The sequence below is a fragment of the Myodes glareolus genome, chromosome 16 (assembly GCF_982192425.1).
Source record: "Myodes glareolus chromosome 16, mMyoGla1.1, whole genome shotgun sequence".
Lineage (NCBI taxonomy): Eukaryota > Metazoa > Chordata > Mammalia > Rodentia > Cricetidae > Myodes > Myodes glareolus.
This window is the reverse complement of record NC_142041.1, coordinates 30,361,634-30,621,834: the sequence shown is the minus strand read 5'-3', so window position 1 is coordinate 30,621,834 and position 260,201 is coordinate 30,361,634. Positions and strand designations below refer to the sequence as shown.

General features: G+C 40.9%; 3 protein-coding genes across 4 annotated transcripts; 2 read left to right on the top strand and 1 right to left on the bottom strand.

Annotated features, from left to right (window-relative positions):
• The first annotated feature begins 25,893 nt into the window (after positions 1-25,893).
• Zcchc7 (zinc finger CCHC-type containing 7) lies at positions 25,894-180,913 on the top strand. The gene is made up of 9 exons (XM_048419974.3): positions 25,894-26,029; positions 31,354-31,975; positions 140,604-140,647; positions 142,008-142,133; positions 142,945-143,115; positions 157,312-157,347; positions 174,336-174,431; positions 177,682-177,799; positions 179,704-180,913. The coding sequence occupies exons 2-9, from the start codon at positions 31,378-31,380 to the stop codon at positions 180,117-180,119; spliced, it is 1,605 nt and encodes a 534-aa protein (XP_048275931.1). The 5' UTR covers positions 25,894-26,029; positions 31,354-31,377; the 3' UTR covers positions 180,120-180,913.
• A 50,025-nt stretch (positions 180,914-230,938) lies between these two features.
• Grhpr (glyoxylate and hydroxypyruvate reductase) lies at positions 230,939-239,101 on the top strand. 2 transcript variants are annotated; one of them, XM_048420243.3, is made up of 9 exons: positions 230,939-231,085; positions 232,536-232,666; positions 233,431-233,503; positions 234,003-234,119; positions 234,839-234,927; positions 235,804-235,908; positions 236,710-236,845; positions 237,364-237,494; positions 238,811-239,101. In XM_048420243.3, the coding sequence occupies exons 1-9, from the start codon at positions 231,003-231,005 to the stop codon at positions 238,930-238,932; spliced, it is 987 nt and encodes a 328-aa protein (XP_048276200.1). In that variant the 5' UTR covers positions 230,939-231,002; the 3' UTR covers positions 238,933-239,101. The 2 variants fall into 2 exon arrangements, with proteins under 2 accessions (XP_048276200.1, XP_048276201.1); XM_048420244.3 differs by lacking the exon at positions 230,939-231,085 and adding an exon at positions 231,659-231,799.
• Positions 239,102-239,648: 547 nt separating this feature from the next.
• On the bottom strand, positions 239,649-243,810 carry Zbtb5 (zinc finger and BTB domain containing 5). The gene has a single exon (XM_048420240.3). The coding sequence runs from the start codon at positions 243,808-243,810 to the stop codon at positions 241,798-241,800; it is 2,013 nt and encodes a 670-aa protein (XP_048276197.1). The 3' UTR covers positions 239,649-241,797.
• Positions 243,811-260,201: the final 16,391 nt, after the last annotated feature.

The window sequence follows — 260,201 nt, the reverse complement described above, 5'->3', positions numbered from 1 at the left end:
CAAAAGGTGCAGCAGGAATCTGAAAAACAACCTATTCTTTTAAAAATTTTTGGCTTTTTCAAGGTGTGGTGGCACACACCTTTAATCTCAGCACTTGGGAGGCAGAGACAGGTGGATCTCTGTGAGTTCAAGGCTAGCTTGGTCTATGGAGTGAGTTCCAGGACAAAGATACAAAGAAACCCTATCTCAAAAAGCCAAAAATTAAAAACAAAAGAAATAGAGGTTAAAATAAAGCCACATAAAGATGGAAAATACACAGAGAGTCTGGATACTGTATATTATTATAATTTTTTTTGGCTTTTTGAGATAGGGTTTCTCTGTGTATGTCTCCCCGACTGTCCTGGAACTTCATCTGTACACCAGATTGGCCTTGAACTCAGAGATCTGCCTGCCTCTGCCTCTGGAGTGCTGGGATTAAAGGCATGCACCACCACCACCCAGCAAGACAACCTATTCTTACCAACATCTGCCTCTCAGTCACCCAGCAACCTTGGTAGTTAATGTTGCCTATGTGCTGCATGTGCACAAAGATACTTTGTATGTATATGCCTGACAATGTATTTTAGTGATTGCTCAACCTAGCACAGAAGAAGTGGTTTGTTTGTTTGCTTTCCTGCTTTTTTGAGATAGGTTCTTGCTGTATACCTTAGATTGACTTGAAACTCAGGATCATCTGGCCTCAGTTTCCTAAGTGCCAGGATTACAGGTGTGTGATGCCACACACATTACAGAACAGAAATCTGATCAATATGCCTTGACTCTCCAAATGAAAATAGTCTCCATGTTACAGAACACATGCCCCTTGGAGGTGCTCATTTTGACTAAAAGAAGGCAGAAGACTGGCAGAGATGGCTCAGCAGTAAAAAGTTCTTGTTACTCTTGCAGAGGGCCTGTCTTTGGTTCCCAGCACCCACATCAGGCAGCTCACAACCACTTCTAACTCTAGCACCAGATCTGACACCCCAGCCTCTGAAGACACTGGCACTCCCACACACGAATCCACACACAAACACATAATTAAAGATCATAAAAATAAATTTAAAAAAGAGAGCATAAGGTGTTGGGTAGGGTGAGCATATGACATGTGGTGGCCAAGCAGCCTTTCTCAGCCAGGTTTGGGTAGAAACTGAGAGGCGTCTGCTGTAGGTGACTCTCTGGTTGAAATGTGGTGACAAGCAGTTATTCAGCACCCTGACCTTTGTTTTATAACAAAGGGAGGGAGTGTGTAGCAGCATGTGTAGCTCTGGCCAACACTAACATTTAGATGCTGAGCACAAAAGCCCGAGTTTCATTAGCTGTATCTGTTGCCCATATATTGGCACTGGTCTTAAAGCAGAGTCAGACGTGTGTATCAGATATCATTGGGAATAATGAGTGTATTTTCCTAATCTTTCTAACACCAAGCTAACAGCTCATCTCCAGTTGCATGCATACTAATTAATTTGTTTTCCATATAGTAATAAGATTAACAACCTTGCATTTACACGGGGTACTGAGTCATATTCAAATAAAACAAGTTCTAATGAGAAAAATTGGATTCGGCAGCAAATCATGTCCCACCCGGCAATGCAGGTTTATGTGTGTTTGTCTGTCTTTGCTACGCATATTTTTGTCAGGAGCTCACTGTAAACATGATGATTTCTTTCATGTTGGGTTATTCTGGGTAAATTTGTTTAATGAACAACAAAAGCATTGTAAACACTGCACAAATCTGAGTGCCTTGCAGCATGGCTGGGAAGCTTTTAAGCTGCTTCGAAAAATGGAAGATGCTCACCACAAAAACAACATTGGGGGAAAACACTACTAATATGTCAGAAAGCCTTAGCCGTGCAGCCTGACTTGCTTCTGTCTTGGATAACTGAAGGGTTTAGAGTCTGCATAGCCATTCTCCAGTCCCTAATCTTGGACTCAGTTTCACCCTCTATCAACCGAACAGAGTTGTAGAGGACTGTGAACACACCTCCTGCTATGTGGACATCAGCTGGAGGTGGCGCGTGGACAGCAAATGATACAAGAACTCACACCCATAGGCAGCTCTCCTAAATCCCAGTCATTTTAGGCCCACAAACACGAGTCCCTGGGTCTCAGATTCTTTAATTAAAAAAAAAATATTTATCTTTATCATTATCATTGCTATTGTTGGCCTTGAACTTTCTGTCCTTTGCCTCAGCTTTCTACAGGGCTGAGATCACAGACATGAGCCACTACACTCAACTGGTTTTGCTTTTTTTGTGTTTCTGAGACAGAGTCCCATTGGGTATAAGGCCCAGGCTGGCCTTAAACTAAAGATCTTCCTGCCTCTGCCTTGAAAGTCATAGGACTACAGACACATGCTATCATGGCAAGCACTGCAATCTGTTTGCCTACTTGTTTATTTCCTTTATCTTTTTGAGACAGGGTCTCCTCTATCCCAAGCTGGCCTGAACTCCTGATCTTCTTGCCTCTACTTCTGGAGTGCCAGGACTGAATAAATGTGTGGCTTAGTTAGGGTTCCTAGTGCTGTGAAGAGATTCTGTGACTACAGCAACTCTTATAAAAGAAAACATTTAATTGGGGCTGGCTTACAGTTCAGAGGTTTAGTTCATTATCTTCATGGAGGGAAGCACAGTGGCAAGCAGGCAGACATGGTGCTGGAGAGGAGCTGAGAGTTCCACATCTTGATCGGTAAGCGGCAGGAGACTATGTACCACACTGGGCATAGCTTGAGCCTATGAGACCTCAAAGCCCACCCTCAATGACAGGCTTCCTCCAACAAGGCCACACCTCCTGATCATGCCAGTCCGTAAGAGCCTATGGGCCATTTTCATTCAAACTACCACAAGGAATACGCCACTGTGTCTGGCTTTGGAATCTGTGCTTTAAAAACTTCATCAAGTGACCTGCGACCAACCGGGTTTCCAGATTTGGGGTACAGTGGAATAAACAGATCACCATTAAGATCTTATATGTGTTTGTTTTTCAAGGAAGGGTTTCTCTGTATAGCCCTGGCTGTCCTGGACCTCACACTGTAGACCAGACTGGCCTCAAACTCAGAGATCCATCTGCCTCTGCCTCCCAAGTACTGGGATTAAAGATGTGTGTGCCGCCAAGCCTGGCTCCATTAAGATCTTTCCCAGCTCTTCTTTCCTTCTAGCTGGGTGGTGGTGGCGCACGTCTTTCATCTCAGCACTCGGGAGGCAGAGGCAGGAGGATCTCTGTGAGTTCAAGGCCAGCCTGGTCTACAAGAGCTAGATCCAGGACAGGCTCCAAAGAAAGCAACCCAGTCTCGAAAAACCAAAACCAATTCAAAGCAAAACAAAACACAAACAAACAACAAACAAAAAACCCAGATCTGTTACAGCTCTTCTTCCCTTCTGATTTCATGGCTATTAAAACACATGTGATTTGAGGTTGAAGACGTGGGTTGTAGCTTTAGAGCACTTACTGCTCTTGTAGAGAATGAGAGTCCAGTTCCCAGTACACAAGTCAAGAGGCTCACAGCTGCCTGTAACTCCAGCTCCAAGAGATCTGATGGCCCCTTCTGGACAACGGGGCATGAGCGTCTGTACACATACACACAGAGACACATCAAAAACAAATCTTTTAAAAAATGTGATTCTAAACATTAATCTTGGAAAATACCATTCCAGACACCTAGGCAAGGAAGAGAGAGCTGATCATTGTTCACGCAGGTAGGAGCCTAGAGTCTGTCCTCTCGGGCTACCTGGAGATGCTGGGAAAGTCAGTCTACTCTGGACCTCAGTCTCTGTGGAAAAAAAAAAAAAGACTTTAGAAAAGGGAATTTCACAAGACTACCATAATTTTATATTCTGGAGTCTAAATCTGGACATTTTTTGGATCTATCCAGATGCAGAGAAAGTACCCTGTAGCTGTCTTTGGAGAACAGAGTCTGGCCACAAAGGTTGGCTGTGTTTGTCATCAGTAATGTCCCCACTCTTCCTAAGGCCCCGAGAATCTCTTCTGCTTCCTTCTATCCTCACAGTGGGTCCACCCATTCCAGATCCTGCAGAGTGACCATCTTCAGAACTCCAGAAGCCAGATCACATAGACGTGTTCTGCACCTCGCTTCTTTCACCCGCTTCCTTCTATTTCTAGAGAAGGTATTGCCAGTGTTGGCTTTTAGATATTCGTTTAACTATACACACACATAGTACCTGTTTTTCAGAATGTGTCATACATCACAACAAAAGAAGACCAAACAAAGACAATCCCAAGCTGTTTTTGTCTTCAAAATGACTGGGGAAAACGATTGCCTTAGTGTACCCATCTATCCCCGCCCCCACTCCTCACCCTCTACCCCACCCCTGGCTCAGTGAACTTTAGGTCAACAGTAGCTCTGCTTGCACAGCACACAGGCTGTGCCTCTGCTAACAAATAACCTCGACAGCCAGTGCTTCAGTTCCTTCGTAGGTAAAATGATGGCACAGTTTGCAGCTTGATTCCGGGACAGAGTGGGGTACATTCATAAATAAAGTATGGAACCCCAGTTTGCCAGACCTCTGCTCCGATCTGAATCTGCACCTATGACCAGGTAACAGTGTGGAAAATGAACATTACAGGCTTTGTGTTGATAAACCACAGAAAACATGAGGGCAAATCTTTTTCCATTAGGAGACCAGTTCAGCAACACTTCGGTATTACCTGCCTTGTGCACAGCTCTGTGGGGAGTCAGGGTTTAATGAAGTAGGATAAACCACACGCACACATTAGTTAGCCCCAGCACAGGCAGGATTAACTTTACACTCCATTTGCAAGAGCAAAGCTGCTCTCCTTGAGTTTGTTATAAGGGGATTTAGAATCTGAGCGATAGAGCTGGAAGAGAGCCCCTAAGACATCATCATAATCCTCCTTCATCATTTTATAGAGGGTCAAACTCAAGTCCAGAGAGCAGAAGGGGCGTGCCCAAGGTCACCCACCGAACCAATGGCAGAGCTTGGGTTACTGTCTTCTGATTGCCCAGTTTGTGTCCTACCCATGGATCACATTACAGTTGCCTGGCAGTAAGAGTGGATGCAATTGCTGTTCCTTTTGTCCAAATTGCTCATCCCCAAGGGCTCTGCTCCATGTTGTCTCTCCCAGGAAGTCTTCTCTAAATCACGCCCATCCCATCCCAACAGACCGAGGGCTCCTCTAGCATAGGGACCACTCCTTACTTGACTATCAGCACTGACTAGCATGGGCTTGCCACATGAAAGAGACAGAGTGCTTCAAGGTGAGTCCCCAGGGACCACCACATGGACACTCTTTCTCCCCTAACATAATATTTTTATTATTTATTTGGGAATTTCATACAATGCACCCTGATTACATTTTCTTCCCATTCCTCCCATGTCCACCCTCTCGCCCTCATGTCCTACCCCCTAGAAAGAAAAAGAAAAATATACCAAATCCAATTTATGTTGCCCATATACTCAGGGGAGCATGGTCAAACTCCCAGTAGCCAGCATCTTAAAGAATATGAAGTCCTTCCCGTGCTATTCCACCCCACCAGAAGCCATCAACTGTGAAGAGCTACACCTCAGAATCTTACCATAGTTTTTAAGAACTTTCTTCAATAGCTTCCTGCCTGAACTGTTCTCTCTCTCTCTCTCCCTCTCTCTCTCTCTCTCTCTCTCTCTCTCTCTCTCCCTCCCTCCCTCCCTCCCTCCCTCCCTCCCTCTCTCCCTTTCTATTCCTCTCCTTCTTTCCTTCCTTCCTTCCTTGCTTGCTTCCTTCCTGTCTTCCTTCATTTTTGGAGGGGGGTTTGTCACAGAAGCTCACAATGTCTCTCATCCTTGGTTAGGAGTCTGTTGTCATCGATACTGCTGCTTACTGCTTCCCTGCCCATAGCAGCCAGCAGCAGCACAGGATCATGAGCTTCCACATGATTTCTGGTGGCAGCGTGGACCACAAATACATGTGATCTGTTTAGGCACACAGTGTTAAATAAGTGTCATGATTCATTGTCTCAGAACCTCAGCCATGTTATTCCTTCTACTTGGAGCATTCTTTCTTTCTTCTGACTATTTATTTGGGGCCAGGGGCTCTCTCTGTGGCCCAGACTCACCGTATACTCATATCTCACTGCCTTAACCTCAAAAGCTGAAGATATAGGTATTCACGCTGTACTTAGTTGTCCCTGGCTCTTAAACATACTCATACCTAGCTCTCTTTCACCCTCAGGTCTCCAAGGAGACATCACCTTCTTGGATGGGACAGGTCCTGGAGTAGCCTTTCCTGACCCGTTTCCTTGACCGACCAGCTCCCAGGTTCATAGCACTCACTGTATGTCTGAGCGCTTAAGTGACTTGGTTTTGGACCCTCCCCTCTGCCAAGGCTGAAAGTTTCCTGAATGCAGAGTATTTAGCCCAGAAAAAATGATTGCAGCTGTTTGAAAAACCCCATTCTCCCTCTGGTCTCCTTGTCTCCAGCGTTATGTTGAAGGGTCTGAACTAGGACATCTACAGATCTGCACAGAGAGAAGAGGTGAGGGTGGATCCACATGAGAGAGGAGAGGTATTATACCAGTGCCTGAAACTGATATTGGCTGAGCTGGTTGATTCTGCCCAGGACTCAGCCCCTCCCCCTTTATACTCAAACAACAGAGTTCCCAGTCAGCAAAGACCCTGGGAATGCTCCTGGCTCAGCCTCTACCTTATGAAGCCTGACCCTTTCCTCCTCTGGACTTTACTCTCTGACTGAGGTTCCTAAAAATGCCCAGAGGTGGATGTACACTGTAGATCAAATCCAAAGTCACATGGACCAAGGATTTGGGATTTATGCTTTATAAGTGAGTCTGCTCTTTCCACTTTAAAAGTCATTCTCTGTTCCATCTTACACCTGTAAGAATGGCCAAGATAAAAAACACTGATGACAACTTATGCTGGAGAGGTTGTGGGGTAAAGGGAACACTCCTCCATTGATGGTGGGAATGCAAGTTGGTACAACCCCTTTGAATGTCAGTATGGCGAATTCTCAGAAAATTAGGAAACAACCTTCCTCAAGACCTAGTAATACCACTTTTGGGTATATATACAAAGGATGCTCAATCGTGCCACAAGGACATGTGCTCAACTATGTTCATAGCAGCTTTGTTTGTCATAGCCAGAACCTGGAAACAACCTAAATGCCCTCAACTGAAGAATGAATAAGGAAAATGTGTTACATTTACACAATGGAGTACTACACAGCAGAAAAATTAACGACATTTTGAATTTTTCAGGCAAATGGATGGAGCTAGAAAACATCATTTTGAGTGAGGTAACCCAGACCCAGAAAGACAAATATCACACGTATTCACTCATAAGTGGGTTTTAAACATAAAGCAAAGAAAACCAGCCTACAAACCACAATCCCAGAGAACTTAGACAACAATGAGGACCCTAAGAGAGACTTACATAGATCTAATCTACATGGGAAGTAGAAAAAGACAAGATCTCCTGAGTAAATTGGGAGCATGGGGACCTTGAGAGAGGGTTCAAGGGGAGGGGAGAGGCAGGGAGAGAAGCAGAGAAAAATGTAGAGCTCAATAAAATCAATTTAATAAAATCAATTTTAAAAAAAGAAAAAGAAAAAAAAAGTCATTCTCTGTAAAAGTCTGACGAAGCTCACACCCACTTGGACAGGAAACTCACTCTGCATGGAGTCGCGTCTACTTTGACAACAAGAGATGGACATCCAGGCTTTTGCAGCAGGAAGGTGCTCTCTGCTTGATTTCTAAGCACCAGACAGTCATGGAGAGGACTGCTCCAGACTTTTGGGAGTCTCAGCTTAATTCTTATTGGCTGTATAACTTGGAGTATATTGTTTAACTTCTCCAAGTCTCAGTTTCTCGATCTGATAAATGGGAATAGCAATAACCACTAAGGATGTAGACAACTGATTGGCAGCTTGAGAGGATCTAGAACCACCTAGATGACAAGCTCTGGCCATGCCTGTGGGGGAGTGTTGATTAGGTTAGCTGAATTAGGGTCTTGAGACCTCTAAACATTCCTCTGTGTCAGAGAAAGTCAAAATGCTTCCGGCCAGTTTCTAGTTGGTTAACATCTCTTCTCAAAGGGGAGAATTAGGAATGGAGTAAGCAAAGCATTCCGGAGAGAGCAATAGGAGGGAAAGACAGGGGTGCAGACATAATGGTCTAGGTCCCAGCTGCCTGCAAGAAGGGCTGCAAAGGGTGGGGAGCTAGTGTGGTCCAGAGGCTAGGATCAGGCTGACCCCAGAGAGATCACTAGAAGAGGAAGGTTTTTTAGAGACTGCTTTTCTAACCATCTCTGTCGGTAAAGAGGCTGAGAGTTCTTGCTGTCCGGCTATGGATAAAGCAACCATGTTATGGGGAAAGGCGGTGCTGTTATTGGAAGGAGGGAATGATCCCGAGCAGTATTCCCAACAGTACAAAGATGAAAGACACCGTTTTGTAGTGTAGTAAGACATCCGCCATTGGTCACATTCAAACAGAAGCCAGATGCCCACCTACAAAGGAATCCTAACGGGACATGGCTGCATAAGAGAGCATTGGTCAATGTCCCACAACCTCCCCCTTCTCACCTTTATTTTCTATGATGTCATTGTTTCTAGCTATGCGATTCCTCTCCCAACCTAGACTAAGCACATGTGTCATTAAACCGGAACAACAAATATGCGAACTTCAAAACATGTTTGGTCTGGCACACACTGAGGCATCCAACACCATCCAGTTTATCAACGGCTGCATTTCCAGCTTGCATCTGGCCCTTCATGTTACACCTTTGCACCTGTGCCAGAAGCACCATTGCTAAATGTGGTGGGAGACTGACAAGTTTACTTTCAGCTTTTGGCGGAATCCCAAACTAGATCATTAAAGTTTTGTCTTCCCTCTTTGAAACTCCCCAAAGAAAAGAAATCACAAGAACAGATCTTGGCATAGACAGAAAATGAGACAAAAGAATGCAATCATAATACTAGTGAACGGTTTTCAGACTGACATCTGTACATTAAGAATATGTAAAAATACCAATTTCATGCTCTGACAGCTTATTCTGCATCAGGGGTGGGGTGATGCCTTGGGATTGCCAAATGTCAAAGCATTACATAAAGTCAGCTATTCATGTGCTCCGGCGACGAGAGATCGCTGGGTATGCGGATTCCTTAAGGGAGAGATGACTTGAAAGACGGAGAGGAAAGGAAAAAGAAAAGAAAAGGAGAGAAGGGGGACAGTGTCAATTCAGAATAAAGGAACGTCTGTGTAAAGAAAACTTAATGCATAAAACAGTACTTAAAATCCCTAACCCACGCCACCGTGTGTGTGTGTGTGTGTGTGTGTGTGTATGTGTGCTGTTTACCTCTGCTTAGCTTCCTAAAGATGAGGCTTTCATGTTTAATTTTTCTTCCATATGTGCAACAAATGCTTTTGTGGTTTGAATTTTATTTATTTTATGAGTATATTGCACAAAGTACACTTAGCTTAGTGTTTTGCCTGGGTGTATGTCTGTGCATACCACATGCATGCCTGGTGCCTGAGGAGGTCAGAAATGTCAGATCCTTTATAACTGCTGCAGATGGTTGTGAGCCACCATGTAGGTGCTTGGAATTGAACCCCAGTCCTCTAGAAGAACAGCAGTGCTCTCAACCACTGAATCCTCTCTCCAGCTCCTTTCATTTGCAGTTTTACAGCCTCAACAGAAATCCAAGTGTAAACTTCACGTGTGATTCTTCGCTGAACAAATCATAGCTCAGCTTTCCTGCTCCATGCTAGTACTTGCCAAATGCATAACTCCAGAGAGGGGTCAGGATGAGTTCTAAAGTATCATTCTCTCCACATTATCACAGGGGCCTCATAACATCTACTTTAAAGACTTAAGGATATCTCTAGATACATTTGTACTACAATTCACTTAGCTTAGTGTACTGGTTAGATTTTGTCGACTCGACACAATCCTAGCCATATATGGGAAGGGGAACTCTCAGCGGAGGAATTCCTCTGTTAGATTGGGTTTGGGTTATAGGCACATCTGTGCAGGTGGTTCTTTTCTAAAATTTATTTATTTTTATTTTATGTGCATTGGTATTTTGCCATGGGTGTTGGATCCCCTAGAATTGGAATTATAGACAGTTTTGAGCTGCCATGTGGGTGCTGGGAATTGAACCTGAGTTCTCTGGAAGAGCAGTCAGTGCTCTTAACCATTGATTCATCTCTTCAGCCTCTGTGCGGGGCTTCTTAATCAGTGATAGACGTAGGATGGGCAGTCCAACGTGGGTGGTGCCATTCCTGGACAGGTGTTTCTGGTTGTAGAAGGTTGCTGACTTGAAGGAGTCAAGGCAGCAAGCCAGTAAGCAGCAGTCCCTGCCTCCAGGCTCCTGCCTTTTTGAACTTCTACCTTGACTTTCCTCAGTGATAGACTTTGACCTGGGACATTGAAGTCAAATAAACCATTTTCTCAGGGCTGGAGAAATTGCCCAGTGGTTAAGAACACTGGCTGTTCTTCCTGAGGACCTGGGTTCAATTCCCAGCACCCACATGGCAGCTCACAACTGTCTGTAACTCCAGTTCTAGGGCACCCAGAGCCCTCACACAGAGATATGTTCAGGAAAAACACCAATGCATATAAAGTAAGAATAAATTATTAAAAAAGACATTTTCTCCCCAAGTTAGATTTGATCAGTGCTTTATCACAGTAATAGAAGTCAAACAAAAATGCTTAACTATCTCCATGTATTCCCCCTCCTACCTCTGGCCCCATCCCAGTCATGGTCTCATTCATGCTAAGTAAATGTTCTACCACTGAGCTATATCCTCTCTCTCTCCTTTCCACCACCCATCTCCAGGTTCTCTGTGTGTATGTATATGCTTGCATGCACATGTGTGCTTGTACGTATGATGTGCACATGAAGACCAAAGGTCAACTTCGGGTGCCATTCCTCCAGAGTACTGTCTACCTTGTTTTATTGAGACAAAGTCTCTGACTGGCCTAGAGCTCACTCAGCCAGCTAGTGACGGGCCAGTGAGCCCCAGGGATCCTCCCGTCTCCTCCTCTCTAACTCTAATGGTAGGGTGCATGCCACTATGCACAGCTTTGCTATGTGAGTTCTGGATCTAACTTGGACTACCATGCTTGCTTGGCAAGTGCTCTACTGACTGAGCTGTTGTCCCAGCCTCCACCACGGCCCTATTTTTACAATTTATTTTGAGGTTGATTCTCACTAAGTTACTCAGATAGCCACGAACTCACTGTGTAGCCCAAATAGGCCTTGAACTCATGACCCTCTTGTTTAAGTTCCTGTGTAGCTGGGATTGTAAACACGTGCGACCATGCAAGCCTACTTAGCTAGTCTGTGGAGGCCCAAAGAGGTCAAAGGTCAGAGAGTTTGGGACTTGTTTTTAGTTCATCAGGTTATTGGGCTTCTAACTCAAATAAAGGTCCCACCTAGTTGTGAACCAGAGTTCTGCTCTCTTAAGGCTATTGTCACCAGGTGTGGCTAATTGTCAGACCTCATGCTCCTGAAATAGGGAAATAATTGGTTCCTACCTAAAACAAAAGTCTAAGGATCCAGCTAAGTTCCAGTTCCCTTTCTAATTCTTTTTTTTTTAAATTTTTTAATGATTTATTTATCTTTATTTTATGTGCATTGGTGTGAAGGTGCCAGGTCCCCTGGAACTGGATTTTCAGACAGTTGTGAGCTGGGAATTGAACCCGGGTCCTCTGGAAGAGCAGTCTGGAAGAGCAGTCAGTGCTCTTAACTGCTGAGCCATTTCTCCAGCCCCCCTTTCTAATTCTAACGTGTGCTGTGTCATAGGTGAACCTTGATGACACACTGAGTGAAATAAGCCACACACAAATGACCACATGTGGATAATTATGTATGTATGAGATACGAAGATAGGTAGATTGAAATAGAAGGGGTTGCCACAAGGGGCTGGGGACCAGGCAAATGGGGCTTTATTGTTTAATAAATACAGAATTTTAGTTGAGATGAAAGAGTTCTGAAGATAAAGTGTAGGGATGATTACACAACAATGTAAATGTACTTTAAAAAAACTGGTAAAAAGATTCATGTTATGTATCTTTTACCACTACTTTAAAAAGTCAGTTACTTGCCAGGCTGTGGTGGCGCACGCCTTTAATCCCAGTCTCTGGAGGCAGAGGCAGGTGGATCTCTGTGAGTTTGAGGCCAGCCTGGTCTACAGAGCTAGTTCCAGAGCTAGGACAGGCTCTAAAAAAACAACAACAAAACCCTTTTTCAAACAAAACAAAACAAAACAACTGGGCGGTGGTGCACACGCCTTTAATCCCAGCACTCAGAAGGCAGAGGCAGGTGGATCTGTGTGAGTTCAACCTGGTCTACAAGGGCTAGTCCTAGGACAGGCTCCAAAGCTACAGAGAAACCCTGTCTCAAAAACCAATAAAAAATAGATGAAAAACAAAACAAAACAAACAAACAACAACAACAACAACAAAATAAAAACAAAGTCAGTCACTTGACCTGTGACCAAAGGTCAGAGAAGGATGGTAGACAGACCAGAGTGGTGCTGAGACTGGCATCTGCCTGATCTCTTTACGACCCAACACCAGTTCGGCTCTGGGGTCAATCAAACAGGGAATAGAGATGTTCTAGAAAATAACGGAGATGGCTCAGCAGGTCAGCGCCCCTGCTGCCAAGCCTGTTGATCTGAGTTTAGCTGCAGGACCCACATGGTAGGAGGAGAGAATTAACTCCTGCAAGTTGTCCTCTGATTTACACATGCATGGAAAGATTCTTCCCTAAAGTCCATCAAAGAGAGTGTGGACGCGACAGCGTCTTGATGTGGATATCTAGCCCCCAGACCCACAAGAAAGCACATCATTTGAAGGTCACCTAGTTTTGGGGAATTTGCTTCGGCAACCCCAGGGAACAAATACAGAAATGTTGCATATGCGTATATGTTCCTGGGGCCAAGGGAAGTTGGGTCCATAAAGGCTTTAGGGTAGAGGTATTTCAGGCCAAGAGTTGGAGTGGGATCAAATTCTTAGTAGCCTTTAGCCTCAGAGTGTAGATGTCATTGCCAGGAGCTAACCCTGGTACCAGAGTCTAAGTAGGCCATGAAGAACTTGGGGACAGGAAATTGAATCCTAGAAGTCTTTGTATTATTAGTATCAAGAGAGTAGAAAATTTAGTCTGACTGTGGTGTTTAGGTTCTTGCCTTAATCTTCCCCAGTTCTGCCTTTTGAGGCAGTGTCTCATGAATTTCAGGTTGATTCTGAGCTCATTATGTGGGTAAGAGCAGCCTTGAACTGATTGATCCTTCTGCCTCATCTTCTTGAGTGCTGGGATTATAGATGTGTGCTCCAACACTTGGGTTTTTTTTGTTTTTGTTTTTGTTTTAATGTGCAAGAGGAATCTAACCCATTGCTTTCTGCATGTTAGGTGGACATTATACCCAGATAATATGCCTATTCCCTAGATTGTGTGTGTGTGTGTGTGCCATACATGCTAAGCGAGTGTTCTTCCACTGAATTATAACTCCTGATGGTCTTAAGAGAAGGAGAAGGATTGTGCGGATATATGGTAAGTCCCCTTGTCTGCTGCCATGTGATACCATTTAATGCCTAGAAACTCTGACAGTGAGATAGTCATCAACATTTTAAGTCCTGAAACCTCCAGGATCCTGAGTTAATATAAACCTCTGGTGTTGTTTTATTGTTTGTTTTGATTTCTCTTTTTTAAGTAGCCTGTCCCAGGTATTTCATTATATTAATAAAAATATGATCAACATACCAGAACATTGGCAATGAATCAAAAACAAAAATGGGAGGGGCACAAGTTTTTTTTTTAAGTTGATTTTTGTCTGATATTAACACAGTTACTCAGCTCTCTTTTTGTTACTACTTGTGTGGAATGAAGTTTTCCAACCTTGCACTTTTGAAAGAAAAATTTATTTATTTTATGTTCACTAATGTTTTGCCTGCATGTGTGTCTAGGTGAGGATGCCAGATCTCCTGCAACTGGGATTACAGACAGATGTGAGCTGCCATGTGGTTGCTGGGAATTGAACCCAGGTCCTCTGGAAGAGCAGCCAGTGCTCTTAACCACTGAGCCATCTCTCCAGCCCCCAACTTTGCACGCTCAACAAAATTGGCAAAAATTGAAACTGACCAAGAAGAAAAAAAGAAGAGATAAATAGCTAAAATTTGAAACGAAAGTAAAGAAATTATTGAATTTATGCAAATTAAAGGATTATAAAAAGTCCTGTAAAAAATTAATCGCACAGCAACTTATTAACTAACAGATAAAATGGATAAATTCTTAGAAGTAAAATCGCCAAGACTGACACAAGAAAAAGAGGAAACTAATAAAAGTCTATAACAATTAAACACACTGAATTACTAATTTAAAAACTAGTCTTCCAATATGTGAAGCTCCAAGATGAGCTGATTCCACTGGTGAAGTCTACCAAACATCTGGTATTAACACCAGTCCTACTCAAAGTCTTGCCAAAAATTGAAGACATAGTTTATGAGCATTCTTTGATACTAAGGCCCAAAACTAATATACTGAATGAAAAGAAGATGACAGAGCAATATTCCTTATGAATATAGACAGGAAAATCCTGAACAAAATACTAGAAAACCAAATCCCAGAGCAAACTAAAAGGATTATACACCATGACTAATGGGATTTATGCTAGGAAGGCAAGAGTGGCTCAACATGGGAAAACCAATTGATGTAATACATAATATTAATAGAACCTGGAGGGAAAGCCACTGTGTCATCTCAATAGACCCAGGAAGGCATTTAACAAAATTCATTGCATATCTTTTCATGACAAAAAAAAATTTCTTTCAGCAAACTAGGTATCAAAGGAATTTTGTTAGCATGACAAAGAGCATTCATGAGAAACCCATGGCTAACATCACACTCAGCAGTGAAAGAGGGAGAACCTTTCCCCAGGAGCAAAACAAAGCAAGGGTGGCCACCCTCATCTTCACTGCTTAGCATTTTACTGGAGGTCCTCGCCAGAGCAATTTGGCAAGAAAAAAAAAAGTCACCCAAATTTCCAAGGAAAAGTAAACTATGTTCAGTTGCAGGTGACATGGTTTTATAGAGAGAGAGATCCCAAGGGATACTTTACGAATCTAGTAGAGCTAACATGTGAAACAGCCAGGTTGAGGTCAGCACAGAAACGCCACTGTGTTTCTATACACCATTAAGACACATCACAGAAGGAACAGCTATGGTTTTCCGCTTAAAATGGCAACCAAAATAATTTTAACGCACATGCATACACACCTCACACAGACACAGACTCAGGGCTTGTATGCACGTGATACTGATTTATGCCATCAACTCCTAGGAATAAAGGCTAAAAAAAAATTGTATATACTGAAAACTGAAAGAAACACTGCTGAGGGAAATTAAAGATGATTAACTATGTGGAAAGATACATATCATATTTCAAAAAACACTTGATTTTATCTAGAACAAATTCCAGTAAAATCTACACAGATGGAACTCAAATTCAAAGATATATCCTCAAATTCCCATGAAACTGAATAGCACTCCAATAAGCCAAAGCAATATTAAAAAAGAAATTCAAAGTTTATGGACTCCTATTTCCTGATAAAATTTACTACAAAGCTATAGTAATCAAAATGGCAAGATACTGTCATAGGACAGACAAGTAAAATATAGACATATATTTAACAGAATAGAATTGAGAGTACAGATAGGATTGAATTTTACCAACAGTATCATGCCAAGTCAATGGGGGAAAGAATAGTTCTCTTCAAAAAGCAGTGGTTGGTCCTGGTTAGAATGGCAATTAAAAAGACAAAGTCTGACAAATACTGGCAAAGATGTATAGAAAGAACCTTTGAGTTTGAGGAGATGGCTCAGTGGGGAAAGTGATTGGTGCACAATCCCGATGGCTTGCTGAACAGCCAGTTTAGCAGAATGGTGAGTTCTAGGGTCATTGAGAGACTTTGTCTCAAAAAATAAGGTGAATAGGGGGCTGGTGAGATGGCTTGCACTGGTTGCTCTCCCAAAGAGCCTAGATTCAGTTCCTAGACCCATCTGGTGTCTCCCAACCATCGGTAACTCCAGCAATGGGGGATCCAATGCCATCTTTTAGCTTATGTGGGCATCACACATGTATGTGGTATACAGGCATACATGTAAGCAAACACTCATACACATTAGAATAATTTTTTTTTAAAAAATCTTAAAGTCCAGGTGTAATGGTCCCGGCCCTTGAGAGGCAGAGGCAAGTTCTCTGAGTTCAAGGCCAGCCTGGTTTACAGAACAAGTTCTAGGACAGCCAGGGCTACAGAGAAATCCTATCTTGAAAAACAAAACAAAATAAAATCTTTAAAGAATACGAAAGAGGGCAGTGAGATGGGTCTGGAGGTTAGGGCTCTTGCTACGAAGCCTGATGAACTGAATGCAGTCTTTAGAACTCACATGGTAGAAGTAGAGAACCATAACCCACAGTTGTCTTCTGACCTCCACATATGCACCAGGGCATTTGTACACACACACACACACACACACACACACACCAAAAAGAAAAAAGAAAAAGATGACAAAAAAGAAGAAAGAAATAAAGAAAAATTCTTACATACTGTTGATGGCCATGTATATTAAAATAGTTTTAATAGAGAACAGTACAGAGATTCCTCCAAAAATTATCAGTGGCAGGCTCACACTTGTAATTTCAAGGGAGGCTGAGGCAGGGGAATTACAAATTCAAGGCCAACCTGGGTTACATTGCAACATTGCAAGTTCCAGTCCGGCCTGGGCTACTTACCAAGACCTTGTGTCAACAAACAAACAAATAAATAAATACAGAAGTTTTATATAACCCACAATCTCAAAGGAGGTGGAATCAAAGGCCAAATAATTCCAATAAATGGAATATTTTAGAATTTTCAGGCACACAAGAACCAGACTAAAGAAAAGATTGAGCAAATCCAGTATTGCACAGAATGCAAATTAGAGACAGGAAGTCTGCCTTGGATGACAGCAAGAGAGGAGAATCTGGGCTAAGGATGTCCTTCAGGGCTTGCCAATCGTGCACAAAGTCTTGACTTTATCTCCAATACCACATAGAAATTAGACATGGTGGTACATGCATGTAATCTTAGCACCCAGGAGGTGGAGGCAAGAGGAACCCAAATTCAAGGTCATCCTTGGATACAGTGCAAGTTTGAGGAAAGCCTGGGCTACATGAGACCCTGCCTCAAAACAAAGCATGAGAGAATTCCAGAAACCCAGAGTCAGAGGAAGGGTTACTATGCTGAGTTAGACCCAGGTGCTCTGTAGTTAACCATGTTAGACTTTAGACAATTTTGAAGCCATTTCTGACAATTCCAAACCCTCTCAGCCTCTGTGCCTTAATGCTTCCCCCTCCTCCCCTGGGAACCAAGGACCTAACAGCTACACATGCACGTACTCAGTTCCTGAACAATTACCCACACACATATGTTTTCACTCAGTCCCCTGGGAAACGGGGCCAAAATGACCTCTTACCTCATCTGATCTGACAATAGCTCTCCAGCCAATTATTGGTATTAGCCCTTTTCGAATAAGCCAATCATAATGGTCAAGGAACAACCCCTCTTGTTTCTATGGGGCCTTCTCCTTTAAAAGTAGACTGTACCAGCTATTTGGGGTCTCTTGGCTTCCTGAATGCTGAGGGACCCTGTCATGACAGAATTAATAAAATCCTCATGCTTTTGCATCAGCTGTGATGTGTGAGGTGGTCTCTGGGGGCAACTCCGTCTTGGTGTTTGGACACTAGAGTCCAACAACCAGAACATACCTGGGCTTTCTTTAGTTCTTTTTCTTTTTATGTTATTTATTTTTATTTTATGTGTATGAGTGTTGGCTTGCATGCATGGATGTGTACCACATGCATGCAGTTTCATTGGAGGTCGGAAAAAGTCTTCACATTCCCTGGAACTGGAGCTATGGATAGTTGTGAGCTGCTATGTAGGTGCTGGGGTCTGACCCTGGATCCTCTGCCGGAATGAAGAGCTCTTAACTGCTGAGCCATCTCTCTAGCCCTTGTACCTAGGCTGTCTCAGAAAATCATTAACATGTCAAGAGAATTTTAAGAAATAGTCCAGGTGTTAGTCAACAACACAAAACGTCCAGCTCACTGTGCGAGGGCTCACATGAAGTTTAGAACGAGAGCCAGAATCCCTTGATGGGCAAGATGCTGGTTATGACCAGATGACTATAATTGTTTCCTGTTGAATCCCTACAGGGGGTGAAGCCACAAAAAGGAGATAATTATGCCTTTTGCAGCAACCTAGATGGAACTGGAGATAATAACGTTAAGTAAAATATGAACTGTCCTGTGGGAGGGGAGGAAGAAGGCGACAGAACATTGAGAACCAGAGGTGGCCATGGTTCACAACTGCCCGAAAGTACTAAGAGTTTCTGATTTATACATTATAAAGTGATTCATGGAGCTGGGCGGTGGTGGTTCACGCCTTTAATCTCAGCACTCCAGAGGCGAGGCAGAGGCACTTGGATCTCTGTGAGTTCAAGGCCAACTCCTGGTCTACAAAAGCTAGTTCCAGGACAGCTAGATTTGTTACATAGAGAAACCCTGTCTTAAAAAAAAAGTGATTCACTATTTCCTCTCAATCATTGTTGCTTTTATATTTTTAAGGCATACAGAATCATCTGTTGTTAAGTTTATTGTTTTTAAATAAATACAGGTCAAAAGTAAAAAGATAAAAAGTGGTGTGTTCATTAAATATAAGACTACAGTGGTGACATCTGCCTTTAATCCCAGTACTCGGGGAGGCGGATCTCTGTGAGTTCGAGGCCAGCCTGGTCTACAGAGCGAGTTCCAGGACTGGCTCCATAGCTACTGGGAAACCCTGTATTAAAACCTAAAAACCGAAAAGACTGCAGTAATGACTTACATATCGTATGTGTCCTAGTGAGGGTCACTACTGCGATGACACACCATGGCCCACAGCAGCTTCGGGAGGGAAGCATTGATTTACCCAGTTTCATATCACAGTTCATCATCAAAAGCAGTGAGGGCAGGAACTCAAGCAGGGCAGGAACCTGGAGGCAGGTGTCCCTGTCTGGGCCCATGCTTCACTTTACCCACTGAAATCTCTGGATACAGGGTTCATGGGTGTTTAAAACAAGAGTGTGTGTGGAGTATTCAGTTTGGCAACATACTACTGACGACACGCTGCCAAGATTACTCATTTTAATGATTCTTATTTTGGGAAGAGGGGTGTTGAGCATTGAATCTAGACATGATAAGCAGAGTACCCTCCCACTGAGCTGGGTCCCCAGCCCTACCAGTTCTTGCAGACACTAGAATAGCAGTCTTTTCATGAGTTGATGTTCATTACTGAATCCTTAAGGCCTAGGTTTCGAGGGAAACAGCTCCAAGTAGGAATAACCACAGGTAAGAATGGAGTCCATGACATACTAGTTCCTTATCCCTAGGATTTTGTGGTAATGAAAATATTATCATATATATAGCTTAATTTATGGTATATGCATTTTTTACATTTCAGTCTCCAAGAAAAATTAAAAGCCATCTATCTATATGAATGTCCAAATTTTCAAGGCAGATTTCATAGTCTGGTTGAAAATTGCGTGCTCTCTCCATCACCTTGCAATTTGAAGAACTGCAAAATCATGAATAATAAAAAAGCACGTTAAACTTTTCAGCAAATCCAGATGGGTACCAATGTCATTGAGAATTCCTGGGAATCACCTTGATTGCCGCATCAGATGCAGGAGCCTAAATTGTTTAGCACTTACCAGTTGCAAGATAGTGACGTTAGGTGATAACCGCCGCTCCTATCATGTTGGCACCAACACTTACTTTAAAAATTGTACAGACTTTAAGTCTGTATTTTGGGCAAATGAGAAACACCCAGACTTAAAGGTAACACTCTGTCGCTTGCTGGCTACAAGCCTTCATTGTCCGCTGTATCCTTGAGATCATGGTATAGCAGAAGCCAAACTAGAAGCCGCCTTGAACATCACTAACTCTAGCTGGGAATTGCAAATCCCTTTCTGCATTTGGGATCTAAATTCTCCCCTTTGCAAAACGGAGGTGGGGGTATTGGATTAGCTGTTTCTTTCATTCACGACATTAGGATTTCCTAGCGTTCTCTAGGCTCACTGGGGGAAACGGACAGCAGAATACCACAGCCGTGGGAAGCCTTCTGGTCATTTCTTGCAGGGTTTGAGGGTAGGTACAGAGACGGTTGCCTCTATTAACTTGTACGTCTAGATGGCGTCAAGTGTGTCCATCTTGAGTCAGCTGATTATCATTTCTCCTTCCCCTCCCCCCCATCACATTATTGTCTGGATCCTCAGAGTCAGCCATCATGTCTTCATTCTGCTACCATGGACTCTAGTCCTCCAAAATCATAAGGCCCAAATTAAATGCTTTCTTTTGTAAGTTGCCTTGGTCATTGTGTTTTATTACAGCAATAGAAAAATCACTGAGTTTTGTTCCCAGCACTTACTTCACCTGCCTGCAATGCCCGCTCCAGAAGATCTGATGCCCTTTTCAGGCCTCTGCAGTCACCTGTGCTCATGTATATATATATATATATATATATATATATATATATATATATATATATATATATATTACACACACGCGCATGCATACACACACACACAAACACAGAGTTTATCTCTTTATTCGTTAAAATAAGCTTTTAATAAGGAAGTTAAAGTGAAGTCTGGCTCAATGGTGTCATCCTGTAGCCCCAGCTACTTGGTTGAGGCAGAAAAATCATGAATTCAAGGCCTACCTGGGTTGCTTAACAAAAACTTGTCTCAGAAAAGAAGAAGTAAGGAGGGGTAAAGCCCTGGTTTCATCTTTAGCACTGCCAAGACACTTAATTAATTAACAAATTAATTAACTTTAACTCAGGTGGTCAGGTTTGCATAGCAAGTATTTTTACGCATTGAGTCATCTTTCCAGTTCAAATAAATAATTTTTAATAAGCAGAGTTGGGTTCTCTTAAAGGGAAAAATTTAAAGACAGATTTAAGCTCAATGACTAGTAGAAAGACTGAGAAAAAATAAGGCACATTCAAGGTATGACCTTCTAGAGAACCACTATCTGTCTATATTTAAGAGGATTTTTTTATATTATTATTATTTGGTTTTTTCAAGACAGGGTTTCTCTGTAGCTTTGGAGCCTGTCCTGGAGCTAGCTCTTGTAGACCAGGCTGACCTCGAACTCACAGAGATCTGCCTGCCTCTGCCTCCCGAGTGCTGGGATTAAAGGCGTGTGCCACCACCGCCCAGCTGTTTTGTTTTGTTTTTGTTTTTGTTTTTGTTTCTGTTTTTCGAGACAGGGTTTCTCTGTAGTTTTGGAGCCTGTCCTGGCTCTTGTAGAACTGGCTGGCCTTGAACCAGATCCACCTGCCTGTGCTTTCCAAGTGCTGGGATTAAAGGCATGCATCACCACTGCCTGGCAAGAGGACATTTTAAAGAGGCTTAAATAATTATTTCTAGAGTCCACCAGCCATTTCTAGGTAGCCTGCATTTTTAATGGGGGTGCTTATACGTTCTCTACTTCTGTAAAAGTTGGGTTTATGTTAAATTCTGCGAAAGAGCTTCAGAGTCAAGCACACAGCCTCAGAGCACTTCTACAAATTGTAATGGTCTATGAGCATCCTTATCTTACTTAGAGAGTCCAGCTGGAGATTTTAGTTGAGGTAAACTATGCCTTGTCATTAGGCTATGTGTGGGGCAATTCCTAAAGCTGGGTCTGATGACAATAATGCCTTTTGGGCATCGTGACTGGTTACTACACAAGTTCACTTAGTAAGGAAGGGGTTCTTGATGGTTGAAGGAGGCAGAGAACAAAGGCCAGGTATTGAAAACAAAATTAGCACTTGTATCTGTCATGTCAAGAGTTATCTGTGCTGCCTTGGTTGATTTCTTCAGTCTCTTGAGTGGGACTCTCACAAGGAAATCTTAGGCAGCTTCACTGTTGAAGAGAAGCCATCTTGTACAGAGCTCTCCCTTTGTGGGGTGGGCCACCATCCTAGTGAAAGACCTGGATAAATCCAGACCCCTCTAGGAGAAAAAATAGAGCCAAAAATCTAAGCAGGAAGAGAAGAGCCAAAAATCTAGGTTAGCTGGTTCAGTGGCTCTTTTTTAGGAACTAACTGAAAATAAAGTTAGATTGTAATCTTGAAAATAATCTTGAGAAACAGGGAGTTACCCCCTTGTGATTATCACTGGTATTTTCAGAATTTTTCAATGATCACTGGTATTTTCAGGATTTTCCAATGACACCCTCCCTACCCCCTTTGGACTACTGGGTTTTGGTTTTTTCCCTTAAATACCCCTTCTCCCCACTACTCAGGGTCGAATTCTCTATCCCTGTGTGGAAAATGAGTTTCAGCCCCAGTGCACTGGTTCCTGTCCTGTCAATAAACCTCGTCTGATTGCAGCAAGGACGGTCTCTCGTGATTTCCTGGGGGTCGTGTTATCCCGAGACTTGAGTGAGAACCTCCCCGCTCCAGAGGTCTTTCATGAGCAGTGACTTCTTTCTCGGCAGGGGTGGAAAAGTCCAGCTCTTTAGAATGCCACTGAAGGGAGTCCTTTTCTGGTGCCCAGGTTTCCCACAGTTGTGGCAAGCATTGCCCCTTTAGAATCTTCTATTCTTTCTGCCTAGGATTCCTGCCTGGTTCTCATTTGCCTGGAGGAATGTTTCATTCCCCACAGCTAAGGCTTGTTCTTTTGATGGCAACTGTGATCTCTGTTTTTTAAGTGCTCTTTATTTCTCTTGTTTAAACCTGCAAAAGGCAGCTTTAAAGGGTGCTGTGGAAAGCTGGAGAAATGGTTCTTCTAGAGGACCCAGGTTCAATTCCCAGCCCCCACATGGCAGTTCACAACTGTCCATAGCTCCAGTTCCAGGGGACCTGACACCCTCACACCAAAGCACATAAAAATAAAATTAAATAAATAAAAAAGTTGCTGTAGAATGGTTGGGGGTTCCATTTTTTAACCTTGTATTTTTGCCCTAATGTGTGGAGCAGATCGACCAAATGAAGTAAGTACCTAGAAAAACCCAGTCATAGGAAAAACTTAAAGGAAATAATCTTTATATACATGCCATCAGCGTAAATTTTTCCCTCATGTATATGTGCTATGTGTTTGTATGTGTACAGACGAGGAGAAGAGGTTCCCAATGAGTAATTTCCTCACTCTTCTCTTCCTGTTTGAAGCTTGGGCCTCTCACTCAATCTGGAGCTTATGAACTCAGCTTGGCTTGTGGTCCACTGAACTTCAGGAACCTGCCTGATGTCAGAAGTCCTTCTGTCTATGTGTTGCTTTTATTGGTTAATGAATAAAGTAAACAATGCCCTACAGGTAATCACCAGGCGGGGCAGAGGGTGTACAGGAACAAACAGAATGTTTTAGCTGGCTGACCAGAAACTGTCCTCAAGATGAACCCCAGGAGCAGGGGTAGACCTGGGCCCTTCTCTGATGTTTCTTAGGCTAGCACACACGCTCGATTTCACCAAGACACCCCTAGACAAATGTCAGACAACCAGGGATCCTGAACTTTAGAAATACCCTCACCCCAACCTGGCTTGTGGTACTCTGACCTCACTGCTATGTCAGAAGGATGGAAGGTCCAAGATCAAGCTTGAATAAAAGCTCTTTGCTTTTGCATGCGAGTGTGAACTCCATGGTGGTTTTGGAGGACTGTGGGGTCTGGGCATAACACTGTCTGATTCCTTCCATTCACACCTCCCTTAATCCTCTCTTGAAATACTCACATGGAGCACCCAGAGGTGTATTCATCAATGCTTCTCAGTTGGATTAAGGTGATACTCAAGATTAACCGGTATTCACTCTATTTTTGTCAGTAGCAAGTTGTCTGATCTGAAGATAGATCTCTGAGTTCAACACCTGTCTGGTCTACATAGAAAGTTCCAGAACAGCTAGGACTATACAATAGAGAGAGACCCTGTCTCAAACAAGCAAACACAAATAATAATACAAGTCAGAGCTGTGTTAGGTGGCACAGGTTTGTAATCTCAGAACCCGAGTTTGAAAGACCTCCGGATTGGGGAGACTCTCACTCAAGTCTCGGGATAACACGACCCCCCAAGAACTCACAAGAGACTGTCCTTGCTGCAATCACACGAGGTTTATTGACAGGACAGAAACCAGTGCACTGGGACTGAAACTCATTTCCCACACAGGGATAGAGAGTTTGACCCTGAGTAGTTGGGAGTAGGGGTATTTAAGGGAAAAAAAACCAAAACCCAGTAATCCAAAGGGGGTAGGGAGGGTGTCATTGGAAAATCCTGAAAATACCAGTGATCATTGAAAAATTCTGAAAATACCAGTGGTAATCACAAGGGTGTAACTCCCTGTTTCTCAAGATTATAATCTAACTTTATCTTCCGCTAGTTCTGAAACAGAGTCACTGAACTGGCTAATCTAGATTTTTGATTCTTCTCTCCTTGCTTAAATTTTTGGCTCTATTTTTCTGCTAGCGGGTTCTGGATTTATCCAGGTCTTTCAAGTTCAAGGCTAGACTGAGCACTGAAGTGGGACACTGTCTTAAAAACTAACAAACAAGCAAATAACAACACAACCTCAATGGTTGCTGAAATATGAAAGAGATGGTAAACAATATACCAAAAGGAGTAAATATGGCGCTTACCTTTACCCATTCCCTGATCAGACCAGACATGTGACCCCCTTCTGTGCCTCTTCCCTTAGCTCCCAACTTTGCCTTTCCATGTCTTGTGCTTTTCCTTCCTAGCACTTAACTATAACATTAACCGTTTTTTTTTTTCAAATTATTTCCCCCGTCAAATTCCTAATACTGTAACAAGACCTTTAAAATTTTCCACTTTATCCAAACGTTCGAGCATAGCCGGACTCTTTCCTACAACCTCCCTTTTGTTTTTCCAGCTTAAGTAATACAAGGCTTACTTTTCTAATAATGTAGAAGGCTGACAACTTAGCTTCTAATATATCCAATAAAAGTAGGCAAAAAGACTTAGTCACCCTCATCTATCAGGGATGTTCTCAGTACCTAAACAATTGGTTATTTGTCAAGTTGCTCAGAGGGACTTTTCTGATTTTATTCTTATTTTTGTGTGGTTTTGTTTGTTTCATTTTGATTGGGACAGCTCAGGCTGTCTTTGGATGCTCTGTGTAGTCAAGAATGAACTTGAACTCTTTATTTTCCTGCCTCCTGAGTAGTAAAGTCACAAGTTTGCCACCACATCGGTCTAGGGCCGCCAACATGGTAGGCAAGCACATTTTAAAGGTGAGACCAGAGGAACCAATGCTGGAAGAGGCGAACACTGTCTCGTAGTACCCAGCAAGAGCAGCAGTGATTGGACTTTTGCAGTTCTTCAAGGTTCATAAGGGGTTAAAAAAGAGGAAAGGCCACAGGGTACTTTACAACCTAAGGGTGGAGAAAAGCCCTGAGGTCATCTGTCACACTAGTGTGTGTGTGTGTGGGTGGATTAAAATAAGAGCCAGACACTCTCAAAAAAACCCTTTTTCCAAACTGCGTACCCAGGATCCCTCTCCGAAGTCACCTACTAAGCTTGTCACTTCTATTAATCCAGAAGAGGTTCCAGATCCGCTCTGCGCCACGTGCGCCAGGGCGTCACCAAGCGCAAGAGGCGGGCCCAGTCGACCGCCCAAGGTGTCTTGGGAATTGTAGTTTTTTTCCTGCCTTGTGAAAGTGAATTCACACTTTTCCCCTGCAAGTATCATCTCTTTTGCTTAATTCAATAAGATAAAATATGCACCATAATTTTTTTTCACCTGAGATACTTTCCGGAGGAAAGCATGAAGAAAAAGGAACAGAATCAAACTTAAAGTTTACAGGCGGAGCACACACTAGCCTCTACGCATGCGCTCAGAGGACTCGCGGGTTGGGCGGAAGGACAGCTTCCCAGAGCTGTGTTTTCCCCGGAAGTGCCTCCTCACTTCTTGAGTCCGCGCGAAAGCGGCTTCTTTACCTCATTTGTCCTCGCCCCTCCCCGTTCCTCTACGTGTTTCGGTTCCTGGTTGGTGCTTCCTGGTCGCAGCCGCAGCAGTGAGTATGTGTGTGACGGACCCCGAGCGGTCCGCGACCGGGTACCCCTTGGTACCCCTCCGCCTCTCCCGCGGGGCTGCGGAACTAACGTGTGCCCGTCTCTGGCCCTCGCCTCCCGGTCCTTGGTGGCGCGGCGCTGTGCGGCTAATGGCCTCTCAGCTGCGCGCTGATCCACGCGGCTCAGCGGTCGAGCTGGGCTTTCGCGGCTCCCTGATCCGAGACCCGGACTCGGGAAAGGCAGGGCGGCGATGGCCTTGACGGGAATTTCTTCTCTCTCTACTTTATCCCCCGCCGCTTCCCTGGTTCCCCTGTCCTGGGGAAGAGGGTCACTCCGAAAGCGTGGCGGCCTGGCGCTCAAGGGTGCGTCCGCTCCGGGGCCACTTTAAGCTTGTGCTGTCAAGTAGGCGCCGCAGGAGTGGACCCCAGAGAATCTGAGAACTGTGCTCCGTTCCTTCTATAGAACCCATAGAGTCAGAGTGTCTAACATAACTCTTTACCCCTCACACCCCAACAGCAGGCAGTTGGAGTCAACTTTAGGCAAGAGCTGCCTGACACTGGGAGCTCCGCGGTGGGGAGTTGGCAGGCCTGAGTTCCAGCCGTCACTGTGGTGCTGACGCTCAAAATACCCTTAGGCCAGAGTGTGATTTCAGGGTTGAATGTAGAAAAATTCCAGAGCCCTTTAACCCATTTTCTCTGAGCCTGGTTTCCCCAAGTCTAAAACCATCCTTAATTTAATGACTAGGCTCCTTTAAAAACCTCTTGATTTCGTTTTGAACAGTTCAACCTTAAATCGAATCGTGTCTATTTAAGACAGTGGTATGTTTTGAGGACAGTTTAGTATTGCCGTTCAAGGCGTCCAGAGGATGGGGAATGAACTGAGGGAAAATTGGAAGTGAAAATTGTATGGTAGCTATAAGGTTACCAGTGCATGGGAAAAGGACAACAGCTAATAGGGAAAGGCATTGTTTCGAGATAGGGGCCCAAGAGTAGTAGGATGTAAACCTAAGTAAATTGAGCCTGCTTTTCTTCTATGGAGACTTGGCTGTTCTTTGATGTGGTGTATTGGAATTCTTTACCTCTTTTGATTGAAAGTTGTAATAACATTTGAAAAATGGACAGAAATTTTAGCTCTTGGACTTGATTTTCTTTATTTTGTCATTGTCAGTAGCACACTTAGACTCTTGTCAGCCTAAGTTGGGTACCCAGCTTCAGGTGGCTTAGCGTGCCCATGATCCTGGATACCATCCCCAGCACCAGTAAATGAATAAAACCAAATTATGACTCTAAGTTTACTTGAGATGATCTGTGATATTCAGAAGGAAGATGTAAGCTTTGTAAGGAAATGACCAGTAGATAAACTTCTAAGGAGAAATAGTGGCTTTAAATTCTGAAAACGTAACTTTTGTTAATCACTGAATCTACTTCCTTTCTTTATTACAGTGAGTGGTTTAATGTCATTTCTTTAGATAAATTTCATTCCCACTTTTGGTATTTCAGATTTTAAAATATGGCCAGTCTTCCATAGTCACTATATTTTGATAAAGTCTTTTGTTTATTTACTTTTTGGGAATGAGCTGTAGAGGGTTGAGACAGAATCTCTTGTAGCCCAAGCTAACTTAGAATTTGGTAAATAGCCAAGACTTGCCTTGACATCCTGACCTTTCTGCCTCCATCTCCCAAATGCTAGGATTACTTTGTGTCCCTGTCCACCAACACACAGGACTTTGATAAAGTTTTCTGAGTGCTAGTTTAGGAGGGTCTTAGATAGTACATTTATAAGTTTAAATGTCTACTCCTAATCAAAATGTCTGTTTCAAGTGTTATTCCTGAAAGCAGTAAGTGGATATGTCAGATAAATTTAGGTGTTAGACCAGTGCACATATAGCAATATTTATTTGAATTTGTTTATTTTAAATTTTGTATTTTAAAATCTTAGTGATGCTTGGCTTAGAATCAGGAACATGTGAATCATCTTAGCTGTGTTCTTAACTGTCCAGCCTTGGGTAGGTCTCATTATGTCCTAGGATGTCCTGTTTCTTTCATATGTATATAAAAGGGGCTGTGTTAACTAATCCAACAGATACCTTCTAGATTTGAATGTTTGCCATAAACATGCTGTGTTACTAGTTAAGTATGTGTGGGAATCATAATGAACAAAAGCTACGAAAACCTAAATCAAGGGATATGTGTGTGTACATATGTCTATATACATTATACTCATCTCTGAGTAGACTTTAAAAATTTAAGTGAATTGATTGTAATTAAAGTTGTAGCAAACCAAAACAGCTTGAGGCAAACCTTCACCCTGGCATCCATGAGCTATATAAATTGAAGAGAGCATGTTATGCCAGAACACAATTTTCAAGTACAGAAGATACAAAATCCTCTTAACAGCCATAGGGGCTAAATTGTTAAATTCATTTTTCTACATTTCATGGAAAGAGATAAATCCTTAGACCCAAAGAAGTCAGTTTTTATTATGGCTCTGTAGTTTATTTTTGGCATACATTCACAGGTGTGCCTATGGCTCTATTCTTAATCCCTTTCCTTTGGGATGGCTCCAAGAGTAGTACAGATTTGTAACTCTGTAATTTAGCTCTTTAATTTTTTCTGTGCTGCCCTGGAATTAGGTTTTATCTTAAGTCCACACTGGATCCTCAGGATGGATCCACAGAGGATTTTGAAAGAAGCATAATTCCTTTGACTTCTTTTAGAATTAATTTACCTATTAAATAAAAAGGAAAGAATTCATCTTTCATTTGAATTCCTCTGAGGCTAACATTTCAATATAAACCGATAAATGTCATAAGCATTATTATTTAGACAACCACATTCAACTTGTGTGACAATAACAGCATAGCAACCTGAAAGACTACAAGGAGGGAACTGTATACTGTATCCTTTAAAAGAAAAAGAGTATTAATTTTGTTTTGTTTTTTTCTCTCTCTCTCTTTTTAAATAGGGTCTCACAGATCAAACTTTCCTTAGAATTTGCTTTGTAGCTAAGGATGACCTTGAATTTCTTAGTCTTTTGCTTCCTTCTGGAAGTGCTGGAATTACACCAAAAATGAGTTCTTTATTTCTGGAAAACAACACCCAAACTAACTTGAGTGTAGTGCATTTTTTTGCCTCTTAGATTCTTGGAGTCTGCTAGTTCTCCTAGAGAAGCAGACACAACACCTGATGTTCTGGCAGAGATTCAAACCTATGAAAACAGCCACTCTCTTAATTGTATCTGCGGAGCTAAAGGTGCAAGGAAGAATAAGTTGGCAGTGTTACTTTCTTCAAGGGTGCTCCCGGTTTTTAGACAAGTGTGTTCTATTTTCCCCAGAGCTAGTATTTTGATCAACATTTTATTGGTAGATAATTGAAACATCTACTGTGTAGATTTTGTGTTGTTGTTTTTTCCAGGCAGGCTTTCTCTGTGTAACAGTGCTGGCTGTCCTGGAACTTGCTTTGTGGAGCAGGCTGGCCTGGAATTCTCAGAGATATGCCTGCCTCTGCCTCTCCAGTGCTTAAAAGTCATGCCCCACCACTGCCCATTTATCATGTAGATTGTTGGCTGATGCTTTGGAATGGTTAAAGACAACTAAGAAGTCATCCTGTCACAATTTCTATATTCTTGGTATGTGTTAGACTTTTTTTTGAGTCAAAAGAACAAGGGCTTAACGATAGAATTCATGCTTTCAAATATTTATAAACATCTCTAAATTCTAGCTGCTCTGCTTGGCTATTGTGTCCTATTGTTTAACAAAGTATACAAGGTCCCTGTCCTCCTGGGATTTGTGATTTGTACTTCTGGGACATTTACATTGAATAAATAATTAGAAATGTGAATATTTTATAAAATACTATGGAAGCCTCTGAAGTAGGGCATTTAATTCCTTTGGTGAGAAGACCTGTTAAAGCAGAGTTGAAAGATACACAGGATTTTATATATGTACAGCAGGAAATTTTTTTTAGACATATTCCGAAAGCTATGAATTTTTTTTTATCTCAATTTTAGGTATTTCCAAAATTTGTGTTTCAAATGCATTTTTATAATCAATATGGGAATACGTATGTTATCAAAGTTTTTTTTTTATACATTCTTTTGGCCAAAGAGGTGAAGTTCATAGGATTGATATTATCATTATTGTTAGTAGTGATAGTACTTTCAACATTGGGGATCAAACCTAGTGTTATTTCACATACTAAGCTTGCGGTTTACTGTTGAGCTACACTCATCTGTTTTTAAGTTGAGAATAAATACACTTGTAGTAGATGTGAAAAGGGTGCCCTGTTGTGACGTTTAGTATGTTTAGTCATACTTGTAGTAATATCCTTGTTGAGAAATTATACCTGGAAAGAGGCGATACAGAGTTAAAGGATAGAGTGAAGACAGGTGGTTCTGTTCTGCCATGCTTATTGTTCTCTTACAGCATGATAAATAAACTTAGCTATTTCCTTGTAAAAAAAATTTTGTCAGGTAGTTGTAACATAAGTCATTAATCCCAGACTCAGGAGACACAGGCAGGTGGATCTCTTGAGTTTGAGGCCAACCTAGTCTTCAGAATGAGTTCCAGGACAGCCAGGGCTACACAGAGAAACCCTGTCTCAGAAAAAAAGAAAAAGAAAGAAAAGTTAATAGAGCACTTTAATTCCATCCCTCAGGTAGGAGGATCACTTTAAGACACCATTTAAAAAAAGAAGGAAAAAGAGAAGAACGAAAAGGACATTCCAAGGTGAATGGACTAGGAAGAGAGACTTTTTAGGAGTCTTAACTTTTTTTTTCTTTCTTGTTTTGGTTTTTTTGAGACAGGATATTTTTCTGTAGCCTTGACTGTCCTAGAACTCACTCTGTAGACCAGGCTGGCCTATAACTCACAGAGATCCGCCTGCCTCCGCCCTAGTGCTGGGATTAAAGGTGTGCACCACCACCACCCAACTTGAGAGGTCTGAATGTCATTCTAGTACAGAGGTTCTCAACCTGTGCATTGTGTTTCCTTTGGGGACTAAAACAACCCTTTCACGGGTCACGTATCAGATATTTATAAGATGATTTATAACAGTAGCAAAATTACAGTTATGAAGTAGCAGGGAAATGGTTGGGGGTTGCCACAACACGAAGAAAAGGGTTGCAGCATTAGGAAGGTTGACGACCACCCTTCTAGAGGATAACAGGATTTATAAACATGGAAAAGTGATAGTCTTAGGAAAAATAAAAACATTTTAATATGCTGGGAAAAAGTGGTGGTCTTCAAAGTCAGCTCTAGGGCGATAGGAACTAACTAAACAAGGTCGTAGCTTTTAAGTGCCTTCTGGTATGACTTTCTCTCTTACAGCATTACGGCGACTAATTTTCCATAATGTTTGGCGGCTATGAGACTATAGAAGCATATGAAGATGATCTTTATCGTGACGATTCATCTAGTGAGCTGAGTGTCGATAGTGAGGTGGAATTTCAGCTGTACAGCCAAGTTCATTATGCCCAGAGCCTGCATAATGCCGACAAGGAAAAAGGGTATAAGGAAAAGAACTGTGAGAATTCTGAAATAGCAGGAATTCAACCAAACCAGAAGAACTTAATTGTTCTTCCAGATAGTGAAGTCATCCAGTTATCAGATACGTCGGAGGCCATCACATTATCTGATGAAGATAGTATTTATAGATGTGAAAGAAAAAATATTAAAGTCCAAGCACAAGAAAAGAGCCAAAGTCCTGCTTCTCCTCATTCTAATACATTGGCTAAGAAACACAAGAGGGATAATGAAAAGCCTGAACTTGAGAGATCAAGTGTGATCCGAGAGGTCATGATCATAGAGGTCAGTTCTAATGAGGAGGAAGAAAGTACCATTTCAGAGAATGAAAATGTGGAGAGCTGGATGCTACTGGGCTATGAGGAAGATGATAAAGACAACGACATCCTTCTCAATCTTGTGGGATGTGAAAACACTGGTGCTGAAGGTTAGTATCATACTGACTATTTTGAAAAGTACTACCATCTTTATTAAAGGCGGACTGCTTTTCCTAGATAAAAGACCAGTAGGGTCTGATCCATTTCTTTCTCTTTTTTTTTTAAGATTTATTTATTCATGTATTTTATGTATATGAGTACTGTCTTCATGCACACCAGAAGAATCTGATCCCATTATAGGTGATCATGAGTCACCATGTGGTTGCTGGGAACTGAACCCAGGTCCTCTGGAAGAACAGTCAAGTGCTCTTAACTGCTGAGCCATCTCTCCAGCCCTGGGTCTGATCCATTTTATTTCTTACTTTTTGGTCTTGTTTCTCATGAGATTCTCCTACCAGAGGCTACTCTAGTAGTGCTTTGTTCAAACATGATAAAGAATCTGTTAGAGTATCAAGGAAGCTGCTTGAACTGTAAGCAAGTTCATAGCATTTCTTCATGTTTGACTCAAGTCATTCTTGACCAAAATTTTAGTTCTTTTCTGTTGACACAGATGAGTACTCCATCTACTTGCTTTGTGTTCTTATTTGGCCAACTCTGTTGGAACTGCCTCTTCTGTGGTTTGCCTCTCCAGGAGTTAGCCAGATAACAAGTCCTGAAATGCCTAGTACTAGGATTAGCATGTCAGGAACTCCAGATCCAGTAAGACAGGAGGTAGCATAGTAGATAGTAGGAGAAAATGCAAATTTGAAGCACCACGTTCTTGAAGGTGAAAGTTGTGGTGTTTTTGCTTCCTTTGTCACGTGTAGTCATTTGACTTAAAAGTTCCCTTCATTTTCCTTCCTTTGTGCCTAAAGGTAAGTCTCTTATAGTCGATTTCTAAAAGTTTTATAATCTGCCCTGCATGTTAGTAGTCTTGAGATGTTCTGTGACTCAGAGTATTTGGCTAGTGTTTCAAGATTTAGTGCCTCCCTACTATTTTCTGAAAAGATGATGACATTCAATATGGATCATGATTGGGTCCCCAAGAAGTGTCAGACTTTTTTTCTTTTTATTTTTTAAGGAATTAGTTAGGCTTCCAAGCTGTAAAATTTCTTAACTATTCAACCTTTTGTTGGGAAGTTGACTTGTATAGTACTTATAAAATAGGGGCTGAGGATATAGCTTATTTATTATGGTGCTCATCTATCATGTGTCAAGGCCTAGGTTTGATCTCCAATACCATGTAAACCAGTTGTGGTGATATACATCTGTAGTCCAAGGCCAGTCTCAAATACAAGAGACCCTGTCTTAAAAAAAAAAAAAAAAAAGAAGACAGGTGGCCAGTAGTTTGAATCTCAGAATTTGAGAGCAAGAATAATAAAAAGAAAGGATAGTAGTTAAAGAACAGAATCAAATGAGGTTCTGTCTGAACACGGGAGAAATAATAACGTTTTTCCATAGAAGAGGAGAAACTTTTAGAGACTAAACCTGTTTCTTAGCTCCGGGAGGTTTTGTAAGATGTGATTGGCTGTTATATGTTATTAAAACTGAACTGCTAAGTCTTTTAATATTTCTAGAGGTAGAGGAGAAAGGTATATGATTTTCTTGGGACAGTACTGTGACTTGGGAATAGAGAAATTGGAGTGGACAGTATGGGATTGTGAGTGCTGTGGGGAATGCTCTCTGGTAGTCATCCTGGTGGTTGAAAGATGCCATTCCTTTAAAGCCGCCGATGGAGTCCTCTATGACTGTACTTGGAGTTTTTGTATCTGGTAATTGAGAAAAATATGTATTGGTAAACAGCTGCTGATATTCTCTTACAAAACTTAGTGTTTTCTAGTCACAACACTGTACATTGGTTAATGCACATATGTGGAAGATAATCTTTATATACTGTATGTCTCGGTACCCAAGCTGTAATTAATTGTGTAACTCTCTAGGAATCTGACACTCAGAGATTGGAATTCTTTACGCTAGCACATCAACAGTAAAAGAATAAAAATATTGCGTAGAAATAATGTTCAGGCTGGGAGGTGATGGTTAACACCTTTAATCCTAGCACTCGGGAGGCAGAGACAAGCAGATCTCTGTGAGTTCAAGGGTAGTCTGGTTTATAAGAGCTAGTTCCAGGACAACTAGGGCTGTTACTCAGAGAAACGCTGTTTCGAAAAACAAAACTAAACAAAACAAGAAAACAGTAGTAGTGTTCAATCAATTTAAAAAATATGAACTTGTGAACTCACTTTGAAGGATTCCTTCTTTTTGGGGGGCAGGGGTTGGTCTAAAATGACAGAAACCCAATGATCATCTCCGTAACTAGTTTCTTGTTGTCAGATTCCTGTGTATTTCTTGCTGAGTATTTTGATTTGGTGCCTTATGTTATTTTAGCTTTAAGATACTGAAGAGAAAGTTTATTTTTATTTTGTACCAGGTCTCTGCTGGTTTAAGGATCTGCAGAGATGGTGAAGCTAAAGGGACTGTATAGATAATTTGTAAAAACATGAAGTAGGCATTGACTTTATGGAAGAACTTGAAACTGGGTAAGGGTGGCCCTGAGAAAGAGGAGAAATTGCTAACGATACGGACCTAAAGAGGAAGTAGCTTAATGGTGGAAGATGGACACGATGTGGCACTGGAGTTAGGAGTATAGTGTGGGGGCAGGGTTACCTTTCTCCTTTTGGATGATGAGGGAACCCAGTTAGAGAGAAGGTGTCTATAAGAGGGCATTAATAAAGTCAGGTTGTTGTTTAAAAAGGTTTAATAGAGGAGGATGTTTATTTATTTGTAAATTTTTACTTTTAAAAATTACATTTTTAGTTTTCTCTCTGTGTGTTTATGCATGCATGTTGTGCATACATAAGTCTGGGCATGTGAATGCCATGGCAATCTTGTGGAGACCAGAGGACAACTTACAAGAGTTAGTTCTCTCCTTCCCCCTGTGGGTCCTGGGAATCTAGCACACTTTGCAGAGTGATTGCTCACTGAGCTGCCTCACCAGCCATCATTCAGTAAATTTGTGTAAGTGTTGGGGCATGGAAAGTAAAGGTGGTGCTACTAGAACTAACTGTAGATTCTGAGAACCCTGAGAAAAAGGAATGAGTAAAATACAGAATGACATGAGTACATGGAAGTGCACTTACTTTAAACGAGAGAGACAAATTGTTTATTTAACAGATATAATAAGCTGAGTAGTTTTGTAGAAATCTGAGCATTGGAATTAAGTCTCTCAAAATTCTAATAATAGATATTGTTGAAATTTTGTGTTCTATAGACAAATACAGTTAGTGAATTTGAACTAGTCCATAAGTATGGAAGACTATATAAATGCATATACTTAGTATTTTTCCTCTAGATATAATTTCACAGATAGTTCATAGTTGCCATAGTTTTTTTTTTTTTTTTTTTTAGCAATCTCAGTATACATTTCTTTCTTTCATCAATAACTACATTTTTGTCCAAAGGAAGGGCTTTTACAAAATTTTCTCTTTAGCATGTTACAGTTGCCAGCATCACTATTCTTAAACTTTAGGGCTGCTGTTAAATAAAATTAGGGAGATGTAACATAAGCTCTGTGATGTCATGATAGCTGATCTGAGAACTGGAAGGGCTACTGAGTGACTGGGAGGCAGGTAACTTGCAGCACAGAAAAGCTGGACAAACAGATGATTCTTACCAGCAAATAGAGAAGGATTGTGCAAGATGCTGCCAAACTGTTCAGAATGGCATACAGTTTGAAACTTAATGCAATGGTTATTCCTGGAATTTTCCATTTGATATTTTTGTAGATTGTATTTGACCATGTGTAACACCCTGTGGAGACCAAAGGATGTCTGCTATTGGGAGAGAAGATGCACGAGAAGAAACAAGCATGTTTTCATTGGTGTAGTGAATGTCAAGCATTGTTTGCATAAGACCACTAAAGAACAGAGACAATAAATCCTTTGGGGATTATTTTTCTTGGATAGAAAACGACATTTAACTGTAGGAATAATGGTTAATTTTTCCTTGTAGGTTTTTATTATGGATAAAATGTTGTAATGGATTCCATTGTCCTGTAAACCAGCTTTAACATTCATAGTTAAATATGAATAGATCTTTGAACTTCAGACTGATCTGGTTTTTTTTGTTTTGTTTTTTACCTATAAGTCCATGGTTCTGCCATTGTTTTGAAAGAAAACATAGACGTAATTCCATTTCATTCATACATACAGTATGTGTTTCACTCAGTGAAACTTTCTGAAAGGTAAAAGTTCTTTTTAAATTAATCATTTTCACACCCAAACAACTTGCCAATAACTGCTTGTCGTCAAATCATCAATCAGATTTCACAAACTACGGTTTTTTTCCCCTTAGAGTTAATTTTAATCCTAGATGATTTGTATGTTACAGTTTTTAGCTGATTGTAATTTATAGCTCATCTTGATCTTCTCTACTTTCTCTTTGTAATGTAGTTATATCATTTGAACTATTTTCCCTTTAGAATTTCCTATCTGCATTTTTGTTTTATTTAATGTATCTTACTATCTTGCCTATTGTGACTTATTATCCCTTTACTTCCCTTATTACCTTCATACATAGGCTCTTCTGTTTCATTTTATTTTAATATATTTATTTTACATATTTTAAAAATACATATTTTTATATTATAGTATAATTAACATTATTTCTCCTCTTTTTCCCTCCTTTAAACCCTCCCATGTTACTTACCACTTGCTCTCTTTCAAATTTGCACCTTCTTTTTCCTTAATATGTGTGTGTGTGTGTGTGTGTGTGTGTGTGTTGGTATCCCTAAATATATAAATACAGTTTGCTTAGTCCATATAATGTTACTTATATGTATGTTTTCGGGGTGACCATTGGACAACCAAGAGGTGTGGTCTTCCCTGTGGAAGGCTAGTTCTCCCACTCTTAGCGTTCCTTAGTTGCCTGTAGTTTAGTTAAGTTCTTAGTCCTTTGTTAAGGTTGAGGCCTCATGGCCACCTCACCTTGCCACCCCACTCCTCCACTTCAGTGTTTTCCTTCTTCAGCTTATGTGTAGGCAGTCTTGTTGAAGAGACTTCATGAGTGAATGTAGCTTCTGACATTTCTAGGAGAGACAGTCTCACAGTAAATTTCCTAATCCTCTGGCTCTTACAATCTTTTCACCTCTCCTTCCAAAGATCTCTAAGCTTTAGGTACAGGAGCCATGTTAAAGATGTATCCATTGGGATCCTCTCCACAACTCTGTATTTTCATTATTGTGGTTTTCTGTAATGGTCTCTATCTGTTGTAAAAGATGTTTCCTTGATGAGGGGTACGAACTACATTTGTTTGTGGGTATAAGGATAACTTATGTAAAGTGTAGCTAGATTGTGCTAGATAAGATTAGCTTTTCAAAATTTAACTTTGTCTTATATAAATTTTTTTTAGTTTTCAAATTCAAAACCTATTCAGATGACTATTTTTTAAGTCTCCATCCTGTTGCTGTTCTTGCTCTTATGGATGCAGATTAAGAAAAAAACAATGCTTTGTCCTTATGTTAAAACAAAAACAAACAAACAAACAAACAAAAATACACACACACATCATGATGTTTTTTCTCTTTCCCTTTGTTAAATAATTAGGACACACTATGACACTATACTACCTTTTTTCTTCTTTTAATAATATATACTGAAATTGAATTTTTTTTGAAATTGAATTTCTATTGCCGTGTAAAGATGTTTCTCATAGGACTGAATTATTTTTGTGTCACTTATGGCACACAATGATTATTGTTTTTCTGAATATAGGTAAAGAATAACTTCAGATAGTCAGTAAATATTAGTAAACTTGTTGCACTATTAAAGTGAATTTTAAACAGTGAATAATTGTGCAATTCCAACTGAAAAAGCATGGTTTAGTTCCATTCTTTATGTTAATGCCCTTTTCTCATTTCATAATTTTGAAGGATTTAACAAAAATTTTAAAGGTCCAGGATTTAGAAAATACCCTTTGGAGAATGAACAATATGGCCTTTTAAAGTTTGAAGCCATATTAGTTTCTGATTTGTGACTGTCTGTGATTGTCTAGAAGTTCTGTATTAATTCTTAGTATGTCCAGTTTGACCCATGTAGTGGACACAAAAGAAAGTCCCAAGTGAGTTTAAATGCAAAGGATGTCTGCCTTTGCCACTAGTGTTTTTGTTTTTCCATAATTATTTGAAGTTGAAATGAAGTCATGGCTCAGTTAATGTGAAATTGCGGATTTTGAAACTGAGTTACATTTATGGCTTTGAAAACTTAGGGTAATAAGTATTTTATTTTTGTCTCAGATTTGACTTTCCCCTCCAACATATCCTCATAACTTTAGTTGTAATTTCAGAAGGTGAATTCATGCAGAGCCCTTGCTGAGTTCCTGGAACTTTATAGGCTCTCAACCAAGGCTTGGAACTGAAAAGAATTGAGTAGAATGGGTAGCTATTTAAATTTCAGTTTTCCTTCTTTTGCCTTTTTTTATTTATACCTTGATCATTTTGTACATTTATACGGTGTATCTTGATCATATCTACTACCAGCCTCATTTCCCTGCTACATATCTGCCTAGAGTTCCTCTCCCATCTTCATGTCCTCCTCTTTAGTTTTTCAGATACTTGCATTATTTGATTTGATTTGGGCCTTTACATATGCGGTTTTTCTTCTTGGATCAGTCTCTGCCTTGTCTGACTGATGCCTCTTTACCCTTCAGGTGTCAGTTTAAAGTTTACTGAATGAAGGACTGCTTCTAGTTTCTTAGTATTAGATGTCAAGAGTCTACACAGTTGACTAACTGTGCTTGAGGTAGCTTATACAAAAAGCCCAAGTAGTTCTTGTCTCTAATATAGTACTTTCTTTAGATATATATTTTATTTGAGTTGGTGACATTTTGTAATCTACTAGCTTATGAGACAGTCTTAAATCTTAAAAAGAAACAAACCACTGTGCAAGCAATTTATTTATTAAGATATTGGGATTCAAGAGTTATCACATAGGGGCTGGAGAGATGGCTCAGTGGTTAAGAGCATTGCCTGCTCTTCCAAAGGTCCCGAGTTCAATTCCCAGTAACCACATGGTGGCTCACAACCATCTGTAATGAGGTCTGGTGCCCTCTTCTGGCCTGCAGACATACACACAGACAGAATATTGTATACTAAATAAATAAATATTTAAAAAAAAAGAGTTATCACATAGTCCCTGCCTTAGAAGCTTTAAAATGCTTGATAATAGAGAAAACTCATTGATGTATTTAAATACATTTCTAGAAGAACAAGAGATGTTTATTTAAGAGGCTTCTCAGGTCCATATAGATGACTTGATAATTTAGAGCTCTTGTTGTTATTGCCTGAGTTCTGTTTCCAGAGTTTTCATGTTGGTTTATAGCCATCTGTAGCTCAAGTTTCAGGGAGTTCAAAGCCCTGCCCTGACTTCTGTGGGCACCAGGCATTCATATGGTGTACATGCATATATATGAAAGTGAAATATGCATACATATAAAGCAAATTTAAAAAAATTTAAAAAATAAAAAAAAACCTCTGTAAAGTACTTGCAATGCAAGCATGAGGACATAATTTTGTTCTCCAGTACCTGAGTAAAAAGCCTGGCATGATTGCATGTACTTACAATTCTAACACTGGGAAAGCAAAGACAGACAGATCGCTTGAGCTTGCTGGCCAGATAGCTTAGCCTAATTGACAAGCACCAGATCCCAACAGGAGACTCTGTCTCAAAAAACAGTACAGTCAGTTCCTGAAGAACAACTCCCAAGGTTGATCTCTGGTCTTCATGCATGTGCACACATACACTTGCCTATCACACATGTACACCTGCGCATAAACACACACAGGGAGGCTCCAGAGGGAGAGTGGTACCTGCAAATGAAAAAGCTTGCTAGCTGGGTATTTTGCCTTCATGTATGTCTGTGTACCCTGTGTGTGCTTGGTGCTTTCAGAGACCAGAGCAGGGCATCAGATCCCCTAGAACTGGAGTTATAGAGGGTGGTAAGCCACCATGTGAGGGCTGGGAAACGAACTTGAGTCCTCTGCTTCAGTAGTTAACCAATGAGCTATCTCTCCAGACCCTTTATGCAGGGCTTTTGAAAGTAAAACATTTTAAAAAATGTAATTTTGGCTTTTTATAGGTCGTCATCTTTTTTAATAGTGTGAGCATAGTAAAAGAATCAAATTGTTCAGTTTGGAATCATCAATAAATTAAGCTTTACTTTCAGTAGTTCTTCAGATCTTTAAGGTAGTATTTTCCCTCCCTTTTTTTTCAATCACCAACTTAATTTAAGTAATTACAGTTCTCATGACTTCCTAGACCTAATTGGTTATAAAAATGAGTTGCCATTTGACATACTTCTCATGGATGTAGTTTAATATCTGTTTTACAATAAAAAAAATAGCCACATGCTAGAGCCTCAGTGACCAAGAGCATCCGGGAGTCCTCCCAGTGTGTTCAGCTTTTGTAAGCCTGGACACAATTCCTAAAGCTGCTTTGAGCTGAGTCTCTAGTTGTACATGTCACCTTCCACTTAACTGTTGTAAGGGCATCTTATTTTAAATTTACTTTCTAATTAGCATAATGACTTGAGCTGTGTTCTTCAGTTGTCATAGGAAGAGAAGAAATAAAAATGTTCAGATTCAACTTTACTTGTGAATGGGGTGAAGTTTAAAAGCCTCTATGGCTATTGTTCAGCAGACTACAAATCTTATTGGAAATCCACAAAATCCAAGGCAGCTTTGGGTTGGATTTTAATAACATTGTGGAATGTTGATATTGTGTATCATTAATTTAACTGTGATTTCGTTGTACAACCAGAAATTTTGGTATGTATTCTTTCAAAGTCACTTTATGACTTTCAGTCTAAATTCATTCCATTGCTTTAAGAAAAAAAATCTTTGTGCAATTCCAAAGAAGAGAATTAAATTTTGCGTCTGATTTTTTATAGATATACTAAATTCAATAGAAACTGCTCAGTGGAAAACTCCGTTGATATATTTATTGAACTGGTGACAGTACAGTTGCTATTTAAAATGTTACTTTATCTGTATGTTTACTTACTGCTTTGGAATGGAGAAGCATGAAATTAGTGGGCAACATTTTCATTCTTGTCAGAGGAACTTGAATCCTGATGTTTTTAGGTGCAGTGTTTAAATGTAATTTTCACATAGCTTCTTGCTATAAAAATAACCTATTGTATATAAAAATGATTTGTATAATGTTATTAAGTATAACTGATAGGCATGATATTTTTATGGTCAGGATATAAATTTTATATGAATGACAAATGTTTAGATTATGAAACCTTTTTTCAAAAGAAATACTGAACATTTGATCCTTTTTTCCATGAGAATAAAGGCAACTCAGATGATTCCTTTATAGATTTTTTTTTAAGACTTGGCTAAATTTATGTGAATTTCAAGTAATTTGTTGCTTTCTTTAATGCTCCCCTTTGGCTAATAATGAAGTGTTGATGAAAGTTTCTCATTCTAAAAAACTTCCTTTGTTTCATTGCTTATCTTTGTTTCATTATGTATTAAAGGTATTGTGAAGATTTTGATATTTTCAGTTACTTGCTTGATATCTGTTTCTTCTGCTAAGAATTAGAGATAACCATTTTAGTTGAGCAGACACCATGTGTAAGACCACATTTTCTTTTAAAAATGCACAGAGTACACAAAGGCATACCTTTGATTTTCCTTTTCATGTAAGTCTTGATCCAGTCACGTTGTCTCTGGTGTCTGGTGTAATTCTAGAGATAAAGTTTACTTTGTAGTACCCATTTGGATTCAAGGAATGGATAAAACAAATTATTTTAAGTGACTTACTCTGCTGAATGTGCAACTTTAATTTCTGGAACAAGGTCTTAACTTTAGAATTTCAGTTTTTGTCAGTTTTGAAAGTTAGTTCACTGTTTTTATTCCTATCTTTTGCGAACACATTTTAAAGGAAGACTGCAAAACTGATGGTGAAATAGTTTGTGCCATTCTTTGCTTTAAGCTAGTCATGTGCCCCCAGGTGAGAGAACAGCATTTAAGAAACTCAAGGACTATCTATTAAGGAAAGTGTTTTTTATTGGCAAGTTTCTTGAAGTGAGTAGGTCACATTCACTTTTGCTCTTTAACTATAGAACACTTGTAACAGAATTATCCACCCTAGAAATACCTACCTTTATAGAGAACTTTTCAACACCCTCTGTATTTGTAGTTAATGAGGAATTCTGAAAATCAGGAAAGTTTGGTCATGACTGATAAATGAGTTTGCTAAAGTCATACAAGTGCTTTAAAAAAAATGAGGTGAGAAATTCATTTAACTGAAGGAAGGTGGTTTCTGAAGAGTTGTGGAACTACATTAACCCTGAGAGTTAGTCTTTACATTGCACTAGCTATTCTTATGTGTTAAATGTCTGCTTTAAGCATAATGAATTTTTGTCAGTGACTTTTAGAAATAATACTTTATACATTTAAGGAGAATTTTCATTTCCAATAAAATTTCCTTGTTACAATAAGAACTTGAGTGATTTCTTCAGTTCCATACAGGCACGTATTTTGATCATTCTGTTGTCTATTCCTGTTCATTCTATTTGCTTTAAATGTGACACAGACTTTTGTGGTGAATATATCTAACTTAAATATTGTGTGTTTCAGTATTGCCTAATAATCATTTAAACCTGATATCATGGATGTCAACTATTTGAAGAAGTTTACAATATCTAGTTTAAATGTTTCTGAGTCTTTAAGTTCTTAGTAAAAATTCACCAGGTAGTAACTTGTAAAATTTTTGGATTAATACCATGAGTCTTTTTGGTTATTTGTGCTTAAAATTTTCTGTTTGAAATATTTACATTTGGAAAATCATTATGATTGTCAGGTTTAACAAAAGGAGTGTAATGGTCAAACCACAAATCATCTCATATTAAACGGTGTTGGTTAGTTAAACTGACTCTGTAATAAGGTTCTGTGTGAGCAGAGGCCCTGTGCTTGGCTGTGATGTCATGCCACCACTTAGGGAGCAGGAGCAGCAGAGGCTTTATTTTATTAGGTGTTTTTATTCCTTTGATTATTTAACCTAGAAGATCATAGGTTTGTGTGCAAGCTTCTGAAGGAATATTAAGCAATGAGAATCCTTTCTCTTCCTTTACATATGCCACATGCATGTGTGTATCTTAGCTAAAAAGGGAAAACTTAATCTTCTTTTGAATCTTGGTAGTTATTCTTGGAAAAATTGATTAAACCAGTAAAGTTTGTTTAGGAATCTAAAAAGATCTCTAGTACGGTACCTGCAGCCTCAGCAGTCTCTCTGTGCAGATTCCCTGCCTTTTGTCCCGCTTGCTCATTTAAATTTCCCATGGCTTTGGGTTGCAGACTTGGTTTTCTGCAAGAGTGCCCATGCTTATTTGGTCATATATTCTGAGTGACTTTTCTACTTTTTCTTTCTTCTTATTTTGTTGATTGCTGAGAGGACAGGGATTTTTTTTTTTTAATTCCAAAGTTGTTTCTTTGTTAGAATTTCTATTTTCCTCAGCCCTTCTTTTTCTATGTTGTTTTGTTGTACAGATTGGAAAGAATTATGGTGTGATACTTAGATCCATGGGGAACTAGCAGAGAAAACCTCATTTTGTTCATGGTTTTGTTTTTTTAATAACAGTAACAATTTAATTCCTGAACTATTGAGAAGTTTAAAATGTTAGCTTTATGAATGAAATTGATGGAAAGTTATTAATCCTGAAAATTTCTATTCATGCTCATTTTATTGTTAGAATGAAATAATTATTTGTTGTTGAATCATTTTAATAGTAAAAATACTAATTGTCAGTAAGGAATACTAGTGTGGAAATTTCAGTTTAAATACTGTATACTAAAATACACCCTTGAAGTCAGTTGTAATCACATATATGATTTCTTCTTATATTGAAAATTCGTTGTCTACACGTATAAATAGACATTTGGATGTGCATTTACTTTATCAGTGATACCTTGACCTTTTTATAAATTTGCCATTTTAAAGAATGCTGCTTATTTCCACTCAAAGGTGATTAATTTTGTTTTATGAAATAACAGCTTTTTGCTGCCGAATGCTTAGTACTTGGAGAACTGTGGTGTGGCAGGTTAAATATCAAATAATAATTGTGTAAGTGAAAAATAAGAGAATCTAGTCCCAACAGTTTTACAAAATGGTTTTCTAATACATGGCATAATACAGTATTGTATATTATTCTAATATATAATAAATAAAAGCTCCTTTGCCATTTAAAGGTTGTAATAATTTTCTGATTTAGCCCAGGAAAAATGGTGTTAACTTTCAGTTAACAGCCTGAAAAACACTTTCTGGTGATGGTAAATAGAAGGAAGGGGAGATGCATTGTCATAATTTATCATTTTGGAATTTTTAATGTAGGTGATTTACATTATGACAACTAGCTATCTAGTCATTTTTCTGAATATGGATCCTGAAGGAATGGCCATCATTCTTTCTGTGTCGAATGTTTTTTTTTTTAATTTGATAATTTTAGCATCTTAAATTACGGAATTCATGATTGCCAAGAAACAGCATTTTTATGTGTTATTTTACTATTCTATATTTATCATTTCTCACATTCAATATTTTGATTTTACACTAATATTTTGATTTATATGAAATTAATTCTCAAGAAACAATTTCTTTTAAAATTAGTTAATTTCAAAACAAGGAAATGTATCCTAATATCTAATTAGTTGTTGATTATTCTAAATAAAATAGTCATTTGAATTTTTACTCTTTGATCATAGTCTTCATTAGTTTGTAAAATTATTCCCAGGATTCTGAACAATATTTAAAAGATACTTTCTAGTTGATTTTTGATATTTCTATCAAATAATTTTAAAATACAGCAATTTCAAATAGTACATCAAATCAGTATATATTCTATAATATAAAAGTAATAAAACCATAAAAGTATGTAACTTTAAAAATCCATTTTCATGGCATGTGTAGCCCTCACTTGTGTGAGCCCAGCAGCACAGCACTGCAGATCCTGTGGAAGGAAGTCTACGAGGAGAGAAGCCGGGATGTTTAGTGCTGCTGAAGCCTCACAGGCAGCTGCCACACAACCTTTGTTTCTAAAGGTCATGATTGCTGTTGCCTTTTCCAGTTTTATTTGCAATTCTGTTTTGTGGCATTTCTTTTTATTTTTTTTATTTTGTGTTCTCTTTTTTTTTTTTGACAGTGGATGGGATGTTCTTTTAAAACTGAGTAGCAATATATGTGTGTGTGTGTGTGTGTGTGTGTGTGTGTGTATAGTAACTATAAAATATACTGGAAATACTTTTATTTACTGTGGTTTTTCTTCAGGCCAGAAAATGCTGTGACGGTAAGCTAATGAGTATAAAATTAATTAATTAATTAATGAGTGCTTTGGAAACTGATTAGCTTTGGATTTTTCTGTTCTGAGTTAGAATTGAAATCGGAGCTGTTTATGAAATAAGTCCTTCCCGTGTTTCTGTGCTCCAGGTGATTGTTGGGATTTCTGTGAAATGAGAGAAAGTAGGAGACGAGAACAGAATAAAAACTGGGAAAAAAAATCTGTCCCAAGTGATCCTATCTGACAGGTGGAAATACTGTATCCATTATAGGCTTTTAGGGAGATGGAGTGCTGAAACTCTAAAGTAGGAAAAGGGTTGACCGTGTTTGACAAGGTTTGATAGTGATAAGTATTAAAACTTTTATTCTGGTCTTTATTCTAAATCAATGTAGGCTTTTAAGAATTGACAAAAATGCCTTGAAACTTATTCCTACTATCTAATAAGTGATTGTACTTATAAAACTTATTGCTATGAAAATCTAAGTTATAAAAGGTCTATAAGAGTCTAGAAAGGGAAATGCAAAAGTTGATTTTTATGTTTTACTTTAGAAATCATCTATAATATATATTTATATGTACTATAAATATATAATTTATTTCTTAGAGTTTTAAGAATATCTTTTGGTTTTCAGCATTCAGAAAATCTTGAACTTCAGTTTTAAATATTGATATAAATTGGAGGCTTATTTTTAAATTGCAGGAATTTGAGAGAAACATACTGAATGGATGCTAGCAGTTGGCTTTTAAATTTTCTTAGTGATTACACTTTGTGAAATAGGACTACAGCCCTAGCTTTATTTTCAGGATATACATGCATAATTCGTAATATTAATACTAGAAGAAAACCTTATGAAGTATGGCAGATTGTGTCCTTGATTATTCCCTTACTAGTGAGAAAGAAAGTGAGTTGTTTGGTTTTTTTTAGTTGGGAGGTAAATTGTATTTTGGAAAAGGTTAAGATGGAAAAGCTATTTTCAGATGGGTTTGTATCTTGACACTATAAGTTCTTTGAAGACTCATGTCATGAAAGCTTATGAGAATTCAAAAAGTATATTTTCATCTAATTGACTGCTGAAAACACAATAAAAAATTTATAGTTTAATGATTGTTCTTACATGTCTTTTAGTTGATTTTGTTAACTTGGATGTCTTATGAATTTGCTTTTTAAAGTTTCATATTCAATAATGTTAATACTTGAGAATAAAATCTCATCGTTCCAATTCAACCAGGTATTTTATGAGCCTGCTATAACTACCTTAGCATTCTTTCTTGGGCAGGTGTAAGCACTGCTATATATTACAGTGTATGTGACCATTTCTAATTTGACCTGTTACTGTAAAGAAGGCTAACAAGTGTGTGTGACTAGCCCACCCCTTCTGGAGCAGTTGAAAACAGGCATCTGAAGGCTCAAAGGAATTCTTTTAACTCCTAGCAGGGCCACGGGGTCAATGTCAGATTTAGTCATGCTGTTATTTTAGCCCAGTGGTCCAGAGAGATGACTGAAAAGTGAGTCTTTTATTTCTTTTTCTGTGTGGTTATTAACAGGATTAAATGTAAGCCATTGTGTACTTAGTACCAATTAGTTTCTCATCTGAGAGGTTCATTAGGATTTTTTGTCAGCCTTGTTCTTGTAATATTTGCTTTATTGTTTGATTATTTGAAGGGCTGAATGGGCTAAAGAAAAGTTTTCTAGCATGCTTTGCTGGTCATTGAGAATTTTAATAAACAGTTTACTTTCTTGGTTTAACTCTTGATTAAAAATGGACTGAAAACTGACATGAAAATGGGAAAGTTAAAGTATTTAAATTTTCCCTTTTTTTGGCTGTTTCTCTAGTCTTCAAAAGGGATAACTTTAATATATCAAATACTATTTTAAGTTTTTAGAAATCTACTTCATATTTGTATGCATATTTCTTAAGATTATGTTCATTTTCTTGTGAATATGTAATTTGTTTATCAGGAGGCATGTATATAAAGAAACCCCAAAGTGTAAAACCCTTTCTTTTCATTTTCTATGTTTGAGCTACTAAAGCAGAATGTTAAGAATTCTCAAGTAAAGACAATTATTACCAGGTATAAGCAAACCTTAACTTAAAAAGAAAGAATCTGAAGGTTAATTCTTTATGCTGTTATAAGTGAGTAAAAATGGCAGATTTCATGAGTTTAGAAAAAAGAAATATACCCAACTTTTTTTAGTTGCTTATTATGTTGATGATTGCTTTTAAAACTTTGGAGTAACAATTCTTATTAATTAGTGCCTCATCAAATAATTCCTCACCTAGCCTATTGAGATATTTTGGTAAAATTTTGGACAGAATTATTCTAACAAGTTGGATTGGCAATGGTGATCTCATCTAAAAGCAAGTAGTAGGTTGTCTACTTGTTCATAATTTTATATAGATACAGATAGGTATGAGCTTTGTACTTGAAGGACACAGCATACATTTGCATATGCATTCACCTCTTGAATAGATGGATGAATGCTTTATACAGTTTAAATGCTAGAAATAAGAGCAATTTCGGCAAATGTGATTACTGTTTGAACTGAACTGTTAGGAATTGCTTAATCTCAGATTGTTTGTGTCATATTTGATTAGACAATTGTTTTGAAGACTTGCTATATATAATAACTAGCTTTTTTGGTACCAAGATTACTGTGGAATAGAGTATATAAGATTTTATGATCCAGATTGCTATGAATCATGCAACTCCTGAAATAGAGCTTTCCCCCACCCACATTGGCTAGTCTTAAGATTGCAATTTAGGCTTTGTCTGTCTAATTTTTTAGGAAAAACATTTCTATAAAAATGTATATATGCTGTTTTCTTACTTTTTTCTTTAGTTTCAATTGAAAAATGCTTAGATTTTCCTAATGAAAGCTTTGAACAAAGTGTATGGTATCTGTATAAAGCTGCCTGAAGATTTCCTAGAAACAGGAAGTAAATAACAGTTGCTTCCTCTTGTGATTTGTCATTCATTGCATAGGAAAGCAAGTAGCTTTTAAAAATAAAACATGTAGTTTGTCAGCATTTTCTTAAGATCTTCAGAAAATAAGAGACAAGTCATTAGTCTAATAGCATGACAGTACGAAAAATAAAAACCTCAATTTCTCATTTTACTTTTTTGCATTTCACTTCACAGGAAATGGAAAGAAGTAGAATAGATATTAAGTTGAAAGTCAGCATCTGACTTCTGAATTAGTAGAAATTAATTTGAAATTAGTATTCTTATTGTTCTACCTAATACTTTTTAGACAAAACACAAGCATTACCCCTTTGTTATTTTTTTCTTACTTGATATTTAACTTTTAAGTACCTGGTAGATTGTAGTTCCAGGTATTAACATTCAACACGAAATATAAAAAGTGGATGAAACTGTAAAATAATATATTGAATGAGATAATCCAGGTTCAGAATGTCAAATACCACATGTTCTTTCTTAGAGTCTAGCTTCTAATTTTATATATGTGTATTTATGTGGGGATGAGCATGGATAGATGCTAGGAAGACAGGTGCTCATGAAAGGGTGAAAATAGATCTCAAGGGAGGAGTGTGGAAAGGGTAGCAGAACACACGTGATATGGACGTGGACAGGAAAATACTTGGGGATGAAGGGAACATGGGTGGGGCAGGATATAGGTATCAACCAAAACTAAGTATGTATGAAATTGCATAAGAAAACCTATTATTTTTGGATGTTAATAAAAAAATGAAAAATATCATGAAAGGGCAAGCGGTAGGAAAGATACCTGATTAGGGCTCTGTTGCGTTGGGTCCCTCATGCAGTGGGAGCTACTGTAAGAAGTTGGTGCCGGAACTTAGGGACAGTGTCCTCTTAGTTGTCTCACTCTTCTGTGGTCTGTTATGATGCTCAAACAGATAGTAGGCATTTCAGTGTAATTGGTGAGTGCTAAATAGAAATTACTTTTATATAATACTTTTCTATTTTAATAAAAGAAGCCTAACAAATGTAGCGAAAATAGTTTGAAAATATTTAATATTGGGTGGTGTAGAGATGGTGGTATAGAGTTCATTATTTATGATATCAATTAAAACAAAGAAAAAGTATAAACCGAAGATGATAACTGAGAGTTGTGTGACCAGAATAAAAACTGGATTAGTTTTTAAATTTTCAGGCTAACTTTTACATAGAGTTTCTAACATTTGGGGATTTTATTTTTTACAATACAAATGACTTTCCTAGGTAAAAGGCATGACAGTTCTGTTAGGATTAAAATTATAGCTCATATTGTGCATTTGATTGTCTAAGATACCACTAATGTTTTAGTATATAGAACTTACAACTGATTTTTATAGCTTTTTAATAAAAACCAAATATTTGTGCCATTTCTCTTTAACAAAATATTTATTTGATAGGTTTTATTTAAAAATTTTAGTACATTGCTTAAAAGGCATAAGATAGCTATTTATACACTGCGATGTTAATGGTTCAATAAGGCCGATTGGCCACTGGAACAGTAGGCTTGAAAATCCTGAATATTCATCAGCAAATTTTACCAGGATTTACTTATTTCTAGAATCTATTATAACATTGGAGTTTGATTAAAAAGGAAATTTTACTACATTGAAATTTATTTAGCTCCATTTAATGTGCTTGTGGTTTTTTTTTTTAATTTAGTATCTCTAGTTGTAAGTAATTGTTTCTTCTTATTTGGGTATCAGAAATTATGTTTACTTTGTTATTTTTACTATTTAATTATCAAGTCTGTAAACTTTTTAGTTATCTTTTACTGATGGAGAACCAAGACAAATAATCTGAGACAGCAGATAACCAAAAAATAAGATTCATACCTGTTCATTTTAATCAACAAATAATCAGGCCTACTGTATTACTCTGTAATATGTTCTAGATGATACCTGTGTATCTTTTCATGTTGTCGAAGACAAGAGTTGTGAAAGAAAAATCTAGAGGTGTAGACTCAATGGATTGGGGGACGGTAGACTATCATTTCTGACAGGACACTTGTTCCTCAGATTCCTAGTGTTAATCTGGAGAAGAACGCTATAGAATTTATCAGAAATTTTAAGATTTGTCTTCTTATTTTGGCATTGAAAGGTTTCATTCTTGCTATGCAGATAGCCCTTTATGAATTGAGACATTAGTTTCTTAAGCTATTGTTTCACATTCCCAATTTGGGATTTGTCACAGATTTGATTGATGTTTAAGAGAAGTTTGTTTTTCTTAAGAGGAGTCATATGTTTCTTAAATTTGATAAATAAATTTTTATTAATTTGTCCTCTTTGAACAACAAACATTCAGATTGATATCGTGAAAGTAGGTGGCCCAGAGAATATGAGTGGGAAGGGACTCACTTGGGGATTAATTATAACTATCTCTTTTCTAGGGTTCTGTAGAGTAGTCAAGGCCTTGTGTAGCTGGTTGCTTTTGGATTCCCAGTTTTACTTTCTGTCAGCAATTTTGCAATGAATTAACTGTCTAAATAAGTTAATTGAGACCCTGTTATCTTGTAGAATATGTGTAGAATGTGTCATAAACTGGGGTCTTCTAAGCAAAGAACAAGTGAGTACCTTATGATTTATTCTCTCTAAGGACATTTTAGTTCTGCAATGTATGCTTAAAATATAGTAAATTTAAGAATATTTGTACTAAAGATCTCAAATATTGTACGGTTTTTTGGGGAAAAAGCATTAAAAGTAAGCTTTTCCTCCTTTCCTCTAAAAAAAATATTTTTAATGGGAAAAAAAATCCCCTTTCCCTTACCAATGAAATAAAACTGACCAAAGTAAGAATTTGGTGGCTTTTGATTTTATACATATTTTGAAATCTGTTCAAGCTTTTAGAATGTGGAAATTCCTTGGAAACTGCTGTTTCCCAAGGGGGATATTTTGACCTGGGAGTAGAGGTTAGAATAACATTATTTGCTTATATCTTACTTAGAATAGCTCTAGAGTATCTTTTTTCTTAGTTTCTTATGGTTTTCTACATAGAACAGATTTTGTTACTATTTGAGTTCTATAATAGTTCTTGTGTCAACTTGCCATCATTTAAAATATTTTTAATTGTTTTTGATCAATGGATACTTTAAATGGCTAATAGGAACAAAGAGTGCAGTATTTTCTTTTTATATCTTCCTTTTTTCTCTTTCTTCCTTTCTTTCTTCCTTTTTTACTCTTTTTCTTTCTTTCTTTTCAAAGCTCTGAGCATTTTTAAGCGCCTTGTAATTTCCTATGTGTGGAAACCCCAAAATAGGAGAAACTGCTGAAAGACTCCCGAAGACACCACTGCCTGACTGCAGACATTTTTAAGAAGTCACTGGCTGTAATGAACACAGCCTTTAATGGCAGTTTTTCCTCTTCTTTTCAGAGAATGTGACAGAGTGTCATTAAGGTTTTAGAAATGAATGCTCCTGAGGAGAGGAGGATCACAGGGACCACAGTGATGCCCAGTGTGTGGCCGGGATGGGGGTGGGGCTCAGTTGGGCTCTTTTTAGGTTTTTTAATCAGGTGCGGAGGGGGGGGGGTGGAGAGGAAGGGAATGGGAGAAGACAAGAGCAGTGGGTACCTGTACATCCGAGGATTTTACTTTTTCAGTGATGTAGATGTTGAATTTGTAGGGTCAAAATGTAAAATAAAAAAGGAAGCCAAACTCTAGGTATGTTGAAGGCCAATAAACAATCAGCCTTAACTATCTATATTTGGAAACATGATTTCTCTTTGAATTTAACAAATGTTTGAATATATTAAATCTGAAATTTCATTTAAATTGTAATTCCACTTTTGCTTCGAGGATCCTGTTTTTAACCTATTGTTCTTTTATATGGTGACAGTAATTGTCCTTGATGTGTTCTGCAGGTAAATCAGATTGTATCACAAAAGAGGGCAAATAATAAATGTGTGCTAGAACAGCTATTTTTTAGAATAGGAACAGAAAAACTTGCTTTCTTTTTTGCCTCAAACATTGTAATACTATCTAAAAGACATTTCATCACTTACAAATATGATCGTTTTTAAAGCAGTTTAGAGGACAGAAAGAGATTATTCCAAAATAATCACTCAAAATTTCTTCCTTTTCAGTTTCTTAAACACTTGTATTTAATGACTAACACATGCCATCCATGTAGTGTTCCGTGTTACTTTTACGATTACAATGTCTGCATGGTGCTTCTTTTTCCTGTCTTTTAAGCCATAACAGCCTTTCTGAGCAGGTGTTTTCTTTCTTACGAATCCCTGTAGTACTGAAATTTATAAGAATGTGACTTATTTATTCCTTCACTTTTTCCAATTAAAATCAATTAAAATTTCTGGAAGGATAATGAATTTGTAGCTTAGTGGTAAAGAACTTGCCTGGCATACATGTGAAGTCCTGGGTTCAGTTTCTAGCACACTATTACCCTCAAGAAACAAATGACTGGTATACTTTATATCTGTTTCCTGTGAGAATCACTATGTAAAATGATCTTTCTACACTTAATTTTACTTGGGATTTTTTTTTTCATTTATTATATTTTTAAAAAATACCAATCCAAGTTCCCACTTCCCTCCTCATTCCCTCCACACACCCTCCTACCCTACCCCACCTATCCAAGAGGTGGTAAGGTACATTGCTTTGTTTTTAAAACTGACTTTGAAAAAGGTAGCCTTTACTTTTTTTTCTTAGCTATGTAGGGTTATGAAAAACTATGAAGTAATTTTCATATGTTAATTATTTGAAAAATTATTTTCCTTTCACTCTAAGAAGATAATCAGAGCTTTGTGGACTTCAGAGAGCTTGTCTTCTGTGGATTGTTCTTTAGCCTCTTGCCGGTAGCTGAGTGCTTCACTGAGCCTTGGCCATTGTATATCTGATACAAAATAAAAACTCTAGAATGTTTCCCCTTCTTGTAAATGAGAGTTGAGACCAATAATTCTCCAATTTGTCCTGAGAATTTGGACTTAAGTCAAACAGGCTGATAATGATGGTCATTATGAAGAAGGAATTAGAGAATTCCCATTCCAAGGAGCTCTAAAGCAAGGTTTCTAAGTATCATAAAAGATTAAATAACCTTTCGGGAATTTTTTAGGATTACTATTTACTTCATTCTTCCCATGTGCTCTGTATTTCCTCTGCTGAACTGTACAAAGAAAGGGTCATTCTCATTGCATCTTTTCAAGTATATGTACTATAAATATGTATTATTGATGTTGATAGTCATGGTCATCTGGCTAAGGTAGTATTCGGGCTTTATAAAAAATATTTTACTCATTAAATTGTGTGTGTAAGATTGTGTGTTGAGGGAGTGCTCATGTTTTGTGGAGGTCAGAGGTCAGCTCAGTGGTATCACTCACTCGTCTCCTTCCACTTTCAGAAGTGAATTCATGTTTACAAGGAGTAGTGTGTTTGGCTCTGTCTTCTTGAGGGTAGAGTACATATAAAAATGGCTTAATGGCATAACTCATCTATCTGTTCTTCCCCATTCCTGTTTTTGTTTGTTTGTTTTTTGAGAGGGTGTTTTTTCTCTGTAAAACCCTAGCTTTCCTTGAACAAGCACTGTGGACCAGGCTGTCCTTGAACTCACAGAGATCCTCTTGCCTCTGCCTCCCAAGTGCTGGGATTAAAGGCATGTACCACCATTGCCTAACCCAGTCTTCATTTTTGATGTATGATAATTTATACTTTGGATTCTATCCCAGCCTGCCTGCCTGTCTGCCTACCTACCCTCCCTCTCTCTGTTTCTTTCTCCCTCCCTCCCTATCTCTCCCCTTCCTTTTTCCTTCCCTCCCTCCCTCCCTTCCTCCCTTTCTTTCTCCCTCCCTCCCTATCTCCCCCCTTCCTTTTTCCCTCCCTCCTTTCCTCCCTTCCTCCTTCCCTCTTTCCCTCTCCGTTTTGACTTTTGAGACAGGGTTTCTCTGTGTAGCCTTGGCTGTTCTGGAACTTGCTCTATGGACCAAACAGTCTTCAAAAATCACAGGGGTCTCCCTGCTGCTGTCTCCTGAGTGCTGGGTTTACAGGTATGCATAACCATGCCTGTCTCTTTTTCCCTAAACTCTTCTGGCCTTGATGTTTGGGAGTGCATTGATGTGATTTATATTTCTTTGACATGCCCTCACCATTTCTTACTCTCTGAGATTGGTAGTTACTACATTTTGATATGCCATCTTTATTCTCATCTCTAAGTACTTGCATGCATTTCATTAACTGTTAGTAGCTCATGGCATGAGTTCAAAGAATATTGTTTGGTACTGCTTGTTATGAAGGGTTAACGTTCCCTTAGTTTACAGATGCATATTGAGTACTTTTGTTAGACACTAGATGGTCTTATAGAGGTCATTAAGATTGGCTATCACCATGTAGTCTGCTTCCCATCTTAGATTATGTAGCAAAGTGGTCCCAACATTGCTGTGGTTCACTAGACTTCCTTTGCTCTTAGTTTGGCTTTATTAAACCTTCATGTTTATTAGCTATTAATTTTTACCTTTGCTCTTTTTTGTAGAGATTCGCTCAAAATCTTTCATGTCTCTATACTAGGATGTACTTCATCCTCTAGTTCTTTTAATGACTCCTTTGGTTTAAGCTTTGATTTTTCTTTGTTCTTTTCTTCTTTCATTCATCCTCTTTCCTTTTGCCAACTCTCCTTAATTTTCTCAAATATTTATTTGAATAAATCTCTCCCTCTTTTTAAAATTTGAGCTAGTTTTGCAAAATTTCTTAAAGTACATATGTTGATAGTATGATATATTTGGACCACAAGAAAACTATTTTACTTTTTTCTCCTGATTTTTATTTGGTTGTGGACAGGGTCTTGTTATGCTGGTCTCTTTTGATGGGATTACAGGCTTGTGCTACCATGCCCACCTCAACTATGTGCATGTTTATGTGTCTGTGTTCAAGTTGTATTAGTTTATGTGTGTTTAAATGGTCTCTGCTTCCCCACTGCTGAAATTAAAAGCATATATTCATCATGATCCTCCGACTCCACCTACAACGTGATTTCTGGGGATTGAACACATATCCTCTTGTTTACGAGCACTTTACTGACTAAACTCTCACCCCAACTCATAAACTATGTATTTTTGAAAGCAGATTTCCTTTATATTTTTCTACCAAAACAGTATATTACAATCCATGGGCTATAAAGACAGATGGAAACCCATGTGTGGGCTGAGGAGATGACACTTAGGAGTGTGCTGTTTCAGTGGTCCTGACCTGATCAGCTGTTTATAATTCTAGCCAAAGAGGATCTGACTTCCTCTTCTGGCTTTCTGAGGATACCCATACATGAACATAAGCACATACATACACATAATTAAAAATAAAATACATCTTAAAACGAAAATGAAACCCATTATTATTAGGCCAGCCATTAGAGTGTTTTGAAATGCTACTCTGATATATATTGTTTTGAAAATATTCATTAAATTTTAATAATGAGTTTATTGTTGATGAGTTAATGCCTATTACAATTACTTAATTTATTGTATAGAAAATATTGATAAATATAACACACATAAAATGGCTTTGGTGTGTTCAGTTACCTTTATTTATTGAACAAAGTCTGCTTATATTAGCCAGATTAGCTTTGATCTTCTTCCTCAGCCATTGGAGTGTTAGCACATATCTACACTACCATGTGTAGTGTGACGTGCTTAGTAATGGATAAGACTGGAAAGTGCCTGAGGTGAAAAGTGGGAAACCCAGTTACCTAGCAAAGGCATATAAGACAAGAATGTAGAGTATGCAGCAATTACTGCACAGTAAGTAAGGATTATATAAAAAGCCCTGTGTTTAAAGAAGAGTGAGTTTTTATTTCTTGTTGAGTAGAAGTCAAAAGATTTCATTAAGGAGGAAAATATTAAACTCACTTGAGAAAGAAGCTGTAGACTTTGTGGAGGTATGGCTAGAAGGAAAGGGATATTTAAGATAAGGGGAATTGAATGAACAGTTGAGGGAGAAGAAATACAGTTCTCAAAATTCTTATAAAATTACTGAAGAGGAGGGGGCAATACTTCCAAGTTTATTTTAGTAGACAGTTGGTATACTGATACCAGAAACAGCAGAAGAAAAAAAAAATACATGATAAAATTTATTATGAACATGAATGCAGAAGTCCTCAACAAAACATGGGTCAAAAACACAGTGGCACATTAAAGTTACCATACTTATCTTTAAAAATGATGTATTATTTTTTATGTACGTTGGTGTTTTGCCTGCATGTAAGTTTGTGTGAGGGTATTGAATCATGTGGAAGTAGAATTACAGTAAGCTGCCATGTGAGTGCTGGGAATTGAACCCAGGTCCTCTAAGAGAATCAGTGCTCTTAATTGCTGAGCCATCTCTCCAGCCCCCGTTACCATACTTCAGTCAAGGAATTTCAGCTTGGGATGCAGGGATGGCTCTGCATATGGAAATGAGATATACTGTATAACATATCATACTCTTTTACTGTTTTGTTTTTTGAGACAAGGTCTATATATTACAGATTCACTTTTAGCTCTGGATTCTCCCAAATGCTGAGGTTACACATATTTTCTACCTGTCTAATTTGAAAACTCTTATCTTGATGCAGAAAAAGCATTTGAAATAGCATCATATTTTTTTCATGGTAAAAGCAAAATTGTAGACTAAATGTATTTCAGTACAACAAAGGTCATGTGACTGTCCTACATGAGACATTCTAGTCAGTGGTGACTGTGTCTCAAGGCAGGGACAAGAACCTCCTTGCTGTGACTTATATTTCACATAGTACTGGAAATTTCGACTCAGCAATTAGGTAAAGGAGAAAAGACAATAATATCAAAATTGGAAAATAAAATCATTTTCTGATAGTATTTGCATGTGGAAATCCTGTAAGACTACTACTGACAGAATAAGTGAGGTCAGTAAAGAAACAGGAGTATAAAACAGTGTACAAACTCAGTTTTAGTTCCACACACTAGCAGTGAGCTTTCAGAAAAGGAAGCTAAGGAATAATTCATGGCCAGTAGCATCAGAAGAGTGGCAAGAAGGTGTGATAACATCTATTTGTGCATAAATGTGTGTATATACGTGTCATAACACAGTGGAGATCAAAGGGCAGTTTATGAGAGTTGGTTTTCTTCTACCAAGTGGGTCTGACAGTCTTCAGGTTTGGTAGCAAGCACCTTTACCTTCTGAGCCTTCTTTCTGGCCCCAAGTATGGTAGACTTCATGGAAACTGAACCATCCATGAGAGAAATTATTGAAGGAGTTTGAGTCCTCCCCAACCCCCGTCTCTTTATCTGTGTGTGTGTGTGTTTATAAAGAGATAAAGAAATCCTGGATTCATACGCTAGAAAATTTAATGTCAAAATATCCATACTACATAATCTATATGGATTCATTGAAATATCTGTCAGAGTTCCAGTGACTTTTTTGTTGTTGTTTTTTTTTTTATAGAAATGGAAACATTTCTAAAATTCATAGGGAACCAGCAAAGACCCCCCAGATATCCAAAGCAGTGTGGAGAAGGAACAAAAGTGGAGTCATCATCTTACATGATTTCAAAGTACGTTTTAAAGTTAGAGTGGTCAGAACAGAACGGAAGCATCACAAAGATGCTGGTACCAAAGAGCTCAGCAGTAAATCTCCCCCAGGAAGGTCAGCTAATCTTTGACAAAGGGTTCAAGATTGTACAGCTGAAAAAAGGTTAGTCTCTAAATAAATGTTGTTAGGAAATCTGAATATCCACTTACAAAAGAAAGAAATTGAGTTGTGCATAAAAACTAACTCAAAATGTATTAAAGACCTAAATGTAAGACATGAAGCTAGAAGTATTAGAAGAAATCGATAAAAGCTCATATCAGTGGCCTTAGCAATTGATTCCTTAGATATTACACCCAAGGCACAGAGAACAGAAACAAAGTAAAAAGTGGAACGACACGAAAATGTTTTTGATCAACAAAGGAAGTGAAATAAAAAATTACCTATGTAGTGAGAAAAAATGTTTTTGTATACCATTTATTTGATCAAGTGTACAAAACATGTAAGGAGCAGATAAGATAGCCTTTAGAATAATAACACAAATAACCCAGTTGAAAATTGTCAAAAAGCCTGAATAGACCATCTTTTTCAAGAAAACATGAATATACTTTGCTAAAAAATACATGAAGGTGCTCATTATCACTAATCATAGCGAAGTGAAGTTCAAAACTACCCTGAGATGTCACCGCATTCCTATTCAGATGACTCATATTCAAACACCGAGGGTTTCTAAAGATGTGTACATGCCAGTGCAGCCATTATAGAAAAAGTATGGAAATTGCTCAAAGAACCTGAAGAGTAGCAAATGATCCACCAAATCCAATAGATATTTCTCTTAAAGACATAGCTTCACATCCCCGTTCTTTGGTATATGCACAACATACACTTGATATGCATCTTTTTCAACTGGTTCAGTTAGGAGGGAGGGAGTAAACCGAGAGTGTCTTGTTGCTAATGATTAAATGTTCTGTGTAGCATGAATTCTAATTGTTCTTAATAATAAAGCCCAGAGTCAGCTAGCGATCAGTATCGAATGCTGAAGGATCAGAGAAGCAGGGCAGCCAACCATTGGTTCTTAACTCTACCAATGCTCAGACTATAGGGTTAATCCTGTCTCTACAAATCCCGAGACTGCATCTGAGCTCATCCCAATCTCATCCTGCCTTACAGTCCTCTCTCTGCCCAGTCATATTGCTTCTGTCTCCACCTCCCCAGTGCTGGGATTGAAGGCATTGATTCCAAGTGCTGGGATCACATTTGTGTGAGCTCTGTTTCTCTTTTAAACATATTCAATCTCATGTAGTCCAGGGTGGCCTTGAACTCACAGAGATCCATCTGCCTCTACCTCCCAAGTGCTCGTATAAAGGTGTTTACCACTATTGCCTGACCTCTGACTAACTGGACTAGTATCTTTGCTTTGCACTCTGATCTTTAGGTAAGCTTTATTTGTTAGATTACAAATTATCACTAAAGCTTTGTATCTTCAATATGTTATATAAAACTAGTTAGAGCATTGATCAAGTTGGCAAATTAAGTAAAGACTTGTGTATATTTTGACTTTTTGTGAGAATACAGTATCCCTGGATAGAAACCAATTAAAATGCTCTAAGGCATGGGTGTGTTTTACACACATACGTACGTACATACATACATATCCCAAAGTGTTTGCTCATGTCAGAAGAAAATTGTTTGATGTTAAGCACTTAGCACTAAGTTGAACAAGAACTTGCAGCCTGAACAGATGAGATGAGTGAGGCAAAAGTGAGAAACAGACCCTTTGATTTGTGGCTTTGATTATGTGGTAGTAGTGCAGGAATAGAGGACATTTGTACCCTCGTACTCACAGTAATGAGCAGAACAAATGCATATACTTGCCCGATGTGGAAACAAATGTTTTCTCTTTCTGGTTAATTGATTTAAATGTTTATTAAGAGATGTGTAAATTATAAGCATCAGTTTCATCTTATAATTTTTCTGAAGTTCTGTTCTTACAAGAAGAGAGGAGTAAATTTGTATACAATATGTGAAAGATAAAGAAATATGGGGTATCCAGTAGTTGTGTTGCATGTGTTAATACAATGCATTAAATTTGGTAAATTAATCTTACTTTTCTTTCTGTAGCATATTAATTGTATTATTGTCTGCCATAGTCATTTCCAGTAAAATCTCTCTAGTCTTGGAACAGCAGCCAATTCTAGGAATTAAACGAATTAAGTTACTTTGCCTGGTGGCACAAAACCACACAAGGTATTAAATCATTGGCTATTGGGGGAACAGCCAGAAATAAAGTTTAGAGATAAAAAGCAATTTGCATGCTGCTCACATTTAGTTCTACTTTAACAGGTATATTTTCTCTTTCTCCTTGATCAGTATAATCTTTTTGAAACAGATTTTCAATTGCCATTGTGTCCAGAGGAATGGAATTTTTGGGATAAAGTCTAAATTTAGGGTTCACCTGTAATGACACAGTACTACTGGCTATGAAAAATATTTTAATCTCTCTCTAGAATATTTAAACATTTTATATGATCATTTGACATAAAACATTTAAAACATTTTCAAGTAATAAGAAATCAGTTTGATAATAGAAGAACTTATAGTTTTATTTTAAACATTTTAAAATGTTATTTTGTACTAATAGCTAACATGAGGGCCATTGTGAGAGCCCTGTGGTCTGTGTTAATATTTTGGATATTAAATATTCCCTAAAGGGTCCTGTGTTGGTTGCCAGCTGATAGTCTTTTGAGAAGGGACTGGATAATGAGGCCTCTGAATCTATCGATGGATTAATACATTGATAGTATTATTTGGAAGCACTGGGAAATTTTGGTGGTAGACCTGGTTGCAGGAAACAGGCCACCAAGACCATGTTTTTGAAGGGCATATATCTTGTTTCTGCCTCCTTCCTCCATCTGAAATGTTCCATCATATATGCCCTCTGCTGTGATGCCCTGTCTTGTGTCCTATTTTACCATAGTCTAAATCTAACAGATCCAAGTGGCCATGAACCTCTGTAGTCATGCAGCATACTTAGTCTATCCTCCTTTCAGTCGATTGTCGGGTATTTTGTCACAGTGACGGAAAGATGGCTGGCATGTCTTGCTAGGGCAGAAACGAGCTGCACAGTTGATGCTGGTACTACAGCCCAGTAGAGTGGAAGTTTTGTTTGGACTCTGTTCCAACAGCTTTAAGAGTCTTGCAGAAATCCTTGCCTTCCTGCTCCTGTAACTGTTGCTGTTTCCTTTTGAAGCTACAATAACTAGAGACATCTTTGCTCTATAGAATCTTTGTTGAACCATCTACTCTAAAGTTTCCTTAGATCGTAGAAGAGAGAATTTAGTATAACCAGAGATGTACCAGGAATATGAATCAAGCAGTAGGGTCTGTCTGGCAAGTACAAAATGGAGTGAAGGGAAGGCAATGAATAGGAGTGCTCTCGAGTAAACTAGTGCTTAGCTTAGAGCCTCAGACCTGCGTCTCCAAGGCCAGTGGAAGTCTTGGTCCTAGGCTTTCTGAGCAGTGTAGTTTGCAAATCCTGCTACTTCTTTAAGCCTTATTAGTGCCATATAATCCCACTTGGATAATCCCGTTGCAACCTATAGAGATTATGCTTAAAAATACTGCATCTAGACAGCATCAAAACATTCTCTAGCCAAGAACTCCTCCACTCTGATTACCTTTAACAATGTTTCCAGCTTCTGTATCAGTCTTGATAAAATTACAGTGGTAGTTATTTTTGTCTCCTTGTGACCAAATGCTGGATATGAAGCAGCTTAAGGAGTGAAGGATTGACTCCAGCTTACTTTTGGAGGTTACAGTCCATCATGGTGTGGGAGGCACAGCTGTAGAAGTGTGAGGCTGCTTGCTCCTCTGTGGAGGGATCAGGAAATTGGTAAGTAAGGTAGGGTGTTATGGAGGGAAACACCTGAAGTCAGCCTATGGCTTCTGCACACATAAACTCTTGCATGTGCACCAAACATGTACATAAATATGCAAAAACCAACTAACCAAAGAAACATACTAAAATAGCCATTTAAAGTATAACCATGGCAAGTATAAATGTAGTTTTTGTGAAGGCTGAAGTTTAAGTTAGAACATAGTAAGAGTGCTATGAAGACTAGAAGCAGCAAGGAGCTGTGTTGAAAGTGTTTGAACTCAAGATGTGAGACTATCACTGAAGTCTTCCTTCCCCACCTGTACTGCTCCTGCCATGAGAAAGAAAACATCAAATAGACCCCAGTTGTGGAACACGATATCAAATTCCTACATAACATTAATTTCTCAAGTTAATAGGTCGTCACAAAGTTTTAGATAGTTTCAGAGCCAAGAACATTAAAGTACTGTGTCACCTGAATATAATGCATTTGTATGTGATCCTAGGTCATATGTATGAGTGTGTGTGTTTGTGTGTGTGTGTGTGTGTGTGTGTGAGCCTTTAGTAACAAAGACATCCGAATAAAGATAGACTTTGGTTAATAATAAGGTTTTAGTATTGATTTGTTAATTTTTTACAAACATTCTGTACTAATTAGGATGGAAGCAATAGAAAAACTATGATTGGGGCATCTGAAATGTACATTTTCCAAGTATTCTCTAAAGCTAAAATTGCAGCTTGTTATGGTGTGAATGTGTTCTCTAAAACTTCATACATTAAAATTTTAATTCTCTAAAATAATTTTAAAAATCATGTTAAAGGATTTTGAAGTAAAGGCCCTTGATAAACAATTGAGATTCCTCAAGGCACTAAGGGTGGGGCCTCTACCGTGACGTAACTGACTTGCATTCTTGTTTGTTCTAATGAAGCCTTCTGCCATGTTATGACTCACCGTGAAGACCTCATTAGATGTGCAATGTCGCTCCTTACCTGGGCCTTCCCAGCCTCCAGAACTATCAGAAAGAATGTCTTTAGAAATTACCCAGTTTGTGGTATTTTGTTATGGTGATACAAAGTGAACCAGGCAGAACCCTAAACAGTAATTTGTTGGAATGATGCTTTGGTAGGAAAGACACCGTTATGATGGATGCACTCTTTTTCTGCCTCGCTTCATTAATTAACCCTTTGACGGGGTGTTGGTGGGTCATTATTAATAGAAAAATCAATCTATATAAGAACTATATCATTAATTAAGAACTATATAATAGAATTTTTATTAAAAACTATATATAATAGGATTTTTAAAATATAGAACTATTTAATAGAATTTTAAGAACTAAATAAGAATTTTATATAACAATGATTTATATTTATTATAATTATTCTAGTTATAATAATAATTTTATAAAACATAATAATAGAATTTTGTTTATAATTTAGTCCAAATGCCAGTTTGTTTTATTTGTTTATAGCCATCCCTATTCCATACCAACCCAAAAAAGCAGAGAATAAAAAAAAGAGAGAATATAAACCTGAGTTAAGCTAGGAAGGAGGCATCAGAAAGGAGAGGCAGAAAAGCGCAAGCTTTTTTAGCATAATTGAGATGTAAAAGATACAGCAGTGTTGGAATTATTCATCATTAGTTATCAATAGGGCTACGAAGTTAAGTGTGGCCTCAAGCATTTGAGCCTATAGAAACTAAGCAGGAAATGAAAACAATACCAATTGTTTATAATTGTGAAAATAGCTTTTGAAGGCATTTTAAGAATTTTAAGTTACCCACTTAAAAAACTACAAGGGATAGATATTTTATAAGTCTGATGATGTGGCAAGTTTTAGATGTGTTCTGTATGTAAAATTTATAATCTGTAATGATGAGTAATGGGCATTGCATCTTGTAAATCTGAGTGTGTGATGTTTATTTTGTTCTCGTTGAAAGGTTTTTATTCACATTTGCTTTATGTCTGCTATATTCTTGGTATCATCTGGTCATTGTTTCTGTGCTCTTTGCCCATATGATATTTGCTGCTTTTCTCAATCTCAGTTGTGTTATGATCTTCAAAATAACCAGACATGCTATTTACACAAAGCAGATAAGTACAACCCTTGTAAGTTCTCACTGTATCTCTGAAAGGTGGTGTTGATTTTTCCTCTTTTTCCTTAAAAAAAAAAAGTTCATTTTTTGCTGGCGGCGTTAATGATGTTTTCATAAAGTATGATTGACTTATAAGTCTGTTAACATGCCTTTGCCTTTTTGTCTTAGTGCTTTGCTTCTGAGTTGCAGATGCGGTGACTGAACAATAAGCTGTGTGGTGTGACAGGTAAATTTCCCAGTTTACCTGCCGCAGTAGTGTGCTGTGCAGTGCCGCTCAGTCATCTCGGAATTCTACTTGCCTGATTAGTTGAGTGAAGCAGATTTTCAATTTAAATGTAACTTCATCTGCTTGATTAAAAATGTAACAGAACATTATCTGCTGCAAATAAATTTCATTGGAAGAGATGATTTTGCCTGTTTAAAAATAACATCTGTTTATATTGGCTGGAAGCAGACTACTAATGCCTCTCTAATTTCGAGGTTTACCAGTCCAGCTCACCTGTCTCTTTGCATGGATAGTTGAAATTGATGGGTGTCGAGTATAAACATTTACCTGTTGATGTTTAGTTGATGGATTTCTTTTTTAAGGATAATACAGAATCCCATCATTGGGCATTCATTTATTTGCTGCTCATCAAGATGATTGACAGTTTTGCCAACAACATGGAAAAAGGATCTGCCTTCATGATGCATATGAGAAATATTTTACCCCTCAGTGATGAGGGCCCTACAGAAAGACAGATTCTTGTGAATTCCTTTTCATAGCTGGTATTTATTTGAATTCTGAGTTTAGAGGCCCTGAGTATAAATGAGAGTACTATTCCCCTGCTGGCATCTCTCATCAAATGATTATTTCTGTTGGCCACACTGACAAAAAAGAAGGAAGATAGGGAAAACCAGAATGATGCTTTTTGTTTGTTTTGTTTTGTTTAAACCCATAGTGCTTAGCATAGTGTTAGGCTTGTACTAGTTTACTCATATTATTAAATTTGAATTAAAAATTAGGCCCTGAGTATATTTGATATCCTACAATACTAGATTTGGTATTTAAACATGTTTGTAAAACTATAACAAAATATTTGCAGTATGTTGACTTTTTTCTTTTAAAACTGTTTCTTTTAGGAATGGAAAGATCTTAAAATACAGATTTTCTCATAAATATTTTCTAGGTAGGCATTTTTCATTGTTAGTTTTTCTGCCTGGTTTGGAAAGTTGTAGTTGAAAAGTATAGCTATGAAACATTCTGATGATACATTCTAAGGTTGCTGCAGTTAGTGATCTTTCATATATTTGGTACATGTTTTAAAACATGTATTATTCTCAAATTGGCATAATCTATACCAGTCTTGAGCAGTGGTCTCAAGAAGATCTTTAAATTTGTATTCTTATATTTTAAATTTATTTTTTTAAAATATTTATTTATTTATTTATCATGTATACAATATTCTGTCTGTGTGCATGCCTGCAGGCCAGAAGAAGGCACCAGACCTCATTACAGATGGTTGTGAGCCACCGTGTGGTTGCTGGGAATTGAACTCAGGACCTTTGGAAGAGCAGGCGATGCTCTTAACCTCTGAGCCATCTCTCTAGCCCCTTAAATTTATTTTTAAGTAATATATAAAAGCGTAAAATTGATCATACTAGTGAGAGTTGTTTTAATGTTGCATTTTTTAAAAGAATACTTTGCCATACCATTTAATGGAGGAATACTAATTGTTGATATTTATTGTTCTTAGTCAAAGTTGATAATAGGTTAACTACAGGTTTTTGTTTAAGTTGTAACATTTAGGGGTTTTGGCTACCTATCTAAAAAAATACAGCTATTTTTCAGGTGAATATTTGGTGTTTTTACTAAATTAATTTTAATCACTAATCAAAAATGAATTAATGTTTAAGTTGATTTTTGCTTTCAAATATATAGGGCTATTTAATCTCATCAGAGTTGATTTGGACATATTGGATGATTTTCTTCTTTATTTACAAAATATAGGTATTGGGATTGATTCTTTCCTTATATTTAAAATCCTAGATTTGCCCTAGTACTTTAGAATATGCAGAATATACAGCTATGTTCTTATCTTTCCTTACAGATTTGTAAAGAGTTTAATTTAGATTTAAATACTTAAGTTATGTTCGAGATGAAAAGGTCTCTTTTTAAAAAAATAAAAAAAGATAAATATGAGAAATTTAGAATACTTTTTGGGAGGCTGAGGCAGGAGGATCACGAGTTTGAGGCTAATCTGGGCTGTATGGTGAGATCCTATATCAAAAAAAAAAAAAAGGAAATTGTGCCATATGTTTCAGTGATTTTTACTGTTGCCTCGTTCCTCATGCTTGTGTATGGTTTGCAGAGGGTAGATGAAAATTTTTCCTTCGCCCATCCAGATAACCTTAGTGTAGAATGAGTAACTCAGAGTTTATAGCAAAAGAAGATTCTGCAAGTTTTAAGGATCTCTAACCTGGGAATTCCCAAGTATCCAAATCTGAAACTTTAACACAACATGTTACCACTGTAGAGAATTCTAGCCTTCATGGTCAAATGGATACCACAGATTTCATAAGATTGTTTTCAAGGTGTGTGTATAAAATGCATGGATGTATAAGACAGAAGTGAATTTTTTTAAGACTTGAATTCTATCCCTAAGATACTTTATGTACTAAAAAAAAAATGAAGCCAGAGACTTTTTCTCAGGTGTTTAAGATGCATTCAATGTGTATCATATAAAAGTCATATTATTTAGTTTGACTTCTGCTAATCCTTCTGTAATTTGCTTAAAGCTTGAAACATTGTTGCATCACTTAAAGCAGAATAAAGAACTTACATGGTGATGTTAATAATAATAGCCAAGATTTAGAAATAACCCTGAGGCCATTTACTAATGAAAGCATGAACTAAATGTGTAGATCCTTGCAGTAGAATATTGTTCATCTATAAAAAATGAAATATGGATGGATATATGTTAAAATATAAGTGAACCTGGTTAACATTCCAAGAGAAAGAAATCAGACTCACAAGGACTGTATTCTTTGGTTTCATTTATGTGTAATGTCTCAAATAGGGAGATCCATCCATTTAAAGAGAACAAATTTGTGGTTGCTAGAGACTAACAGGAAATGAGAATGGGCAGTGGCTCAGCTGAGCAGGGCGTGCACAGGTAGTGCCTTAGAATGAGTGCTTATGGCTATAGATACAACTTGTGACTGGTTGGATTGTACATTCACATGACTGGTAAATTATATTCGTTTAACAGGAGTGAATGGGGATATATATATTGATTGATTGGGAGATCAGCATGAGAAGAGCATCATTGCTTTTTCTTCTTCATTTAGTTATGGTGTCATCTGCTGGGAAGACTGACGCTTGGTGACAGGGAAGTGAATGGATTGGACGGCAGTTATAAGATTACAGTCTTAAAACAATATCTACATTTTTATCCTTACAAACATATATTTACCTATTATTAACTCTTTGGCTTAAGTTTTTATATATTTTATATCTTTGCATCTCTTTTAAAGAATACAGTTCTCTTTTAGTTATTTTTAAAGATGTGCATAAGACAACCTTGAGAAAAATCAGGATATCCTGAAATTGTGCTGTCTGTGTTTTGAGATTCAGAACTCATCTCTGGTAGAGAAGTTACAGATTCTAAGGTAGATTGTAAATATATTGTTAAATTAAAGAAATTTCCCTCTGTGAATACTTAGAACAGTAAGAGTATTCTAATAAAATCCAAGTAAGTATTTATGAAAATGTAAATACATTCTTTGTATTTAGTCACCAATGTTATGTTGACTAAAGAGTTAGCAGACTAAAGAGTTAGCAGCATTAATTTTGTAAATGTTGACAGCATTCTTTCTGTAGACCAGGCAGGCCTCAAACAAACTCACAGATATCTGCCTGCCTCTGCCTTCCAAGTGCCGAAACTAATTAAGGCACTGGCTGGCTTAACACCGCCTGGCTTGATATGTGCCTTTTGAAGTAGTGATAGCATTCATTTTGTGAGTCAAAGGAAAATGATGTCTATTTGAATATAAAATACTTCTTTAGCTTTCAGAATCAACCCATTATCAAGTATTGGTTGTTTTAGAGGTTACTGTATTGTGCATTTTTTTATTTGAAGTATGTGATTTGTTTTAAACCTGCTACAAAAATCATTTGCTTCCAGTTATGTTTCAGAGCTACTGTGTGAGTATCCTCCTAGGTTAGCTCTAGCTATTTAAAATTACATTTGTTCTTTTGTTTTGCATATGCATTTTAAGTGTGGGCATTTGAGTACCAAGGTGCATACATGGAGGTCAGAGGCCAACTAGTAGGGGTTGTCGATCTAACTCAGGTCACCCAATGAGCCCTCCTCCCAGCCAGCTGTACCTGGTTCTTGCCTGCCATGTACATTCTTAATAACTTGATTTTTTTGCTATTATTTAACTAATTTGAACCTTAGGAACATACCCAAATTTTAAAATACTGACCTATGAAAGTCGTAAGTTATTTTATGAGGTTCAAATAACAGTAACTTGTGTCAGCTTCCCAGATAAGAATGGTAGTACTCATAGCAGGCATTGTACTGTGTCCAGCAAGCTGAATGCTGAGGATTTGAGCCTAAGAGGTCTGTTTGAGACCCAGATATTTAAACAATCTGAGGATGTTGCCTTTACTCTTGTTACAGTTCCCTAAACCTCTTGTTGCATTTTGAAGCCCCATTTTATCTCTTGGTTGTATGGCTTGACTTTTTAGTGCATTATTCTTATATTATAGCTGTGATTTTTTTTTTTCAGAATGTTATGTGTTATGGGATGATGTGAGCATGAAGGAAGCAATCATTAAAATCTACCAGTATAGGGAAAAATCCAGTTTCAACAAACACTTCAAAGTACAGAGATGAGAGGTCATAAGGAAAGGAAACTTATAAATAAGAAACTTATCAATAGGAAAATACATAAACATACATTGTCTTCTTGATTGTGGTTTACAATTTATTATAATGTAATATGACTGTTTCCAAAGCTTTCTCCACTGTGAAACTCTTCATAATCTAACCCTAGACAAGACTAATAGTTTTATGTACTAAAAAGTCGTTAAAGTTCAATAAACTATAAAGTTTGTTTGTTTGAGACAGGCCGTCAAATATCCCAGGTTGATGACAAGCACTTTGTAAACAAGGCTAGCCTCATGCCTTTGCTTCCTAGATGGGTTGGCTGGCTTATGCTAACATGCCCAGCTTACCATATAGCTTTAATAACTTCTAAAAGCACTTGGCTTTACCTTTTTCCACATTTTAAGATAATTTAGACTATTTTAAGTTTCTTTTAGGTTAGAATTTCAGGTTACTTGGTTTTAAGAGGTTTTCTTTTTCCCCACCTTTTGTTAATGGCATTTAAAAAGTCTTGAAATTTGAGACAGTAGAAATAGAAAAGGTTAATCCACTTCTGAGACAGATCATTTTTGGAGTAACTGATTCCAAGATAAAACAGATATGTTTATTTAATATCTATTAGAGATGGATTTTCATAAACTTTTATCTAAAGTAACTAGGTAGATTCACACTTTGAATGTAAAGGGTGTTATGAAATTGTAAAGTTCATTAATATGCTGTATATTTTTATCCCTTGAATGTAATTTAGAGATTATATTCTGTAATAGGATTTATGACATTGTACTGTTTAATCTTTAGGGTGTTACAAACACATCAAGGACAGTTGGCAGTAACTCAGGTTTGCCTGCATTTTAACAATGTATTAATATTAAATATCAAGGAAGCAAAATTTATACTGCTAGAATGCTTACAAATTTAAAGGTAAATTTAAAGGTAAAAGTGTGTATATAATATATACACACATATAGTATACATGTGTGTATATATTATATATGTATGTATGTCTGAATTTGCATGTGTTCAATAACCTAAACTTAAAAAATGAAACAATTTCATTCTAACTCAGTACTATAAAGAAGTTCTGACTTAAAAGGTGGGTGTATTTAGGTTTGTCTGTTTGGTTTTGTTTTTTAAGGAATAACTAGCCATTCTAAAATAAAAGAAAAATACAGAAACAATGGCAAGGCGAACCTTCCTCGGTGGTTTTTCATTGTGTAAACAAGTATATTGTTTTAAACAAGTATATTTAAGATAAAATATGTTGTATATTTGGGTGTTTAAATCATTGCTCAGATTTTTTCCAATCTATCTTTAATTTGCCACTTTTGTATCCTTTCTGTTTGATTTGTATAATGTAGACTGCATAAATTTAAAGGACAAGAATATATGTTTTCAGTTGTGCTCACAGTACCATGCACCGTTAAAGCCTTACAAGCTGCTTTATGTTTTGATTTCCATTTAGGGAGAAGGATGAATTTGGGAAAGAAATAAGCAAGACAGCTTGACTTTTAAAGATCTATGGGTGTCTTGTTTTTATTTTTGCTTTGTTTTTAATTTTCCTTTTTTAAAAGTTGAAAGTAAGACCAGCAGGACGGCTCAGTGACTTAGGACACTGCTGACCTGGAACCTACATAGTAGAAGGAGAGGATAACCTCCCAAGTTATCCTCTGACCCCCAAGTGTGTGTTTCTGCACAAACAAGTAAATAAAATACAAGTTGCAAGTAGTGGGGTTAGGAAGTCTGTTGTGTCATTACCCTTCTGTTTAAGTTAGTTCTGTGTTCTGTGTATCTACACAGCATATCCCATGGAAGCCTTTGCTTTCTGCATATAAATGGAAAAACTTCAATGTCCACAGAGGAAACTCATTGAGTTTCCCCCTTTCTGACAGCTGATTTTCTTCTGGCTTCATAGAACTTCTTATCTCCAAAAACCTTCTTTTGGTAATGCTTTCATTTTCCTTCATTTTCCGTGAATTTGCACTTAAAAGGTCGCAGCACATCCCAATGGACCCTGATGAGGAATTTTGTTTTCCAATTGTGTTTGGTATAAATAATGCAACTGTAGTGTAAGATTCTAAACTTTGAATTTATAGCCTTCTAGATTTTCTTCTTCCTTTCATATCCTGTCATTGTCCCATAAGGCCTGAGGATTGCTCCTGTCTCCCTTTCCTCTCCTTTAGATGGGTTACGTTAGCACTAGACACTTTCTCAGCCACTGTCTTCCAGCTCTCTGCTAAGCTCTTCAGTATCCTTTCTTCTGTTGAGACTATCCAGTGAGGGTTCCATATAATACTGCATTTTTGTTGTTGTTGTTCCTCTGTGTAGCCATGGCTGTCTTGGAACTCGCTCTATAAACCAGGCTGGCCTCGAACTCATGTTTATCTGCCTGCCTCTGCCTCTCAAGTACTGTGATTAAAAGCACGGCTGATACTGCATTTTTTAGTGTCACATATTTCCCTTTGTTTCTTCATGTTTGTTTGTTTAATGGGCATTTCCAGCCCAGTGCGGTTGTGGAAGTGCAAACTTACAGGTCCACCACTTGAAAAATGAAAGGTCAGACATTTTAGTCAGCCTGGGCTACTGCAGACTTGCCAAAAAGGAAAGAAAGAAAGCTTTGTCATCTTTATGTTCACACTGAGTATATACTTTGTTGTAACATTTTCATGGTAATGCCTTTAAGGTAATTGACAGGTAAATCTGATACATTGTTGTGGCATACATTGCCTTTATTCATAATTCTCTTTTTAAAATTATTCTTCAAGTATCAAATTATTTTAGACTATATCATGAACAAATTATGTTAGGTTATGAGACAATGTTTTGGTTTATAGTGAATGTTTATACTTTGCTCTTAGGATGTAATCTGTGGTGGGGTTCAGGTAGCAACTTGTAACTAGTCTTCTAGATTTAATGCCACTTTCTTTTTCTAATCCTTTTAGTCTTATTCAAGTTTATCATGCATGTGTGGCAAGTATTGGTTTGCCTGGCAACTGGGTAGTATTTGCAATTTCATAAGCATGTGGTATGCTATTTTAACATCAATTCTATGAATACAAGCACAACTTGGAGTGATGGTTAAAGTGAGCCTGGGAATTCATAAACAATTTTATGGGGCCACTTTCCTGTTTTCCCTTTTGCTTATTTTCTTGGTATATTTTAGTTGCCTAGCTCTTCCAGCCACTAAGTTAGAACCTTTAGTGCTACGTAGCAGGAAGTCAGAGAAAAAAATTTAAAAGTTTAGGGTATCCCAATAGAGGATTGTTTCCTCACTCTAGTCTTACTGATGCATGGGCCCTACTGCCACTATGATCATTGCCTCCACTATCATCAAAAGAATAATGCTATAGAGAACAGTGTGGGATTTCTTCCACTCTGAGCACCAAGCTAGAACTAAAAGTGTACTCCCAGAATTCTCTCTCTGTTTTAACACAGACCGTAGTGTACACGCCCAGACTCTGACTGCATTAAGTCGAGGCCAGGGGACACCAAAGGAGAAACGGGTAAACTTGATACCAGTTTGATAATAGTTTAGATCTTCCTATACGAGCTACTTCATGTATTGTATCCAGGTTTTCTATCTCTGGGATATCTCATTTCAGCTTACCTCAAATTAGAACTCTGATGAAATCTTTTCCTAGGTGAAAAGGAACTTTTATCTTGTATTTATGTCTTTCTGACTTGTCCGAAGTAAGTTTCTAGTCTAAATGTCTTTTTTATTGTTGTTTTTTTTTCCAATCTAAATACCTTAGCAATTATTTCGGGCAGAGCTTTTGTTGTTGTTGTAAATATTAGAAGCACATTAGTTTTCTCTGCATGCTTATACTTGCTTTCGCTCTCTGTCTTTCTCCTCCCTCCCTTTAAATCACCAATACAGTATTGAAGTATATTCAGGCTGATTATGGTGGCTCACATCTGTGGTGCCAGTACTTGGGAGTCCGTGGTAGGAGGATCACCATGAGTTCCAGGTCTACCCGGGCAGTTGAATAAGACCCTGTCTTAAAATAAAGAGGGGAAAAAAAGTAAGAAAATTAGTCAAAATCAAATTCGCTCTCATCTCTCCTCTCTTCCTTGTCATAAATTTTTACCCTTTGTAAAAGGGTCCTTCAGGACCTTTCCTAATGCTCCCTGCCATGCTTTGCAGTACTCCCACACTCCCAAAGTGGATCCATAGAAATTCTGTAGGTGATATTCTCAGTGGAGTTTGAATTCTGAGAGAAAGCTCCCACTCCTCCCCAAAGGCAGTTTAAATCATCTGTCCCCCAACTAATTATAACTCCAAAGGGCGTTAATAACCATTTAAATTAATCCGATTATACCTGCAATTGCTAAAGGTGAGGTTCAGGCTATTTAACCCCCTGCTAATGAACTCAAACATGAATCAAAACAAGTTAGGAATTTTGCATTTATTTTTACCATAAGGGGATATAAAACCCCTACAATTTTTTCTGCCTTCTTGCAACCAATCCATTTTCTAGTAATACCCCCCCAAAAACCTTTGTCATTAATAAAGCTTTCATTAAAAGACCAAAACTAAATAGCTTGATTTATTTTTAAAAGCATTTAGATTGATTGTGCGTCTTTTGAGGCACAACTGTGAAGACCACCTAATAGCAGTTAAAATGTCAATTTTTATAAAGAACTAGAAATTCCCATTCTAATAGACAGTTTTAGGATAATTTGGCAATAGCAGTCTCCCATAGGGTGTTATGCAGATGACAAAACAATTATAATTCACAATTCCAGATAAAGAAGGTTGGAAACTAAGTGCCCAGTCTTGAAAGGAAGGAGATTAGTACAGTTTGTCCAGATCACCTCCTGTAAGTTCTCCTTCCCCGTCACACTGGAGCTTTTCTTCTGGTTTCTAGGTAAACATCTTGGTAGCAGCAAGCGTTAAAGAAGACAGCTTGGCACACAGTCAGATAATGTCATTTTTGGTAAATTCTCATCTGAAATCAGTAAACTTTGTTTTCTTTCATATCACCCCTGGGTCACAGTTGTTCCTTCACAGCACATTTACTTTCTCTGCTGGAGAGTAAAGCTTCAGAAACTGGGTCAGAGAGCAGCACTCTTCTACACACTGAGGTTGGAGTCCTGCAGCAAGAAGAAGACATTCTGGTGAAACGCTTCTTTCTGTGCTGCAGGCCGCTTCTCAGAGAGTTATTATTTTTAATGCTAGTTTGTGTGCCAGCCTCGGGAAAGTCTGATTCAAGGTCTAAGTCAGGAAAATTGTTTTGAGAAAAAGACATCTTCTGGAATCTACAGGGCACTCCTTCAACAAAGATATCTTTAAGTCAATAGATGTCATCCCCAACACCTGTCTGGAATGGTTCATTCCTTTTCTTGATTACCATGTACAGATTTTTCCCCTTAAGAAAAAACTTTCCACAAAATGTAAACTTCATACATTTGGGATTATTCTTTGTCTGAATCTTTTCTTTGAATCAAATGAGCTTTGGGATGCTTATTTAGATGTTCAATGGAACAGTGTGGAGAACAGTAATTGTGTTTGGGCTAAAGAATTAATCCATTTAGTCATGGGAAGCATTACTTAGCTTTTTCTTAGTAACTGAATTGTGGTGAAACTTAGTGCCCATTTTAGGACTTTAGACTCATAGAAACTTAGAAAGTTTATTTTTGTTGATGAACTTATGCTTTTGAATAATGATCCATTGACTTGATTTCAAAGGATGTGAAATCATTATTTTTCAGTTCACAGTTATATTATCTTTGTATTATCCCAATTTTTAAAAAGTATCGTTGTCTGAGAAAATGCCTTAATTTGTTAAAATTAGGATATCTCACAGAAGGATTATAACTTTCCTGTTTTTAGTAGTTATAGTAAAATGACTCTTATCAACAGCAATAATTCTCAAATGAAAATCTTACTGCATCTTAGTCTGCATATATATTTTAGTATATATTCTAAAATACTTAGAAAGTCTCATTTTTACTTTAGAAGAATAATTATCCTGTGTTTAGTGGAAAGCGGTGGATTAAGTTGTTACTTTAAATGTGAGACAAAAGATAATTTCTCTGTTCAAATAAGTTGTATATGTACACTTGTAACTTATTTTGTCAAAATCTACAGCCTGAAAAAAGATATCTTGTTAAAAAAACATTTTGCGTATTATCGTAGCCTGTTTAAGCTTTTGGATTTCCCTTTGTTTTATATATAGATAGCTTCAGATGAACAATCAGCGAGCAAATTGACGTTGAATATTCCCTGTATGCCTGCCTAGTACAGGGTGAACTCGACTGAAATGAGTGGATGGATAAGACAGGAAAAGGAACAAGTTGTAGTTCTCATCCCCTTTCTTTATACATTCCATGTAGACATTTCATAGACATAAAATCATACAACTTGTTATTTTGATATGCTTCTTTCATGTGCAGTACTTTTCAGAGGGATTCATGTTTCAATATCTGTCAGAACTTAAGGCTCTTTCGAGGGCTGAATTATAGTCAGTTTGCATGCAATGCATCTGTCATTTTTTGTCTCAGTTGATGGACATTTGAGGTAGTTTTTTGGCTCTTGTAAATAATGTTGCTTTGCACATCCCTGTACACTTTTTTTCCATACACGTTTTTAATTCTGTTGGGCATATACGTGGGAGCAGAACTGCTGAGTCTTACTCATTTCCTCTCTTCTTGAATTTAGAATTCATTGTTTAATGTTTCTTTTCTGCCTTACAATCCGATCTCCAAATCAGATATTAATTACTTTCTTGATCACCCTCTTTGTTTCTGCCCGAAGAAACTGTATTTACCTTTCTAGGCATGTTTCAAAAGCATTTTCTATGTAAGAACTTTGCTAGCTCCTCCACTAAAGGATTATTTTGTATTTATTTTTAATATGACACATAATGCCATTTTATCAGATTGTTATGTATCTATTCATTATACGTATCAATTTTTGCCGGATTTTGAATTCCTGAATACAGGAATTAATAGAGTCTTTCTCTGATGTATAGCAAACCCCCTGACACTTAGCTCTTAGTGTTTTAGTCATCTTATTCAGTTTCTTCAAAATATAAATAAGTCATTCATTAATACTGCTAACTTCCCTGTTCTCAAACTGGCATTTAGAACTTAGTATTTCTTCCTGGGCACTGAACAGATTTAACTTCCCAGATTGTTCTTGCTTTCTAGAGTTTTGTTTCCTGTTTTTTCCTTTGTGCACAATGTGCCTTTCCATCCTTCCTCAACCTTTTGACAACCTGTCTGTAGTTCAAGCCAAGGACGTATTTCTAAATGGTATTTGAGCATTTTTGTCTATATCCCCTAGATCAGCATAGGCTTTAGACTTTTTTTTAATATTTTTTATTGTTTATTTAACTTTTATGTGCATTGGTGTGAAGGTGTCAGACCCCCTGCAACCGGACCTTCAGACAGTTGTGAGCTGCCATGTGGGTGCTGGGAATTGAACCTGGGTCCTCTGGAAGAGCAGTCAGTATAACCACTGAGCCATCTCTCCAGCCCCTAGGCTTTAGACTTTATTTAATATTAATATATTTATTTTGATTTCTTAGAGTTCATTTAAACAATCCCTCTTTTTGTCTTTCTGTTCATCCATCTGTCCATGCCTCATGTGTGTGTGCGCCACATGCTCACACTAGAGATAAATGTTGAGTATCTTCTACTATCTTCCATCTTGTTTTATGGTTGTTGGTTTGGTTTTGGTTTTGAAATAGGGTATTTCATCAGCTTATCTGACCAGCAACTCTGTATATCTTCCTTTTTCTCCCACCTCACCCCCATATTACCATACCAAGCTTTTATATTGAGGGTCTCTGACCTCAAGGCCTTATGATTGTACACAGACACTATCAACTGAGCCATCTCCTCAGCCCCCAAACTTATTTTTAACATCTGTAAATTACGGCTACAAATCACCCTTTAACACATATATCTCCATCTCTTTAGCCCATGATTTTTGTTTTTCCTACTGACTTAATAAGGCTTCTTTAAAAACAAAAAATCTTGTTTGTTTTGAGCATATGCTCTGGTTTTCTAGTAATAGTAGGGGAGAACAAGCCTTATTCTTTGTTGGATAAATTGATTCCTGGAATGGTGATCATAGATTTGTCCAATAACTTAGCACCTTTCAATAGCTGACATTTTCTGGCTCTGTCATACTGGATTTCTACTTTTCTAGAGGGCGTTCATTTATTTATGGCAGTTTACACTTCTAATTAGTCCCAACACTGAGGTAGGGGATTCACATTTGAGACCAACCTGAACTACATATCAGGATGCCTTCTCAGTAAATAGATACGAATATATTCTAGTGTTATTGACAGAATTAATATTAATAAGATAGTCAGATGGAATAAATAGATGAGTCTGATATAACCAATCCATTCTTTTTTAAAATTTTTTTAATTGATTTTTATTGAGCTCTACATTTTTCTCTGCTCTCCTCCCTGCCTCTCCCCTCCCCCTTCAACCCTCCCCCAAGGTCCCCATGTTCCCAATTTTCTCCGGAGAGCTTTTCTTTTTCTATTTTTTACTTCCCATGTAGATTAGATCTATGTAAGTCTTTCTTAGTATCCCAATTGTTGTCTAAGTTCTCTGGGATTGTGGTTTATAGGCTGGCTTTCTTTGCTTTATGTTTAAAAATCACCTATGAATGAGTACATGTGATAATTGTTTTTCTGTGTTGGGGTTACCTCACTCAAAATAATGTTTTGTAGCTCAATCCATTTTCCTTCAAAATTCAAGCTGTTATTTTTTTCTGCTGTGTAGTACTCCATTGTGTAAATGTACCACATTTTCCTTATCCATTCTTTGATCAAGGGGCATTTAGGTTGTTTCCAGGTTCTGGCTATGACAAACAAAGCTGCTATGAATGTAGTTGAGCACATGTCCTTGTGGCATGATTGAGCATTAACTCATATATGTATACCGAAAAAGTGGTATTACTGCATCTTGAGGAAGATTGTTTCCTAATTTTCTGAGAAATTGTCACACTTAAATCCAAAGGGGTTTTACCTGCTTGCATTCCCACCAGCAATGCAGAAGTGTTCCCCTTTCCCCACAACCTCTCCAGCATAAGTTGTCATCAGTGCTTTTGATCTTGGCCATTCTTACAGGTGTAAGATGGACTCTCAGAGTTGTTTTGATTTGCATTTCTCTGATGACTAAGGATGTTGAACATTTCCTTGAATGTCTTTCAGCCATTTTAGATTCCTCTGTTGAGAGTTGTTTTTTCTTTTTACAACCAATCCATTAAGACTGGTAGTATATGTGAATTTTTTTACCCTGTAGGACAGAAGTGATATACATACATAAATCCTGTTCATGAATTTTACTAAACTACTTCCATGAGTTGCCCCCCTCCTTTATTTTTTTGGCTAATAGGAATTTTTCTTATTAATCTTGTCAGGTTTGTCCAGGACAATTTGAAATCTATCTCCTTTAAAACATTCCAGAATGACTTGTGACTTGATTTCCTCCTCTTTAAAATACAAGATTTTAGTCACCGCTTTTCATTATTTTCTGGGTCAAACTCAGACATCAGTATTGTTCTTGACGACCTCTGGCTATTCTTCCTCTAAACCACACTGTTATGCACTTGCTTGAGTTTGTACTCAGTTGAGTTTGAGAATTAGGTTTTCATACAGATCTATATATACTAAGGATAAGCTCTAAAAAACTGAGTGACTGCTACTCTACCCATGGTTATCTTGCCACAGTAGCATGTGGATATACTGAGGATTATTCTAGTTCTGTTGGGGAGATGCTTTCACTAGAAGACTGGTTGGTAGTAGACTGAATCCCACTGTGATTCAGGAGATAGTTCAGAGAGAGAGCCTATTCAGTAAATGGGTAGAGTTTAGAGTTAAGTAAAACCTTGAAACTCAAGAGCTAGAATCTTAGATCTTATAGGTAAGAAGCCAGCAGAATGAAGCAGAATTTAGTGTAGCATGTTTAATTAAACAGTCCGTGAGAGTACATCTGAAAAGTAATTCATAGTGTAGGTTTAGAGTAAGACAGTATTTAGAACTTGGGTTGCACAACCATCCATACTTTACCATTTAAGTAATGTCATTATTATCATGGGACATTTCTTCTCAAAGGAAAGATTTATATGGATGTTGTCCTGGTTAACTTAGAAAAAGCTTTTTGTGATATTATGCAGGAGTTGGTTTTAAGAATGTAAATCCTGTAAATCCACAGCTTGGGTAACAAATTGAATCTCTAGTAAATACTCACAAGAAATTTAAAAGAAAAATCCCACTTATTAGAGAATAGTTTACTTATTATAAAGAGTTATTATTTAGAAAAAAAATCTGTGTCCAGAACATATCTGTGCATGTATCATTGCCTGCTCTGGTTCCTAGCAAGACTGAAACAGTTCTTGCATTCTGTTACCTTCTATGAAAAGAAGGCTCTGGTAAGTGTACCAAGTGGATATCCAAATGTCTAAAAGACTTGGCTCAAAATGTCATGCAAATATTTGTTACATTGTGAGGGATTGTGAGCACTTGAAGGGGAAAAAAAATAAACTGGGTGAAAAATATTTCTGTCTCCTTCAGAAGTATGAAAAATACCATCAGTTATTTGTTTCATGACCATTTAAGCTCATGTTTTATGTCTTTAAATTAGCAACTTGGTCAAGAGAAAATTGATTGTTTTGTTATAAATCAGGTTTGTTTCATGGGGGCAAAACAAGTTTGAATGTTTCATACTTAAACTCCCTAGTTCTTTTATAGAAGTATTGGTTAGAAGCATTCTGTTTCATATTATGGTTATTTTAACATTTCTTGATGGCATTAGCAAAAGTGGTTTTCACCAGATATCTGTGATAGCCCCCAAACCAAATCTTTAGTCATCTAAAATAATTTTTTTGTCATTATTGAATAGTTATTAAAATAAATATTAAATTTTTATTGTTATACTGGTGACATAGTAAATATTCACATTAAATATTATCAAACATTTGAAAGCTTCCGTCCTTACTATTTGAATATATCAAACTACTTTAATTTGTTTGTGTTTTAGGAGGTAGTGGTCACCACATTCATATTTTATTCTTATTTATGAGGAGGAAAAAGCAATCCAGAACAATTAAAGCCAGGCTGAAGCAACTTGTTAAACACTTTAGAATTAGGCTCTCTCCCCCCACTTCTGATGTGATACTTTGAAGGCAGCTGCTGCAGATAAACTCTGGAGCCCCAGATGGTGATTGCCTAATCCTCATGAGAATTCATGTCCTGGAAGTAGCTCTTATCTCTCCAGACCTGACATTGTCTGTGAGCTTTCACTAAGGAGGGAATAATATAAACATGCTATGCATGAGTTTCACTTCTTGAATATGTCAAAGACACAGGAAGTTACAGCAAAGTATAACAAGAACAGAGTTCACATTATTGAAAGTATTATTTCAAGCACTTGATGGTGCTTGTGTTGAGTGATGGTATATAGTTGGTAGGAAATGCACAATGAATTCCTTTTTAAAAATGCCACTGCCTCCAGTAGATATCATGAATTCAAAAATTCGAATTTGTCAATAAGGGTGCAATACCCAGAAGTCACTGTTTTAAGAAGTCACTGCTTTAAAGTAATAATTTCAAACAATCCTTCCTATCAATGAATTTTGTGGCTTTTATTTCTGATTTAGTAGCTCTTTTTTTTTGAAAATCAACACACTAATTTTAGTATTTAATAAATTCAGACTTAATATTTTGTTTAAAAATATCCCAAGATTCTGATGTGTAAGATCTGGGCCAGTGAGAGCCAAGTGTGTTTGTCTTATGTGGTAGCCACATGTTCTGAAATGGGGTCATATAAACCATCTGCTTCAGGCAGTGTTGCATTTAACCTGTGAGCAAGGGACATTGACACTGACTCAGAAATAATTGATAAATCATCCACTGCTTGGTAATGTGACTATATGTAGATAATAAGGAAGGGGTTGTCCTTCACAGTTTGTCATCAAATGAAAAACTATAGTTGTCTTCCCACTAGCTATAGAATCTTGGGGCCTGTTTGTATTTTCGTACTGTTTCTCATCTTATTTCATCAGCTTATCTTGTTCTTCCTGAAAGAGGCAGCTTTAGATTGTAGTTCTATCCTTCCACCCTGTACGTTCTGGGATCACAGTCAATCCACAAGGCTTGGCAGTAGACAGCTTTAACCTCCAAAGCTGTCTAAGCAGCTGTTTTCATTTTTTCGCCCGCTTCCAGAACTCTATAGCCAGAAAAATTTTTTAAAACTATAGATTTTCCAGGCATTGTGGTGACATGTGTTGAGGCCAACCTAGGCTACATAGCAAGTTCAAGAACAGACTCATCTGTATAACCAGACCTTTTCTCAAAAGTAAATAAAGGGCTGCAAGTTGGCTGTGGGTGTATACAGCAGTAGTCTCTGCAGTCTGGAGACTGAAGCAGGATGCAGGTATGAGACCAGATCCTATTTGAAAAGTAAACAAAATGGCGTGTGGGGTAGATAGGATGGATGGTGGGGTGAAGGAAACAGTTCCAGAGACCCATGTTCTATGGGTAGGTTTTTTACATTAAGCTAATTGATAATTCATGCTGGTGCTTGTTGGGGTTTTTAGGTACATGCCTGTAGTCTCTACACATGGGGAGGCTGAGGCTGGAGGAGTTCAGTGTTAAAGTGAGCCTGTGTTAAGTAGTGACTTCCAGGCAAGCCTGATTAACTGTTTCTGAGACCTATCCTCAAACCCTCTGCAACTCCCAGGCAGCCCTTAAAAGGAAAAAGAAATCTATGGTTTAACTCATACTTTCAGAAATGCAAATGTTCTGCAAGTCAGTCTCATCTCGGCCTTGTTTGAATTTTAATTTGAGTATGAAGGACAATGGAGAAACAACAAGCTACAGTACGTAGAAGGAGCTGTGTAGACAAGAACATCATTTCATTTTAGGATTTTCATGTTGAATTCATTGAATATTTTAGGTGAAGGTGGTGGAGGTTTGGCTTAATATCTTTATAAAGAAAAAAATGACCTAAAGAGATTGATTGTTTGGGGCCTTTGGCTTATCATGTTTAAAAAGATAGATTCTGTCTATTGTTTTCTTCTTTGCACCATGTTGCTCTTATACTGTAGTGGCTCCCTGGCCATTCTCTGGCTTGAAGTAAAATGAATGAAAAAGAAAAAGAGACACAGATAACCTGTACTTGGGCCCTTCCACTTCCTCATCCCCTTTTCCCTTTATTAGCCATCATACATTCTTGATGTTTATATCTGAAGAACAGACTCTACTTGAATCACTGTATGCTTGTTGTATTATCAATAGAATAAAACAAATGAGAATCTTCAATTTTTATTGAAGAGAAAAGGTGATAGTGGATAGTGACTGGAGAATCAGTTTGGATCATCATAGGCTACTTACAGAGTTAGCTATATTGTAGATATAGCAGCTAGCAAATTACCATGCATGGTGTATGAAAAGCACAAAGTAGCATTGGTATTTCTTTTATTGGTTTGTTGGAAGTAGAGTGTTCTTCACTACCTTCATGTAATCGTACAGAAACAAAGCTGCTATATCAGATTCGTATTATTGGCATTGCGTTGGCTTTTGCAAAATCACTTCTAGCCATATCCTGCTTTTCCTTTTCACATTCTCAACTTAGATATTCTAAATGTAAGTCCAGTGTTGATTTTAAGAGTTTGTATAATATATGTGGGAAATGAATGCAAATAAGGAATCGTCCACATGTACTCCGAGAGTCCCAGTTGTCACAGTGCTTTTGACTCATGGTATCATTTGACCCCACAGTCAACAGAATGTCTTTGGTGTGCAGTGTATTGATTAAAGTAGCTGAGTATGCTAGAGAAAAATTTGTATTCTATGGATGCAGTTTGTATTAATCTAGACTTTCTTGATTAATTTGTATTACTTCCATAGAAGAACTTCAGATAGACTGAAGTAAGATATATATCTTACACACACACACACACACACACACACACACACACACAAAGAAGGACACAGAAACTAGGAGAAAGTAAAATGGCTACAGTTACTTCCTCTAGGAATATTTAATGAAGTGATGTTAGGTCTTAGCCTTGATAACTAAAGCAATGAAAAATGCAATGGACTATATGTTAATTAATGAAATGCGTATTTTAATCTTATGTTTATGTGCATATACTGCATTATAGCTATACACATTCTGGAATAATGACCATCTAGAGCTACATTTTAGAATAATTAAGGTTTTTCGCGCAAATGACCAAGTGACTGACTATGAGCTCTTTTCGGGAAAATGACTTCTTTTGGCAAAAACAGCAATGCAGATAGATCATATGTGAAACTATGTAATAACATGTTCATGTAATAACATGAACAAATCACAAACTTTGGATTTAGATGAGCCCAGAATTGTCATCTGTTCTTGCTTTGTATTCCGTGGTCCTCACTTTAAATTAGAACGAACAACATTTTCCTAAAAAAAGATTTTGATCAACAGATGACCGTTTCTTTCTAGGGAGTGTGTTCTCAACTCAGTGTGGGTTTTCCAGAAAGCAGACCTTAGGTTTTATTGTCCAACTATGACAAGTTATTTAACACATCCAAGCTTGTTCTCTCCACCAGTAAAGTAACTTAACTATGGTATTAACACTGGACTAATAAATAGAGATAGAGCACTATATAGCTATTATTAAGGATGGTGTACTATAAATATTTTCTTTGAGAATTGCATTAATTTGTCCTAAATGTACTGAATTGGATGTGATCTATCTAAATACCTGTATTGTGTTGCAAAGTAAAAGAAAGCTCTTAAACATGTGCCTGGATTGTTGCCTGTCGGCAAGTCTGTGAGAGGTTTTCCTGTTCTTATTTATTGAGGCGAGATCTGCCCATGGTGAGTCCATTCCCCACTTGGGATTCTGTACAAAAAAAAGGGAAAGGGAGCTGAGCAGCAGCATGCATTCACACAGAGCAGTATCTTAAAGGTTGGGTGGAGTGAGGCTACATAATAGGAAAACTGAGTGCATATGTAGCAGTTTTATTGGCTGGTGAGTATGCGCTGGCAAGATCCTTCATCAGCCTGAACTCTCTATAGTAATTCTACATCCATGCCCACAGCAAGCCCTGCTGCCTTTGAAATATGTTTAGAATCTGGTCTGTTTTTATCCCTCTAGATGTTGCCATCTTAATTGAATCTATTGTTATGTAGTCTGGACTTCACAGCAGTCTCTTGGCTATCCCGCTTTTCCCACAGCAGTTAGCCAGATTTTTTTTTTAAATGTAGATCAGGATGTAGGCTTGATATATACTATAATTCAGCACTTCAAGAGACTGACATAGGAAGGTCATTAATCCTGAGTTTGTTTGTAGCAAGGCCTATTATTTGGTCTTGTTTGACCTGGTTGGTTCTCCCTGTTAAACTCAGGTTCGCTTCAACTTGATGATATTCTTCCTAATTTCCGCCTCCTGAGTGTTGATATTGCAGACTTACATCATCATGCTCAACTTTCAATAGTATCTTTTGAATAAATAGGGTGAAGACAAGAAGCAACTATGTAATAAGGGGAAAACCAGTACTAGTGTGGTGAAGACAGGTGGGATGTGGCCAAGTCGGATTCTTCAGGATAGCAAGTACTGGAACAGGCTTCTTGTTTGGTGGTCCAACTACTTCGGCAGATAATAATACACAGAGACAAAGGCTCTCTCTCTCTCTCTCTCTCTCTCTCTCTCTCTCTCTCTCTGTTTCTGTCTCTATCTATCTCTGTCTATCTCTATCTCTCATCCAGCAGCGACAAAGTTTGCCTGTTTGACTCTACTGGAGGATTAGCTGTTGATGCTGAGTTCGGGAAGTGAAGAGGGTGCTCAAGCTTTCCTGCTTTTTGGATTGTTGCCGTGGCAGTTTTCCAGTCTTCATCACAGCTTGATGTGTTCCCTATGGTGACTGGCTCTTATATTTTTGGCCTCATTTTTTTGTCAGGAAGGGTATTATATATGTGAACTTGGTTCCTGAATACTGAAAGAGTACTTAGCCAACTGGCAGTTGGTATGGCTATTGATTGCCACTTGACATGGAGAATGAAACCTAACAATCTGCATTGTAGCCATGAGCCTTTATTCATGTTAGAATTTGTGCTTTATTGAGTAAAAATAGTGTATTGATGAACAACTAGTATTTATGGTGTTAAAAAGTGTCCCTTTCAGCATAGATTCAGAGATAAGGTGGCTTACGAGTAGTGTGGTCACTGTGGAAGGATCTGTCTGTATATATTCCATATGAAAGTTTTATATACATCCTTTTTACAGATCCTTTTTCATATATAAAAACATGGCAAACACTAGTGACTAAAAATGAGCAACATTTATGCCCTTTCTTTTTTACATCTCATTGATTTTCTCCTGTTTTGATAGTTTCAAGTGTTTCAGCAAATATAATACTTTGGCTAGTCCGTTGAGGCAATTCATAATACCCCGTCCCGAACCGAAACACACCTTGGAAAGTCTTGCCTCCCTCCAATTTTGTACCTGTTTCCAGCTTTCAGGTTCTTCACAGCCTCTCCAGGCCTGTCTGGAGAGGGAAGGTTTACGTTGTCCTGAGTTCTTTCCACAGCCTTTAGCTTCTAATCTCTCCTATACTTATTTTACTTCTGTAACTGAAAGAACGTTGCCTGGGTAACCCTTCTCTTTCTCTCACATGCCTGTTTACTCACACAGTCACTAGAACCCCACTACCACTCCTGTGCCTTCCCTTCCTCCCTTCACAGTTCCTCTTTGCTGTCTCTCCTCATAAGCATAGCAGACTTTCTGATTACTTTCAGTAGTGTCGCGGGTGAGGCCAACATGGTCTTAGAGTGGCGATGTACAGTGGGATAGTATGCTTTAGCATGCATGTAGATGTTTATGCTATGTTGCCTTATTTTAGCTTGCTGTTATTTTAAAATACAGCAAGTTGTATATGATACCCAAGGTAGATTATGTTACTTTTTTTGGTAGAGTTTTGTAATTTCAGATTTTGCAGAAAAATTATTTATCCCAAGAATTGTTTTTCCTTAGCTCCTGTGCAAATGGTGCCCTATAAATTTCTAGCAATTACTGAAAGTTTTTTTAAATAACATAGTATATTTTAAATGAATATATTTTCTTTTTACTTTAGTGATAGAATTATTTTCTAAAAAGTTTTAGTTTAATATTATAGGCTTTTTTGTAGTTACATGGTAGATAAAAAGTATTTCATCATGACAGCTATTTTATTTCTCTTTGTTTATTTTTAATTTTTATGTGTTGTAATAGTTCTCAGCCCTGAAATAATCACACAGAAATTATATTATTTAAATTACTGCTTGGCCCATTAGCTCTAGCTTCTTTTTGGCTAACTATTACATCTTTATTTAACCCATTTCTATTTAATCTGTGTATCGCCAGGAGACTGTAGCTTACTGGAAAAGTTCTGGAGGGGCTACATGGCTTTCCCCTGACTCTGCCTCCTTTCTCCCAGCATTCCGTTTAGTTTTCCCCGCCTAGCTTTGTTCCTCTATAGGTCTGTTCTAGGCCCAAAGCAGTTTCTTTATCAACCATTGATATTCACAGCATACAGAGGGCAATCCCACATCAACATTGCACTGTGTTGATTGGTGTGGTGGGGGGGCAGAGTCTGTTTCACCACATGGATTTCAGTTGACAGGCTTGGTGGCTAGCACTTTTACATACTGAGCTATCTAGTCAGCCCTGGAAATGTTTTAAGTTTTAGTTTTAAATGTTGTAGAAGTAGGATGTCAGTGATGTGATGCAATTTTGTTTGGTATTTTTCACAGTGGAAAATGAACTTGCATAAATGATGCTCAGCACTAATACATAACACTAATACATAAAGCATTCAAATCATTTCTCAGGAAATCTGTGTTTGAACCAATAGTGATTTTTGCCCCCTCCAAGCCATTGATTTTTGTTTGTTTTGTCTATAAGGTTTGAACACAATTTGGTTGTTAGAGCTAAGGTAGTATAGTCGTTACAGGCGACTACTGAGTAGCCACTAATGTCATACCTTGTACAAGATACTCATACAACAAATACTTTTCTGGCCTAGAATGCCTGTAGTACCCAAGTTTGTGAAGTGTGAACTTCGTAAAGATAAGTGTCACTCTTCTTTCTGACCTAAACAACACTTATTTACAAATATTTTAATGTTTCTGTGAAGTCATACAGATTTAGTTACCCTGATCATTCCCTTTAAAAAAATTTTTCAAAAGAATGTGTGTATGCATTCTTATATCTGTTAATTATCAATATTAATGAGATCACATAAAAATTAGTTTTAATGAATATTTCCACCAACAGTGTAATTTGGAAGCTTTTGTATAAACTTGAGGTAGCTCGGGTAGGCTTCAAGGTTACCATTGAGCAGAATAGCCATGTTACATTATTGACAGAATTGCTTTCTACTAAAGGTTAACTAAAACAATGCTTTGAATTGATCTTATGCCTACAGTCCCCCTGCTTGAAAGGCAGAGGCAGAAGGTTCACAAATTCAAGGCCAAGCTAATCTACTTAATATAGTTTAAGATTAGCTTGTGCTACATGGGAAGACCTTGTCTCAGAGAAACAAAAAATTTCCTCCTCAACCACTTTCTTTATTACCCAAACATTATTGACAGATCCTATGCTTAAGTTAACACCAAAGTACACCATTGTATGCTTTTCCATACATGTATAATCAGCATTGAATACACACAGGTAGTTTGTTTTTACTTACCTGACTGAAGCATATTTTTCTCACTTTTACATTAAATTATTTATTTCTTGGTTAATATGGTTCTTTTTTTTTTAATTCCATGTATGTGAAGGGTTTGGATAGAATAGAGTAAGGATTGAAATTGGGACCTCTCTTTTGTTAGGCAAGAACTATACAACTGAACTGCGTCCCTTTCCTTGACTTTCCTTTTTAATGACTATGCAAGCATTTATTGACCTGCTCTATAATGTACTTAGTTGGTTTCAGCTCTTGAAAACTTGAGCAGTGTCATATCTAAATTTGCTTTTCTCACAGTTCAATGATATTTAGTATTAAGGAGTAATGAGGATGATCACAATTTATGTTTGCCCTTGATCTTTTCTGGAATTTGCATTTGACAAGTATTTCAAACTATTTGATAACATTTTGCCACAAGAAAAAAAAAAACCTCTGCCTTTGCACAAATTTGAAGACAAACGTCATTAACCGCACAGCTTGAATTAATCAATATGTGTGTGTGCATGTGCGCATGTGCGTGCGTGCATAAGAGTGTGTGTTTAAAGGAGACATGCAAATAAGACAAAATTTAACAAAAGTCCTGCAGGTCTGTTGAATGTAAAAGGAAATGGCTTATAAATGAAGTCAGTGGATTATTTTAAGAAATGTTTATAATTTCAAAAGCAGGTAAAAGGTAAAACCGACCAAAACAATGAATTGCTTTTTTATGAAAAGATCCTGATGCCATCTGAAGATTGATTTCTCAGTTTTGAAAAGTGTTTTTACTGTTGATAGTCTATATTATTATTTATTATATATTATACTATATATTCTAATATAGTCTTAAATATTAGAATCATTGATCTGCAAAGCAGGTTGTGAAATACGCTGGATTCTGCTTCTAGACATGCTGTTGTTGACTAGTTACCCAAATATGCCAGGGTTTCACCTCCTGGTATGAATTGTTTCTAAACTTTTCAGTTCTTTGGTGTTCTGGTCTATTAACTTGCACATTCTTTTAAAGGCATGTGTGATATAATCATAATTCATTTAATAAGGCTGTTTCAGATTTACATTTCCCCAAGTCATTGGAGAGTAGATCAACAGCATTGAAAAGCCGGGAGGGAACTGGAGATGAACAGCATTTGCACTTAAGAGTTGTTTTGGTCCTTAACCAGCATTTGGTATGATACTTGCTTCGGGGTGCATATGGGATGTGTGTGTGTGTGTGTGTGTGTGTGTGTGTGTAGAGAGAGAGATGCAATTCATCAACCAAGATTATTTTTTTATAAAATTTTATTTATTTATTCTGTTTTTCTTCCCCAAAAGACATTTGGAACTCAAATCTCCATATCTAAGTGACAAAAGTGCTAAACTTCAATTATCCAGTAGTTTAACATAAAATCAGATTGCAACATTAATATATTTGAGATAGTATATAAGTTCAGAATATAAATTATGCATTAGTGAGCAATGCAGCATTGAGTTAATTTTTATGCTGTTGGATTATGCTTTTTACAGATGATACTGTTTCCAGATGTTCAGAAAAATGTTATATGATATGAGCAGGCTATGCAATTTGAAAGTCTTATACTTTTGAGGGTTTAGCCTTTTCGATAGATTGATTTCATTGTATTATATCTTTTTAAATTCATTTATTATATTACTATCTTAATAAGAGAATATATTTTTGTTAATCTGCTTTTTAGTAATGTGCTGTTTCCCTGATCAATAATACATGAATAGAATTAGGTTTAATAGGATGAATGCTTCTGGACTCTCCTACCCCTAATAGTCATATTTTAATATCTATAGCTCTTTCGTAATTTTTATTATTATGTCTAACAATTTGCCTTAATTGTTGTAAGAAGTTAATGTAAGAATTAATGTAAGAAGTTAAACAGATTTAAGGCATGGGAGATACTCTTTTCCAGCACTGGAAATGAAGCTTAGTTTCTAAGCATACAGTTTTGTTTCTGTTTTGTTTTTGTACTTTTATGAGGGTTGAATGATTAGCCTTTGTGAAGCTAATTTCTTAACTAAAGTAGTTGAAGATGGAATTTTTTGTTGTAATCTCAGAAATTAGGGTCAAGAGAATAAGAACTATATTTTATAGGTTATATTAAATTTTAATAACATTGATATTCTGCTTGCTTTACAAAACCTTTATTACAAACAGTTATGAATATGAACATCTCATCTGACTGCTGATGAACAGAGGGGAAAATCTAAATTAAAACTTTAAATACCACTATTTAATTACCCAAATGGCTTTGACTGTGTTAAAGAGTGCCTGGGATTATTCTGTTTTTCAATTTGTTTTAATGCTTCCTTGGTAAAAGCTGATGGATTCCCAGGCCCATTGCTGTCACTGATGAACTATATAAAGATAAATGACATTATGGTAAATTCCACTTAATGACACATTTTTAATTTTCAGAACACAGACATTTTCAGGCTAGTGAATGAAGGCTAATTACCTCAAGATCAGAACAAAATAACTCCTCATTTCGAAAGATAATAGAAAAGAAATGTTGCAGATTAATGATGCTATTTATCTTTAAAGGAAAAAAATTTTATCTTTATCCAGATAGCTTCGCTCCCGGAGGAGTGTGGTTATAAAATGAATCTGAAGTCGCAACTTAATAGGTTATTAAAATTGTGAGTGCAGGCTCTCCTGCTTAGTCTTTCCATAAATTTAAATTGAAGGTCTGCTGTATTCCAGAAGCAGCAGCTTGTTTATGAGGCCAGGGGGAGCAACATTGGCTCCTGACAAAAGAATCGCTTAACCCCATTCTCACATCTTCTTCTTTATATCTCTGAATGAAAGTAGACTACTTAAAAAGATATATGAAATTATGTTACCACTTTTAATTGATACCTACTTGGAAGAACCACAGTTGAACTTACTCAATTAAGATTAAAATAAAAATGAATACCAAATGCTTGCTACCTTTACTGAATACATGTACATCATTTTGTAATCTGATTTTATTGTATATTATATGCATGCAATTTTGAACATTTTAATTTTGTTACATAAGGTGTCATTTTTGTGGTCACAGTTGAAACTGATTTAGGAATTGTTCAGTAAATATTATTCACAGTTTTTTCAGAAAACAAACTCTAGTACTGAAGGGACTGTTACTTCAGACTTCGCCTTGCATCGTACATTGTCATCTTTCACATTTCTCTACATTGTCATTTTTCCCTCTGGTACTACAATTTTTTAAACTAATGAAATCATTAAGAAAAGTGTATATTTTTATTTTTTTAAGATAGTATGATTTGCTTATGTATTGATAGTATATAATTATATACTTAATAATATGTTCACTATACCTTGGAAGTAAGTGTGTTTCTTACATGTTATAGAAATTGCATTATATCATTTTATTTGGCCCCAATAGTTAGAAAATATATGTTTTATCTCTTAGGGACAACAACATCATTTTGTTAAGGTCATAGGCCAGTTAAGAATAGAATTTCTTTGTAATTGCATTTTTACTGTCATTTGATAGCATGTTGGCTACATTATTTTTTGAAAGCCTCTTTATTTTTTTAAGCACATCGTTAATTAATTTTGATTCTGTAGTCTAGAGGTAACTTTAGTTTCTGAAGCCACATAATTCGTTAAAAAGAGGGAAATCCTACAAAACCACTTATGTATCCAGTCCTCTATCATAATACAACCACCACCATTTACCAAATGCTAAGAATCAAACCCAGAGCTTCGCAGATGACCATAAGTGCTTTATACTGAGTGGTAAGTTCAGACCCATTTCACTTTTCTTAGTGTTGATACTTAATTTATTGCCATATGTTTGAAGTATCAAACCCTATTCCTTGCTTTTTTTAAAATTTCATTTCTTTTTTTTTTAACTCATTATTTGCTATAGGTATAGTCATCTTAATTGTGTCTTGGAAAAGAATTTCTGAGGTTTCATTTTTAAAATGTTAATGTTTAAATACTTAATAGAAGATGATGTTTTAAAAAGAATTCTGAGGTTAATATTTTATAAACAGATATTCTTACTGTGGAAACAGGTGAATTACTTATCTTAATACTGGACAGATTTGCTCCTATAACCATCTTTCTAATCCCCAATAAAAATTCTTTCAAAAATAAAATGAAAGGTTGCGCTGTGCATAAGAAAAATCTCTGTAATGTGTTTTTCTGTAAATCCATTTCTAAGTGTGACGGGCTGTGTGTTCTCTAAATCACAGACTCCACTCTACATCTGTGAACAAGACACGGCTGCTGTTTTCAGTGATATTAGAAGTCCAGATACCTGTGCAGTAAGAACAGAAAGGCAAACAGAATGGAAAGGTAGTTAGGATGGTCTTTAGTTTGAACAGAAAGGCAAACAAAATGAAAAGGAAGTTAGGATGGTCTTTAATTATAGTTGAAATAATTTACTTTGAAATCATATTTAATTATGTTAAAAGCTACTTTGGGAATGGAAAGATGGCCAGTTCTTAAGACTACTTGTCACTTTTCCAGGGGACCCAAGTTTAGTTCCTGAGCCACAGCAGATAGCTCACTCAACTGCGTAACACTTCCAGGGGTCCCGCACCTTCTTCTGGCCCCCGGCACACACGTATGCATGTGTACACTCATCATCATCTTTTTTAAAAGCTAATGAAACTGATTAAATAAGTTTACCAATATTTTGTAGGAAACACGGTCATATTCAAAGTACCGATTTTGCTTATTAGCGATGGTAATACTAAAATTTTAAAATACCAGCCTCCAAAAAATTGAACTATGAAAAGAAGAATCTTCTCAAAATATAGGTAAGACCTTTACAATGCAAACCAAAAGACAGAAAAAAAAAATAGAGAATGAAAGCCATATGTACTACTGAGGAATACATTCTCTCTTTCCATCTTTGGGTTCCTGGAATCAAACTCGTGCCTGTATTTCTTTTACTGTAAGTTCTTTAAAGGAGAGGAATATGTTAATCACACCTGTACAAAACATTGTGCAGTGCGTCATGGGAAGGGAAAGTTAACAGGGAGCACTTGTATATAAATCAGTGATTCAGAGACTCAGATCAAAGATTCTGAAAGTAAGTCTGGCTAAAGGTCAAGAAGCTGTGTATTCTCCATTTGGTGATTATGTATTCTGTACCTTTCAATCTTGGGTACCAATTAGAATCATCTGGATAATTTAAAGCCTGTGTCCATTCACCTAACATCTGGCTAGGTGAAGATTCTTAATGTGAAAAATCCAAATGGGTTTTAAAATTCTGGTCTGTAGGTATGTCCTGGTCCATTCTCACCTCCCTGCTCCTAACTGATGCCGAATCCAGAGCCTGTACATACTAAGCCAAGTGTTCTTTCTTTATTCCCAGCATTGAGTGAAATTTTCTTAAACCCCTTGGACTGTTTTGATATGTAAGTCAGGAAAAGGTTATGTATTTTCTTCTTTCTTTCCTCTTCTCTCCCCTGCCTGGGCCTTCTCTTTTTTTCTCAAGATGGTCCCTCTTTAGGGCCCAAGCTAAGAAGTCAGATCCACAGACTTTTTAAATAGACATACTTTAAAGTTTTCTTTCATTTCATTTTTCCATCTTCTCTTTGATGCTTGTATAAGTATATAATTTTGTTGCTTTGATCTTTAAGACTGGAGCAGAGAAATTACTCGTTCAGCAATTATTTCAAAGTGAAGAACTTGGTTTTCTGCTTAAAGTTATCCCAGTAGAGTATTGTGAATTTGGTGCTACCAGTTTACAGATTTAAGGTAACATTTAATTTCCCATCCCATTTCCAATTGGACATGAATTGCTTTAGATCGGCTCTCCTGAGGACTGTACTATTTTCAAAGTAAAGCTGCCTCAGATATTAAAGTACATCTGTATGCAAATTATTTAAAGATTGAATTTTTAAAACATTTCTTATAAATCTCCTTACTTAGCAAGTTAGACAATGAAGTTCCCATTGTGTGTAAAGGATTTCCCTGGTTATGATGGAGTAGAGTTAATTTTGACTCCTTTTTGTTTTGTTTTGTTTTGTCTGTTTGTGTTTCTGTTTGACTTATTTTACTCTAACTTGTAAGGATAGGAATTAAGACATCCCAAATGCTGTCCTTTCCCGTAGCCAGTAATGTGGGATGTATACTGCACTCTTAATTATTTCTTCTCCTCCTCCTCCCCCTTTCTCCCTTACCCTTCTCCCTCCCCCTGCTTTTCCTCCTCCTTTTCCTCTTCCCCTTCTTTTGGCTTTTGGGTTAGTGTTATAAAATAGACTTATAAAAGTTGGTTTTTATTATTTCATCTTGATGAAAGACCTTACTGTGAATGATTTGTCTTTTCACTAAGCATGAAGCCACTACTATATGTGAACTTAGTAATTATGATCTATAGAACTGTGAGACTGTGATTTCCACATCCTACTACACATCCTTGCTTAGTGATGAAGTTAGATAACAATAGAGTTAACAGAAATATCTGTCATTCAGGCCTTGCTCTACTATCTTTCAGTAGAGACAGGAACTGTTGAGAATAGTAGAGGATGACACTATATGAGGGGATGGCAGACACAGACACAATGAAGAGAAAGCAGTAGTAGTTTTGGACCACTGGACTCAGACCGACAGACAAAGAAGGAAGAATGAGGATTATAATTCATTTTTTATATATGTGAGGAAACCCAGGTATTTGTGACATCAACATGGCTGGATCATTCTAAAACCTCAATCAGTCATCCTGTTTCTTAGTTCTGCTTTGTTCTGTGTTGGCTCATTCTCTCTTAGGTTGACAGTAGCTAAAATAAAATGGACTTTATCTTTAGTACCTCTGTCTCAGGGGCTTTATTAAAGTGCCCTGCTCTTGGGGATGCAACTAGGAACAGCTCAGCTTGTGTTATTCCTAACTACCCAGTGAATACAGAGAATGTACATGTTGAAGTTGGACATCTCCCTAAGAGGTGCAGCAGACTATGGTATAGAGATAAGTAATCATCACTCAGTGTCCAAACTCTTTGGGGGTAGTTCTACAAAGAACTGTTGCCAGAAGAAATGGAGAGAATGCTGCGGAGGAAAATATTTAAACATTAAGCCAAAACTTAATCCATGTGGCTTCTGTGTGAAACTACCTATATATTGCAGGCTACATTTAAGACCAGAGTATGCTCGAGCAGTCTTTATAAGTTTGCTGATGGCAGAGATACTGACGAGATCACTCAGTCAACAGAATGCTTGACTTGCATACATGAAGACCTTAGTTCAATCCCCAGATCGTACGTAAAAACATTAGGCAGGGCAGTATGTGTTTAGAATCCCTGCTCTGATGCTTGTGGTCAGTCTCAGTGTTGGAGAGGGAGAAACAGACAGGTCTCTTGGGGGTGTTTGCTCTCCAGCCTAGCTAGATTGACAAACTCTGGGCCAATGCGTGACCCTATCTCAAAAGACAAGGTGAGTGGCTTCTGTGAAGGCATTTCCAAGGTTGACTTCTGATGCATATACACGTAGGCACAAGTGCACACACACAGACTGCCTGAGTCCAGACCTTATACTTCTCATTGGAGCTTCTTAGCATAACTGTATGAAAACATTTTAGCCATTCTTTCAAAGAAGTTTTATATAGAGAGCTAGTTTTCAAGATTATTTAGAAGTGATTTTTTTCCTCACATTTTGTCTTAATTTATCAAATAACCAGTCTAAAGGATTTATGCAAGCTAAGAAATACCAAGTTATATTTTAAAACATTTACCCAAGCCTCACTGGGTATCTCCCTACTAAAGATTTATCTAAAGTGCTCTGGGATTTTAAGTGTCTACACAAAGCATACAGTAAGCCTCATCTGGAAGACCCATGCCTAGCACATTGCAAGCTACTCAATTTATCTACCTTGGAAGGATGAAAGGCTAAGTTGAAAAATCATTTATCAGTTCTGCTTCAGTTGTTACATTTTTGCTTTAGAAACATGCTTCATCTCCTGAGTCTCATAATCTCTTGCCTTTGAGGTTGTTTCATAGACATGCTTTCACTCAAACGCTTTCAATTTGAACTTCTTCAAGAGGGATGCCTATCTCCCAAAAGTCACCTCTAGGGGCTATTTTATAGCTGTTATTTCAGCTCCTCCCATTCTAACTGTTGAGGAAAGCCCTCTAACCAAAGGCATTTCTAATAGGAACCATTCTAGTCAAGCAGTACAGCTGTTTTTTCAAGACTGAGCCCCCAACCTGTAGTACCATGGAGCGTGCAGGGAGGAGATAGAACAAGGAAACCCAAAGAGATACCCAAGATACCGTTTGCTCTTCAAAGTAAACATAACCCCTTCTTTCTTGTATTTTTTGACCGTATCCCACTAAAATGATCTGGTTTTGGTTTCTATATCCAATGCATACCACCTAACTGGAAGCACTCTCTATGCTGGGTTTGGTGGTTTTTTTGTTTTTTTTTTTTTTTTTTTTTGTTTTTAAGTACAGTTTCAGTTGAATGTGTAGTTGACCTGTTCAGGTGTTGGGGAGTCTGTCTTCATTCTTCCTTCCTTCATCCAGCTTCCTGCCCTGATACTGTATCACACACTGTTCCTTGGAATTGGTTTTGCTTTTGCTTTATATGTTCCCTTCTCTATGTTACACTGAGGAGCTCTGCTCTGTATCTGTATTTTTATAAAATGTCAAGTTACTATTACTGTTTGGGATTAAGGTCCCTAGTTTAAATAATACGTAATTTCATCATACACACACACACACACACACACACACACACACACACAATTTCATTATATCATCTGTCATGACAGTTACATTGAAGAATGAAACGTAGTCCTTGCCTTCAGAAGCTTTGTTACATTTACATCTCCATGCCTCATTCAGGAGTGGGCAGTTTCACATCAGGAAAGCAGGGTAGCTTTCATGGCCTCAGTGGCCGTGGATTATTACTGGTATATTTTAGTTTAATGGTCAGTTACGTAGGTCAGTCATTATAAGAGACTTTGAAAAGGGAAGCCGTAGTGACCAGTGTCCCTTACATGCGTAATTCTTGGTGGGAAAAACTCTTAAACATTTTTATCTCAGTTTGCTTCTAACCTAGGAATCAGCAGAGATTATATGTACTGTGCATGCCAAAGTCCTGTCCTGTTTTCTGATTTGATGATCAGAAAGCAAAATTATCAATCTTGACTTTTCTGCTGGGATCTTTTGTATTGAGATTAACACTCCAGAAGAAAGGAGAGGTTTCTTGTTTCTGGCATCCGCCCTGACAGGTCAGCACTGATACCATCCTGCTTGACACTCCTTTTGTCCCCTCACCCAAAAAATATAAGAGGAAATTTTGTTAGTTTGGCCTATTTCTGAATTTCTTGCCACTTACATCTGTTCATTGTTTCTATCAAGTGGTTTTGCCTTTTTGTACAGTGTGCCTTCTATAATATGTTGAACTGTTGTTGCACTGTTTTGCTAAATAATCTTTATCTCCTTTAACAGAATTATATTTTAATTGTTTGATTCTTTGTTTCCATTGTGTTCAGATATGCATTAGGGTAATAGAAGAAATTGTATTGAATTAGAGTTTTTTATGTTCCTGGAAAACTTCCCAATAGATTGCTATTTTCAGCCCCCCTGATGTTTACCTGTTTTTAAACTGGCCTTTTCCTGAAAGTGAATTTTGATTTTGGTTTTGTTAAAATCAAATTTTATACTCTTTACATTATTCTGGACCTGTGTCTCACCTGGATGACCACTCTATCTCTCTGTGTTTCACATTGTCAAAATCCATTTACTCATGGCAGAATTGGCATGAAAAGGATTGTAATGACAACAATTATGTTACAACTGCAATAAAAACTTATAAGTAAATAGAGATCTCATTAACATCTAACATTTCTTTGTCCACATTATATCAGTGGTAGAAGAAACAAAACCAGGAAAAGCTGCATTTTCTTCCTTGGATTTCAAAAGGAGTCAGTTTTGTGCTTATTTTCCTTATTGATTACTTCTGCCACTTGGCTCTAGGTTTTATTATTGATTGTAGTTAACTTCATTTTTAACTTTAGAACCAACATAGTGAATAAGAGTAGTCAGTGTTCTATATAGATTAAAATAAATGTTTTATTAGTGAGATAGAGCCAAAAATTAAAGTATGCTGTCACCTACACATATATTTAGATATGTTGCTTCCTAGTAAAGAGGTCATTGTTTTTTTCTATTTTATAGAACGTGATTCACTTGAATTTGAAAGTAAATAGTGGGTATTGTTTAATTTCATATTGAAGAGTATCATCAATATATTTACCAAGTAAAAACAGCCATTTTTAGAATCTCTCGTGTTTGTTATTTCTCATAGTTATCAGTATTTTATATAGACCTTTCTTTTTGTTGGAATTAGATTCTTATTGTAATGCCTTATTTCTTTTCCCTGTGATGTTGCTTTGTTGGCATGTTCATCTACCTTGTAGACCTTGGTGACCCTCATGTTCTGTTCCTTTGACTTTTTAGTAGACTGAACCAAAAGAAAGCCCTTGGTTGCTGGCAAAAGAGCTGAACAAAGACAGGAAGGAAGGGCTTTGAGCATGGGATTCTGGCATGGAAAACAGCAGACTGTATTTGAGCTCTGCTTAGGAAGCCAGCTTTGTAAGGTTAGACCATTACAGCATCAGTTTTGTTATTTGCCATCCTTTAGCTTCTCTGTGCTGTTGAAAACTTATTTCATCACAGAATTGTGTGAAAGCGAACAGCCTGCCTTTTAACTGTGTCGTGCTTTAGCTCTGTGTTTAGAGTGAGATTGATGAAACAAAGACCTTTAAAAAAACAAACTTCTTTTAACAAAAAAATCAGTATTGAAGAAAAAATGTATTAGAGCCATTCAAGCATGGTCAGGAGACATGAAGTTAAGCGAGGACACCTATACCCAGTAGAAGAGCCGTAGCACAGCTGAGCAACAGGGGTGGCAGCTTCAGGAAGTAGTCAGGCGTCTATAGAGCAAATCATATATTACAAGGTAATTATTACCGTGGTGAGCAACATGAAAACCTGGCTTATGCACCATTGGAAGATAATTTGCTGTTGATAGTTTTGGACCTAACAATCGTTAATATATCTTACATTATACATTTGAGTCTGTCAATGTTTTGTGACCTATAATGTAAAAGTAACAAGCACAGGGAATTTCTACCAACCTTTTCTGTGGTCGACTTGTGGAAACTAGTGCAAGTCTTCGTACTCTTGTCATAATAAAATATGCAATGTATTTTTCTATTTCAGTTTTTGAGACATATAGTTTTTAAGTTTTATATCCTATTTAAGTATTGCTAGAGATGTTGTTTTATAGAGGCTACAAATAGATGGATAAAACTTGTTCTTCTAGTCAATAGATAGCACTTTTGCATAGTATTGTTAAGCTACCTAACTAGGATTAAAATAACTTTAATAGAAAAAATCGACTGTTGATGCAAGGCAACTTTATATATTTTTCAGTTATATAAATAATTGTAAATAGGACAATTTAGATATATTTTCAGATTTTTAAAAAGGATATTATTGCAGGTTTATTATAGGTTTATAATGTATTGGATAAATTTACACATTTTAAGAAACAGTTCATTTAACAGAGCAATTTCCAAAGTTTACCACAGCACAGTTGAACCTTTCCTTCCCTTACCAAGGGATTCAGAAGCTTGTGTGTGTGTGTGTGTGTGTGTGTGTGTGTGTGTGTGTGTGTGTGTGTACGATATTAAGGTAAAGGAGTAAAAATGTTTTCCTTGTAAAGGAAGTTGTCTTGTAAAAGCTGTAGCTGGCTTGTGTATTGGTACTAGTTCGTTAATGAACGTGTAACAAAGTACCACAAATGGAAAGCTATTTCTAATTTAATCTCTAGACTCTATCACCTTCGTGTTAGTGTAACTGATGCATTCTTAGTTCCCTGTTATGTATTTTATAATGCCACAGCAAAGCATGGTTGGAAATGAGAAATGCTGTCTCCCAGAAGTTCTCACATATTTCAGCTAAAACATACTCAGCAAAAAAGATATGTAAATTAAAAGAAAATCTCCAATTTCCTATTCTGAGGAAAGCTTTGATTTTTGCTGATTCAGGAAATAAGGTTGACATTGGAGCTTCTCATTTCATCTGGAATAATCACTTTTTCCTTTTGAAAAGTCTTTCATTTTCGCAGCAGTATCTTCTAAAACCGTCCATTTTGCATGGATGAATCTGTTTTTCTCTAGATAACACAGAAAATACAACTATCCCAAATGGTAGCTTGCCTTTTACAGTATTGCTTTCCTGGGTGTCCAGTGAAATTCTAAAGTGCCAGGCTGCTCGTTCTGGAGGTTTCACTGATTTTCTTAGCTGCCTTTCTACCAGAAACCCAAACAACAAGAATTTTATATCTTCCAAATTGACTACTGCTATAAAATATTTAACTCTAGGGTTAAAACAAGATGCTGACAAGCTAATGAATATGGCTGTTTATCAGTGGGGTTCTCGCCAAGCCTGTGTCTCATCTAGGAGCATTCAAAATAGCGTAGTTCTAGTTACTAATTCCAATATTTTCTTAGTTTTTCCTGTCTTTCTTTTGTGCACAGCAAGGTACAGCCAAAATATGATAATGAGCTTGCTTTTACTGTAAGACGGGGACAGAGATGCTCATTGTGTCCTTCCTATTTGGCTTCCACATATGGAAAGTACTAATGCTTGTTTGTTTAAATTGGTAAAAAAATTACAAGCATTTGAAAATAAGTTTGGATAGAATATACATAAAACTACTCAAATTTTCAAACAAAGGTCAAATTTTTGTTGCTTAGATTTTTTGCCAAATTACGCTCTAAGCAGTTTGTTGTTGTTGTTGTTGTTGTTGTTTTGGGGGGGGAAGCTATAGGATGTATATATGATGTCTGGCTTTGATCCATTGTGTGCCAGTTATTTAATTTGTGTGCTATATGTTTGAGGCACATCCTTGCTTTCCGTAGTATTTGGGACATGCTCTCAAAGGAATATACATACCAGTGTTCACTTACATAATTATAGATACTATATTTCTCACATTATATTTGTACTGTTATTGCTTTGTGCTGCTTAGTACTTGTATCAAGTTTTGTATTCTGCATAGACAGTGCTTTTACGTTTCTTCCTGATAGCACATTTTCTTGTATTAATACAATAAAGCCAAGATGACAGGATGACAGAGTAAAGCTCTTATTAAAAACATGTTCTAATTGTTGCAGAGATATTAATGGAAAGCTAGCGCCTACTGCCTCCAGTTATTTCAGATTATGTATTTTATATTTACAGTTTACATTTACATACTAATTTTATCTATTAAGAATTGCTTTCAAATTAAAAGATTTACATATACTTAAACAAAGGCATGAAATTATATTTGAACTCAATAAATGAATACATTGTATCAGCAAACTGAATGCTTATTCTATATTAAATGGAAGGCCAGATTCAGTGACAAGTTTGACCCTCACATTTGTAAAGTAGGATGAAGGAAGGCAGCCATGGGAGTTGTATATGTATGTTTATATTTATCTGTTGTTGGTGGGGGGGGGAACACGTGTTTTTTTTTCATCCAGAGAGCCCAAATGCTCAGATTATTTAAGCATTTAAACTTCAGAGCCAAAACAGAGAGAATAATTAGGGTTGGAAATTTATTATTATATCTTAGCAAAGTTTCCAACAGATAAATTGTTCATTTTCAAAAGGCATTGGTGAGTAGCACATTTTAGATGACAAAAATGCATTTAAATTATATGTGTGTGTATCTTTATTTCATAAGTGAATCTTATATAATTTAAACATTATTTAAGGCCCTTTTTGAAAAATTCAAAACCTTTGTTACAAAATTAACAATCAGTGTTTTAAGGTGTCTAATACATGTCCTTTGATAAGAATCAACATTGCTTCATCCTATATTCTGTTTTTGAAATCCATAGAAAACACTGTCAAGATCTGCACAGTCATGGTGAAAACTTCATTTCTGTAGACATATTTATAAATATGTGAACTACCATTTAAACCAAAGTGTGACTTGAGCTAGGATAGTTTGTGTGCTTTCATTGCAGACATGGTTGACTTGAAGTAGCAGCAAAAAGGATCCAGGCAGTTCCCTGAAGCCCCTCTGTATTTACATAGAACTGTAACTGCAGAAGTGTTATCAGAGTTCAGATGCAGGCGTTATTTGTTCTAGCTTCTCTTTAGTGTCTTCTTTAGTTCACCCACAAAGACAGTGTTTGTGTGGTATTAACAGATTGCTGTAAAACCGTGTACTATAGAACCTTTTTTTGGTGTTCTTCGTCTGTGCCTCTAAACTTTCCATCCTGTACAGCTGACTCTGGTACTATTCTTGTGCATTCATCAATAAAAGACATAACTTTTAAGCATGTTAGGTATGCTTATTGTTTCCCAGGACTGCTTTGTAGCCCCATAGCTTTGCTGCTTAGCTTAGAACCTCAGTCTTTTTGCTTCCTATACTGGCCATTTTTGAAAGACAGCCCTAGCCTCTTCATGGTAGTAGTTAATCCTTATAGAATGAAGTACAAAGAAAGGGATCCACTGTGCTTGATTGTCTTTTACAAATAAACAGCAAACACAATAAAATACAAACTACTGCCCCAGCCTTTCCTTCTTCAACAAGAGCATTTCTGATATAGAACAAGCTGTTCTTCAGCAAGGTGTGCTAGAATATAGCACTTAGGTTTTGTTTAGGCAGAATGGCTTTTTAGGATGACTCAGTTTACTACAAAAATGAACACAACTTTATTTAATAAAAAGATTTTAAAGTAAAGTACTCATTAGTTCTTTAAGACAACTCCTGGTGTTTTAAATATTTGATTTATAGTAAACTTGGGTGAATGAGGGAGATCTTTAATCTTTATGTAAAAAGGAATGAATGATAGAGAATTATTTTTGCCAAGATATTTTTTTCCTTTTTAAAACTCAACTAGTCCTGTTGTTCCTTTTCTTTAAAACACTGGCATAGCCGATGCTTTACTTTGCTAGTCTACTGTGGTTATATGTTGAGGGAAGTTGTCAAGGTGACTCAGCTTTATTTTGTTATATAGTTATATTAAATTCTATTTTCTCTTGGAGAAAGAAAATTGGAGATTAATTTTTCAACAAAGGACTTCATTTTTTAAAATTTATTTGTTTTGGTTTTTTTGAGACAAGGTTTCTCAGTTGCTTTGGTGCCTTTCTTATAACTAGCTCTTGTAGACCAGGCTGGCCTCGAACTCAGAGATCCACCTGCCTCTGCGCCACCACCACCCAGCTCAGAGGATCATTTTTAAATAAAACAATTTGTTAGATTCTACAAACAGCATAGATACATCTATCTGGTTCAGATTAAATACTGTACTTTGGAGTACAGTGAAAGAATCAATATTTTTCAGATGCTCATTCTGTCCTTGAAATACTTTAATGGAATGAGCAGCCTTCTTTATTGTTCAGAATTCTTTCTTCAGTTTTAGAAGCAGTGATATCTATAATGATCTCCAATTAGCAGATTGTGGGTAGGGTTTTTAGCTTAGTGGTAGGATGCTTATCTACCTTCTGCAATGTCCTAGGTTCAAACCTGGCATCACAATAAACAAAGATGATTGAATGAGCAAGAGCAAGAATTTGACATGCAAACAGTTAAAATTTTACTTTAAAACAAGGCACAAATTATTTAAGAACTAATTTCTTGGCAGGTACTAGATAAACTTGTCATCTGTAATTATTGTTGAATGCATAGCAATGTAGAGGATGATGTTAAGCAGTCGAAACCTGTCATTGCCTTCAAGTTGGTTTAGCAGGGAATGAGACATAATATTTATAATACAAAGAGATAGTATCTTAATAGATGTAAGTATAGGACAGAATAGGTACACATGGGAAGGACTAACTCTGTTTTGGATGATTAAAATAAGAGTAAGCCAAATAGAGGGAGAATGGAGAGAGTATTTTATAGGAAATAGCAGGTATATGTAGCCTGGGTATATATTGGTTTGCTCAAAAAAGTTAGACGTGTGACTGGCACGTGGAATATTAAAGGCAATGGGGAATAGTTGGAGATTAGCCTGCAGTGTGAAATTGACTAGGCTATGAAGGTCTTTAGAAGCATGGTCAGAAAAATTCAAGAATTTCAACATGATATATTTTGTGAGCTGGCGATAAGATCGGAGCCACAGTTTAGAAATAAACTTGGTGAAAGAGTGGATTGTAGCAAAATATGGGAAAGCAGTGTTGGTGGCTTTTTAGAGCAGGTGAGATGTGATGGTGCCCTTATTCTCAGTGATCAGAAATCACAGATCACAGAAATCTACAGGATTCTTCACAAATAAGAATCTTTAACATCAACGTAAGAGCCCTTGTTACAGATCTCCTGAGTAAATTGGGAGCATGGGTGTCATTGGAGAGGGTAGAAAGGAAGAAGGGAGGAAGGGAGAAAAATGTATAGCTTGATAAAAAAGAAATTAAGAAAAGAGCCTTTGTTACTCAATTTATTATATTTGTGTGGCCACTTGAGATAGATGTAGTTATGTTGTGAACTATTCATCATACAAACATGGGATGTTAAAAAACTAGTAGAGAGTATATTTCATACACACGGTGCTATGGAATTAAAATAGTATAGCGAATGGGCCATCACTTGGAGCAGAACTTGTTACAGTGAATCTTTTGCCATACTGATAATTGTTAATAGTAAAATTTTATTTGATTCCTTTACGTGTGGTTTAGGAATAGAATTAGTAAGCCAGGAATAATGACTCATACCTGTAATTTTAAACTTCTAAGGCTGCTATAAGAAAATTACCATTGAGTTTGAGGACAGCCTGAGCTACATAGGAGGTCCATATATAGCCTAAGCTATACAGTATCTAAAAGATACACTAATAAGGCACTATATTTTACACATACACATATTTCAGTATTTTATATTATGTTTTATCTTGAAAAAGTATATTATGTATGATGTATAATATATGATCTATATACATATATGTATATGTATCATATATGTGTATCATACATATTTGTGTTTGTGTATGTATGTATGTGTGTATGTATGTGTGTATGTATAATGGGTTGGCCCAAATATGCCAATAAACATTTTACTTAGCATGTTGTACTTTTTGTGGCAAATACAAAATTTAGCAAATTTATTCATTGTTACTAACTATAGTTACCTGTGTTTGTCTTTTGAATTTAATAGTCTTAATATGACTAAAAACAAAAGTGGCCCTGGTAACCAAATTCTCTGGATTCTGTGATTTCAGAACTTTAGTTCATTTAATTTTGTATACCAACTAGGCTTTGTGATTGCTGTTTTCTACCAAGAAAATTAGTGAAATCATCAGTTAACTGTCTTAAAGCCTTCTTGCTCACTCATGAGTTTCAGATTAAAACTATGAGATAGACCAGGATAGAGAGAAATAACTAGGGAGAAAGACTAACAACAGAAAGCCCAAACTTCTCACTGAAGGCTGTGTGACCTACAGCAAAGAATCCTTATGTTCACATTAATCCTTTGCAATGCTAGTGATCAAACCCCAACTTCACATATGCTACACAAGTGCACTACCGCTGAGCTCCACCCCACCCAGATCTTTTTTCAACACTCTCTTCTTGTAGGGCTGGTCAGTGTTTAGTACAGTAATCAGTGTCTACAAGTCATTCTTTTTCTGAAGATTATCTCCAGAGTAGCAGTTACTAAAACTGTTAAAATTTTAAAAACACCCATCCCAACTTCTTAAAGTTAATCCTTCGTTAAGTTAAGTGAAGTTAGAAGCTCGAGATTTTTTAGCTTTACCTTGCTTCTTGACTAGACTGTCAGTCATAACTTGAAGACTGTTAGAGCTTGGGTTGGTGTTGTTTTCTTTTCTCTAGGTACATGTCTGATAGGACCTGTTACATGTGTGTAAACCAGCAAAAGTGATATTAACATGTATATGTGTGGTACTTTGAGATGAGCTACTTTCACATAGCACATAAACCGCACTGTTGTAGAGAAGATAGTCAGGATAGTTAGTAACCCAATATAAAGTCCGAAGGAAGAAATTTGGAAAGTGAATTCACTTGTTTCAGATTCATATTTTTTATTATATGACCCAGTTTCTGGATGTACCAGTTAAAATAATTTGAATTTTCAAATTCAAAATAATGTTATGGATATTTTCTTATTTTCAGCAGGGATTTCTGTATTATTTGGGTTTTAAGATAATCCAGATTTCCTACCCAATAAGAATGATCAGGAGCCAGGAATTTCTGGCTGACAGAATCACTCTTAACTGTTTAGAAACTTGGAGAGAATAGTAAATGAAAGGAAGGAAGCAGACTGATCCTGGGTCTGTGACACTGTAGGTGCCTTCATGTGACTCCAAAAGACAGTATGTTAGAATCAACATGCTCTCATAAGACCTTGTTGTAATCACTGAAATATTGCAGCTGCATATCTATTTACATCCAACAAGAAAGCCATGCTTTCATCTTTCTTTCCAAGACATTTCGTATGGCATCTAGAAAACTTGTGTTAAGAAAGAACTAAGTGATGGTGATGAGGAAAGAGGGTGGTGAGTTACGTTGCTGTCTCATTAGTTGTAATTTGATATTGATGCTAGCTGAAAAGGCTTCTATTTATATTCAAAACTACCCTTCCATATTTTGCTAAGATGCATAGCTTGTTGGAGAAGAGAACTAATCCTGCACCTTTGAGCTAAGAGTATATAGCCAAAATCCATTGATTATGGTGATGGTATATCAGTCATAAGCTCTACAGGAAACCTTAATATGGTTAATATGATAGCCTTCCTGTATTTACCTGATGTTGCTTGAGAGCACAACTCCTATCTTTCTGAATCAAACGTATAATTTACTAGCTCAAGCCCAGGAAATCTAACAGTAAGTTTTTTTTTCCCAGCCGCACAGATATGTTTCTGTCTGTACGCTTTCTAAAGGGTTAAGTTTTATCACCCTAAATCATAATTCACAGGATTAAACAAGCAGATTCAGGAATGTGCAGAATATGTGTTTTCTGGGTTTGCCAAGTTCTGTGTATTCTGAGGGAAGATGATGAAGCTACCCTCTTCCTACTTAACTCCTGCTGAAGAAGCAGCATGGTGTTACAGTAAACAAAGGCTTTCATGCAAACAGGCAGATTTGGATTCCTGTTCGAGGGAAGCATCCTTGTTGAGATAACATTATCCAACTAACCAGATTTCTTCTTTTTATTCTTCTTTGCTTATTGTTTATGTTTAGTTCTGTGAAAGAATCTAATATGGTTCTTATTAGTAGCTTATAGTAGTTTTCTCATGTATGTGGCCTCTCTGTTTTTTTAGTATTTCTCCATGTTTAATACTGTGGTTCATCTGCCTCCTAAGAGCTTCTCCTTTTCTTGTCCACCTGATTTCTTAGGCTCATTAGCTATTCTTTCAAGAAGGTGTAGTAAAATTTTACTGTAAAAGTTTGACACCTTTTAGATTGGTTTTATATGCAAATGTTTAGCTTTCATGTATGTATGTGCACCACCTGCATGCTTGGTGCCCATAGAGGTCAGAAGAGGGCATTGGATTCCCTGGGACTGGAGTTACATATACTTATAATCTCCAAGTGGGTGCTGTGAATGAAACCAGGGTCCTCTGCAAGAGTATGGTCCTCTTAACTACTGAGCCACTACTGGGTTAGTTCCAGGACTTTTCACATGTTCTACCACTGAGCAACACCTTGTACACTATGAGTTAGGAGTCAAGCAGACATTAGAGAATCCTGGCTAGATTGTAGGTGCTAATTATTGTTTGTTCCTTAGGATATTCTTATTTAACGTTTCACGTTATGTTTTGTAACCAGTCAAACCATGGCCAGAAATGGGAGCAGGACACTTAGAGTTACTTAAAAAGTAGTGTATTTTTGAAGGTGATTTCTGACTGCCTTCCCGAATGGAGGGCTCTGGCCATCTTGAACTGTGGTGCATGTTCACAAGCTGCCCAAGCAAATATTCATATTAGAATAAGGTTGAACTTTTTAAAGCTGTTGTGTCATGATGAGTCATAAAAAATGATTCTTTGTAGTTTTGGTATTTCCAACTTTATTTTAGTACTCAAATATTAGTTTATTTATACACGTCTGTCTTGTATTCTAATGAGAAGGTAGTTTACAATTATGATTGCTTCCTTTTATTTATTTCTGATTTTTACACCATCTTTTGTCCGCAATTATAAGTTTGTTTTAATTTTAATTTTAAAAGTTAACCTAAAAACAACTATTTGGTTTGTTTTTGTTTATGTCATGGCCTTATGTCAAGATACTGAAAAGTATCTTTCCAAATTGTTGTTCTGCTATAGTTATTTCTCTCAAAGAAGGCCTCTTGTATGGCTATTTGTTGAATTGTGTACCTACTGAATTAGTCAAAGCTCTCGCTAAAACCATTTTTTTCTTTACTTCTCCCCCCCCCCCAAACTTGCTTTTGTTATGTATTGGCTTGCTAATCCTTGTGTTGAGCAGTATCAGACATCACCTTTCTTGGGGGCAGTTAGTCCACTCTTCCGCTTTCTTTGTCAAAGGGCTCCCTTAATAGGAGAAGTCAACAGGGAGGACAAAAAGGATTGAAAGTTGTATTTAATCAGGGTCAGAGAGGTGGTGTTCAGAGTGACGGGCCCACAGGCAGGCTGGCCTTTTATGCTTGCCGACGCAGATGGTCCCAGAGCATTCAGCTAACCGAAGAGAAAGCTGCCCAGCGAAACCTATTGTAGGGTAGCATCGTTACAGTTGAGAAAGGTTGCCAGGGGTAACTAGAGAGTATCACCAGTATCGTGTGATCACTAGGCTGTGCCATTGAAAATGTTAGACTGAGGATTGTATTGGATCCCTTGGCATCCTGATGTTTATATGTAAGCAGTATTAGTTTATATTAATGTTTATAATTTAATTTTTTCCAGTTTTGTTACTTTTGTTCCACTCTACTTTTTTTAGCACACAAAACTAGGTGTATTTATAATTAGTAATTTAAAACTTGCTTATGAGAAAAAAATAACTATTTAATAATATATTTCTTTCAGGCTTTTAACCTATGTCAAATTATGAAATTTAGGTTTCTGAAAATGGCATGTATTTGAAGTATTAGAAGATGTTTTTCTAAAATTGCTCTGACAAATACTAATATATATCAAATAGAAGAGTTTATTGTTTTTAATTATAGATTATAAACAGAGATGATAATTATCTGAAAATAACATATTGAAAGGTTGGGCCTAGACAGTCCAGACTTTTAGACAATCTTTCTTTAGTTTTAATACAAGGCAAAAGTAAAAATACACATGTCAAGTGTGTCCAAGTTAGTAGCGTAACAGTCATTGTTCTCAATGTGCTCAATACGATTTAATAGCCAAATTTGGAATTCTGTAATTTTAGCCTTTCTCTTATTTCTGTATTTCTAGAAATTATTTATAGTCACTAACAAAATATAAGTATTGTATTACTTAGTAACTAGAAGAAAATGCAAAGAGATTTTAAGATAATATGAATGTGAAATTTGAAATACACCCAAGACTTAAGGTAAAGTATCAATAAGCTTACAAATATTAGCTTTAAATTAGATTGGCAGTCGACCCAACGACATTAGCCAGCGCTGATTTTAGCTTATACTGGTTACTGGCCCACTGGTAGGTAAGACACTGAGTGAAGACTACAGGACCAACTACCAACACCATTGGGGGTGCGAAAAGCTATAATCTCTAATGGAATTCTTTTGCATTAAAGGTAGCTTTTTAAAATTGGTGTTACAAATGGAGTCAAATTCTTAACTTCATTTAATTAGATTCTTAGTTAATTTCATGTTTCCATGGAAAAATATCTTTTTTTGGTGGACCATTTTTACATTTTGGATCAATTCATAACCATTGCCATAAAGTAAAAGCCTGCCCCCCCATACATACACTCACACACATGCGCGTGCACTGCAGGAGAGGGTTGCAGGGAGTGAGGGGGGGAAGAAGAGGAGAATTTGATGAGTTGGAAAGAGTTCTGAAGCGGTCTGCTGACACAGAGATGAAACATTTCTTTGGAAAAATTATCTTTTATGTTTATGTTAGTCAAAATGAACAGAGGTAGTGATTTCCCCTTTATTTCCTAGAAAACAAGTAAAAAATAACTAGGTTGTGCTATAATTTATCATAGGTTCTTTCCCAAAGAGAATTAAAGTATGACTTTTTGTAAGATATATGGGGAATTACAATGTAAATTTTAATAGGATTACTCGTCAAATGAGCCTCAGTAAATCAAAGAGATTAATAAATGCTGTAGTTTATGGCTCTTCATCTTCTGAATTGTCAATTGCCTTTTGCTTTTTTCACAAGTCGGGTTCACTGTGTAGACCAGGCTGGCCTCAGAGATCCGCCTGCCTCTGCCTCTCAAGTACTGGGATTTAAGGCATGCACCACTACACCCAGCTTGTCTTTTTTCGTCAGCATTATGCTATGGCATATATTTGACTGGACACCCGGTAAACAGCTAGATGTTATAGTAGAAAATATTTTTTAAACTCATATTTCATGTGTTTTCACTTAGATTGACTCTGTTTATGTAGCACAAAACTGAGAGGAAACATAAAGTATCTCTTTTTTGTTCTCTTTACAAAAATTAGAAACAAAATTGCCTTTAAAGCTTATGAATATATATTTCCTTGAACAGTTTAAAATATGTTATTTCTTTGAACATATATGTTCCATATATATTTCCTTGAACAGTTTAAAATTAACTTATTGGTAGTCTGATTTTGAAGTTAAACCATTTTCTTCTCATGCCTCCATATACACACACTGTATATATTACATGTACACTGTATCTATTGCATGTGTGATATTTATGTGATGATGCAAGCACTTGAATGCCATGGCATGTGTGTTGAGGTCAGAGACCAACTTTTAAGAGTCACGCTTGTGCGTGTGTGTGCGCGCGTGTGTGAAGTGTAAATTAAGAGTCAGTTCTTCTATCCTTCGCTCGTTTGCGCTTATATTTAACTTGTTTGTTAAATAAAAACCATGCCAACACTTTTGTTCTTTAAAAATATAATATTGGCATGTTCCCCAGACAGAGGCTGCCACCAGAATGGTGCAGGTTCCCCAGACAGGGTGGTACCAGCCATGGGCCGGGAGAGTCAGGTGGGCGGGTGACCAGGTGTGATGGATAAAAGGCTTACAGGACATAATGAATAAACATAAGGCTGAATATAAAGATGAACATTTTTTAAAGAAGAGGCAGAGAGACATGGAGACAGACATAGAGACATAGAGACACGTGTGCACATGCCAAGAGAGGGGGACAGAAGGAAGGGGTTAAGATGGTGATGGAGAGGTCAGAAGTGGCTGGGAGCGGGCATGGCTTGCCCCTTAAAGGGACCAGAGACCAAAAATAATAACAAACACTGGCAAGTCTCTTCAGTAACAGCAGGGACTCAAATGCTTGCTAAATAAATAATCTTGAGAATTTTGAGTTTTGACAATTGGCTTACATACTTAAGAAAAATGATTGTCACCCCCAAAAAATAAAAATGAATGAATCTTGTGAAATTTGCTATAAGCAAAGCTGATGTTCACAATCATGGTGTTTATGGTCTGGAGAAAATTCATGAATGGGAAATTATTGCTTTATTTCTGAGTTACAAAAAGAGTAGGAAGTTCTAAAATGCTGTCAATTGTGGGGTAACGGTTAAGTATTTTTCCTTAGGTGACAAACCTCTGCTGACACAGTAATTCCAGACCAAATCAGACCTAATTAAAAGATACTCAGGTTAAATGGCTGCCAAAACAGGGAGAGGGGAACGAACTGAGAACCAAAAGACCACAGAAAACCAGGAGACCAAGTTTAAATAGCCTGTGGGAGCAGTCTTGACCTTCCTTGGGGGAGGGGTCACCGTTTGGGCGGGGTGACGGGTTCTCAGAGTTGGAGTTTGGACTGAGGCAACACCCAGGGGAGGGAGCTTTGAAATGGAACATTCCACCCAGCATTCCAAAATTGAATGCCAGGGGGCTGGGGTGAAGGCCCCTAACTAAACAGTCTTGTATAAAGGAGTCCCAAACATTCCAGACTTTTTTGGATAAGAATGTTAGGGGATGCCAGCTCAAGTCTGGCTAGTTCCTGCAGACATGGGGCGACATGGAAGAGGGGAGAGCTAGGAGTTGGTGGGCTCACCGCTCAGCGAAAGGCAGCACCCAGTTTACTGCCATCCAGGAGGCCTCAGGCATCTGTTTCTTGAGGGAGATGAGATGGCAGGTGGCTAGGAGAAAAAATATATTGTCATCATTGGCCCTATGGTTTGGGCTAGCCACGGGAAGTCATTAACTGCCATTAAGAATGGGACAGAGAAGTGCCCTGGTTGTACACGTGAGGCTCAGGTGTATAAGTGAGACACAAGAGCAGATATGCCCTTTTAAAACCAGATTTTAGTTGGTAGGTATCCTTCAGCCAGGAGAGTTGGTACCAATGGTGAAGTCCTAGGAGCTGGTGTAGGTGTTGGCATTGTCTGGAGGGCCCTTTGTAAGTTGGTCTTGGCCTGAACAGCAGGAGTGACCTTTAAGATATGCTTAAAAATAGGTGGGGTTAAAATACACTCTGGAGACTGTATTTAAGACCAGATTTCTTGATAAAGCAGCAGAACTTTTTTAAATCTTCAGGACATATCCGTAAGACAGCTAAAACAAAAACATTTTAGAAAACAATTAAATTAAATTAATTATGATCATAAATACTTAGAAGGCTATTTGACAATATAACCATTTAGTAAAACAACAATACTAGTTTTTCTCTAGGGCCTATGAACGCCTCTGTTTTTAAATCTCTAATTTCCTGAATATCATTTTTTCTTACTGTTCTTTTCCTCCATGTAACACATATTTCCTTCCAACAGATTGACCTGTTGAGATCAATGCTAGCAGTGACATTAAAAAAAATTTTTTTATAAGTGTTTGGCCTGCATATATGTTTGTGTACTATATGCATGCCTCTTGTCTGAGGAGGGTGGTGGTGGTGGAGGAATTCAGGGGATATCAGATAGGTGCTAGCAGTAGAGCTCTCTAAGAGCAGTATGAGCTGTCTCTTTCCTCCACTCCAGAGATGCCTTCAGTGTAATGAAGGATGTCTGATAAGACCTCCTCTCCATGTCTTTGAGAAGTTTATTTATCTCTGAAATCAAGAAGATGCCGTGCAAGATAAGGTACCCTGGTCATAGACGGTTTTGAGGAACTTGTTTAGGAATATTGCAGATTTAACACGATTTAGTAACTGGATGAATAACAGTCCTTATCTCAAGATTATTCTGAATTCACTTGGGGATATTACAGGTTGGGAAGAAAAGAAATAAAAGTGCTTAAGAAAGAAGGCATTCAAAAAATCAGAAAGACCAAGGTAGCCAGAGGTACAGGCAAGGACAGAGTGGCCAATCGTTGAGAACAAACTGTGGGATTTAGCTCCCAGTCTTGGGGCTGGTTATTACAACTTGAGGGTAGCATTTAGCAAAATGAAAATGCTGGACGGGCCGCTTTTCAAAATGCAAGAATTGAGGTCTCATATAGCAAATACTTAATAATTATGATGTTTTGATGAATTGTGGCTTTGTTAATTTTTCTTCAGATTTCTTTCTCACATCATCAAACTTTATATTTTAGGAATTTTATTTTAATTAACAGGTATTGTTAGTCACCTGTCACCACTAGTAAATACAATTTACAAATATTTTTGATAATTTTTAATTTAATTTTTAGAATTTTTTAAGCTTTTGTAATTGAGTGTTTTACGTGTGTGTATGCACACATGTGCCTTGTGTCTGTGAGCTCAGATTAAGGTAGCAAACCCTCTGGACCTGAAGAAATGAATGGTTATGAGTCACCATGTAGATTCTGGGAACAGAACCTGGGTCCTCTGCAAGAGCAATAAGTGCTACTAAAAATACTTCCTCTGTCATAAGGAAGGATGAGGATGAGGCATAAAGGATGCCTCCTTTGACATCTAAAGCTAAGTATGGAAAGTATTCTGTCAAGTACTATTATCTTTAAGCTTAATTGCTCGTCACTCATCTGTATTTACTTTGCAATGTGCAATTTAAGAACAAATGAGCAGAGATTATAAGTCTTTCCTGAGTTCTGGTGAGTCCCTAGCATGTTGTTGTCCTTTTGAGTACATGTACTTTGCCGTAGCCTCTTGCCTGAGTGCTAGCTTCCTGTCTTAATGCTCAGATTTGTACGTACAGTTAGTATGGGTTTCTGAAAGAATGGGAAAGATAAGTAAACTGACTTTCCCTGCAAACCCTCAATGAATGCCACACCTCTTTCCTGGTGCAATTGCCACCATTATCAGCACCGGTCCAGGTTTAATTGTACCTCTTGAGGCCCTCTGATGTCTTATACCTTCCCAGGTGTGCAATTTGAACCAGGCCAATTGCTTCATCCATATTTAGATACCTGACCTACTCGTAGTGTCCATATTCCACTTTTTTGTTCTTCACATAAAAAGGACAAGTTCAGAGATGAAATTATCAACAATTCAAGATGGCAGGAGCAAAGCACTCTGTCCAACAAAATCCCGTACTGCGAGGAAACCCTGTATAATCCTCAAGTTTCATGCCCAGTAAACTGACTCCACCAGCTAGTTCATCAGAATAAAGTGTACATGCTGCTAAAATGCCCTTAAAGGGCTTTATGGATGCTGAAGCCCCTAGCACTGTAATGTTCAGTCAAGCTGAAGTTCTAAAAGACAGGCCTTTGATAGAGAATTCAAATTTCTTAAAATACTCTTGCCTCATTTTATTGTGTATTGTTATTTATCCTTAAATTATCCTTTTACGGTTGGCGGGTAGAGGAGATAACTGTAGATTATTATAATTATTGTTGAGCTATAACTTGTGTCTGTTTTTACTATATTCGTTAGCGTGCTGGTCCTCAGTGCTAGTTACCAAAGTTTTACCTGTTACTAATACTGTCCCTTCCCTCCTTAATCTTGTGCCATTGTCAGAAAGAATTTTAAAAACTGAAGCCAAGATATATGCCTCAGTCATTGATTTTACTTTTTTTACTCTCAACATTTTTTTAGATGAAGTTTCTCTTATTGAATGCAGTTTTTCCTTGTTAATAAGCATAGAGTTTGAAGCAGCGGGTGTATACAAAGGCAAAGAAGACATGGCTACATAGGCCCTGTTTTACACTTCGCCACTGCTCTGCTCCCTGTAGTATTTATATATAATGAAAACCCAAGACAGATATTGGGGTTTAACCTGAAGGTCAGAAAAGCAAAGCAGCCAGCCACTGGCTCTTACCTCTTCCTCAGACCCCTGGAGACCACGTTCAGAATTATGAAATGATATCATCACTGAAGCAGGATTGCAATTATTGCTTTCATTCTTCTCTTGTCCCATTACCATTGGAAAGAGAATTTGGTAACTACTACGTCAGGTGATCAAAAGTAGGGTCTGCTTTTATCTTCTCCGGGTTGCCTGGTAGGCCCTTGAGCTTCCTGTGCTTCTGGTTTGGTTGTCTCTGACTGGAATGTCCTCATTAGTTTATCCTAATGTGTTATTCAAACTCATGTTTGAACCCTATGGCATGAAAAAGGATCGGAAATACTGCCTCATGGCTCAAATTAAAACCTTACAAGGAAATAAAATTCTTAATTTTAGCAGTAGCTAGGTTTTATATAGATATTAACTATATTTAATCATTATTGGTTTTGTTTTTTTGTAATTTTGTTGTAATTTTATTTAAGGTAATCATTAATTAGCAGTACACAATACAGTCCCTTCATAGTACACTGATGAAGATAAACACTGAGAGACTTAAAGTCCAGTAGCTTTGCTTCTGGTTGCTTTGTTACAGACAAATGGCTAGCCTGGCCGAGTATGACAGCGCACAGGTGTAACTTCGGCGTTCTAAGGTAGAATAGGAAGACTACAAGTCCCAGGCCAGCTGGAGCCCCACAAGCCTTGTCTCAAAAAGAAAAGAAGTTACCAAATTGAGTACTAGCCTATCTCCTGGTGTTAGGAAGGTATGGTCTGGATAAGGACACAGCTGCTCTATTTGATTATTGTTTTGACAGTGGAAAGATTATAGTAACAGAATTGGTTATAAATAGAATCTGCACTGGTGATTAGTGAAATTCAAGAACAGTATTGAGTTTTTAAATTTAAATTAAAAACAGTATTCATAAAGGAAGGCTGTCCCCATTCCCACTAAACCATTGGTATGTGAAAGTCTATGCTTGATCGCATTCATTTTTTTATGTTGAATTAGTTTTGTTAAGGAGCATAGATTAGTGAAAATTTATATAAACTGTTAAAGTTTATTTTCAAAAAGAGAACTGTAGTAAGAAAAGATAGTAAGTATATATTATTTGCCATAATGGCTATAATTGTTAGCTCTTGTATTTACATTTGTCAAAGGATAACAGGAAATTTAGCATCATTTTATGAGTTCCAATTTACATATCAGAAGTATTTCTTATTTGCTGGATGTTGAAATGACTTCTGCTATTATTATTTTGTCTGAGGCTTAGGACTTTTAGTGGCAATATCTTCCTCATTAATTCAATATAAGTAGAATATCCCCTTGATAGCAAAGAGTTCCTTTTAAGAGTTCTTTCTCTTACAGCTGTAGTGGTGAGCTGCCCTCTCCTGGTCATCTGTGCCATATAGAACTCCCAGTGGAACCTAAAGAAAATTAGACCTATGGCCAAATTGGTGGATGTTTTAATTTATCCTAGATACCAACATTAGTGTCTTTTATGATTCTAGTATAAAACTTTACTTTGACTCCTTGTCACCCTTTATAAAGACGTTGACAGAAAAAAGTGATCTTTTCTCTTGCACGTGTTCTTATCATTCCCTGCAACTGAGAATTTTGCCCATTGCTTTAGCCTTAATTGTACTGTCTTTCGTTACACATTTCTTAAGGTTCGTTCCTTAGTATGTCTAGAAGCTGAAGATTTTCCAAAAGACTGTATAGGTAGGTGGATCCCCATGTGTTCTTTTCTTAGAAGATATTCTCACATGTTTTCTTTTTAATTTTTACATATTTGCTTAAAAGAGGGGCATATGAGTTTCAGTTTCATGATGCATATGAGTTGAGTAGTGATTCTTAAAACTAGTTCTTCTAGATTTTTTAATTCTAGATTATTGTCTTCTCATAAGCACACCCTTAGCTTATTTTTATACTCTGGCTTTATGAACCTATAAGATTAATATCAATTACCATATTTAATAAAACAATACCAATAAGAATTCATTTTAGAATTTTACTTCCTTATTGAAGATAGCAGATTATCCCTTTTTCTACTTACTAAGAAATCTTTATACTTTGTTTTCATGGTTTTTTTTCAGTAAAATTCAGTTTGCCATTGGTTAATATGTCTCTTATAAATTGTAAAAAAACCTTTTTATGACATACATTTTAATAATTCAGCCTGTCTCATCCATTATAATCCTTTTTGTTGACACAAAGAGAACTTCAGACCTTTTCTTGGGTATTTTGTTTTCAGGCAGTTTTGTGTGATTAATTTTTACTTGTGTCTGCACACATGTGGCAGTCAGAGGACAGATGGTGGATGTGAGTTCTCTCTGTCTACATGCAGAAACTCCTTTACCTGCTAAACCGTCTCGTTGGCAAATTGTATTGGAAGAAGACTGGATGAAGGACTAATTAGGATAATATTTGGATCCGTGCCCACCCACTCCCCCAAACTGCATAGAATTTTTCTCAGTTTCATCTTAAAACAGAAAATCCACAGAAGTTTAAAGACCATGATCAATACTTAAGAATTATTTGTGAAGCAAAATCACACTTAGAAAACTGTGAGAAGTAGCTGTGCATAGCAGGAACCGAGTAGTGCCCTTCACCCTTGCTGTCAGTCTAGTTTTGTCTAGAGGTGTATGGATAACAAAACCCTGATTTCAACTTGGCCATCCAAAAAGATCTGTGCCATTGGTGATGAAAGTAATGAAGTGTTTTAATACCATTTGGGCCCCTCCTGTGCCACGTCCTAGTTAATATGGAAATATAGTGAAAACAATTTCCTTTTTCTAGGAAATGGAAATAATGATAATTCTCATGCTCGGATATTTGTGAAATTTTCATCAAAATTATTACTAAAAACATTTTAAAACTATTATAAAGTATACAATATGAAATGATATTACTTACAAATTAAAATGCTCTTAATTCTTTTAAACCAGTATTAAGTCAGACTTCATGGAAGACCTGACTTTTAACAATAATGTCAAACCTACCAGTTTGGTGGAGTGTGGGGAGTTGTGTAGCTTCATGCTCCCTCTGCTCTGGTATGTGTGTGTGTGTGTGTGTGTGTATACCATAACATGATGTAAATAGTTCTATTTTCCTCATTAAATCTTGCCTTCCTGGCTTATTTCAATATGAAGAAATAGAAGAATAGAAGAATAGGAAGAATAAAAAAGTCTGTAATTTCATATATCAGTATTTATCTGCATTATTGCAGATAAGTTTTCTTATCTGATATTTCTGGATACATTTCTTCATGAATGCAGGGGTAGACCAGAGTTTGGTCTCAGCATGCTCTATGCTGTTTTCCTCAGGCCTCCCCAGGGCAGGTAGACTTGAATCTTTTTGGGAGGAAGAAATCTTTCTTGAAAAGATATGCTTAAAGCCACATCTTTGAAGCATAAGACCAGCCTGTTCTGATGGTGCGGAGTTACCTAGGAAACCTGTATCCCATCAGGAGAAAAACAGATGTTCTTTCTCCTGGTAAAGAGCTGTAGTTATCCATTTAGCAATTAGGAATCTCTTCCTAGATAATAATACTCTTGAGATGGTAGTCTTTCAGCAGGCAGGAGAAAGAATCACATGACTCCCCCCCCCCACACATGGAAATGAGTCCTCTTATACTTGTCTTCATGCCTTCAAATAAAAGTAGGCTGTGATAGGCCAGTGTCAGTCATACTAATAGGACTAAGATATTTTATTTCTAGAATTGTAAATAGGAGGCATACTTAAAAGATCATGAAGAGTGTTCCCTTCTGGACCCCAGCATCTCCTGTCCAGACAGCCCAAAGCATCAGTTATTTCTAGCCAGGTTTCTGCTTTTAAATGGGTTTGAGGAGGGGAGGAAGTGGGAATAGGAATAGCTATGTAAAATGAGAAAAGATTGCATTAAGAAAAAGCAAAAAAAAAATGGGTTTGATTGAAATGGTGTTCTGGTGTGTCTCTAAAAAAGGGTGAAGAACCTACCTTTCCCCACTGTTGAACCCTTGCCTTTTATTTAGAGTAATTAGAATAATGAGGTTTACTTTGTGTCTCCTTTCACATCCTCATACATCTGACCCCTTAAATAAGTCTTGTCGCAATTTTGCTTTTTAAAAAAAAAAAAAAAAAACAAAAACTATCCCATTACTTGTAAAATTAGTATAGGCTATTTACCCTAGAGTTGGAACCCATGATGATCTGCCCTGTCTGTTTTGACTATCTATGCTATAGTACTCATTCTCAGGTGAGATTCAGTCTCTGTATTTTACTGTTTCTTTATACCCTCAAATCACATCTCTCTTTTTGAGCTTTGGTGTTTCCTCTTTCTCATTTCCTCTCCAAATCCCTACACACTGAATTCTTTTCTTTTCTTCAAAAAATTTCCTATACATTTTTTAAGGTCAGATTTGAGAAGAAAAGGAACTGTAATTTCAATATCCTGGTATAAAGCAGAGAAACAGAAGAGCACTGTAACACCATCACTACCCTGTCTCTAACTGTAGAGGTTGTAGTCAACCAAATACAAATGTTTTCATGTAAATTGTCTTTGCTATATTTGGGGAGATTCTGTCCACCACACCATTTACGTCCCAAGAAGTGATGATGTGGCCCAGATGGTTAAAGAGAGAACCATCTCAGGCAGTCTGTGAAAGCTAGATCTACTAGCATAGTAGGTTGCTGAACTGGATGACGTGGAAAACAGTCATCAGCAGAGGAAGTCAATATATTGGGGTAAAAGCAATCCATAGCAGACTCTATCACCCTTGCTGTGGTGTTGTGCTTGATAAAGTTTTAAAAATGTTTTCCATGTGCCTTCTGTAAGCTAGCACTTTTGTATTTCCTCTCCCCCTCCCACCCCCATCATGGTGCTGGGGATCAAATCCAGGATCTCGTATATAACAGGTGCTCTAACACTGAACTACATACTAAAGCACTCAACTTTGCTACTGAATTCTTGAAGATAAGGATTATTCCCTATATTTGTTGGTCAGAAAACACTGAGCAATGGAGCAGTTGTCATAATGCAGTTTATAGAGCTGCTATCCTTAATTTACCCACTCAAATACACTCTCAGAAGGCTTTGATATCTGACTCACTGGGTTTGTTAATCATCAGCATTTCTCGGTATGAAATTCAAACGATGATGAATTTGGTGACTTATTTTGCTCCTTTGAAATACTAAGCATCCAAATATATTAGCCTACAGGGTCATTCTAATTCAAACCACCACAAGGTTTAATCTTAAAATTTTAATAACAGCAACACATAAAAGAAGTACATGGGCTGGAGAGATGGCTCAGTGGTTAAGAGCACTGACTGCTCTTCCATAGGACCCAGGTTCAATTCCCAGCACCCACATGGCAGCTCACAACTGTCTAAAGATCCAGTTGCAGGGGATCTGACATCTTCACACCAATGCACATAAAATAAAGTTAAATAAACCATAAAAAATACATGTAATCTTAAATGTGAGACTGGAAATTTAAAAATTTCTAGAAGCTGGGCTGGGTCAATGGATCAACGAATGAAGTGCTTGCTGCAAAAGTTACTACCTTCAGTTCCACCATACTCCTTGCCATGATGGCAATGGACTAACCCTCTGAAAGCAAGTCCCCAATTAAATATTTTATAAAAATTGTCATGACCATGCTGTCTCTCCACAGTGATAGAACTAAGACAGACCTTGGAAAAAAATCCCAACATTTATTTGTTTTGTGTTGCCAGAATAGTCAAAATTCCTGATGTCTTCATTAGAATACTTTGGACACAGCTCTAAAAGAAACCTCTTAAATTATTTTATTTGCTTAAAAATGTAAGACATTTTCTTCCCCACCACTAAAACAGTTCATTGAGCGAGGAGCTGTCATCATTTCTTTTTGGTTCCAAAGCAGCAGAGATAACACTGGATGGCTTGAATTGAAGATATCTTCAGATACAATATCAATCTTAGGGAACATAGCAAGGGGATACTAGTTTCCTTAAATCAGAACATTTCTCTTCGATGCTTTATCACTCCATTTTATAACTCTTAATGAAATAACAAGTGAAAGATCGCCAGTGACCGCTAGCTTGACCAAAAGGGGTAACCTATATAACATTGCTCTTCAAAGAGTAAAACTCAGATCTAAATATAGTCGTGTCTCGATTTCCTTGGTCAAATAAGCAACATGGTGACTTACTATTAATTGTGAAAACTCGACCTTAGCTTTGATTTGTCACACTAGCTCTTAAAACGTAAAGTAACCCTGTTTTTTTTTTTCTACAATTTATCATGTGGTTTTTAACCCTTCTTTCATTCTGTATGTCTGACTCCCTCCATGTCTTATTGGGATCTCTCTGCGTCATGATTATCTCCATCTACTTCCTCTCTCTGCCTCAAAGTCCTGCCTATACCTCCAGCCTAGCTTTTGGCCATTCAGCTCTTAATTAAACCCATCACAGCCATATATCTTCACAGAGCATACAAATATCCTACAACATTTCCCCCTTTTAACTACATAAAAAGGAAAGTTTTTAATGCTAACATAGCAAAACTGAATCGATTTCAGGAAAAGAATTACATCCATAATGCCCAGTCCATTTATATATGTCCTATTAGGAGAAATTACTTTATTATCTTTCTTATCTTGATGAATTTTTAGTTTTATTTCTAAACCATTTTCTATCATATTGTACTGCCATTCTAAAGCTATCTCTTTAGACCTCAAAACATTTTCTTAGGTAAACAATTTAAACTGAATGTTTCTCAACAATATAAACTTACATCTCTCGTGTAAATTTCTTTTCTGAATTTAGTAACAAGGAAAGCTATAACTATCTCTTGTCTTTAATTTCATCAGAGACCCAAGAAGGATATAATATTACCATACTCCCTCTCTATTTATTGAGGCAGGATCTCTCAAAGAATTCAGAACTTGTTAATTCTAGCTACTCTAGCTAGATAACTTACCTCAGAGACTCCACATCAGTAACTCCTGAATGTTGAGATTCCAGAAGACCAGCACACCTGCACAGCTTTTTACATGGGTGCTGGGGTCTGAACTCTGATGCTCACACTTGAATGGAAAGCACTTGCATTCAATGAACCATCTTCCACCCAGTGAACCATCTTCCCAACCTAATGTATATATTTATTATTAATAGAATCTAAATAGAATAGATAGTTGTCTGGTTTTTTTTATTTACAGTCTTTTGTTTGCTTTGTTCCTGTGAGAATCTTTCATTCTATGACTGTACAGTTTTTCATATTTCTGTAATTGAACATTTTCCTTTGCTAGTGGTATTCCTCTTAACATGCATGTTTTGTGCTTTTAGATGCACACTAAGGAGTAGAATTGCTTTTCATGCCCATCCTCCATTTTAATCTACCACGACAATGCTTTTTCCAAAGTGTTTGTGCCAATTTATAGCATACACAGTGTACAGAGTTCCCATTACTTGCATCCTTGCCAACACTTGGTCTAGGTTCTTAGTTATGTTTGCGTAGATGGGCAGCAGTGTTTTACTATGGCTTTAATATTCATTTGCCAGATAACTAAAGGAAGTCAAGTAACATTTATATTTTTGTAGGTCACATCAGTATTTTTTCTTAAGTACCTGAACTTAGCACTTTTATATTTATCTTACTAATATCTATGGATGACTCAAGTATTCTTGACATGAGCATTATATGTCAATAAAGATAAAGATCTCCCGCTCTGTGGCTTGTTTTTTCAGTCTTAATGGCATTTGTTTTGTTTCCTTTGGTGAAAATAAATTATAACTACTTAACTTCAGTGTTGTTGAAACTATGAAAATAGATAAAGGACTATTTGGAAAGGTGAAGGATATTGATAGACTGGACAACAGAGGGCAATGTGAGGGAGATGGTAACAATAATCAAAGTACATTGTAAACATGTCCGTGAAATCCAACTTAATATATGCTAATAAAAGTAAATTAAAACACAAGATGAGAAGTTTGAGTATTTTCATGTTTCACACTTACCCTACTGTGTGACCTTGGTCAACTTTTGAGCTTCTCTTTACTTATCTATAAATAGATAATAATAATATCCGGGTCATAGACTAATTGAGAAGATTAGGCAAGATAAAGTACTTACTATAGAGCCATTCACCTAGCAATCCCTCGGTAGATGTTAATTGCCTTCCCCATCATTTAGGGTGCTCATTTTCATACTGCCTTTTGGGAAATTGGGTAGTATTCATGAGCTATTTGCAAATGAATGTTTTGGAAATTAGGATCTCATATAATTATTGTAGGAATTTAGAAAGTGGCCTAAAAAAGTAAACCATAATTAATTTCTCAAAGAAATAAATTGTAAAATTTCCTCTGATGAAAAGAAATCACAGTCAATATCCTCGAATAATAAAAATCATGACTAGAGCAATTCTGAACCATATACATAATGCATCACAGTCTAAACTCAGGGTAGATCTCTTTGCCTGCAAGAAGAAAGCGAGGTTTCTTAAGATGAGAAATGGCTAAGCTCTCTCTAGTCCAAAGCACCTCCTCTCTTCACCTTTTGGACATTTCTGGTGTTTGTTGATGATTTTCATTTTTCCCTTTTCCATCATTCATTCATTTGAAATCGTGAAAAATTTATTACATATAAATGTTCTAGCACCAAAACACTGGGGAACTATAGACTCAGTCCTGTCTGAATGAAGCTAAGAATGGAAGGTTTTGTAAAAGATCCTACCACCATGCATCTTTTGATTCAAAAGTTCCTCTGTCTGTAGTGATAGAAATGACCAACCTTTCCACAGATAATTATGCAGTGCTCAAACATTATAGCATATTTATTAATATACAATATATTATATAATGTTAAATGCAAGTGTTTCTATGTATACGCCTTACTAAAAAGAGTACAAATCAAACAGAAACTGATAAAAAGTCAACACTTGCATTTTAAAGAAACTACATTTGATAAATTTCCTGAATTTATACAACTTTTTGCATGAAGTCAGACCCTAGGTGTTGAAACATGAAGGTGACTAGAATGAAGTCATAAAACTGTATAAAGAGACCCCAAATTCTGCATGTAAATATTTGCTAGTTATTTGATCTTTAAGAAATCAACAGTCTTCAAAGGAACAAAACAGTACGTAGTTTCTACAAAGTCTTGCTCATATCTAAGCCACAATCCAGAATTACCAGACATACATAGAAACTGGAAAATGCGATGCATTGTTAGAACACATTCAGTAAACACTGCTTCTGTGGTGACCAAACCTGGAAATAACAGTCAGGGATTTTAAGATCAATATTATGACTGTTCAAGGATGTAAAACAAGCATATACTGACATAAATATGAAATTGCCATATAGAAATAAAACTAAATGTAACGTCTAAAACTAAAATGAAATTCTATAATAAAAGCTCAGGATGAGCTTAACAATAAATGTGAAATGTGCCGGTGAATTGAGAGATCAAATTTACCCATTCTGGAAAACAAAAACAAACAAAAAATGTGAAACATAGATTCCAGTTCTAGTCTTAACCTATTTAACAATGAAATGAAGGCTAAAATGTGTTGAAATATGTAATTGCACGTACTCAGAAAACTCATAGTCACACTGACAAAAGACAAAAGTGAAGAGAAAAATCATATGAATAAAAAGATGTGCAGCAGGAAAACATGGTGTGAGCCTTACAAGACCCAATGCAGAGGATTATCAAAGTTCTTTAGAAAGGGGAAAAATAGGGGGACTGACTGAAAGAAACGGTCAACCCAGAATTCTACATTCAAGAATCTTTCAAATGAAGATTGTCTTAGACTTTTTAAAAAGGGTCTAGTCTGGTGGTACATGTTTTTAATCCCAGCACTACGGAGACTAGTGGATCGCTGAGTTTAAGGCTGCCCCGGTCTACCAGGATAGTCTGGGCTATGTATATAGAGGGAGACCCTGTCTCAAAAAAGAAATTTTTAAAAAAGAAAGAAAAAGAAGAATCAGTATAATTCTTAAACAAGTACTAGTGTTTTACAAAGAAAGTGCAAAGTGATGAAATGCCAGCAATTGTCTGTGTTCATATGAAATGTCATTGGTGCTTAGTAAGGCACCTCTGCCACTGTCTTGTTTCCACCAAGTTTTTATTGTTACATAAAAACTGAATGAAAGAAACAACTGTCGTTCGTCTTATGTCCGTTTTCCCATTTTGTCTTAATCCATATTAGCTTTTAATGCAGGTATCTGTAGCATCTTTAAGTTGTCTTATTTGGAGTCAGCATTTCATATTTATGACTGAACCCGGCATAAGAATATATGTTCTTTGTGACTCTTTCTGAATAATACTGCAGCTCCTTTCTTGTGCTCTATTTATGCCAATGTCCTCCATTATTTCCACCTTTATCTCATCTTCTTTCTCCCACCTTGTGATGTGGGAGTTCCCTCTGTGTACTGTTGATAGGGCACAATTTAGGTAGGCGGGAGGGGGGGATGGGACCGAATACTGGGAGGAAGAAGGCAGAGTTAGAGAGATGCCATGATCTGCTGGAGATAGATGCGCTGAAACGTTGCTGGTAGGCCACAACCTCATGGTGATACACAGAAATGGGCTAAATTAAGATGTAAGAGTTAGCCAATAAGAAGCTACACCTAATGGGCCACGCAGTGTTTTAATTAATGTAGTTTCTTTGAGATTATTTTGGTTCTGGGTGGCCAGGATGAACAAGTGGGCCCTTGTCCTGGGAATGTCATTGGAAATTGTTTTCAGCTTACATTATTTGTTTTAGTTTGATCTTCTAAACTACCTGAATGTCATGGCTTACATATCATTAAATTAGTATTTGTTCAATCTTAGTATGAAATCTAAGCTTACATCTGTGAGTTCATATCAGTTCTAACTTATATACTTTTTATTGTGTGGTGTTTTTTTTTCCATCATATTTGTGGGAAATTTTGGTGTTTTTTTTTTACTGTGTTGCTGGGATCAAACCCAAGCCTTCACAGGTGTTCATTTCAGAAGATTTCCTGAAAATGCTTTTGAGTACTAAGAAGTGCTAAGGGAAGGAAATGCCATGAGCACTAACTTCAGCAGGTACATATTTAATAAATTCCAACCTGAAGGCCTCTTCTTTCCCTAAGTCGGATTGACCTGCTATGGCAGAAACATCTCACTTCCCTTCTGTGTAAAGAATGACGTTACCAGCACCATCTTCTCTGTCAGGACCCTTAGGCCTAGTCAGTAGAAAAGAATATATACTTTCTAAGTTCTCCTATTATTAAGTACAGGATTTCAGTTTTTCAAGATGAAAGTTCTAGAGATGAATGGCATTAATAGTTGTCATTGACAATAGGAGACACAACTGCCCAGTATCCCAGTATGTGGCCCAAGGAGCTATTTCCAAAGAATGCTCAGGTGAAGCTAGGAGTCAGGAAACACTCTTGGTATGAGCCAGAATGAAGCAAAATTGCCATATATTAAGTAAGAATACATACGAAAGGAATGGTAATGGGCTTCTTGAGAGAATCAAGCATAAGTGTCTTTGTAATACCGATGTATATGATTTTGAAGTTATAGTGTTTAAAGTATATAATTTATAGCCAAGTTCAAAGCTAAATAAGTTTATTACTTTAAGTAAAACGAACTGGCTTATTTCTTTCTTTTTGTTTGTTTTTTTGAGACAGGATTTCCTTGTACAGCTTTGGAACCTGTCCTGGCACTCTGTCTGTAGAACAGGACTGGCCTACGAATTCACAGAAATCCGCCTGCCTCTGCCTCCCAGGTGCTGGAATTAAAGGGCATGCACCACCTCTGCCCAGCATGACTTATTTCTTTTAAGGAGAGAATCCTGAAAATGAAACTGTAAGGTGGTTTATGAGGCCATTGTTCAGTTTTGTAGAGAAGAGTCAAACTTAAGCTCAATATTACACACATTTCGTCTTGGATGGCACATTACCTGTTTGTGAGTGTGTGTTGTATATGCATGCACAAACGTGTGCACGTGCATAGATGTATGATGTGGTAGTAGCATGCATCCGTGGAATGAAAGGTAGAAGACTGTTTAACACTCTGGTTCAGGTTGTCTCTCAAAGGGAGGTTATTATCTTTCTGTAGCAGGCTTTACAGAGTATTTCTCAGTCTGTTGGTTATGTGGAACTTTAGCAAGTCATGCAACTAGAGGGAATGGCCATCAGGGACTACGTTCCCGCTTTTTTTTTTTTTCTGTCTCAATTGCATGACAGTTATGAATGCACTTAGTGCCTCAGAACTGAGCACTTCCCTGGTTGGTAGCAAATAATGTTTTACTTCATTTTTGCCCCCAAAAGTATCCTTTTGTATCTAGGCTAGAGGTATGATCCATGGTAGAGCTCTCGTCTAGCATGCATAAGAACCTGGGTTCAATCCCCAGCACTAACAAAAAGAAAAATATAAAAACCCTTGGCTTCTTATAATAGCTATTCTAACTGCAATGAACTGACATTTCCTTATCATTTTGATTTGCATTTCCCTCATCATTAGTGGCATAAAGTCATGTTATATGTTGTTTTGCTGTTGAGTTGTGGGGTTCATTGTGTATTCTGGGTATTAGTCTAGAATAATAATCCTGATGAATAATTTGCAAATACTTTTCTTATTTGGCTGTTTGTCTCTACTTTGTCTTTTTTCCTAAGCAGAAGCCTCTTAGTTTGTCATAGTTTCATTTGTATGCTGTTACTTTTGTTGCATCTAACATAAAGACCAAGAGTGGTTCCAAACACTGGTGGGGTTGTAAACTAGTAGGTAGCCATCATGGAGGTTAGATACCAGTCAGTGTCTCTGTCACCAGCCTTGCTGCTGTCACTGTGACCATAGCCCATAACTCCAAATCTGAGTAGTTTCAGAGGTACTTGGAGAAGTAAGGAGTCCTGGACACTACCAAAGTGTTTAGCCTTTTATGAAGAATCAGAGGAATCACTAATGTTTCCCTGCTACCCTGGAAAACCAGAGAAGAAAATGGGCAGAAATGAAAGAGAAACGTAGAACTACTGTTGAAGAAAATAAAAATTGAAAATAAAAACTGAAAGCAAAGCTTGCTTGCTATAACCTACCTCAGGAGAATAGAATAGGACTCTTCTTAGTTGAAGTGACACTGGGGAAAAATGATTTTCTGTAACTGGAATAACTTGTATAATATGTAATCTTTTCTGAACATATGCTGTAAAACTTTTAGTATGTTAAATTCATTCATCACACTTTAACGGTTAAAAACAGATATACTTAGAATCACCAATAAACACTCGATGTAACTTTCTCTGGGTCTTAAAGCAGGAAAATCCATTGTAGATCTTGATGTAAAGCTAAAAAGCCATATATAACTCAGTATCTTTTAAAAAAGAAAGAAAAGTAGTGGTTGTATTTTAACCTAGGAGGTGTAGCATGGAGCTACCCTTAGTTTAAGACATAAGCATAGATAGTTACCCTCATTCTTGACAATGTTTGTTTCTTGCAGATGACTGCAGAGATCTATTTGTACAGTACTTCTGCTTGGATTCCCATGCATCTTCTGCTCTTGTTTATACAATCCAGAACTCTTCTTTGGCACCACTTTGTCTTAGATAACTGTGTGTGTGCCAGTGTGAACTCTGACACTATGTTTTTCTTCTAGGCAATCACACCCATCTGATAATGCTGCCTTGCTATGCTACGTGCCTTAGTGTGTACTGGTTGCACATTTGTCTATGTTGTTTTCAGTTTACTTAATGATGCAATTTCCCTGATTATAGTTTATATAGCTTCCAGTAGGGCCACATTACTCTTATTTATTTGGTTACATAATTGGGCACATATAGAGGTAATATAGACTTCTGGGTTTGTGCGCAATTTCAGATCGGAACGGAAATGTCATAGATGACATAATTATGACTACATACATAATTATGTAGTCATTTTCCATATTAAAAAAACTAACAGTATAATCTGACAATTTTATCGCCTAGTAATAGTGTCTGTGTGTGTGTGTGTGTGTGTGTGTGTGTGTGTGTGTGTGTGTGTGTGTAGTCTGACTGGTAGCTGTGCTCTGTTGTAGCACTCATTATTGACTAAGGAAACCAATGAGATGTACATTGACAGCTGAATGGATAAAGAAAATGTGTCCTGTATACACTATAAAATATTATTTGGCCACAACGATTGAAATCTGATCATTTGCAGCAACATGGGTTGAAATGCAGGCCATTGTGTTATGTGAAATAAGCCTAGCACAGAATGGCAGATTTTGTGAGTTTTCTCTCAAAGATACAAGCTAAAGAAGTTTGTCTTAAGGTCTGATCTCCAAAATATACAAAGAACTCAAGAAACTAGACACTAAAACTCTAATTAACCCAATTAAAAAATGGGGGGTACTTAGCTGAACAGAGAATTCTCAACAGAAGAGCTTCGAATGGACAGAAGACACTTAAGGTCATGCTCAACCTCCTTAGCGATCAGGGAAATGCAAATCAAAACAACTTTGAGATACCATCTTACACCTGTCAGAATAGCTAAACTCAAAAACACCAATGATAGCCTATGCTGGAGAGGATGTGGAATGAGGGGAACACTCATCCATTGTTGGTGGGAATGCAGCCACTTTGGAAATCAGTGTGGCGGTTTCTCAGGAAACTGGGAGTCAACCTCCCTCAGGACCCAGCAATTCCACTCTTGGGAATATACCCAAGAGATGCCATATCTTACTACTAAAGGATTTGTTCAGCTATGTTTATAGCAGCACTATTTGTAATAGCCAGAACCTGGAAACAACCTAGGTGCCCCTCAATAGAAGAATGGTTAAAGAAGGTGTGGAACATATACACATTGGAGTTTTACTCAGTGGTAAAAAACAATGCCATCTTGAATTTTGCATGCAAATGGATAGAAATAGAAAATGCTTTACTGAGTGAGGTAACCCAGACTCAAAAAGAGGAATATGGTATGGCATAATTAAAGGACATTGATTCTATAATTAGTAATCCTAGAGAAGCTAAATAAGAAGGTGAACCAAAAGAAAATCATATAGCTATCCTCCTGGTTATTGGAAGTAGACAAGATTGCCAGGCAAAACTTGGGTGCACGGGGGTGGGGGGTTGGGGGGGTGGGGTGGATGTAAGGGGAGATGGGTAGAGAGAGGGGAGAAAGAGAGGATTCAGGAGAACTTGGGGGAATGGGATGGGTGGGATGGAGGAAGGGTGGATATGGGAGTAGGGAAGTAAATATCTTAATTAAGGGGGCTATTTTAGGGTTTGCAAGAGACTTGTCTCTAGAGGGGTTTCCAGGTCCAAGGAGATGTCCCCAGATTGTTCCTTGGGCAGCAGAGGAGAGGGTTCCTGAACTGGCTTTGTCCCATGGCCACACTGATGAATTTCTTGCGTAGCACCTTGGAGCCTTCATCTGGCGATGGATGGAGATGGAGACGGAGACCCACATTGGAGCACTGGACTTGGTTCCCAGGGTCCAAGTAGGGAGCGGAGGGAGGGAGAACGTGGGCAGGGAGGTCAGGATCACGAGGGGTACGTTCACCCACTGAGACGTTGGGACTGATCTAATGGGAGCTCACCAAGGCCAGCTGGACTGGGAGTGATGGAGCATGTGATCAAGGTGGACACTCTGAATGTGGCTGGCGGAGAGGGCTGACTGAGAAGCCAAGGACAATGGCATTGAGTTTTTATTTTGCTGCATGGACTGACTTTGTGGGAGCCTGGTTTGTTTGGATGCTCACCTTTGTATACCTGCATGGAGTGGGAAGAACCTTGGACTTCCCACAGGACAGGGAACCCTGTCTGCCCTTGGGAATGGAGGGGGAAGGAAAAGGGAGGTGGGGAGAAGATGGAAATTTTTGATAAATGAATAAATTAATTTAAAAAAATAAATGAAAAAAAAAAGAAGTTTGTCTGAGGAGTAAGTAAAACAGCAGCCAGGAAGGATAAAGCTGGATTGAAAGAGGTTGAATAACTAGTACCAAAATACAGATTCATGGGATAAATAGTGTTCTATAGCAGAATGAGGTAACAGTCACAGTCTGGGTGGGGGTTGAGGTTCCTAACCTAAAGAAACTAATTACTCTGATTCAACCATTTACACTGTAGGTGGACATAAAGTTATTATGTTATTCCATCAATGTAAAGCATGTCGACTAAAAATAGAAAATGTTCATATACGGATGAGAAAATTTAAACAAAAATGTCTTGAATCCTATTTTTGTTATTGTTACAAAAATGGCATTGGTCATTGAGGTGAAATTGGTCTGTCTTTTTATTTAGAGAGATGCCCCCAATAGCTTACAGTTAATATATTGTAATTACAGTATGTTAAATGTATAAAAGATATTGGCAGTACCATAGCTTTTCTGCTTCATTGTGTTCAGGAATAATTTGGTAGAAGTATGTATCCAATGTATATGCACCCACCATATCTCAACATTTATACTCATGTTTTTAATTGTATATAATCTAAATTATCTTAGTCTCATGTTTAATTTATGTTTTCTCCCTTCACCCCATGATTTCTCTCATCTGTAGAGCAACTTCAGCCTCTCAGGGAACTCCTACTGCTTCAGAATGGGGACTCCACATATCCCCCCTCCCTTGGATTTTTTTTTTTTTTTAAATACGAGAGAGTTCATCAGGATCTCATTTATTTGATTCCCTTTTCTTGTCTGGCACCTTGTTACTGCTCAAATTTAACAAGTTAACTTTATTTGAAAATCTGATTCACAAGATTACCACAAGGAGGATTTCAAATTTATTTAGCAGAAAGGACAGTTAGTTTGGTTTAGTCATCAAAATAAAGTCTGGTCTACTGGATACCCTGTATTATGCTTGCATTTCCACTGGGAATGCAGCGCTCTGCTGTCCCTTTTGCTGTTTAACTTAAGCTGCAGTGAGCACTAAGAGAACAGCCGTGGAGCTGAGCAGCTTATTTTTTTTTTTTAATCTATTCATTTTATACTTTCAGACAGATTTTTCCCTGGGGTGAAACAAAGGTTAACTGAAATTTCCTCTGTTGTGTACCTGAACGAATCAGCAGTTCAGGGAGGAAATCCCATTGATGGGCCAAGAGAGTGACAGGCTCTATTTAAAGAATTCCCCCGACTGTGTGGTAGACCAGCCATGCCATGAATTTAACTGTTCCTGTGGTCCCCATACTTGTACCCACCAAAAAGAGAGGGAGAGAGAAAGCGACTTTGTTCTGCTAACGTTGCCCTAAGCTTTGAAAACCATGAACCATTGACTTTTGTGAATTCAAGTTAGACAGCAACAGAGGCCAAAGCTCTGGGGACAATATCTGAAAGGGAGTACACAAAACAGGTAGAAGCTGTTTAACTGTTTTTTCTCTGTGTGTGCACACTAGTGCTGTGTTTACACACACCCTACCATACTTTATACTTTCTTGTGTTAGCCCTTGTTTTATATATATATATATCTCAGCATGGCTTTGTTAAATATTTCTAAGTGCATGACAAACAGGGTTTTCATTTGTGCAGTGTTCTGCTCCATGAAATATTTTGCTTTTAACAATATAGAAATGTACATATAAGAAATGAGAATAAACACAATGTGAGTCTAAGTGATTTTTTAAAAAATGTTTTTATTAGCCTGTAGAAACTTTATTTTGGGGGGTAGCTCATGTATTTTGTATTTTTCCTGTTTAGTGGAAACTACTTTAAATATGAAAAGAAGGTATCTTAAGTTGGATTAAACATCCTTAATTCATGTGTATTTAACCTCACGACTTGTGAGCCTTGAAAAAATACAGCTTTAAACCCTGCCTAGTAGGCCTCAATAGTGCATGCTGCAAACGGATTATAAATAGACATTGTCTTTTCTGAAGTGGAAGTTAGTATGTGTTCCCGGGGGGGCATGAACTGATTATCTGACAAATATTTCACATGTATTTCTATGTACAAAATTAAAATATAATTGAAAATATTTTCTTTGTGATTTGAAGGTTCTGTTGTCATATTTTTCTTACATGTGCTTCTGCGGTGTGAATGGGAACTTACAGAGATTTTAAAAGATACTAAAATTAATAGAAAAAATTATCTCGATCTGGATTGATTGATTTTTTTTTTTCTGGGGACTTTGGGGAAGAGGATACTTTTTAAATTGGTTTTGGGGGATTCATCTTAGAGATTATGTGGTGACTACATTTCATGCTCACAGATAGGAAGAGAAAATCTCGAGAGAAAATGTTTAGTATACAATCATTCAATGTGTTTTGAAAAAACTATTGTGTCTTTGCAGTAGGCTGTCACACTGTAAGGAAAAGAATGGTAGTAGTAGATCTGTCTAACTATTTCCTGTGCTCCAAAAAGGGCTGCATTGCTCTTTTTGAATGCTATAAACTGAGCACACAGTTGTCATGGCTACTCATGTAAGAGTGGCCAGTGCCCTGGAAGAGCTGTAAAGATCAGTACAGGCCCAGCCGCATGACTCAACAGGTGAAGGCAGCTACTGACAGGCCCCAGGAATCACATGGAGAGAGGGAACCACTCCTACAAGTAACTCTTGGACCTGTACCCACATATGTATGCCTCCTACACAAAATTACTAAGTATGTAAAAGTAAAATTTTTAATTAAACTGACAACTTTTTAGAAGTCATTTGTTTCTTCAAAAATTATTAAATAGTATTTGTGGAACCCCTGCTGGACACTAATCAAGTGATAAGTGGTGTAAGAGAGTAAGATGGAACTTGTCTCTGCCCCATGCAAGCTGATGTGATGATTCACCCTGAAGAACCACAACTGCAAATGTGAGGCTTTGATTTTTACAAAACCTGTCAGAGTTATCTCAGTAGAAGACTGGCATTGCATCTGACATACCATTCATATCCACATCCAATACAATTCTGCTTTATAAGTAGCATTGTGTTCACATTAGTACTTGAATGTACTATGTGATAAAAAAGATAATCTTGTAGCGGTGAATGTCAGCAGCTTGTATTTTGTTTTGATTTTGGGGTTTTTTAAATATTTATTTATTATGTATACAATATTCTGTCTGTATATATGTCTTCAGACTAGAAGAGGGCACCAGACCCCATTACAGGTGGTTGTGAGCCACCATGTGGTTGCTGGGTATTGAACTCAGGACCTTTGGAAGAGCAGGCAATGCTCTTAACCTGAGCCATCTCTCCAGCCCAATTTTGGGTTTTTTTGAGACAAGGTTCCCTGTGTAACAACTCTAACTGTCCTGGAACTCATTTTATAGACAAGGTTGCCTCAAACTCACAGAGATCCATCTGCCTCTGCCTCCTAAGTGCTGGGATTAAAAGCGTGAGCCACCACTGCCCAGTGCAACTTGTGTTTTTATGTATTGTGTCCCATTTCAGCTTTGACTTTCTACCTGGGAGAGGGTCTATTAGTGGGGGTTTGAAAAGGCTTGTGCTTTAGGTCTGTGTGTATTTTCTTTGACATGTTGTACATTTATATAAAACATTTTACAGTTCTCTTTTGAACACAGTTTTAAATTTAACATCATACCTTTTGCTTACTTTCTGACAATCTCAGCTTATGTAAGCATTAATTATTGTGGGCACATTGATGAATACTTGTGTTTGGAATTTAAGGATAATTTATCAGACATATTCCTCCTGTAGTTAAATTGAAATGTGAGTCACTTGTGGAGCTAGTCATTCAAATGGGACACACAGACTGGGACATGTGGTGCCATAATAGAAGATAGACATTTTAAGCCTGATTAGGATTTAGAGTTGTTGATGGTACTCCTCAGACAGCTGTCTGTCTTTACTGTTCATGAATTCTCTCCTTCAATTCTCTTTGCAATTTAGAAAAGTTTTTTTTTCATCATTCCATCCAGTCTCTCAATGAGATCACCAGTGGCTTAGTAAAGCTAAGGTCAGCTCTCAGGCCTTATCTGATTTGGATACATTGTCTCCAGTCAGCACAATGCGCATTGGTCCTTCTGCTCACTGAACTCCAGTGACAACCCTTTTCCTAAGAATAAAGGCCCAAATCTGTATACTGCCTACAAGGCTCTTCATAATGTGTGCTCCTATACCTCCTTGACTTTACCCTGCTCCCCTGCATTTGCTCCACTCTAGCCACACTGGGCACTGCTGTTTTGTAAACACTTGGCCATGGCACTTGCTACTGCTTGGAATGTTTTTATCCATGAGTACATGTCTTGATTCTCTTATCTTCCATCAATTTTGCTTGAATGCCAGTGAAACCTACTCTCTTTTGTACATAAAATTGTAAGCCATACCCAGCATGCTCAGTTCCTACTGAATGCTGTACTGTTCTTTTTCCAAAGCACTTATGACCCCATCGCATGCTTCATTTATTTATTACTTTTTGTTGTGTATTGTTTTCCTCCCCCCACTAGCGTAGAGGGCTGTTTTCAAACTGTGTAGTTGAGGATGACCTCCTGAACTTCTGATCTTCCTAAGATTACAGGCCTGAGTCACCATGCCCAGCTTGAATTTCTAAATAAGAATAACTTAGCCTCATAGCTCACTGATGAAATCATAGGGCATAAGAATTGGAGGGTATGTGATAACTGTTCTTATATCCTTTCCCTCTGGCAATAGACTTTTATATAACTCTTGCAAGAACTCTTTGTAGCCCCAAGCTAAGCACCTGCACTTATTTCCTCTTTCTTCTTCTTCCCCTATCTCTAAAAAAAGAAAAGTCAAATTCTCATTTATCTTTTACACATAATTTTAAATATAAGCTGTTTCTGGTAATCTTAATATGATTAAAAATAAGATGAACATTTTTCTTTTTTATAAATTCTTGTGTTAAAATTTGGTTTTTTTTATGCTATTGCCAGTTATGTAGCAGAAAATTAAAAAGACTAAATTAGTTTTCTGCCTGACGTTAAAATGAAAAACCATAAATAAGAGGGGAAAACAAGAGAAAGAGAAAGCACACGCTTCTGCAGTTTGAGAAGAATACAAGTGAATAAAATGGCTGAACCCTCAGGGATTTTAATGTGGCATTGTGTGTTTCTCAAAAGTTTCCGTTGCAGTAACAGATGCTGCTGATGAAGTTGGGAATCGCAAGTTCACTTGTGGCTGTTTCTGTTTCTTATTAAAGTGAGAAGATCCCAGTGGGGATCTGGTATAGTAGAGTTAGGCTCAGGAAAGGATATGACAGATAAATGATAGCTTTGTCTTTGTGGTCTTTAATCTGCTTTTAAGTACAGGTGCAATTATATTAAGTGCACAATCATCTTACATTTTATGTAGATCCTAGGCCTATCAAAGTATTCATTATTTATTTAATAATAGTGATTTCAATTTATTTCTAGGTTCTTAAAGTTCCTCCTCAACCATAATAAATCTGTCTTGTGAAACATTTACTATACATCAACAGGCAGTTAAATTATATAATAGCTTATGTGTCCCAGTTCAGAATAGTGCTTTTTCATACAAGACTACATATATTTAAATGTGATTTTTTTTTTGGTTTCTAATTTCAATTTTTCAAAATGGTCAACAGATGATCTATTTTAATTGTTTTATAGATTAAAAACAGAGGTAGTCATAAAAAATAGGTCAATAGATTAAAAACAGAGGTAGTCATAGTCCATATAGAGCTTTGACATAGAAAGGGATAAATTACTTATTACTTTAACTCTTAATACAGGGCTATTAAATGCTCAGTAACCTAAAAGATGCAGGTAATGTGCTTTTATACTGCCATTGAGGGAGAAAAGGCTAAAGGGAAATCAATGGAGGTAGAAATATTACTTAGTTTACATGCTGACTAATTTTTTTAAAGACTTATTTTTTACTTTAGTTATCAGTACATGTGAGTATGTGCATGTCTGAATGCAGATTCCGCAGGGATCCAGAAGGAAGCTGTCAGAACCCCTGGAACCTGATGTGTGTGCTGAGAATCAACTTCCAGAAGAGTAACACATACTCTTAACCACTGAGTCATCTCACCAGCCCCTTTAGTTGATTTATTAAGTGAACATCAGTACCCCCTGATATCAATACTTTGATATTTGGAAGCTACAAAGAGAAACGCCACAGTTGTGAGTGATCTTCTCTAATGTTGAAGTAACAGATGGCAGATATTGATCCAAATACCATGTGGGTGTCTTCAGATGTTCTGGAGAATACATGTGTAAGCATACCTGCAGAGTATCGTAGGATAGGGAAATTACTGAGTATAACTAAAGCAATGGGGCAAGAAAAGGGAAGGACTAAATCATGGGTAGTGTTGTGTGATACTGTATTCTACCGCTTGCCACGGCAGCAAGGGACCTTCCAGGAAGAATGTGTTCACATTTCTGTTTTAGTCCAATAACAGTGGAATAGGATGGAATTTGAGAGAATGAAGAGAAGTTATTTTACTAATGTATGTCAGAAATTCAGTGGTCCAGAGCTAAAGTAATAGCATTAAGGCTATTTGAAACAGACAACTTAGGATCTGATGAGCAGTCTTATGCCAGCTAAGAGATAAGATTTAAGGGTTTCTAACCTGGAAGATAGACTTTGGCACTAGATGTTGGTGTGATGATATTAGGAGAAAATGAAAACTATAGTTTTATATGTCTGGTTATTTTTTTTAATTAGTTTACAGTACTGAAGTTAATTAAGCCTGGTGCTGAGTACCTTGGCGAGCACTCCACTGTAGAGTCATCAGTAGTGAGGAAGAAAGAACTTTGAGTGTTAGGAACTTGAGTTACCTATAAAGTATCCATTTCAAATCTGCCGTAGAGATTTAGATTGCATAAGGAACTAAAGAAACAACCTATTTTTGAAGGACAGATTTGCTAGTTTTCACTATGGGCAGATTGGCATACATTGGGAGAAAGAAGGCAAACATAGAGCAGACAAGATACTGAATTGGGGGAAGAGACCACAAAGGAAGATGAGACCAGAATGAGAAAAGTGAGTCACCAAAGAAGAGTAAGAAAGGTATTAAATATTTATCTATTTATATTGACTTTGAGGACCTAAGACATAAGGATAATCAGAACAGGTTATAGAGGGAAGATTTGAGCTTGATAGGAATGAACGAAGAGGGGCAGTGTGAAAGTCATCCTGGGCTACATCCACAACCTGGGCCCACATGATGGAGATGTGTGTGCGTACATATGTGTATAAATGAATAACAATTTAAAGAAGGAAGTAAAACTATCTTTACTTACAGGTGATGGGATGTGTATGTTGAAAATTGGCAGCTACATACAACACAATGTAATATGAATGTATAAATTCAGTTATATTTTATAAACTTATAATCAAAAATTGGAAAAACTTTACAATGAAAACTAAGAGATGTATTCATTTATAAGGACCCTTGATATAATAATGACCTGTTCTGTAGATTCAACACAGTGTCAATCAAAATCCCAGCAAATGTTTTATAGAAATTTGCATGTTTATTCTAAAATTTATACCCAAAATAAAGGGCCTAGGATAGCCAAAACAGTCTTGAAAAGAATGAAAGTCAAGGGTGTGTATATATACCCCTGCATTTCATTTTTTATTGTTTGTTTTTGTTTTGTTTGAGGCTTAAAATGTAGCCGTGGCTGCCCCGAAACTCACAAAGATCTGCCAGCTTTTGCTTTCTAAGTGCTAGGATTAATGGCATTCTTCACTATCCCCAGCCTTCCATTTTTTAAGAACAAAATTAAATCAGCTTTGTGGAGTTGGGAGAATGGTTTAGTCAGCAGAGTTCTTGCTGTCCAAGCATAAGGACCCATGCAAGTACCTGGGTACAACATACATCTCCAGTCCCTGCACTGGGGAGATGGAGATAGGCAGATCCCAGAGTCTCCTTGGTGGACTACTGTAGTCAAATTGGGGGCTCTCAGTTCAGTGGGAAACCCAGTGTTATAAAAGTACTGTGGAGATCTGTCAAAGACATAAGAAGATCCGGCCTCTATACAAGCATGCATGCACATGCCTATATACTTGCATTCACACGCACTCAAAAGAAAAAAAATTAAACGAGTTTTGTAATTCAAGTAATTACAGGGAGTCATTAAATTTTAATGATAAATGTTGGTGATGCACAGAGCAGCTCTGAAAATTGCAGTCCACCTGTTCCTTTCCTGTATCTTTTGAATGAAAGAATAATAATATGGTGGGATGAAGGAATGAAGCCACTGCTATTTAATATATTCTCACTCTCAGTACGTGTATGCAGCCTCCAAACGCCACAAAGAAAATCAGCAGCAGTACAGCATCTCTGCTTTCCTATGGATTGGCCTTTTTGTAAAGCAGCCTCATGATTTTCTTAGTACAGGTATTTAATTTTAAAATATGTTTCTAGACACTTGCCCCTGGTAGGCCTGAAAACATGTAGATTACTGCATTTCTCTTCAAAATCCTTTTCAGAGAAGCGAGTCAAGCTTGATTTGTGTTTTTAAGATAGGTGAAAGTAGTAAGGTTGGATGGAGGAGGAAATCATAACTTGGCTTTTAGTCCTTTGTTGACACCTCCTTAGCTTCTGCATTAGTCATAGGTCCCTTCCTTGTCCGGAGAGGGACTAAAGGAATAGGAAGCATTTGCAAGTTTGTAAAAGACCAATGCAAAGAAAAGAAAATAGCTGACACAGAAAAATTGTGTCCTCCTCCAGCACAGCTGTATTTTTAGGTTAATGCTTAGTGGTTTATGGATATTTGGAAGTTTGTGTTTTGTTTTTGGTTTTTGGTTTGAGATAGAGTTTTATTGTGTGGCTGTGGCTAGCCTAATATTTATGTAGGATGTGTTGCAACAATCCTCCTTCCTCTGCCTTTTGCATAGATTATCCCACCCAGAAGTTTCTGGATATTTGACCTCTTGTTTTTCTCTTTTATGTCACTCACTTTTTTTATATTGTAAATGACATGCAAAATTCCTAACCTACGAAGTGAACTAGTTTTCAAAGTCTAGTGTTTTTAAAATGTTAAATTGGAGGCAAACAAGATGGAGAAACAAGTAAGTGAAGGTGTTCCTCACCTTCCTAGACCTGGATGGAGAGGGGAGGACCTTGGACTTCCCACAGGGCAGGGAACCCTGACTGCTCTTTGTACTGGAGATGGAGGGGGAGGAGGAATGGGGGAGGGGAAGGGAAATGGGAGGAGGGGAGGAGGTGAAAATTTGTCGTAATAATCATCATCATATGAAAAAAGAAAAGAGTATAGATGGAGATAGTGGCCAGAGTTTATATACCAACTCACAGAAAGCCAAGTCTAAAAGGTTAAGACAAGATTCTGAGGCTTGTTCACAAAAAAGTTTTTACAATATCCTAGTGTTTAGGGTTAATTGAGACACCTCTCTAATTAAAGCTCGGCATGGTCAGGTAAAGAAATTGAAATGAGTTTCTTCCAGCATCTGCTGTTGGGTTTTGGGCCCTTTGCCTATCTTTTGTACTTGTATAGAGCATTTTCTACAGGTCTCATTTGATCCTACAGAAGATTGTGGGTAGGCAGAGCAAATACTATAAATACTATTTTTCCATTTCACAGGCAGAAACTATGAATGAGGCATAGAGTGATCAACTATTTTTTGAAAGTCACACAGCTTTTAAGTAAAGTGCAGAGTAGATGGCTCAGTTGGGTGAGATTGCTGAGTGCATTGACATTAGGACCTGAGTGCAAATCCTCAGCACCCATGTGTAAAGTGGGGCATGAGCACACATGTACCTGTCACCTCAGCATTGTGATAAGCCGTGACAGAGTTTGCTGCCAGACTAGTTAAAAGACACAATCCACTGTCTCATGTGAATAAGGTGGAACACTGGAGAATAGTACACCCAACATCCTCTTCTCCCCTATGGATATGCTGGTGCACACACAGACACACAAAAATCTGATTTGTGAAGAGATACATCGTTTGTATCTCTACTGGTAGAGTGCTTGTGTGGCATGCACAGAGTCTTGAGTTCAATCCCTGTCACCACAAAAAAATAATAATGTAACATTTTATGACTAGAGAGACGGCAGAGCAGTTATGAGCATGTGTCGCGCTTGCAGAGGACCAAAGTTCATTTCCCAGAACCCATATGGGGAGGCTCATAACCACCTATAACTCCTGGTCCAAGATGATATGACACCCTCTTCTGGCCTCCATGGGTACCCACACGCATGCACACACACACACAATTTTTAAAAAATAAAATAAATCTGAAAAATAATATTGTAGACTTGCATAAGAATTTAAGATATTTAGCATTTCTCCGTTGTGCCTTTTAAGTTCCAGTTTGAGCACTAACAAGTTGAAAAAACGTTATGTATCTGTATGGTTTTAGGCACCAAGAGTGAGCAACATTTTTGTTTGTTTGTTTTATAGGAGAAGGTGATGGAAACTGGTTCATCAATGACAAAGATATCGAGGTAAAATCAGTTTTTTAAAAATTCTGAACAATAGTTTAATATTGTCCTTTGATCTATAGCTTTCTATTTGTTTTACCACAATTATTTTTGGAAAAGTAATAAGCTTTTTAAAAAAGACATGGTCCCTATAACTTAGAAGAGAAAGTTGATTATGTTAGTATGTGTATGATTTAGTATGATTTAACTTGCCAGAAATTTAACTCAACTTTGATTTTTGTCAGCTGATGGGTAGCTATAATCATTTGATACCCTTCTTCTTGTTTCTTCTTTACCATAATGATTCCTTTTAGCCCCTATGGCTGCTACTACTAAGCTCAACCCCGGAAATAACTGTTTCTTCAGTATAAGGAAATGGTCAGGCTATATTTAGAATGTGGCAGGTGCTTGTGTCAATTATTAGCCTTATTGTAGCAAATACTTAAAAATAAACTTTTAAAAAGTTGTTTTCAACTTGATGTCAAGTTTTAAGACATCAATAGATTGGAGATAACTGGCAACCAGTTCAAGAGTATAACAGGTAAAAACTGAAGCTTTTTCAGAAATGGAATTTATTTATGTATGTATGGTTTTTTTTTTTTTTTTTTTTTTTGAGGCAGGGTTTCCTACATAGCCTAGACTGGCCTCGAACTCGAGATTCTCCCGCCCTGGCCTCCCAAGTGTTGGAATTATAGTCATGAACCACCATGCCTGGCTCTAAAGATGGAATTCTGCCAAACAAAATAAGTGCATGGTTGGGATTTGCATATTCCTCTTTAGGTATTTCATATGATGTGTTTTGCTCATTTTCTTTCATAGATAATAGAATTTAACTAGAATATAAGACAGCTAGAATTGGGTCACTGTAGCAGACTGTACAAGGACTATAGTGGAAGAGTATTATCTAATACTCTTAGAAAGTATGATTAGTTTTATAGGCAAAAGAAGTAGCCCTGTGCTTTTCCAAAGAAAAGTTATAAAAGTTGGTAATTACATGTTTTAATGCACAAAATCAGAAAAATACCATTCCCTAACTAAAATTTTAAGCAAGTCTCTCATTCACAAATAAATGGTATATGTTTAGATATAGAAGTTAGCAACAACTAAGTGAAGCATATCAGTATTCCTGCTAGACCTGACTCCCTAAGTGGAGAATAAATGGGAGGGAGTCATGTGGGCAAGTGTAAAAGAAATAGGACTATTCTTGTCCCCACCTTTACAGTGTGGAGTCCACATCCAGGAGTTAGGTTGGACACAGGTGTCTGTCAATTCTTGTGTCTTACCAAAGTAATCCAGCTGACCTAAAATAAGAGGAAGAATAGGTGGGTTTTCTTAAACTGACTGAAGTAATTTTAATTCTTGACTTTTTTCCTCCTACTCTTAGGCCAAGATAAGAAATAACAGATCATCTGGAAGATGGACCAACCGATACTATTCAGTCGACAAAGATGTCACATGTAGAAATTGTGATAAACGTGGCCATTTGTCCAAAAACTGCCCCTTACCACAAGTACGTTAGAACCATGATGCTTCTTTTTTGTTAAGATGGAACTCTTTGGCTTAGAAACCTATTACTTAGACTCAGCTCTTGTTCAAGTGTGTTGGATTACAGGTGGCTCATTAGCCTGGCACAGGGGTGAGCAGTAAGTGCAGCATCTGGAAACCCTGGGATCTATTTCAACTTCCCTGTTATGAGGTGTATGACTGTGTGCAAATCACTTCATATCCTATGCCTAGAAGACTGAGCACAATGATTTCAAAGCCATCTCCTCTTTAAACAGCATATTTCATTGTAGGATAATTCTCACTGTTAGAGATGTATAATTGTTTTCTTTTGTAAGTGTGTACTAACACAAATTATGTAAAGCAAGTGCATCTGCCTTTGGAGCACCACAGAACTGGAACTCTTAGATGTTGTGGCATGTAGTGACCCCATACACACGTTCCTTCCTTACTTAGTACCTCTCCTGAACAAGTCTTCACAGGCTTACTTCTGCTTCTTTCTCTCTTCCTCCCATGGCTTAGTTTCCAGATTCCTCATTCTGTTTTCCGTGATATTTCTACTCTTATGACTATTCCTCTGTAAGATTGATATGCTAAGTAGGTGCCAGCTGGGCATATATCCAGACCAGCAACATACTGATAGCTGTGTTCAAGCTCTGAGTCCAAACATTTGTCTGATTTTACAATTATGCTCTAGGTTGGACCTTCACTGGAATTCGAGTTAGAAATAAATTTTTATGGAATTATATAGGAAAGGAGTAATCAATGTTCTACCATTTGAAACTGGTACTAAATAAGGTTTGTGTTTGTTTGCATAGAAAGTCCGGGCTTGTTGCCTCTGCTCGGAGAGAGGACACCTCCAGTATGACTGTCCAGCCCGTTTCTGCTTAGACTGCTCTTTGCCAATGTCTTCCACGCACAGATGTCTTGAAAGAATTCCCTCGAGAAAACGATGTAGCCGATGTAATATGATAGGCCACTATGCTGATGTAAGTATCCTTAATGTAATTAATCTCTGTCGAGACTTTGGACAGTATACCAATTATACCAATATAGCCATCACCAATCTTCTTGAAAGAATGGTTGTTTTTGTTTGTTTGACACAGATTTTCTCCTGAAACTCATCTGTAGACCAAGCTGGCTTCAAACTGTGAGAGCCACCTGTCTCTGCCTCCCAAGTGCTGGTATTAAAAGTGTGTGCCACAGGCTGAAGAGATGACTCAGTGTTAAGAGCACTGGCTGCTCTTCTAGGGGACCAGGGTTCAATTTCCAGCAGCTACACAGGAACTCACAACTATCTGTAACTCCCAATTTCTGCGGATTCAACACCCACACATAGACACACATGCAGGGAAACACCAATGCACATAAAATGAAAAACAAAACAAAAAAGTGTGTGCTGCCACACTAAAATGTTTATTGTTCCCTAAACTCAGTTGTCATATCCTACTAACCATTTGCCATGCAAAGTGGTCCTCTAAATGTCAGGCATAGTCCTACTAAAGAATCCACCAGGAAGGACACCAGCAGCAGTTTCTAGCCCATGCTAGTATCTTTACTTTATTATCTTACTAAATAAAGATTAACTTTTAAGAGATACATAATATAACATGGAAATTTTGCATATGAATTTGTGTATGATTAAATGAAAATAAATGTGCACTTACACATTTTATACAGATGTGCATGTGAAACCTGGCCTGATATTCTTGTTGGTGATTTTTACTAGTGGTAAAATAATGCTAGTCTAAGACAATAAGTATACACCCCCAGGGCTTTAAATATGCTTGTTTAATTGGGTCTTTTGTATATTTAAAAAGTAATTCAGGCAATGTAGTATGGCCTATAATTCTAGCTCCTAAAAGTCCTAGGCACAAAGATCTCAAGTTTTGAGGCCAGCAAAACCCTTTCTCAAAAAAGTACTTTAAAAAAAAAATAAGAAGAAACTACAAGTAATTTTGAAGACGTTTCAGTTATTTCAGCATAGAATGATGCAATGGACCTTGCTCACCTCCTGTTTTAAATGTGTATGGAGGGAATAGATCAATTCTAATCACATTAGAGCCCAGAAAAGCTAATAATGATGTCGATCCAGCTTTGATATGGAATATGTATCTTCCTACACTCAGTTTACTCTTTACTTCTAAAGGATGTGTCACTAAGGGTCTGTCATTTTAGCTCTCGGTTGCATACATTTCTACAGAGTAGCAACAGATGTTTATTTTGTATTTAAGAGTTAATCATTGCTAAGTCATTTTCACACTCTCACTTGGGTGCCAACCCTTGTTATTTTAGGTTGGTTCTCATTGTCTTTTCAGCGCTAAAGTTTCAGACTTGTGCCAGAAGGCCAGGCTAATTCATTAATATTGGTCAAATTACTCTTAACTACTGCACCACATCCCTACCTCACATAACCTTCAGAACTGATAGTATCCATTTCTTCCTCATCTGCTGGGGCTCTTTGCAAGACTTCCTCTATGTAGAACCCTTCAGTTCAAACTCTTAACCTCTAGTGATACTGTCTTCCACCCTTTTTGCCAGTTTCATCTTCTTACCCACTACTATACTTTTTCACCCTTTCTCAGAAGACTTCTGAAACCTTATTGATAATTGAACGTTCCTGCTTTGCCCATTTGCTTTCTGTTTTCAGCAGGCAACTAGAGTAATCATTTTTGTTTCCTTGTTTTTTGCTCTTTGGTGTGTGGGAGAGGGAGGAAGAGATGGGAAGGTCTCACAAGGTAGGCAGCTGGCTGTGTGTACCAGCGTAATTTTCTGCCTCCTGAGTAATCCTTTTTAAACATGTCCCAGATTACTTCAAAATTCTCAAGTATGTCTTTGTATCAAAGTTCAGACTCATACAGTCTGCACATGGGCCATGTATGCTCTTGACTCCTTAACTGTTGGTTTCCTGTAGTAATCACTGTTGCTTACTTTATTTAGACGATTTCCTTGAAAGACCAAATTTTTCTCTGTACCCACCCTCAGTTACTCTTCCACTAGTTCCCCACAAGAGCCTACTTCCTCATCTTTATTACATCTACCCAAATAGCTCCTTTTTGTCCACCCTGGTTAAACCAGCATATCTCTACACCTTCAACTCCCTCCCTTCTTTCCTATTTTTTTCTCCATAACACTTAGATCTAATACTGAATTCTCTTTTCTCTCCTCTACTTTGAACGTAAGCTGCATGTCTGTTTTCAGAATCTCTGTCATTGTAACTCTAGTTTCGAGGACAGTGCTGCACTATTGGAGCTCAGTAGGATTTTGAATAATGAATTAATGAATGAGTTGGGGATAACGGATCTTATGCACCCAACCTCCAGTTAAATGAGTCAGAGTTGTCAGACCTTGCACATAAGTACACCTGCTAGGACAGTCTTAGTTTAGTGGTAACAAAGTTGACCTAGTAATTTTCCTAGTGCTGTTTAAAATCATTTCAATAGACTTTTCAGAGGCCAGCTTACTTACAACATACTCAAACTAGTGACATGTCTAAGGCAAAGGCAGTCCGTTTGCCTTTCTTCCCCAGAATTTTTAGTGATCAATTCTAGGTTTGTGTTATCGTTTTTTGTTTTTTTTTTTAACATTTACCTCGTTACCAAATACTTTCCATAAATATGTATGTTTTAAGTGAATGCTATAGCTGTTTTGCAGCCCTTTAATTTGGGCCTATCAACTGCCAGGCTCGATAAAGAATCTTAATCAGTGACCTTGTGGTGAATTTCATATATATATATATCATATATTGATTGTATATGTTATATATATAATTATATGTGTGTCAACTTAAATGACTTAAAAAAACAAATTCAAGAAAAGATAAGATAAAGTTCAGAGAGCCTTTACAATTCAAGTGATGATGTAAAAACTAATTTTCCTGTTAATTTATTTAAAAAGAATGCAAACTACTGACATTAAGACTGGCTTAATGATATCACAAAATAATAGAAAATGAATACAGCTTAAAATATACTGTACCTAACAAGGGTTTGGGAGATGAAAATATAATAACTTCTCCCTCCCTGGATTATTTTTTCTTGTTTTAGTCATCATTGTTGTCACTGAAAAATAGTTTGGATGTATAAGAACCCAAATGCTAAGGAAGGAAAAGGCTTATTTTAAAAAATAATGTCATCTCTGAGCTGGTGAGATGGGGCAATGAATAAAAGTAGTTGTCACAAGCCTGGCAACCTGAGTTCAATCTTCTGCTCCTACATGGTAGAAGGAGAAAACCAGTTCTTGAAAATTATCTTATGATTTACGTACCACACTCATGGTGGCATGGGCATACCCACACAATAAATAAATAAATAAATAAATGTAATAAAGTAATTTAAATCATCTAAAATAGTCCAGATAATTGGTTAGTTTATTTAAATAAATGTGTAGTCCTCATCACACTAATTTGGGGAGTAAAGAAGAAAGTCCAGCATTTTTCACATTTGTTATTTAAGCATATTGAAGCTAAGAGGCATGACTGGGATGTATTGATTTGCTTAATTAAGATAATCATTAAATGAACTTATAAGTGCTTATTTAGTTGAGAGGCCAGGATACCAACAAGAAAGTAGCCCTCTTGTCTCCTTCCCGCGTGTTGAGGCTGTCTCTCATGCTGCTGCTGCTGCTCTGCACACTCCAGGGTAGTTGATCCTCAAGTTTCAGGGGTGATTCTCCTGTCTTCTCTTCCCATCATGCCACAGAAGTTGCCTTGCTTTGATTCTGTGTTGCTGTGACAAAACACTGACCACAGCCAACTTGGAGGCATTTTCTCAATTGAGAGCCCCAGATAGCTTGAGCACATTTCAAGCTGGTAAAACACTAACTAGCATCATAGTGCTCAGACTGTAGACCCATGCCATTGCATACAACTTTTATCTCAGCTCAGGGATTGCACTTGGTCCTTAGGCTTGTGCAGCTATCATTTTTACTCACTAAGCTGTCTCCCCCAGTCTGACTCGGTCCTCGTAATCATTTTAGTGAAAATAGCCAAGCCAAGAATTAGTCATTCATTGGAACTGTTCCTAAGTCTCTTAATTAATAAATGAATATCTGAACTACCTGTTACTACATATACATGTTCTACATTTTAAATTGAAGCTATGACCTCAACACATTGAAAGTTTGAAGGACAATTCAGCCTTGTTTTGAAATTCTGTTAAAAACAATTTCCTTTCTCAACATCTCTAACCAGAATTGCTCAGCCCTCTCAAGCTGTCATATACCACATGCGTCATAGTCTAACACTTGGCCCTAGTGATGAGCCTAGCAGCTTAATGCAGGATTTCTTAGTTGACTCTAAGAATATACTAGTAGGGGGTAGAAACAGTTCTTTTCTCCAAGAGAAGAGAGATTGCCCTCCCAAGAGCCTACAGTTTGCTTAATAATTATGTGGCACTTAGAAATGTACTTATTTTTAATATAGTCATAAGACTGACAAAGCAGATTGACACCAGAAATAAGAACAAATTCTGATACAATTGAGTTGCGATTAAGGAAGAGAAACTTTCATTAATGCCCTGTAAGGTTACAAACATACTAAACACTGCAAACTAAGGTCAACTCTCCTAAACTTCATTGATGCCAGACAGCTTCTGCTAAATTCTGCAAATCACTTTCAAACTATACAGGTGTATAATAATTAATTCATTTCAACATGCAGTGTATCCAACCCACCATTGTCACTTGTAGAGTACACAGTTCCCCAGTACCATTGTCATCTACAGAGTCCACAACTTAAAACTACACAATTAAATTAAAATTGGGGTAAAAAATCAGTACATTAAGGAGTTTTACAGTGTTGTATTAGGCCACATTCACAAATATCTTTGGCCACACTAAATGGTGTACATAATTTCTCTTGAAGCTTTAAAATGTCTGTAGAATGGTTTTGTTTGAGAAAAAAATGGACTCAGTTCTGTGTAATTTCTATGTATGCTTGTTTATATTTATTTCTTCATGATTAACCTTGATTTTCCTCTGCATACTGAGAATAGAGACGGGCTAGCATACTGAGAATAGAGACGGGCTGGGAGATGTAATTAGGTTTTCCTCTTTTTTTTTATCATATTCTTTCATTTGTATAAAAGGAGAGAAAGGGATAATTATTTCTAAAAGACTTCAGTGTGATCCCAGCTGCTTGCGAGGCTGAAGCAGAAGGATCACCAAGCTCAATGCCAGTCTGGGCAACTTAGTGAGAACTCCTAGTAAAATATGCCAATTAGAATTGCTGATATAGCTCAATGGTAAGCCATTTGCCCAGGCTGGGTGGTGGTGTTACTATAGTTATATCAAGAGTCATAGATGCATTTTTATTTCTCTTGTTCTTTATTGCCTATTTTATGATGACGTGTATTCATTTTTATCTTATATATTCAAGGTGTAATGTACACTATTCTATCTATTACATATAAATATTTTATGTCAAAAATACTTTGGGAATAGTATAATCAGCAACCAACATCTACTACTATCGAGTGTACTATCTAATAGATGTGTATTACTACTATTTTTGTGGTTTTGGTTTGTGTCTGCCTAGTGACTAACACTGTTGAATATCCTTTTGTGTATTCATTTTTGTCCTTGTGTTGTCTTTGATGAAGTGTCTAGATCCCTTCCCATTTTTAATTGTGGTACTTATTGTCTCATTATTATTTTAAATATAACTCTTATTGCCTATATGATTCAGAAGTATTTTTCCCAATCGACAGCTTATCTTTTTACTTTCTATGTTGTTCTTTGACTAACAAGTTTGTAAATTTGAAGTGCAACTTACTGGTCTTTCTTTTTGCAGCTTATATTTCTAAGAACTCTTTACCCAACCTCAGAACATAAAAAATTTTTTCCTGTGAATTCTTTTATATATTTTCCAGTTTAATGTTTTATATACTGATTGTGCGTCCATTTTGAGTTAGTCTTTACATAGGTGTGAGTTTGTTTTCACCTTTCATTGAAGTTCATCCTTTGTGTGTTAAAGATTACATAACCACATTTCTATGAATTGATCCCTAAACTTTATTCAGTGGTACTGATTTATACATTTGCCACAATACTGGTACCAAACTCTTGATTACTGTAGCCCCACAGTCTTAAATCCAGATAGTAAATATGGTTTCTGAAAGCTTTATTTTTTTTCTCTAATTACATTTTCTTTCTCTCTCCAAATGATTAGTGAATTAGCTTTCTTACCTGTGATAAATCCTGGTTGAATTTTGATTATTGAGCTTAATCTATTGATGACCGTAGGGACAGTTGACTCTACTATACTGAGTGTTCTAGCCCATAAATACTGTATGTCTTACTACTTTGTTTGGTTTCTTTTTTTTTTTTAAGAGCTTTAAGATTTCAATATCTACATGCTCCCCATTTAAATTTACACATATTTTTATTGCAATTGTACCAAATTTTTTTTTACCAAATTACTCTTCAGTAATAAAACTCTTTATTGCTTATGTATAGAAAAATATGTAGGATTAAGTGTGAGTGTTCAGTACTTTTATAATTGTGTGTGTGCCAGAGATCAGTGTCAATTGTCTTCTTCAACCACTTCTCCCCTTATTTTCTGAGGCACAATTTCATTAAAGCTAGAGCTTCCCAGTTTGGCTAAACTGTAGCTGGCCAGCAAGGTCCAAAAAAGATTCTCTTGCCTCTGCCTCTCCGACACTAGGATTACAGTAGTGTGCCACCTTGCCCTGCTTTTTACACGAGTGCTAGGGATCGAACTCATGTCTTTATGCATACTTTACCACCTGAGCCAACTCCCTAATCCCCATAATGATGTTTTTAAAATGACCGTTTACATTAGAATTGTGAAGGATCAACAGCACAACTCTGGGCCAAAAGTGTATCTGACATACCTTGGACACTATGGGAATCTTGAGAGAAAAGGAAAAGAAAATTTTCACAGAAGAATTCCATGATAATTGCATAACTAGATAACTAGAACTGAGTGATAGAGCACAATCATGAGTAGAAATAGCTTAGTGTAGTTAATAAAAGAACTGATTTGTTTCGTTAGGTTTTTGTTACTTGAGATGATGTTTATATTTTGTAGGGGAATGTGTTACAGTAGTGTTGCAGGGATATCCAGGATACACTTAGAGCAGCAATAGGACAGCTCTGGAGGGATGAAGCCGCAAAGGGACAGCTCTAGGGGTGTAGAGCCGCTAGGGGACAGCTCTGGAGAGAAAGAACTCTAGGGTAAGAGGGGAGGGAGCTAGAGCCACAAATGGCAGCTCAACCCTAAAAGAAAGGTGCCCTGACTATCAGGAAGCCAGGCTACCTGAACCTGGGTTGCAGTGGGGGATGGTCTCCCTGCAGGATATAAGGATCCCTGCAGGATATAAGGATCCTGCTCTTCTTTTGAGTTCTGCTGAGTTCTGCTCTGTTCCCTAAGGGAATGTCCTAGCAGAGCTCTATCTGCTTCTTCTCCAGCCCAAGATCTTTCTTCTTTTGCTAACACTCTGCTAAAGGGAAACCTCTTTCCTGCCTGGTCTTGCTCATCCCCCTTAAGGAGCATCCTAGCAAGGTTCTTCTGTTCTGCTCCACCTTGCTGAGGCCACCTAGAGAGCGTCTCAGCAAGGTTTTTCAGCTCAATCCCCTAAGGCGTGTCTCAGCCAGGTTCTTCTAGTCTGTTCCTGCAAAAGAAGGTCCGTTTTGCAGACTCTTTTGAGAAAGAGATTTATTTGGGAAGGAGGAATCTAGGAGAGTGGCTGCCTCTGCCAGGGAGGGCCTTAGGGCAGCTTTAACTGAAGGAGTAGAGAGGCATATATAGGGCTTCTAAGGGGCGGAGTTTTCCCAGGGAGAAGTGGGATAGGTTAGTTTTTCCTTACTCAGAGATTAGTCAGTTTAGCTGGTCAGGGGCAGAAATGGCTCTGACTTTATCGCCAAACTGTGTTTCTTCCACTGGTCCTTTTTATCTTTTTGACTCTAATCTTATGACCAGGGCAAATTTCTTTCACTGGCTCTGATTCTCGGGACAAAGTGTATTTCTTTGACACTAGTTTCAGAGCCAGGGCACTCCTGGGTTCAGGGATAAAGTTATTTCTCTCCCTGGCCCAGGTCTCAAATCCAGGGTGTGTCTCTTTCACTGACTCTGGGTTCAGAGCTCAGTGATTGGTTGGTTTCTTGCTTCAGTTGTCCCTTTTACTCTACATATTTTATATATGTAAATATAAATAATGACAATACACTATCAGAAAGCTTGTGACAGTTAAGAATTAAATTAAAAATTAAACCTAAGTTTTTGTTGCTGTTCAAGTATAGGAATGTCAGTATTTAAGACATGGAGGCATTAGGCTGGTGAGATGACTTAACAAGTAAGACACTTGCCACCAAGCTATAAGATTTGCAGAATCTACATGGTAGAAGGGGAAAACCTGCTCCAGCAAGTTGTCCTCTAACATCCACATGTATGCACACATATAAATGTGAATAAATGTAAAATGTTGTCTAGAAAGAAATGTCAGAAATGAAGAGATAGTGCAGTTGTTAAGAGCACTTGTTTTTACAGAAGACCCAAATTCCATTCCCAGCACCTACATGATCGCTCACAACTGCAGCTCCACGGGGTCGTCAGCATCAGCTGTAGATATAGTGCACATATATGCATGCCCTCAAAACACTCATGCACATAAAATAAATAAATGTAAAAAAGTTAACTAAAGGAAAGAGAGAGAAGAAATGCAGGTTCCGGCCACGGTTGCGAGCTGTTTCGGAGGCTGGGAGTGGGGTTGCCACTTCAAGGTCAGACAGGACTACATAGTGAAACTCTGTCTCAAAAACTAACCAGAAAACTAAATCCTTAAGTCAGTGAAAAGATAGGCCTTCTGAGTAAGTTGAAAGTTGTAAAGAAATTCAAGATACTGGAGAGCAGGAGCCCCTCTTCACCTGTACACATTATTGTATATTTACTAGCATACCATCAAGATAGATTTCCAGAACAACGGGGAAACTTCCAAGTTTCTCTTTCCCTGCTAGAAATCGCTGGTTACTGTTAAAAAGGAAGTGTTTACAAAATGCTGTGACCATTACTGTTTCAACATTGTAAGGAAAGGAAATCAACTTAGTTTGAGAAAATTGAGCAAGAACATGTCACTTTGAAAATGGGGTGGAATGCCACTGGTTTCCACCAGTTGCCAAAAGACTTTGATTTTTTGTTGTTGTTGTTGTTATCAGAAGTTAACTGTAAGATACAAAGTCAGATATCTTCTGATCCAGTATCCTTTTCTATGTACTTTTGAACAACTGAAAACATTAAGACCTCATCTGAATGTCTTAGGACCTCATCATTTCATTTTTTTCCTCTATGAAGAAGGGAGCCACAGGGGCTACATCGAAGTAAAATCTAGTTTATCCTTTCCTTTTTGATTTGTTTCTTTGAGTCTTTGTTTTCCTGCTAGGTTTGACCACAAAGAAGAGTTGTCTACAATCCAGTGGAATCTTGGCTACCTTATTGATGTCCATTTGTCCATAAACATAAAGCTTCAGTAAAAATATACAGAGTGCCAGTCTCGTGACTGTAGTAATAACTAATAACAGTTGAGCACTTGCAGTACAGCAGGCATTGTTCTAAGGAATTAATCTTATCGAGTCTTACCATCCCAGCACCCATTGAGAGAGTTCTGAGAGCCCCTTTTACCAGTAAGAAAGCTGAAACACAGCGGTGTATAATTTGCCCAAGACAGTAAGTACAGGGCCAGGTTTTGAACCTAGACATTTATTTGGTTCTGGCATGTCAATTTTAACTCTGTGTTCTATGATTCTTTGTCTTCACTTTCTCCTATTGTCTTGCTTGCAGTATCCTCCGATTAAAATAGCGTATGTTAGAAGATTAGCAGCTGTTTTTAAAATGAATTGTGTCAGTCATCTGTACTCATAGATCATCTCCAGAAACATGTGAGATTTCTTATACTAAATTCTTTTTCAAAAGAAAATGTCACTTAAGAGAATTGAGTGTGTGTGTGTGTGTGTGTGTGTGTGTGCGCGCGTGTGTGTGCGTGCATGTACACGTGTTTAGTTTTAAATATTTTTCTGTAAAATAACGAAAATTTCATTTTCTAATAAAACTGAAATAAAATCTGGCAAACTTTATGCCCTTACAACTGCACTTAGGATACTACAAAAAAGTCAATATTTTGTGGAAAAAAAAAAAAAAAGCTTGTCAGTTTTCCTGATTGTAGAGGATTTTCAGTATAGAGACTGATTAAAATTTGACCTGATATAAAAAATGGTTCTATGGAATCTAGTTCATTTTGGAAGCAGCTTTAAAATATTGATCAGTGAATGGCTCTTCATACTGATTGCTGAAAAAAATGTAGATTCTGCGTACATTGTCACATATAGGTGATGTACATATGTATAAATGTATTTATGTTTATGTGTTTTATAGCTTCTCTTTACCAAGAATAGCCAGTTTTTATGCAGAGTAGAAATAAGGCAAGCAATTTTAAAACAGTAACGTCTTGAATTTTAATTATAGATTTTTGTAATTTTAGACCTTCAAGCTGTTTTTCTGTATAATTTTGATTTAAAGTAAATGTTAGGATACTCTCTTAAATTTATCCCCTAAGATAAATTCTAGCTCGCATATACTCAGTGTATATGCAATAAGAAATGTACATTGTGTGTCAGAGGAACACTACATAGTGATTACCAAGTGTTTGGACAGTTGGGTGACTTGAGAAGAGTATGTTGACCAAGCTCCAGCATAGGGTCCTTCATTTGAAATGAAAGGACCTAAAACGATATAAATGTGTGTATGGGAAAAGTTTCACTGATGGTTGAATCCAGAAGCTGGAATCTTTTTCTTGCTATCACTTCTCATTCAACAAATTTTAAACAAAATTATTCTCCTAAGTTTTTGTTTTATTTAAGCTATTCACCATCAATGAATATTGCTTGTTTTATTAAATCTTTTGTTTTGCTACAGTGACTTAAGGGGCCATCTCTTAACAGCAGAGGCTTTGACAAAGCACCAGAGGATTCTGTTAAAAAGTTATGTTTCGTAATTGTAGTTGTCGTGTCAGAGCCTGGCTGACTTGGAGCTGAAGGATTTTTGTGAGATGAGTAGCTGTGCCAGCAGGGACCCAAGTCTCCTGGGCTGACCGCGCTCTCATTAAGATTTGCCGCTAGCAGTGGCGGTGTTCAGCATGTATGTGACGTGCATTCTGTTATTGTATGCTTGGCTTGTCAGCCTGCAGCTTTCTGACACTCACTTATGTCACTCTTTATTCAGAGAGGAAGAAGCTTTTGATAATTTGACAAGACAAGCTCTTAAACGATCTAGGTCATGGCCTTCACTGTCTGTGATTGTGAACATATTTCCTGAAAGCCCTGTCACTCATCACAGCTACATTTTCTCCCGGGGAGCCACAGGCCTGTCCTGGTCTCTTGTCAGCTCATACATTTTGGTTATTCATATACCAAATACAGTACTGAGGGGTTTTTTTCTTCCCTTTTGCAAATGCTAGCATGTTAGTAAGGCTAATCCTTTCTCCTGTGCTGTGTTCCCAGCAGGGCTGCGTTCAAGGGCTCTCTCTAGTACAAGGCAGACAACTGGCCAAGGGGAGCTGAGGAGGAGGAAAGGCCGCTTAGTGCTGTTTTTGTGTTTGTTCATTGTTGTGGAAATATGAGAACTGGTGGCAAGGGCCTTGTCTGTTGAGCACTTGAGTCTTGGTCTGCTGTCAGGGGCTCTTTAAGATTGAGTGTTTTATTTTCTTTGATGTACACATTTGAGAATAGGGAAGTGGGAATTAAACAACAGATGCCCTAAGCCGTTGTTCTCATAAAACAATAATTAGCACCTGAAAAAATTCAATATGGGTCGAAATGCACAGTATAAACTCTCAATTCATCTGTCTGGCTTAGCAAACTGTGTTGATACATCTTTGAATTTTATGAATAATAACAATCAGTTATTCATGTATGTTTATTATCCAAAATATAATAGACAGGAAAACAAGTTGGGCAGAAGTTGGCAAACAGTGTACCACATTGCATAAACAGATGTACAAGTACACTTTGTGTGTTCAGTTCTGTGACTTAAGGACACCCTGTGGGTCCATCTTCCCAAGTGTCAGTAAAGGGAGAGCACCAAGGCAGTAATAATACAAATGTACTTAAGCCTTATTATATTTTCACTTTTGATGAGCTACACAGCTGACTACTCATTCAGTTTAAAATTTATTTTAAAATAAATTAGACTTAGTTTTCAGTTGCAATAGTTGACTTCTTCCTTTAGAAATTAATTTACTCCACCTAAATTTTCCATGCAATAGATATATAAACCTGCCATTGTGTTTAGTAAGAAATTTTAAAATATGTGTATGTGAATAATGCTAAGAAATGTTAAAAAAAAATAGGAAGAAGAAACAACTGCCAAAGCTTTAACTTGTAAAAATATAGGATTTTAAATTTTGATTAATGATTGTAGTTATGTTTCATATTTAAAATAAATGTGTATGCTTCTTGTTGACCCTTCTCTTTTCTAACCTTACATAGTGTTATAATTAAAATAGTAAAATGAAGCTGTGCATAGGAATGTTAAATAAAAGTGCTTACAAAATAGCCAGGAAGAATTTTTAAATTGTAGTGCTATTGTCTAATAAAAGAAAAGAAGCTTCAAGTCTTTCACTACTAAATTTCTGTATCAGTAATCATCTTCGTGTACAGAGCAATCAAGTGATTGTTCAAAAACCAAGTAATTCTTTCTTTTATTACTAAATTGCTACTACACTAGAAAAGGTCACATGGTGGAGTGGCATTCTGCCAGTCTATGACAACTCAGTGATTGTGATTTTTCAACCGTATTATTCTGAGGATACTGTGGTAATCAAGAACTATCCATAGCTAATGTATAAATAACTACTTGCTTATCTCTATAGTAATCCAACTCAAATTATATGTATACAACAAAAAGCTTATGCTAGAAGGTAGGAAATTAGCGTTTAAAGATGTATCATACATTGGGTCTTTGCATGTAAGTTTTTGTATATTTCATCCTTAAGGACTTTTGTAACCAACAACTTGGTAGCTATTATTTATCTGGTACTAGCATTGTCTTTGCCTCCTGAGCTACTTTTAATTTTCTAAATTTAGTTTCCTTTTGTTTAGTGTTATTTATCCAGAAATCATAATAGTGGGTTTTTTATCAGATACTTTATATTTTATTAATATGCCATTAAAACTGGAAAGCTGACCACTGGGCATTCTCCTTTATACACTTTCCTACAGAAAATTGCATGGGCTAATTAAAGTGCTTAAGATGTGGTTTTGGGTTTGTTTGATTTTTTTTTTTCAAATGAACTATACTCTTGTCTAATCATTTAGGTGGTGTTTTTAGTAGAGATTTTGCTATTCATAGTTGCTGTCATCAACATTGTATTTCTGCAAAGATGGTCAACTGATGCGCTAAATAGTGCTGTTAGAGGCAGTGTTTCCTCAACAAGGTCGTAATTTGCCATGAAGAGATTGATGTGTGACTCAGGGAGGGGTCCCTACTGAGTTTGTCACTGTTGCCGAATATTTTGTTGTTATCTGTTCTGATTTCAGTAAGTTCATCTTTGATGGAATTTTTGAGGCTTTATTGTTTTGTTTTTAAGATTATTTCTTTGTAAATATGAACATGTAAAATTTTGACACTTAAGAGAAAGGGCTTGGGCTTTGATTTTTTTGCTTGTCTTTCTTTTTTTTTTTTTTAATTCTCTTGTTCATCAAGTTTTAAATTAGCACCAAATGGTTAGATAAAAGATAGCAGCAACTGTTAGAAATAAGTACATAACACAATGAGGGCTTCTTCGACACACTTGCTCTTAAATAATTGTCTTCTGTCGTGCTCTTTTAAAAGATGTATTTTAGTCTTGTAGATTTTGACCACGGCTCTTGATTTAATAGTTTAACTGAGTTATGACTCTTTATCACACCTTAGTCCCCAAACTTCTAACCTGAGAAGAAAGAGGGGAGGAAAACTTTGTTACTGGCTTCCTGACAATAGCAGAGAGTGTGTTAAACCAGTGTAAAATTCAATTAAACTGTCTAGCCAGGTTTTTGAAGCTGAAATGCAGACCCTTTCTGTTAAGCTTCTTATTTTCCTGTGACCGACACCGGTGGATGCTGGGTTATGCCAAAACCAACAGGCTGTAAAGTACCTTGTTTCATGCTCCCAGCTGATCAATATTTTTATTTTCCAGGCTTGCCCAGAAATCTGGAGGCAGTATCACCTAACGGTGAGTAAAAACACCTTTTTATTTTCCCCAGGACCCAGCCTATTTACTCTTCTCTGAACTGCTGACCATAAAATATAGACAAGCATCTTCTGCAGCAAGATAATAAACATCTAGAGAGTTTGTACTAAGAAAGCAATAATACACCTTTCCCTCTCTCCTGCCCACTGCCTGTCCTTTATCTTTCTGTTTTTTAAAGGTTTCAATGGATTTTTCTTATTCATGTCATTGAATGATACTCTCAGGCTTAGATTGTATTCATTAAATTAAAGGGGAAAGTATGCTAGAAATTGTGAAACAGTGTGATAATCCAGTGCTTTTAGAATGTTGTGTTGCCACAGTCCATAAGCATACAGTGCACAATATCATTCACTATCATTTTCCTGCTTTGACTGAGATAATTCTTAAATGATTAGAAAAAACGTAATGTACCACTCATAGGACAGTTCAATTCTTCTGTCCTTAAAACTCTCTTGACTTCTTCATATTTTATAATACATGCTTAACCGTCAAATTATTCAATTCTGATTTATTAAGATTTTAGTCTTACTAAAAGCAGAAAATAACTATTGCTATACAGTCCAGCTGACTGATGCTCAGCATTATGAAGTCAGCTCACTTTGACGCTCCAGCTGAACCAATGTCAAGCAGTGTATTAACTGCGCTGAGAGACAAACATTATTAATAATTGTTAAAGCTTAATATATAAATGGTATTGTGTATAATAAGTCAAGTCAGAAAAGAGAAAAATCAGTTTTTAAAAAACGTACTGCTTTCCTCTTATAGAAATAAAAAGTGAGCCAACAGGTAGACTTTCACCCATTGTGTGTCCTGGCCACAGTGCCAGGGATAGTATCTGTAGGTTTGTTTAAAACTTTAGTGTTATATTAAATAAAAGTCATATACATGTCTATATATTCTATACATACATATGTGACAAATGCAGTGAGTGGATTATGTTTGTGGTATTGTAGCAGTTCTTTGGCAACATAATAGTAGTAAAACCCTTACAGCCTAACCCGGGGGGAACAGAATTATACAGAGAACAGAGTCTCTGTATAATAGTGCAACTACACTCATTGTCCTTATTAAATAATATCATAGTAGATTTTACTTTTATTCTGTTAGCTTTTCTTACAAATTTTATATAACTATTATTGAAGGATAAAAATTAGCTTCAAATGTAACAGAAATACTTAAAGGTTTGTTGGATTTTTTTTAGCATTTCAGAAACAAGTTATAAAAAGAATACAGATCTTTTAAAATAAAAATAAAAGAAATTCATTTTTATTAGAATATAATATATTCAATGTGTAAGAATAACAAATTCAATTTGAAAACTTTCCATATCTGGAAACCTTTCAGAAAATATTAATGTAACCATTGTAATTCACAACTACCAAGTTTTAATAAACACTGAATTACTATGCAAGAATAACTGTAACACTACTATGCTTATAAATGTGTAAATACTTTATCAGTCCATCTAAAATATATCGTTTTCTAATTATTAAATTGTCTTATCAGTATATGAACAATATGTGAATCCCTGCCTGTAATTAAGCAGTATTAAATATTGAGTGAAAGCAAGCTGCATGCTGATTTTAGCATCTTCAACCCTTTTACTAGGCGATGGACTGCCATCTATTGACTCAGAGTAGCCCTCACATGTGAATCACATCAATCACAGCAGTGGTCACAGAAGGAACTAGGTTTGAAATGCTACTATGTATTCATTTCAACCAGCCCCCTTAAAACTGTGGAATAGTGTGCAGTTCATTGTGGTGTGTTCCTTTCTTTTCTAACTCCAGGGAACTGCACTTCAGGGTTAAATTTATTTTTAAAAGTTCAGTTTGAAACTGTCTACATCTGAGTGCTTTTTCACATGCTGCTGTGTGGTTCCCAGCTGATGAAACTGGAAGCTCATTTCCAGAAGAAGCATACTTTGAGCAGCTACAAAACTGGGCCTGTCTAGGAAGCCTCTCTTTTACAAGCATGTAAGAAGGATGGCAATGTTAATTAACACAAGTAGACTTGTGAAATTTCAAAACTTCCTTAACATATTGTCAAATAAGATTACAAAAGAGAAGTGTTCATTATTTTTAGTAATTTCATCAAAGGTAAAATGAAATCTCTAACAGATTGTGCCTAAATAGAGCTTTTTTTAAAAATACAAACCTGACTTCATTAATAAAAGGCAAGTCCGTCATTCCAAGAGATACATGTTGATAAGATTCTAAGCACACACCCAGCACAGCACGTGCCACTGCTCTTCTGTGCATCTCAGTGATGAATAGAAGTCATACCTGGTGATATCTGTTGATCTGAACACATATGTGAGGGAAAAAAAAATGCTTAACAATTATGTAATTTCCTGCAATAGCTAATACTTTTACTTCCTAAAAAGTGTTAGAAGTTTTTAAATGTTTTAATCACATAACCCTATTCTTTACATTGAAACTTCCACCTTCAGATTGTTAGCAGCCTTGACTTTAAGTATTCTTTTTCTTTATTCAAATAACACCCTGTCAAGAAAGCCCCTTTTCTCACCTCTTCATTCCGTATGCCATAGTAAAAACCCCAGGCTGATAGGGTACCAACAGAGTTCTAACCAAGACCTTTTACCTGTTAGAACCTATAATTGGACATGCAGTAGGCATTCTTAACCTGCTTACTTAAAAAGTAATCCGGGAATTTTAATTTGGAGGCTCTATGTATTAAGAACCAAAAAGGTTCTTTTATGTTTAATTTGTCCTTAAAATAAGTCCATTTTAAGTCTTTGTATGGACTTAAGATGTATTACAATCTTACTGCTTCTTATTTTAACAAAAAGTTTCAGAATAAGGAAGGAAATGTAATTAAGTGTTAAGTTTTAAATGTTTATTCATAATGTTTGGAATGTTAGAATTTACACTTTAAAAACGGAAGAATTTATTAACTGTGCAATAGAGAAGAGAAATGAATTTTCTTGCTTCCTTTCTGGCCCAGGGAAGCTTATGGTCAGGATTTACTGGTAATCAAGGCCCTGAACCCACCGAATGGCGAGAGTCTATCCTTCAGACTGCAGTTAACAGCAGTCCATCTCCTTCTCCTTATCTGGAAACACCAACTTAGCAGTAGTGTATTTTCTGAGTTTTCAGTGTGAATTTTACACCAAATCAGAACTTACCTCCTAAAGAATTCTAAGCCGTATGCTACAGAATGTTACCCCAAATAGCAACAGACTAAATGCTAACTTTAGAGCTATTGTTCTGCAATCCTCGAGGAAAGAATGGGGAAGTGAGTGTAGGTGCTGAAGCTACAGCCATTTGATTCTCTTTATCTGTGGACTGAGATATAAGAAGGGGTAAATAACAATTTTTAGCTCCCTAATGTCAAAATGCCACGTTTTTCTTTAAAAATAACTTAAAATAAAAAAGCAAAATATTTTTAAAAGTCAGTCTCGATGGAGAATTTTTTTCTATTTTTTCTTTTTTTTTAAAGAAACTTCCTTTTGGTTTAATGTGTTAGGAGTCTTGGGTGACTTTCTGAAAGTCCCTTAGCTATCTAAGCAGACCTGCCCACCCGTGAGAACACTGTCCACACACCGCTTAACTGGGAAGGCTTTGTTCTTTTCCTGTGTGTGTTTGCACGTGTTAATAAGTGAAACAGCCCAGGTGTGTGTTTAAGAAAATAGATTGGCTGGGCATTATCTTTAGAACTGTCCATTCGAAAATAGAGTAAGGGCTAGTTCTCATTATTTAAAAAAAAAAAAAAAAGTTGCCATTTTTAAGGGCCTGACAGAGAAATTATCATAAACAGCTTTTATAAAATCATTTGGTAGTTCAATCCACTTTACCAACTCCCAGAATCAAGAAAACTCATATAAATTGTAGTCGGTGTTTTGATTAACTAAGTATTGCTATTGAGATACTATATATGTTAAATTTCAAAGATTCAGTTTTCTTTAAAATCCCCTTAAACACTGACACAATGCTAAAGTTAATGCGTGTGTGGTCTGGAGCTTGAGAAGACATGTGTCCCCTTTGTAGTACTTAAGTGATTGATGGTTCTTACAGGGTCTACACAGTCAGACTGCTTCACTTTTTCTTCTAGTCGCTTGGCATCTAAATAACAAGATTTGTTTGTTTGTTTGTTTGTTTGTTTTCTGGCACTGGGTCTGAACCCAGAGCTTTATGTACGTTAAGTACGAGCTTTGCCGCTGAACTTCAGTACCAACAGCACCAATATTTTTTTTAATAAGCATTGATGACTTCAGTGATAACACATAGGAAATACATTTGAACAGTGACAGAATTTTTGAAGTTTTTTCTCATGGACATTTTATCAGAAATAAATTAGTATTTAATATTTTAAGTATTTGCTCTGCACTTAATATCAAGATTATGATAGATTTTTATGTCAGTCTTACCATTTTTTAATTTAGTATATAAAAGGTAATTACTACATTTGAAGAATTAAATTAACTGATTTTTTTTTTTAAGTATTTTACAGACATGCCAGAACTAATCGTTGAAAGCAGTTAGAAAATGCACTTTCAAAGAGGGTAGAACCTGGGAATTCTCAATCTCAATAAATGAGATTCATTTTAAAATAAATATAATTTGCCAAATAACCAAATAGCAGTTTTCTAAAGCTGTTCCTATAAAGGGAAGTGGGAAAGTGTGGACACTGTGCACTATTAATGCTTATTATTTTTCCTTTCCTGTTTCTTCAGGTTGTGTGCATGTTTGATTTTTGATTTAAGGGTACAATAAAATAATTTATATTTTATTGAAGTAATATTAATATTTTCTTATTTTTGAAGGAAAAATGAGGTATCCATTACTTCAAAATTTTTCAACATACTTTTAATATTTTAATTCAAAAATAATTTAACTTGGACAGTAAATCAATATGATATGTTTTGTACAGGCTTATATTTGAGTATATTTGAAGACCTGATGGTGGTGATTGTGATGTAGATACATGGCATCTGAAATGGTGAAGCAGTGGGCAGTGTGCATTGCTGTCCAGGTGCTTTTACTTAGGAACACCTGTGCTTTGCCACTTTCTGAATGTCTGTAGTCACCTCTCCATTAGCTTTCATACTTTTGTTCATTTTTTAGATAATTTAAAGATTAGTTTAATCTGAAGATCTACTATAGTTGGTAACTTTTTTTTTCATTTGATTTTCAAAAAGGTCTCTGTTCCCTTTGGCCTGGTCCATAGTGGCTGGAGGGAATGACCAGCACGCTGAGTACTTACGTCTTCACCAGACGAGCTTCAAGTTTGATTTCTGCTTAAAACTTGAAAGAAATCTGTACTTATTCCTTTTCTGTACTGTTTTTCCTGAGGATAACAGAAAGGTAGAAAGTTACACTCAGACATTTTGTTATCTTTTTTCTTCCCCTCCCCATTGTGTTCACGTTTACTTACAAATGAAATATGTCTAGTCACTGTAGAAAAGAGTTGTTAATAATTAAGCATATAGCAATTAAATTCCATTTCTAGGAGTTCACATTTTAATATGTGGTACATATATTGATTTTTTTTTATGTCTCCTTAGTAAAACACATAATATGAGTCATGTCATCCCAAGAAAACTATTCTTTTTTACTGGGAACTCTGCACTTTGAAAGAGTGCCACTTTATGATGAACGTGAATATCAACAAAACAAAACCCTTAAACTAAATTTTCTCAAGCTTACAGTTGCCACCATATACCATCTAATACCAGAAATTATAATTTTCTAATATGAAATGTTAAGCAATTTTTTGTCAGGTTATGTACACATCAGAACAGAGAAATGTATAATTTTAGCATATTTAAGTGGCTATTTTTCATATAATAGATGGTTTATGCATTCCTTAAAAAAGTATATTACCAAGTAACTGTGCTTCCCTGGGTATTTCAGTGCAACAATAAATGTAAATAAGGTGTACATACAAACAATGGAAGTAACAAAAGTCTTACTTCCTTTAATTAAGTACAGTTAGGATCAGCATAGTCTTTAAAAAGAGTGCAGGTCAGTCCTTTGACGACTCGGAAAGTACCACTTGACCTCTCCACGAGCAGTGTCTGCACCAGAGCTGCCTTGTTACCATACAGGCTCCTGTAATAAACAAGTTAAGAGGACTGTAAGGTTTCAGAAATACTCTTTTAAGTGACTAAAGATTTATGAATTACTGCTCGGATTGATCTGACTTTAAGCTTTAAATTAATTGGTCACTTAACTCCCTCCTATATTGGAAAGTCAAGGGAATTATATGTGAATTTGTACATTTGTATTTCTTCCAGCTATTTGAGGATTGGCCTTTAAGTAATGTCAGTAATTTATATGAAGGAAAAAAGCTACAAAGTCGTATGGCATTGAACAATTAAAGCTTGAAGACATATTTATATGCATGTATGTATATAATCCAAATATACTTACATATATGCATACATACATACATGCATGCATGTACATGAGATTAAGTTGTACCTTCACCTTAACTAGTTTATCAATATATGAATGGATCCTTTTTCAGAAACAAGAATTATTTAACATGAGAATTCAGAAGTCTGTATTTGTGAAAATAATTCATACATACAAACACATACATCAGTTACTGGTTAGGCCACCAGATTATTTTATTTTTTGTTTTGAGACAGGCAGTTCCTCCTGCCTTAGCCTCCTACTGCTGGAAGTACAGGCATAAACTACTATGCCTAGCTGTATTTTCTTCATTTTTTTAAAGTGTGTGTGTGTACATTATTTCTATTATGCATATATATATGTACACACATAATTATAACTATCTGCTAAATGTATTATAAGACCATCTTTATAATTTGTAATCTCTCTGTGCTTATAAATGTTTTCTTTTATGAGGCTAGCCTGGGCCGGCCTTGAACTACTGATTCTTTTACTTCAGCCTCCAAAGATCTAGGATTACAGGCATTAACTGTCATTCCCTGCTAAATACCTACTTTCTATGAATATGCTTCTATACAGATACTTGCAATTAGGAGAACTAAGTTTGGGGCTGTGTGTTAACTTTGTTTATAAAATAAAAGTCTCTGTTTTTGTATGTCTTAGATCTCTGACAATTCCTTTGTCTTACAGTTGTACTATACATGTTTTGAAAAATATACTATGAAATTTGGACAGAAGGGCAGGCATATCAATGAGTTAATGTTCTGTACCACAAGATAAGGAAAAGAATGCTGACTTAGGGCTGTACTCTGGGTCCAAGTTTGATTCTTTCATGTAGTATATACAGAGGTTGTTGATAAAATGTCTGATGCAGAAGAGCCTCAGCTCTTGGTCTGAAAATGGTGGTAGTGCCTCTCAGGACTGTGTGAGGCTCCACACAGTGAGGTGTCTGCTGAACTTCACAGCTCTGCTCATAGCATGTAAACCAGGTAAGCTCTGCGCAGCACCTCACCTTGAGATGTGCTCTGGGGATAGCCCAGACTTAGATTGCTGCAGGGTCTCTGCTCAAGGTGAGGAGAGTGTAACAGTTTCTTCTTGGTTTCCTAACAATGTTTCCTTCTTACAGTTACTGGAGTTACAGTACTTAAAAGCCGTTCTTCTTTTCTTATTATTTATACTTGTCTTACTTGTTTCAAATAAATGTAGGTGAGTAACTTCTTTTTTTTTTTTCTTTTTTCCCAAGACAGGGTCTTCCTATGTAGCCCAGGCTGGCCTGGAATCGCTCTATCCCAAGCTGGCCTGAAACTCGAGATCCTCCTGCCTCAGCCTCATGAGTGCTGAGATTACAGGCGTGCGCCACCACGCCCAGTTTAGGTGAGTAACTCTTAATTAAGTACAGTAAACAAATTGTTTTCTTAGATTTACCTAAAAACCAGCATAAAAACATTTAAGATTAGATCACAAAAGATTTAAGTTACTTCCTTTCCTATAAAAATGACCATGTAAAGTCCATATCATACATAAAAATGCAATGCATGTTTAGCACTTGAAAGCAAGAAAGGGAGAGGGGGAAGATAAGTGATATCACTTTGAGATGCATGGATTAAGCTACTGTGTGCATAATTTTTAGCATGGCTTCAATGTCCTATGGCTCGTTACTGTAAGCAAAGTATATAAATCTTTATAGTGAGAATAATATGAGAGCATACAGCTCACAGCAATTATAGTGTCTTATCAAGGAAGAGAGAGGGAAGGAAACCAGCAATCTACCAAGGTTTAACATTGCCAGAGAGCATCACAAATATGAGAGCTGCCTGAGCTCTGCAGTCTCCCAGCTGTGCTCTTGTATGGGTTCAGAAAAAAATGCCAAATTAGGCACTTTCTCGATGTGTGTGGTATGTGTCCTCCAAAGGTCATTCCTAGTCCATGTTCCTTATTTTAAGACAGAATGCAACATAAAAACAGAAGTCCAAAGCTGGGGAGATGACTCAGTGGTCCAAAGGACCAGGACCTGGGTTTGTTTCCCAGCACCCACATGGTAGCTCAGAGCTATCTATAACTCCAGTTCCAGGGACCCAACACCCTCTTCTGACTTCTGTGAATATCAGGCATACAAGTAGTACACAGACATAGGTGCAGACAAAATATTCATACATATGAAATAAAATTTAAATTTTAAAAATGTAACTAAAAAAAAAAAACAAGACTACCTTGAGCAGGTCCTTGAAGCTGTGAAATTTTCTGCCTGTGTTACTGATAGCCAACAGGATTCAATAGAATAAGCAGACTTGGGCGGGGAAGTCATATGGAGTTATAGTCAAAATCAAAAGGTTGGAATTTGTTTATGTCCCCATGTATTAACTAATAAATGCAATAGAGCTATGGTTCTAATCCATAATTATCAGTGGAGGTTTATGTAAGCATTTCATATGGTTGAAAGATATATATTTAACATGACTTACACTCTACTACAGTAAAGCTGTCGATAAAATATCTGAATTTATACATGTGTGTATTCTTTTCTGTCCCTTCCCTTATATCCTGTCTCCATGCCCTCCTCAACCCTCCCCTACATCAAAGCTTGTGGTCCTTTCCATCTGTGTACTAAAAGGTTTCTTTGTAAACCAGGCCATTTGTCCGTCATTGTTTGGGGTCCAAACAGTGGTAAGATACCCTGTCACTGATCCTGTGTGCTATGAATGGCAGCTCCTCTCCGGACAATTGGTGGAGGGGCTGAAAAATATTCCTGAGAGGATTATTTAACCTTTCAATTTAGAGGGCACAAAGCCTAGCTGATTAATGAACTTTCTGATGGGTGCCGATAAGCGGATATATTTCTTTATTTCCCCTAAAAGTGATTCCTTCTCCTATCCATATTACTATAATCTTAAACATAAATGTGGCAAATAGATTAAAAAACTGCACTAAAGAGTTTATCTGGCTGGCAAACTGAAGGAGCTAAATTAAAATTGGTAATGACAGCAGTGGCTCAGCCTCATATATGGTTTTTAAATGCACTGTGTATTTTGAAGAGACTTATTCTCCAGCTTGCCTGGTAATGACTGCTTTTGGTGCAGTCTGGGGCTGGCTTCTGTTATCCCCACCTCGTGCCCCCCCCCCAAAAAAATGAGTTGTGTTATCTGGATGGCTGCAGACACATACGCATCCCCCTTTCTCACTGCATGGGCAGACAAGGTCGATAGCATTACAAGGTATTTGTGGCAGTGCTTGTTTCAGTTTTCAGAGCTGCCAGTTTCCAGGCAGATTTGAATTACAAAAGAAGAAGCTGGCATGAAAATTGAAAGGTTTTATCGGCTGGTCTGAAGCCTCATAGCACATTGCTTATTTATGCAGTCCATTTGCACCAGGAAATATAAAAAGGAAATACATTTTTAAAATAAGGTCATAAAGACCCAGATATGTTTAAGATGGCAAATAAAATATAGATACCTATAATATCTTTCCAGGAAACGATTTTCACTTAATGTTGCACATTACTTCAGAAGAGCATTTATGTTGCCGTCATAAATGTGTGTGTCTGTCACTATGTAGGTAGTCTCTGGGGATTAAGAAGGAAGCCCTATGCTAACTTACTTTAAAATTAAAATAGACGGAGGGATAGCTCTGCAGTTGGAGAGCTACATTGGAAATATTTAAATAGGGTGGTAAATTAAACTTAAACTAACATTTTTGCATTCCATGTAAAATTAGCCATGGCCCAGTGAATAAACGCCACTACTTTCAGAGAAAATTGGGATGCTTTTTAAGCCAGGAAGATTGGGGGCGCTCAGGGAGTGCTGCTGGGCTCCTTACTGTCTTGCATATGCTCATTGTTCTCCAAGTACTCAGCTTTTTGTTTTGTTTTGTTTTTGTTGGGTTTTTTAGTGGGAAGTGCCTCATTTACAGAAAGATTGAAAAGTGGTCAGTTTAATTGGTCCTTCTTATAAAACTTTTAGATATAATCTATTGCTTTCCTAATGGTATGTATATGAAACTCCACCACTAAAAGTTATGCCAATATTATACATATTCACTTTACTTTAACAGTTTTTTATTTACTGAGAAACAATACACCCATGTAATATCTTAAGCTGTTGATTATATAAAATATAAAATGAAGGCATAAATACATAAGCATTTGCTAGTGCAAGGCCTTGAGTAACAACTGGCTTACCATTGGTCACTGCACCCTTTCAGCCCATGAGTTTGTAAAACTTAAGGCTGTCCACGCAAGCAGTAGGAAGGAAGTTAGACGTATATTGGAAATATAAAATCAATAAAGCAACACTCTTACTTTACTGTGATTCAGATGAACATTGTTCAAGAATCCATTTTCCGATAAAGTAAATTACTCTCAGATAAACCATGAGAGATATAAGTTTTTTGTAATTTTCTTTTTTGCCAGAGTCTGGTACCATTCTCATACTGTCCTGACCTCGACTAATTACTTCATGTAGTTTTCTTCTTAAGCAGAAAACTATCAAAAGCATACATGCCTGCTGCATACTAATGATGTGCTGTACATTTTTTCATGAATTTTCATAAGGATTTTTCTACGTAGCATGTGTGGCTTAATGATGTAATCACCCGATAGACTAGAAAATGCTCCAAAGGAGACGTTCCGGTCTGTTGTGTCCATAATACATGTTTGAAAAATCTGCCTAATTAAGGAATTACCCAATGAATTGGGAGTCTGTTGGGTATATGACATGGTTTTAATACATAAAAAATATATGTGTATTACTATATATAGTACTTTCAACACTTTTTAAGGATGTAGAAAAATTAATGGTAATGTCTCCTATGATGCAATAGCTATTATTTTCAGTAAGAAAAATTAAAACCTTCATAAAAGAAACATAATAGCTTGAGGCAAATAATTCTCCCCATATCATCAAAGAAAGTAATACTGTAAATATTTGCCGGAACATGTACCAAGAGAAAGCCTTGTCCAAATCATGATGGACACAGGCCTGGAGCTGAGGTCACAGGTGGAGGACTCACCTCCAGAGACACCAACAGCAAAAAGTGTTAGCCTGCACGCTGCCAGTGCGTGAGTCCCAGCTGTGGCTTCATCACAAATTCAACCCTGCTTTCCACAAAGGAAAAAGAAAGGGCTTGCCCAACTTTTAAAGTTTTGCCTTCCTTTCCTCTCTGCCCTAGATGATGACAATGATACTCTTCCTTGTTCTAAAGAATGTTCTTCCCTGCCTACTTACTATAAACTAAATAACACACTAAGAAGAGCCCTCTCTTCATTACTGGGCAGGTAATAAAAGTCAGAATGGTAATTTTAAATACCAGGAAGCAAGTGTTTAAAATTATTCAAATTTTTTCTGTTCAAATGTCAAATAGATTCCAGCTAATGGACTTTGAATAAGAGTGTCCCTTTGGTTTGGGATAGCATCTTATTGAGAATTTAATTTTGTGGGTAAGGTTTTTAAAATATCAGTATTAAGGCAGGGGTTGTAATACTAGTTTGTTGAAAGAATAAAATTATTTGTAAATAGTTGGAATGAACGATTGTTCTCAAATATGAAAATTACATCAATTTAAGAGGTATACATACAAATGTAACATATTCAGAAAGATTTGAACCAATCTCTGCTTTTCTTGGTGTTGTATTTGGTTTTGCATATGTTTACCGCAGCCATTTCATATACTTTTTAAAATATGTTCATATGAAAACTGTCCTGATAAATAAAAACATATGGTTTTGTCTTTGAGCATATGTATAATTATAAAATAAATCTATTTTTCAGTCACGAGTAGAAAATTCTCTTTAATTAGTAAAATTGATTGCATATCCTGTACAATAATGAGCTTCCACTAGATGTAAGCCATTGGATCAAAGTCAGTTTAGATAAGGGCAGCCCAAGGTCACAGAGGGGGATGCCCAGCAGGCTCATTTGCATAAAAAATTACTGTTAGAAATAGGACACTGAGGCAGCTCTAGCATTTTGATCTCTTGGCCTTTGTCATGGAGATTCTTAGTGGTGAAGGGAGTAAGGCCAGTGTCCCAGATAATGATTAACTGTTTTAATGGCATTCATTCATTCATTCCGCACTAACTATTCATGCAGAAAAAGGGGTTATGTAAAGTGACATTAGAAGAAAATCATTTGTAATGGTTGCATCAGGCTGCACTTTGAGGAGACATTAGGAGTAAATCCATGGCGTGGTGGCTTATGCTTTATCTTCTGATATTTACTGAGTTTACTGGTGCATGAAAAGCTTTCAGCAAGAATAGCAGATGGGATGGACCTTTCATAGGTAATGCTATCTACCAGGTTATTACTTCTATATATTGATAGTAAAGTAATCTCCAAGATATCACCCTACAAATATAGATTATTTAAATGTCTGTAACCAAAAAAAAAGCCTGCTTTCATAAATAGTTCATTTAGTATCCACTGGGGCAGTCTTTAGATGCATTCTTACTTTCAGACAGTCTTAACAAAGCTGTGTTCACTCCCTCACATAACCCTTTGTCAGGGATGCAGGGTCAAATGACAAACCCAAATCTAGAGCTGCTGACATACTCTGCTTTAAATCAGACTTTAGTGTTAATTTAAAAATAAATACACTAGAAGCAGTGCTACACACCTTTAATCCCAGCACTCAGACCGCAGAGGCAGGTGGATCTCTGTGAGTCTGAGGCTAGCCTGGTCTACATAGTTTGAACCAACCATGGCTAAAGAGTAAAACCCTGTGGAGTGTAGGGGTGGGCAACATGTTCTAAGGCATAAATATTGGGTCAGAATTTTATATTTCAACACTTGAAATAGCTTAAGGATTTTTATTTAATCTTAGTATAAAGACTTGTCCAGTGAAAGTCATTATTGAGTTTTCACTACTATATTCTAGTACAGAAGTGTGCTCTAATTAGGTACGATCTAGGCTGATTTCATTCCTATTAAGTCCTAGTACATGCTAGTTATTAAACTGAGAGCATGTAGATAGTGTTTGTCAAGTCATTTACTAATTAATTATTGTGAAACAGTGTAGAATTTCATAACAATATATTACTGCTATTTTTATTAGTAATAATGGAAATTTTTAACTAGTGACATTATTCAGTTGAATGAACATCAAATGTTTGTGCTCCATCCAAAGGCATAGATGAACATTGAGGCTATATTTGATATTATTCTCTAAATAAAATAGCATGTCAATATGAAACATGCTTTCAAATCTTGATTTAAGAAACATCTCTTCATCTCTGGTACTAGAAGACTGAGTTCCTCTTCTCTACATCACTGATTCCCTCCTGGTGTTCCAAGTATGTACTGTATTGTCAACATGAAGTAGGAGAAATAACAAGGAAACTGTATGATTCATTATTCAAGCTTTTTAACTTATGACATAATCTTATAGGTTTGCCCTTAGAGATATTAAAAAAAATTAATAGTTTCCCAAAGTATCTATTTTTATTAACAATACCTAAAGTTCATAAGCTTTTTCTGTGACTCACGTACCATACCTGTGTGATACGGAACCATTAGCTCATCATTTGCCATGTTTCCTGAGTTCTAACATCGCCTGGCCCTGTCCCAGGAGGTGGGATCCAACAGTGGGTAACTTTTCCTTACCAGGTGGATAGGGTTGGGTTGGATAGACAGATAAACCATTTGACATATTTTGAGGGAGATAATTTTTGTTTTGTTTTTCAAAGGGCAGGGGTATAGGGATCATCACTTGGCCCCCTTACCAGGATAATGACCTTTATCTGGAGAGTAGCTATCCTGGTGTGGAACAGTGGTGCTAAACTCAGTGGAAGGATGTTTGTGTAGAGTGTTCAGACAACACTGAAGAGGCCAGTGAGGTGATGAGGCATACCAAGCATGCAGCAAGACTACAGGGGGGGAAAAATGTGACCCACTGTAAGACTCTTGCTCTTTACTGAGTGAGAAGAGATGTTGTTACAGGAGTTTAGATTGAGAAGTGGTCATGTTCTGAGTCACAAGCCAGAAAAATCACCTTGTATTGAAAATAGGCTAAAGAGATAGGGGCCTCGAGACCAATTATAAGGCTCTGTTAATCATCCATAGATTATCCAGGTGAAGTTAGAAATGAATACACCCTGTAAAGCCCGTCTACTTGGTGATAGAATGTGCTATGTATCTACATAAACAAGAGAGCCACTTCTAAGAGAGTATTACTGCTCTGGAGGTTGGTTGTTCCATTTATCATCAAACAAGTACCCTGCTGAGTTGCCATCTGGTTGCTGAGTACCTGTCTACCATTAGTTTCCAGTCCTTTGCTGACTTTCCATGCCACTTAAAACACAGATAGAATATTTCCCCCTTTGGATTCAGATGACCCCTCCTCACCTTCAATACCTCCTCTTCCACTCTTTCACCTGCTCTGCTTCAATGTACAGATATTTTTTAAATCTTCTAAGATGGCAAGCTTGTCCCTTGCCTTGGAACTTGGCAAAGAATAGTCAGTCAGCACATGCTTGATTTTTCCCAAATTAGGGTCCCTGCCAGCAAATCAATCTCACTGTCTTAGTCCATATTACTACTGTTGAATATTTTGTTTGTGCAAACATATGTATGTCTGTGGGGGTTGAAGGAGTAGAGTGGGGGCGGAGTTGTCTGGTTTGTCTGTCTTCCCTCACTGGAATGTAAGCAGTGATTTTTGTGTTGCCGACTTCTCAGATACCCGACCTTAGGGCAATATCTGACATGGATTCTGCAGTTACTATTATTTCTAGTGAATTGCTGAAACTGTCTGCAAACACTGGCCGTGTGCTCGGGACTCTGACAGTCTAACTGATGGAATCATCCTCGGACTTGGGTTCTAGTCTACTTGCTCCCTGCCCCTTCCATTCCCAGTCAGATTTCTTTCACTGTTTAGTACTTAGGATAAACTCACTGCAGTCTCACTTCTGCCCCATCCACGCAAAGGAAATTGCTTTCGGCAGTTTCCAGTTACCTACAATTTCCTGTCTGCTAAGTCCGATGTATTTCATAGGCTTCATCTTGGGTCATACACATCACTAACTTTTCTCTTCTTCTTCCTGGTTTTCTGAGATGGGCATCATCTAGCCTGGAGCTTGCTGTGTAACTGAAGGTGGCCTTGAACTCCTGATCTTCCTGCCTCTACCTCCTGAGTACTGGGATTACAGGTGTGTGCCACCATGCCCAAACCATGAAAAGCTTTTTAACAACTTCTTCCTTTAAAAAATTACCATATTTCTTCGTGTTTTGTTTTCTTTCTATATGCTCATAGCTACAGTTTTATATCATATCAAAACAACCTTTTTTGAGATTAGGAAAAATATTTCTATGTAATAATTTACTAACTTCCTGGTGCTCTACTACCTAAAAGTCTAAACCACTGCAGCGACACTTGCTTACATATGTATATCCCTGTTAAAATCTATTAGTTTTTTATAGAATAGTTGTGTTTTTCATATATCCTAGCTGATAATAGCTGAAGTCGTAAATTCCATTTTGTTTACCACGGCCATTTTCAGCAGCAAAGACTGTTGAGATCTTGTTTTCCTCAAATTTGATGATGGCTTATTAGCTTGATTGGATTAATAGCAATTAGGAATTTAGTAAGGCACACCTCTGGGTGTGTGAAGGTAGCTCTTTGTCTGACCCATTCATAGAGTAAGAATTGGAATAGACTGGGAGGTGGTTCTTGTCTGGCTTCCTGTCTACCGTGCTGTGAGCTGCCCTCCACACCCTCCCTGCAGTGATAGACTACAGTCCCTCTGAGCCTGAACAACAAACAGCTTTCCTCCCTTATCTGTCTGCTGCTTGGTCACAGCACTGGAAAGAGTAACTAGCAACCCGCTTTCCATTTTAAGACATAAGAGCTAAAGTAAGGTTCTTAAAGATTTTTATCACCTGTACACTATTTTTCTATATCAAAAGCTCTTCTCTTCCCTACCCTGCACCCCAAGCCACCTGATTGTAGCATTAGGTAAAATGATAATAGGCAGACTAGCACTCTTTGAACACATTGTTCCCATTTAAAAGACCAACAACTAATTCTTCCTCCTAAACACTTCCCCTTTTATCCCGTTCCTTCCTGCTCATGCTTCTCAAAATAGTAACATACATACACTCTCCCTTCAATTTATATTCAGTTTCTTAACTTTTCTTATTATGAAATACAATGTGCATACTGAAAATGCATGAAATACACGTAGAATTTAATAAATTTGTTATATAACTCACTTTTTCTCTGCACTCCCCTCACTCCTCACCCCACTCTGCCCTCCCAGATTCCCCCAGGAAGACTCTTGTGAGTTGGTTGCACTTGTGATGGCAGTGTCTGTCCTGATGTTGCTAGGCTTCTATTGTATTAGGCAGTGTAGGTCAGACCTTCCTTGAAACTTCTTTAAAGCCCAGGCTTCTGTCCTACTTTATCTCCTTAGCGTTGAACCCTCCCATCTCTGTCTGCCCCTTCCATGTTGTTGTTTCCTAGGCTCCAGTATGAGCCAGCTGCCACCCCACACTAAACTAAAAAGAATTTCTCAGGCGTCTCTTACCTAAGAACTCTTTTAGAAAGGTTGAGGTTTTGGATTTTCCACTAACATGTATTAAACTCTCACAATTATTTATGTTGCAGACTAAACCTGGACTACCTAAAAGACCAACGACCCCTTCTGGACAGTCAGCATTAGTGTATTGCTACAACTGTGCACAGAAAGGCCATTATGGACATGTAAGTTTGGGTGACATTGGACATAAGGCATTGTTGTCAGGGAGTAGTTGCTGAAAAATGAGCTCAAAATGAATAAGACGCCTAACGCTTAACTGGTTTATAAGCTAACCTTTAGTGGTAAGACTTTTCGACTAATTTACACCCCTCCAGTTTCTACCAAGATTAAGTGTCAAAGCATATCCCTGTAGTTCTTTTAAATATACTAGGGGCTGGAGAAATGGCTGAGAGGTTAAGAGCAGAGGTCCTGAGTTCAATTCCCAGCAACCACATGGTGACTCACACCATCTGTAATGAGATCTTGTGCCCTCTTCTGGCCTACAAGGCTACATAATAAATAAATCTTTTTTTTAAAATAAATAGATAAACTAAAAACAAACTTAGCTCATAAAGTCAGTCAGACAAAGTCAGCTGAAGCACAGAGTTTCCCCATCTTGTATTGACTGTTATGGAACTGTTAATTGGGTTTTCAGTTTAGTTCTTGAGCTGTCCCTGATATCACGTTCACTTAAGTCGTTGCCGTGCAACCTCTGACATTCAGTAGTAGAAGTGGCTCACACAGCTCTTCCCCAAGTGCCTCAGTTCCCTCCCGTCAATACTGTGCTGTCCAAACTGAAAAGTCCAGACTGCTAGAGGTGTGAGAGCAGAAGAAGCTCCCCACTGGTGTCTCTAGCCTCATTAAATGTGAAACAGCAGCAGCTCATCCTGGAGCTAAGACCCAGCAGGAATAGGCTTTGCACCCCAACATTGTGAAACTGTAAGGTCAAAGAGGAGAAACAGTGACACAGGAAATAGAAATCCTTGTGCAGGAGATTCCCATTCCCCACAAAGCTCCTTCCAGCCTAGAAACCAAGGTAACATCAACCAGCTCCCATGTCAGGAAGAAGACCTACAGAGGCCTAGGACTCCTCAGAGTAGGGGTAGAGAGACAGGTGGGAGAGTGGGCAGTATTGCAGGCTACCTCTTAACCTCCAGCTCTGCCTCCTCTCTAGTCCAGACATTCATTGAGAGTACCGCAAATTCAAGGGCCTGGCGGTGGTGGCACACGCCTTTAAGCCCGTGGGGGGGAGTGGGGGTGGGGACAGAGGCAGGCACATCTCTGTGAGTTTGAGGCCAGTCTGGTCTACAGAGTGAGTTCCAGAACTGGCTCCATAGCTATTGAGAAAACCTATCTTGAAAAACCAAATCAAAAACAAAACCAGAGAGTACCACAAATTCAAAGAGACAGAAAGGCTGGGAGAAGAAAAGTGCTAGGCAGAGCCTGTGAACAATTGAGTTTATCTTCCATGTTTGTCAGCAGGAACTAAGGTGGGTAATAGGTAGAAGATGGAGCTGGGGTGAGACTCAGGCGCTCAGTGGTGATTAATCTCCAAAGCACAAAAGGTGTACAGCACTGACATTCAGATGCTGCTTCTAATGTGATCAAACCCACTGATGGGTAGCAAGATCTGACAGTATACTGGACTTCACCTCTCTAGAATTCAGGTTGAAAACTAACTAGAGAAGATTCTTTTAGGAAATTACCATCTCTCAGTCTTCTATTGCCCTGTGCACACCAAATGTTGCCAACAGCTTTTAGGAAACAGACTCATATTCGCCATCCACTGCCATGCACATCACACAGGTGTTTAATATATATGCTTGCTTATCTCTTTAAAGCAAAAGAGTGTACTTTTAGCATTTATGTTTGATCAATTAAAGAAAAACAGTTACAGTTGGATGCTTCCTGCTTACTAGTCACTGCCTTTAATGTAGATGGGAATATCAAGAGCCTTTGGAATTTATCCCTGAAATCTAGACTTAGACAAATTTCATTTTACAGTAAAGCAAATTTGGCAGCCATAGTTGAAGGAACTCTAGATTATCCAACACTAATGAAGAAGATCGTTGATGTGGCTAATCCAGAACAGAACATAAATTATATAGCCAGCTATCAATTATCTGTTTTAATGGAGGGAACCAGTGATGTGAATAATCAAAATATAATTTACATGTAGCTTTGGAAAACATTTGTGATACAATGTGGCTCTGCATAGTTACATCCGTCTAGATAGAACGGTATCCAAATAGGAGGCCACCCCAGTGGTGAAAGATGTCCAAGCTCCCCTCGCTGTCAGTCTCAGATTTAGCCCTCAGTTCCTATTACCCTTCCCTAATGCTAGTCATTCTCGCTAGAGAGACAAGGGCAGCAGTAGGCCCTGAGAAAAAGGCTATTCCAGGAGGGTGTGAAAATGTGAGGGGCTGGGAGAGTTTAAACGGTCTCTTTTTGCATGGGTACTGACTGAGGGTATCAAGATTACCTTGATGTAACCTTGAGTTGATACTTTTATTGATTTTATGGTGAGTCAGCGAAATTCCATGTGGGTTTAAGGCATTCTGACTTTCTTAGCTACTTAGCTAAGAAATGCTAACATTTGCAAATAAACTTCAGGCAAGATGGGAGAAGGCAGAGGAGAAGGCCCCAAAGGAAAGCCTCTCTGAAAAAGAGGTGTTCACTTCTCCTGCTGTCACCTAGTAGATAGAGGAATAGACAAGGGGGAGCAGGCAGAGAAGTGAGTAAAAGGATGATCTCAGCGTGGTTGAGGGAGCAAAGAAAAGAGGCTTCTCAAAATTACCCAGAAACATTTTCTAAGTAGGTGGGTCCACCACCCACCTCACGTATGACCCCTTAGCCCAGGAACAAAAGGGACAGATGAGAAGCAGTAGAGGGGAACAGGGCAGAAGGGAGCAGAGAATATCCTCAGGATACGGTGTGCACCCATAAGAAATTGTTAGTTAGAGAAAGATTCACTGCCCTAGGAACTAGTGAATGGAAACATAAGCTGGCAAGTGTGTCTAGAGAGTGAACAGAGCCAACAGTTTAGAGCCACAGCTTGAGGCTAGGCTAAGAAGAAAAGGAAGGAAAGTTTGGTGGGAAGGCTACTGTAGGAAAAGACAAGAAAGGACAGTTAATTCACATAATGCCAATGAACTCCAGCATAGGACAAGACAAATGGAATTGGCACCCATCTTTCAATGCTGTTAACTCAAACTGGGGAAGGAGCTTAGGAAGTACAAAAACGTAAAAGATTACTTAGTCAAGAAGGGAAGCGATGCAGGCCCGAAGGGATAGCACAGAAGCACAGGAGAGCAGTTGGGTCAGGTGTTCCAAAGACCACTCCAGCAGCCATTGCATGTGGTGCTCGGGGTAGGGACTGATGAACAGCGCTGAGCAGTGCGGCCTTGTGATGCATTCTTTCAAATACAACTGTAGGAATGTAAAGAAAGAAGAATGTTTAGCCAGACGTTTCCAGCATCTCCGTTTATCCACTACTATGACAACAAACACGAGATCCAGCAGAGAGATCGGAGAATAAAACGGAAAGTGAAAGGTTTGTCACCAAACTCTGGTTAAACCACTTTTACACTAGCTCCCAAATTTATTCTTTTTTATGTACTGTCTTTGCCTACTTTATATACTGTCTTTGCCTATTTTATATACTGTCTTTGCCTGTTTTGGAAGTCATTGTTTAGCACAGAAAACATTTGTAATAATTATAAAAACTAAAAGAAGCTTTTTATATTATCTTTATCATTTATTTTATAATAATATTTATTATATTTTATAATGATAAATTCACATTTCACTTTAGCCTCAACTACCACTCTGCTGTCACAAACTATAGGAAGCTCTAGTTTGTAACTACTTCTACTTCAGACTTCTACATCAAAAATCCTGTTTTGAAGTCTGTTCACAATATTTTTCTCAGAGCATTTCAGAAAATTCTTAAGAATATTTTTATCTGTCTATGCAGAGAGTTTAAGATTCCTTTGAAATGTTTCTATCTGACAAATAATTATTTTCTCTTTGTATGTCTAGTATTTTTCATGTAACAGAAGGGTTTCTGGTGACCCCTTGGTCTCCCACACAAAGGCTGGTCTGCAGGTTACTTTGCAGTTCTAGTTCGGGTTCTAGGCCCACAACCACCTGTGTTTCCTTCACCTCGGTGATTAAGAGCATGGCCGCTCCTCCAGAGGACCTGAGTGAAGCCCCTGCATCCACATGGTGGCTCACAGCCGTCTGTGACTCCAGCCTGCACAGGCACCTGCAGTCATGAACAACTACACATAACTAACCTACAATAATCAGTAAATAGCATTTGTAAATCTTGTTTAAATCTGTTTTCTCTGCTTTTGTTCTTTCTTGCTATAGTCAAGATGTGTTCCCAGGTTACCTTCGCTGTTGGGTGACAAACAGTTGTGTGTTTTTCAAACTGGTCTCTGAATTCTTTTCAGACACTGAGCATTTTTAGCTTTTTTTCCCTTGTGGCTTTAGATTCTCTTGAGTTCAGACCCTTTCAAAATGATGATGCTACTTCTCATTTGCATAGCTTATATATTTAATATAAAATTTATCTCAACTCTAGAGAAACACAGCATATTAAGAGATTGACTAGATTATTAAACTAGAAAGATTACCAAGAAAAGCATAGTGCTTGCAGCCCTGAATTAAAAAGTGTATTACTACACTCTGGCATATTTTCTTCATAATTTATGGGTTTATTTTATTTTTTAGGTTTTCTACAGTGAGCATTTATAAGTTATAATCTGAGAGAACTTTTTTTTAGTTGTGACACTGTGGTGCACGCCCACTGTGAGGCTCACTGTGCTCCCTGGAACCTTCTTTATCATAAACTTTTAGGCTAAAGGTTTCTACTGACCTCTGTGTAATAGTTCAAGGTTCTGGAGTTTTCACAGCTCACTTTAGCCTCGGCTACCACTCTCTGCTGTTAAAAGCACATCCATCTGATGCTCATAATAAATACATCCGGTTCTCACAAGATGCAGCATCATCTGGCATGGAAACCCTCTACGGTATGTGCACAGACACCCCACCCAGCAGCCGCTTCTCTGGAGGGATAATGTCTTGACAGTGTGCACCCACTCACAGTGAGATGGCCAGGCTTGTCCTCCAAGAGTAGGGTCACATGAGGTCATCTTTACCTTGCTTCACCTTATCCTCCATCAATAGAGGAACCTGCACTGGTTAGACATGACTTCTTTCCCAGGACCAAGATAATGACCATGCCTGCTGCTCTAGTTTTCATGGTTTAACGTTATAAAAGTTTGTTGAGTAGAAAAAGTAACATAAATACTAAAGGGTTTGAGGATATTTTCCCGTTTTAGCAATAGAATTGTAAGGATTTAGAATGCCATATTGGTCACATTTTTAAATGTCTGCCTCTTCTGTCTGTTAAGTTATTTCTGAGAAGCAAAATACTTTTATATTTTCCAGAAATCAAGAAAAATGGAGATTTTCCAGAGCAGTTCAGAAGACCATACGTAGAAGAGACAGATAAGAGGGGCCATCACAGTGTGAGAAAAAGCTATTTCTCAAAGAAAAGCAGCAAGTGGCCTCAAAAACATAAAAAAACCCACAAAGAAATGACCAGGAAAAAAGAAGGCGAAAAGCATAGGTGGACTCAGCAGCATGGTGACGGGGATGAAGACTTCCCTAGGGGCTCAAAACCCAACTCCTCCAGCAGGGCTGCAACCCGAAAGCTGTCCAGGTCCCGTCACCACAGACTGAGAGAAGAGAAGGTTCTCAGAGAGAGCAAGCGCAGCAAGCCTAAGAAAGGGAAATGCACAGAAGACGACAGCAACGATAATTTATTTCTCATTAAGCAAAGAAAGAGGAAAACAAAGCTGTGAAGTGGCTTCTGAACACCCTCACATTCAACTTTTCTGGCAGCATTCTGGCATCTGTTATGTGAAGGGGGCTCTGGGTTATGATTGCTTAATATGTCAGCCATACTTAGCGCTGCTGCGTGGAAGCCATGGAGAGCTCTGTCCTGGTCATGGCTGTTTATTAGATAGGAAAGTAAACTTGGGTTTCAGTTCCTCTCGCAATTTCTCTTGAGGTAGGAAAACTGTCTTTTTAAGGAAATCTTTTTTACATGCTTTGAAAAAGATTACAAGCTCTTCAGATATAATTCATCTATAATGACTTAAAAGCTCATTGGAAGAGAGATTAGTGCTAATAAGAAAAATCACTACTACTGTCTTATCTTTGTTGTTTTTTTAAACACTGGAAAATCAATAAAAATCCAAATCTACCTTTGCGTGCTTCAGAAGCTGTTGGACTCTTTTGTGAAAACAGAACATCCAGGACTGGCTGTGGAAATGAAGATGTCACTGTTGAACCTTGGAGGAGGCAGAGGAACGGCAATAGCACAAGTTCTGTACAGGGCCTGCCGTGTGGGTGTGCAGGGCAGATTTCCTGAGAAACGTGAGAACTTTAGCATAATCACACTTGGACTGTTTTTTTCCAGTTTACAGCCATAGTGCAAGAAATAGAGACAATATTACCAACTTAATTTGTTTTCATGGATCTTTTTAAATACCACAAAGCTATTCAGAATCTTTTGTATTTGTGAACCTTTTTTACACTTGTGAAAGCCCAGTGTTAGAACAAGAAAAATAAAATGCTTGAAACAATGAGTAAATGTGTTTGCTGTTGCAAAAGACAAGGACAACTTGAGTGTCAGAGCATAGCTGGTCTGGACAGCTCATTGTAGTCACAGAATCCACCATAACCTGGAGTCAGAAACACCTTTGTCTGGAGCTAGAGAGGTGGGTCTGCAGTTTGGTTCCTCAGCCCAGGCTAGGCAGCTCCAAGGGACCCAGCACCTCTGGCCTCCATCCGCACTCACATGTGCAAAACCCCCACGCAGAAATGCACACTTGCACTTGCTGCTCTTGAAAGTGAAGCAGGATCAATTCCCAGCGCTCACATGTGGGCTCCCAGCCATCTGTAACTCCAGTCCCGGGGGTCTGATGCCCTCCTCTCACCTCTGAGAACACCAGGCATGTACATGATGCACATCCATATGTGCATTCAGGCAAACATTTGTACACATAAAATAACAAAATGTTTAAGAATGATAAACAATACAAATCAGGTATTGGGAAGAAATAAATATAAAACTGTGGTTTTATATATACAGTCCTTTCTGAGGCCTAGGACTAGCTCAGGAAGTCAGTTAAGGAAGAATGGAGACTTGTGGGACGTGGAGAAGGTCACTGGAATCCAGACATGGTGGTGCGGGACTGAAATCCTTGAGCCTAAAGCAGGAGAGACTCTGAATTGAAGGCCAACCTAGGCTCCACAGCCAGGTGCTGTCCAAGAAAGAAGAAGGTTACTAGCTTATAGGTGCCATCGCCAGGATACGAGGACAGTCCAGATCCAAGTCTTACAGTAGATCTCGCCATTTTAAAAAAGCAACCAGTGTTTGGAGAATGTGGTTTACATAGCGTGCTGCAGAGTCCTGGAGAGAATAGTGTTCCACACGCCCACATGATGGCAAGCAATGCTTTTTTAAACATCTTTTGTTTTTATTGTATGCTCATTGTTTTGCTGCATGTCTGTGAAGGTGCCAGATTCCCTGAAACTGGAGTTAGAGACAGGTATGAGCTGCTATATAGGTGCCGGGAATTGAACCGAGGTCCTCTAGAAGAGCAGCCAGTGCTCTTAACCGCTGAGCCATCTCTCCAGCCCGTAAAAGGCTTTTAAAAGCGATTGAGCAGACATTTCCAAGAAAACCTCGTAAGAAGTAAGAGTAAGGAGGGGAGTGAGAAGGGAAATGTCAGCTGGGCAATGGTGGCGCACCCAGCAGAGGCAGTTCAAGGCCAGCCTTGTCTACAGAATGAGTTCCACGACAGCCAGAAATAGGACTACACTATCTTGGAACAGGAATAAAAAGGGAAATGTCTCTGGGTTGAGAGCCAGAGTTCAGCCAAACCAAAGTAGTTGAAGGTCACTTAACAGGGGAGAGAGTTGCAGAGCCAACCTCAGAGACCCACAGAAGGTGGGTGGTGGGGGATCCCATCTGAAGCAGTAGAAGAAACTGGAGTTCTCGATGCCAGAAGGAGCTCCTTTTCCCAGAAGGGTGGAAACCATGGGCAGTGTCTACTACAACACTTAGCAGAACTCTGCCTCAATAATGAGGGAAAAGAAGCTCAGGTCTAGATTATTCTGGTTCCTGTTTAAAAACAAGACCTCCCATCACTCGGGAGGCAGAGGCAAGCGGAACTCCGTGAGTTTGAGGCCAGCCTTGTCTACAAGAGCTAGTTCCAGGACAGGCACCACTACAGAGAAACCCTGTCTTGAAAATCGGGGCAGGGGAAAAAAAAGCAAGACCTGAAAGGCTTGGGGATGTAACTGAGTTGGTAGAATACTTGCCTAGCATTCATGAATCTCTGGCCGGCTTCAAACCCCAGCATGGACACAGACTCAAGAAGGAGGGTGGGAGGCAGCTGTTTGTTGAGCACTGTGGCTAGAAAGGCAGTCAGAGTTGCCAGCTACCAGCACCAGTGTCTTTTCCATTGCTGTGATGGAATACCATGACCAAAAATCAAGTTGGGGAGGAAAGGTTTTATTTGGCTTACACTTCCACAGCTCTGTCCCTCATCAAAGGAAGTCAGGAGAGAAACCTGGAGACAGGACCTGCTGCAGAGGCCATGGATGGGTGCTGCTTACTGGCTTGCTCCTCGTGGCATATTCATCCTACTTTCTTACAGAACCCCGGACCACCAGCCCAGGGATGGCACCACCACAATGGGCTGGGCCCTCCCACTTAATCACTAAATAAATGTCCTATAGTCTTGTCTACAATGCAGTCTTATGGAAACCTTTTCTCAACTGAAGCTCTCTCCTTTCAGATAACTCTAGCCTCTGTCAAGTTGACATAAGACTAGCCAGTGCAACCAGTTAGTAATAGCATAACTCAAATGGAATATGACTGAAAATGTTAATTACAGTGGCAGGGGACCAGGGATGGTTAGTAGAGGCAGGAGAAAGTATTATAAACTCTGTGCGTGTGTACTTTATGGAAACTTCACAAGTACATATATAGATCAAAACCCAAAGTAAAAAAAAAAAAAAAAAAAAAAACTTTCACAGAGTTAATCCTCCACTGGAAACATTTTAATGTTTTGTTTTCACTTAATTAGGGATAATCTGGAAAATCTGGGTGAGGTCAAGGTTCATTCAGTAGTCCATGAGTCATTTTTGCTTTTGCTCTGCTTGTGTGGAGTCGGAGGGAAACTGGGATCGCACATTTGGTATCCATCATTGGCTTGGAGAGCTGCTCACTGATCCCAGGCCTCAGCAGCAGGCTCAGTCCACAGACCGCCCTCCACCCCGCTCCTGAATCATTTGTGTGCTGGTGAGTCCCAATCTCACAAAACAGCAGTGCCGTGGATGTCTGAAGTGAGCACTGACCTAATGACAGCACTTCTCAGAAGACTTATAAAATGGGCTTTGTTTGCCAAGAAAAGCCATGACTTTCTTCTTTGCCCTACAACTCCCAGTCTCCGAAAAGGACCTTTAGTTCCCCATCAAGCCGAGCCTCCAACAGATGAAAGAAAGCCCTTGCTGGTTTTCCCAGGCTGGGCCAGCTAACACACCTTCCTCCTACCTCAACAAAACCCCTTATAACTGGCAGGACTCTCCTACCCATTTTGCTGTCTTCTCTGAACCCAGGGAGACAGCCTTGGCAGTTTAAATAAACTTTTCCTTTTACCCAAAGGGCAGTCAGTTTGGTGGCGTCACTGCACCCCTAGCTAACACATACAAATGGGGAAAAAAAAAACAGCCAAATAAGTGAGAGCCTGCAGTTCTTATTGCCAGAGCATCAGAGAACCCACACAAAAAAAAAACAAACAACAAACAAAAAAAAACAAAACAAAACAAAAAACCACATAAAATTTACATGATTACCCAGGCACCAATTATTGGGCTTCTCTGGAACCAAGGGCCTTTTAGCTAATTTGAACATCTGTGACAGGGTAAGAGTTCAGAGGTTCCTCCAGCTTGTATTCTTGCTGAAGCCATTGCCATTTTAGGTTTACTAGACTTTGATCTTCTTGATGGAGAATCCAAGGAAAAATACCCAATTCTATTCTAGGAACCTGAGGACAAGATGCCCCAACTAACTTAAGTTTCAGTTAAACTGCCTGCTTGAACCAGGCTGTCGTGGCGCATGCCTTTAATCCCAGTACTAGGGAGCCAGAGGTTGGCAGATCTCTGTGAGTTCAAGGCCAACCTGGTCTACAAAAGTGAGTTCCAGGACAGCCAGGGCTGTTACACAGAGAAACCCTGTCTCAGCGGGTAGGGGGAACTAGTTGTACAAACCTTTCTAACCAGCTACCACCTACCTTAGCTTCTGTTAAACTGCCTGCTTGCACAAAACAACCTAGCAGCATACAGGTTTTTTTTTTTTTTCTTTTACAAACCGCCTTACCCTAAACACTCAGAACTATGCTTGAATCCCAAATTCCCGAGTTTAGTCCCAGCTAGCTGAAATAAAGACTTTCAATTGGCTGTAAACTGAGTGGTCATCTCTGGTGGGTTCTTCAGAACATGGCTAACACTGAAGAACTTTCTTCTTCTGGCTTGCAAAAGTTGCAAATCTCGTTAAATTCTGCAAATCTGAGTAGAATATCTGCTGAGGGCCAGGCACTACGCCGAACTCACTACAGTGAAGTCATGTGTCTGTACCACCAGGGGGTGTAGCATGCGCTACAGTGGTAGCATCACTACCGTGAGAACCCAGATGTGTCCTACCACCAGGGGCTGTATGTAGCTTGTGCAGGAGATTCACTACAGAGTCCAGTGCGGCAAAGAACAGCATTCTAGATGTGGGGAACAGGTTGAAATGTGTTTCTAAACTGCAGAGATAAAGCCACCTCAGTTCTTAGCCCTGTTCACAGGGCCCAGCAGGGGCTGACACAGCTAACCTGTATCAGGGTGGCTGGCCCCACCCTGTTCTGTGCATGACATCACCAAAATGGGAGAACTAACATGGCGGTGGGGTAGGGAGTGGGTTATACTTGGAAGGGTTTGTATGGGCCTTTCAGAGAGAAGGCTGAAGAGTGAAGACTCACTCAGGAAGGCTGTGTGAGGAAACAAGGGTGTGCCCACCTGTAAATCCAGCATGAAGTCAGTGATGACAGAGCACCATGTGACGCCTTCCACACGCCGGCCACGTCTAGCTCTGGCAGGAGCCTGGCCTTGCATGCACGAGGTCCCAGAGAGGAAGGGAGAGAGGGAGGGAAAGAGAGAAGACAGAAGACTTGTTCTCCAACCAAAATCCATTGCTCGTCAAAGAAGCCCCGTGTTTCAGTGCCATCTGTCGTGACCCACCACGCTGGTTCCCTGCCCTCGGAGAGCTTTTGTTTTTAAGGCTTTAAAATCAGATGGGGCCCAGATTACCAGGATTCATCTGAAATTAAATCTCAGAACACCTTCCCAGCAACCTCAGGATCCTTTCGGCTGAACAACCATCGCTTGGCCACAATGACATGTAAATTTAGAGCAGAGTTCAGTTGTCATCCTCTCCACATCAGGGGGCTGTGGAGAAGAGTGGACCAGGAGCCTGAAGGCGCCTCCTCGGGGTCCTCTGTGGATACTCTTAACCCTGGGTACCAGAAGTGTTGCCCATGGTTAACCAAACACCTCAGAAAAGTCCTGTTCCTGGCCCTCTGCCTTCCCCAGCACCCCAGCACCCTCCAGCAGAGGTGAGAGGCATAACAGAACCCCTAGAACTGAAACTCTCCTCTTCCCAGCAGCCGTCACCCGAGAGGTGATGCCAGCCTTGCCTCTGCCTCAACCTCCTTTCATACCCCAGCTTCATCCTCCACACCCACCCAGTGGAGCCTCAGAGACTTGGGGACCCACAGGACAAGTCATGGGTCACCAGCCACTTCTCTTCCGTGCCTATAACCAGCAAATCATCCACCCTGGGGATTTCATGACAGCCCTCCCGCACTTGACTGCTCAGGGAGTTTTCTGGTTTCTCGCCTCAATTAACCCTGGCTTCCTGGGTCACTCTGGATCCCCACAGCAGAACCAGGCTTGAAATTCTGCCTGCCTATGCTGTGTGGGGGGTTGAGGGGGGTCCCTCTGTGATGATCCTTTCATTCCTGTCAGCGAGCCAGCCTGTAACCACCATCTTAGCAAGGTTGGGAGAGCTCCCAGCCTCACCAGGATTTGCCACATTCTTGTTAGTAGCAAAACTACAAAAGATGGTCTCATCTGCACTGCCCTTCTCCACGTTCACACGTCCCAATCAGGACTGGTGCTCTTCCCACCTGCCCTTCCTCCTCCCTCTGCTGAACCTCATCAACAGAAAGTAGTGTTTGAAATTTCCACAGGTCAAGAGTATGGAAAAGATCCAATATGGAGCCTCAACGGTCTGATCCCTCCAGACACTTGTTCAGGTGGGCAGCTACCTATAGTAACCACCACACAACATGAATTGGGCAGTGTGGGAACACAAAGAACCCCCTCCCAGGCCTGAGTGGGGCTACATTCTTTCTATCAGTGAGGTACCCTGAGCGCTGCTGGAGTGGCAATTCCCATATCATGATACAGATCCAAAAAAACAGGTGAGCATAAGGGTCAGGTGCCAGCCTGGAGTGGGAAGCAACCAGGATGGGGTACAGGCCAAGGAAATGGGATGCCCGCAAGACCTCAAATTCTTAGGGCCAATACCCAATACTTGTCACCTCCTAAGGTCTCCAGGCCAAAGAAACTGCCACAACACCACATCCTATTGGTTGGAGGATTTTTCTGAGATTACCAGTTCCAGAACTTTCCTTGGCACACCTGGGAACCCCACTCAGTATCCAAATGCAGCCTCCTATCCTGCACTGGGTTAGAGGCAGGTCCAGGCCCTTGGTTTGCAGTGTGGTATTTTTCATGTGGCTGGGAAGTGGGGTGTGGGGCCAGGATCATCAATGGTTGGACGTTGAGCTTTTGAAGCCGGGCCTAGAGGCTAGTGAAGCAGGGGCATCACTGAGCACAAGCGTCACACTGCCACAACAGACTCCAAACACCACGAGGAATCCAGTGTGGCAGGAAGGAGAAAGAAAGGCTGTGAAAGTGAAATTTGCCATTTGTGAGAGGAGGAAACTGAAAATGTGTTCTCCGGCCCATGCAAATCACCCAAGGCCTTTTGGCTGCACCTGCAACCGCACACAGCACACAGCACACAGCACCGCCCTCTCCGGTTCCCACACAGTTTGCAGCGGAGATAGGCAGAGGTGGGAGAAACAGTGTTCCCTCCGTGGTGGGCCGTCCTTGGTACCCAAGCAGTTCGTGGAGGGCTTCTGACCTTCCGAGGGCTGCTGGCTTTACTGGACGTTTACTAAGTATGACCCTGTTAAAGAGAACGTCCCAGCCTCCATCGGCTCCCACGCCCCATCTGCTCACCTCCTGCCTCCCTCCTATGGGAATTTGCTTATCCCTGCGGTTGCTGCTGGAAATACCCCACTTTTCCCCCCACTCTCTCCTACCCCACAAGAAGTTCCACAGGAAACTTTCCTTCCGCCCCCAAAGCCATCACTGTCTCTCAGCCTGGCCTCCGGCCGCTGGGCACCTCCTCACCTAGGCCTTGGTGCTGTTTCAGAACAGCTGGTTTTCTTTCATCCAACATGACCTCCTTTATGCAGCCCACCCCCAACATCCTGGCCTGTGTTTCCTAGAACCATCCTGAGCTAGGGACTGCACCTCCAGATGCCAGCCAGCCAAAGAAGACTTTCCTAAAAGTCTCTGGAATCACACCCCTGCCCCTCTTGCCTCAGATGTCACTGGGAATAAACAAATGACTGTAACAGAATGTCTTTTCACAATTCTCCATTTCCTACCCTAAACAGCTCAAGCAAGAGGCCACACACAGTTTTTCGAAGTCTCTACCTCAGTGTTGACCCTCTCCCAGGCATTGCCCATCCAGACACAATACCCATGACAGGGACATGACAATGACAGACAGGAAAGCAGACCACGACGCACAGAGGCCGTGGTCATGCCATCCTGGAAGCAAGAACAGTGCCTCTGCTGAGCCAGGAAAGCGCACCGGAGCTCCTAGTGAGCAGGACGGGGGCCAGCCAGACAGCAGGAGCCATGTGGATGGAGGGGCGGGCAGGGACTCTGTGAGATGTGGGCTTCAGGGTAGAGCAGCAGGAGAGTGGGCAAGAAGAGGCCAGGCTGAGCAAGGGCTGGGGCAGGGATGAGGGTTGCACCCTGCCCACGGGTGACGATGACTCCGTGGGGAAACAACCTCGCTCACAAGCATCGTCAGAACTGGGTGAGTCACGGCCTCCTCTTTCCCCGACGTCTCACAGAAATAGTGATTCAGGATCTGCCCTGTCCTGCTCAAACACGAGCGTATCAGAGGCCATTCCCAGGCCACCGTCAGTATGGGCTTGTACTCTGTCACTGGGCACCAGCCAAGACGTGTTCTTCTGGCTCTTCATGTCTAGAGACTCACCCATGGGTAGAAGGATTTTAGTGCCTTGTTGCAAACTGAGTCGGGGTGTTAAAGTTGGAGGAGCCCGAACTTAACAAAGGTTTCCTAATCACCCCAGCGCAGAAGCAGGCCTCTCGTGAAGATGAGCTTTATCCTCTTCTTTAGAAAGCTTACACAGAACGTAAGCTTCGAGGACCACGATGTACAAGCAGGCTCCCCATACCTTCCTCCGGTCCTCAGCTTAAGAGGCCCTATTAAACCCGGGGTGGATTTTCTATGCCCAATGGTTTTTCCATTTTGTCTTTTTAATTTTTACTTTAAGGACTTAATTTTAACAAAAGAGCCAAATTACCACCAAGCTTAAAATGAACTTGTTTAGGGAAGTTAAAAACAGGCTTGTGAATGTGGAGCTGTAATTGACTTTGCAAGGTGATAATTACACGGTCCCTGTGCCCCCTGCCTCACATTTTACAGAAAGTCAGGCAGAGAGTACTCAGCAACCTGGGGTGTCTGCTTCCACTGTGAGTCTTAGGATACCCCTCCCCAGCCTGAACCCTGGGCTGAAGACATCAGGATCCATCAGCCTGAATCCAGACACCGTGATGTCAGGCATCGATAGGTTGGTTTGCAGAGATGAAAACACAGACACGGGTGAGCGTAAGGGACAAAGGTCTCCTTAACAAAGTGTGGCTCAGCCTTAGCCAAGAAGACTGCACACAAACCCAGTGACACTTGGGCTCTCAGACACAGTCTTGAACTGTGTCCCTGAAGATGCCTGTGTTGATGCCCAACTCCCTAATACCTCAGAATGGGGTGTACTTGGAGATCGCACCTTCCAAGCTACAGTTGGAGGCTAGGGGAACCTCACTCTAATCTGAACGATGTCCTTATGAGACCAGGAAACGCTGACAGAGGATTCTTGGGAGCACAGAGGGATTTCCATATGAGGAAGAAGCAAGAGGGTTGCCGTTTGCGAGAAAGAAATAAGTTCACCCCAATTGGTACCACGACTTCAGGCTACTGTGGTTGAAACCACCCAACCTGTGGCAGCCTGGCAGATAATGCAGGTTCCATTTGCCAGACGTGGGAAGAGTCATACAAGAGTGGCTCTTTGACCCAGGGTCTTCCCTTCTAGGATTTTACCCAAAAGGTTTACTAGGAGCCCTTAAAGAATTACCTATTATTACCTAATTATGTAAAATATTGTCACAATTGAAAATACGAGAGTGTTTGCCTATGAGAGAATGGAGAAATCCATGAGCAAAACTGACTCCATAGAGCAGGAAGAAGCCATTAAGTCACCAGATCAGCTAGCTGCACATGATCTGCCCTCTGTGCAGAAAGGAGACTGCCCTTCGACCAGATGACGGGGAAATACACTCTGACACATCCATGAAATGCAACGGTCGCAGTGAAATAGAACATTATATTACATGGAGGAATTTCCCATGCAGTGTGATAAAGGAAATCAGACAGGCCCTTCTGCCCAATAAAATAGCCAAAATTAATCTATGATGTCATTAGTTCCCTTGGAAAGGGAATGACTGGGACTGGCTGTGAGGGAACCTCTGGGGTGCTCGAAATGGCCTCCCTTTTAATCTGGGAAATCAAAGACCTTATCCTGAGATCTCCTAGCTGCATCCCCAGATGTTGGCCCTTGGTTTACTACCATTGGGCCCCAACCTCTGGGTTACCTACAGGCAGGTAACTCCCCAACACTTACGAGAAGACCACGTTAGCTTTCCAGTGTGTCCTGACCTACCTGTCTGTATCCCAAACATGAACTTTAGATATGCAAATATGGAAATCACTGTTCATCATACGTTTATTTTATAATTATTTTAAAAGGCAATGCAAAGGGGGTGGAAGTTGATCTAATATGCACACAGACGGTGCAGTAACTACGATCTGTATTTGGTCACAGTTTGCAGAGGGCACGAGGAACCAGCAGAAAGAGTAGAATTGGGACAGGCTTTCCCTGGAGAGGCTGCTCACAGAGGAAGCTGGAATGAGTGAGAAGCATCTCACCTGAGCTTGTCCCAGTGCGCAGGAGCAGGCCAGCAGAGGCTCACTTAGACAAGAAGGTGGACAGCCCTGATGGGACTCAGGGTGTGGGGTATGCTCGGAGAAAGCCACCCTTGTCTGGCTACAGGCACAATTGCAGCACGACTGACCAAGGGCGGCCTGGGTTGTTCATGGCCTCACAGGAGAGTCGGGCATCACACATTGGAAGGGAAACATCAGGACAAAGCTGAAGCCCCCGGTCACTTTGCTTGGGGACACAGAGGGGTAAGTGGAGCACATCAGGGGCTCCAAAACTATGAGCTTCGTGTAGAGGTGGATGAGTGGGTGGAGAAGGTGAGCCACAGGGAGCTTCAGCTGTGGGAACTTGAGAAGGTGGGCGTGGCGTGAAGTAAGGAGACCTCAGAACAAGGTCTGGGACTGAGACGTCAAGCAAGGCCAGGAAGCACAAGGACTTAGCTGGTCTGTTTCCCCTTCTGTTGTCTGCCTTGTTTCTCAATGAGATTAGTTGAGGAGGATTTTAGAGGTGGTACCCTCACTTGGTTTTACATCTTCCCATTGCCCCCCTTCCACCATCCTCAGTTCATAGAGGGGCAGCCCTGAGGTCCAGAGAGCAGAGTCTCCAGCAAGGTGGTGAGGTCAGAATTCATGGGAAGCCACAGGCAAGGGCAAGGAGTTCTCTGGTTTGACTAATGCCCAAGGCCAGGCTCACTGGCCCTGCCAGGGTCAGGACCTCAGAAGGAACCCTCTCTGCCTCCCCCTCCACACACACACGAAGACCCCAGGCCAGTCACTGCCTGAGTGCCAACAGGGAAAGTCACAGAGCTAAGCCTGTGAGTTAGCAGGACTCCCTTCTGAGTGGGGTATTTTGGGTGGGTTTTCCAATTATCCAGATTAGCATTAGGTAAATTCCCATGTATAGGGGCTTCTCATTTTTATAAGAACAGCTGTCAAAGTGGAAGTGCCTGTGCAAATGACCTGCTTCTCTATGGTGTGCTGGACACGAGGGGACAACGACACCAGCGGTTCTAATCCAGCCCTCACTCAGCCGGGAAGTGACTCTCCACTGTTCGCTTCCACAATGAACGGGGAGCCTAGGAAGCACTTCTCCGCTGCACATCAGTGGGGCCCCACCCTGGGCCAGATGCGGAGGAGTCAGGGAGAAAAAGGTTGGATTGCCCCATAGAAGCGTCTGGAAGGAAAGATGGGAAAGACCGCTCGATCAGGATGCAGGGCTGCGCACTACCATCAATCCTGTCCCTATAGTCCTATAGTCTGCAGCATGGAGGAATGCAAGGGCACAGTAGCCATTTCATAGCCACCGGCCCTGGGAGCCCTCGCATTCCGCCACCAGCCTCATCCCCTGTGGCCCCTGACTGCTCGATACTCTGTTTCAAAACAGTATCAGGGTTGAAAAGTGAAGTCTGGGATCACCTTTTGTAAAAATGGGAATGATTTATAGTCAGTAGAGAGATCTGGGGACTGTGTGCGTACAGAGAGAGCTTAGAGAGGAGTAGAAAGGTGCGTAAAGAAACACAGATGTCAGGGTTGGGTACTTACCAATGGCTCAGTAGCGGACCAGGGCATGGACATGGCCCTGGGGTCACCCCCAACAGGGAAATAGGGGGAGGGGAGGAAGGGAGATAGAGACATGGTGGGGCGGCTAAAAAAGGAGAAAAACAAGAAACACAAATGCCTATGCCATGTGACTTTGCACGTTCCTAGCAGAAAGCCAGAGAATGGGCACCGTATGTCTTGTTCCGAAGCCCCTTCATCCTGCCTGTCTCTGGGAAGTCTGTTGGTGCTCTCCTATGAAGGGTGGTTTGGCTTGGTCACAGGCACGAATTACAGTGGAACATTTTTTATTTTAAGTTTTCTGGATGTCTGTCTTTTGTCCTGTTGAGTGGTGAGGCTGCGCTTTTGTCCCCAACAGTGGCCACAGAGCACATCAGGAAGAGGGCGAGCATTTGTTAGAAATGTGCGAAGGCGAGTCTGGCCTCCCAGTGAAACCCAGGCACGGGCAATGGCCAACTGTATGAGGTCTTTTCTTTGGGGCCACCAACCACAGAGACTTCTTATTTGTTGTGAATGCTCAGTCTAGCTTAGGCACATTTCTGGCGAGCTCTTTTTCATTAGCCTGGTTCTTTTTATCTTCCTTTCGCCTCAGAGCTTATTACCTTGCTGCTCTGTATCTTACTTTCATTGCTACTCTATGAGGAGTGTGTCCGCCTGCTTCTTGTGCCGGACAGGTTCCTCATCCTCTTCTCTTTCTCTCCGTCTTCCCTCTCTTTTCCTCTTGAGTCTAGCTTCCTCCTCCGAATCTCTCTGCCTGCCAGCCCTGCCTATCCTTTCTCCTGCCTAGCGATTGGCCGTTTGGCTCTTTAACAAACTAATCAGGAGCCTTAGGCAGGCAAGGTGGCATGCATCACATCTTTTCATAATTGAGCAAATGCAGCACAAACAAGTGTAACACATCCTTACACTGTTAAACAAATACAGCATAAACAAACACCACACACCTTTACACACTTAAAGTAATATTCTTCAGCATAAACAAATGTCACACATCTTTATACACTTAAAGTAATATTCTGTAGTATAAACAAACATCACACACCTTTACTAAATTAAAGTAATATTCCGCAGCATAAATAAATGCCGCACCCCTTTGCCTAGCTAAAGCAATACTCTACCACAGCCAATCACGGCACTCCATGCCTGGCGTAGCTTTTGGAGACTGCTTGGTCTAAGTTTGCTGAGTGGGGAAAGGCCAGTTTGCGTGAACAGATGTTCTGAAGTGGGGTGCCCCACTTCGTGGGCTCTTAGGCCATAGAATGTGGGGCTGTACTGGGCCACTAGAGAAAAGGGTATTGCCTGAGAAGTCCCTGGAAATGTGTCGCTAAGTCTGAACTGGTTCTCGCTGTACAGTGACAGAACTGTATTTCAGGAGTTTAAAAAATAAAGACAAAATATGTGTCCTTGAGCTGCCAGTCTCTTGGTGTCTTGTGCAGTTACTCAAGGTGCTGGAGTACGTACACAGCATTCTTGCTTACGTGTTTCAGGAGACGCCTCACGGAGTTTTATATTCTGCCTTTTTTTAACTTTTTATTGATTCTTTGTGAATTTCCCATCATGCACCCCAATCCCACTCATCCCTCTCCACCCCTCCATAGCTCCCCTCTACCCTTGCAACCTCCCCCCAGAAAACAAAACAAAAGTAAATGCTCTGTGGAAGCTGCGGTGTTGTCAGGCAGTAGACCCTCTTGCCCAAACACTGTGACTTTCCAGTGTTTAATGCAGTGAGCCAGTGGTCTGGTTGGAGGTCTCTGGCTTCTGCTACACCATCAATACCGGGACACGGAGATCTGCAGCTGTGGTTCTACAGGACCAGTCCCTTCGCCTGCTCCAGCAGCTCAGGGATGGGGTAGGTGGAGGGGTGGGCCCACTCAAAGCCTGGGTCTGAGCCTGGGTGGAAACTGAGTTGGTCAGCCCACCCACTCTTCTGTACTCAAGACACCAGGGCCAGCTCTTCCCCTTTACCCAGGTGAGGGGCAGAGCCAGCTCTCCTGCCCGTGCTGAGGTTGTAGAGTTCCTGTGTTGTCATTTGTAAGGAAGGATGGCCAGGATGACCCTACAATCGAGGAGGACCAGAGCTGCTCAGTTACAGGACCACTGTCCAAATTGTGCTGTTGAAAATTGTTACACAGTGATTTAAGTGGAGACACCTATAACCCCTCCACTCAGGAGGTCAGGGCTGCATAGCAACCCCAGAGACAGCCTGGGCTATAGAGAGAAAGGCTCTGTGTTGACAGTTTATTGATTAATTGATTGATTCATTCATTTACAATTGAATTTCAATTAGAGTCATGTGCCCCATAATGACTTTTTGGTCAAAACAAGCCTTGTACAAGACAGTGGTGTCATACGACTCTATGCCTCAGTGACAGTCACTTGCGTTTTTGATGATGAAACCACCAAGCAATACGCTTTTCAGAACACATTCCTGTAAGCACCGGTAACTGTGCTCCCAATAAAGAGGAAGGTCACTAAGCCTAGGAAGGTATAGGGCTCTAAGTTTGATTTCTCCCTTAGAAGGGCAAACTACGCTGTGATAGGTAGATCTGGGAAGCAGAGGTCAGAGGTGGGGACTCTGATGGAAGAGTCAGGATGAGAGCAGAGCTGTGGGTCCTAGGTGGTGATACTTGGCCTAACTCCCCCATCCGTTCATCCCCACCCGGGTTGTAGGCCTTCCTGGGAGGGGTGTCCCTCTCGCCCCTAAGCATTGCTGTTCGCCTTGGGACTTACTTTGGTCCATGGTCTGTAACAGGATCAACAGATACCAGTGGGAGACATGACCTTAATGGCCCTTCTGAATTCCCGCTTGCCCTCCTGTGCAACCTGCTATTCCGTGAGCATCACTTGCCTAGAGGCCCTCGGGTCCTGTCAGGATGAGACACGGGCTCAGAGCTGCCCCACTGGCTGGTTGGCAAGCACTCCTGAGCCAGCAGCTGAAGCCAGTGGGACTCAGGGCATGAGAGCTTGTTGGAGAAAGGCTGCTTGTTGGTTCTCGGCTGCCCAGCTAGCTTAGACTCAAAATAATCACACAGAAACTGTCTTAATTAAATCACTGCTTGGCCCATTAGTTTTAACTTCTTATTGGTTAACTCTTATAATAATTTAATCCATTTCTATTAATCTGTGTATGGCCACATGGCTGTGGCTTACTGGGTAAAGTTCCCAGCGTCTGTCTCCACCGGCTCTGTGGCTTCTCTCTGACTCCGCCCCTCTTTCTCCCTGCCTAGCTCTGCTCCGCCCTGCCCTGCTCTGCTATAGGCTCAAAGCAGTTCTTTATTCATTAACGGTAATCACAGCATACAGAGGGAAATCCCACATCAAGACCTCCTGCTGCTGGCCTCTGGGATGCTGGCTCTGCCACCCGGTGTTGGTGCAGGAGTGAGGATGGAAGGATGCGAGCCAGACCAAGAAACGCTCAGAGGAGCTATAGGCACTGGCGGGCAGCTGGGTGAGGCGGGGTCTTTAGAGAACTAGACATTTGATCCAGGGTCTGGGAGACTGGGGTGCCAGCACCTGGGACAAAGAACACAGAAGGAAAACGACCAAGCTCCCATGCCAGGCTGATGCCAACGACAGGCTCCTTCCCTGCACTCTTTCCCCTCTTCCCGAGGAGGCCAGGGCCTGTGTCTGCAGGCTAAGCCCCATGGGAAGCTGAGCCACTGCTCAGGCTGACCAGCAGCCCTGCCACTCAGAGGCCCCAGGAGCCTCCAGCAAGATCTTAAATTCTTCTCCAGGACACACAAATTAGGATCCCCTTTCTTTTAGACCATAAAGTGACCCTTCCCTCCCAGCCATCAGTGAGGGCAACCAAAGAAAAGCTTGCCAGTTCCCCGGGTTTGTGCAGAGAAAGTGACCTTAATCGCCTCGCTTTTATTTACCTAAGAATACTCAGATTGCAGCAGCGGAACTCACTCCTTTATTCCCCACTGGACAAATTGAAATCTACTTGCCTTAGATAATTGTTTTCAATTAAGTGATAGCAACCTTATTTTGTGTGTGTGTGTGGGAGGGGGAGAATTCCTGCCCAGAGACCAGTTTATCCCATCCAAGAAACACGGAGGCTATGAAAGGAAGCGGCCAGCAGAGCCCACGGTGGGGATGGGCTTTGACCCAGTAGGCTAGGTGGGACCTCTGACTTGCCCTTTGACCTCCAGCCCTGCCCCAATCCTGATGCCACTCGATGGCAGCTGTTTCTTGCCTCTTTTCAGGAGGCATTGATTGTCACATGTCACCTATGTCTTCAAAGAGTCTCGTGTGGCCTTCATTCATGAGCCCGGATCATGGTGCCTTTGTACTGCTTGCATCTGATTGGAACTCTGCCGTCTTCGCTAATGACGCGTGCCTGGGAAGCCGGCTCCCCAGAAGCTGGGCTACCTCAAACGTCTTCCTCCCTGTCCTTGCTACCACCCCATTTTCACTGAGTTGGAAGGCCAGCACAGCCACGCTCCCTGCCCAGAAAACGCTGTGAAGATTCTTCTACTGCAGGCTCCTGATCCTTTTCAAACTTGGTTGATTCTCCAGCAGAGAGCACACAGTCCAGAAGCTCCCTCCCCAGGACACAGCCTTATCTAGTTGAAGCAGGTGACCACCCAAGAACTCAACGTTCCCTATGGGTGACGATGAACCTGCTTAAATCCTACCAGCATCTTCAGGAGACCCAACAAACAGGATGAGGAGACCACGGCAACATGTATGGGGCAGGGTCTTTACAGAACTCTGTGTTATACGTGATGGTGGGGACGGGGGTTGCATAGTGTTACACATGTTAGATGATGTGACTTAATCCACATGTGTCTGTTGACATGGACATAAGTTCACTGAACATGCTACTGAGTGGGAAGTAAAACTGTAATACGAGGCTCGAGAGGTAGCTCCGTCAGTAATGTCCACCTAGCATGCATGGGTGGCGCGTGTCTGTAATCCTAGCACTCAGGAGAGGCAGGAAGGCGGATCAGAAATCCTGGGTCATCCTCAGCTACACAGTCAGTTCAAGGCCAGCCTGCGCCACGTAAAACCCTGTCTCCAAACAACAACAACAAAAATACAGGGCTGGGGACTGGGTGTGGCTCAGTGGCTCTTGCTTAGCTGCCTAAGACCCTGTGTTTGATACCGGCAATTCAAAAAGAAGGGGCAGAGGAGAGGAAGATAAAAAGGGTGGGGAAGAGGGGCTGGCGTGATCCAGATCAATACTGCGTAAATTTCTGTGCCCACTACTTCGAAGGCTTGATGCAGCAGTACTCCATGAAGCAGTCACTCCAGGTCACTGTGGTGTGTGACTCTCCTGCAGCCCTGCAGCCCTGGGTGCCTAGTGTCATTGCCACCTAGGGATGAGAAGACTGACGGACAGGCCATATAAATCCACTTCTGTCACGCCGAGTAGGACTCAGGCTGTGCTCTGACCTGGCTTAACATGACTTTCACACTGTCATGGTGGAGTGGTCCCTTCTCTCTGGCTCGCTGTGCCCTCAGGCAAGCTGGGCCCATACGTAGACAAGAAAGAAGCCTTTGAGGCTACCAGATCTGCCGGTACAGTTTTCTGTATTCAAATTAGATGGTGCAGTCTCCATGAATAAAATTACAGTTCCCAAAGGACTGTGCCCAATTTAAAAGTCTAAGAGGCCAAGAAGGGCAGCTGGCAGTTAGGACCGAGCACTGGCTCGTCTGTGGTGTTACCCTGCTGATGTGGGAAGGACCGTGGCGACAGCAGAAATAGGGCTAGGTCCTCAGTCTGGCTGGCTACTGGGGACCAGGCCTTTCCAGGGGTAGTGGAGCTTGTCAACAGCTCTCCCCTGGCTCCTCCCACAATGCTCAGATGACTGACCTCGACCAATGGTTGTAAGGTTACTGTGCTCCTGACGTGATGGTTGCTTATGGTGGGCAGTTCATGACACCCTCACCCAGCAAAGTAGAGAGGACAGCTAGCTGGCACTCAGGGCAACGGCAGCTGGGACCAAGCCCGTGGGGATGGCTAGAAGCTGCATGGTCTCTAGAGGCGTTCTGAATGGCCATGCAGCACCATGCTCAGCTTCGATTCCTGAAGGAATAAACCTGTTATCTCTCTTTGCCATCCCTGAGTTTGCAGACTTGATTGTCTTAAGGCAGCATTTGCTACTGAATCCACCCCTGGTGGGGAAGTGTATGTGAAGAGGGGAGCTCATGACCAACACCCACAAATAAAATAGAACATAGCTGACCTTCAGTGGCCACTAGATGGTGGCTGTTCTTTGGGGTTCCCGCACTCCTCTGGTCACCTCTCCTGGTGGCTCCCCCAGCTGCTTCCTCCAGAGCCTAACACACCAGACTGCATCCATCAGCATCGCTTGGAAGATGCTTCGATGGTCCTTCCCCTGCAGGACAGTGAGGCCACCAAGACACAGAGCTGTGAATTGTTACACAACTCAGGCTCCACCTGACACAGGCCGGAAAAGCACCCACTGTCCTAGCCTTGCAAGAGTAGGCTCGGCTAGACTGTGTCCCCTTCAACTCTGTGCCCTGGACCAGCTGACCTGGCCACACTCTAGCTATACAAGGAGAATACAGCACCAGGTGTGTAGACAGGTTCTGTGTGGCTTTGGTGCCTGCTACAGTATGGAAGTGAGTTGTCCCCAAGGGCTCATGTGCTGGAAGCTCAGAATCAGGTGAGGGGTTGAAATTTTTTTTTTTTTTTGAGACAGGGTTTCTCTACAGATTTTGGAGCCTGTCTTGGAACTAGTTCTTGTAGACCAGGCTGATCTCGAACTCACAGAGATCCACCTGCCTCTGCCTCCTGAGTGTTGGGATTAAAGGTGTGTGCCACCACCACCCCGGCAAGGGACTGAAATATTTAGAAAGGAACCAAGTAGGAGGTAGCTGCCTCTCTGAGCTCCATTTCCACAGTGGATGAATGCCCTCAGGGAAGAGTTAGGACTCTAATGACTGGGTTAGAGCACCAGGTAAAGTAAGACCACCTTACCCTCTTGATCATTCTTGCCATCTCCCACCCATGTCTTTGGCACATTTCCACGCAGCCCTGTTGGTCTCACCAGGACCAGCATTATGTTGTCCAGCTTGCCATCCAGAACCATGAGCCAAGCAAAGCTCTCTTCAGAAGTGTGGCGTCATATGCCTGTAATCCCAGGATTTGGGAGGTAGACGCAGAAAGTTCAGGAGGTCAAGATCAGTCGTAACTATCTATCAACATCGAAGCCATCCTGGGCTATATGAGACCCTCACTCAAAACAAAATAAAAAACTCTTTACATGTTGTCTCAGTTAGGGGGTTTTGCTGTGAAGAGACACCATGACCACAGCAACATTTAATTGGGGTAGCCTGCTTACAGTTTCAGAGGCTCAGTCCATTAACAACATGATGGGGAGCCAGCCTGGTGGTGTGCAGGCAGATGTGGTGCTGGCTTTCAGAGAACGGGAAGTCGACTGAAATGCTGGGCGGTATCCTGAGCATAGGAAACCTTAAAGTATGCCCCTACAGTGGCATACTTCCTCCAACAAGGCCACACCTCCTAATGGGGCCACTCCCTATGAGATTATGGGAGCCAATTACATTCAAACTACTGTAGTTTCTCTGGTTATCAGGCAATTGTTATGTTAACAAACCATGGAGTAAGACCCCACTGCACATAGACTCTCCATCCTCTCTCACATTACCAAAGAAGTTAGAAGTGACGGTTCCCAACTTCTCTCCCTGCGTAATTTCCCTTTATTCCTAGCTCTGTTACTGTTCCTAGGGCAGGACTGGGGAAACCAAAGTGCATTCTGTGTGATGACCGATCCTGTCCTCAGAGTCGGGAAAAGCAATATGGACGAAGGTAGTGCAATGGGAAGGCGACCTGGGTGGGTCTAGAAGCTCAGAGCAGGAAGGTTCTCTTCCCTTGAAGAGATGAGGACTGCTTCCCAAGAATATGAAGTTTGGGGAAGATGAACTAGCTGAGATGGAGGCTGAGGATGCTGTGGAGTGGGTGGAACAGGACAGTCTGCATCCCTGAGCCAGGGATGGCAAAGCCACCACGAGGAAGTCCAATGGAGAAGACTAACTGGGTTTACTATTGCCCAGAGATGAAAGGGTTCCGCACTCTGATATTAAGTCTCTCCACTGATGCAATCAATTAGATTAGGCCGAATTAAAGTTCAGGTTTTAATCTGAGCAAAGCATTCCCGGGGAGTTCCCAGGGGAAGAGGAGAAACGCCTAGCAAGAACCACAAGGGAGAACCGCGAAGAGGGGGTATCTGTGGGCCAGACCTTAAAGACCCTCCCGGGGTGGAGTCGCTATTTGGCGGACTTTCTTTGAGCGGGGTCTGAAGGGGGTAGCTCCAGGGGAGGGGCCAGCAGTTGGCACACTGAGAGCAGCTCTAGGGGAGATTCCCAGCAAGAGGGTGGCTTGACCTTTGATGTGAGGTGGTGGATCTTTCCTGCCTGTGCCAATAGCTGGTTTGAAGACAGACAGGGGCTTGTTCTGTCTTGTGAGTGATGGGCTGTTGTTGCCCCCCAACAGTGCAGCTGGCAAGCACTTCATTTTATGAAAGGGTATTTTTGTAAGTCATATGATGGCATCCTGGGAAGTTTAGTAAAAAGTAAAAGATTTATACAATCAGAAGAGAAACCAGAGTATAGTCCCAGGAAATTTAGAAAGAGGGAGAAAAGAAAGCTGTGGGTGTGAATTGGTGGTAGAATGTTTGCCCACTGTGTGTGAGACCCTGGGTTCAAATGTCAGCACTACCAAAGGAGAAGGGAGGAGGGGAGGGGAAAGGAGGGAAGGGGGTAAAGAGAGAAAGAATGGGAAGGAGAAAGAAGAAGGAGAGAGGATTTAGAAAACAAAATTATCCCCTTCAACCCTTACCCAACCCTGTGCTGCGAGTATTTCTGTTCATCAATCCCCCTCAGAGTGAGCAGACTCCTTGGATATAGGGGTGTTAGAGGGCTGGGGTCTCACTCTCCATCAAACAGGGGTCAAACAACCCTTTTACAGGGGTCACCTAAGACCATCGGAAAACACAGATATTTATTTAATTCACAATTTATAACACTAGCAAAATTACAGTTATGAAGTAGCAATGGAAATAATTTTATGGTTGGGGTCACCACGACATGAGGAACTGCACTAGAGGGTTATCACAACATTAGGAGGGTTGAGAACCACTGCTTGTGAGCCCTGTTATGGTCTGAATGAGAATGACCTCCTTTGGTTCAAATGTATGACTATTTAGTCCCCTGTAGTTGGGGCCATCTGGGAAAGATGAAGAGGCATGACCTTAATGGAGCAGGATTGGAGGCTCTCTGCCTCCTGCTGGTGGTCTGAGATGTGAGCTCTTAGCTACTCCTTGTTCCTGCTCCTCCACACGGACTCTAGCCCTCTGGAACCGTAAGTCCAATTAAACTCTTTCCTCTTTAAGTTGCCTTGGTCATGGTGTTTTCTCACAGCAAGGGAACGGTGACTCGTGCAAGCTCCCAACCCTAACTCTTGGCTGTTGGTGGCTTCTGTGGGAGGGAGGTGACCCCTGGTAGGTCAATCAAGCTTCAGGGGATGACTGCACAACCATGGATGGCAATGGGACAGCGAAAATGGAATTTGTGAGGTTACTGCTTGTTTTTTTTCAAGAGTACACGAGGTTGGGAGCGGCACAGAAGTGGTTGGATGGATCTAGAAGGATTAGGGGGACAGGGGTAAATATGATAAACGTGATCAAAGCCCATTGTATGAAGTTCTTAAAGAAGTAATTAGGATACTACACTTAGGAAGAAAGAAGTGGTGTCATGTGCAGAGCAGGGTGCAAGCGTGAAGGGCTGCCCTGTGGCACGCGGGGCCATGTCTGCTCTGTGCGTGCAGACACACACAGGCAGTACATGCCGGCAGCCATCACAGGGCTGTGGGTGACCGCTGGTCTCTGTTCTGTGTCTTGTCTTGTAATCCCAACATGTATCTGTGACCTTGTTCAGTGTTCATTGTCTGTTAAATACGCTACACACATTTAATTCCTGTGGTTGGAGGCTGAGCAGCAGAACCCTGGAAAACAAGGCACTGGTAAGCTCTTACTTCTAAAGGGCTTAAGCCACGTCCGTTAAGAGCCTTCAGAGAGCCAGCACTGGAAAAAGAGGTGGGAGGAGCTGCCACCTTTCTCTTCCATTTCTGGGTTCAGAGGTCAGCAGTTCCTGCTATCTGGGAACGGGCAGTCATCCGCCCAGCTCATAGGCTGCTGCTTGCAGTGGAGTCCTGCGTTGCCAAGGCCGGAGTCTAGAGTCTGGGGCAATGTTCAAGTCACAGATTTCTGCCTGCCCTGACTAGAAGGATCCTTATTCTCTGAAGTGGATGTGTATGCTGTTTGCACGTTCTTCTGGGAGAGCCACTGCTTTCCCCATGCTGGCTCTGCCCTCCAGCCCTGACTCAGACGGGCCCCCAAGGCTCAGTGACACTGCCTGGGCTCCTGTCACCAGCCAGGCCTTGTTGCCTTCCAGGAGCCAATGGATGCCTTGATTGCCTAAGCTCCATGGAGTTAGGATCTCCCCGCAAGGCCCACTGGACAGGGTCCATGAACAGTTGCAGATCTGCACAATGTAACGTAGTAGAGTTCCCTCTTACACGGTGCACAGTCTTTCCAGTTGATTGCCCTGCTTGGGCATCACCTCCTCTCAGAAGCCTTCTCGGACTTCTCAAGGCAGAGCCAACTGTGGCTTCCATGTCTCCTAAGTGTTTTCTTAAAACCTACCCTGGCCTAGACCCTCGACTCTAGTTTGAATCTTTGAATTGTTGGTTGGTTGTTTCTATAGTGCTGGGTGTTGAACTGAGGCCCTTGTATACGCAGGCAAGCACTCCACTGAGCCCTTAAAGTATGGCTCTTAAAGGACACCCAGAGAACTATTGACTGTGGAAAAGCTTTTCTAACTGGGGGCTGCCCTGGGAAAGGACTGTAGGATCCTCCCCGCTTGTCTTTTCTTTCTCTCGTTTTCAGACCATGAAGTGAAGCTGTATTTGGTCAGTCATCACGTGCCGTGTCTCCTCATAGGCCCTGAAGCGACAGGGCAAACTGAGCATGGCCTGAGACCTCCAAAATGTGACCCACAGCAAACCTTTTCTCTTTGTTAGCTCAGGAGTTCCTTACAAAGGACCAAGCCTGTTAACATGCCTGCTGAGCTATGGTCTACACCTCTCTACACAAGCCTTTCTCCCCATCAATGAGAAGACCCTTTGTGGAGATGTGGCTCTGAATTCCCTGTTTCCCCAGTACCCAAACTAGAAAGTGCTTCCATGCTTAGTAAGTGTAGCCACAGCTCACAAGAACAGGTAACTTGGGATGTCTGTTTAGACTGAGAAAACTCCCTTGTGGGCTGGAGAGATGGCTCAATGATTAAGAGTATATACTTCTCTCCAGCACCCTTGTCTGGGAAGTTCATGGTCCCTGTAGCTCTAGCTCCAGCGGACTGAATGCCTCTGGCTGACAAAGAATTTCTGAAGGTCAGGAGTCTGCAAAGCTTGTCTACCTGGCTGGGTCATTGTGTTGAACCTTCTCAGGCCACAGGTTCTCCTCACAGCCCTTCCACCCCCTGCTCTGGAACCCATGCAGCCACAGGGGGAGTTGTATGCTTTAAGCAAATTAGCACAGCCACGTTCCAGCAAAACCCATCTTCTTATCTTTATGTGTTGTGAGTCCTCATTCTCCTTTGGATTTTTGCAACCATTTAAAAATGTAAAAAAAAAAATCATTTTTAGTTAAAAAAAATTCCAAAATTGGCACCAAACAAACTTAATTTATGCCCCCTAATGTACTGACCACAGCATGTATGGTCTCTCTGAGTGTTTCCATCCCACACTCACCGGACACCTCCCTCACTGTGGGTCCTAAGATTAGAACAGCCAACCCCTTGGCTGGGGCTTGTTCTTACGGCACAGACTTGAGTAAGCTTTGGACAGTTCTCGGGCTCAGACGCCTAAGGCCAGGAAGGCTGTTAGCCATCACACAGCGCATCTGCTATAAACTCGGGTGACTAGAGGAGGCTATCCACGCTGGTCAACGGCCCATGTCACACGCGGCATGTCTAGTCCTGCAGGGACTGAGGAAGTGGGCTTCCAAGGAGTTCTGAGCCAGATGGCTCAGAGGTGACACGTGGGAGTTTGCGGCTTGACCACTCCACACTTGGCACACGACTGCTCCCACTTCCCTTGACCCCACATTCTTCCAAGCCGGTGCTGAGGGCAGAGACACCTCCCCGCCTTAATTCCTGAAGGCTAGGGCTCCTGACACACGGCATAGCCTCACTTCTTGGTGTCTCTCAGCCTCACAACAGCCCAGCCCCTGGGGCCAAGAAGGGTGTCTGTGTGGGTGTGGGTCAGAGCCTCAGACAGCTGCCAACACAGCCTCTCCTTAGCAGGCGACAACAGATGTTCACTTAAAAGAAGGAAGCAAATATACACTTAATGGTTGAGTTTAGGCAACTTGGCAAATACTTATTTTCTTAAAAAGTTAATGCATAATTAACTGATAATAGAACTGATTGGGGAAACAGCTTAACAACTATGTTTATGGCATGAGGTAATGTAACCGCCCTGCAAGATGCTTTTTCTTTGAAAGAGGTTTAACTGTCCCAGAGAAGAAGACACATCTTTGTCCCAAAGCAGACAGAGAGAGGCCTTCGTCCAGCCACCCAGGGCTCTGACTGGGACTCCCTGGGGAGGCCCAAGTGGGGATACAGGTCAAGTCAGACTCTTGAGAGTCAACAGCTGAACCAAGGATTCAGAGAGCACGCCGTTGTCTACAGCTAACCCTAACAACTCGTCCTCGCCACCACTGATTGAAAAGGGGGAGTGATGTGGTGGTGCACACTTGTAATTCCTCCCCTCAGAAGGCCAAGGCAGGAGGATTGCTGCCAGGTCAAGGTCAGTCTAGTAAGTTCAAGGCTAGCCTTGGATTACCCCCCCCCCAAAAAAATAAAAGACAGAAACTGGGCTTGGTGCGGTAGCCCACAACTTTAATCCCAGGGTTTAGGAGGCAGAAGCAGGTGAATCTCTATGAGTTCCAGGCTAGACGGGGGTGCACCGTAAGACCCTGTCTTAAAGCAAATTTTCAATTAAAATTTAAAAAGAAACTGAATTGGAAAACCATCACATCCTCTGGTACTGGTTTTTTTGTTGTTGTTGTTTTGTTTTGTTTTGTTTTGTTTTGTTTAAAACAAAACAAAACAGTTTCTAGTCAATTTCTAGAGCCCTCTTTACTGTCCCTTCTGCCGCCAGGCCCCAGGCAGGCCTCCCCCACCCCACTGCCGAGGGGGCGTGTCTCTCATCTCGACACACCCCCTGAGTGATAGGGGAAAGCTTTAGGGACAGGACACACCCATTCGGAAAGGCAGAAGGAAAGGTAGCAGTCCGGGATGGCGGGAGGCCGCACATCACTCTGAAGAAGTCACCAGGAAGAGGTTGTTTTGACGGGTGTGCGTGAAGAACCATCCAGGGCGGGGAAAAGGCCCAGCGAAGTCCGGGGCCAGAGGCCCGAGTGGTCCCAAGAAGTCATGAGAAACAGCTGGGACGGTGGCCAGCCAAAACCAGACCCAGAAGCTTGGAGCAGAGATGGGACTGGAAGTGGCAGGGAAATGAAGTCCCAGGGGAAGCCGCTCTGGACCTGCCTTTCATCCTCAGTCTCTCTTGTGAATTCAGGTGGGGACGCCTTGCTCAGAGTCATGCCAGAGTTCACAGCAGCGAGATGCTGTAATTTCTTTTAGCTCTGTGACTCTGGACAAAGTATTCAGTATTAATGCAGCTGACCATGACGCCTTCTGTGTGTGCAACTGACAGACCAAATTACCTTTCCTTATCTCCCGGCAAGAGAAAAAGGACCATTTATTTGACATATTTTATAATCATTTCACCTGCTTGCCCCCTACGGAGAGCCCCGCTGACCCGACCCCCTCCCACCTGCACGACGCAGGAAGCATGTCCTCTAATAAGCTAGTTTCTAAAGAATGTTTTTAATCTTGGAATACCGAGTGTGATTTTCGATTGAAGTTTTAATTCTCTACTTTTTAAAAAAAGTACCTGTTTCCACTCTCATCCTCATCTGAGCTCCTCGAAATTGGGAAGGAGCTATGGGTGGTCTGTTTCACGTCCTTGTTGAGAATTTGACAGCTGAGGCCTGGGAAGAAGGCAGTGGGCAGGAGACTGGCAGGGGTCTGGCAGGGTCACAGGGACAGTCAGGAGTTCAGAGGGCATGGCTTTGTGCCCTCTGTGCCCATGGGTCCAGGTGTGGTGGCTTACAACTCCCCAGCCTGGGCAACCAGAAGGTCCCAAAAGCATTTTTTTCTTTCTTCCTTGTGGGACAAAGAACATAACAAACCCCTTATTTACATCATAAGTTTCAAGTGTTCAGGCTGAGGCACTGATGACATTTCCACTGTTAGGTTAATACGGCCTGGCCTCTCCCACCTCTAAAGCCCTTTCCCCCTCACAGAACTAAGACCTTCCCATCTCCCTCCAGGAATTTCTCTTCCCCCTCTGTGCTTGAGAACTTTACATAAGATGAATTTGTATTTTGTTTGTTTGTTTGTTTGTTTGTTTTTGTGGCTGTCCTGGAACTCCCCCATGTAGACCAGACTGTCCTAGAACTCCCCTATGCACCCCTGGCTGACTTGGAACGCCGCATTCCTCCCTCCACCCCATAGACCAGGCTGGCCTGGAACTCTCCCATGTAGACTAGGTTGGCCTAGAACTTGCCTTTAGAGATCTACCTGCCTCTGCTTCCCAAGTGCTGGGATTAATGTGCACCACCATGCCCAGGCTAAGACATATATATATGGGGGGGGGTATCTGCATGTATGTCTGTGCAACACGTGCATGCCTGGTGTCCAGGGAGGGGAAGAAGAGGACATTAGATCCCCTAGAACTAGAGTTACAGCTGTTTGTGAGAAGCCATGTGGATGCTGGGAATTGAGCCCAAGTCCTCTGCAAGAGCAACAAGTGCTTTTAAATGCTGAGCCATCTCTCTTATGCTTAATATTTCTGAACAGAAACTTTTCGGTTTTGGTAGAGTCTAATATATCCCAGGCTGGCCTCAAATTCACTGTGTAGCCAAGGATGACCTTGAACTGCTAATCTTACTGTCTCTGTTTCCCAAGTACTGGGATTAAGACGTGGGCCACCGTGCCCTTGTGTGGTGCTGGAGACCTGGGACTCCTGCTAAGTGAGCTACGTTCTCAGCTCTTGAGAAGAAATGCTTTTAAATCAGCTGCCTCTGCAGACTCCAGCTCTTGGTCTACAGGCGGAGCCAGGCATCAGGTGAGAGTGTAAGAGACTAGATGTCTATCGGGGGTTTCCTGGGCCAACTGGGCCTAGAAGTCTCAAAGACTGGAAAATCAACTGAAGTAAAGTGCCAGCCCACCAGCTTCTCTCGGGGCTTCTTGTGGTGTCTAATCAGTTTCCTGAAATTACTGATATCCTGTATCTGGCCCAACCATGGAGCTGGAAATTAGGTCAAATAAAATGAGGGATGAGAATCTTGCATTTAATTCTTACGTCAACCATGGAAGTAGGTACAATTTAGAAATGGGAACATTCATGCCCAGGTTAAATAATGGACCTTCCACCCAAGTAAAAATGACAAATCTCAGACAAGTTCAGCCCTGTCCTCCTTCTTTGCCACCCTCCTTCTCTGCCACCTCCAGCTCTTCCCGCTGGTGTCCACATGGTTGTAAGAAGGAATGGGAGCGTAGGAACAGGGAGGGAAAAGTGATTGTGTACAAGAACCCAGGAAGCGCCAGGCAGTGGTGGCCTTTAATCTCAGCACTCGGGAGGCAGAGGTAAGTGGATCTCTGTGAGTTGGAGGCCAGCCTGGTCTATAAGAGCTAGCTAGTTCCAGGACAGCCTCTAAAAAAGCTACAGAGAAACTCTGTCTCGAAAAGAAAAAAAAAAAAAAAAAAAAAAAAAAGGACCCAGGAAGCTTTAATGTTGAAGGACAAGTTGATGCTAGACCAAGTGGGTGAAGTGGGTGGAGAAAAACATCTGAAGAGCCCTTGAAGGAATCTCTGTGGGTGCAGAGAAAGGGGACATGTGCTGGAGACTTTTTGTTAAAGGCCTAAATTAACAATGACTGGGCACAGTTAAACATATCTACAGGTCCAGCTGCTCCAGGGAGTTAGGAGAGTTCAAGGCTGGCCTGGACATCAGAGGGAGACCTCATCCCTGAAAAAAATATATGTGTAATGGATGAATTCTTAGGAGACGGTTTACAAGTCTGACTGCAGTCCTGGAGGTGATTCAGCAGGGACAGGCACTTTCTACACGTGCCTGGCGATCCGAGTTCTGCCCCGGAACCCTCTGACCTCTGCATGTGTGCAAGGACACGTGTCCCCCCACACACACACACAATAATAACAAATAAGAATTTTAATAGAAGTCAGGCGTATGTAGTGGCGCACGCCTTTAATCCCAGCACTCGAGAGGCAGAGGCAGGGGGATCTCAGTGAGTTCGAGGCCAGCCTGGTCCACATAGCAATTCTAGGACAACCAGGTCTACATAATAGAAAGATCCTGTCTCAAAAGAACAAAACAATAAAAAAAAAATAGACTGACTCAAAAAAGTAGAAAAAAACAGAAGTCTCAGAAGAAATGTAAATGCTTTTTGCTTTCTATATTATGATTGTTTGGTTGGAACCTCTGGCTCACCCCTGCATGGTCAGGAAAACCCCATTCCTTCCTTCCTTCCTCCCTCTCTCTCTCTCTCTCCAAACCCTGCCCTCTCAGAATCTCTGAAGAAAGGAAGGGTTTCAGAAAGTCCAGTTCCCCATTCTTGGCAGCTATGGCAGCTTCCTCTCCTGAAGCCACCAGCTGTTCAAGTCCCCACCTAATGCTGAAATCCCCGTCTAAGCGCTCAGCTTTTGACGTGGACATAAACCCAGCTGGTGGTGGACACATCATCACCCCTCACCTACAACCTATACAATCGCCCTGCTTTATAAAGTTTGTGCGTGTGACTTCTCTGGCCCGACTCTGGGACCAGTGAATCCGCCTGGAGGTTGCTTTGTTCAATATACCCTGTTGTTATACTTCTTCATTTTGGCTTGATCTGGCTTACTTTATCAGTGGAGAAACTTGTTAGGGCCAGGGTAGGGGCAGAAAACCTGTTAATGATGTTTAAATATTTTAGAATATTTATTACTTTGGGAATCTGAAAAATAAATACATGCAAATGGAACCCATGGAAAATGTAACATTGGGCAGATTTCAAATTGTGATTTCAAATACAAAGAATGACTCCATATTTGGAAACATTTGCAACAGAACTTTTTCAAGCTTCTGTTGTTCTTTTCCCTGAGACAGAGTCTCACTGTGTAACTCTGTCCCAGGAGAGATCATAGAGACCCCACTGCCTCTGCCTCCTGATGTTGGGATTAAAGGTGTGTGCTTCCATGTCTTGTTAAAACTTTTTTTTTTTTGGCTTTTCAAGACAGGGTTTCTCTGTGCAGCAGCTCTGGCTGTCCTGGAACTAGTTTTGTAGACCAGGCTGAACTCAAATACACAAAGACCCACCTGTCTTGGCCTCCTGAGTGCTGGGATTAAAAGCATGTGCCACCATTGCCTGGCTTTGTTAAAACTTTTTCAATGGTTACTCCTAGGAAGTCGAATTGTAAGAAGATTTCTTTTTTTATTGTTTTTATTTTGACACTAAAGAATAAAAGATCTCTATTATTCTTCTGGGAATATTGTAACAAAACACCACACTCGGGGCATTGTAACCAACAGAAAATTATTTCATTACAGTTTTAGAGACTAGAAGTCAAAGTTCAAGGTGCCAGTAGAGTGGTTTCTCCAGAAGGTTCTATCCTCAGCTCACAGATAGCCAGCTTCGTGTCTTATTCCTGTGAACATCCTGTCTCGCTCTCTTTCTCTCTCTCTTTATCCCTTCCCCCTTCATAGAACACAGGGCCTTGCACATGCTAACCAACTGCTCTACCAGTGACAACACCCAAGAACCCCACCCCCACCCCGTAGCTCTCCTCACGAGGATACAAATCAACCTTGCCCTCATGACTCAGTTTACCCGAATCACCTCCTTGAAGACCCTATCTCAAAAACCAGTCATCTGAGCTGTTAGTGCTTCATCTATGAATCCGGGGGGAGGGGGTGCACTTCAGCCTATAACGAAAGTTAATTTGAAGTAGAAAGAGACAATGCAGCTCATTAAAGTTCCTGCTGTGTGGAAACAGGCAGCCATCCTGAGGACGGCTTCTGTCGGTCCTTGCACGCCCGTGCTGTTAACCTTTCCCAGAGCTTAGCGGAGAGCTCAAGTTTCCCCAATTAATTCTGCATGCTTCTCATAACTCCAACGCCAAGATCCAAGGTTTAGAACGAGCACAAGAGGAAAGAGCATCTATAAAACTGAGAGCTGACATCACACCAAGAAAACAAACTCAGAATTCAGATCAGCTGTCCCAGTGAATTCGGAGGCTTCTGTTGGGTTTCAGTAACGCTAGCTGCCATGGCAAACACCCCAGAGAGCCTCCCGATGGGACACCGTGTTAAAAGTGTCCTGCTTCATCACACACAGATGAGGATCCCAGCTAGTTGCTTCCTCCCGACTGGATGCTCCAAGAGGAAGCGCTGCCTGTCTTCTGTCCCTGCCAGCACCTAGCATGTGCCCGCAGCTCCTCTGCATTGGACAGAAGGAAAGAGATCACGCGGGAAGTCTGGGGGCCATGAAGGACCTGTGCACATTCACACATATACCACAGCCAGATCAGTCACATGGACCCCATCTGACATCTGACCTTTCACCCAGGAAGAAAAAGAAACAGGTGAGGGCACATGCTTTTTTTTGTTTGTTTGTTTTTGACTTTTCAAAACAGGGTTTCTCTGTATAACAGGCCTAGCTGTCCCAGAACTAGCTCTTGCAGACCACGCTGGCCTCGAACTCACAGAGATCTTCCGGCTCTGCCTCCCGAGTGCTGGGATTAAAGGCACCACTAATGCCCAGCTGACACAACGCTTCCTAAGGGCCCTACTATTGCCTCGAGATATTTTGGTTTGAGTCACTGATCCTTCTGCCCATCGTGGTAAGTGGTAGATAGACAGGTGCCGCCTGTGGTCTGAGTGCGTTGGTGTCTCAGAGATGTGAATTGGGAAACACCGTAGGCTAGCACCATGGGAAGGTGCTTGTGAAAATCCACGGATAAGAACTTAAAGGCAAAACAAACATAAGAGAGAGACTGAGCTACAAAAGAATGAAAACTCCCTCATACTAAAAAAGAGCGTAGAAAGGAGAAGGACCCCACACGGAAAGTGTTTGTGGGGTGCAATAGATAAAGAATGAGTTGGCCTGCTATTTAAAGGTGGCTTTACCACTCAAGAGTGAAAGAGAGGAACTCGCCACGACAAAAAATGGGCAAGAGACAGCAACAATAAACTCATAAAAGAAGACCTAGAGACCGTGAAGTATGGCAGGTTCTCAAAGCTATGCAAGTAACGAAGAAATGCGGAAGCCACTCACGCTGTGGGGCAGGAGGGTGCGTGTTCCAGGCTGGACTGGCCACTTAGTCAAATCTTGCCGTGGAAAAACATGATAAAGAAAACCAAACAAACAAACAAGTAAAAAAACCCTAAAATACCTTTTAAACCCTCCAATTAGTGCAGGTGTGAGAGGCGATGGTGGCTCACAGACTGGAAAACGGAGCCGGTTTATACTCCTGGCAGGGCAGGATGGGCGCCAGTTGGGTTAGCCCGTAGAGCATCAACTGATTCTGCCCTCGGCAGAGGCCAGGCTTGGTTTGAGCTTTGCACCCATCACCTTCCTCCATCTGACTTGTGGGATGGCCTGGGTCTTCTTGCTTGCCTGAGCAGCTCTGTGCTCTCCTAATTGCGATTCCTAGACCTGCAGTAAAGGGCTTTTGCTTCTACAGTTTGAGTTTGAAACAGACCTCTACTAAATTGTCTGTCAAATGGTTTCCAGGAGACCATGGCTTTCTTCTCTGGCAGAGTCTTTGGTTTTTCCTGGACTTAACCACTAACTTGCATTTTTCATTGTCCTGACTCCATTCTTCATTTTCCTCTGGCTTTCATTGGTGCAATTAACTCCCTCATTCCCATCCATTACTCTTTGTCTGAATCACCATTTTCTCTGCAAACGTGGAGGGTATTTTCTATGTCCCCAGAGCCCTGAAATCTCCTTGTGTGAGCCTATGCCATCCCTTGCTCTCAGTCTGTATGTGTTCCACGTCTAAGACACATGAGAAAGGTAACCGCCTCATCCTCTGTTTTCCTGGAATCCCTGTTCTTCTATCCCTGTTCCTTAGAAGTCGGAGTCCCTGGGTCAGTCCACCGCGTTTAGCTTGTATTTTCTCTTTCTTTGTGTTTCTGCTGTAGCTCTTCGTTCTGGGGGATAGCTTCAACTGCTCTTCCAGGGGAGCCACGTCCCTCAAGCAGGCCAGCTTCTCCTTGGGGGCTGAGGCCATCAGCAGCATCACTGCTTCGGAGTCTCAGAGAAACCTACATACCAATCATCTGGTTAAGAAGATTCCTGGACAGGCGAAAGCTGCTAACCATGTTCAGCTGTTACCTGGCAGACTTAGATTTAAAGAATTGTCTAGTATCCTATGTGCTGGATTAGAGAGTATTTTTTTAAGACTCTGGCAGCAACAAGAGTGTCAGGGAGGAGACTGGAATGCCCAGATCCTCAGGGAGCCAGCGTTTTAACAACTTCAGAGAATGTGTTGGTACCTTCTGGCTGAGTCTGGTTGAACAGGCTCTGAATTTGGCCTTGGGAATTTGCTAGCATGGGCACAAAAAGACATCTGCTGACAGTAACGCTGATGGAATGGAAGAGACAAAAATAAATCCTAAGTGTAACTGCTAAATATGGTACCCTCAGTCAGGCAGTGGCGGCACACACCTTTAATCCCAGCACTCGGGAGGCAGAGGCAGAGGCAGGCAAATCTCTAGAGTTCGAGGCCAGAATGGTCTACAGAGCAAATTCCAGGACAGCCAGAACTACACAAAGAAACCCTGTCTCAAAAAAAAAAAAAAAAAAAACCAAAAAACCAAAAAAAAACAAAGAACAACAAAAAACAAGTAGGAGCAGGAGGAAGAGAGGGAAGAAGGAAGGAAGGAAGGAAGGAAGGAAGGAAGGAAGGAAGGAAGGAAGGACAGACATTTAGTTGCATGGAAGCCCGCCAGGAAGCAGGGCTCCTCCACAGCCCTGGCTTCTGTTCCTGCCTTGATTTCTCTCCAGGAGGGACTGCGAGCTGGAGTCAAGCAAACCCTTTCCTCCTCTAGCCGCTTCTGTCAGTGTTTCATGACAGCAACAGAGAAGCTAACCGGGACACCACACATCTCTGGTGACCTGAATTTGATCCCTGGTAGAAAGGGAGAATATGCTCCACAAAGTTGTTTCTAACCTCTACACACATGCACACGTGTGTGTCTGTGTACACACCATGCACATATAAACAGACCTACACACAGAGGGACACAGACACACATGGGCAAAATCTTTTTTTTTTAAATATTTATTTATTTATTATGTATACATAATTCTGTCCGTGTGTATGCCTGAAGGCCAGAAGAGGGCACCAGATCTCATTATAGATGGTTGTGAGCCACCATGTGGTTGCTGGGAATTGAACTCAGGACTTTTGGAAGAGCAGGCAATGCTCTTAACCACTGAACCATCTCTCCAGCCCCCACAAATGTAATTCTTAAGACAACTTCCTATGGCAAGTAGCAAAAGAAAGGCTGCAACAGGTAGGTGGATAAACCCTGAGGTGGAATTTGGGGAGCCCTGGTGAGAGCGGGAGAGGCCACCAGTGAGATTCTGGAGACCCTGCCCTGTCAAATTCTCTTCCCAAGCTGGGCATTAGCAGCAAGTTGGTTGTATATTATTTCTAGCAAAGTTTGCATAGAAGAAACTTTGCATTTTACAACTGAAAAGGAAGTTTGGAAAAAGCACCAGCCCACACCTACACCAGGTGTTAGAAGGGTTTCCCAGGGTTTTCCCAAAGGGCCTCTTGGGTCAAGGATGCAGCAGGCCTTCCTGGGAATCCAGCTCAGGGTCAGAACAGCCTGAGGCTTGGGTTCTTCCATGTCTCCTGGGGGAGTGAGGAGGGGAAGCCCAGAGGCCCTGGGTAGGGTGGAGAGGGTGGCCCAGGGCAGTCTTTCTGTCAACAGCCTTGCCCTGGATCTCCCTGCCCAAGGCTTGCTTCTCAGAGGCAGCACTGGGTTCTGCTTCAGAAGACCTGCCTGCCAGGCCAGAGCCAGAACCCTAAGGAGCCTCTGCTAGTGTCTCCCAACTCAGTCTTCCCCCCTCCATGATAGGAGAGAATAAATATTGGCACCTCCCCTTTTTTTTCCTATATCAAATGACTGATGGAGAATCAGAGAAAGGGAAAAAGTCTCTCTGACAGTCTTGAGGGTCACCACAGTCTCCATGTTTCCTTTTGCTATGAAACCTGTTGACAGGGGCTGGAGAGACAACTCAGCGGTTAAGAACACTGACTGCTCTTCCAGGGGACCCAGGTTCAATTCCAAGACCTACATGGCAGCTCACAATGGCCTGTAACTCCGGTTCCAGGAGATTCAACACCCTCACACATACATGAAGGCAAAACACCAATGCACATGAAATACATAAATCTTTTTTTTTTTTAAGCAATCTGTTCTCCCAAACATCACCAGTCATTGCAGAGAATCAGGGCTGTGATCTTTATTAGCTGGAGACTTATCAAGGGCTCAGCATGATTACTAAATCATCTCCAAATTGGTAGAGTGTGTCCCCCATACCCAGTTGTAAACCACACTGATGTCAACATCTTCATGTGTTTGTATTTTCAGTGATTTGCTGATGGGCTTTTGTTTGTTTTGTTTGAGGTGAGAATGCATTACGTATTGGCTGGCCTCCAACTCATTATATAACCCAAATTGGTCTCAAACTCAGGATCCCCCTTCCCCAGCCACCTGAGTTCTCCTATTCAGATATCTGAAGTTGTCCTTTGGCCTGCGCACACAAGTGTGTGCACCCAGACACAAACACACACACGGGGGTGGGATGGGGCGATAGGGAGAGGGAGGGGTTAACTTCCCCTCTGGCAAACACTTTTATAGTCTTTTCCTTCAATCTTTGACCCTTTCAGGCAGGTACAATCGCCCCACATTACAGACAAGGAAACCGAGGCACACACTTTAATGCAGCCATTGTGGCCTCTAGCAGGTGAAGGAAGGGAAAAGTTGGGACTGGCGTGGAGACCGAGTTGGTGCCATCTCCACACCACCCTTCCCCGGAGCAGGTGAGCACGCGGAGGGTGCACTCAAGCCTGCAGCGAGGGGGCGCCACTAAAGCCTCAGGCTTTGCTTCCCGCCCCCACCCCCACTCCGCAGCGCAGCTCCAAAGCAGCACCCGGTAGAGCCAAGGCCAGGCCATGGCGGGGCTCCCGGTGGGCATGCTCTGCAGGGGAGGCACATGCTTGCAGGGCAGCGCTCATGGGCTGGGGGCTGCGAATGCTGGGGATGGGCACACACAGCAGTTCTGATTTTCTTTTTCACTCAGCCTCCAAGCACTGAGCCCTGGCCAACCTTCGGGCTTAGGAGAACCTATGTGATGCCAGCCGTGGTAACCACAGTTGCTCATCTGTAAAATGGGGGTGACAATGACTACCTTGGGGTGGTTGTGAGCGCCCTGAAGCTGAGCTTAATCGGTCCCCAGGTGCTCTCTGGCCATGACTCAAGGGCCCACTGGGATAGCGCTGGTCTAATACCACAAGAAAGACAGTTTCAGGCTAAATAGGGGTGGACCACTTTCACTGGAGGCTCGGGAGAGCTTTGGAGAGCTTCCTGGAGGAGGCGTTTGCCCCAAATGAAAAGCGGATCTATCCGGGGTCAATTGTTGTCTACAGTCATACCGAAGCCAGAACTTCCACTTAAAATCCGGACGTGTCTCCCCACTTGTCCAGGGAACACCCTCTGAATATACTGGGACCCTGACGCACAATAGACACGATCCTTTTATTAGCTCGTTTGACGATTATTCAGCAAGCGCTAGTCGTGAGGCTCCAGGCTCTGTTGTAGACCTGCAGTGGAGAGCAAAGACAAGCTCTAGTCCTCAGAGTCTCCATCCTTGTCAGAAGTCGGAGGTGGGACAGGGGGCGGACAGTAAAGGGAGAAATGGGTTCCGTCAACCTGAGGATGAGAGCGACGGGATAAACAGAGAAACGGGGCTTCAGCGGCGTGGACAGTCTGCAGTCAGGCAGGTATGCGGAGGACTATTGATCTAGGTCTTTGGAAAGAGCCCATGTGAACAAACTTGAGGATGTAGGGGACGCATGCAGGGGATTTGTGGACTGGGCAAAACGTAGCGGCCAGGGCCAGATGCTGGAGGAAGGAGATGGGGGTATGTCTTTTAGAAGGCCCTGGTGTGACTCTGGCCTTCACCTGAAGGACATGGAAACCTTGGAGAACTTCCTCCCAGGACAAGTGCTAGGCTTGGAGGGAACTGTGCAGGGGGTCCTGGAGCAGGGCGGGGCCAGAACAGAAGCAAGGAGACAAGCTAGAGGCAGCCTCAGAGGTAGATAACAGGCTTGGAGCAGAGGACCCAGGCTAGGGGTGGGGGGAGGTGTGTGAAGGGGGTTCTAATGTGCACAGAGGTAGAACCAAGAGGACTTTTTGGTGAACTGAACTCTACTTTCAGGATGACTTCTCAGCTTCAATGACCTCCCAAGAGCTTCTGAGTTCCCCTGGATGATTGTGGAAATGAGATCTTCGGGGGTTTTATTTGGAGTTCTCCTAAAATAAAACTTAACAAAAGAGAACCGTGGAGGAGAGCCTGGAGCAATTCGGGGCCAGCCCTGGAGCATGGAGGACAGCTGTGTCCTGAGCAGAGCACCCATAGGGTGGAGGCTGGGTGGGACAGGACCTGCACCACTCTGGTGACTCCAGGTTTAGACGCTTGCCCGAAATTAACTAAAGAGGCGAAGCTGCAGGGAGCGTTCCTGCTGGGGCTCTATCTGTGCTGGGAGAAAACACTCCTACGGTTCCGGTTCCGGAGTGCAGGGGTAGAATGGGACTTCTTTGTGGCATCAAAACGGAAAGGTGTCTCTCTGACCCTCAGACGCTCTCGTGGGGACCCTTTGCCTGCGCTTGGGCTATTGCCCAGCCAGGATCCAGGAGAGAGCGCCAACAGCTGGCCTGACTCATGGTTGAGCCTGCACAGATGCTGTTCTTGCCACCCCATGCTGTGCAGTCCGTAGGACCTGGAGCTGAGCTCTGACCCTGTGTAAGCAACGGCTCTCCTGGCTCTGGGTCTCAGCTCCCCGCCCTCACTCTGCAATGGCTCCGTTGTATGCTGGGTCCCAGATATCACAATCAACTACTCTGGCATTTCTTCAGGCCAGCCGTGCCCTGAACTGAATGGAGGAAAGCCCAGCAGAAGGAACATGCTTCCCCTAGGAAGCCCTAAGAATCCAGCTACTATCTAATCTCCTGAGGTCTCCGGCGTGGGCCAGCTAACACTCGGTCTTTGCCTGATGGAAGGAAGCTTCAGCTCTCTGATGCACATGTGGGACGTTGAGCAGCTACCGGGAAGCTGGGTCAGATTAAATGGTCCCGTGACCAGAAGTTGAGGCTGCGCAGATTGCTGCTCTGCCTGGAACTTGCAAGGATTCAGGCAGGCTATGTCCCCTACTAACCCATCAGCTTTTCCATTTAAAAACGGGGACAGGGTCCACCACGATGGGGATCCTCTTATTGATAAAACACAGGTTTACAAGTCGCGTCCAGCCGGCAGGACGTGGACAGAGCGTCAGGTTCTCAGAAAGGGCTCTCATCCCTCTCCACCCCCCCACCCCCCCCACCCCCGCTTCAGTTGCCCTATGCTGGTTCCATGCTCCACCGTGGAAACATGGAGGAATTCTGAGGGTCAGAGAGAGACGTCTGATGTGTATGCTGTGGACCTGGTTAGGGGACAACTGGAGGGCAGCAGAGGTCCTGGGCAGAGGCGGATGCTCCAAAGATGCCCAGAGGCTGTGGAGGATGGGCAGCTATGAACAGGGCTTAGGGAGCAGTAGTGGCCTTGAACAGTCATTGGCGTTGTGGTCAAATGCTTTAGGGTTTTTTGTTGTTTTTGTTTTGTTTTGTTTTGACGTGGATTTCAGATCCAGCTTAAACTTGGTGAGCTTGGGAAGTCTCTTTCTGGTAGGAGGAGTTGTGTTTGTCTGAGCCTGTTTTCTCACCTCAAAAGCGGGACTACAGCCACGCCTTGAGGTGTAGGCCTGCAATCCCAGCTACTCAGGAGGCAGAAGCAGGAGAGCTGCAAGGTCAATGCCAGCCTGGACAACCAAGCCAGACTCATCTCAAAATAAAAACGGGAAAAGAGTAGGGGAATGTAGCTCAGTGGTTGAGTGCTTGCTTGCGAGAGGTCCTGGTCTGACCCACAGCACCACCAACAAACAAAAAGTGAGACTCAGGCTTGCTAGGGAGGGGGGGTGAATATCAGAGCCTGGAGCTCTGGCTTTGTCTGAGAATATGTAGCTCCCTCATCTCTCTCCGGCGGGAGCCCTCTGCTCCCCAGAACAGGGCAGTTGACTTCCACTGTGGGGTATGAGGCTGCACAAGTTTGCAGGTGGGGGCTTCCCGGCTCTGCCACTGGACTGGGGGGGGGCTGGGTGCCCCCACCTCTCCTCTTGCCTGAAGGCAGAGCCTGCTGGCTCCCTTCCCTTCCTTCTTGGGGAGGCCCAACCCCCACCCCACCTGCACTCGCACACTCACGCTGCCCCTGGGGACATGCCCCACTAGGAACTGAAACCCAAACACAAATTCTCCATTTCTCAGGGGCCTGGCTGCACCGCCCTACTGGGTCCCAGCAAAGCTCTCTGCTACCCTCTGTGGCCAAGGATCAGGCTTTTTGCTTGGGACTGGGAACTTCAAGTCAACAAACTGAAGTCTAGACAGGACAAAAGCCACTCTGACTCTGTCTGCTGGACATCATCAAGGCAGGCACCCCTGTCCCCAGTTTTGGGCTCCTGTGCTCATGTCTGCATATACACTTGCATATACATCCTGTACCCACCAACAAACCACAGTCCCCAAACACAAACCTAAGCACACACTCTTCTCCATCTGTAAAGATGGTCTTCATTTAAATCTGAGACCTAGAACAAGCCATTTCACTCGCCTGTGCCTCAGTTTCCCCGTGTTTAAAACAGGAGTCCTATCATAGGCTTCACTGATCTTTGTGGGGTAAATGACCTCATCCTGGATTCAAAGTGACTGGCCTGGAAACTCCCTTTCCTGGGGCCAATTCTCTGTTTACCCTCTTCCTGATCACCTCAGCTGGCACGTGCCCAAGCTCACAGCCTCTGCCCCTGCTGTTCACTTTCTCCAGGAAGTCTCTCCTCCACCGAGCTCTGTACTAGGGGAGCAGGATATGGGTAGGAGGGCCCACCGCAGCCACCTGCTGCCTGGAGGGAGCCCGGGCAATCGCGAGCACCTTCCTTCCCAATCCCACAGTTCAGAGAATTATCCACTAGGTGGCAATAGAGCGATGACGTTCCCGTTTATTAGCAAATACTCGGCTGGGCATGAGGCTGTTGGACAGGACCAGCAAACAGGGCATGCAGGCTCCTGCTCTCAAGGAGGCAAGCTAGAGGGAGACACAAAAAGAGTAAGAAATTAGATGAAGCAGGATTCCAGCGTGGCCATGTTGCTTGACTGGAACTTGACTGTGTACTGGGATTGGTTGTAAAACGAACCCTTCCCACTGAGCCGATGATTGCCTCTCTCTTCTTGCCAGTCAGGACCACCAAGGAGTTACCACAGAGGCTGACTGGCCTGAGAGAAGGAAATACTTACTGTCCGGCCCTTTGAAGAGAAAGTCTGCCGATCTCTGCTACAAGCCCTCGGCTTCACACTTTATGAATGAAGAAGCAAGGTCCCAAGAAGGGAGGTGTCTTGCCCAAGGCCTCATAAAAAAGCCTGGGTTCTGTGTTGGCCTCTGGTTCAATTGCTCTCCACCTTGTCGGTGTCTGGAGAGAGCATTGTTGAAAAGCTTAGTGTCTGCAAGATTTGTAGTGCTGACCAAAGTCTGCAATCCAGCACACTTCAGAGGTAAAGACAGGAGGATTGCCATAAGTTCAAGACCAACCTGATCTCTTTGGGAGTTCTCTTTTAGACAGGGCAACATAGTAAAACCCTGACTCATAAAAATAAAGATAATAATAATAATAATAATAAAACAAATTGATGGCATAATCAGAACTCTTAAATCTTGCTGTGCATGGTGGTGTCTGCCTGTGTTCTCAGCACTCATAAGGATGATGTAGGAGGACTAAGATTTTGAAGCCAGCCTGGGCCAGGTAAATAGAACTTGTCTCAAAAGGGAAACAAATGAAAGCAAAAGCAAGTCAGATGTGGTTATACAGGCCTATAATCCAAGTATGTGGTGGGCAGAGGCAGGGGGATCAGGAATTCAAGGCCATCTTTGGCTGCAGAGTAAGTCTGAGACCAGGCCAAGCTACATGAGACCCTATCTTTAAAAAAAACAAAAACAACCTATGACCACAATAAAAAAAAAACAACTTTCTTATAACTCTGTTTCGGACATAGCTAGTTTTGACCCCAGAATGAGATGCGGGTGGAATCAGGCTCTTTCTGCTGAAGTGTGCATGACTGATATTCCTGCCAGGGTAAATGCTACCTCTAGTGGCATGACGGGGTAATGTGAGTCTCGTTAACTATTTGTTTAATAAACAACTAGCTGTCGTAATTATTGCTCTATTGCTGCGAGGAGACGCCATGACCCAGGCAACTTATAAAAAAGCATTTAGTTGAGGCCATGCTGACAGGTTCAGGGGGTCAGTCCCTGATCAGCACAGTAGAGAGCATGATGCTGGAGAAGCAGCTGAGAGCTCACATCTGATCTGCAAGTTAGGAGAGAGAGAGAGGGAAGGAGGGAGAGAGAGAGAGAGAGAGAGAGAGAGAGAGAGAGAGAGAGAGAGAGACTGGGACTGGTATGGGTTTTTGAAACCTCAAAGTCCACATCCAATGACACACCTCCTCCAACGAGACCACACCTCCTAATCCTTCCCAAATGATTACACTAACTGGGGACCAAATACATGAGGCTATGGGGGCCATTCTCATTCAAACCACCCCAATGTGTGTGGCTGACATCCATGCAGGCGGTCAGTGTTAACTCCAGCATCAGAATAATGTTAGCTTTGTTAACCATGTGTTGAAAAAAACAATTGGGTAGTAAGTAATTCTGGTAGTATGTAATTTGAGTTATCGCATTTATAGGTCCCTGAAGATACCTAGTATTGAGCATATTTGATTTGGCTCCTCCTGCAGCCCCTCCCCTGGCTGGGAAAGCAGACCATACTCTCTGAGTTGAGCCCTTGGGTGTTAGGTCTCCAGGTGTCTCTAGACAAAAGATCCCAGCTTAACCACTCTATGCCCGTGTGTTTGCTGGGCAGGTATAGGAAGGAAGTTAGGTGGCAGGGAGAGCTTTGGGATCCTGCAGTGGACAGAGCTGAGGCTAGTGGGGAAGGACTCTGGGGCAGCTGCTGGAAGGCTAGGAGGGCTACCAGGTTAGTACAAGCCTGTGAGCCTCCAGATTCCAGAAGCGGGAGGGTGAAGATAAGTCCGGGGATCTCACAGAAGTTGGATGACCAGAAAACATCACCAATGACCAAGCAAGACGCTTATCTAGATTGACCTTGGTTCAGATCCCTCACCACCTCTGACCAAGGTCATAGAGATCCAGAGCCAGCCCTCAGGGGAGGGGTTGCAGGGGCGTGTGTCAAAACTGTGAGGTTGAGCACCAGGAGCGAGAGCCCAACAAGGAGAGGGACATGCCAAGGATGTATTTCCTCCCATGGCCAGCAGGGTGCGGTGTAAGCCAATCCCGCTGTGCCACCCGCTCCTGCGCTCCCTGAGGACCCGGTCCAGGGCTTGGTGCCTACAGTCCAATGATTGTCCCCAATTAGACAGAAGGGCTTTGCCTGATGTCACCCAGCCAGTCTGTGGCCCCGGTCCCTTGAGCAGCTAACTTCTCACCATGCTTCAGCAGTGATTCAGGCCACAAAGTCTGGGTGATTCCGTAGAGCAACACCCTACCCTTACCCCCCTACCCCCACTACATCATCGTTAAAGCCTGTTGCGGCATTCTTAGGACCACAGACTTCTCGTCTGCCTCTCAGTTCCATAGTAAGGAACCTGTGTTTACTCGGGTCTCCCAGCACTCTGACCTCTTTGTCTGCATAGTTTCGTCCCTCGTGACTTTAGGACTGAGGCTACTGAAAGCAGAGGACCCCAGCAGCGCTCTGACACAGGCTTCCGCCACCGAGGGAGGTTCGCCTCATCACAGTAGAAAGGAGGGCTTTTGATGTTGTACCTTTTGATATGATGAGGTAAGCCTGCTAGGGATTGCCTCTCCATTATAGGGGTATCCAACATTGCTTCCCAAAGGAGGAATGGCTGTGCCTGCTTCCTGAAAAAACAGGAATTCACTGTGAAGGGAGCGAGAGAGGGGTGTTGGCATCTTTTAGGCTTTCTTACATAGAGACTTACTGTACTTAAATATTAAAATGTTTTCTGTTGTTTGTTTTGTTTTTGTTTATTTGGTTTTTAGTTTTTAAAGACAGGGTTTCTCTGTGTAACTTTGGCTGTTCTGGAACTCCCTCTGTAGATCAGGCTGGCCTCGAACTCACAAAGCTCTGCTAGCCTCTGCCTTCCGAGGACTGGTATTAAAGGCATGTGCCACCATTGTCCAGTTTTAAACTGATGGTGCATGCTTATAATTCTAACACATCAGAGGCTGAAGCAGGCGGGTCAGCCTAGGCTATGTAGCAAAACTTTATTTCCAATAAAATGTACTTTATAGCTAAAATTGCTAATGGACTAAACACACAGATGAATAAAGTCAGGTCCAACATCCAGAGAAAACACAAACAGACTTTGGAATTTACTCTGCAGAGGACAGACTAATCAATCAATAACCTTGGAATGATTTCGCTTTACTACAAATGTATAATAATTTGCCTAGTGTGGCCCCAGGTAACACTTATGACAAACTGAGGGTTTCGAAGAAGAGAACATAAAGTTTATAAATAGATCCCAGTAGATCCGAGTTCAGTAATTTAATAGTGGTAAGTTTTTGTTATGTATTTATTTAGAAACAGGGTATCAAGCTGGCCGCTAGTTCACTGTGTCCCTGAAGATGACCTTAAACCTCTGCTCCTCCAGACTCCACCTCCAGAGTGCTGAAATTACAGACATGTCTGGCCACAACCAGTTTAGGAGATGCTGGGGACTAATCCTGGGGCTTCGTACAAGACAGGCAAGCACTTCACCTACTGAGCTATATCTACAGCCCTGAAATTTTAAATTAGGCAGAAAAAAAGAGCATTATTTATAACTGGTAATTGAATGAAAAAAGAAAAGAATTTTCCAAAACTCCAAGTCATTAAAGATGGCTTTTGTCACACAGAGTCACTATCATTTACCCAGGCTGCAAAATGAATGATATGGCCTCATGTACCATGCCTGTAGTGTCAGCTAAGTATGAGTTCAAGGCCTGCCTGATCTTTAATAGTTCTACACCAACCAGAGTTACATAGTCAGAGTTTGTCTCAGACGACAGACAAAAGCAACAACAATCGAAAGACTCTACCAAAGTTCCAAAATTAGGAAGTGTGAGATTTGTTTTTAAACACAAAACTTCTTGTGGAAAAAGCCTTTAAAAATGCTGTATTGTCTGCCTTGGGAGCACACTAGCACTGACAATGCTCATGCATGCTCTGGATTTCTGATCCTCTTCCATCAGCAGGGGTCTTGAAACTGGAGATGCTCAGTCCTGGGGCATCCTAAGCGCAGGCCTCAGCAACAGAAAGCTTCCATTTTCAATGTCTCCAGACGGTCCAAGCTTGAAGCCAGCCTCTGGGCCCTGAGGATGCCCATGATATCCAGTGAGGTCCTGTGTAAATGTTGATAACAGCAGTTCAGCTGCTGACTGGCCTCAACAAGCAAACACAAATGTGAGAAAGCCTTCAGGCGATTCAACCTGCCTACTACCTGCCTGCCTGCCTGCCTCTGTGTGCAGCCGTAAGACACCCTCCGCAAACTATAAACAACAATGGGGAACAACAACGGTGGCTGTTGCTTTAAGCCACCACGTTTGAAAGATCATTCATTTTGCAACATAGATAGGAGATAATGACTCTGTGTGACAAAGCCTAGAAGCCACAGAAATAAAAACATTCTGCATTAAAAAAAAAAAATTCCAAGAGCTGAGTGGAGTGCGCATGTGATCCCAGAATGAGGAGGTCGAGGGCGACACAACCTCTGTCTCAAACAAACAAATTAGTAAAATCAGGCATGAGGTGAGTCAGGTTGGTGCTAGAGTACTTCCTAAGATGGGGGGCGGGACCTGGAGTCCATCCTTATCACCATCGCACCCCCAAAAAGGGAGGGAAGGAAAGGAGAATTGATGAAATCACAGGATAGACAAAAAACTGGGAGACTACCATATATTGGCAACCCCCATTGCAGACAAAAGACTAATTTTCTCATAGTGCTTCCAGTTCCAAAGACAAAGACGGCCATGCCATCTAAAGAAGCCAAGGGCATTAACAGATCCTGGGAGACAAAGAGGCTCTTTTTACGAAAGAAAAAAAAGGTTTATTTTTTATGTGTTTGAGTGTTTGCCTGCACACACATATATGCACCATGGGGGCCATAAGAGGACACCAGATCCCCTAGGACTGGATTGACACATGTGAGCCACTATGTGGGCTCTAGGAACCAAACCTGGGTCCTCTTCAAGAGCAGCTCCTGACCTCCGAGTCCTCTCCGGAGTCCCGGAACTCCTAAATGTTTGAAAAGGTTCATCTTTCCTCAAGAAAGAGCTGGGAATTGAAGCTGTGAAACATTACCATTTAACAACAGTATCCTGGGAAAAGAGTGTTTTTATACAGTGCTGCTAGCAAATTAAATTGAATAATTTTCATGGAAAGCATTTTGGCAGGATCTATCAAAATTTATAGTGCTCAAATTTTTCTTTTTCTTTTTTTGTAGTGCACTTATTTTTGGCCCAGCAATTCTGATTCTAGAAACTTAGCATACAGGTGCAGTTACATAAATTCAAACTGTTTTGGAAAAGATTCAATCGAATTATAATGAATTGATTCATTCATTCATTCATTCATTGATTATGGCTAACAGAATGACAGTTCCTGAGCCAGACTTGAGATTGCCATATGAAGGGGGGGGGGTGAGGGAAGGATTTCTAAAAGTAGAGAGCACAAGAAGGCCTTGAGAACCAGGACAAGCAGGCCAGGAGCCGCTCTGCTCTGCCAGAGTGGGTAGTAAAGGCAACCTCACACCGTCCTCGGACGCCTGCCTGCATAAGCAGGTGGCGGAAGCCAAAGAGCCGCTAGTCTACACAGCGAGTAGATGGTCACAGCTGTACACTTCTGGTGGCGGTGGTCTCTGAGTCAGGGTTACTGCCAACTTACCTTCCAGGGACTGGGGTCAGAGGCTTGTGGGTATCAAGAGGGATGCCTAGGATGAGATGGAGTTTCTTTAGCCATCAGAGAACTCACACGTGCCAGAAACTCTTCATTGTAAGCATCAATGGGAAGCGACCTAAGCGTCCACCCACAGGGCTGGCTCTTGGTTATGGTGCATTCCTACAATGCAGTTCTGCACTAATAGAAAGAATGAGGCCCCAGGCGGGGGTGATGCAGGCTGATTGTCCCAGGTACTTGGCATACTGAGGCCAGCCAGGGCAACTTATTAAGATGCTTTCTCAAAATAAAATGTTAAACGAATGGGGGTCATATAGCTCAACAGCAAAGCACTTGCCTCGTCTGCATGACTCAGGGGTCAATCTTCAATCTAGGACGAGGGAGAGGAGGAGGGACCACACTCCTGGTACAGAATAACGCCAAAGATGCTTCTGTGGTGATGTTTTGTTTATGCTCTAACAACAACAAGAAGAAGATCAGAGGGTAGAGCTAGTTACTAGTTAACCATAGAGGCCAGGCGATGGTGGCTCACACCTTTGATCCCGGCATTTGGGAGTCACATGCCTTTAAATCCAGTGCTAGGGAGGTGGAGAAAGGAATGTAAGACATGTGGAGACAGGATCTTGGACCCATTCGGTCTGAGGATTCATAGAGACAGGATCTTGCCCTGTTGTTTTGAGGATCCGGTAGACGTCCCTCTAGTGACTGGCTTCTTTATTTCTCTTCAACATTTACCCCGATATCTGTCTCCAGGTTTTTATTATTAAGACCAATTAGAATTTGTGCTACACATTTCTATTCAGGGAAAAGCATTTACCGTATGTATGAATGAATATGCACACATCCTTTAAAGTTTTCGTTTGTGTGTGTGTGTGTGCGCGTGCGTGCGTGCATGTGTATTATAATGTGTATGTAGAAGTCAGAGGACAAGTTTCAGGAGTTGGCTCTCCCCTTCTCCCGTGTTTCAGGAACTGAACTTGGGTCCTCAGACCCTGCTGAACCAGCTTGCTAGTCCTGGATATGTAAATATACTTATATACACATTAAATATTTCTTTTTGTGTCATTGTTTTGTTTGTTTTATCAAGACTGGGTTTCTGGATCACAAGGGGTGCGTCCACCCACTGAGATGGTGGGACTGATCTAATGGGAGCTCACCAAGGCCAGCTGGACTGGGACTGATGGAGCATGTGATCAAACCGGACTCTCTGAATGTGGCTGTCAATGAGGGCTGACTGAGAAGCCAAGGACAATGGCACTGGGTCTTGATTCTACTGCATGTACTGGCTTTGTGGGAGCCTGGTTTGTTTGGATGCTCACCTTCCTAGACCTGAATGGAGGGGGGAGGACCTTGGACTTCCCATGGGGCAGGGAACCCTGACTGCTCTTAGAACTGGAGGGGGGAGTGGGGGGAGTGGGAGGGAAATGGGAGGTGGGGAGGAGGTGGAAATTTTTAATAAATAAATAAATAAACAAACAAATAAAAAGACTGGGTTTCTCTGTGTAATTCTGACTGGCCTGGAACTCGCTCTGTAGACCAGGCTGGCCTTGAACTCAGAGATGCTCCTGCCTCTGCCTCCCAAATGCTGGAATTAAAGGTGTGCACTACCACCACCCGGCATAAACAGTTCTAAAAAAATGTAGAAGAAACTAGGAATAACTGGTACCAGCCTCTGGGAAAGAAGGCATAGATATGGGAGAGACTGGTGGACAGGGTGAGAGAGAGGTGATTTTTACTCCTGTCTCTGTACCATTTGGGTCACTTGTATCTTACGCATTTGTTTTGTGTGTACATAACTTTTGTTGCTATTGAGTAACTTTTTAATCATTTGGGAAAGGTCCCATGTTGAGCCACACCATGGTCCAAACAGCATTTCCAGCCTGTTAGAGCAGAAGCATGAATGAGCACACCCTGTCTTCCCATGGTGTAGAATTCACTGATTGACACCACATTCGCAAGCTACATCTGTTTTCTTGGCTTCATGTTGCCAATTAACCTCCACGTTCCTGGATAGCTGGCCTTGGCAATCATACATTCTTTTACTTTATTCTTTATTTTTTTTTCTTTTCTTCCTTTTTGAGGTAGGGTCTCACACTGTATCTCAGGCTGGCCAGGAATTCACTCTGTAGCCCAGGCTGGCCTGACTCATGCCAGTCCTGACTCAGCCTCCTCCCCAGTGGCCCAGTCTCTCTCATACGAATACATTACATTCTGCACAGTTACATGTGCAGGTTACAGGGGGTGAAGTGGGTTCAGAGTTCATGCCGGCTGACCTGAAGCTGGAGGCAGAGAGCTGACACAGACGCCAGGAAATGTCTCCAGAGGGTCAGACAGGAAGTCTTGGGAGCTTCAGGGGCACAGCTGATTGGGCACAGTGACGTAAGAGACACGTCTAGGTGGCAGGCCATTTTGAAGTTCAGTCTGAGGCTGCTTGGTGTTGTGAACAGGAGAAATTCCAAGGACAGAGACAGAGTTTTCCACTGTGACAATTTCCTGGATGAGTCTCATGGTGACTAACCAGGTGACTAGTCAGTATGCCGGCCACATTTCAGTCTTGGGGTCCTCCTTTCATAGTCTCAGGTGAGAGGGTGAGAAGCTTGTATGTCCCGTATTTCTGATACCATTTGATACACTTGCTGGTGGCTGATAAGTTACTCCTGGTGCAGGCAGATGGAGGTTGGTTTTGTTGTTGGTGGTGGTGGAGACAGGGCTTCTCTGTGTAATCCTGGCTGTCCTGGAACTCATTCTGTAGATGAGGCAGGCCTCAAAACTCATAGACCCGCCTCCTTCTACCTCCTGAGTGCTGGGATTAAAGGAGTGTGCCATTGCACACTGTTAGATGGCAGTTTGTTAACCTGTGGAAACCGAGTCATTCTTATTGTCTTTTTGAATTTCTGCACACAGACCTTTCCTCCCCCTGCCTTAGTGGTGGCCAGGTGTCCCTAGATTCCTGCTTCTGAACCCGGGACCTGTCTGGATGGTGAAGAGCTGGGATCTAAGGCCAAGGTCAGGGCTTGAGCTCTGACGCTTTTCTTTTTTCCTTAACGATTTATTTATTTGTAATGGTCTGTCCGTGTAAGCGTGTTAGTGGAATTAAAGGCAGTTGTGAGCTGCCTTGTGGGTACTAGGAATTGAACCTGGGTCCTCTGGAAGAGCAGCCAGTGCTCTTAGCTGCTGAGCCATCGAGCCATCTCTCAAGCCCTCAAGCATTGGCTCTTAGTGGCTGTGTGATTTCAAGCAGATTCCCCCACTCTTGTCCTCAGCTTCTGGTCTGAAGATTAGGAAAACCGTGTGACTGGGATGTTCCCATGGAAAGTGTTTGGCATGGTGTGAGTTTACTAAGCGTTCCATAAATATCATTAATGTCCGATGCTTTAGCCTCTGAAACAGAGAGCAGACAGGCTACAGGGCCCTCGGCTGGCTTTGTGCTCTGGTTTCATTCTCACTAGCCTATAGTACCTTCTGAATGTCAGCCGGATGCTTTACTCTGAGGGAAGGACCTATGACCCCTGTTGACATGCTTGTCCAGTGCCCAGTGCCCTTGCTTGTCCTTCGTGTGTGAAAAGAGTTGAACAAGACCACAAACTCCCCCAGCAGGCCTGTCCTGGGGACACAAAAAAGACCTTTGTGTCAATGTTTGACAGATTTCAGGACCTTTCCTTTCCCCGCGGTGACCTAGTGACACAGATAAAGGGCAGTAGGAGAGACATTTATTAATGTGTTACTTAGGCCTGGGCGGCGGAGTAAAGCCTCTGTACAAACCCAGATGAGAGCAGGAAGTGGTGCTGGGTACACGTAATTCCAGAAACTTCAAAGCCACCTTCTGCTATACAGTGGGTTGGAGACCAGCTGGGTCTACGTGTTTCAAAAACAAAAACAAAAAAACAAAATAAATAAATAAATAAATAAAGACCCCCCCAAATGGGCCAGTTGATGTCTGTCAAGATAAAGTGCACATTATCTACTGAAGCCCCACAAAATCAGTGACGAGACCAGTGTGTTGCCCTTGGGGCCCTCCCAGATCTGAGAGCAAGTCACTAAGCAGCCCTGAGTCTGAAATGAGACCTGCACAGCTGACGGGCAGGCCTGGGGCCCTGAGCTAGTCCTGTACTGCCTTCAGGACTGCACCGTTTGCCATGAAGTCTGGGCTGGCCTTGAACTTGCAATCCTCTACCTCCTGAATGCTGGAATTATAAGCACACATCAGCACGCCTTGCTCTGTGTCTCTATTACAAGCACAGTACGTACTGATCTCTCAACAAGCCAAGAAGTAAGTACTACTATAATCCCCATCTTACAAATGAGGAAACTGAGGCACACAAAAGTCTAATAATTGCTCATGGTGGTGGAGCTGGCATTCAGCCCCAGGCAGATGGGCGCTACACCTTGGGCGCCACATCCCTCAGGCTAAGCAACCCTCGCTGTTTAGTACTGAAAAGAAAACAACCTTCAGCAGAAGCGTTATCCTCGTTATGTGCCCGAAGAAAGAGGGGTTCGGGTGCAGATTAGGGCTCGCATGTCATTTCATCAAGGCCGAACATCCCATAAGGGTTAGAGTCAAGATCCAGACTCAATCCCATCGGCAAACCCTAGCTGTGACCCAGCATGCTTGCTACCTGTTCTCAGGAACTGTCTCCAGCCAGTCAGCAGGTGTCCAGTTCTCCTAGGTGGCCTGTGAAGGGTTAAACTCCCCCACTACAGTTGTGGATTTATGTAGGGAATCATCCTAAGTATTAAAGGTATACTATCTGGATTCAGATCTTCTCCCCAAGGCTCCTGAGAGTATACAGGCCAGGCTTGGTTTTGAGTTTGGTGTGTTTATTCAGAGGCCTCTGCCTGGGGTAGTATGGCTAAAGTAGACCTAGTATGGTTCATCAGGGCTTTCTCCCTCCTCATTCTGATAGCGTACTCAGAGAGACTCTCATATCCATAACTGCGCATCCAGGTCCCTCTTCAGTATGTCCCTCACTCATCCAGGCTCCCAGGAATGCTTGGCCGTCCCCAGGCCATATCACCCTTGAGGGCACACACAGCCCTACACTCAGTACACACATCTTTCCCTGACAGTCAGTCTCTGGGGCCACAGCCCCACCCGCACAGGGTGGCTGAGAGCCCGGCCTCCGGCCCCGCCTCCGGCTCCGCCCCCGGCTCCGCCCACACTTCCGCCGCCGAGGGCCAGCTAAGCTGATTCACGTTTGCTGCTACGGATTTTATGAAACTGGCACGACTCATGAAGGTGTTCATCACTGGCTCGTTTCCGGCCGAGGGCAGGGCTGCGCTCGCCAAGGCTGCAGAGTAAGCGCCCGCGTCTGTACTCGGACTGCAGCTGAGCCCCCGGCTCCCTGCCGCGTCCTCCCGGCGGGTGTCCCCGAACCTCAGACACCCCTGCACCTGCTCAGGGTGGATTGGCTGTCTCCAGACACGCCGCTGGGGCTTCCGGGGCTACCCCACAACTGGGGACTTCCTCCCTAGACCCCGGTGCCTAGCAGGCGGGTGTGGCGTTTGGGGGCTTTTGTTCAGGAGTTGCCCGCTGTGTCCGCGGGGGAGGGGAGGCTTGGAGTTTGGGGTCGTCTTAGAGAGAAAGTTCTCCGAGGTGTAGCTTGCCCCAGGCGATTGGTCTTCGGCCTTCCAGGGAAGGGAGATTGCCTGCGAGGCCAGGTCCAGGCTCTGGATTTTACTCTGAGGTCAGCTGGCAGGCAGGAGTCAGACTGCGACAGTCACTGTCTCGGCTCGGCTCGGCTCTTCGGATGTTCTTCCTGTTGGACCTTCTTTGGTCGCTAGCCTTGCCAGGAGCTGTGAACACAAACTTTCAGTCCTCCCAGCACTGTGAAGTCAGCCTTAGAATTCCTTCATCACCGATCTGAAAACACAGGCTCGGTGGACTCGTGCCTTGCCCCAGAGTCACCCGGCTTCAGGTAGCAAGCTTGGCCTTTATACTCAGTACTCAGATCTGTCCCATTACAGTCTGGTCACTTCGGCTTTGCGCTGCCATTGTCAGTTTGGGAGAAGGTGAGATCCCTTAGGCCCTTGTAGTTCTGATGGGTTGGGGTGTGTGTGTGTGTGTGATTTGTTTTGAATTTTTTTCCTGAGGACATGTTTTGTTGGGACTTTTGTTCTTGAAGTGCTGGGACAAGTGGCCCTGGGACCCTGTCAGCCACCGCCCTGTACCTCCTGTGCGCACACACCAGGGCTGCTCCGAATTCAATGGTTTGGAGGAGCACCTCACATGAGAGACTGCTAAGGAAGCACACTACAGTGCTCCCAAGGCTAGGCGCCCTTGAGCTGGCAAGTCCACAGGGCAAAGTGTTGTACTTTGTGGACTCATAACTATAACTGTTCATTGAAGATAAACCCTATTAATCTGGTGTAGGACCCCCCCACACACACACACTTTTATATCCTCCCCCAACTTCCTCCACAACAGACTGCCTGGAAACTCACTGAACAGGAGAGAGCTCTCTGGGGTTGAGTCCCTAGGACATTCCCCCTTTCTGCTTAGTCTCTGCTCTGGCCTGGGGGCCCCCTCAGCTCTTGTCAGCTTCCCCCACTCTGGCAGCCCTCATTCCTTCCCCCAACTACATACCAAATAGTTCTGAGGCCCCACACACCTGACCTTAACTTTGGCCAGCCGAAAGCCACAGCAGGTGGAAGGCCATCTTTGCGAGCTGTGCTGTAGCATCCGGGAGGCTCCTTGCATCCTTTAAGGAAGCTCCCTGCGGCCTCTGAGTGGCTTCCCTCCCCTCAGCTGTGAAGTGGAACAGTGGACTTCGGATGAGCCCATCCCCAGAGAGGAACTGGAGCGCCGTGTGGTGGGGGCGCATGGCTTGCTCTGCCGCCTCTCTGACCGTGTGGATAAGAAACTTCTGGATGCTGCAGGTATGTGCTGAGGCTTCCTGGTCAGAATTCTGAGGGGCGCCTTGCCCTGTGAGCACATCAGCTTCCAGCAGCTGGCCAGCCTTGGAGCTGTCTCTAGTGTTTTTCCGAGGGCTTTCCCAACGGTAGCTCCACCTGGCACACATTGTCCCCCATCTGGCCTGTAAGTTCTGGAGAGGCTCCAAGAGGGCGTAGACCACGTGGTTCATGAGTGGGAGTGGAGGAGGGTGCCATGGGCTCCGAACCTTCCTGCTGTGCCATAGCCTTCTTTGTGACCTTGGGATCTCTGGTTCTGTGTGCGGGACAGAGGACCCAGCACGTGTGTGCACCGCTGTGCTCCCAGGTCTTGTTCCTGAGCAGGGTGGACATCACCCTGTGAGTTGTGCTGAGGCAGTTTAAGGAAAGCTTCAGACCCAGGGGCTGCCAGATTCAGTGCAGAACCACTCCCACCCCTGCCCTGCACTCAGATGCTTAGTGGGGGTGGGGGGGCACGCGGAGGTCACATCCCAGCCGCCGCTTCTGGAGTGTCCATAAGGAGGCCTTTGGTGTAGAGGAGACCCAAGGCCACCGGCAGGCACGAGTGTCCGTCTTGAGAGACCCCAGGTGTACTATGGTTGAGCCAATGCACTCCCTGAGCCTCTGTAGGTGGCAGAGGGTGTTGAGCTTCATACGAGGGACAAAGATGACAGCTTTCCCCTTCATCTAAGAAATAATAAGTAGGTGTTCCCGGGATGGCCCTCAGACACTGTGTGTTTTCTGTGCAACAGGAGCCAATCTCAAGGTCATCAGCACCTTCTCAGTGGGGGTTGACCACTTGCCTTTGGATGAAATCAAGAAACGGTAAACACAGCAGAGGTGGGGTTGGGGGGCAAGGGAGTGAGGGCTGACCCAGAGTGGGCGAGAAGGGCTCTCTGCTTGCTCACGTGTGCCTCCATGAGCGTGCAGAGTGGATGATGCTGAAATCATCCACATGTGCACAAGTCACCGAAACCCAGGTAGCTATAAGCTATGGGTGACCTCTGACCCCATCTGTCATGTTTGCTGTCTCTTCTGATCTCCATGGTATCCTAGAAGTAGAAAAGGCAAGTGTTAGTTCCCTTTCCAACGAAGAAATCGGGACCGTTAAGTAGCTCCCCGCTCCAGACCTTAGCCCTGATCTTCCGTGGTCATATCCTCCCCGTGGAGGGCGGTGATGGGAATGAGGGCCCCTTACAGTTCTGAGCCTCCTGGCAGCAGGAGCTAAGAAAGAGCAAATCTGCACCATGGAAGTGACCCATCAGTAGACACCGGGGGAGGTGGCGCTTGAGGCCCGTGTTACCACTAGGTGTTTGATTCCTAGTGGAATCCGGGTGGGCTACACACCGGGTGTCCTGACTGACGCCACCGCAGAGCTCGCCGTGTCCCTGCTGCTCACGACCTGCCGCCGGCTGCCAGAGGCCATAGAGGAGGTAAAGAAGTAAGTCCTGGTGGGAAGGCAACGGGCCTGAGATGGCACTCAGCTAAAGTAGTTCAGGCACAAGGCAGAGCTGCATTAGAGGGGGCAGGAAGGGAAGTCGGGAGATCTGGGTGCAGGCGGAGTGGATCCAGTAGCTACCGAGTGCAACGCTGCGCACTTGCGGTGCTGGGATCGACAAGCTGCAGGACCGGAAGTAGCCCTGGGAGCCAAAGCTGCCCACGTCACGCTATTGTGGCTCTTCGGTGTGAAGAGCAGGGAGCTTTCTTGACAGTGCCCAAGGGCCTCATGTGCGGAATGTGTGGGCACAACTGAAAAAACGTTTTCCCAACCAGTGCCCACCAGGTTCTGGACGAGAAGCCGGAGCCTGGCCTCCTTGGGGCACACTGTGGAAGGCAGTTTTTGTGCTGTAGGGTCCTGAAACCCCGCATCTTAAGTGTGTAGCCTCTGTTCCCAACTCTGGTGGTGCAGTCTCAGGCGGGTCACCCTTCTGCAGGCTTCCCCATCTGCAAAAAGCAGGCGTATGTCTAAGGCCCTTGTGGCCTCACTTCCTGTGTCCCCTAGTGACTTCAAAAGCCAGTCTGTTGTCCGCCACTCTAGCCCAATGACCTGAAGGCAGGGTTAGCTTCAGACCAAGGCCCAGAATGCTCAACGTGTGGGCTCCTGTGGCCCCTCGTCTCTTCCCAAGGTTGGGCTAACCCTCCCTCCCCCCCCCCCCACAGTGGCGGCTGGAGCACGTGGAGCCCATTGTGGATGTGCGGCTACGGACTCTCGGAGAGCACTGTCGGCATCGTGGGGCTGGGGCGCATAGGTGAGGCTCCCACTACCTGCTCCCCAGCCTTCTCCAGTGCCATAAGCCTGGACAATGGGTGTCCTTTGGAGAGGCTGTGTGTGGCTAGACTAAAAAAATCAAGCAAGCTCAAGAGTGCCCAAGAGCTCACTGGCTCACAGGAGCTCATGACAATGAAGGCTATCAGGTGGCGCTGGCTGTAGGAAGCAGCTTACTGTGGGAAAGCCTGCATCAACCTGGACCCCGGTTCTGAAAGGCAGGCTACTTCTCACTCTGCAAGTTGCAGCTGAGGGTCCCCTCTCCTTCAGTGCTGTGACCTCAGAAACCTGGTAGGAGGTTAGGGTGCCGTCATCCTGCCTGTACAGAGGCAGCATCCAGGAGTGGAGAACGAGGTAAACCTGTCTGGCCAGCCAGAAATCCTTGAAGCTTCTTGGAGGAGACCAACAACCTGGAATGTGTTTGAGTCTGAGGACCCAAGGATCCAAGCCTGTTGGCAGTAACATTCATGAAAAACTCTTGTAGGTCTTGGGGTACAATTTGGCAGCTGGGCAAGAGCCTCCAAAGTCAAGAGGCAGGGATGTGTTCACAGAAGTAGAGCATTCAGAAGAGGAGAGAGGGGACCTCTTGACCCCCCCTATCTTTAGAGGTACCACATCCAGGTCTTGGAGAAAGTCAGCAAGTGACCCTCAAGATGACTGGGACTATGTGGAGCCCGTGTAAGCCAGTTCATCTACCAAGTGTGCCACTGCCTCCGAATCCTTGGAACAGTGCCCTGTCTGGGGACAGGTTAAACTGGGGCAGCCTAGCTCCACTAAGACAGAACAGGGTCCCCCTCTAAGGGTCAGTTGCACTTGCCCTCTGGAAGGTGGGTGCAAGCTGTGGTCTCCTTGCCGCTAGGTCAGGCCATTGCTCGGCGGCTGAAACCATTTGGTGTCCAGAGATTTCTCTACACGGGGCGCCAGCCCAGGCCTCAGGAAGCAGCAGAATTCCAGGCTGAGTTTGGTAAGTAAAACCCTGATTTCTCCTGGAGTCCGTCACGATGGTGGTGACAATGGTGGTATGTCATTTACAGGCAGGATGCAGGAGCTTGAGGTGTCCGGGGGGCTTCTGTGACCCTTACGTGTTCTCTAGTCTACCCGCTTGGGACACAGGAGGGCACTCAGGAGCACAGACGTCCATCATGTGCCTAGACCTGGAGTTTTCTCTTCTGGGTAGAAAGCCCTAGTAACCATCTTTGTCTCTGCCCATCTCAGAGCTGGTCTTACAGGTGTCCTCAGGATGTTACGTGGGTACTGGGACCCAAACTCTGGCTCTCTTGATCATTTTAACTGCTGAGCCATCCTCTAGCCCCTTCACCATAGTTTTTAAGACACGGTCTCTCACGGAGTCTTACACCGACTGAGGCTAGAGTGACAGGCCAGTGAGTTCCGGGAGCCACCTGTCTCCGTCTCTCCAGGGCTGGAATTCCTGTCTTGCCCAGATTTTCAGGTGGGTCCTGGGAATCCAAGCTCAGGTTCTCCTGCTCATGCAGTGGGCACTTTACCGACCAAGACATCTCCCGGGCCTCCCTAGTCCACTGATTTTGGAGATAGTTTTGCTTTGTAGCTCTGGCTGGCCTCCAAGTTAAGGTAGCCCTCCTGCCTCAGCCCCTAGAGCATTGGAATTACTGGTATGCACCATCGTGCCTGGCATCCTGGGAGTTCCTTTTGAGGGAGATGGGAGCTACTCCATGCCCTTGGCCTGTGCCATCTTACTGTCCCTCAGGCTCTGATGAAGCCCTTCCCTTCCCTCCCTCTCCCCCAGTGCCTATTGCTCAGCTGGCTGCAGAGTCCGACTTCATTGTAGTGGCCTGCTCCTTAACACCTGATACCCGGGGCCTCTGCAACAAGGATTTCTTCCAGAAGATGAAGAACACAGCTGTCTTCATCAACATCAGCAGGTAGCCAAGCTGCCCTCATCCCTGGGTCCCCCAGCACTCCTGGAAAGGGCAGTGCCCACCTCCTGGGACCTGGCTTTGCTGTCCCTGTTGGTGGTGCATGTGCTCAGGAAGACATGTCAAGCTCTGTAAACCAAGTCAAACACAGGAAAGGCCCTCTGAGAAATGGCTGAGGAAGATTGGTCAGCATAGCCTTCTGGTTCCCCGCAGTAGCCCAACCTTGCTCAGGGTAGTGTGATTCAAAGGCTGGGGCCTACAGAGGGTCCTTCAGAGTCTGTTAAATACTCCCGACCTCTAGTGTGCCTGGAAGTTAGGGTTTCCTCAGGAGCCCAGGAAAGTTTATTAGCTCTGTCACAAGCTAGTGAGTGACAGGGCTCCGGTCAAAACTAACGCTAATATGCGGATGGCCTTACAAGTCAGTGCCAGGCGATGAGTGGAAATACATTCTGTTGTTGTTCTGCCCTAAAGGCAGCTTGGGTGGAGGGAGTGTCTGGGCCCCCAGATCATACTGTCACTTTCAGGGGAGATGTGGTAAACCAGGACGACCTGTACCAGGCACTAACCAGCGGTAAGATTGCAGCAGCGGGGCTGGACGTGACCACCCCAGAACCCTTGCCTCCAAGTCACCCACTGCTGACCCTGAAGAACTGTGGTAAGAGCTGTTTCCAGGGTAGATGTGTAGCCACCCTATGGCATTTTGAGACAGGCCTGGCTATGGGGCTAGCCGAGGCAATGCTAACCCAGGGGGCCCAGCCAGGGACTGGGAGTGTGTAGGTTATTAGTGACTGGTGTTTAACAGGAATGTGATGCTCAGTTAAGTCTCTGTCCCTATGGGGACAGATCCAAAAAACGAATGGGTTTGCTGAAGTAAGACTGATGTCATTCCTATAGCCACTCATGGGGCTAACTCGTCACTCTGAATGGCTATTACCACTGTATGGAAAGGCCATGACACCACCGGTGTTTTCAGCTGGTGCCAGTTATGAAGCTTCTAGCAGCCACCAGCTCATTCATGTTGTGGCTGGAGAATTAGCTTTATGTTTTCCAACATCTGGCTCACCAGCCATCAGTGCCCCTAGACTTCTGAGTCTGGGCCCTTCTTTGGCCTTAGGCATTTTAAGTCTCCCTTCTCCCTTTGTCCCCAGGGCCCCAGATGCTTCTGGCTCTTGGTACTTTGTCAGCAATTGCGTTGGCTAGTTTTGTTTTGTTTTTTGTTTTTTTCTTTCTTTCTTTCTTTCTTCTTTAATTGTCTCTTGGAAGGACTGAGCCACTGGTTACCAGATCCTGCCCTAAGGGCTTCTGTAGGTTTTTGACTACCGCTGGAGACTGTGCCCTTAATGGGCTCCCGATGAGATGCTGGTGCTTCTGGCCCTAGGAGCATTTTGAGACCCTGGCCTCAGCACTAGCCTTTCCTCCCTGTTCAGGAATTAGTGGTGTTTCCCTAGACTCACCGAGAGGCATCAGGGCTATGGAAGTCCCCATGCCTTCTGGAGAGGAAGCCCAGGCATGTTCTTGGTGCCCCTTCAGTGAAGGCTCCATTGTTTCAGCCCTTGGCAATCCCTCTGACCCCATCCCCATGCCAGCCTGCGAGGAACACTGGCTGTGCCGTGAGGGAAAGCTGGCCCTGCCCCTGCTTCCTGCCCCCACTTGCTCTGCATTGGGACCAGAGGCACCTACGGTCCCAGCGTTTGATCATGGAGTTACTTCAGTTCAGAAGCCCTGTGCCATCGTTCTCAAGGGTGCAGGGTGAGGTAAACTGCTAGGCTCCGAAGCTGGTGCCTAGAATCACCGTCCAGATAGGCAGCAAGACTCCCTGTTGCCTATCATATTTTTAAGGGTTCAAATCTTTTGCTTGGATTTGGGTCTCAGCATAACCTAAGTCTAGGAGGGCACAGGCGGAGGGTGCAATGACAGATCCTTTGCCCTGTTAACTGGTAGTCCGGGACCAACGCTTCCTTCTCCCTCCAGTGATCCTGCCTCACATCGGCAGTGCCACCTATAAAACTCGAAACACCATGTCCTTGCTGGCAGCTAACAACTTGCTGGCTGGCCTACGAGGGGAGCCGATGCCCAGTGAACTCGAGCTGTAGCCAGATGGGCTTTCAAGATGGAGACATCTTGCTGGACTTTGGACTCGGGAAAGAGCCTGGCGGAAGCCTCCTCCACTACATCTTCAGGGGAGCATGGGAACTGGCAAACGGGCTTGCCACGTCTAAGCCAAAAGTCTGTCATTCTAGCATTAAATAATTTCTGACACGGTGTCTGAGCCTGTGACCGGTGGCACTAACAGAGCATCTCTTGTGTTTGCTGACTCGGGGCACCTGGTGATCTGCCTTGGCTCTGCTTCCCACGCTGCCCTCACGGAGCAAAGACCAGGAGAACCAGAGAAACGGCACCTGAACCCAATACCTGCACCCCGATGAAAGAGCAGAAAGCAGAGGGGAAAGCTGCAGGAAAGGAGGGGGTGAGATCAGCACTGTTGTCAACCATAGTGAAGGCAGAAGGATTCCCAGTTTTGAGATCTGGATCCATAGCTACCTGTTGTTCCCTCTGCACCCCAGGTAGAAGCCCCTATGAAATCGCCCTTCACTCCTCCCCAGGGCCAGGCCACAAGCACTGCCATGGCAAAACCTCCCACATGGCCATGGCACAGACAGGTGCGGGGGAGGGGAAAGCAGGAGGAACTGCTGGGTGCCAGCATTCCTATTGGAGGCTCACTGATTTGAAGCCCACCCAGCAGTGGGGCCAGTAGAGAAGCACTTCCCTGTTTTGTTTCGACTTTAACCTAAGTAGAGGAGAACACGTATTTAGAAGCATGAATATGGCAAATTTTTTATTTCAAAATCTGCTTTGACCAGCATTAGCACCAACAAGGTGCCTCTACACTTGATGCGATCTCCAGAAGATTGTACATGATTATGCCGGGCTATAATTAAGGCTAAAAAATCAAAAGTCAGGTCCCCAGTATCAGTTAGAATCCCAGCAGAACTCCAGGTCACAGCAACCCTGGTCTAGCTTCCCAGGGCCCCTTGGGAATCTTTAAGGGCTACAGCGTGTTGGAGGACACTGGCCTGCAAGCTTGCTTCTCACACGTAGAGACTGACTACGAGGTAGATGAGATTCCAGGTCCATCCAGCAGTGGAGAGGCGGGTCCCAAAGCAAAGTCCATTTGTATCCAAGCTGAGGCGAGGGGTAGACTCCAAACACCACATCCTTAAGATAGGAGGGATGACTGCCACTCTCTGCCTGTGACACTGGCTCCTCGCCCAGCAGGGCATCTCTGGTTCTCCATGCTGACCCCCGCTCCCACGGGTTCCTACATCATGACGGTGGATATAGAGACCCACCCCCATCATGTCTCGACAGTTCTGCTGACAATAAGCCACTGCTGTCTTTCAATGGTCTCTTTCCCACACACCTGCTTAGAAGAAGGGCCCAGGTTTCCAATGGGCCTTTCCTCCCTGGAACTCAGCTCAGATGGCATGCCCTTTCAACATTACAGGTCTACCCACGTCTACCCACAGACTCATGGTCACACTAGCTTAGGAGAAGCACACTCGTTGTTTAGGAAATAGAGAAATGTGGAGCTTTCTGCGCTTAAGAACTGAATTTCTCTGAATTATGCACAATGGTTTGGTGTCCCTGAAGAAAGATAAATGGAAAAAGAATTCTTGTCCACGAATGAACTAAATGAGCTACAGATATGCATGGTCCCGTGCTGTTCCCTAGGTGCACACCGGGAGCAGCAGCCCTGCCAGCAAGGCAGAGGGAGGACACAGAGATACCGGACAAAGAACCGAATGCCTCTCTAAGAGCCTTGGATGTTTCTGGTGAGTTCTATGCTGTGGGCTGCCTAACTCTTCCAAAGCCTGGAAAAGACTGAGCCGTGAACACTACCACATTTAGGTTTCAAATAACTAGACGCTGACCGTTAAAGGAGCGACCCCATGACAGCCGAGGTCATAGAACTGTGGTTGCTGTGGTTAGTTCAGCTGGTCCTGCCTGGAGAGAGGGTCTATGGGGCTTGGGAGTGAGAACTAACAAAGCAGAGTAGCTGATCTCAGGTGACGGGGCCAGCCAGACTGGATGGAGTGAAAGGCGTATGTACCATGAACCCCACAAAACAGGACTCCATATTACCAGAACGACAAGAGACACTAGCTTCCTGCTGACTTCAAACAGAACTACGACATCAGAAGTACATCATTGGAAACACTGCTAACACAGCACACAGAGAAACACCCCACCATCACCCCTACAAGTACACACTCCACTTACAATTTTGTTTTAAAAATCGGAAAAAATAAAATAAAAACACCTATTTCACAGAGATGATTCAAAAGTATATACACCTGTTAGTCCAAGGGTGTATTCCCTGGACCAGTCAGCACCATCAGAGGGCAGTATCGGTGACTGCAACTCAGATTAAAAAAAAAAAAAATACAGTCCTTTCTGAGGCCTAGGACTAGCTCAGGACACACTTTAAAGCATTTGTGGCAGACTTGTTCTCCAGGGCCCTTTCTTTTCAGACAGCACCGAGTTACCTGGTTACACCTAAGTATGTTTTGCACTGCTGTACAGGGATGAGATATTCCCATCAGAGGGTGTAGGAATTTAATTAAATGCTTCACAGGGCTTTAAAATAGTGTTAAAATGTTTTTCAATCGCTTCCATTTCTAAATGTGACACTCTTAACATCATTGACAAACTATCAGTGACAAACTGCACTCAACCTTAAGCAAGGCCTTGGTTCCGGTCGCTTTCCCTGGTGCACACCTCCCTCAGAGTGCTGCCGTGTAAGCCTGACACCGAACAGTTCTCTGCTTCCTACTGGCTGAAATTCAAAGAAACACCAGCCAGCTGAGGCCTCACGTCCAGTGGCATTAGCGGCCTGCCAACAACGACTTTAATTTCAGTCCAGACCTGGCCCGTGTACGTCTCACGAGCAGAGATGGTTAGAGCAACGTGCTGGGGAGGTTGCTGCTCTGCCAGCGCAGGCAGGTGGTCTTCGAGTGTTTGTACAGGTGGCTGGACTGACTGAACCGCTTGCCACACTTGAGGCAGGCGTATGGCTTCTCGCCTGTGTGAACTCGGATGTGCTTCTTGCAGTCTGTCAAAGTCAGAAAGGTTTTACAGCAAATTTTGCAGGCGTACTTGCGAGCCCCCTCCACCACCAAGACATTGTGCTCTGATAAGGCCTTCTTGCACTTTGATAAGACATCCGCAGAGGCCCTGGTCAGCTGCGGAGGGCCAGGCTGGGAAGGGTGGCCGTTTTCAAATGTGGTGGTCCCATTCATCATCAGCTGGGAACTGGCAGGGTTTTCAGGGATCTGTGAGCTCCGGACAGAAGTTACAACCGGCATTTTGGGAGCTATGCGTCGGTAGTATGGAAAGTTACTGCCTCCTCCTCTTGAGGAACCCATCATTGCCCTGGAGAAGGAAGAATGGAGACCCAGGCCAGACCTAGAAAAATCCATCCCAAATTGTTCTCCTTGGTAGCCTGAGGTCTGCACACACGGCAGGCCCATCACCTCCTGCACAGGCCTGACAAAATGGGAGTCTGCAGGTTCACTGAATGGGTTCTCCACATGGGAACCCGGGGCAGAGGAAGGCCCACCTGCAGGCCCAGCCTCTGGACTCAACAAGTAAGGGGCCTCCCCCTCCAGCCGGCAGTCACTGGTGGTATTTGGGATGTTGTCATCGGTGCTCTGACCTGCGCTAAAGTTATTCCCCCTGCTCTTGTTGAGAAAATTTGAAATGCTGAAAGAGGTCTTATGTTCTAGATTATTTGTGACTTCCAAGATGTGGATGTCCCCAACCCTGTCTGTACTGGACTGGGGATCCGAAAAGCTCCGGTCACTGCTTTCAGGGCTGAGGTCTATCTTCTCAGCACTGACCACCACGCCTTCCACTTCCACAGATTCGCTGCCCTCTGCCTGGGAGGTCACGTCGCTCACTTCGTCCTGTGGCTCGGGAGAGCTCAGGGGCTCGGACTTCACCACCACTCTCATGTGCTCCTTCTCCCCAAGCCCGACCTCAGGGTTTTCACACTGGAAACTGCCTTTCTCGGCTACAGCTTCTTGTTCAAAACCTGTTTCAACCTGAGTTGCACGAGAGGCCATGTTGCCAGCACTGCCATCTGACTGGCTGGGCATCTGGGCATCTTCTTGGGCACCAAAAGGCCGATCAAACAGCATAGCACCGTCTTCCTGGTTGTCAGCCATCCCATCAGGTTTAGGATTATCCACAATTTTCAGAGAATCTGGCGAAAAGAACTCCTCTCGGGAATGAACGCCCGAAGGCCCACTCTCTGGAGTAACATCTGAAATGGCAGACTCATCCATGGAGGAGCGCAGGCGCTGCCGGGCCCGCTCCTCTACAGACTGCTTGCGCTTGTGAAGGCGTCTCATGGGGAAGGGTGTCCGCTGGTCCAGGTTGCTGCGCATGGATGAGCTCATGGGGGCTGGAGGCTCCTCGCCACTCTGGCTGGAACTGAGGGCTGAGCTCACAATGCTCAGTCCCAGCTGCTGCAGCATGAAAGAGCGCTGCATGCGAGCACTCTGCTCCTGAACACGCTCGCTGGGGGGAGACATGGGCAGCGTCCTTGTTGTCAGGTAATGTTTACATGCCTTAACAACCGAGTTCAGATGCAGGTGAGAGGCTGCCAATAAGACATCCATAACATTGCTCTCCCCTAGCATGAGGGTGGAGGTATACATCATGTCAATCAGCGCGGCAAAGGCCTCTGCTGTCACTACCTCACTATCGAGCTGGATCATGTTCATGGTTTGATCTCCCTCTGCCACAGAGAACAGAGCTCGGAAATGCGTGCTGCATGCTGCCAGCACGGAGCGGTGGGCTTTGAAATGTCTGTTCCCCACTACAATGACACAGTCACAGAGCTGGCCATGAAGTCTCTGGTAGTTCAACTGCTGAAAAATCTGCTCAAAGTGACCAGGAAAATCCATTGTCCTATAGGAAACACAAGGAAAAAAGTGTTATTTCCTAATGAAGCTTAACGCAGAGCCAGTACACAGACTGCAGTAGAGCGTGTGGGGCTGGCAAGATGGCCCAGCCAGTCAATGTTCCTGCTGACAAACTGAGTTCTATCCCTGGGTCCCAGAGAACCAACTCCTAAAAGTCGTGATCTGACTGCTAAACACACAGCAGGCGACATGCACATACGCACACACACAGAATAAATAAAAATGTGATTTAAGGCAACTTTAAAGCATGCTGGCCACATTTGGAGCTTTGAAAGCTTGTGATGTCTAACAGTGGGCCTACATATATGAACTTGTCAACTAAGGAGCAAAAGTCAGTTCAGCTCAAGCTCCAGATCCAAGTACACACATGAGATCCCTTAGCCCTTCCTGTTAACTTGCTTAGGACACTGAGGGTCTGTTGGAAAAGCCCAGTATGTGGGAGGAGGCTTATTTGCCCCACTGAAATTTGTTAGCATTCAGCATTTCCTAGAATAGCGAATGCCAAGAAATTCCAGCAGCCTTAGCAACCTTGGTGAAAGGGCAAATCAGCAGCAGAGAGGAACTCTGGCATACAGAGGGTGGTGGCAGACTGCACACGGGCACTCACTCCCACACCGCTTCCTGCAGCCTGACACCAGCACTACAGGTACTGTTGTTCGGAGGGTTGTTGTATTAAAGGTATAAAAGCCAGGGCTGGAGAGAAGGCTCAGCAGCTAAGAGCACTGACTGCTCTTCCTGAGGCCCCAGTTCAGTTCCCAGCACCCATATGGTGGCTTGCAGCCACTGTAACTCCAGTTTCAGGGGACTTTGATGACCTCTTCTGGCCTCTGGGGATATTGCACATGTGGGTACACAGATATGTGGAGCCAAACACTCATAAACGTGAAATAAAATAAAGAAAAGAAGAAAGAAAAATCAGGGCACAGCAAAAGAAAATATACGGTAACTTGTACTGACCTGAGGGCTGGGACTGGGATCCCAGTGCATGTGACAAAAATGTTAACCAAGTTCAATTATGGTCACAGTGGCATAACTCACAGATTTGCTATAAGTGCATGGATTACATGCTTAATAAGATGTTTTACAGCAATACATTACAATACAAGAAAGCCTAAGAGACTGTACTTTTAAAAAAACAGAAAAGGAAGAGAGGCCATGAATAGGCTTAAACCAAATGTTTTCAGGAACTGTGTACAGGGCACCTACAAAACTAACCAAAATGACTACTTACAATGTTGCTTGTGTTTGATAAATTTAATCTTCCCTTTGGGTGGCGTGTGCTATGATTTCTTTTTAAAAGAGATGGAAATACTTACAGCTAAGACAGTAAATTTGCTCCAAAAGTACGTACTTTCACATATTTGAAAGCTTTCAATAAAGCAAGTTAGAAGGGAAAAAGTACATATTTTCACATATTTGAAAGTTTTCAATAAAGCAAGTTAGAAGGGGAAAAGTACATATTTTCACATATTTGAAAGTTTTCAATAAAGTAAGTTAGAAGGGAAAAAGAAGGGCCCTGTGCCTTTTAACGCTGAGTCTGGAACCGGTAAACATCTGCATACTTCCTGGAATTATTTGAAATAAGAACTTGCTTATTTTCATTTAAGAAATTACTACATTTTCTAGCAACTTTGTAGCTGCCCATCTATTCCAAGTCTCTACCTCAGACCAGAGCAGAGACTTGCCCTCCCTCTGTGGTTTAACAAGGCTGATGATGCCAATGAGGCATCTGTGCCCCTCCTGGGGCTCTACAGCTAAAGCAGGACAGGCTATTTTTTCTTCTCAGTGGAGAAACTTCTGGCTCCTAGGACAGGGGTTTAAATGAATTACTAAGCCCAGGACAGGACATGAACACATAAGGCCTAGCATGTCCAGTACTAGAGATGAAAGAGCCAGTAAGACAGAACTAAACTCAGGTAGAACAGACCAATGACACAACTCTAGGTACTGCTAGAAGGAAGCAGCAGCAGCAGGGACAAGCACAGGGCCCTGCCTCTGCCAGCGGGGGAGGGAGTGCTGACGGTCTGCTGGGAAAGAGCCCTCCCTGGACTGGGGAGTTCTACTGAGAACCCCTGGTGGGGGATGAGTCACTTCACGGGAAGCTGAAGCTTTAAGTCTGCACAGTCCCTCACCTCCAGCACTCCCACCTCTACCTGCTCAGAGACTACATGACAAGCAGCCACGCCCATACTTTCCAAGAAAACTGCTGTTTTTACATTATAGGATAACTGAAAAGCCCACTAAAAAACTCGAGTCCCAGCAAAATACATTCATCTTCAAGGCCAACCCATCCACTCAGCTGCCAATCAGTCCAGGCTCCACTCCTACTGTGAATGTGAAGGAAGAGCGCACGCGGCTGAGAGAATGAAACTCAAGCACACAATGCAGAGCGCCAGGGCTGGAGAGATGGCTCACTGGTCAGAGCACTGGCTGCTCTTCGGAGGACACGGGGTTGATCCCACGTGGCAGCTCCCAACTGTCTGTAGCTCCAGCTACGGGGATCTGATGCCCTTTTCTGGACTCCACAGATACCTGGCACACATGTGGCACACAGACATACATGTAGATAAAATACTCATACACGTATAATGGAATAATGATGATGGTGGCAAAGTAACAAACAGAAAAGCACAGGGAAACATTTGGAACAAACAGAAATGATATAGGGGGAAAACTGAGGTTAAAAAAACCTTTAATTAATGGCCTCAGATAAGATAGCACATCCATGAAATAAGAATATCTTTTGTTTTTCACAATAAAGTTACAAGGTTTCTGTTTAGTCCTTGCCATCCTGGAACTTGCTCTGTAGACCAGGCTGGCCTTGAACTCGGAGATTCGCCTGCCTCTGCCTTCAAGTGTTAGGATCAACAATATATGTCACCACTGCCCGGCTTTGTTTCTTTAATGATTGGGTTATTGTTATCTTATGTGTATGGTGTTTGCTGCATGTATTTTTGTGTGACACATGTATGCCTGGTGCCTGAGGAGGCCAGAAGGAGGCAATGGATGGCATGGAACTGGAGCTGCAGATGGTTATGAGCCTCCATACGGGGGCTGAGAATTAAATGTGGATCCTCTACAAGAGCAGCTAGTGCTCTTAATCACTAAGCCATCTCCTCAGCTTCTACCCATCCCCAACACTTTAAAAAAAATATTTATAAGGAGGGATGTTCTGGAAACAAGAAAGCGCATGTTTATGGTGGCACATGATTTAATTCCAGCACTGGGGAGGCTGAAGTAGGAGTACTGAAAGTTCAAAGCCAGTCTGTGGGTGAGGGGAGAGAAAGGAAAGGGGAAGGGAGGAGAGGAAACAAAGGGACAAGCTGGTGGACAGAAAGAAAGAAAGAAGTACTGGGAATTTAAAAATGGCAAAAAACTGTACACATAGAGTTGGAAGAAAATCACTGAGCAAACCTCAAGGTAAGAGAAAGGAAAGCAGAACTGAACAAGGAAAAGGGGAGTAGTTCAGAAGCCTAACGCCTCTTCAGAAACTCGAGGACAGGAGGGAGAAGCTTGAGGAGATCATCTGGGGCAGGTGGGACTGCTCAGAATGTTGGGGATCTGAACCAGTGTGGGGAGAAATGGAAACTGTAGTTGTCCTCTGAGCTACTCATGCACAAACACACAAGTAGTCAATGGTATAAAACTTTAAATTTAAAAAAAAAAAGTCAGTTTGGGAGCCAGTGACGGGGTACTAGTGGCAGTTCACAAAACATTAGGAATAACATTAGCACTAGACTCTTTCAAAGCAATATTGAAGGGTATTATTCCTTCAAAATGCTTCAGAAAAATTATTTCCAACAGAGAATTCCATCTGTAGCGTGAACTCTAACCGGTCTTAAGAATAAAAGTCTGAAGTCAGATATTAGGGGTAAATGCTGAAAGATCAGAGAAGCAGAGCAGCCAGCCACTGAAGTTCTTACCTCTACGAAATCCTCAGATGGAAAAGGGGGCAAGATCCTGTCTCCACAAATCCTCAGAGTGCTTCAAGACTGCAATGAGCTCCTGTCTCCTCCCACCTTATATTCTTCTCTTCACCCAGCCATATAACACCTGTCTCCACCTCCCTAGTGCTGGGATCACTTGTGTGTGAGCTCTGATTCTCTTTAAGACAGATTCAACTGGTGTAGCCTAGGGTGGCCTTGAACTCACAGAGATCCCTCTGCCTCTGTTTCCTGAGTGCTGGGATTAAAGGTGTGCACCAGCACTGCCTGGGCTCTCTGGCTAACTAGAGGCTTGGCTCTGCACTCTGATCTTCAGGCAAGCTTTATTTGTTAGATTACAAGCAAAATATCACTACATTTGATTCTTTTTTTTTCTCCCTTCTCTCCTCCCGGTGTTTCAAGACAGGGTTTCTCTGTAGCTATGGAACGCGTCCAGGAACTTGACCTGTAGATCAGGCTGGCCTCAAACTCAGAGATTCACCTGTCTCTGCCTACCAAGTGCTGGGATTAAAGGTGTGTGCCACCACCACCAGGCTTCTATGGCTAACTGGTGGCTTAAGTTTGCACTCTGATCTTCAGGCAAGCTTTATTTGTTAGACAAACAAAATATCACTACACCACTCCTAAACTGTTACACAATTATGATGCCAAACTAAAGCATTTTTAGAGAAGCAAGAACACAAAGGTTATCTCCTACATTTCTTGTCTCAGGAAATTACTAAAGGATGCACTTATGCAAGCAAGAAAACAAACAAACAACAAAGGAGCAACATAGGAAACTTAGAGTCACTGTATACCCTGGCAGGAGAGAAGATGTTTTAGCGAGGCACCTGTGCCAGACTACTGGAACAACAGACTCCGAGAATTAAATTTCCAAGGATTCTCATGCTGGGGGAAGGAAGAAAGGAAGAAGGATGGGTCAATAATGAGCACAACTACACCCAGACACAGGGACTGCGTAGGTATGGATTCCGCTCACCCTCTGTTTAAACCTAACCTTGTGTCAGTAACCCTAGCATGGATTTGGAAGGTCTTGGGCTCTTTGCTTGTTCCTCTCCTCGACGTGGCCATGGTGAACACATCTCCGTTCTCTGTTTCTCACTATTACCATTCTCTTTAATTGGCTTATTGGAGACAAGTGACAGAGCCTAGCTGGTTGAGACTGCCAGATCCCAGGCTCTGACCCTACAATTTGGGAAACAAACACAACAGCAGACAAAGAGAAGTCTGAAAACAGAGACCGTCAACACGGCGAGCTAGGTTGTTCATTCTGGAGCAGTAAGTTGAAGTATTCTTCCCAAGGGAGTAAAAGAAATGGATCGCTCTATGCGGCTGAATGTCAAGAATCGAGCAATTTCCCCAATGTGAAGACACATCATTGAAAAACAAGGGGACTGGAGAGCTGGCTCAGGGCTAAGAGTATTTGCTCTTCTTCCAGAGGACCCAAATTCATTTCCAGCACCCACACAGGATAGCTCACAACTGCCTGTAACTATCTCTCCAGGGAATCTGACACCCTCTTCTGACCACCTAAGGCACACACAAGTATGCATAAAGTTAAAAATAAAAATAAAGTCTTTTACGAAAAGAAAATACAAGCATTTTAAAAATTCTTTAAATGAGGCAGTGTTCTGGGGGAAAGGCAGCTGCCCAGTAGTACACAGTGCTGCACAGCTGTGGACAGAACTCTGTAGTCATAATAATATGAACACCACCCATGTCTGAGACAGTGGGAGAGAGAGAGAGGAAGAAGTGCCACGATAAAGAGCCTCCCCAGAAGGATGCCAGCTGTGATAAGGTCCCCCCTTAGGAATGCCAACTGTTAGCTTGTCTCAAATATACTGAAATGATGTCCAGACGGCAACAGTGGAAGGCAACATAGACACCTGAAAATGGTTTCCTCTGCCAAAGAATTTGGCAGAAAAGGGATAGAACAAGGGATTACTGGCATTTTATTTCATAGCTACAAGCCTAGTAAAACCATGAGATTAAAAAGAACACACACACACACACACACACACAATAATACCTATGCCTTTAACTTCAGCACTCAGGGGGCAGAGCTGGAAGATTTCTTTGAATTTGAGGCCAGCTTGATCTATATAGTTAGTTCTAGACAGCCAGGATTACATAACAACAAAAAAATTCATATATACATACATAAAACTTAAAAAATTCATAGCTAATCTTTGACATTTCAAAGGTATATACCCTATGATCACTGCAATCTCCAAATCACAAACACTACACAGCTTTTCCTAAGAGTTACAAGTGAGGGCAGCATGCCAAGGAGCTCACTTGCCCTGTACCCTAGTCTTCCCAAACAAGCCAGAGTTGACCAGATCATGGCCACTCCTAGTCCAGGAAAACCAAGAGTCTATTGTAGCAACTGAGGGCACTGTGTCAGCTCTGCCTGGAGAGTGAGTGCCAGAACAGCAGAGTTCCCCAGGCAGCAGTCTTTCATTACTGTGTTCTTTATCTTATCGTGAACATGTGGGGAGGGCACAGAGGATGCTGGGTGTTCTGCTCTATCGCTGTCCACACATTCCTTTGAAACTGAACCTGGGTTTAGGATGATGGTCAGCAAGCCCCAGCAATCCTGGTATCTCCACCTACCTCTGTGCTAGGAATACAGGCATGAACAACAAGGCCCAGATTTTTACAGAGGTGACAGGAGATCTAAACTCAAGCCTTTATGATTATACAGCAATCACCCTTACCTGCTGAGCCATCTCCCAACCCCCTTCCAGTTTTTAAATCTTTGATGACTTTCCAACAGCAAATCATACCCAAATACACATGTCCCCTTGTCTGTCACACAGAATGGCAGTTACACAAGCATGCCTACTTGCTCTACCAAGATTCCTGTAGTCTACCAAGAGGGACAGGTGGTAGTTACCACATATTACCCCAGACCTGCACCAAATTTACCAAAGGCCAAGAGCTTAAGGCTTTGGGGAGATTAAATAAAATGTAATTACTGGAACAGATGTGGTGCACATGGCACACCCTTTAGTCCCAGCACTTAGAGACAAAGGCAGGCGGATCCTATGAGTTCTAGGCCAGCCTGACCTAGCTACGTAGGCTAGCAAAGACTACATAGTGAGAACCTTTCTTAAAATATCAAAAAACACAACTAAACTAACCTAACAGTGCAATTACTGAGCACAGATAGAGAACCCCTGCCTTCCAGAGTAAACTGATACAAAAGTTGCATTAAGAACTAAGAGAAGGTGGTGGAGGAGGTCTTTCTGTTTGTGTTGCTTTCATTGGTTAATGAATAAAGAAACTGCCTTGGCCTAGTTGATAGGGCGGAACTGAGGTAGGTGGAGAAAACAGAACTGAATGCTGGGAGGAAGAAGAGAGTCAGAGAGACACCATGGAGCCACTAGAGACAGACGTGCCGAAACTTTTCTGGTAAACCACAGCCATGTGGTGACACATAGATTAATAGAAATGGGTTAAATCAAGATGTGAGAGTTAGCCAATAAGAGGCTAGACCTAATGGGCCAAGCAGTGATTTAATTAATACAATTTCTGTGTGGTTATTTCAGGTGTAAGCTAGCCAGGCAGTTGGGACAAACAAGCGGCCTCTCCCTTGCAACAAGATGGGGTAAACCTGAACCCTATCAGAGAAAAGCTACTTGCTTTCTCTCCTACTGTAGAGAACAGAGCCAGCAATGTTGGGACAGTCTCCAGAATGACTAACAGAGGGACCTGCGGTAGTAATTATTCTCAAGCCCTGTCCTTGCACACTTGCCAATAATTGTGCTATTTTTTTAAAAATCTGTGTGTTCCTGTGAGTGAGGGCACACACCACATGTGGAAGTCAGAGCAAATTTGAGTACTGGTCCTCACCTTCTATCATGGGGTCTGGTTCCCATCCATGTGCCAGCTGGGATTCTCCTGTCTCCCTCACATCCCACCTTACCATAGGAGTGCTGGGTTTGTACACACATTACTGCCTCCAGCCTTAAGTGGGCCTGGGGATCTGAACTCAGGTCCTCACGCTTGCTCGGCAAGCACTTTACCCACACAGCCATCTCCCCAGCCCTAAGTACTTTTTATTTACATTACTCCTAATCTTCAGCAACTCTACAGGAAGTAATTACTACTTCTCAACTAAACTGTATTTCAACCTAGACTTTTTGTTTGATTGTTTTAAGACAGGGTTTTTCTATGCCCTTGGCTGATCCTGGAACTCACTCTGTAGACTAGGCTGGCCTCAGACTCACAGAGATCTGCCTGCCTCTGCCTCCTTAGTGCTGGGATTAAGGTGTACATCACCATGCCTGGCTTCAACTTGGACTTATAACAAAAGGATTCTATTCAGTGCCTTCTTCAACAGGCAGCAGCTGTGAGAAAAATCTGCTTACTTTTTAAAATGTCAGAATCTTGAGGAGAAACTACCACTCTTTTCTGTAAAAGGTCATCACTAAAATGTCAAGGTCTAACGCCAACCTGGTTTTCTACAGAGAACACGCAAACTGAAACTGATTCCAAGAGCACTCTTTTGAAGAAAATTTCCCATGGTCCATAGACTTTAACAAGAGACTACAGAGGCAGCTGAAATGGCCCAAGATAAGGGCTTAAATAATAGTGGAAGACAGTAAAACAATGCATCAGTTTTTTTTTTTTTCTAAAGAAACAGGGCCAGGTTTGGTGGCACACCTTTAATCCCAGCTGACATAAAGGGTTTCCAGGCACCAACTCCTTGATATTTGTCACCTGCCCACTCCCAATGTGGGATCAGATCAGACCAATCAGAGCAGATCTCACCCAGTGATGAGATAAGGCCAACCAGGGACAAGTGAGACCAGATGTTAATCAGTTATGTCTTCAGAGAAACTATTCGGACACAAGAGGGGAAATGGCCAGAATACAATGAACTCACTCTGGAAATGGTGGTGCTTGTCAGCACAATAGAAGACTGGACTTGAAGCCAGCCAGTGCTTCAAATGGAGACCCTGTCATTTGTTCCAGCACCTCCAAAAGTCAAGAGCTTATAGACACATGGTTCTTATAGAGAGGCACAATTCCCTGACACTAACTGATTATCCTCTAATGGCTTGCACTTGTATTTGGTTTATGATCTATCTCAGGCACACACCAGGAACTTTCACACCAAATCCAGCATATCACTCCAATCTCTCAAGACCAAGGTCTAAAAACAAACTGAGAACTGGAACCCCTCTGGTACAAGAGGAGATATTCAGGAGAGAGACCATCCTTAGACAAAGAACTACAGGCAATTAATGACTGCTGAAGAGAGGGAGACTCAGCCTCTCCTTGGGATGAGCCTCCTAATTTGTTATCCAATACAACAGCCAGACCTAAAATCATATACCTACAAACAACAGACTCAGCAGCAGGTTGTATTAATACATTTGTGCATCTATGTATGTATTAATAATAATAAAAGAAAAAGAGATCATCAGTTTAAGAGACTGGGGTTGGAGGGAGGAAAGAGACAGGGTGGAGTGATGTGATTATAATTTAATTAAATATATATTTAGGGGTCAGACCCAGTGGCACATTCTTTTAATCCCAGCACTTGGGAGACAGAGGCAGGATGATTTCTCTGAAGTCAAGGCCAGCCACATCTGCGCTGCAGGCTGTCTAGACTGACTAGACCATCAAGCTGTGAAGAAATGGAATGCTGCAAATCAAAAGCTAAAATAAACATGTGCTACTGTGGTTACTGCCTCCTCCCCCGTTTTTAAAAAGATTTATTTTTATTTTATGTGTATGAGTGTTTTGTCTGCATATGTGCTTGGTACCACTGAAAGTCAGAATGGGACACTAAATCGTCTGGAACTGAAGTTATGGATCATTTAAGCCAACATGGGGTGTGGGGAACTCAACACAGGTCCTTGACAAGAAGAAAATGCTCTTAACCACTGAGCATCTCTCCAGCCCCTGCTTTTTGATGACAGTCCGAACCACACTGAAACTAATCTGATCAACTAATTTAGGTTTTAAAACAGAGCTGCCTGAAGTCGACCCACCTATCAGTTAGGGCTTATAGCCGGCAGAACCTACCTGACACGAAGAACAATTAGAAAGCTCTAACAGGGCCCCCGAGACTTAGGAGGCTAACACTCCAGCTTGGAAATGCAGAGCAATAGCAGGAGCTCTGAAGAACTGCAGCAAAGCCAGTCACTGGAGCTCAAGGGAAGACTCTCCTCGAGGCGCTCCCTTGTAAGCAATGGCTCAACAGGTTTGTCAGTGCAGACACCTGCTCAAGGTGCGTGGTTCCAAAGAGAGCACCTACATGTGAACTTGCGGGTGCCCTGTTCTGGGTGAGCTGGGAGGAAGGGCCTTTCTGCTTTGACTTCTGTTACAAAAGGGTGGTCCTGACTTATCCTTTTAATAAATTAGGCATCAGGGTTGAGGTTATTGCTAGTGAGCAAGAACCCAAAAGGCTACGAGGAAGGAAAAGTGCCTGAGAGCTGAAAAGAGAACAAGGCAACACAATCATTTAGACAAAATAAGGTCAACCCAGAAATAGCATACATAGCTTAATTTATATTTCATTTTCTTCACAAAGCTAGTTACCTGGAGCAAAGCAATACGTGTAGCAGATTCTGTGTCTCAGTGGCTGGCAACAGTAATACTTCCAACCTCACATGCTTTCTTACAATGTCATTTAACACTTACCCAAGAAATGGGGTCTGTTTCCTCCAAAGCCAGATTAAATCCCTATGGAAAAAGCTACACTATGTGACTTGCAGATGGCCATAAAAAGACTCTTAGCCAAGTGGTGGTGCCTCATGCCTTTAATCCCAGCACTCAGGAGGCAGAGGCAGGTGGATCTCTGTGAGTTCATGGCCAGCCTGGTCTACAGAATAAGTTCCAGGACTAGCCAGGGCTATTATACAGAGAAACCCTATTGAAAAACAACAACAATGGCTGGAGAGATGGCTCAAAGGTTAAGAGCACTGACTGTTCTTCCAGAGGTTCTGAGTTCAATTCCCAGCAACCACATGGTGGCTCACAACCATCTGTAATAAGATCTGGTGCCCTCTTCTGGCCTGCAGGGACACATGCAAGCAGAATGCTGTATACATAATTAATAAATAAATCTTAAAAAGAAAGAAAGAAAGAAAGAAAAACAACAAAAGGTAGCTCTTGTCTTGTCTTTCTTGCTTATTCCTGGAACCCAGCCACCAAACTGTGAGGAAGCCTCGTTGAAGAGCTGACAGAATCCACGGAAGCTTGACTTCAAGATGACTTCAGCAAGATGACTGGCTGACCCTGACAATCATAAATCCCAAGGATCATCTCGAGCCTAGTCACCCTCCAAAACTGTAAGCCATGACTCATGAAGTTCTGAGGTGAGTGCCCCCAGGTAGGAAACCTGTCAGTGTTTCCTCACAAACCAGCGTTCAAACCGTATCTCCAAAGGGCTCCAAAGGGTCTGTCTGTCTACTATGTTTTTGGAGGAAATTTCTTTCTACCCCCATTTTTTTCTTGAGACAGTCTAATGTAGCTGGCTTCAAACTCACTATTAAACCAAGCATTACTTTTTTTCCGTGTGTGTGTGTGTGTGTGTGTGTGTGTGTGTGTGTGTGATAGTGCATGCATATGTGTGCTGAATGTGTCTGTGTGGGCACTCTCTGGAGGCCCAAGAAGGATGTCCTGCTCTACCAACCTCTGCCTAAGTCCTTTCATGTGAGGGTTGCTCACAGAACTTGGAGCTATGTCTTTACCCAGCCCCAGTGGGCTGTCTCCATCTCCATTCAGCACAATGCTATGTCCATCACATGACCATGCCTGGTGTCTTATGAGGATTCTTGTGGTTTAAACTCAAGTTCCTATGCTTGCACAGAAAGCATGCTTACCTGCTGAGCTATCTCCTTAAGTCAAGAATGATCCCAAACTTCTGAATGCTGGGGTTAAGGTATATAGTGTTAGGAATCAAAGCCAGGGCTTTATGGGTGCTAGGTAAGCACTCTACTAGCTGAGCCACACCCCAGCCCCTTCCAACCCATTCTTGATCCATGAAGTAAAGGTCATACTGGCCAGGGCTCTGACACATGATGTAGGATGGCCTTGCCAACTTGATACCCACTGCACTAATCATCAAGATTGTTTCAGAGAAAAGTTAGATGACCCAAGAGTCTGCTCTATGAACTTTTAATTGATGCTATCAAGGAGATACTGTTTGTACCCAGAGCACTGTGAAGCGAGCGAGAGGGAGGGAGAATGTAAACTTGTGAGGGAGATTTAAGTCTATCATTGAGGGTGGCCATGTTTACCAACCCAAGACCAATGTAAGAGAAAACAGTGTTCAAAGAGGACATCCTGAAGATGTCAAGACCCCAAAATCCAATCTTGACTAAAGCTAATATATACAACTTCTTGGTTTCAGGAGCCAATAAATTCTCCTCTTACCGCTCAGCGTTTTTTCCATTCCTATGATGAAATATACAATTCTATATACAAAACACCTCTGATAAAAGCTCTATCAGCAATCTCACCTCATGGCAGAGGGCATCGCAATCTGTAAAAAGAAAGCAAGAGGAAGAGACCATAGGAAGCAGAAAGCCCCGCACCTTACCATCACTCCTCTGGGGACCAAGCTTCCAACACGTGACTCTCTAGGCAACACATTTAAGCCACAACCACACCACAGCACCTGGCTAATGTTGGATCTTTGCCAGGAAGGGAAAAAAAAGAGGTTCAAATTACATCCCTCAGAATAATCCAAGTATCAACTATAAGACAGTTTGGGGGGGGGGCTGCAGAGACGGCTCAAGCAGTTAAGAGCACTGGCTGCTCTTCCGTAAGACTCAGTTCCATTCCCAGCACACACATGGCAGCTAACAACCATCTGTAACTCCAGTTCCAGGGATCCAACGTCCTCTTCTGGCTTCCCTGGGAACCAGGCACACACATAGTACACAGATGTACATGCAGGCAAAAGACCCATACATATAAAATAAAAAGAAATAAAAAGAAATAAATATTTAAAAACCCTTTTGGGAGTCAGGCACAATGGAGCACATCTATAATCTCAACACTCAGGAAGATGAGACAGACGGACTCCAAGTTTGACGCCAATCTAGGCTACAAAGTGAGTCAGACTAGCCCGACCTCAATAGCAAGGCATGTGAGTTCATACCAGCTCAATAATAAGATGACCAAAACTTTTTGGATAAAAGAGATATTCTTAAAATTCACTTAGTTCATAAGATATAAAATTTTCTATTCTGTGTTCTGATAGAAGAAAACTAGATCTCAAGATCATTGTTGCTCAAAACTATTGGGCAACTCTGACAGAATCTGAGGTCATCTAAAAGCTGTAAGGGGCTGGAGAGACGCTGTTCTTCTTCTCCCCCCCCCCCTTTTTTTTTTGGTTTGGAACCTTTCCTAGAGCTAGCTCTGTAGACCAGGCTGACCTTCAACTCACAGAGATTGGCCTGCCTCTGCCTCTGGGATTAAAGGTGTGCGCTACTACCGCCTGGCAAGATGCTGTTCTTACAGCAACATTAGTTTCATTCCTGGCCACACACTGGGCAGCTCCAAACCACCTGCAACTCCAGTTCCAGGGAATCTGAAGCCTTCTCTGGGCCTCACCAGGAATGCACATAGATAAAAATAAGGTTGAGAGCTCACCCTCGGAAGATAAGGTTTTACATGCAAGCAGCCTGTCTGAACCTCTGAAGGAAGCGGGAAAGGCTCATGTGAAATAGACTTCAGAATTGGATTGATCTAGATTTCTATGGCTAGAGGTACAACAATCAATCACTCGGTGCCTCTGACCCACAGTGCAGTGCACAGTACACTTACTATCTGCAGAAACAGATTTTTAGCAATGTCAAAACTAAATATAATAAAGAAAATGTATTAACACCATACATTAGCATGAATACTCAAAAACAGGCCATTTTCTCTATAGATTGGCTTCCTTAATAATGTTCTATTTAGTCCAATAAAACACCTGCTTATATCTTAGGGGAATGAGTCAGCTAGTAATACATTTACAACTATTTGATTTGTATGGTGGCATACTCACAAGCTTTTCAATAACATACTTAATTCATAAAGAAGAGCACACCCATATTCAAATTTTATCTATCACCATATCAGGTGATTTCCTGCTTACCTGACAGGCGAGGCTGTGCACAGGACGAATCTTAAGCTTCTAAGGAATTGTTAACATTTACTTAGAGCTGGGGAAAAACCCCGTCAGGCACGAGCACTGAAGAGCACCTTCCCTCCAGTTTTATAGAGAAGGTGGAGGTGAAAATCCATTTCAGAGAAGAAAACCAAAGAGGTTCCACTCGAGCAGTGTACAGGTCTTTTTAAAAACTTATTTATTATATCATTAGTGTGTAAGAGTCGTCCCTCCTGCATGAACTTGTGCAGAGCAGAGAGGACTCCCAGGGCAGTAACCCCTCCACGGGTGGTTCCAGAGATGGAATTCAGTTCACTAGGTTTGCACAGCTAACACACTTCTATCCAAACCACTGGTCAGACAACTAGACACTGGACATGGCTCCTAGTCGGGCCCAGCGGAGCCATGATCACCCAGCCATGCTGTGACTGACTACTGGACGGCAGAGCAGAAGCAGGGACAGCTGCTTCTGGTGAGCCTGGAACTAGACCTGCCAGCATGACGGCATCTCTCCAGCTCTCCTCAGAAACTCGTCAGAGCCCATCACCAACTGAAGGTGAGTGTGAGTGCGACTGAGAAGGATGGCTTTGCCACCTTGTTTTCCGGAGTCCTTGGGGTAAGCCGACCTGAAACTGTACCTGAGCTTGAGTGAAAGAATGTCATCCGTTCCCCAGTTAGAGTCCTAGCACAAATTCAAATTTCTTCCTCCTAAAGCAGTTTACTGAGAACAGGAGCTGTTCCCTGCAACTCCCTAGTGACTGATACGTAATATAACGACCAATTACTTTGAATGAACTCTGGCTGTATCTAAATGAGACAAAACAGCATAACTACTCAATAATCAGTTTTCTGAGGTCAACAACTAACTCTAAAATCAGTCAAAATAGAGACAGAAAATGTCTCCAAACATGTCAAATAAAGACCAAAGCCTACGTGTGAAAGATGTCCAAACTGGAAAGTCCCTCAGCCCTCAGCCTTTTGTTTTATATGAAATGTAAGTGCTTCTCATCCCCAGAGTAAGATGGGCAATGGCAGCTCTAGAATGAGGGAGGGCAAAGGTGGCTGCCTACCTGAGGTACCTTGGCAGCTGCACAGAGCCATGTCATGGAGGGTGACACAGCCCTACCGCATATGGAGGCACAGACACATCTGCTATAGAAACCTACCCATCTAATATCCTCTGTGTGTTTGCATGTTCAAGTGAGTTCAGTGTGTGTGGAGGCCTCAGGAGCCAGTCACCCTGATATATGAGACAGGGTCTCTCACTGGCCTGGAGCTAGAAATAGGCTAGGCTGGCTAGCCAGTGGCCCGCCTGTCCCCACCTCCCAGTGCTGGCTACAGCCATGTGCTACTAGATTAGCTCCTGTTTTTGATGTGAGCTCTGGGGAGCACACTCAGTCCCAACACTTGCATGGCGAGCACTTTACCGACTGAGCTATCTCCGTAGTACCACCTAATGTTTTTAGTGCTTACCGTGTTCAAGGTAAAATGTTGCATGACCTAGATTTACATGGTGGGGTGCTAACAGTCAGGTGATTAGTGGAAAGGAGACACACACAACTGAGCGTTTTACCGAGTGGGAAGCAGTATTACAACAGGTGAAATGTGGAAAACGCAAGGTTACCTCCAATTCCTTACAACACCGACAATGAACATAGGCCTTGGATTCATTTGTGCAGTCAGATACAAGTATGCTACCTTAAAAAATAAGAATAAAGGTTCGATTCCTAGTACCCACATGATGGCTCAAAACTGTAACTCCAATTCCAGAGGGCCAAATACCTTCTTCTAGCCTCCTCACACATGTGGTACATAGATATAAGTATAAGCAAAACAGTCACATATATAAAATAAAAATTCTAAAATACTACTACTAAGAAGAAGTAGGGGGTGGAGAGATGGCTCAGTGGTTACCAGCACTTGCTGCTCTTCCAGAGGTCCTGGGTTAGATTCCACATGGTAGCTCACAATCACCTATAAATCTAATCCCAGAGGATCTAACTTCTTCCCTCCTTAGGTACTACTCGAATACAATGCACAGACAAACAAACAGGCAAAAACACCATACACATAAAGTAAAAATAAAAATAAAGGTTAAAAATAATCAAAAGTAAAGTTAATTCAGTGAGGAACACATAATCACAGCACTCAACAGACGGAGGTAGGAAGATAAGAAGTTTAGGGTCAGGACTGGACAGATGGCTCAGATCCAGAGGATCTGAGTTCAAGTCCCAGCACCCACATGGTGGCTCACAACCATCTATGAGATCTGGTGGTACCCTCTTCTAGTGTGTAGGCAGAACATT

Excerpts from the sequence above, each read along its gene's own strand:
- Zcchc7 (XM_048419974.3), top strand. The coding sequence starts at position 31,378 with ATGTTTGGCGGCTATGAGACTATAGAAGCATATGAAGATGATCTTTAT. Across the intron at positions 174,432-177,681 it reads AGAAAGGCCATTATGGACAT|GAATGTAAAGAAAGAAGAAT; the intron begins GTAAGTTTGGGT and ends ATACAACTGTAG. Across the intron at positions 177,800-179,703 it reads AATAAAACGGAAAGTGAAAG|AAATCAAGAAAAATGGAGAT; the intron begins GTTTGTCACCAA and ends TATATTTTCCAG.
- Grhpr (XM_048420243.3), top strand. The coding sequence starts at position 231,003 with ATGAAACTGGCACGACTCATGAAGGTGTTCATCACTGGCTCGTTTCCG. Across the intron at positions 232,667-233,430 it reads GAAACTTCTGGATGCTGCAG|GAGCCAATCTCAAGGTCATC; the intron begins GTATGTGCTGAG and ends TCTGTGCAACAG. Across the intron at positions 233,504-234,002 it reads TTGGATGAAATCAAGAAACG|TGGAATCCGGGTGGGCTACA; the intron begins GTAAACACAGCA and ends TTTGATTCCTAG.
- Zbtb5 (XM_048420240.3), bottom strand. The coding sequence starts at position 243,810 with ATGGATTTTCCTGGTCACTTTGAGCAGATTTTTCAGCAGTTGAACTAC.